The 288,358-nt window shown below is 44.9% G+C and overlaps 3 protein-coding genes across 11 annotated transcripts; 2 read left to right on the top strand and 1 right to left on the bottom strand.

The window, feature by feature from the left end:
- Positions 1-4,275: 4,275 nt before the first annotated feature.
- LOC123935076 (ubiquitin-conjugating enzyme E2 N-like) lies at positions 4,276-4,914 on the bottom strand. The gene has a single exon (XM_045995521.1). It carries the CDS (start codon positions 4,854-4,856, stop codon positions 4,398-4,400), a length of 459 nt encoding a protein of 152 aa, XP_045851477.1. The 5' UTR covers positions 4,857-4,914; the 3' UTR covers positions 4,276-4,397.
- A 58,411-nt stretch (positions 4,915-63,325) lies between these two features.
- ADGRG2 (adhesion G protein-coupled receptor G2) lies at positions 63,326-200,917 on the top strand. Of its 3 annotated transcripts, XM_045996494.1 has the most exons (29): positions 63,326-63,449; positions 112,234-112,280; positions 126,514-126,632; positions 152,707-152,742; positions 155,532-155,570; positions 155,682-155,705; positions 157,328-157,366; positions 159,277-159,318; positions 161,573-161,626; positions 165,267-165,319; positions 166,149-166,204; positions 169,037-169,076; positions 169,547-169,584; positions 170,844-170,938; positions 171,459-171,525; positions 177,479-177,867; positions 179,586-179,757; positions 179,954-180,110; positions 180,994-181,137; positions 181,943-182,065; positions 182,714-182,759; positions 182,880-182,983; positions 184,755-184,876; positions 186,434-186,702; positions 189,802-189,901; positions 190,461-190,744; positions 193,562-193,663; positions 195,223-195,375; positions 199,060-200,917. In XM_045996494.1, exons 3-29 carry the CDS (start codon positions 126,515-126,517, stop codon positions 199,242-199,244), a joined length of 3,051 nt encoding a protein of 1,016 aa, XP_045852450.1. In that variant the 5' UTR covers positions 63,326-63,449; positions 112,234-112,280; position 126,514; the 3' UTR covers positions 199,245-200,917. The 3 variants fall into 3 exon arrangements, with proteins under 3 accessions (XP_045852450.1, XP_045852452.1, XP_045852451.1); XM_045996496.1 differs by lacking the exon at positions 159,277-159,318; XM_045996495.1 differs by lacking the exons at positions 63,326-63,449; positions 112,234-112,280 and adding an exon at positions 114,565-114,580.
- Positions 200,918-205,298: 4,381 nt separating this feature from the next.
- PHKA2 (phosphorylase kinase regulatory subunit alpha 2) lies at positions 205,299-283,930 on the top strand. 7 transcript variants are annotated; one of them, XM_045995082.1, is made up of 34 exons: positions 205,299-205,452; positions 205,892-206,113; positions 230,441-230,599; positions 233,579-233,626; positions 234,526-234,694; positions 238,090-238,172; positions 240,640-240,720; positions 241,851-241,949; positions 243,960-244,106; positions 245,728-245,781; positions 246,381-246,503; positions 249,509-249,604; positions 251,451-251,558; positions 253,321-253,399; positions 254,272-254,406; positions 255,064-255,173; positions 256,298-256,442; positions 256,698-256,776; positions 260,947-261,110; positions 261,890-262,069; positions 266,193-266,281; positions 267,262-267,395; positions 267,808-267,964; positions 268,707-268,786; positions 269,208-269,286; positions 269,392-269,521; positions 270,043-270,144; positions 272,300-272,418; positions 273,346-273,375; positions 274,952-275,005; positions 276,784-276,954; positions 278,970-279,023; positions 279,799-279,999; positions 280,535-281,186. In XM_045995082.1, the coding sequence occupies exons 2-34, from the start codon at positions 206,036-206,038 to the stop codon at positions 280,703-280,705; spliced, it is 3,708 nt and encodes a 1,235-aa protein (XP_045851038.1). In that variant the 5' UTR covers positions 205,299-205,452; positions 205,892-206,035; the 3' UTR covers positions 280,706-281,186. The 7 variants fall into 7 exon arrangements, with proteins under 7 accessions (XP_045851038.1, XP_045851043.1, XP_045851039.1 ...); XM_045995087.1 differs by lacking the exons at positions 205,299-205,452; positions 280,535-281,186 and adding an exon at positions 283,127-283,930 and having other exon boundaries at positions 205,614-206,113; XM_045995083.1 differs by lacking the exon at positions 205,299-205,452 and having other exon boundaries at positions 205,614-206,113; positions 249,515-249,604.
- The last annotated feature ends 4,428 nt before the right edge of the window (positions 283,931-288,358 follow it).

The following is a 288,358-nucleotide window of genomic DNA, read 5'->3' as shown; positions in this document are numbered from 1 at the left end:
TCCACGATCCCCATCCATATTAGTGTTCGAGAAACTCTGGTGGAGGCAAACACGAATGGTTATTGACACATTTGATAGAGAAGAGAGCTGGTTAAGCAAAGGAGAAAATGCTACGTGGTGAAAGCACCATTCTTCAAAGATGTATTGGCGGGGATAGCAGTCCACTAATCCAGCCCTTAAGTAGAAACCCAGGGGGCCCTACGGCCACAGGGCCCAATGTATGAACACAAAAGCCGCGTGTGAGCTTGTTAAGTGATATCCAAAATGCCAAGTGGAGACGGACTTCAAAGGACAAAGCTTAATCTAATTTTATACAGAAATGATTTAAAAGCATTTTTAACGGCTACGGTTACCAGCCACACCGAGCTTGCCAAGGCGGTAGGAACGCTAAGGACTACGATGCATTTGGTCTGGGAGGGACAGAGTTTGGGGAAATTCAGCTAGAGTAAACAGCGAGTTTCTGTCAGCCTAGGCAAAGATGCCATCTCAGAAGACTGATGGGACACATCTGGACCAGCTTTGGCAGCCACGGTACGAAACTGTTCTCGCGGGGGAAAGGCTGTGTGAAAACGTTCACACCCACACCATACTTGGGATAATTTCCCTCCACTCGTCTTTGTTTGGTATCAAGTGGCTCCATTTCATTTCTCTCTTTGGAGAGTTTTGTTCAACTGTCCTGTAAGAGAAAAATTGTTCTTCCCACCTGCCGTCCGTGCTCCCCTCCAACACCCAACTGCTTATTCCGAGGCTTTATCTGGAATTGGCGAGAAGAGACTCCTCCCGCAGGATGAAGCAGGGCAGGCACTGGCTGAGGCTGCAGAAATACTGGCCCAAAAATGGACAAAAGAGGAGCACCAGGTGGTTCTGTCCGTTAAGTGTGGGGCTCTTGATAGCACCGGGGGACGTTGGCGCAGGGTCGGGGGACAGAGCTCAGCGTCTGCCCAGGCGTCTGCGGAGATCGTCTCCCTCTGCCCCGCCCCTGCCTGTTCACGCATGCGCACACGCGTGCTCTCGCTCTGTCCAATCTTAAAAAATAATAAAAATAAAAATAGACAAAGGACCCATATCTCTAACCCTTCGGGTGACCATACAGGCTTGCCAACTAGAAAATCCTCCACAGGGGACCCCTTTTGCCTCCGGCAAACTCAGCCCAAATCTCTGCAGCAAATTTGCTTTAAATTATTTTATGAAAGAGAAAGCGTGCGTGTTTTTTTCCTTCCCTGAAGCAAATGCACATTTTGTTCTTTGGAAAACACTGAGCACTTTCATTTAAAAATTTCTGACTGTAGTGACACTTTGCTGGTCTTTTCAGGCCATCTTAGAACAAGGGTTTAAAATAAAACGGACTACGCTAGGCAATACTTTTTTTTAATGCTGAAACTGGTGTCTAGTTTTGCGAGGTTGATGGGGATGGGCTTGGGCTTGAGAAATACAAACCTAACTTTCATTCTAGTGGAGGGACGACCTCGGAGAGGCAAACAACTGCCTCAAGGCAATTCATTGGCGCCAACCTGGGATCTTTGCGGTGCAAAGGTAGTTGTGGTTACCGTCCATTTACCTGCTGGAGTGCCCTTTGCATTTGAGGAGCAAAGAAGTGATAGTGTTACCATGTTTGCAAAACTATGAGGGAAACGCAGATAAATAATTTATAGCCACCTTCACAGCAAAGAGCACATGTGTGGGAGCATCTGGAGGCTGCTGTTTGCACAGTCCGTTAACAATTCACAAGGTATGGTAGGTTGCCTCGGGGAGGGTCCCCAGGGATCCCACGATATTGTTCAATCCTTTTCCCTGGAGTGGTGGCCTGCCTGAGTAGTGAGTTGCTTCTGATGAACAGAGTAGTGCTCATGGGATGATGACTTGAGACTTGGTCGTAAAGGGCAGTGAGGCCTCTCTCTCTGCCTCCTCCCTCTCCCCCTCTCTCCCTCATTCACCATCATCGTCATCATCCGCTGGCTCAGGGGCTGCCAGGTGTGAGCAGCCCTGTGGAGAGGTCTGCACAACTGGCCAACTGCCTGGTAAGTGTTTTTGGAAGGGGCTTCTCTGGCTTCTCAAGTCTCAGATGCCTGTTGTCCCAGCTGACAACTCGAGGGTAGCCTTGTGAGAGACCATGAGCCGGAACCATCCATTTGCTGATTCTTTACTCACAGGAACTGTGAGATAATAAATGTTCACTGTTTTAAGATGCTAACTTTTGGGGTGACTGGCTACACAGCGGTGCATAACTAACACACAGGGGTATTAGTTTTTTTTCTAGATGATTCAGCATGTTATTTATTGAGAAACTACCACAGGCCAGACACTGCCTAAGCAGAGGTTAAAGATCCACTGAACATAAGAAACCTATATTAAGGCACTCCTGGTTTCTGGGCACTATATACGAGCATACAGAGAAGGATTTTACCCTTGGAAATGTGTGTTCCGTGGTAGTCATCTTTGGAAATTCAACCTACCAACTATGGTGACTACTATCACTTCGCTATTTATATATTCATAGCTCAATAAATACTTGTAGATTGAGTGCTTCTCTATAAATTGTGCACACTTATGTGCTTTGAAAATGGAGATGATGCTACAAGCCTCTGTCCCCGCCGTGGACTGAATACTTGTGTCTCCCTACCCACCCCCCGCCCTCCCCAATTAATACAGTGAAACCTAACTGCCAAGATGATGCTATAAGGAGACAGGGCCATGGGAGGCAATTAGGTCACGAGAGTGGGAGCCCTCATGCATGGGATTCATGCCATTATAAAAGAGACCCCAGAGACCTCCTTAACCTCTTCTACCGTGGGAGGGCACAGGGAGAAGACAGCCATTATGACCTAGGAAGTGTGTTCTCACCGGATACCGAATCTGCTGGCACCTTGATGTCAGACTTCCCAGCCTCCAGAACTGTACGAAATAAATTCCTGCTGCTTATAAGCCACCCCGTCTAGACTATTCTATTATAGCAGCCTGAATGGATCAAGACACTCCTTTACCTCATATATCCACTCAGTCACTAGGTCTTTCCAAATTCTCCTTTCTGAGCATCATTCATGTTCTTTCCTCTTTGCCATCTCTTTTCTACGTGGATTTTTTTTTAAGATTTTATTTATTTATTTAACAGACAGAGATCACAAGTAGGCAGAGAGGCAGGCGGGGGGGGGGGTGGGGTGGGGGGTGGGAAGCAGGCTCCCCGCTGAGCAGAGAGCCCGATGCGGGGCTTGATCCCAGGACCCTGGGACCGTGACCTGAGCCGAAGGCAGAGGCTTAACCCACTGAGCCACCCAGGCGCCCCTTTTCTACTGTTTTAAATCAGACCATTTCATGAGCCGCAGCGCCTTACTTTCTTGGTACCCCTGCCTCTAGTCTTGCTGCTTTCCCCTCACACTCTCCCCACACTGCCAACGAAGGCATTTTTCTAATATTCAAATCCTATCCTGTTTTCTTCCTTCTTAGAACCACTAGATAGTTCTTAAATTTTTGTATGGATTTGTGAGAGCTCCCTGTTCTGATATCTGCTTTTATCTCCTACCATTGCTCCTGTTGCCCTTTATACTCCAGGAATATGGAATGATTTATAATTTCCTGAATGTGTTTATCAGACCTCTGTGTTTTAATCCATGCTATTTCTATTGCCTAGAACATTGGTTTGTCTACTGTTAGTGGAGAACTCTCATTCCCTACAACTGAGTTTACTTTCCATGTGAAGGGACTTTTTTTTTTTTTTTTTAGAATAACAAAAAATATTTTACTAAAACATAAGATTTACAGAAGTTTCCAGACAAGCCATACAAAATGGTCACAAGCTTTTTCTTGAAGGAAGGATTCTACACTTGACAGCAAAGTCACAATGTTATTAGTGAGGGCTGTGATGTTTGTTTAATGTTCCCATTTTGGTTCAAACAATCAAGCTTGTCCATCTACAGCGTCTAAATAAAGTTAGACTTGGCTAGAGAGCATATTCTAAAGAACTGGTTAGCTGCTTTTAACCAATGCAATTAGATCACCATAAAAAGGAGGAAAGGAGCCCATAAAATTAAAATAAAACTACCTCTCCCCCTCAAAAAAGTAATAAAGAAAAACACCCACACCCCTGAAGCTAACCCTGACAACTACCTTCATTCACAGTGCTTAACCATGATGGGGGAAATGAATAAAAGCAGAGAAGGGCCGCTGCTTTTAAACGTTTCACAACAATCCAGATGGTACTTCTAGCCTCTGCTCATGCTTTACAACAGTGAATCAGGACAAGACATAGATTTGCTAATGTGCATTTAATCACCAAAGGACTGAAGATGTCTGGGCTTTTATTCTGTAATGTTTCTAAGACTGTGTCCATTAAATGCAAACAAAAAAGGAAGAAGTCTTGGCAGAACAGGATAAGTGATGCACACTTGATGATCAGATCGATTTTAAATATTATTCATGGCATATAGCCTAGTCCATGCTCTAGCTGTTTCTATGGCTTGGGCCTCGTTGGTCTTCCACTGCTCTGCTACATCGTTTGCTAACGGATCATCCGGATTGGGAGCACTTAACAAAGCCTGGATCGATAGCAGAACTGTGCGGATCTGCAGTGCTGGGGACCACTTACCTTTCAAAACATCTAAACATATTCTTCCCAACTTGTCTACATTAGGATGATAAATTTTGGTCATGAAACGTACTTTAGGGGCTGCCATCGGGTATTCTTCTGGTAGGAATAGTTCAAGCTTAAAAGTCCCTCCCTCAAAGGGGGAATCCTGGGGGCCAGCAATGACCACATGAAAACAACGGGCGTTGCTCTCATCTGGTTCTGCTTTAATGCCAGGAACTGGTTCTGCCAGCAAACGCTGGGTTTCCTTGATAATCCTGCGGGGCAGCCCGGCCATCTTGTCAGATCCCGAGTTCGGCCTCTGGTCTCGACTCTGGCTCCGCTCGCCTCACGCACGAGTGTGAAGGGACTTTTTAAAAAAAAATGTTTTGTTTATTTTTTTGAGAGAGACACAAGCTGGGGGTGGGGCAGAAGGACAGGGAAGAGCAGGGAGCAGGGCGCCCGACATGGGGCTTGATCCCAGACCCTGAGATCATGACCTGAGCCAAAGTCAGATGCTTAACAGACTGAGCCACCCAGGCGCCCCTCCAAGTGAAGGAACTTCTACTAGTGTAACACTCCTGCTCTCTCCACGCCTGGGGTTGGGGAGGAGTTATTTACCTGATTAATGAGTTTGGGAAGGATGAATTGAACTGACCCAAGCCAATCTGGCCATTTTTTTTTTTAAAGATTCTATTTATTTATTTGACAGACAGAGATCACAAGTAGGCAGAGAGGCAGGCAGAGAGAGAGGGGGAAGCAGGCTCCCTGCCGAGCAGAGAGCCCGATGCGAGGCTCCATCCCAGGACCCTGAGATCATGACCTGAGCCGAAGGCAGAGGCTTACCCCACTGAGCCACCCAGGTGCCCCCAATCAGGCCATTCGTTAGCGGTCAGGTTCTTTTGGTTCTAGCAGAGAAAAGTAGGAAGGTGAAATATACATCACTACCACCACAACTTAGCTACTACATGGCCTATTATAATGAAAGCAAGTCTTAGGACACTTAAGTGGCTCTGTCGGTTAAGTGTCTGCCTTTGACTCAGGTCATGATCTCAGGGTGGTGGAATTGAACCCCGAGTTGGGCTCCCTGCTGAGCGGGGAACCTGTTCTCCCTTTTCCTCCACTTGTGCTCTCTCTCAAATAAATAAATAAAATCTTTATTTAAAAAAAAAAGTCTTACACCAAATCCTACCAGATGTATATGTATCGGCAAGTAGACACAAAACCAGTCATGCCTCATGTTCTTGTACACTTGTGCGGAAGTTCCATTCTCGGTCCTTACACATTCCAACAAGCACCTTACAGGAAAGACTCACTCTTAAGATGAATATAGCAAAATTCTGATGATGGGACTGGCCAGCCCTATGGTTTATCTCCAACTGAGTTCTCCGTGAAAAGGTGGGCATAGAACCAAGGAGGCTTTAGACCCAGGGCGCTGTTCTAACAATATCAGACTGCTCGACTTGCCAGATTCTTATACCTCATTTGGGCAAAAGCAGAAAAGCAGTTGGGCCAGTATCATCTTTCTAATCTGTCATGTAAATATCTACAATCAGTCATTTCATCGATGAAAAATTATTTCTAATGTATTTGTTAACAAATCCTCTGGATATAGCTTTAGGTAACAATATTTGTAGTACTTAAACCTGTTCGGAATGTGCATTCCTGATTAGGTGTTTAAATGTAACCGGCCTCCTCTAGGGATTACAGTTCATTTATGCATCTCACTGTTTATACCATATGGGCAATCGTGCACATGCTTCATCCAATCACTACTTCTTGGAAGGAAGCTGCCCCCAGGGAGCCCCCGTTCTCTTCCAAACTCCAGAGGCAAGTTCTGTCCCTGCAGCCGGCAGGGTCTGCCTTGGTCCAGGGACGCTGGGTGGGTAGGTCTGTCTAATTCTGGGATTCAGCATTAGGAAGCCTGTTTGTTGGCAGGTGTAAGCCACATTCTCCAACATCCATTGTGCCAGGGATAAAGTTAATATTTTGGTCTTTAACTGCCAACTTCTTTGTCTTACTGTACAAGGAATTCAGATCTCAAGTTGGGGAGAATTATTGACTGGGCCCTTTCAAACACTCTAACTCCATACTGACGCGCTCTTGGCCCCCTCTGAGAAGCCTTTCATGAGTCCTCCCGGGAAACCTATGAACTCCTGCCTATCGACTTTCTTCTACCTCCATTCCACCTAAAAAGGCAGGCCCTGCCTCCACATCTCTGTATCCCCAGCGTCTGACAGAAACCTGCTACAGGGTAGGTACTCAGTGAATGTTTGTTTAATGAATGAGTCATTGTTAGCGGGTCAGTCTCCTCAAGGGGCTTTTTAAGAGGATTGGTCAATGGCTGTGACCTCATTAACAACCTGCTTGAAACAACTGAGATAGCCAACCTCCGATGATTCAGACAAACACAAAGAATTTCCTAGAAACAATGTCTCCCACAACTTTAGGCTTTGTTGATTTAACGTTTGTTTCCATATTTGTCTTTTCCATTATTCATTGAATAGCAACTATATATATTTTTTCACCTGCAAAAGGTAGATACAGCATGTGAACTTAACCATTTATTCAATTGTGCCTGGGGCCTGGACGAGGATGAGGCCAGTGAGGCACTCACCTCAGGAGGAAAATTTAAGGGAGAGGGAGGAGACACCAAAAAATTCAATAATCAAGAAAAATAGTATTTTAATGTAATAATCTTAAGAAATCAAAATTAACGCAAAAATCCATGATGATTACTAAAATATTTGTTGTTTGTTTACTTATTTTTTTTTTTTTTTTTTAGAGATTGCACGTGCATGAGTGGGGGGGTGGTGTGGAAGGGGCAGAGGGAGAGGGAGAGAAAGAATCTTAAGCAGGTTCCCCGCCCAGTGCAGAGCCAGATATAGGACTCGGTCTCACAACCTTGAGATCATGACCTGAGTTGAAATCAAGAGTCAGACCCTCATCCGACTGAGCCACGTAGGCGTCCTAAAATATCAATATTTTAAAGGCTGGATCACTACCTCTGATCTTTCCTTTTGCCTCAGCTCCAACGTAGCTTGGCAGGGCATTGCTACTGACCTTGATTTTAATTTTTCAAAAAACATTGCATTCAAGTATTATCCATCTTGATTGTTGAGGGTTTTTTTGTTGTTGTTTGTTTGTTTTTTGAGCCCTCTTAAATTTGGCACTGTGGGTGAGTGCCTCCATCTCCTCACCTAAGCCCTGGTCCTTTCACATACATTGAGTGAATGTCTGTCATTTGCTAGATACACACTGTCAGGACGTAGCAGCCTTTTCTTTCAAGGAGCTCACAGTTTCATTTGGAAAAACAAGAGAGTAAACAGAAATTAATTCGGACTATGTGAAAGTGTTGGGACAGAGCTACACAATGAAAGCAATGAGATCAGATGCGATCATACGTACAAAAATCCCAGCATTTCATCCCAAGCTAGATGCCCTGGGTTCAAGCCCTGCGTCTGCCGGCTATAAGTAGTAGCCACGTAGTCTTGCACAACCTGTCCTCGAACTTCTCTGTCCTTTGCTTTCCTCATTTGTAAGAGCGAGAATAATAATCATGCCTACTTCATAGGGTTGTGGGGACGAACTAAGCTAAGCCACCTTGAGTCCTGAGAATGGAACCTGGCATGTGATGAAAAGTCAACCTTATTAGCTATAACTAGAAAAGGCTCGTTTTGCAGCATGGAGAAGCTGTAACAGATAAAAATTAAAGCACAATCTCTTCTAGGCAAGCTGGTAGGGATTATGGTGATTTTTATCTTTGTCTGACTGGTCACTTACTGTCCCAAACCACTTTTCCTTAGTGCCAGGTGAGCAGGAAAATCTCCTTTCATCTTTGGCAGTTCTTCCAAATTCAGTAGACTGTGACTGGATAATTTGGAAAGTTAATGGACAACTCCTGGCTCCAGTACAAATATACAAGTCCTCATCATTTTTTTCCCTGAGCCTTTGATACAAAGAACAACAGATGGATGCTGTAATATTCCTCCCTTAGAATATACAAGGAGAGGCGTCTGGGTGGCTCAGTGGGTTAAGCCTCTGCCTTCAGCTCAGGTCATGATCTCAGGGTCCTGGGATGGAGCCCCGCATTGGGCTCTCTGCTCAGCGGTGGCCTGCTCCCCCCACCCCACCCCCCCGCCCTCTGCCTGCCTCTCTGCCTACTTATGATCTCTCTCTGTCAAATAAATGAATAAAATCTTGAAAAAAGAATATACAAGGAGTCTTTTATTCACATTGTTTCAGAGGGAGACTGATATGAGCCCTTTGAGGTGAGTAGAAGTGGCTTTCTAGCACCTTACAAAATCCTGTGAACAGAAGCACACAGTGAAACTGGGAAGAACACTTCTACTTTTTATTGGACTGAAGAAGTACAAGAAGATAATTTGCTTTTTCAGCGTATCAAGACTCCACAACCTCTAGTTTGGGCCAACTGGATGTTCTGAGGGGGTCTAAAAGGGCACAATTTCTGCTTCCCAAATTTTTTACTATAAATCTGTCTACTCTGGTGTTGTAAAAAGGTCCCACTATTTAAAAAGTACTTCTGTTTTCCCAATTATCTAGAAATCTAAATAAGAACTGAGTGATAGATAAGGTTTATGAATTATTATTCATTTTGTTAACTGTGATAATAGCATTGTGGTTGTGTAAGACAATCTTTTCCTCCCTTCCTTTTGAGATGCACATTAAAGTGAAAGGATCCGAGATTTGCTAAAAAAAAGTGTGCGGTACTGGATGAAACAAGAATAGCAAAATATTGGTTGTTGAATTTGGGGTAAGTACAAAGTGATCACTTGTAGTCTCCACTTGTATGTAGTTTTGGAATTTTTCCCAATAAAAAGCACATTTTTCTGTTTTTAGGCGCTGGTTTTCAATCTTGCCTTGGCCAGCTGGGCAACAGGCTGGCACTCTCTCTTCCTCAAAGGTGCAAGGTGGTTTCTCCGGACTGCGGAGGACAGGTGTGGCTGAGATAAGGACCCCTCCGCCCAGGAAGCTGCCAGCTGGGCCCTAGGCAGAGGGTGGGGCTCTTGGAGTGGCCAGAATTCCTGCACGGGTAACCTACCACCGGAAGCAGTCTTATCTATCTACCCTAGGGTGCTTTTCAGACCATCAACTCATCTTTGAGAACCCAGTTGAGAAAAAATACCAGTTCCAGATTGTTCCCATTACGATGTAAATATCTCCTGGGAGCGGTTAACTCTGGTAGCTATTATCAACACTTAACACCTCAGGTGTTTCAGTAATGAACTCCGGTGACTCTGACAGCTAAGGGACACCTCCCTCTGGGGCTGAGTGAGTTTTAGACCCTGGCTGAGACCTGGAGGTGGACAAAGGGCGATAAGGCCCGGCCCGGGGGGGGGGGGGGGGGGGGGGGGCAGGAAGCTGGTCGCAGGGCTCCAGAATGAGGAGGTCTGAAAGGAAGAGGGAAGAAGGAATCCCGGAAGTTAGAGCCGGCTGGTGGTGGTGGGAGGAATCATGGGCAGGGGTGTCCCCGGGAAACCCAAAAGGAAAAAGTCACACCTCTGATCCGCCTCAGAAGCAAGCTTCTTCTAGGCACCACAGAGCTCTGTGGTGTAATAGTTCAACACGTAGAAGGGATTTGTTGAAAACCTGCCTAGGGCTTCTTTATATACACCTGAAATTTACCAAGTTGTAAAAGAACTGTGTTCAGGGGAACAGTTACTTTGAATCAAATACCCCAAGTGAATTTTTACCCCTTTGTCATAATTTCACTAAGACCCACAGGTGGTGGGAGGTACACCAGCTCTGGACTGATCTCCTTTAGAGATTTTCTTATGATATAAGGAAGGGATACACTTCTAGCCCTTTAAGCCCCCATTGTTTTTTATTTCAGTAATTCACTACTGAGCTGGATCCTAACTGATTCAGAATTCTACCAAGACTGGGAAGATCCTGGGGTTGAGTCCAGCTCTAAGGCTGCACCAGACACTTTGAAGTGAGCCAGGGAAGCTGAGGTCTGTCTAAGCCAAAGGACACAAACAAAGTCCACAAAGTCTCAGGAATTGGAATGAGCCCAAAAGGAGCAAACAGAAGGTTGGTGGTAAGCTAAGAGCCCTTCTATACCTTGCTTTATTAAGCACAGTGCATGAAGGTAGTTTGCCTTAGAGGTAGAGAGGGTAGGAAAGAGATTAGAAGGTAGGATTGTAAAGACTTTATGACCAATTAGGCCTCAGAGGTGAGGAGAAGGAAGAGTGAAGGAAGGATCACCCTAGATTTCTGGCTTGGAAATCTGGATGGATAATACGCCATTCTGAGGGAGGGCACTCAGGGGAGAGAGAAATTTAGAGAGAAGATAATGTTTGGAGAGGTAAGTTTTGGACCTGTTGGGTTAACGTGCTCGGGAGACCCAAGTGGAGATGTTCATTAAGCTGTTGGGTCTAGAATCCACCAAAAAAGAGCAGGACTAGAAACGTCAATCCAGATTAGTCCGTCCATGGCTGGGATTTGGTGGCCAGGGTGTGTTGAGGTTGATGAGGAGATTGTGTGGGATGAGAAGACGCCAGCTGACAGATTACCAATATCTAAGTATAGGAAAAAAGACGAGAAGAAGAATGGGAAGAAGTGGCAAGAGAAGAGGACAGAAGACAAGTAGGGTGGTATGTTCTAGAATCCAAGGGAAGAAAGAATTTCAAAAAGAGTCGCAAGTAATGTGAGACAACCCACAGAAATGTCTAATATAGCAAATGCTGTTCACGCCAAGCCCATATTTCCATAGCCCTTACAAGTATAAGCAGCCACACTTCCAAGTACCAGACCCACATCCCTTTGATTCTGGACTTTTTCTGGTTTCCAGAAAACTTACTAACTTACTCCAGCTCCTTGACCCCTGAGTGACAGAACTCTGAGACGCATGTTCTACGCCATTTCCCAGAGTTCCCTGGAGCGAGAGTAAACTCTGGTTGCCCATAGCACTAACTGGTGTGATAACACACACTCTACTGAAGCCCTTCCCTTACATTTTCACTTCTTCACTCCTTTACCTATATTTCCTGGGCTCATCTCCCAAATAAACTACTTACGCTGAAATTCTTGTCTCAGAATTTGCTGCCAGGGGAACCCAAAATAAGATATCTAGAAAGATGAGGCCTGAGAAACATCCACTGGATCAGACAGTCCATTTGATTGGTGACTTGAATGAGCTATTTGCAAAGGAATAGAGGGGGGCCTGATGCCCCATTTCGGGGAGGTAAGGAATGAATGGGAGAGGAATGGTGAAGAAAGCAAGCCAGAAGCTAAGTTACCAACAGAAGACGCATAGTCAAGACATCTCGCTTCAGTTCAGTATGATTTCATCCGCCTCCCTAAAAAGACCCTCGTAGTTTGGGGACTGTCCTTTCTCCCACTCTGTCTTGAATTGGAGAGCAGTGGTGCCTGGCTGCCCCAGTAGAAGTTAACAGGCCAGCTCCCTCATCCTGATGGAGGCTAGACCTAGGCTAGATCATGGGATACCCTCACCCAGGTCTTTGAAACCTGAAGAATTTGAAGACTGGTTAGGGACCACTCAGTGTTAACCAGGATTTTCCAAGCCTTCTTTTTGTCTCCCAAATCCTTGCAACAAATTAACTTTTGTTCAAGATTGCCAGAGGCAGTCTCCACGGCCAAGAATCCTGATTATTACAAGAAGACTCTAAGTAAAGATTTGGCAGCGTGAGAGCAATTTGTTCCTACTCCAATTTTTTCTTTTTTTATGATTTATAATCTAAAGCTAGTTTTATTGTACTTTAGTGTTTTTCTCTTTTTTCCAGCTTTATTGAGAGATGATTGACATGGAACGTTGTGTGAATATATATTGTGAAATGATGGTCACAATAAAGTTAGTTAACACAACCGTCACCTCTCCCAATTACCTTTTGTGTTGTCTGTGTGTGTGCGTGTGTGTCTGTGTTTGGTGAGAATATTTGTGATTTACTCTTAGCAACTTTTAAGTATATAATACAGTATTATTTTTTTTTAAAGATTTTATTTATTTATTTGACACAGAGAGAGATCACAAGTAGGCAGAGAGGCAGGCACAGAGAGAGGAGGAAGCAGGCTCCCCGCGGAGCAGAGAGCCCGATGTGGGGCTCGATCCCAGGACCCTGAGATCATGACCCGAGCCAAAGGCAGCAGCTTAATCCACTGAGCCACCCAGGCGCCCCTATAATACAGTGTTATTAACTATAGTCACTAGGCTCTGATTTGAGCCCCAGAAATTATTCATCTTATACCTGTAAGTTTGTACCCCTTGACCAACATCTCCCCATTTCTCCCCTCCTCCGTAGCCCTTGACAACCACCATACTATACTGTTTCTGTGCAGTCAGCTTTTTTAGATTCCACGCATAAGTAAAGTCATATAGTATGTGTCTTTCATTGTCTGATACATTTCACTTAGCATAATGCCCTCAAGGTCCATCCATGTTGTCACAAATTGTAGTATTTCATATATATATATATATATATGTATGTATTGTATATGTGTGTATTATATATATGTATATGTATATATTTTTTATGCATATACATATGTATACATACATATACATATCTATACATATATATGTATAAAAAATCACATCTTCTTTACCCATTCACCATCCGTCAGTGGACACTTAGGTTATTTCCATGTCTTGGTTATTATTAACAATGTCGCCTGAACATGGGGTGCAGATATCTCTTTGAGATAGTGATTTAATTTCCTTTAGATAGATACCCAAATGTCAGATTGCTGGATCATAGGGTAGTTAATTTTTTTTTTTTTAATTTTTTGAGGATCCTCCATATTGTTTGCCATGGTGGCTCTATGAATTAACATTCCTACCAGTATTGCAAGAGGGTTCCCTCTTCATATCCTGGAAACACTGTTATCTCTGGTCTTTTTGATAATAGTCATTCTGACATGTGTGAGGGAATATCTCATTGTGGCTTTGATTTGCATTTCCCTGATGATTTGTGATGTTGAGCATCTTTTCATGTACTTGTCTTCTTTGGGAAAATATCTGTTTGGGTATTTTGCCCATTTTTAAATCAGATTATTTGTTTTTTTATACAATTGAGTTGTATGAATTCCTTATATATTTTGCATGTTGACCCCTTATCAGATGTTTTGCAAATATTTTCTCCCGTTCCACAGGTTGCCTTACCATTTTGTTGCTTCTTTCTTTTTTTTTTTTTAATATTTTATTTATTTATTTAACAGAGAGAGAGAGATCACAAGTAGGCAGAGAGGCAGGCAGAGAGAGAGAGGAAGGGAAGCAGGCCCCCTGCCGAGCAGAGAGCCCGATTCAAGGCTTGATCCCAGGACCCTTGAGACCATGACTTTAGCCGAAGGCAGAGGCTTAACGCACAGAGCCACCCAGGCACCCCTATTTCTTTTGCTGTGCAGAAGTTTTATATTTTGATGTAGTCCCACTTGTTTATTTTTGTTTTTTATCCTGTTATTTTGTTGCCTATACTTTTGGTGTTCTATCCAAAAAATTCCTTGCTAATGCCAATGTCAAAGAGCTTTTCCCCCTATGTTTTCTTCTAGGAATTTTATGGTTTCAGGTCTTATATTTAAGTCCTTAATCCATTTGAAATTAATTTTTGTGTATGGCATAAGATAGGGATATAATTTTATTCTTTTGCATGTGAATATCCAGTTTTCCCAACACCACTTATTGAAGAGACTACTCAGATATTTTTTCTTTTTTAAAGATTTTATTTATTTATTTGACAGAGAGAGAGAAAAAGAGAGAGCACAAGCAGGCGAAGTGTCAGGCAGAGGGAGAGGGTGAAGCAGACTTCCCACTGAGCGGGGAGCCCGATGTGGGATTCAATCCCAGGACACTGGGATCGTGACCTGAGCTGAAGGCAGACACTTAACGACTGAGCTACCCAGGCCCCCTTCTATTTAATTTTGTATATGATGGTTGAAGTTCACAGAACTGACTTCATAATCCACTACTGGATTCCAGTGTGCCATTCGAAAACACTGGATGAGGAACTGTACAAAGCCATGTGGTTTGAGAGTTGGAGTGAAGAGAGGTGATGTGGGAGTGCCGGGCTTCAGACACAGGCAGAGATGAAGGCTTTATCAGTCCTCTCGGGCTGCTGTAACAAAGTACCACAGACTGGGTAGCTTAAACGACAGGAATTTATTTTCTCACAGTTCTGGAGGCTGAAAGTCCAAGATCAAGGTGCCAACGGGGTTGTTTTCTGCCAAGACCTTTCTCCTTGGCTTGCAGATGACTGCCATCTTGCTGTCTATTCATAGGGTTGCCCATCTGGTACCTCTTCCTCTTATAATGATACCAGCCATAAGGGAGGAGGGTCCCACCCTAACAGCATCATTTAAACTTAATCACCTCCTTAAAGACCTTAACTATAGTTTAATATGGTCACATTCTGAGGTACCAGTGGTTGGGATTTTAACAGGCATTAACTGGGGACCCAATTCAACACATAACAGAAAGAGGACAGGAGGGCATGAGCCTCGATGGTCTTCAAGGTGTAGGGTAATGGTGAGGCTGTGAGTGTTGGAGGAGGAGGGTGGCTCTTGTTGGCAGCACTCGGAGTTTGGGGACCCCTCTTCTCTCCCACTCTTGGAGATTTAGAGGCCAGCAATGTACTTGCCCTTGGCTTATCGATATCTGGTCTCCATTTTAAGCTGAAAGTGTTTTGTTGTAGTCTTGTTTTAAGATGATAGAAGCATGAATGTGTTTATGTGCTGGTGTAAGGAGACTATGAGAATTTTTTAATATTGCTTTTTTGGAGGAGTTTAATGATTTTATGAACACAAATGTGACGTGAACAGAAGTTGTCTGTTTATTCATTTTCTTCACTGCGCTGCGGGCATTGGGACTGGTGACTCTGATGGCCAGCTGGGCTACTCTTTCCACAATGGCTTTGTGGTTCTTAGCGGAGACACTGTGAGCAATCCCCGCACAGCGAGATTTGTCACACACCGTGACACCTCAAGCTCCTTGACATGGTAGACTAGGGACTTCCGGAAGCCACTGGGCCTCATGTGCTTTGCTTTCTTGTCACTCCCATAACCACCTTTGGGCATCGAGATCTGGCCCTTGACTCTTTTGCGCACCCTGTTGTCAATGCCTTTGTGTTTTCGCCTTTTGCACTTGGTTTTGACATATTGGTCATGGTGGTGCCAGATGAACTTCTTGGTCCTCTTTTATATATATATATATATATACACACACACACACACATATATATGTATATGTGTGTGTATATGTGTGTACATATATATGTATATATACATATATATGTATATGTGTGTGTGTATATGTGTATATATATATGTGTGTATATATATTTTTTTAAGATCTTATTTATTTATTTGACAGACAGAGATCACAAGTAGGCAGAGAGGCAGACAGAGAGAGAGGAAGGGAAGCAGGCTCCCTGCCGAGCAGAGAGCCTGAATCGGGGCTCGATCCCAGGACCCTGGGATCATGACCTGAGCTGAAGGCAGAGGCTTTAGCCCACTGAGCCACCCAGGCACCCCTTGGTCCTCTTTTTTAATGATCTTGGGCTTCACCAGCGGTCTGAGGGCAGCCATGATGCTGAATAGGAGATGGCTACCATCTCCACAGGCAGCGCCAAGGAAGATGAAAATTACTTTTCTTTGTTAGCTATTCAAGCTACAGGAAATGAAACAATTTGGGGATTGGGAGATGAAGGGAAACAAAAATTCAGGGAGGAGAAATTATACCATAAAGCTGGAGATGCTGATGGCTGTGCCCCAAATCCTTTGGTTCTTATATATTTAATAAGTACCTATGAGATACAGTGTACCTTTATGTTTAGGCAGAGGGGAAGAAGTGAATGCAATTAAAACCATAATTGCGGGTGCCTGGGTGGCTCAGTGGGTTATGGCCTCTGCCTTCAGCTCAGGTCATGATCCCAGGGTCCTAAGATCGAGTCCCGCATCAGGCTCTCTGCTCAGCAGGGAGTCTGCTTCCCTTCCTCTCTCTCTGCCTGTCTCTCTGCCTACTTGTGATCTCTGTCTGTCAAATAAATAAATAAAATCTTTTAAAAAAACACCATAATTGCAATAAAAGTTGAAGGGAAAAAACAGGCATTATTTTGACTTTGTGCAAAGCAACAATACAAAACTTAATATGTGCATGGTAATGGTTTTTAGACTAAAGAAAAAATGAGAGCATAAATACGTTACAAATAAATTACTGCTTTAGAGCTAAAAGAAGTTGATTAGGTTCAAGTAGCAGATTCTGAATTTAGACTCTAAATGTATACGCTTGCTTATATTCATATCTAACAAAATCCTCACTGTTGCACTTGGCTTATAGATCAATGTTTGATTCAAGGTTCACTTCCAAATGAGAACTGAAAGTTCTTTTGCAACTGGACAGGGAGGCTGTCTAGTCTCAATAAGCTATTTTGAGAACATTTGAAGACCAGAACAGCATTTTCTTTGCAAACATTAATTTGCCACATCATACAAAATTATTCCTCTTGGACCACCTGTATCAGGATGGTACCATCTCAGTTTTCCAGATATGGAACAGCTCAATTCTCTCCCTGAGGCTGCGTAAAAACACCAGAGGCCCAAGCTGATGCCAAATTAAGCAGTCCACTGGTTCTCATCCAACACAGCTAAACCAGATGGGCCGCTTCAGCGACTTCCAGGCCAGTTCCATCTATTTTTCAACCCACATTTAATAGATTTGTGCATTGCCTGCCTTTTAGGAGGGAGAAAAAGAGCACATTTTAAATACCTCCCTTTTGCAAGTATAAAATAATACCTCCAAGTTCATAGAAAATGGAAAAGAAATAAAAATGAAATATAGGGCATTCATAACCCTGCTTTAAGGCTCTAACATATTTTTTCCCAAAATCCGGAAGACATTTTTTTTAAAGATTTTATTTATTTATTTGACAGAGATCACAAGTAGGCAGAGAGGCAGGCAGAGAGAGAGGAAGGGAAGCAGGCTCCCGGCGGAGCAGAGAGCCCGATGTGGGGCTTGATCCCAGGACCCTGGGATCATGACCTGAGCTGAAGCAGAGGCTTGAACCCACTATAATGAAAACCGTCTTCTAGATACACAGATTTTTTTCATCCTTCATTACTTGATTAAGATTATATCCAACATGATTCCTATTCCACTTTAAACTCTTCTCAAGCATTACTTTCATGGCTACTAGATATTTCTTTGTATGAATCCAGTAGAAAGAGACAGACAGCTCCCTCTTTCTTAAGCTGAGAAGGTAGTCCAAAAACAAGTCAGAGTAGATGAGTGATATGTCAAAAGGCCAAGAGAAGGTCCAAAGCTGGTGGTTGATAAGCCATGGTGAAGAATGTCGGGGAGGAGAGACTTTGTTCTACTTCTCTCAGAATGTCTCTCTCTCTCTCTTTTTAAGATTTTTAATTATTTGTCAGAGAGAGAGAGACTGAGCACAAACAAGGGAACGGCATGGAAAGGGAGAAGCAGGCTCCCCGCTGACCAAGGAGCCCAATGCAGGGCTCCATCCCAGGACCCCAGGATCCCGACCAAAGCCAAAGGCAGATGCTTAATCGACTGAGCCACCAAGGCACCCCTTCTCTCTTGGAATCTTAAGCTGTGTAGCTGAAGCCACTTTATCACACCAAATGCTTTCTTCTCTAGGATCAATTATTTTTCAGGGGCCCTATGATCTCTCCCTACAGGCTGGCTTATGTTGGCATCCTCTTTCTCCCTACCAAGTCTTCCTGTATAATCTAAACTCCAGCTGTGGACTTGAGTTAATGCTTTTTCTGCTCCAGTACCCATGTGTATGAGTAAATTCAGACCTATACTCCAAGGATGGGAACACGCCACATATTTGCATTTCTGTTCTGACCCAGCCGGGGCCTCTGCTGCAATGATTTAGCTGTTCTCCTGGAAAGGAAGTTCAGAGCATTTCACGATTATAAATAATACTGTAGTAGCATCTTTTTGCATTAATCTCTGGTAGTCACCCACATCTCGGGTAATTTCTTTCAGGAAGATTCCTAAAAGTGGAATCACACAGTCCAAAGGTATAAACTTTATTTATTTATTTATTTTTAGAGAGATAGAGGGAGAGTGCATGTGCACATGAGCAGGGGTTAGGGGAGTGGGGCAGAGAGAGAGAGAGAGAGAGAGAGAATCTTAAGCAGACCCCCATGCCCAGCTCAGAGCCTGCTCCAGGGCTCCATCTCACCACCCTGAGATCATGACCTGAGCTGAAATCAAGAGTTGGACACTTAACCGACTGAGCCACCAAGGCACCCCCAAAGGTATAAACATCTTAAAGGGTCTTGATACATAACACTGATTGCTTTCCACCAAGGTGGTTCCAGCATTCACTCCCACCTGCCGCATGGGACAGAAGAAAAGGCACATTTTGGGAATACGTTCCTGTGTTTCTTAGGGTAGGAAGTGTGGCGGCTGTACTGAGTGCTGGAGGTACGGGCAGAAGCCTTGGGTTAAATTCTGACTTGCCAACTATGTGACCTTGGTGGGTCACTCACTAAGACCTGGTTTCTTCATATGTTTACCAGGACTTATGACACCTTCCCAAAGACTATTGGAATGAGTATGTGAGAAACTGCACATAGAAGGCTTAATTGACATCCCCTTTCAGCTCCACTTGGAGACTAATCCTGGAACAGAATGAGAGTTTAGAATTTAATGGCCAATAATGGTCTAATGGACAACATTTCCCAGCCACTTTCACCAGAGCTAGGTAAGTGAGAACAGTTCTCTTCCTTCCTCTCCTCTTTTTTTCTTTGTGACTGACCAGACATGGAGGCTGGAAGTGGGGGCTCGCCCAGAACCCCCAGACAACACGGCCCCAACACTGCCGGCCCTGCCTCCCAGATGTCAGGGCCTTGCCAACCCACCTTGGTAGAATAATAAGCCACATGGCGAATGCAAAACTTTGGACTAATATTTCTATTTTACAAATGGTTCCACAGTTTTGAATTCAGCTGAACACCACACTTGCCAACAATAGCAGAGTAAGAATACAATTCAGCACCTCATTAATCCCAACATTATTACGTGTGTGGTTTTCATTTCACATTAATATTTATTTATCTCGAAAGAAAGCCAGAACCAAGTTAGGCATGTTATAGTCACCCAGCCTTAAGGTCAGGAAGGTACTGGGGGAAGGGAAGAGACAGGAGTTTCTGGGGGAAGCAAAGACTACAGCTGACTTTAGTCCATGTCCTGTTGCGTAACACTCATTGATCATTTTTTTTTTTTTAAAGATTTTTTATTTATTTGACAGACGGAAATCACAAGTAGGCAGAGAAGCAGGCAGAGAGAGATGAGGAAGCAGGCTCCCCGCCGAGCAGAAAGCCTGATGCAGGGCTCGATCCCAGGACCCTGGGATCATGACCTGAGCTGAAGGCAGACGCTTTAACCCACTGAGCCACCCAGGTGCCCCTCACTGATCATTTTTAAGGCCTTAAAAAATTAGGTGAATTTTTGGGCCAACTAAACTAAAATTATGAGCTGCTTGAACAAATTTAGAGTAGCCTCTGAGCCTCCGAATCTACCTACCTATTCATTCCCAACAAGTCCAACTTCAAATCATGGTAGCTTGTTATTTTTTTTATTTTTTTTTTTTTTTTTTTTTTTTATTTTTTTTATTTTTTTTTTTTTTTAAAGATTTTATTTATTTATTTGACAGAGAGAGATCATAAGTAGGCAGAGAGGCAGGCAGAGAGAGTGAGAGGGAAGCAGGCTCCCTGCCGAGCAGAGAGCTGGATGTGGGACTCGATCCCAGGACCCTGAGATCATGACCTGAGCCGAAGGCAGCGGCTCAAACCACTGAGCCACCCAGGCGCCCCCATGGTAGCTTGTTAGTAGCATCTTAGCTCTAGAGTGGATCTCAGGCACAACCTCCTGGTTTGTCAGATAAGGAAGCTGAGGTTCAGAGAAGTTCCGTGACTTGTTCAATGTCACCTGAGCTCTTACAGGCAGAGCCAGGCTACAGCTGAGGCCTGCTATGCTGCTCAGTCTAACATAACACACTCCCTCCTTCTGTCTCTGCATCTGTGAAATATTTATTATTACAGTACCTATTGTGACTTCAAAACAGAAGAGTGATTGGAAAATCAGGGGTTTAATTTTACTGGAATTAAAGTTAATTCCAGTATAAGAAACTGCAGTAGGGCTCACTCAGTAGAGCATGCAACTCTTGATCCCATGTTGGGTGGGTAGCCTACAAGAAGGGGAAAAAAAGGAAGGAAGGAAGGAAGGAAGGAAAAAGAAAAGAAAGAAGGGAGGGAAGGAAGGAAGGAACTATAGTAGGGCATTCACATGCAGCGTTTCCTTCTCACGGAACTGATCACTGATCGGAGCCCTGCATCTGGAATGAGAGAACTGGGGGAGGGGAGGGAAAGCTGTTGCTAATCTATTTACAGAAAATGTGTAAACGCAAAAAGTACTTTGAAGATCTCTTAAGTAGGATAAAGATGCAAATATAATACCCAGCTGACTGTTCTCACCTTCCCTTAAGCTTTCTAATTCTACAAATATTTAGAATCTGCGAGCAGGATAGGTCAGCAGAGCCCCCTACACATTTAAGGGTTTGTAGGTCTAAGGCTAGGGAGGGGTATGGGCCAGATAATGAGAGGGGTGTGGATTTTGTTGTTCCTACTCAGAACATGGGGTAGTAGTAGAGGATTTGGAGCAGGGGGAGCAATACCTCTGTCCATTGCTTTAGGAGGAAGGAAGATCTAGGAGCAATGTGTGGTAACAAAGGGGGAGAAGAGATTGCAGGCCCCAACCAGTTGGCAGATGTATAAAACCATCAAAGAGAGAAGCAGGAAAGACCTCACCCGACTTGCAGAACTAGGAATTATCTTAGTTTGGGATCCTTCCAGAAGCAGACCCGGAGGATTCAAGTACAAATAGTTTCTTTGAGAGGTGATCCCAGGGAACACTGGTTGAGGAGAGGGAAAACAGTAATGGGTGTGTTAGCAAGCCAGTTTCTAGTGTGGGTGACTAGAGGTCAATCAAACTGTGAAACTCTGGAAGACAGAGGAGAGCACGCATCAGAGTTTTGCCCTCAAGGAACCAGAAAGGTGAAGGATTTACTCACCAATTCCCCAACCGCCCTCGCTTTAGAACTGCTTCCAGAAACACTAACTGGGGCTTGCCTTGCCTCTAAGTCCAATGTACTCCAACAAAAAAGATGCTCTCAGGGACAGAGACACTGGAATCCATGGGTGAAGGGTCAATGTCAAGGGAACATGGGTAGAGCACCAACAGTCTGATGTGCAGACACTTGTTTCTCTCTGGAGCTACTCAAGCAGTCCTGGATCCTGTCAACAGGACTTAGTACTCTACGAGTAACTTGGTGGGAAGACCTCTGACCCTACCTCTGAGCACCTTGTGCATTGTTGCCTGTGCCTGATTAGAGTTTTTAACCAATGCCCCTTTTAAAATTCTCCTCCACAGTCCAAATTTACTTGAGGAACTAATGATGAGTGTGCTATGCATCTTTTAGGCAATTATATTTTTCAAACACTTCTCTAATGAGATTACAGAAGACTGGGAATTATAGTAATGAAAGTATTAGGCATGTGATACCCAAGGTAGGAAAGAAAAACATATGAACTCAACTTGTCTTAACTTACTTCAGTGAAGCTGGCAATGAGCAAGCGAGCCATCTCCATCATTTACTAGAATTAATTCGAAGTCCGTCTAGGGTTCAATCCAGAATAGATATTTGCCAGGACTTCAAATTGGAAGCCATTTGAAATTAAAACCAGCACGACATATTTTCTTTTCAGAACTACATGACTCAAAATTGAAGAAATTTGAGGAATTTCTGGAAAATTCCATAATGGGTTAATGACGATTTCCTTCAAGAAGAGAGAAGCAACTTTCTTAGGGAAATGATAAGTTGCTTACATTTGCGAACCTTAAAACTGATCTTTTTGTTCTCTTTCAGTTAGTTTATTAAGGGGATAGGGGTGGGAAAGTGCTAACGGCTCCCAGGATAGATTTTTGAGTGCTGAGGTCCACCCAGTGAACTCCAGAGCCAAGTAACCAACCCTTGAAAATACATTTACATCATGGAAGTAGAAACGCCAAACCCCAGATGGCCTTCATGGGAAGGAATAAACGTAAAGCCCAGGATGAAAACGTGGCATCTCTGGGTGAGACAGCTTTTCCTTCATTTTTCCTTTGCCCCTTTGCCTTGATCCCAGACCCTTGCATACCTCAGGATTTGGTCTAGAAGGCAGGAGGCAGCTCCGGTTGCTTGTACACCCAGTTGGAGGTGCTGAGGGGCTGACCCAGATCTGGGCGAATCCATTTCCTTGAAACCAGTGGATATTCATGGAGCCCCTAGTAAGAGCAGGGAACCCAGTCAGAGCTTATGCAGTTTGTAAATATGTCTGCCCTGGAAGGCCTTAGAATCCGGTAGGGGAAATTAGACTCACAGACAAGAGGAGGACTAAATGCTTCCCCCGTGCTTCAATTTCCCTTTATACTTCTAATGGTTTAAATGATCATAACAACAATTTTAACAGGAACCCATTTGTAGAACACGCTCAGTAGTCTAGACTCTATGAGGTAGTTATTATTACTATCTTATTTGAGAGATGTAGAAACCAAGGCATTGGCTCAAGTTAACACGGCCAGTTAGTGGTGACCTGAGATTCAAATCCGAGCAATCTGGGTTCAGAGTCCACATTCTTAACAACTGTACTATCTACCACACAGCAATTTTTTAACATTAAATTGTTCGTGTACACAGCTGTTTCCCAGTTATTCCAGAAAATTCTATGAGGTAAGAGACTTGTGTTTTTATTCTTGTGTTCTAGCACTTGGCACAGAGTCTGGTCCTGGAAGATTCTCAGTTAATACTTATTGAACGAATGAATGAATGATCCGGAAGCACAGGTGAGACTGTGGCTATTTAGAGAAGGGAAAAAAATGACATTTACTCATAGGTATGAAGGAAGGCAGCAGCATTTAGTCTACCTCAACTGGTCGGTAGGACCCAGAGTGGTGGAGAGATGTTTTTCAAATTCTATGAGGAAAATGCAGACCTTTGGTCACTTGGGAAGTAGCTGGCTGGTTGAAGGGACTGAGGTGTGTGACGTAACAGGCCTGCTCACCGGAAGGAATGGGGATCCCATTGCCAAGTGCCTAGAGCCATGGGTCTGTCTGCCATGTTGGATGTAGAGATTTCTTTAAAAAAAAAAAAAAGCCTGGTTTAGGGATTTACAACTCTGTAAGGTTGATACGGGGGTAGGGGGACTATTGGGGTTCCACTTGGTTGTTTACCACTCCCATGCCAAATGTGGATTGTGTGAGCTCCTGTGGAGAGCTGACTCAGTGTTAAATGGCTGGCCATGCGTAGGAAGCAGCAGGGAAAGGAACTAGAAAATCCCAGGCACAGAACATAGGCTACCTAGTTTGAATTCCCTATTTGATGACGTCCCAGCTTGCTGGGATCCGTAAAGCCAGGCAGGGTAGTTGGAGAGAACTAGAGGCGCTTACCCAGAATCTTAAAATCTTCACCTCCAAGGTCCCACTCTCTGACAGCATCCTCCCTCCCCCGCCATCCACAGCAACCCTTTCAGACCTTCATGGCACCCTTTGAGTCGTCTACACCGGCAGGTGACATCCCCACACAGCTCAGGGAATACAGATGCCCAGCAGAAAGTCCTCTCCTTCACGCTTCCCGCCCAAGTCCCACACATTCCCTCTCTCCCTCCCTCTCAGCCATCCCTCCATTTCTGACAGGGGATGTCCACCTTCCATCCACCCCGGCAGGGGTACCCCCCTTTCCAGTGCTTCAGTCACCCAATTCTCCTGCATTTTCAACCCCCACTGCTCCCCCTGCCTTTTCTTACCTAGGGTTAAACACTTTCCAATCAAACTCTCTTATCAATCCCTTTCTTATCTCACCACCGCCTTGTGTTTCCTTCTCACCTCCCACCCATTATTCAAATCACTGTGATTTTTCTGCAGTCCCCAGTGAGCACTCACCCTAAGGCAGTGAAGGGCCTCCTGGCCAAACCCAATTCACACCACAGCGCTGGCAACTGCCTCCTTTTCAGAGCTTTCCTCCCTTGACTTTCCTCCTGTCCCTTCTGATCTTGGCTTGCTCTTTCTTTGTCTTCTTCATGGACTTCCCTTGGTGGCTTCCTCTCTCCTTAAATATTGCTGTTCCCGAAGGCCCTGCCCCCAATCTTTCCCTCACTCTCCTCCTCTCACTTCTGCTCCTTTCTCTGCACCGCCCCCCCCACTTCCTCACTCTGCCTCCCTCTCCCCACCCAGTCTTTTCTCCATAGATCTTGAGTCCATTCCCAAGATTTCAACTATCAGCCATATTTATTTTTTGTTTTGTTTTGTTTTGTCTTTAACTACCACCCATCTTTAAGGGGCCCTCTCTCTGGAAATCTATCCTGGAACACTCTCCTGAAGTCCAGACCCATGGAGTCCAGATCCATCTGAACGTTCTCCATGGATATACCCATGCTCAGCATGTCTGACACTGAACTGAACTTCCAGAAAATTCTCTTTCTCCTCCTCAGTCTCCCTTCTTGAGGAATAGTGCTAGTGCCCAGCCCAGAAAACCCAGAAACCTGGCAGTCTTTCTTGATGAGTCCCTCACTTTCCCACCTATGTACATTGAGCCACCAATGTCTAGAGGGTCTACCTGTCCCCTCTGTCATTTTGACCCCCCACTCTCCATAGCTTCTTTTCTGACCTGGATCCCAGCATTGATCATCTAGCCAGCTGTCAAGGACTCTTGGAAATGGACATCTGGTTATATCATTCCTCCACTTTCTATCTTTATGTGGTGCCAAATGGCCCTCACGATGAAATACAAACCTCTCACTATGACCTCTGAGGCCTCTCGTCTCTGCCCAGACCCACGAGGCCACACTTGCCTGCATCCCTCCTCACTCCCCTGCCGTTGTTTCTACCTGAAATGCTCTCACTCCTTTTCTTCCTCAGTTCCCCTTCTTCAAACTTGATATCCTCTGGGAAGTCTTCTCCAGCCTTTCTCTCCTTCCCCTCTTCCCAACTAGGCCAGGTGCTCCCCAATCCTGCCTATAGCATCCATGCCCATTTCCAGGGTGATACTCAGCACCCCGCAATTTCCCTTGTCTGTCCTCCACCCTTGGTCTCTGTGTAACTTGACTTTCTTAACTTGTGTACTGTAGCGTCAAGTACAACACTTGACACATACCCCATTGTTAGATCCATGCAAGAAAAATCCCAGACACCGTGCTTGGATACCACTGTCAGGAGGAATCCAGGGCTCAGCCTGGCACAGAGCGCTCTGTGACCGAAAACATTTACTCTCATGACTCATCCTGTTCAGGCTCCAGGGAAATGCTTCTGCACACCTCTTACCCCATGTCCTTCGCATAAAAGGCATCTGTGTCCCACCACTGGAAGAGTTCGTGGTTGTGCAGCAATCGACCTAGAAAAACAGCTATAGCTTCGGAGTACAGAGAGTATTTCAGTTGTGGAAGTGCTTGGATAAGAGACAACCCAAGGGAATCCATTGACGTTTCCATCACCGGGAATGAATGTACTAGATCCTTTTGTAACGAGGAATCTCTCCCAGTACTCATCCCAAGCATCCACTTTCCCCCTTCCCTTCTTGTTACAAGTTGGAGTTCCAGAGATACTCCTGGTTGTACACGGTGGCTGGCAGACATTTTGCAATATTAAACAATTCATTAGTCTTAACTTTGTGTGTGCACACGTGTGTGGGTGCGTGTGTGTATAGACAGATGAAAAATGTGTGAAGCATGAATCATACTGAGTCCTTATATTGGCAAGGCTGAATTGCACTTTCTTTGTGGAGCACTCTGTTCTTTAGAAAAACCATTATTTTATTATTATCCTCAAATCACTTAGTTGCAATGACTTCTAAATAATTCCATTCATGTGCTGGTTTGTTAGTAGTACCTTTTTAAAAAAAATTTTATTTATTTATTTGACAGAGAGAGACACAGCGAGAGAGGGAACACAAGCAGGAGGAGTGGGAGAGGGAGAAGCAGGCTTCCTGCTGAGTGGCAGGAAGCCCAACGTGGGGCTTAATGCGGGGCTTGATGCAGGGCTTGATCCCAGGACCCTGGGATCATGACCTGAGCGGAAGGCAGACGTTTAACTGAGCCACCCAGGCACCCCTTGTTATTAGTACATTGTAATGTGATGTGGTTAGTGTGCAATGTGTTGTTATTAATAAATTCAAGAGTTTTTAGAGAATGGAGAAACAAAATCTGGTAAGTTTCTTAATGTTCTTTTTTTTTTTAAAGATTATTTATTTATTTGACAGAGAGAGAGATCACAAGTAGATAGAGAGGCAGGCAGAGAGAGAGAGAGGGAAGCAGGCTCCCTGCTGAGCAGAGAGCCCGATGTGGGACTCGATCCCAGGACCCTGAGATCATGACCTGAGCCGAAGGCAGTGGCTTAACCCACTGAGCCACCCAGGCGCCCTTAATGTTCTTTTAAAACATCTTCAACATGAATCTTTTTGACTTTGAAAGAAAACAAAGAAACAATTTCAATAATGAACTACAGCCTGTTACATCTTCTAGTAGTGACGAGAATCACAAACAGCCTGAAATATCCTTTGATATCATGAACAAGAATCCCAAGTTCAAAGTAAAAAATAATTTGTAATTCTACAATTAAAAACCAGCTTGACAGGACGGCTTGGTGGCTCAGTTGGTTAAGCATCTGCCTTAGGCTGAGATCATGATCACAGGGATAGAGTCCAGCTTCCAACCACTTCTCTCTCTGCCTGCTGCACTCACACGCTCCCCCCGTCGACTTGTGCTCTCTCTCTCTCTCTGGAAAATAAATAAATAAAATCTTCAAAACAAAAAACCAGCTTGACTATTTCAACAAAAAATACCAGTAGCCTATTATTTCTAATGACATAAATGTTAGATGCAAATGGACTCAAAGTAGTATCGCTAAAATCTGAAAGTGCCAAACGTGTTTTTGTCAAAATGGCAATCATGCTCTATTCAAATTCATGGTTCAGGGAAAAAGTTTGTCATTACCAACGAGAAAATTTTGAAATAATATCAAGAATTATTCCCTAGGGGCGCCTGGGTGGCTCAGCGGGTTAAGGCCTCTGCCTTCGGCTCAGGTCATGATCCCAGGGTCCTGGGATCGAGCCCCGCATCGGGCTCTCTGCTTGGCTGGGAGCCTGCTTCCTCCTCTCTCTCTCTCTGCCTGCCTCTCTGCCTACTTGTAATCTCTATCTGTCAAATAAATAAATCTTTAAAAAAAAAAAAAAAGAATTATTCCCTAAATAAAGCTTTTGAAATAGTGAAAGTGTTCCCCAAATATTCTATCAAAATATCAAAAAAGCAAATGAAAAACATCTAGGAAACACCATCAGAATTTTAAACAATGTCACTGTGTAGTTAAAAGTAATCAAGCTTTTTCAGGAAGGAAACTTTTATGAGAACCTCAAGGAAAGAATAATATTGATATGAGCATATCAATGCAATCAAGGCTCCAAGATCTCCTTATTATAAAACTGATTTAGTAAAATGAGGAAATAATTCTCAAGAAAACATATGAAACAGAGACACAAATCTCAAAATCATCTAAGAAAAAAAAATCATCTAAGATTCTCCAACTATTTTGCATAAAAGTATTTTAATAATGTGTTTAAATTATGAAATTCAAGTCTGAATAGAGCTTAATGTGTTTTGTTGATATTATAGAACCAAAAGGAGTAATAATATTAAACTCTATTGTTGCTGCTTCCGAAGAATGATTTAAATGACAATTATTTACCAAAAAAGCTTATTGCTTGATAAAAAGAAAGGAGCTTCAGCTAAAATTTTAAGAAACTTTCTGGATATTTTAATTTGGAAGTAAGTCACTGCATTCAGTTATCTTTGGATGATGCAATAAAAACATAAATTGGTAAAATCTGGCTGATTTTGTATGGCCTACGAACTAAGGAAGAAAAATATTTTGTAACACATGAAAATCATATAAAATTCAAATTCGAGTGTTTATAAATAAAGTTTTATTGGAACCCAGACACACACATTTATTTACATGTTGTCCAAGGCTGTTTTCCCGCTACAAAGCAGAGTTGAATACTTCCTACTGACGCTCTGTGTCCTGCAAAGCCTAAAATATTTATCATTTGGCTCAGTATAGAAGAAGCTTAACAACCTCTGAAGGAGAACATTTAAAATCCTTTCTCCATAAATTTTATAATGTACTACCATACCAAAAATAATAATTGAAAAGAATTAAAGTAAATAGCTGAAAATCTGGGGTGCCTGGCTGGCTCAGTTGGTGGAGTGTGCTACTCTTAAGCTCAGGGTTGTGAGTTCGAGCCCCATGTTGGATATAGAGATTACTTAAAAAATAAAAATTGGGGGTGCCTGGGTGGCTCAGTCCTTTAAGTGTCTGTCTTTGGTTCTGGTCATGGTCCTGGGGTTCTGAGATCGAGTCCTGCATTGGGCTCCCTGCTCAGTGGAGAGCCTGCTTCTCTATCTCCTACTTCCCCTGCTAGTGTTCTCTGTCTCTGTCTCTCTCTGTCAAATAAATAAATAAATTCCTTAAAAATAAATAATAAAAATAAAAATTGGGGCATCTGGGTGGCTCAGTCAGTTAAGCGTCCAACTCTTAATTTTAGCTCAGATCATGATCTCAGGATCATGAGATCAAGCCCCTTGTCATGTTGGGCTCCCAGTTTAGCAGGGAGTCTGCTTTAAGATTTTGTCTCTCCCTCTCCCTTTGCCTCCCCACTCCGTGTTCCTGTTTTCTCTCTCTTTAATATAAAACCAAAGCTTTAAAAATAAATAAATTTTAAAAATTAAAATTAATATATAATTTTTTTAATCAGCTGAAAATCTGGAAATTGAAGTAATGAACATGAGAATATTTGGATCTCCTGAAGCAGTCTGTAGGATTAGAAGCTGTAAAAGCAGTTTGGGGACAATATCTAGCCTTGTACAGTCACTTTCATAGAAATTATTAAATAGGATTAATTAAATATTTGGAAAATATAACATCTTTAAGAGGTTTGGCTTAATCAATGGTACTCTTCCTGAGATGTTGATAACTTTTATCAGCTCTCCAAGAAAGAAATATTTTGAAATTAAAGCTGGCAGATTAATATGATGAAGGCAAAAAGTTACTGAGTACATAAAACAAAATAAATCAGGGACACCTGGGTGGCTCAGTGGGTTAAAGCCTCTGCCTTCGGCTCAGGTCATGATCCCAGAGTCCTGGGATCTACCCCCCCCCCCGCCCCCCCCCCCCCCGCCCCCGCATTGGGCTATCTGCTCAGCAGGGAGCCTGCTTCCCCCTCTCTCTCTCTGCCTCTCTGCCTACTTGTGATCTCTGTCTGTCAAATAAATAAACAAAGTCTTTAAAAAAAAAAACAAAATAAAGTATTAAAAGAGGTGGATGATATTATTAGAAGTGGAGAATAAGAACATACCCTTTGAAACTAAGCAATGATGAATTCCAAGAAGTAATACTATTCATTTGCCTTAAAAATTATTTAAAAATTGATTCGTTGCTCAATGACAAACAAAAAACACATAATACTGAAATCGGAAAATTGACCTAATGATGTTTATGAATGTCTTTGGATTGAAGGAGAACAAAATTTTTAAAAATAAAACAACCAGGGCACCTGGGTGGCTCAGTGGGTTAAGCCTCTGCCTTCGGCTCAGGTCATGATCTCAGGGTCCTGGGATCGAGGCCCACATCGGGCTCTCTGCTTAGCGGGGAAACTGCTTCCTCCTCTCTCTCTGCCTGCCTCTCTGCCTACTTGTGATCTCTGTCTGTCAACTAAATAAAATCTTCAAAAAAAATATAAAACAACCAATTTTATATAAAATTACAATAAGTGATTTTCAGGACTTAGTCATGAAGATAAGAAAGAAGCTGAATCTACAAAATTCTCAAACAGAACAATAAGAGCCAGGAAGTCTTCCAATATCAATGCTATAGGTTCAACAGAGGCTGAAAGAAGCATCAGCACTATGAAAAATATGATATTAAGATAAATTATCTATGAATTGAGACTACAAGCTACCTAATGACTCTCAAGTTAATGGCATAGCTGTTAGCAGAATTTGATGTTTCTCCCTGCACCAAATCACCACTCCCTTGGAGGCATTATTTGGCAGTAACAGACCATGTGAAACAAAAGATGACATAAAGATTTTCTAAAACTCAACAAATAACAGAAATTGTTAAAACTATTTGACAAATGATTTTTTTTTTTAAAGATTTATTTATTTGAGAGAGAGTGAGCAAGGGAGCACTCGATCGATGGAGGGGCAGAGAGAGAGAATCTCTAACAGACTCCCCGCTTTTGCACAGCCCGACACTGGGGGTCCCTCTTGCCACCCCAAGATCACCATCAGAGCCAAAATCAAGAGTCAGATGCTCAACCAAATGAGCCCCTCAGGTGCCCCTTGATGAATGATATAGAAAGCAGTTTTATAATATATAAACATACAGAGTTAGAGAATAAAAGGATGCAGTTAATTTTTGATTAATATATAGTATGTGTCAATATAGCCAAATGTCTCTATCTCCATCTACAGATGTTGTATTTCTGTATCTGCATCTCTATATTACATACCTGTTGTTAAGTATTCTGACCATTGCCCTTGGGCATGACTCACATTTCACGCTGGTGTTCTGTCCTGGCTTCACCTTTTGGATGGCACACATGGAATTGACTTCCCAGCTCTGACCTTGGCTCCGGGCAGGAACTATTCTGGTTCTCCCCAGCCGCTGGCTGCACTGCCTCAGGCTGCCTTGAGTCACACCCCTTTTAATTCAGCCCAGGCCTGGGGAAGCTTCCTTCCCTGGCACAGCCAGGGGCGAGCATTCCCACTTATCTTGCCTCTGTCAGTCTCAGCACGGCCTGGGTAGTTCAAGGGAGACCGTTCACTCTCATTCTGCATCTATCAAAACTTGCTGCCCGGGAAGCAGCCAAACTCCTGGCCAATATGCTCTTTTCCCTAGGGCCATTTTTATTTCATGTCTTGACTTCAGTTTGCAGAAGGAAAAGCTTTATTCCTTTACAGAAGAATTGCAGGCATCGGAGGCAGCTGGGGAAGAATTTTGGGAGCTGCAGAATTTCGAATACTAATGTTTTACGAGTCCTTCTGCAAATCAAAAGAGAAAAAATTTGGACTTTTAACATACGATTTTTCCAGAGGGGGAAAGAAAAGTTCCCCTGCCTTCTTTGGTTTCTGTTTTATCACTGAATGGATCATGTGAGTACACAGGCTTAGATGAGATGAAGTTACTGTCTGATACATCACTTGTTATGTTATAAGATATAAAGTTATGAGGTTTAATAGCAAAAGACAACTCATGGATGCCTGGGCTGTTCTGTTGATTAAGCATCTGCCTTCGGCTCAGGTCATGATCTCTGGATCCTTGGATCCAGCCATGCGTTTGGCTCCCCGCTCAGCCGGGAGCCTACTTCTCCCACTCTCTCTGCCCCTCCCTCTGCTCGTGCTCTCGCACACGTGCTCTCACCCTATAAAACAAAAATATAAAATATTAAGGGGAAAAAAAGAGAGTTTAAAAAGACATCTGTGTAAGCCAGTTCTCAGAATCTTGTTCAAGAGGTCTTAGATTTTTTTTTTTAAGTAAGCTCTATCCCAACAACTCAGAACCTTAAGATCAAGAGTTGCGTGCTGTACCCACTGAGCCAGCCAGGCACCGCAGGAGGTTTGAAATCTTTTTTTTTTTTTTTAAGATTTTATTTATTCATTTGCCAGAGAGACACAGCAAGAAAGGGAACAGAAGCAGGGGAACTGGGAGAGGGAACCGAACAGGGAGCCCCATGTGGGTCTTGATCCCAGGACCCCGGAATCATGACCTGAGCAGAAGAGAGATGCTTAATGAGCCACCCATGTGCCCCAGGAGGTTTTCAATCTTAACATCAATTGATCAACTGAATTTGATGATGAATTTGATGCTACCTCTATGCCAGGCATTGTATTAAGAATCACACACTCGGGGCGCCTGGGTGGCTCAGTGGGTTAAGACTCTGTCTTCGGCTCAGGTCATGATCTCAGGGTCCTGGGATTGAGCCCCGCATCAGGCTCTCTGCAAAGCAGGGAGCCTGCTTCCCCCTCTCTCTCTCTGCCTGCCTCTCTGCCTACTTGTGATCTCTGTCTGTCAAATAAATAAAGAAAAATCTTAATATTAAAAAAAAAAAAAAAGACGGGCGCCTGGGTGGCTCAGTGGGTTAAAGCCTCTGCCTTCGGCTCAGGTCATGATCCCAGGGTCCTGGGATCGAGCCCCACATTGGGCTCTCTGCTCCGCAGGGAGCCTGCTTCCTCCTCTCTCTCTGCCTGCCTCTCTGCCTAGTTGTGATTTCTCTCCGTCAAATAAATAAAATATTTAAAAAAAAAAAAAAAGAATTACGCACGCACTGGAGTGGATTGCCGCTGCCTCCCTTGCCAATGACAGCCTCTGTCACTCATCCCCTCGCTCGACTCCAGCTCTCACTGGGAGCTGGAAACACCACTTGTTTCTCCTCTTCTTTCCAGGCCAGGAGTCCTAAGAGCTTCCCACTGCTGCTGGTCTCTGTGTGTCCTGACATCTCTTGCTGGTTCCTTCAACCCTGTCCACACATATATAAATAGTGTCTTCCTTGAATTATCTCCACAGATTCCAGCCCAGTGCGCTTTCTGTTTCCTGCTGGAACTCTGACTAATACGTTAAATCTGCCAAAGATCCTGGTCCATTTAATTTCTTTACTTAATACCTTCTTCTAAATGTTATGTTTTTGTTTGTTTTGAAATGGCTGTTTGGCTTTGTTTGAAGAGAACTAACTGGTCTTACGCATGAAGTTACCTGTTTCTCAGGTGGGCACAGATTCATTCGACCTTCGACTATAGAAACCGTCTCCTATAGCCATATACACATATTTAGGGTTCTCAACCCTCTTCATGGGCTTACTACTTCTTATTCACAAAGGTGTAATTAAAAAGTCTCAAGGCCTGGTGTTGCGTGTGACACAGCACACATTATAGTAACTGGCAAGCAATTTTTATCCCTTTATTTTATCTTTTTATAATTTTATTTATTTGGGGTGCCTGGTGGCTCAGTCGGTTAAGTGGCTGGCTGCCTTCGGCTCAGGTCATGATCCCAGGGTCCTGGGATCAAGCCCCACATTGGGCTCCCTGCTCAGTGGGAAGCCTGCTTCTCCTTCTCCCTCTCTCTGCCTGCCACTCCCCCGCTTGTGTGCTTTCTCTCTCTGTCAAATAAATAAAAACTTAAAAAAAAAAAGATTTTATTAATTTGTCAGAGAGACAGAGAGCAGAAGCAGGGGGAGTGGCAGGCAGAGCAGCGGGGCGGGGTGGGGGGAGCAGGCTCCCCACTGAGCAAGGAGCCCAATGCTAGATTCGATCCCAGGACCCCGAGAACATGACCTGAGCCAAAGGCAGCCACTTAACAGACTGAGCCTCTCAGTTGTCCCAATTTTTATCCCGTTAAACCAAAATAAACATTTGGGGGCATTTCTGGAAATTGTGATTAGGCAACTTACAGCAAGATGCTGGTAATGGCTTTAGCAATGTCTGTGTGGAGAAAAACCTTCTTTACTGACAGCTCAAAGGGTTCAACAGCTCAGTAGCATTCTTGGGAAAACTTGACTATCTATGATATAATTTCATATCATATATGGATAAATGTTCTTTTTCATTAAAAAAAATTGTTGTTGTTGTTTTTTTTAAGTAATCTCTACTCTCTACTTGGGGCTTGAACTCCCGACCCAGAGATTAAAGTCACATGCTATAAGGACTGAGGCCTGCCGGGTGCCCCAGGGATAAATGTTCTTGGGTTTAGGCAAATTAATATGATTTTAAAGTAAGAACAGAGATTGGAAATAGAGACTCAAGTTGCAGCTTCGCACTGGCTCCTAATTTCGTAGGGGTTAAGTAGGAAAATATATTTAGAAGCTTGTTCTGGTATCTGTCAATATCCTTAGGCATAACTCGATATCAAATGATGTGTAAGACAACCACACATAATAGATTTTAAATATCACATAAACGTAATCCAATTTTCCTTTTCCCAACCCTCATGATTCATATTTTCTTAGCCACTGGAATTCTTACTTATAGTTTCCAAGTTGATAGGGTTGTCTTTTTCTTCATGGTGGTGTGACTAAGCAGAGATAGTTTGTGGGTAGAACTCTGTTGCTCCAGGCACCAGCTCACCACCTGGACATGCTCGGCCCTGGGCACACACATGTGAAGATAGCTGTGACTTTATCAAAGTCCGGTTCTAGGTTCTAATTTCCTCAGCTCAAGCCCAGGAAACAAACAGATAACACAGGTTGCAGAAAGGCATAAGTCTGTGTTGCATTTTTAGAAAAGTATGGGATTTTTATCCAAACCAATCAACTTGTTAATTAAACATCTATATACTTATTTTATTCTTTTTTATTTTTTGCACTTAATCATTTAAATAAATGATTGCCTAAAACAGTAGCATTTTAGGGGCTCCTGGGTGGCTCAGTGGGTTAAAGCCTGTGCCTTCGGCTCAGGTCATGATCCCAGGGTCCTGGGATCAAGCCCCGCCTCAGGCTCTCTGCTCAACAGGGAGCTACCCCAACCCCCCACCCCTGCCTAACTCTCTACCTACTTGTGATCTCTGTCTGTCAAATAAATAAATAAAATCTTTAAAAAAAAAAGAAAAAAGAAAAAATAGGACTTTAAATGTTATCTTACAGGTCAAAGAACATTGCAGAGTTGCTAAGGTAGAAAATAATTACAGGGGCACCTGGGTGGCTCATTGGGTTAAGGCCACTGCCTTTGGCTCTGGTCATGATCCCAGGGTCCTGGGATTAAGCCCCGCATCGGGCTCTCTGCTCAGCGGGGAGCCTCCTTCCCTTCCTCTCTCTCTCTCTCTGCCTGCTTCTTTGCCTACTTGTGATCTCTGTCTGCCAAATAAATAAATAAAATCTTTAAAAAAAAGAAAATAATTATAAAACACAGCTGTTAATTTTATAGATAATAGGCTACATTAGAGAGGGGATCTCAAAGTCCCAAAGAAAATCTAAGACCTCAAAATCCTATCTGCTGATTTCTGCCTGAAACTTTGGGATAGAATCTCCTTTTAGGTTAAACTCTCAGTGCCTGTTGAAATGCAAATACCATCATGGGAAGGTGGTAGTTTGTACTAGATTTGACTGCAAGTAACAGAAAACCCAAAATAACAGTGCTCAAACACAGGAGTTTACTTTTACCTCATATATAATACTTTTTGAAGGAGGTAGTTCATTTTTTTTTAAAGATTTTTTAATTTATTCATTAAAGAGAGAGAGAAAAAACACAAGCAGGGGGTTAGGGTCAGAGGGAGAGGGAGAAGCAGACTCCCTGCTAAGCAGGGAGCTAGACTTGGGGCTCCATCCCGGGACTCTGGGATCATGACCTGAGCTTAACCAACTGAGCCACCCAGGAGCCTAAAGTAGGTAGTTCAATGTTGGGAAGGAAGTCCTGTGGTCATCAAGAACTCAGTCTCCTTAAGTCTTTTTGCTTCACCATCTTAAGCACATGCATTCTGCCTCCAAGTTCCACTCAGGGTCCAAGATGGCTGCTGGAGCTCAAACCTTATATGCACCTGGGTGGCTCAGTCGGCTAAAGCATCTGCCTTCAGCTCAGGTCAGGATCCCCTGCTCCGCAGGAAGTCCCTTTCCCTCTGCTGCTCCCCCTGCTTGTGCTTTCTCTCTGGCTCTCTCTCAAGTAAATAAATAAATCTTTTTTTTTTTTTAAGATTTTATTTTTATTTATTTGACAGACAGAGATCACAAGTAGGTGGAGAGGCAGGCAGAGAGTGAGAGGAGGAAGCAGGCTCCCTGCTGAGCAGAGAGCCTGATGTGGGGCTCGACTCCAGGACTCTGGGATCATGACCTGAGCTGAAGGCAGAGGTTTTAATCCACTGAGCCACCCAGGAACCCCTAAATAAATCTTTAAAAATAAAAAAAGATAAAAAAAAATACAGTTCACCTATTAAAGTGTAAAACTCCTTGTTTTTGTGTATTCACAGAATTGTGCAACTGTTCACCATTATAAATTTTAGAACATATCATCACGGTAAAACGAAACTCCATACCCACTAGCAGTTAGTTCCCATTTTAACCTCCCTGCTTCTCTCAGCTCTAGGCAACCACTAATCTACTTTCTGTCTCTATAGATTTGCCTATTCTGGACATTTTGGATAAATGAAAATATGCAACATACCGTATTGTAGCCTTTTATGACTGACTTTTTTCACTTAGTGTCATGTTTTCAGGGATCATCCATGTTGTAGCATGTCCTAGTACCCTGTACCTTTTCATGGCCAAGTAATGCTTTATCCACTCATTTTGTTTATCCACTCATCAGTTGATGGACATCTGAGCCCTTTCTAATTTGGGGCTATTATTAATAATGCTGCTATAAACATTCATGTGCAAGTTTTTGTGTGGATTTATGTATTCATTTCTCTTAGGTGTATACCAAAGAGTAAAACTGCCTGATCATATAATAACTCCCCGTGAAACTTTTTGAGAAACTGCTTCACTAGTTTTCCAAAACAGTGCGCCATTTGCCATTCCCACCGGTGGTATAGGAGGGTTCCAGTTACTCGATATTCTACTCACAATTATTATTATCTATCCTATTAAGTTCAGCCATCCTATGTGAGTGTGAAATGGTATCTCATTGGGGTTTCAATTTCCATTTCCTTGGTGACTAAGGATGATGGGCAAATTTTTATGTGCTTACCATTGGTCATTTGTATATATCATTGGAAAGATGTCTATTTAGATCATTGGCCCATTTTTAAATTGGGTTATCTTTTTATTATTGGGTTTAAGAGTTTTCTATATTTGGGGCACCTGGGTGGCTCAGTGGGTTAAAGCCTCTGCCTTCGGCTCGGGTCATGGTCCCAGGAGCCCTGCGGCAGGCTCTCTGCTCAGCGGGGAGCCTGCTTCTCACTCTCCCTCTGCCTGCCTCTGCCTGCTTGTGATCTCTGTCTGTCAAATAAATTAATAAATTAATTTAAAAAAGTTTTCTGTATCTTCTATATACAAATCCCTTGTCAGATTGAGGGGACCAGGATTTGCCACCCCAAAATATGCATCTTTAAGATACTGATTATTTGGGGCTGATTAATTTTGAGAGACTGCAGACCCAGGAGAACATCTGGAATCAGAGTGGAAGTTGCCTGTTTTCCTTTTTTCAAAGATTTTATTTATTTATTTGACAGAGAGAGATCACAAGTAGGCAGAGAGGCAGGCAGAGGGAGAGGGAGAAGCAGGCTCCCCACTGAGCAGAGAGCCCAATACACTGGTGGATCCTGGGACTCTGGGATCCTGACCTGAATGGAAGGCAGACACTTAACTGACTGAGCCACCCTGGGGCCCCGGAAGTTGTCCTTTTATAAGAAACATTTATGTGTATAAGGGAAATCTCCATCTGTAAGGGTGTTTCCCTCTCTGTACCAAGAAGAGAACGATGACTAAATCTCTAGAAACTCTTATCAGTGGACAAGGTAAGGACTTGGGTCTGCATAACAACCTTACCCTTGTTTACCGTGCTTTTCCTGGTCACCTCCCATTACCAGGTCTTCCCACTGACAGCCCTCCCCCACCAACATCTTTTGTCTTTACTGAAGATGTTATTTATTTTAAGGTGGTTGCTCTGGCCATTTCTGGGAGTTACTCAGTTGTCTTGGGTTTCTCCTATGTGTACAGGAGGCATAAATGTTATTAAATGTCTGTTTGTTTTTCTCCTGTTAATCTATTTTTTATTACAGAGGGTTCTCAGCCCTCTGTAGAAGGGTAGAGGGAAAATTATTTTTCCTCCCCTACACAAATATTTTCTATTGCTCTGTAAGTTGTCTTATTATTTTCTTTCTTTCCTTTTTTTTTTTTAAGATTTTTTTATTTGTATTTGAGAGAGAGAGAGAGCTCGAGCAGGGAGAGAAGCAGAGGGAGAAGCAGGCTCCCCACAGAGCAGGGAGCCCAATGAGGGACTTGATCCCAGGACTCTGGGATCGTGACCTGAGCTGAAGGCAGACACTTAACTGACTGAGCCACCCAGGTGCTCCTCAATTTGTTCTTTTGTTGCTTTTGCTTTTAGTATCATAACTAAAAGCCATTGCTTAATCCAAGATCAGAAAGATTTAGGCCTATGAATTCTTCCTGAGTTTTATAGTTTTTGCTCTTATATTTATGTCTTCCATCGTTTTCAGTTAGTTTTTGTACATGGTGCAGAGTAGGGATACAACTTAATTCTTTTGCGTGTGGGTATCCAGCAGTCCTGGCACCACTGATTGAAAAGACTCTTCCTTTTTTTTAAGATTTTATTTATTTATTTGACAGAGATCACAAGTAGCAAAAGAGGCAGACCCGGGTGGAGGGGGGACAGGCTCCCTGCTGAGCAGAGAGGCCCACGCGGGGACTCAATCCCAGGACTCTGAGACCTGAGCCGAAGGCAGAGGCTTAACCCACTGAGCCACCCAGGTGCCTCTGATTGTTCATTTTAAGTATATAGAATTACAACTCTTCGGGGTGCCTGGGTGTGTTTCTCTCTGTCAAATAGATAAAGTCTTAAAAAAAAAAAAAAGAGAAATATCTTATTTTTGTATATTGACTTTATATTATGAAACCTTTTAAATTTTTTCATTTTATTATTTATTTATTTATTTTAAAAAAGATTTTATTTATTTATTTGACAGAGATCGCAGGTAAGCAGAGAGGCAGGCAGAGAGAGAGAGAAGAGGAAGCACGCTCCCCACTTGAGCGGAGAGCCTGATGTGTGGCTCTATTCGAGGCCTCTGAGAGTATGACCCGAGCCGAAGGCAGAGGCTTAACCCACTGAGCCACCCAGGTGCCCCCATTTTATTTATTTTTTAAAGGCAAAGTTCTTTTTTTTTTAAAGGTTTATTTACTTATTTGAGAGAGAAAGAGAAATCACTCGAGGAGGAGGAGCAGAGGAGAAGAGAGAGAATCTTAAGCAGACTCCCGGCTGACCCTGGAGCAGATGTGGGGCTTGATCCCATGACCCTGAGATCATAACCTGAGCCGAAATCAAGTCACATGCTTAACAGACTGAGCCACCCAGAGGCCCCAAAACTTTTTTTTTTTAAGATTTTACTTTATTTTTGCATTTCTTTCTTATTTGTTATTGTTCTTTGGTATGTTTTAAGTAAACTCTACCCCAGATATTGGGCTCAAGCTCAATCTCGTGATCCTGAAATTGAGAGTTTCATGCTGTATTGACTGAGCCAGCCAGGCGCCCCATATCCTAAAATCTTTTTAACTGGTTTATGGGTTCTAGCAGATTATAGAGGGTTATTTGGAATTTTCTATATGTACAGTCATGTTGTCTGTAAATAGGGATGGTTTTACTACCTCTTTCCTGGTCTGGCTGCCTTTTATTTTTATTTATTCATTTATTTTGCCTAATTTCCATGGCTAGAACCTCTAGTGCAATGTTGAAGTGTTGAGAGCAGACATCCTTGTCTTGTGCCTGATTTTAGGGGAAGCCATTAAGTATAATATTAACTGTGGGTTTTCCACAGATGCTCTTTATCAGACTGAGAACATTCCCTTATATTCCTCGTTTGTTGAATGCTTGTATCATGAACAGGTGTTTAATGATTTTGATGATTTTTCTGCCTCTTTTGAGATGATTATGTGGTTGTTTGTCATTATTTTATTAATATACTGGGTTAGAATAATTAATATTTTTTAAAAGATTTTATTTATTTGACAGAGAGCACAAGCAGGGGAACAGCAGGCAGAGAGAAAGGGGGAAGCAGGTTCCCCACTGAGCAAGGAGCCTGACATGGGGCTCCATCCCAGGACCCTGAGATAATGACCTGAGCTGAAGGCAGACACCTAACCAACTGGGTCATCCAGGTAACCCAGAGTAATTAATTTTTGCATGTTAACGAACCTGAATTCCTGTGATAAACTGCTCCTTGTTGTGGTAATATAGTACTTTTTATATGTTGCTGGATTTGTATTTTTTTATTTTTATGTTTGTATTTATGACAGATATTGCTCTGTAGGTTTTTTTTTTCCCCTTATGATATCGTAGTCTAATTTTGTTATCAAGGTAATTCTGGCTTCATATAATGAGTTGGGAATTTTTTGGAAGTGTGTGTGAAGAATTGGTATCAGTTCCTCTCTCAGTTCTTGGTAGAATTCACCAGTGAAACCATCTGGTCCTGGACTTTTCTTTGTGGGTAGGGTTTTTGTGTTTGGTTTTTTGTTTTGTTTTGTTTTACTTATTTAGCCTCATGTTATGAGTTGGCTTACATTTTCTATTTCTTTTTTAAGCTGAAATGTAATTGACATCTACTTTTTTTTTTAACATTTTATTTATTTATTTGACAGACAGAGATCACAAGTAGGCAGAGAAGCAGGCAGAGAGAGAGGAGGAAGCAGGCTCCCCGCCAAGCAGAGAGCCCGATGTAGGGCTCGATCCCAGGACGCCGGGACCATGACCTGAGCCAAAGGCAGAGGCTTTAACCACTGAGCCACCCAGGCACCCCGAGACCTACTTCTTGAGTCAGTTTAAGCAGTTTGTGTATTTCTACAAATTTGTCCATTTTACTTAAGTTATTAATTTGTTGGTATATAATTGTTTGTAGTATTCCTTTATAATCATTCTTATTTATTTAAAGTCGATATAATATCCCCTCTTTTATTTCTGATTTCTGTAATTTTATTTTATTTTATTATAATTATTTTTTAGCAATTTTATTTTTTTTTAAGATTTAAGATTTAAGATTTTTAAGATTTAAGAAATAATCTTTATTTGACAGAGAGAGAGTCAGCAAGAGAGGAACACAAGCAGGGAGAGTGGGAGAGGGAGAAGCAGGCTTCCCGCTGAGCACGGAGCCTGATGTGGGGCTCGATCCCAGGACCCTGGGGTCATGACCTGAGCTGAAGGCAGATGCTTAACAACTGAGCCACCCAGGCACCCCATGATTTCAGTAATTTGAGTCTCTTTTTTCTCCTGGTCTATATAACTAAAGATTAGTCAACTTTTGTTGATCTTATCAAAGAACAAACTTTTATTTTCTCTATTGTTCTTCTATTTTATTAATTTATGCTCTAATATTTGTTATTTCACTGTTTTCTTTTATAGATGAAAAAACTGTGACTCTAAGAGACAAAGAGCTTTGTCCTAAAATATTAACTCATGGTGTCCCTGGGTGGCTCAGTCAGTTGGGTATCTGCCTTTAGTTCAGGTCATGATCCCAGGGTCCTGGAATGGAGCCCCAAAATCCCTGCCAAGCAGGGAGCCTGCTTCTCCCTCTCCCTCTGCTGCTCCTCCTGCTTGTGCTCTCTGGACTCTCTCTCTCTCTCTCTCTCTCTCTCTGTCAAATAAACACAGAAAAAAAATTTTTTTTAAAGATTTTATTTTTTATTTGTCAGAGAGAGAGGGAGAGAGGGATCACAGGCAGACAGAGTGGCAGGCAGAGTCAGAGGGAGAAGCAGGCTCCCCGCTGAGCAAGGAGCCCGATGTGGGACTCGATCCCAGGACGCTGGGATCATGACCTGAGCCGAAGGCAGCTGCTCAACCAACTGAGCCACCCGGGCATCCCAAACACAGAAAATCTTAAAAAAAGAAAAGAAAAGAAAAGAAATTAACTCACATACATATCTTCCTTCCTTTTAAACATAAGTCTTAAGCTTTGGAAGAATAAAATGCATCAAGTATCAAGGTTCAAGATGCACCATTAAGGGTTTTCATGTAACTCTGTCCACCATAGTTAATTAACCTTGTATGAATGAGTGTGTTAGAGAGTGGCTAGTTGGTCACTAAAACTAGATCCTCTCCCTCCTGGGTGCCTAGATAGAATACATTTCCCAGCCTCCCTGCAGTTAGGTGGCTATATAACACTAGCCTAGCCAATAAAATGCAAGCTAAAAGACAAATGCACCGTTCAGACCTGTCCCAGAAATATCCAATCTCTTCTCTCCTTTCCTACCATCTACAGGGTGGATGTTGCCCTCGGGGCATTCTTGAAAGCCCCAGATTGAAGATGGTAGAGTCTTTCTTACTGGTTGTGTCTAATTTATTCAACAATACTCAAGAGACATGTAACCAAGTTCCTTGGGGATTTTTGTTATAAAGAAAGAATTGAAACTTTCTAGAATTCAATCTAGAATTTAGATGACTCTAAACACTGTAGATGCAAAGTCCTCACACTTGAGCCTGCTGTAGCTGCTGTGTGCCTGAATCTTTAAAATCTGCATGGTGTTTTAGGAGGTTTAAAGGGCTGTCATATGTTATCTCATTTAATCCTAAAATCAGTCTTAGAATATAACATCAGTGAAAATGGCAAATGTGTATGTGCTGGTCACCTTCTTATCCCCAGCATCTCCCACAGTATCTGGCACATTACGTACTCAGTAAATACTTGCTGAATGAATGAATGGATAGGCAAACTTGAGTAGGCTGAGAGCATGGAAAGAAAGGTTTACAAGGGGGCGCCTGGGTGGCTCAGTGGGTTAAAGCCTCTGCCTTCGGCTCAGATCACGATCTCAGGGTCCTGGGATCAAGCCCTGCATCGGGTTCTCTGCTCAGCGGGGACCCTGCTTTCTCCTCTCTCTCTGCCTGCCTCTCTGCCTACTTGTGGTCTCTCTCTCTGTCAAGTAAATAAAATCTTAAAAAAAAAAAAGTTTACAAGAACCCATCAGCAATTTAAACTACAGTTCTTATGTCTAGAGCAATATTGAATATAAAACATTAGTGCCTGGTACATGTAGGCACTCAATAATATAAATTATTTATATATAGATATAATATGTATGTGTTACATATATCATATATTCCATATTATATATAATAATATTAAATAATTTAATATAGTATAATTTTACTAAATTATTTGCAGAAATATATGTTTCTCATCATAATTGGCATTAGAATAACTTTAGAACTTGACTGTATAGCTAGAGTAAGCCTGACAAATACACAGAATCCAGTACGAGGCATTTCAGTGTTTCAGCCCTCTGAGCTAGGATAACATTTTGTAGTAGAGTGAAGCCGTAACTAGGTTGGGTAAATCCAATCAGATGCATCTCAGATTTTCTATGACTTATCAGATGAAAAAGGTAAAAGCAGTTACAAACGTAAGTAAACCTTGACTTGAATTTACTCAGGGGATTCTGAGAGCAAAACTAATCACACTTACCGGATCTGAACTTGGAGTTGCCCATTGAGATAGCCACTATGAAAAACTAGTGTAGTAGGAGGTACCGTAAGGCAGCTTGGGTAGTAGGAAAGATGCCTCTGAATGTCTGTAGCTCCAATTCTCACATTCTGATCAAATCTCAGTCAACTGAGAAGGTAACCTCAAAATTCACTTGGGGAGTAACTCCAAACTGCTTGTGACCATGTAATTCTCTTCTTCTATTTCTTCTTCTCTTAAATGGGAGTATAGTTGATATGTGATGCGTTATTAGTTTCAGGTGTACAGCATAGTGATTCAACAAGTTTATAGGTCATGCTGTGCTCACCACAAGGGTAGCTCCCACCTGTCCTCAGGCAACATTATTACAAAACCATTGACGATAGTCCCTGTGCTGTACCTTTCATCCCCGTGACTTATTCATTCCATAACTGGAAGACTGTACCTTCCACTCCCCTTCACCCCTTCTGTCCATCCCCCCATCTCTGGCAACAATCAGTTCGCTCTCTGTATTTGTGTGTTTGTTTTTGCCTTTTGTTTGTTTATTCATTTGTTTTGTTTTTTACATTCCACATTTAAATAAAATCATATGGCATTTGCCTGTCTCTGACTTATTTCACTGAGCCTAATACCCTCTAACCCATCTGTGCTGTCACAAATGGCCAAATCTCATTCTTTGTAAAGACTGAGTACTATTCCCTTGTGTGTGTGTATGTGTGTGTGTGTGTGTGTGTGTGTGTATGCCACCGTTCTTTATCCATTCAACTATTGATGGATACTTGGTTGGGTTCATACTTGTATCCTTATATACTTCTCTCCTCACCTTTAACCCAGGGTTTCTCCCCCTTGGCACTATTGATACTTTGTACTGTGGGACTCTTCCTTGTGAGGGACTATCCTACACTTGGTAGGATTATTTAGCAACATTCCTACTCCCTACCCACTAGATGCCAGCAGAACTTCTCCTCCATCCCAATTGTCACCAAAAAGATATATATATTCCTGGACATCAGCTAATGTGCCCTGGGAGGTAAAAATCACCCTTTATTAAGAACCACTGCTTTAACCCCAAGAAGATTTATGGTTAAATATAGGGATAGATGAATAAATCAAACCCACAGTATTAGTATTTTTGCATTATGTGTGGGAATTCTCCGAACGTATCTACTTGGGATGTTTACAGTAACTTTGAATATTTAATTATCTAATAGATTAGCTTTTATGTTTCTAATTTAAAGTATGTACAGGAGAAATTGATTTAGGCTTGAGATGATCAGCTTACCAAGTTTGCAAACAGTATTAGTGATGAGGTGGTGGAATACAGGTGAGGTTCGGTGGGGTGGTCTGGAGCGGATGACCAAGAAAGAATTCTCGAGATGTCTTTGGTGCAAAATTGTGGTTTATTAAAACATGGGAGCAGAACCCATGGGCAGAAAGAGCTGCTGCCCCAAGGTTGTGAGAAGTAGCTGATTATATACTTGGGAGTTGGGGAAGATAAGGAAAAGGGAGGTTTGAAAAGGATTTTTTTTTTTTTAAAGATTTTATTTATTTATTTGACAGACAGAGATCACAAGTAGGCAGAGAGGCAGGCAGAGAGAGAGAGGAGGAAGCAGGCTCTCTGCTCAGCAGGACCCTGGGATCATGACCCGAGCCGAAGGCAGAGGCTTTAACCCACTGATCCACCCAGGTGCCCCTCAAAAGGATTTTTGTATATTATAGAAGGGTCACAGGATACAGGAGGACTTGCTATTGTCAAGTTAGGTTGTTTACCTCCTTGTAGGGCATTAACAGTAAGATGGTTGGGAGCTTCCAGGAGGAACAGTACAGGCAGCTCTCATCAAGTATCTGTCAATGGGCTGCAGATTATAAGGACAGAAAACTGTATCTACGTTCTTTTCCAGAAGCAAGGCCCTTGATAGAAATGCTTTGTTCTTGTAAATTGCTAAGACTTGGGTAAACTGAGGGAGTCCCATGTCTTGTAGGATTGTGATCGCTATAAGTTAAGTATTTGTTGGGGTGCCTGGGTGAGCTCAGGTCATGATCCCAGGGTCCTGGGATTGAGCCCCATGTTGGGCTCTCTGCTCAGCAGGGAGCCTGCTCCCCACCCCCACCGCCTCTCTGCCTACTTGTGATCTCATTCTCTGTGTCAAATAAATAAAATCTTCAAAAAAAAGTTACCTATTTGTTTTTCCTTTAGGACACCCAGAAGTGCCTGAGGAATGTCACGTGTATCCCATCCCGGGGGTAGGAGGTTGTGGGATGTCAGCCTCTGCTTTGTCCTCAGCTTGCCTTCTGTTCCCTCATCATTAGAACATTTGAAAGGACTTACTTAGAAGTTTTGTTTATTACATTTATTAGAACCAGTGGCATTCATGTTTGGTAGGAAACTTGTTTGGAACTTGTTTGGTAGGAAACAATTGATGCACTTAAACAGAAAACAAAATATGTTAGATGTATAAAATTGGTTTAAAAGTATTTCAAAGGACTTCATTAACGAATTGTAAAAGTCCCTGTAAAATTATTGATAAAACGCCGTTATATTTATAAAGGAAACAAGATTTGAAAGTTGAACTTAAAAGCTTAAGAAAGAGGCGCCTGGGTGGCTCAGTGGGTTAAAGCCTCTGCCTTCAGCTCAGGTCATGATCCCAGGGTTCTGGGATCGAGCACCGCATCAGGGTCTCTGCTCAGCAGGGAACCTGCTTCCTCCTCTCTCTCTTCCTGCCTCTCTGCCTACTTGTAATCTGCCTGTCAAATAAATAAATAAATAAATAAATATTTAAAAGCGTAAGGAAGATGTTTTTAAGTTTTAAATTTTGTTAATTTAATGTGAATGGAATATTAGTTCCAAGAACCAAATTAGCCTCTGAATAATATTTTCTGTGTGCAAAAGTCATCCTCGAGGACATAAAAAAACTTCACACTGACAGCGAGAAGTTAGTTGCCTCATAAGGGGTGTGACGGATGGTTTTACACATGGTCCCTGGTGGCTCTGAGGAACAGTCTTATGTCCTCTTGTTCCACAGAATCACTTTCTGGAATGATGAATAAAACGGTGACTAAAAATGAGAAAATCAAGAGGGACAGTGAGGGGAAAAGCATTCTCTCAAAATGAGTTATGTTTTGGGTTTGTTTTTTTTTAATTTATTTAGAGGGAGAATATATTCAGGATTTGGTGTAAATACTGTCCTAAATCAATTTCTTTAAAAAATTGAATAGGAGGATATTGTGTAAAAGTTTCTAGAATATTCTAGAATAGTGTTTCTTAAATGTGAATGTGCATGCAAATCAACTGAGACAACTCTCCTCCTGACAGGTTGGCGGTGGTGGCTAATGCCAGGGTGGTGGTAACTGATGTGGGGCAGAAAAGCAGAAGGAAACGTAGATAAAATTAAATTTCCTTAAAATCTGCAGCCCATTGAGAAATACTTGAGACAGGCAGTTTAACCTTCCTCTCGGAAGCTCCCAGCAGCCTTAATGTCCATGCCTCGCTAGAGGGAAAAACAACCTGAACTTGACAGTAACTTTGCCTCCAGAGTCTGGTGTGTCTTCTTTAGCATATGAAAGTCCTTTTGGAAACTTCCCTCTGTCTTCACCTCCCCCAACTCCAAAGTATACAATTAGCCATTCCTCACAACCCCAATCTTTCTGCCAATGGATCCTGTCCCTGTTTTGTACCAAAGACGTCTCAAGAAGTCTTTCTTGCCTGTCGGCTCCGGACCCCAACACTCCAAACCACATCGGTAATCATTTCGCAATGTAAAGATGTGCGTCTTAAACTTACATAACGTTATGTGTCGATTATATCTCAATAAAGCTGGAAAAATGTAAAAATAATGTTTGAAAAGTAGCACTGATGAGGGAACAGAAGGCTGGCTGAAGACAAAGCGAAAGCTGACACCCTCCAGCCTTCCCTCACCCCCACTCCTGGGTGGGACATACTTAACATTCTTTAGGAATCTTCCACCCATCTTAATGTTAATAGCTTGCTAGAGGGCAAAACGACCTTGGCAATGGCAAGGCCTCTGGTATCCGGTATCTTGTAGGTCCTCTTTAGCATATGAAAGTTCTACTGAAACCTCCCTTTTCCTTACCTCCCTCACCCCAGTCGTACACAACCTGCCACCCCTCACAGCCTCGGGGCAGCAGCTCTTTCTGACCACGGGTCCTGTCCAGAACCACCATTTTGCACCAGAGATGTCTCAAGAATTCTTTCTTGGTCATCGGCTCCGGACCTCACCCCACCGAACCTCACCTAGGTTCTAGAACTTCATCAGCACAACCTATTTTCAAAAGCGCTATGTTTATAATTAAAATTGCTGGTTTAATTTGAAAGATGTGTATATGTTGTGCTATAAAAAAAAGAAAGTTCTGACTCAATAGGTCTGGAGTGGGGCCTGAGATTCTGCATTCCAAGTTAAGTCCGCAGTGACGGTGCCCACAATACTGCTCCCAGAACCACACTTGAAGTAGCAAGAAGTCAGAGGATCGGGCATTATAATTCTGTTCTCTAAAAATAAGGCAAAGGGGAGCAAATATTGCCACCCCAAGATAGTCCTGCTTGCCATATTGATCATTTTAAGAAACTGCAAACACAGGAGAAGCTCGGAAAACCGAGTAGGAGCCATCCTTTCGTAAGAGATATTTACATTTATCTCCATTTGTCTGGAGGAAAACCTCCATTTGTAAGGGTGTCCCCCTCCCCTTACCTGGAAGAGGAGGTTTACTCTCCATCTCTAGAGTAATGATTTAGATCTGCATAGCAATCTAACCCTTGTTTATCATGCTTTCCTGGTAACCTCTTTTAACTGATTCCCCACCCCCAAAATCTCCTTTAAACCTTAGCTGAAGATGGTGTTTAAGGTGATGGCTTTGGGCCTTTTGGGGGAGTTATTCAGCTTCTCAGGTCTGTCCTGTATTTACAGGAGGTATACACGTTATTAAACTTCTGTTTTTCTCTTGTTAATGTGCCTTATGGCAATTCAGTTGTTAGACTGGCCAAGGAACCAGAAGGGAAGAAGGGGAAACTTTTCTGCTCCTACAGAGGACTTGCCTTAACTCGTAAGTCTATACCAAAAGTATCTCTGCCCTTGTAAGTGAGGGCAAAGGAGTGAAGAGGGTCTTAGTTGGTGACCTTCATCCCCAGGGGTGCCCACGAAGGCTCCCTTCCTTCCTCAGAGGCGTGAGTATAAGCAGCCAATCTCAACGCTCTTCTGTTGGACCAAGATTGCTAAATATCAACACTTTTAGGTCCTGAACTTTGAGTGTTCCAGAATAGAACAGGGGTAGGGGGTTAGGCCAGCAGGAAAAAGTAGGGGGTTTCTCTTCTACCCACAGAACATCAAGGTCTTTGCATCTCAGTGTCTGACTTCTCTTGCTGCTTATTAGGTTCAAACAGGATACCTGGAGATCAGCATGAGGAAGTCAAGGCTCGCTTTTGGGAAGGTCAGAGGCCCGTCCTGGCAGCACTCCACGATCACACCGGACAGGCCCAAGATGGCCGAAGCCATGACAGGAAACGCCTGATCAAATTAGGAAGAGAAAGCGTGAAACCCTGCTTACCAACCCAACTGATAAATCTTCCATCCCCTAGTTAACACAGTCAATAAAAGATAGAAACCCAAGCCTCAGGGTGTGCCCCTCCCATATCTCCAGAGAGTGCTCTTCGCTTTAATAAACTTTCCCACTCATGTACTCATCTGCTCTGCTGCCTGTCTGTCCCCAAATTCATTCTCATTGCTGAAGTTCTAGTCACATATATCCCACCCAGGATGGGGGGGGGGGTTGCAAGGTGTCAGCCTTTTGCTTTGTCCTCAGCCAGCCTTCTGTTCCCTCATCATTATGACAAGACCAGGAAACTTCGGGGCTCCTGGGAGGCTCAGTTGGTTAAGCTACTGCCTTTGGCTCAGGTCATGATCCCAGAGTCCCTGGATCCCGTCCCACATCGGGCTCCCAGCTCCACGGGGAGTCTGCTTCTCCCTCTGACCTTCTCCCCTCTCATTGAAGCGGACTCCCCGCGGAGCTGGGAGCCCAACGCAGGACTTGATCCTAGGACTCTGGGACCATGACCAGAGCCGAAGGCAGTCACCCAACCAACTGAAACACCCAGGTGCCCCAGGATCTCCCTAGTTTACTGGGCAACCGTTGTGTCAGGCAAATGTTAAAAAAAAAATGGATCTGGCTCTGCAAATTCATATTCAATAAAGGTGTCTAACAACCTTCTAGGCAAGAAACAAAAAAGTCAAAGCAAAGTGTTAGAAGAATCAGGAAGTAACTTGATCAGGAGCTTATAAAACGAGACTGATTTGGTGAAGTCTCAGGTGCCCGATACTGGATTCACTGAATGCAGGTTTAGGGTTGTGCTGATTTCTGAATCTGTTGGAAAATATGGGGGACTCTGAGTCCAGAAAACACAAAATCTACTTTTGTGTTATTTTATTTTAAGATTTATTTATATATTTGGGGAGGGGAGAGGGTGAGTGGGGGGAAGGGCAGAGGGGGAGAAAGAGAGAGAGAGAGAGAAGCAGACTGCCCAGTGAGCAGATAGCCCATCACTGGGCTCGATCCCACAACCTTGAGATCATGACCTAAGCCAAAATCAAGAAATTGAACACTTAACCGACTGAGGCATCCAGGCGCCCCTGAATAAACTGCTCTTAAATAAAATATGCCAAATACAGTAGTTTTAAAAAACAATCCTAGTTATGTGAAATGCATTTTTACTTGTCTGAACTGAAAAAGGAGTGTGTGGCTGTCGTGGGCATTGAAGATAAGCAGTGCTGAAATAGATTCTGTTTCGTTTATCCAGAACCCCCCCCCAAGGCATAGTTATGGGTATAATAAAACATACTTGTATTTTACATCTTTAATAATGAGTGACTTTGAGAGTACATTCTTACTTTAGTTAAAGAACAGTCCAAAGACTAAAACATTAATTCTAGGTCTAGAAAAAACTTGAGAAGCTGGGATGGAAATACAATGATCTACCTTGAGAATTATTAGTAGAAATATGAGTAATAACCAACGTTGATTGAATGTTTACTTCATGCTGAGTAGTCTACTAAATCCTCAACACCAATACTTCTCAGGTTGTAATGTACATAAGAAGTTTCCGAGGGTCTGATTAAAACGTAGATTCTACTTTGGTAGGTCTGGGGAGGAGCCAGAGGTTTTGCATCTAGGAGGTAAGGAAGTGATACACATACCACTGGCTGGGTTCAGGTACCACGCTTTGAATAGGGATGTTCTAGCTGGATCATCTCACTTAATTCTCACAGTAACCCTACAGGGCACTCACTAAAAGACACTAAAGAGGATCTGAATTAAAAATGATTTACAGGGGCGCCTGGGTGGCTCAGTGGTTTAAGCCGCTGCCTTCGGCTCAGGTCATGATCTCGGGATCCTGGGATCGAGTCCCGCATCGGGCTCTCTGCTTGGCAGGGAGCCTGCTTCCTTCTCACTCTCTCTGCCTACCTCTCTGCCTACTTGTGATCTCTCTCTGTCAAATAAATAAATAAAATCTTTAAAAAAAAAAAAAGTGATTTACATTATTTTGAGGAGAAAAGGTTCATGGCTTTGTTTCCAAAGACAAAGCAGGATCAAAAGGAGCCTCAGAAACCCGGAAGAATATAAAGGGTAGAGGATATGCTGTTGTCTTTGCAAAATTCTAATCTCTACTGGGAGGGAAAAAAAAAAAAAAAGAAGAAGAAGAACAAGGAAAAGGAAAGGAACAAAGAGTACTTTGGTTGGGTCCAGTAAAGTTATGTGAAAATCTCAAGAAATTTCACTTCTACCCCAGAGGAGCACAGGATCACCAATTTTGGAGATTCTGGGTTCCCTAAGAAAAGTTGACAATATTCATGAAACGATTCATCCATTCACTCAAACAAAATTTGTTCATCACCCAGCCTGTGCTAGGTCCCAGATTCTGAGAATACAGGGATGAACATGACAGAGACAGTGGTTACATCTGAGAAGGGTGCTGCCCATTCTAACACTCTAGATCTCAACTTCAAGAGAAGGCACGTGACATAGGCTTAGCCAATCATAACACTTCATCCTCCCTACCATACAGTGGTCCAAACCAGGTCAATGAGAACCTGTCCCTGGCGTTATTATCTGCCAAACCTGAAGTTCTCTTTCTTCTCTGTGATTGTTACCTGGGCTGATGATAAGCTGGAAGGGTCTAGCCAGGCCTCATGCCGCTTAGTATGGAAGAAGTCCTGTGCAGAAAGATGAGATTGGAACTAACTACTGAGAGAGGGAGAGAACGAAAGGGAAAGACAGAGAGAGAGGGAGAAATCTGATGACATAATTTGAATTCCTGTATGCAGAATCCACTCCACCTTTGTCCTTCCCAGATATGTGAGCTGTTAGATTCCCTTTTCTTTTTCATTTTTTTTCCCTTTTCTTACTTAAGCTAATTTGAGTCAAGTTTCTGTCATTTGCAACCAAGAGAGCCCTGACTCAGACTTACAGACTCATTATATGAACAAGTACATAAACCTCACAGTTCGTCTAATACTGTGACTCTCAAAGTGGGGTCCCTGAGCCAGAACCTTGGGGCCACTGACAACAGGTTAGAGATACAAATCCTGGAATTCTACACCCCACCCCCCCCGCCCCCCCACCCCCGCCAACCTCCTCAATCAGTAAGTGTGAAGGGAGAGTCCAGCGATCAGTTTTAATAGGCCCTCCAGATAATTTTGATCCATACCGAAATCTGAAAAACTCTGTCCTAATACGTCTCTTTCCATGAGAGGGAAAACAGAAGCTCAGAAATGGGAGGTAATTTGCTAAAGGTTATCAAACTATTTAAAAGTGGCCTCAGACCCTCATAGTAATCCAAGGCCTATAGGGTTTGGAAAAGGAAGGTCACCTGGACTTTTGAGGGAAGTAACACATGGATTGGCAAATAGGAGGGGGGAAAATATTTTGGGTCAAATAATACAGTACGGTTGGAAACACTTGCTGTGTGTTTCCACAGGAGTTTGGAGAATATTTTACTCATCTTGGCTCCCCAGCTGAGCCAACAACAATGTGTTAAAGCTCCATGGCCAATGGCAGGAATCCAGGAGAGTCCTTTTTATATGCCAGCAAAGAGGAATTTCTTAGAAAAGCTTCAGAAATTATGCTACTATCACATTTCGCGTTGTGGAGTGAGGGAATGAAGAAGATGAAGCAAAAAGCAAGGGACGGCAGTTTTTCCCCAGTCCCACCTCTCCAGATGGGAGAAAAGGGTTTTATCGTTGTTCTGGCCTGGGCAGAAGTTCCTCGGAGGGAAACTGGGCACCTAACCTGGTGACTTGGAGAACAACTTGCGTTTCTTGAACTTTCTTTTTCAGGTGGAGGGAGAGATCAGCAGCGTTCCACAGTGTCCCTGGAAACTCTATTTAGTACCTTATTTTCCGATGATTTGTCCAGCCTGCCCTGGGGACTTGGTCTATCCAGAGGCAAACCTAAGAGAAGAAAGGCCTTGGCACCAATGTTTCTGAAGCTTTTCTTAGTCTCTCCTTTGCTACTCGGGGAGTAGACAGATGGTCATAGTAGGTAGCAGAGCAAAGGATCAAGGGAAGTTGATGGTACTACCAATTTTAGAGAGGACAAGCTTTTAATAGTCAGTATATACTTTTCCTTTGGTACATCTACTCGGGCAAGGCCAATACCCTCCAGGAAGATACCTGTTTAAAAAAACAAAAGCATCACCTCCTCTCGTATAAACCCGTGATTCACAACATTCATTCCTCCATCCGTTCGCTTCTTCATTCATTATTTGTTGGATGCAACCACGTGCCAGGCACTGGAAACACAGCAACAGAAATAGTAACAAGCCAAGATGAAACATCCTTGACCTTATGGAGCTTGCTTTCTGTTTTTTGGGGGAAGACAGTTAATAAACAACACAAGAAAGTAACATAAGTTGGTTGGCAGGGCGCCTGGGTGGCTCAGTGGGTTAAGCCTCTGCCTTTGGCTCAGATCATGATCTCAGGGTTCTGGGATCGAGTCCCTCATCGGGCTCTCTGCTCAGCAGGGAGCCTGCCTCTCTGCCTACTTGTGATCTCTCTCTCTCTCTCTGTCAAATAAATAAATAAATAAAATCTTAAAAAAAAAAAGAAGTTGGTTGGCAATTAGGGCTATGGAGAAAAAAATAAAGCAGGGAAAGAGCAGAGAGAGAGAGAGCTGGGTGTGGTGAAACAGGAAATTTAAAAATGTAAATAAATAAGGTAGTCAGGGAAGGCCTCACTGGAATCCAGTGTGGTCTTTGTCATCAGTCCTCAGGAAAGACCTCTTGAAGCTGGGAAAGACCCTGAGAATAAGATTCAAACTATTAATTAAGAAATAACGGCAAGAGGCACCTGGGTGCTTCTGTCCATGGAGCATGTGATTCTTGATCTTAGGATTGTTAAGTTCAAGCCCCACATTGGGTGTAGAGAAGACTTGAAAATCTTAAAAAGAGGGACGCCTGGGTGGCTCAGTTGGTTAAGCGGCTGCCTTCTGCTCAGGTCATGATCCCAGCGTCCAGGGATGGAGTCCCACATTGGGCTCCTTGCTCAGCAGGGAGCCTGCTTCTCCCTCTGACTCTGCCTGCCACTCTGTCTGCCTGTGCTCACTCTCTCTGACAAATAAATAAAATCTTAAAAAAAAAAAAAAGAAAATCTTAGAAAAGAAAGAAAAGAAATAACTACTGATAACTACTGTGGTATAGACAAATGCCATCAAATATTCCATACAGTTAGGTTGGATTCATAGGACTAATACTGGTCAACGAATTATGAGCATCAATGACGTGATCACTTCTGGGCTGTGGCATTTAAAAGCCCACGTGCCTCCTTTCCCCTCTTCTTCCCTGCCTCTGCCATCTTGGTGACACATGTTCCTGACGGTTTCCCTTGAAGATGGAGGAGGGTATCCTGCCCTGCCTCAGACTTCACATGAGGGAGAAATACACCTTTACGAAGTTAAGCCATTGAATTTAGGGTTGTCACTGCAGCCTGGCCTAACTTCACTTGACAAACACATCTACTACATCCAGATTCAGGGGTGAACACTCTAGGAGAAAAAGGAAATACCAGGACACGCTCTTAAGGAACTTCCATTCCAACTGGCAACTACTAGTTGTAGTTGCAACTGCAACTTAGCTTCAAAGTTCAAGGCCATGAGTCATCAGAGCTTAATGAATGGTGCAAACAATGAGGATTTGGGAATTCAGGGGAGGGAAGGACAGCTGAAGCTGCCTGGCACCCTGGGGATGGGCAAATAGTTGTAGAATCCATAGAAGGGAGGGCAGAGGAGACTTTGAAGAACTTGCCCTTGAGAGAAGAGTAGGATTCAAAGAAACAGAGCCTGAGGAAAGACAGTTTGGGGGAGAAGTAGAGCAAGTGCAAAGAAAAAGTTGTGGAAATGGGGCAAGGCACATTCTAGGCAGAGTGTGCAGGGATTCTGATCAGAATTGAGGATTCACATAGAAGACCAAGGTTGAGGGGTGCCTGGGTGGCTCAGTGGGTTGAAGCCTCTGCCTTTGGCTCAGGTCATGATCCCAGGTTCCTGGGATGGAAGCCCACATCGGGCTCCCTGCTCAGCAGGGAGCCTGCTTCCCTTCCTCTCTCTCTGCCTGCCTCTCTACCTACTTGTGATCTCTGTCTGTCAAATAAATAAATAAAATATTTTTTTTTTTAAAGTCTTTTTTTTTTTTTTTAAAGATTTATTTATTTATTTGACAGAGAGAGAGATCACAAGTAGGCAGAGAGGCAGGCAGAGAGAGAGGAGGAAGCAGTCTCCCTACAGAGCAGAGAGCCCGATGCGGGGCTCGATCCCAGGACCCCGAGACCATGACCTGAGCCGAAGGCAGCGGCTTAATCCACTGAGCCACCCAGGCGCCCCAATAAATAAAATCTTAAAAAAAAAAAAAAAAAAAAGACCAAGGTTGAGGAAAGATCCCAACTGGGCTATGAATGACAAGTGAATGATTCTGAGCTGGATTCTGCAGATGGTAGGGAATGCTCAGATTGGTCTAAGAAGTCATTTGGACGGGCACCTGGGTGGCTCAGTGGGTTAAGCCGCTGCCTTCGGCTCAGGTCATGATCTCAGGGTCCTGGGATCGAGTCCCGCATCGGGCTCTCTGCTCAGCAGCGAGCCTGCTTCCCTCTCTCTCTCTCTGCCTGCCTCTCTGTCTACTTGTGATTTCTCTCTGTCAAATAAATAAATAAAATCTTTAAAAAAAAAAAAAAAAAAAAAAAAAAAAAAAAAAAAGAAGTCATTTGGACAGTTCACAGTTGAGACAAAGGGGAGTCTGTTAGGATGTTCCATACATTGCATGTAGCTATGGGAGGTCTGAAACAGGGAAAGGGGGTGTAGTGTCTTCTTCAGAGTGAGGTCCATGGACAAGCAGCATCAGCATTGCTTAGTAGAAGTGCAAACTCTTAGGTCCCACCCCAGACCTACTGAAATAGAACTTACATTTTAACAAAATCCTCAAGTGATGGTTGCACATTAAAGTCGGAGGAACAATAGTTTGGCAGCCACCAGCTGATGGTCGGCCGCCCTCAACCCATTCTTCTCTTCGCCTAGTTTCTTTCAGGCATTCATCCTTCCTCCATGCAGCTCCTGTGATTCAGGGTACACGGATCCTACCCCCAGCTGTAGAGTTAGTCTTGTGGATCTACTCCTTGGTTCTCTAAGTGTGGTTCGCGGCATCATTTGGGAACCCGTTAGAAATGTACAATCGGAGGAGTAAATTCTCAGGCCCCACCCAAGATTACTGAATCAGAAATCCTGGGGCTGTCAGCCCTGCAATCTGTATTTTGGTAAGCTCTCCAGGTGATTCTGATTCAGGCTTATATTTGAGAACCGCTTGTCCTCACCAGTCACGCTGATCACATTCCCGACGAGAGTGATTGGTTCCTGAATTCAGGCTTAAGCCAATCAGTTTCTGGCATTCCCCGGGCAGCTGAATCGGTCCAGAGACAGTCATATGACCTAAATTGGCTCCATCCGACTAAAGAGAAGGCTATTTATGTTGTTGTTTTGTTTTTGTTTTTGTTTTTTCCTCTCCTTCCTTCCCTTACCCCTCCTGATGGGCACAAGTGAGGTAGCCTGTTGCCTTCTTTGCTGCTGACTGCCAACATAGAACCATGAGAGAAACCAGGCTGAGGGCAGAGCTCAAAGGATCACAGCGAAGAGGAGCCAGAATCCTGGCACTGTGCATCTGATCTTCCTGTTTCCTGAAATAACACATTTTCTTATGGTTTAGTCCAGTTGGATTTGTGGTTTCTTGTACTAACAGCCAAAAACATTATAACTACAGGTGAGGTCAAGGAAGTATGGGGCCAATGGGCATACCGAAAATATTCTAGGATAAAGGATGTATTTACTTACAATTTTTTTTAATTTACTTGTATTTACTTACAATTTTCACAATTTACTTACAATTTTTTTCCCCACTAAGTTCCCCAAAACTAGATCCAGGTAGATTAACTGTTGGAACTTGTGAAAAGCAACTTATGACAAATAAAACGGAGGATTACTTCATGCAGAGGATCCCTAACTGGCGAATTGGATACAAATAAATAGTTATTTTAATTTTTAATTTTTATTTTTAATTTTTTTTAAAGATTTTACTTATTTATTTGACAGACAGAGATCACAAGTAGGCAGAGAGGCAGGCAGAGAGGGGGAAGCAGGCTTCCCGCTGAGCAGAGCACCCGAGGCGGGCTCCATCCCAGGACCCTAGGATCATGATCTGAGCCAAAGGCAGAGGCTTTAACCCACTGAGCCACCCAGGCGCCCCCAAACAGTTATTTTTAAATGGGAGGGGGACTTAAGGTGTCTTCTTAGGTGAAATGAAAAACAAAACAAAACAAAAGGAGTAATATACAAGATGAGCCTGAAACATATCGTGGTTCCAGAAAGGAAGGAAGTGCTCAAAAAAGGAATGGACACAGGAGCCGACCTGAAAGAGCTCCCAGTGATAGACAAGCCAAGAGAGTTTGACAACAAAATGGTAACATTGGATTATAACCTAAAGACTAGAATAATCGTCTATGAGTTCACAGTGATATAAAGAAATTGAATAATCGAATACGTAAAGTAATGGGAGAGAAGGCATAGCTCTTCCCTGTAGAAGAATCCCAGTGAATGCGCATAGAAGCTATGGGGGAAAGAGGAAGCTACCATGAGCACACCACAGCTCACGAACATGACCCACTGATGGATACTAACATTAATCAGAGAAGGTTTGAGGAGAAACGATATCGGGACAGTCTCAAAGTATCTTCCCCAAGAGGGAACATGGACATGTAAGACAGACTAGGGGCCTCTAGGGGTGTGTCTGTCCTGAGTTTTCTCCTGAAATATGCCCTGTGGTTTCAGAGACAGGTAAACCAGAAAATTGCATGGCTGGTATGCACCTTGCTGGCTCAGGCTTGATCTCAGGCTTGGGGGTTCGAGCCCCACGTTGGGTGTAGGGATTACTTAAAAATAAAACTGTTAAGAAAGAAAGAAATTGCACAGCCAGGACCTCATGCGTTCTTCCAAGAAACAAACAGGGCCATCTTTGTTCAGAGAACTTTAGTCACGGCTGAGCTGAAGGTGGCCTGGCCCAGAGACTTGTTCCCTGTGTCACTTCGGAAGAGATGGGCTCATCTTCTTCCCCCCTGCCACCCCCCCTCCCCCGGTCTCTACCCCAAGGCCCTGGATTGCTCATTGTCGCCAGGGTTGTGGTGAGTTACACAAGCTAATGCCAGCGTGCAGATCTACTGGGATGGCGTTTAGTTTCCTCTCGATTCTGGGATTATTTGTGTTGCCACGGGGCCATGCTCAGCTCTTCCCAAGTTGGGACACATTCTCAGAAAGGGCTGGTCCCACCATCCTCATCTTGCTAGAGGCCAAAGTCTGGTTTCATTTTTCATTAAACTGCTATTTGTAACTTTCATCGAACAGAATGACAACATGTCCAACTGTCTTCATTCAGTATTTTCACAGGAGAGAGCCTTTTGCCTCCCATGAGAACATGTGATTTATTTATCTCCTCCATTGTGCAATCGGTTCACCGTCATGACAACTAACACAATGTTCTAGAGAAAAATTTTGCTGTATCACATGGTGACATCACTCACATCGGCAGCGATTGGCTTTTCACCTAGATCCACCAAAGCCCATACTGCAGGGATGGAATGGTGTGACCAGGGGCTTCTCTGCTTTGACTGTGACTGCCTAGGGGGCTGGGATCACCTCTTGCTCACCTTCATCTGCCCAGGGGTCAGTCATGGTAGGTATGGTAGTATTTCTACCTCTCCACTTCCTGGGTCCTTAAGGGACTGCATTGCCCGGCCTTTTGTGCCTGGGGTCAGCTTTGAGAATGGTTCCAGCTGATGAGTAGGGAGCAGAAGCGTTGCAGATCAAGCCTGGGCTGAAGCTTGTGGTCCAGGTGCTCTTTCCCTTCTAACTGAGCAACCAGGAACACTTAAGAGAAGGCCCCTCAGTCAGTTTGGGTCCCTGAGCGACTGTGGTAAGTAGAGCTCTCCCTTCTAACTTATAATGAACACGTAGCATGAGTAAGACATAAACCGTTGTTGTGTGAACTGTGGAGATTTTGAGTTGTTTGTTACTGCAGCAAAACGTAGGCTATGCTCACTGACACTGTAGGCCTAAAATAGATATTTGTTACTGAATGGATGAATGATTTAAGCCAGAAAGGCCTTCTGAACAGTGGTAGCTCTAGAATTTCTAGAAAGGAGAAATTCAGTCCTGGTAATCAGGGGACAGTTGTGTGGGAAGTAGGGGCCATGTCGGCTAGAGGACTTTTCATGTTTCGTTCGTATAGTACACCAGTTTGGTTAGATGCCTTTTATTTGGGGTGTTGGAACGTTGATGAGGTTATGAGGAGCCCAAAATACCCCAAAGCAGTCCTTGGCACTATCACTAGAGTGTAGACTGAACTTGTCACCTCCTATGTGTTTTACAGCTGGGGAAACTGAGACTCAGACTCAGTGTGGTGTCATTTCCTGATTCTCCATCTAGTGCTTTTTTTTTTTTCTTTTTAAGATTTTATTTATTTATTTGACACAGAGAGATCACAAGTAGGCGGAGACGCAGGCAGAGAGAGAGAGGAGGCTCCCCAGCGAGCCGAGAGCCCGACACGGGGCTCGATCCCAGGACCCCGGGATCATGACCTGAGCCAAAGGCAGAGGCTTAACCCACTGAGCTACCTAGGCGCCCCTCTACCTAGTGCTTTTGCCACTCCAACATTGTACCTTTCATACCTGGCCTTTAGACAGCAGGAGCTTGAGAGTCACACTCTGACTGATTCTACTCCTGGCTCTATCACGTACTAGCTGTGGGTCTTGGGAGAGGCTGCTTAATCTCTCCGTGCCTCAGTTTCTTCAGCTGGACAATCCTGAGTGGGTTGCCATGAAGATTTGGTAACAAAGTATAGACTAGGAAAGGACCTGACATGCCTGGCATGTAGCAAGTATAACGTTCATCTCCATCAAGGCCATTATCGTTGTTGTGGTTTCTCATCCCACCGTCTTGACTTACCCCCATGTTCTCTTTGTGCTCATTTCCCTTGGAAAATAATAAATCTGTTAGAGACCATTGCGTGGTATCTTTGTAAACTATTTGGCCCCAGGGGAAGTTGCAATTGAAGTTTTTTTTTTTTAATTTAATTTATTTATTTGACAGACAGAGATCACAAGTAGGCAGAGAGAGAGGAGGAAGCAGGCTCCCCGCTGAGCAGAGAGCCCGATGCAGGGCTTGATCCCAGGACCCTGGGATCATGACCCGAGCCAAAGACAGAGGCTTTAACCCACTGAGCACCCTGCAATTGAAGTTCTAAGGAGAGAACTGGGCTTTGTGCCCTGGTGAGCTGTCCTTTTCTGCTACCTCCCTCTGCGGAGAGCCCATACTCCGGGGTCCACCAGAGGGAGGGGACGAGGAGGAGGAGGCCTTGTTCCCTCCCTACTCAGGCTCTGCCATGTTTCCTGATCGACCGATGCTGGGGCTTAAACTCTATCACGGGCTCAAATATCCTGTGGGGGCAAGATCCAAATCGCCCACTCTCCAGTCGCTGGGACGGCAGCCTGGGTTGTGCTCCCATAGATTTAAGATTGGGCTGCAGATCTTGGGCAGCCTCAGCCTTCCTCCATGTCACCAGACAGTGCCCGTGGAGGTATGTGATCAGGGCCCTTCTCACGGAAAGGGCAGAGTGCCCCCTGGCTGGAGCGCTGGCCACCTCTTCAGTCCCAGCCTCTTTCTTCTTCCTTTGGTCAGGATGGCAGAGTTATGTTGACCTGACAGCGTGTGCCAAGGGGAATAGAATTTCGGCTGAAAGTGCATCAAAATCTGAATTTTAATTTCAGGCAAAGGAGTCTCTTCTCTCATTTTTGTGTTTTAGATATACTTCCTTCGAGTGTCCTTTTTTTTTTTTTTTTTTTTTTTTTACAGCAAAGTTGTTTAAAGGAAAAGCATATTTACTCTGGCATCACACTTACTTTAGAAATTCAAGCATCTTTTAATATGAGGTGGACAGGCTTGAAGTCCTTTCTTGAAGTAAAACCTACATAGGGAAAGTGCCCATATCCTAGGCGAGCAGCTCGATGAATTTTCACAAACCTAATACATCTACAGAAGTTAACACTGAGATAAAGAAACAAGACATCACCTTCTTATCCCCCTTGTAACTCCCTCCAGTCACAAACTTCTCCCAGACCGCTAATCTGATTGTTGGTTTGGCCTGTTTTACACTTTGCATAAATGGAATCATATTGTGTGCATGCTTTCATGTCTGATTTCCTTTGCTCAGTATCGTTTATGAATTCCCTCTGTCCTCAATGGTTCATGCTTTCTTCTCGCTGTTTGGCATTCCGTTTTGTGACTACACCACCGCAAAGTTTTCAACCCATTCTACTGCTGATGGACATTTGAGTAACTTTCAATCTAGGGCTATTAGAAAGACCCTGCTTTGAACACTCTTGTTCATATCCTTTGGCAAACATACGCACTCCTTTCTGTTGGGTATACACCTAGAAGGGCAATTGCCGGACGTGGGGTTAGTTGTATGCCTAGTTTTAATCAATTCTGCCAAGTAGTAGTGTAGGAGATTTTCGGTGGCTCTGCATAATATGAAGTCTATTTTCTAGTAAGTCGAAGATATACAAGTGTTAAGTTAATGCAAACAGAAACAATTAAGTCCTTTGGCATATCATTAAACCCGTTTATTGAAACTGTTTCCCCCTTATCATAATTGTGCCTCCAACTTGTTATGCCACCTGGATGAGCTTCCTGACCTCTACTCTCTCTTAATCCAACCAAGTCAAAAGTCTCTCTCAAAACACTTTCCATTCATTTACCCACCTAGAATGTTGTGAGTGTTAATAAGCTGGCGTTTGCAAAACAAATTCAACCCCTCCCGCAAAGCTGAGTCCGTCTTAACCTGGGGTTGTGTCTAATACCGCAGAGTCAGCCAGGATGTGTTCTGCAGACCTGCATTTTATGAACACCTTCTCCAGAGCTGTGAATGCAATTCAGACTAGAATCTTGTTTTGGTGGTAAAGAAGAATGGAATATTCTCCTGCAGGTTTTAACAAAGGAGAATGGTGCCTTTAAAGTGATAAAGCGTTTTGCAAATATAGGAACTATTTGACTATAAAGGGTAGGGTGGAAGTGAATGGTTGGGCAGCAGTGGAAGGAAGCAGGGAGGGAATTCAGAGTGCTTATTCCCCCCCCCCCCCCCCCCCCGCCGCCCCCAGTCTCTGTCTCTACAAGTAATTAGAATTGTACAACCGGTCCAGACCCTTAGTCCTCCATTTTCCCATCTGTAACATGGGGTACTTTGACAAGCTGATTAGGTGATTTATAAGTCCTATCCAGATTTAGTTCTTACTCTGTGAACGTGCACAGGGAGAAGATGCTAACAGAAAAGATAGAAGGGACCAGAGACAACTCACTCCATATACCCCCCCCCCCCATTCTCCAACACACACGCACATACCCAGCAAGTAGAGTGCTGGGGATCCCAGTTTTTAGGTATCCGCTGTAACCTGTCATTCACCAAATAGCCTTGGACCTAAAACCTTTCCCAGAAAATCTTCCTTTTACGGATCTCTCCGAATCCCCCTCCAGTGGTTCGACATTATGATCTCTGCATTGGGAATCCTGTGGCAGAGGGGCGACCTCGGGGCTCCCACCCATCACAGCGCACGGTGCCGAAAACAGTGAACCAGGCATTTGGGTACCAGGGCGACCCCTAAAGGTGAGAGGATGGGTTTGGAGGTTTGGGGGTCTCCCAGGAGCGCGCCGGACCCGACGCCGGACATCCGAGGGTCGCGCGGTCCGGGGAGTCCCGAAGCGTCGCGGGGGGCCTCTGCAGGGGTGGGGTGGACCGCCCAGCCCGCGGGCCGCGATTCTCTCCCCGCCCCCCGCCCCGAGCTCGCCGCCGGGCTTCGGCCAGCCGCGCCACTGGCTCACGCCCTCCTCCCCTCTGCGCCCCGCCCGCTCCCCACCTCCGCGTCCAGCCTCCGCGCCCAGCCTCGCCGCCGCCGAGCGCCGGACGCGCCACGCCGCGCTGGGCTGCTGGAGAGCAGGCGGGCGAGCGTTCCCGGAGTGGCGGGGGCGGCGCCCAGCCCGCGGGAAGGGGGAGGGACGCGGCCGGAGGGAAAAGGAGGGCCGGAGGGCGCCAACGGCCAGCGGGTCTGCCGGGATTGGCAGGTAAGCGCGCAGCGCCGGGATGAGGCTCTTCCCTCGGGCTCCTGAGACCCAGCCCCGGAGCCGCTGGCGGGCGCGGGCGGCTCGGGCGGAGCGCCTGGACCTGGAGGGCGACGGGACAGCGGGGCGAACCCTCCCTCCGCCCGGCTGCGGCTCTGAGTCGGAGCCGGGCCGCCCTGTGAGGCAGAGGCCGAGCCCCGGGGGCCGGCACCCCGACCGTGGGAGCGTGCGCGCCACGGGAGAGGGGACCCTGGCGACGCGTTCTCGGAGGGGTGAGGGGGACGGCGTGTGTATCTAAAAGCTTCAAACGGACTCCAACTCTCCCCGCCCCTCCGGGAGACGGACTCACGCATCTAGTTCGCGCGGACGGCCCTCGAAACCAGACCCTTGGGGGACTCAGTTTATCGCTCCGGCCGTGGGGTGTGTTGGAGCTTGCGGAGCGCGAACGGGCCGCGGGCCCCAGACGGCTCGGCGCGGCGCTGTCTGGCGGGACCCAGAGCAGGTGGCTGGGGCGGGGGGCGCGGCGGGATGGAGCTGCAGCTCGAAGCCTGGGGGTGAGCATGGGGAGCAAGGAGGAGGCTGGAGGTCTCGGGCGAGCGCTTTCCGGCTGGGACTCGCCCTTTCGAGACTCCAGAACTATATACAAGGTGAGGAGGAGACGGGCTTTGCCCGCGTCAGATGAGGCAGGCAGAGGTTTTCCGTGGCTGCCTGGATAGTGACACTTCTTAGTTTGTACTCTCCGCGAATCCCTTGGGAGTCTTGCTAAACTGCAGATTCTGATTCGGTAGGTCTGGGGTGGGACCCGACAGCCTACATTTCTAACAAGACGCCACGTGATGCTGATGCTTGGGCTCCATGGACCACATTTTCTACGGTAGGCACAGCAGAAGTACTTTCTGTCCAACAGGCTGAAAACCTAAGAAAGTGAGAGCCGGGGGGGAAGAGGTCCTAAGACTTTACCGTCCCAGCTCCACCCCAAACACACACAAGAAAATGATTGCTACTCATTAAAAAGCGAAGTGCTTTACTTTTCTTACAAGCTTACTACCCAAATACATTATCTGTTGGTCGAGCTGGCTTCGTGGGCATGCAACCTGTGTTTTGGTCTTCACGCTTTGCTCTCGCTGTTGAAATTCTTAGTCATTTTTTGAGCGGGGGCTTCTCATTTTCATTCTGCCCTGGGGCTCACAAATTATGAAGTAGCACCTGTTTCTTTGATCAGGGTTAGGAGCTGGTGGGTGATGGAGAATGAAGGTTTATTAAGCCAAAGTCTAGTCGAATGTTGCCGTTCCTCCCCTCTTTCTTCCTTTCTCTTTGGCTATTTTAAGAGATAAACCTGGGAGTGTAACCTGTTATACATGGTATGCCAATATGTATTACTTTATTAATATTAATAATTACAGCTTATTAAGAGCTTTGTTATTAATAGGCAATACAGTTAAGTTCGACCTCATAATAATTTGTAAATTAAGTGACAAAATATGTGTTATTCCCAAAATATTTGGGGAGACATGTTTAGTGTCTCAGAGTTTTGCTTAGTTAGATCTGAAACGAGCTGGACATTGCTTGCTTTGGCTGCTTTTACAGCTCAAATGCAAATCTAGAAAACAAAAAGTGGCCAAATTTTGTAGCTGTTCAGGAGTATTGTTTTATGGGGCCTCAGCACAATGCCAAGCCCTGATCGGATTCCCACCGCTTTTGCATCCCCCCATCCCTGCAAGGTGACTTTCCGTAAAAGGGGGATAGAGCAGATTTTGCTATTGAAAAACACTGAAGGAATGAATGCAGCGTGTTTTCCGTGTGAGTAATTCTTGCCCACAGACTCCAGGTGTGTTTGATTTTCTAGAAAAAAAGTGGTTGGAAACACAGAAAAGAAAAAGAAGCTGAACTTTAATTATGGATATGATTTTGTTCAGGAGAGGGAGAAAACATCTTGAGAACTGGAATTTCATTGGCAGGTTGGGCAGGGAAAGGAGAGCTGCTGTGTTTTTAGTACCATGAACAGCCTTCCAGAAATGGCAAAGTGAGTTTGCTCAGGTATTAGGGAGTCGGTTAAGAAGCTGCTTTTGTGTGGCCTACGTGTTGGTTCCAGGGGCTCTGGTGTGGTTGTGGTGTGGCTGAGTCTGATTTGGGACTCAGGGGGGGACATCACTATGTAGGTTCCTGGTGCTTTCACTGCTCACGAGAAGCTCATAAACCCATTTTTCCATTTTGCTGCCTGAGAGTGCCAAGTCCCTTTCAAATACTCCCTACAAATTGGGAAGAGCACCCTTAACCAAAAAAAAAAAAAAAAAAAGAGGGTGGGCAGAGAATGTGTTTCCGTGATGTTAATAATTTGGAAGCTGGAAATGAGATTCTGCCTTTAGCAAAAACCTAGGAGCTGGTTTTGAGGCCTTGCTGAGAAAGGCCTTCCCTACCCCAAGATAGAGGACAAAAAATTCTTTTAAAATGTGTATGGTGGGGCACCTGGGTGGCTCAGTGGGTTAAAGCCTCTGCCTTCGGCTCAGGTCATGATCCCGGGGTCCTGGGATCGAGTCCCGCATCGGGCTCTCTGCTCAGTGGGAAGCCTGCCCCCCCCCCCCCCCCCCCCGCCTCTCTGCCTACTTGTGATCTGTCAAATAAACAAATAAAATCTTAAAAATAAATAAATAAAATGTGTATGGTTTTTAAAGTATGTGGGTCTTTAATCCACATGGAACTTGTTTTGGGAACATGGTATGAGGTGGGGGGGCACTGGAAATTAAGAAATGGGCTTAACATTTGGTAAAAATTAAAATAAATTCTCTCAATCAAATAAGAGTCTCTGAACACTCTGTTCCATTTTATAAATCTACTTAATTAATTCTTGAGTTGACTCCATGTTTTTGAGATTGAGGCATAATTTATGTATAATAATATTCACCGTCTTTGTGTACAGTTTTAAAAGGTTTGACAGATTCATATGGCCATCTAATGAGCACCACAGCAAGACAGAAGAATTTGGTCACTCCAGAAAATTCCTTTTGACCCTCTGTAGTCAGCCACCTCCACCACACTCAGCCCCTGGCAACCATCGATTTGCTTTCTGTTGCTGTAACTTTATCTTTTCCAGAATGCCCAGCGACTGGATTCGTACATGATGTGGCCTTCTGAGCATGGCTTCTTTCACCTCACGTAATGCATTTGAGATTTCTCAGTGTCGCGTGAATCAGTAATTTGTTCCTTTTTATTGCTGAGTACTATTACACAGTTTATCCATTCCCTGACTTTGTGTGCTTATGGATAGGGCCACTGTGAATGTTCACAGACAGCTTCCTGTGTGAACATACACTTTCATTCAGGTAAATACCTCAAGTAGGATTGCCGCTGGGTTATATGGTAAATCTAACTTTCTAAGAAACGGCCAGACTTTCCCCAAGTGGCTACACACCAGCACACCACCCCCGGCCATGTATGAGAGGTCCAGCTGCGGGGGCTACTCCCCGCCAGCACTTGGCATTGTCAGTTGATTTTGTCTTAGCCATTCCAGTGGGTTTGTGGTGGCTGCGCCCTGTGTTTTCAGTTTGCACTTCCCTAATGACTAGTGATGTTGAGCATCTTTTCATGTGCTTTTTGGTCATTTGTATATCTTATGAAATGTCTGTCTTTCTAGAGTGTATTGGCTGAGTGAGTCATGAGAGCTCTCCGTATATCATATATTTGGACACAGGTCAGTTATCTATAGCAAACATTTTCTTTAAGTGTGTGGCTTGCCTTTGCATTTTCATTCTTTTTGTGATGTGAGAACGCTTTAACTTGAGAGCTACCCTCTTAAATTTTTAAGTGTATAGTAGAGGACTGTTCACTATAGGCATCATGTCGAGCAGCCGATTCTAGTAGAATGGATTCATTGTGCACAGCCGAAGCTTTATGCCCATTGAATGCTAACTCCCCATTTCCCCCTCCCCCAGCCCCTGGCAACCACCATACTACCCTTTGTTTCTATGACTATTTTATTTGACTTATACATCATAAAAGTGGAATTAATGATTTTTTTTTTAATAAGAGTAGCTTTGCTCTTTTTTTTTTTTTTAGATTTTATTTATTTATTTGACAGGTAGAGATCACAACTAGGCAGAGAGGCAGGCAGAGAGAGAGAGGAGGAAGCAGGCTCCTCTGCTGAGCAGAGAGTCTGATGTGGGGCTGGATCCCAGGATGCTGGGATCATGACCTGAGCCGAAGGCAGAGGCTTTAACCCACTGAGCCACCCAGGTGCCCCAGAGTAGAAGATTTCAATTTGATAAAGTCTAATTTATCAGGTTTTGTTCCTTCTGTAGATAGCAGTTTTAGTAACCTGATAAATCTTTGTCTACTTCACCTTTATCAGGATTTTTTTTCTGAACATTTTATCATTTTGTCTTTTTATGGCTTCATTTCAGTTAACTTTTGTATGGGTCAAGATTCACTTTTGTTCATATAGATAGCCAGTCCTTCCAGTACGATTTGTTGAAAAGACTGTACTTCCCTCCTTGTATCCCCTTGGCCCCTTTGTCAAAAATTAATTGACTATATATGTGTGGGTTTGTTTATTTATGTATTTATTTTAGAGACGGGGTGGGAGGGCATGTGGTGTGGTAGAGAGGGGAGGAGAGAGAGGGAGAGAGGGAACCGCATCTTAAGCAGGCTCCATGCCCAGTGCAGTCTGACATGGGGCTCGATCTCACAACCCTGAGATCATGACCTGAGCCAAAATCAAGAGTTGGACGCTTAACTGACTGAGCCACCCAGGCGCCCCTGTGTGCATTTATTTTTGAATTCTGTTCTGTTCCATTCTTCTGTGTGTCTGTCCTCATGCCTATACTACATTGTAGGTCTTACACATTCTTATAAGGTGAATTCCTATATTGTTTTGTGGGTGTACTTTTTATTGCTTTTAGAAATTGTATCATTTATTCCCATTTCATTTTACACTTCCAATACTCTTGTGTAGAAAGGTTATTTATTTTTTTCGTAGGTCCATCCATATTCAAGCCATGCTACTGAGCTTTTATTAGTTCAAACTTCTTCTAGTGAGTTTTCTTGGATTTTTAAGGTAGACAATCAAACTATCTGGAAATGAAACAGTATAGGGATTTCCTCTCCCCACTCCCCATATTTTCTCCCATTTTGCTTGCTTGCCTTAGTGGCTAGGCTTCCTTCTAGGGCACTGTTGAGTATCTGATTTGGGTGGGAATGAGTCTAACGCTTTCCTACTGGGTATTGTGCTTGCTGTAGCATTCTGGTCGTTATTCTTACTATCTTCAGGAAGTTTCTTTGCATTTGGAGCTTCTAAACGTCTCAAGTTTAATTTAAAAATTTCGTGTCCTGCTTAGATTCTTTTTTTCCATTGAAAAAGCCTAACAGTTTAGAGGTGAGTCACTCTTCCCAGCTTCTACAGAGGGTCATATTTTGATCTCCCTGGAGGAGAAGGTTAAAGTGTAATACAAGTCAGTTGTTTCATTTAGACTATGAAGATACTACCTTTGGAGCTTTTTATAATGTCCTCTTTTGGGAGGATGCCACATACAAGAAAGGGAGAAAATAAAGGGACAGATTATATAACCTACTTAGGAATAAATAAGCAAACTTTTGGTAGTGTTTTCAAACTTTCTTGCCCGCCATCCATGGTGAGAAGTACATTTTACATCTCAGCCTAGTGTGAACCTACCTATATAAGATTGAAATGGGGTCTTACAAAGTCTTATGCATTTTGGCTTTGGGCAGTGTTCTCTGACAGTTTCATTTTCCTTCCGTCTGTTCTATTTCATCTAAAAATGATGATCATTTCCCTGTAAATGGATGCAACCACTCTTTCATAAAACACTGCTTTATAAACCCGTCCCTTTAGTTTCTAAGCCCCCCGACTGCTGCCCGGTGTCCTAGACAGATTTATTTCATATCAGGTCCTGCTCTGCTGCAAAGTGAGACATTTCACTCTTGAATTACTGCGTGGCCTCTAAACCAGCATCCACCCTTGACCCCAAAGAACAGCTTGCAAATGCAGCCTCTGGAAACTCACTGCCCCAAAGCCTCTAATAACCTCTACCACATTTCAAATAAGACCCCGCTTCCTCTCTGTAGCCTCTGAGGCCCTATGTGGCCTTCACCCCCATTCTCACACTTCCCCCAAACTCACGGGCCTTTGCTGTGCTGCCCTTACGGAGCTCCATTTGGAGCGCCATTTCGTCAAATGTTCACATAACTGTTGCCATCCTTCCAAAACAACATTCCCTGCTAACCGCTGTGAATGGGCTGTGAATGGCCGTCCCCACATCCTGCTTTTGTTTTCTGCCTAAGGACTCCTTATCTGCAATTGTATCATTTAATTATTGGTTCACGGATTCCTTGTCTTCTTTCTCCTGCTGGGATGTAAATTCCCAGAGAGCGAGGATTTTGTGTGTTTTGCTCAGTGTTGTGTTCTCAGGACCTAGAATGGGGGATATGGAGGTACTCATAAGTATTGGTCAACCGGATGGATGAAGGTGCCTGGAATCTAGAAGAAATCAGGCCACTAATCCTAAGAGAATTTCAATGTACTTTCTGCTTTTCTGTTCCATTTTAGTATAGCACTTTCTGTTGGTTAAGGATGGAGTATATTCTAATGTAAGCCGTTCATTAATCAACAGACATCTGGTGTCTACTGCATTTCTGATTCTTCGATGGTAATAATAGTACTAATTATTATTACTGGTAATAATTAGCTAATGGTAATAATTAGCTAATAGCTAATATTTAATGAGCAGGCACTGGTCTTCCTGCTTTACACATATTCACTCATTTAATCCTTCCAACTTCTTGAGGCAGGTGCTGCTATCATTTTACAGATGAGGAAACCGAGGCACAAGAGGTTAAGTAACTTGGCCAAGGTCATACGAAAGGTAACTAATGGATCTAGGCTTTGAACACAAACCATGTGATTTCAGAGCCTACACAGTGCTCATGGCTACAGGGAGCATACACAGTTCCTAACTTATCAACATGTCATATTTATGGCCTTTATTTTCTTACGGAGCGGGGTTTTTTTTCCCCTTAAGATTTTTATTTATTTATTTGACAGACAGAGATCACAAGTAGGCAGAGAGGTGGGGGGCGGGGAGAGAAGCAGGCTCCCCGCTGAGCAGAGTTCCGGATGCAGGGCTCAATCCCAGGACCCTGAGATCATGACCTGAGCCGAAGGCAGAGGCTTAACCCACTGAGCCACCCAGGCGCCCCATTGCGGAGTGGTTCTCCACCAGGGCCGATTTTGCCCTGCTGGAGACATTTGGCAAATTTTGCCTGTTGTGACTGGCAGAGGCGGGGGGGCGGGTACTGACATCTAGTGGGTAGGGGCCAGGATGTTGTTAAATATCCTGTGATGCACGGGACCCCCGCCCCCCATACTCCCCCACTGAGAATGATCTGGCCCCAAAGCCCACAGTGATGGAGAAATCCTGCCTTATTAGCACAGTAGTGCTGAAAGCTGGCTGCCCACTCAAATCACCTGGGGAGTTTTCAGAATCTATACAGATGTCTAGGTCCAGGTCCTGACCTTAGCAAACCTCGATGGCACTTTCAGCATTGCCCAGCAAGCCTACTCTGCCAGGGTGGTAGGTTTCCTTGTCTCTTGGCCAAAACAGCTGTTCGGCCCCTTTTTTTGTGTCAGTCCTCCTACACCAGCCGCTGACCCAGCCTCCTTAGATCCTCCGCCCAAACTGCCAACATGCCCACATTCGTACAAATGCTAACTACTCATGGTGCTCCCCACTGGTGCTGTGAAACCGATGAAACGTGTGTGGTGTGTCAGAGACTGGCTGCTTTTCTGGGCTCTATACCTCTTACCCTCTTTGCCTTCTCAAGGACATATTCTTCCCCTCCCCCCTTTTAAAAGCTTTTTATGTGGAAGGGCACAGGGCTGGCTGAGTCAGTAGAGTAGAGCACTCAGCTCTTAATCTCAAGATCATGAGTTCAAGCCCCACTTCCTGTGTGGCACCTACTTAAAAAAATAAAGCTTTTTTTTTTTTTAAGATTTTATTTATTTATTTGACAGACGGAGATCACAAGTAGGCAGAGAGGCAGGCAGAGAGAGAGGAGGAAGCAGGCTCCCTGCCAAGCAGAGAGCCCGATGTGGGGCTCGATCCCAGGACCCTGAGATCTGGGCCTGAGCCCAAGGCAGAGGCTTTAACCCACTGAGCCACCCAGGTGCCCCCAAAGCTTTGTATTTGGAAATAATTTCAAACCTTGAAGTTAGTTGCAAAAATAAAAATTGTACAGTGGGGGCGCCTGGGTGGCTCAGTGGGTTAAAGCCTCTGCCTTCAGCTCGGGTCGTGATCTCAGGGTCCTGGGATCTCAGGGTCATCGGGCTCTCTGCTCAGCGGGGAGCCTGCTTCCCCCCCCACCCCCGCCTGCCTCTCTGCCTACTTGAGATCTGTCTGTCAAATAAATAAATAAAATCTTTAAAGAAAAATTGTACAGCGAACAGCCATATGCCCCTTGTCCAGGTTTTTCTCCTCTTACCCAGTTGCTCTCTCCTCTGCACCCCTGCTTGTCCACATCCCTTGTGTGAGCTGTTTGAGGGTGTTAAATCCAGCGAGGCCTTTACTCCTGAGCCCGTTGGTATGTGCTGTCAACTTGTAAATTTAACATCCATATTATGCTGTTACCTAATCTGCTATTTGTTTTTGTCTGTTTGTTTACCTAATCTGCTATTTGTCTTCCAAGTTAGATAATAGACAAGATAACATCCTTTACAGCATTTTTTTCCTTCTGGCACAGGATTTGTCCAAGGGGTGTTCACAGTGGTCTCAGAGTCTCTTAGCATCCTTTAGTCTGGAATGTTTCCACAGCCTTTCTTTGTCTTTTATGACATTGGCAGTGTGGGGAAGGAAAAGGAATTTTCCTCTACAAAACCCCCCTCCCGTCCAATACAAGACAGATTAACGAGAGAAAAACAAAGAACTTGAATAACATGTGCACCTGGGACAGCTGAGTAACTCTGTGAAATAAATGGCCCAAGTCATCACCTTAAGCACCATCTCCAACTAAGGCCCAGAGGAAATTTGGGGGTGGAGGGTGGAGAGGCGGTTGTGGGAGGTGAGCAGGCAAAGCCCAGTAAACAGGGGTAGGACTGTGATGCAGATTTAAGTCCTGCCTTCTCTGTTGGGGAGAGATCCTGGAGATTGAGAGTCACCCCCCTCTTCCTGGGGCAGAGAGGAAGACACCCTTAAAGATATTTCCCTTATACATGTAAATGTCTCCTACCAAAGGGTAATGTTTGTGGGTTTTCTGAGCTTCTCTTGCGTCTGCTTTTCTTAGAAATAATCAGTTTAAAATAATCCTTAGGCCAAAGAAACCCGTTTTGAGGTGGCAAATGCTTCTCCCCTTCAGCATTTTAGGATGCATGCAGAGCATCTCCCTGTCTTTTTAAGAAACATTGGTCATTTTGGGTTTGTTTGATGTTTCTTTGATGAGATACAGATGATGCATCTTGGGTCGGAATACTGCATAGATGATATTGTGTTCTCAGGGTATCACATCTGGAGGCCCACAGTCCCCAGAATCTGGTCCCTAAATGGGGTATCTCGGTCAAATGGGGTCTGGCCAATGTAGGGCCACAATCAGGTGGAGGCCAGTGGTGCAGGAGGTGAAAGGATTCACCTGAGGCAGAAAGAAGGAGATAAAAGTTTACTGGCTCCACCCAAGGGGCGGTGGGCAGGACAGCAGAGGGGAGGCTGTCTGCAGTGAGGCTGTTTTTAAAGGGGGAAGATGAGGAGGTATGGCGACATATGGAACCTTCCCCTCTTCCGGAAACTGTGCCTAGTTGTAAGTAGCCCATTGGCTAGTTAGGGCCTAGGGGTGTTTTGAGGTCCGTGGCCTGATGGGCCTGTTGGATGCAGCCAGGGTGTCACTGTGGCCCTGTCTGCATCCTTTTGCTTAAGCCTCTTTGCCTAAAAGTGGCCTCTGCACAGATCTCCCTCTTCCTCGTTGGCGATGTTAATTTTGATCACCTGGTCAAGGTGTTGTCTAATTTCTCCAGTGTGTGGTTACTCCTAGTGAGTCATCTGGGGGAATACACCGATAGCCCGCTTCTCATCAGTATTTCTCTCTAGATTTAGCATTCAGTGGTGATTTTTGCCCGATCCAATCCTTAATATGATGCCTGAAAATGATGAGTTTCCAACTCTGATATTCTCTCCACATTTACCAGTTGGCCCTCACCAAGACCCCTTCCTCCCTTCTCCATTTATTTATTTTTTTATTCATGTATTTATTATTGGTACGGACTCCAGAATTCCTATTTTTTCAGTGGTTTGTAATTCATTACTGTACTTAATTGTTTTTGTTCTCATGTTGTGAAGGACGTAATTCTTAATCCTGTCCCCCTCCTTCTTTCCTGCTTCAGTGCACCCCTCTCTCTTGTCTGGATCATTTCCATTAGCTCACAGTCATGTTCTAATATAGAATATCTCGTTTGTCTCCGCAGCTCCCTCCTGTCGTCACCCCTTCTCAGAGGAGCCTCTTAAAAGACTGTACATGCTTCATCACCACACATTCATCCCCTGTCTGATCTACTCAGAGTCCTGTCCTGATTCTCTTGTCAGTTCTTAGAGGACGCCATGTTGCCAAATAGGCAGCTGCCATTTCTCTGACTGACTGTGCTCGACTTGGCAGCGGCATTTGACAAGTCGGTCATCCCCTCCTTCCATGAACACCTCCTCCTTGTGGCTTCCATTGTTCTACACTGTCTTGTACTACACTTTCTACTCTATCTGGTAACTTATTCTAAGCCTTCATTTCAGACTCCTCCTCTGCTCAACCTACAAAGGCTGGTGTCCCTCTAGGGCCGGGGACTCCTTTTCTTCTCTTTACAGCCTCTTCTTGGATGACCCTACCAGTCTCATGGCTTTGCATTTCATCCAGGTGCCAGTACCTGCAGCCATGACCTTTCCTACCGCTCAAGATTCACTGATCCATACTTTTAAAAACATTGTATATACTCTTCCCCTCTCCCAACTTCGTTGACATATAATTGCCGATAGGAATTGTGCATGTTTAAGGTGTATAATTTGCTGTTTTGTTGTAGGTATACATTGTGAAGTAATCACCACACTCAAGTTAACTAACATCCACCACCGCGCACCTTTGTTTTAGTGTGTGTGTGAACAGTTAGGATCTACCCTTTTAGCAGACTTCAAGTACACAATACATAGTGTTATTTGGAGTCACCACGCTGTACACTGGATTCCAGAACTCATTCATTTACACTGATTTTAGAACGTGAACTCCAGCCTCCTTAGCGTGGCATTCATCCCGCACTAACCTCTGTGAGATTAAAATGTAGAGTCGATCTCATTGTCTCAGAAAATATCTGAGATTTTTATACTGGCTCAAAAATATCACTGAGAAATATTACAAAACAATGATGATAAATTGACCAGTTCTAAGAATGTTGAAAGTTTTGGGGGTAACTTAAAACACAAAAAGGCTCAGAAATGAGAAATGGGAACTATAGAAATGAAAAATGGGGAAGAAAGCACAGAAAAAGTCATGCCTTAAATACCTTGTGTTTTTGAAATATTAAAATAAAAAATCTCGAAACAAAAAGACTTACTAGTCCACATGGATATCGAATTGGAGCCCCGAACTCCATGTTTCCTCAAACTCCACCTTTCCAAAGCAAAATCCTGAATCTCTGCAACCGCCCCCCGCTCCCCACCGCCGGCGCCCCACACCAAACCTGATTCTCTCCCCATGTCTGTCTATGGCACCACCATCCACCCACCTGCCCCAGCCCCAAGCCTACAAATTTCATGCCCCACATCCAAAGCTCATCAGCAAATCTTGTCAGTTTGGCTCCCAAAGTATATCCCAGGTGTTCTGACTTCTCTCTGCCTTCACTCTGTGTCAGTCTGCCACCATCTCGTTCTTGGATAATTACAGTGGCCTCCTATAATCCATTTTCCGTACAGCAGCTAGAGAATCTTTTTAGAAGCATTAATTGGATGTCACTCCCCTACTGTTCACCTGTCTCTGTTGAGGACCACTAACCTCCTTTTCATTCTTCCAGCCCATCAAGCTCCTTTTGGTCTTTTGTACTAACTGTTGGCCCTGGAATGTTCTCTTTGTCCCCTCCCCAATCTTTCTATGGCTGGTTTGCCATCATTTATATCTCAGTTGAAATATCACCTATGATCACTTGATCTACAATAGCTAACATGTTACCCTCTGTATCCTTCTCATCTTACTTTAATTCTCAACATTGTACTTTATCATTCTATTCATTTTCTTATTTGTGTACTTATTGTTTCCCCTTCCCTCTCCTCTCCTTCAGCTAGAATGTGAGCAGGAACGACACTTTATCCGTACTGCCTAGAACAGTATTTGGTATATAGTAGGTATTCAATAAATATTTGATGCATGAATGATACATTTAAATTGCCTAATATAATTTCCAACACTTTGAAGACACAAAATGTTCTTTTTCTAACATGAGTGTCCATCTTCTTCTGGGGCAAAGTCCAGAATCTTCTGGTGACAACAGTGATTTGATAAACAGATGCATATGTGTTAGGATCCTAATTATTAGAGATTCCAGACAAAGGGGAATTACATTTTACCAAGGGCGGCCGGGGGCGGGGGACAAAACAGTGCTAGAATTCCAGGAACCAACAGTGTCACATTTTTCAGTGTGGGACTTTCCTGGCCTTCCTCACTGTAAGACTGGGTCTCACATGTTTAAGCTGACATGTTTGGGGTGCCTCAGTAGCCCAGTCAGTTAAGCATCTGACTCTTGATTTTAGCTCAGATCATGATCTCAGGGTGAGACAGAGCCCCCCGTGTTGGGCTCTACGCTCAGTGTGGAATCTGCTGGAGATTCTCCCTCTCCCTCTCCCCTCCTCTTTCTCCTTCTCTCTCTCTCTCTCTCAAATAGTAAATAAAACAGATCTTTGAAGAATTGACATGTTTACCTTGGCATTTAGACCTATGAATTTTCTAAACCCTCCGGGTATTCATGAATTGAATATGTGGGAGAGGGAGAGAAAGACTGGGAGGATCTGTGCTCCAGTAGTTTCTCTTTTAGGCATTGTTGGAAGATTAGCTGTGGGTCTTTTGTAAACGCTTGTAGTTTGTAAACTCTTGTAGTTCTCTATGGTACTGAAGGTTCCAGGAAAAATCAGTACAAACGAACTCTCCTAGTGATTTTGTTATACAGATGATTAAAGTTTTGGTAGAATGGATCACATATTTTAGGCTATTTGGAGAAACCATTACCCTTGACCCAGTAGGATTTACATTCTTTTTTTTTTTTTTAAAGATTTTATTTATTTATTTGACAGAGAGAGATCACAAGTAGGCAGAGAGAGTGAGAGGGAAGCAGGCTCCCTGCCGAGCAGAGAGCCCGATGTGGGACTCGATCCCAGGACCCTGAGATCATGACCTGAGCCGAAGGCAGCCGCCTAAACCACTGAGCCACCCAGGCGCCCAGGATTTATGTTCTTTAAGTGAATCAATGCTCATTGTACTCATTGTTCATCCATGAGTCTGCAGCTGTGTCCCGTTAGTCACTCTTGGGATATTTGTCACCTATGCATCATTATTAGTCATTTTCTTTGACTAATCAGCATCCGTCTTTAGTGAGAGGAGACAAGTGTGTCAGGTACCATTTCATGGATATGGATATATTGGGTCTTTTTTTTTTTTTTTTTTGACTCATTTGTGAAAATGGATTAAGTATATATACATGTATTTTAAATTTATTATTATTTTTAAAGATTTATTTTTTTTAGAGAGAGAGAACAAGAGAGGACACAAACAGGGGGAGGGCCAGAGAGAGAGAATCTCAAGCAGACTCCCGTCTGAGCATAGAGCTGGATACGGGATTTGATCGCACAGCCCTGAGATCATAACCTGAACCGAAGTCAAGAGTTGGCCGCTTAACTGACTGAGCCACCCAGGCACCCTTACATATATTTTTAAAATTCAACTTTTAATTGAAATACACATTATATGTATTATAAATGAGCAGCTCAGTGACTTTTCACAAACCCCACACACCTGCTGCCAGCCCCCCACATGAAGAATTAGTACATGAGCAGCAGCCGAAAGACCCCTTCCATATCTCCTTCTGGTCACTACCTCCCCAAATTAACTGCTCTTCTCATTCAGATGTTACACATTGATTTTGCCCGTTCTCGAATTTCATATATATGGTACCACACAGAACATCTGACTGTCTTCATTCAGTGATTGCGAGATTCATTTGTATTGTCGTGTGCACTCAAGTTGCCATATTCTGTTTATGACTGTACCACGATTTATCCTTTCTGCTGTCAGTGGACCATTGTCTTGTTTGGTCTTAGGCTTTTGTAAACAGTGCTGTGAGAAACACTCTAGGACCTATCTTTTGATGAACACATGTGTGCATTACTATCTAGTAAATACCGTAGGGGAGGAAGATAATTTCCTGTCTACACTTTCAGATTCTTGGCTGAGACCTCCCCTGCTCCTCACTGGAATAAAAGACAGATTAACAGGAGGAAAACAAATTTAGTAATAGGTATACCTCCTGCCTGCGTGGCAGAGACACAGGAAAACTGAGTAACTCCCCCAAATTGTGCAAGACATCATCTTAAATGCCATCTCCAGCTAAACACAAAAGAAGATGTTGGGGTGGTGGGGAGTCAGTTATGGGGGGTTACCAGGAAAACCACAATAGACAGGGTAAGGTTGTTATGCAGCTCTAAGTCCTTACCTTCTCCACTGGTAAGAGTTTCTAGAATTTGGGGTATATTCCTGGTACTCGAAGGGAAACTCCCTTACAAATTGATATTGCCTTTATAAATGTGGATGTGTCTTACAAAAGGGTACTAACTTGGGTTTTCAGAACTCCTCCTGTGGCTGCTGTTTCTTAAAAATCAGCCTCAAGGCAATCCTTATGCCAAACAGGCACATTTTGGGGTGTCCTATTCTGCTTCCCTTAACTACATAAAAGAATGCTTTAAATACATAGTTAACCCTTGAACAATGTTTTTTGAACTGTGCATGTCCACTTAATATGTGGGTTTTTTACAATATAATACTGCAAATGTGTTTTCCTTATGATTTTTTTTTTAAGATTTTATTTATTTGAGAGAGAGAGAGAGTGAGAGAGCATGAACAGGGGGAGAGGTAGAGGGAGAAGGAGAAGCAGGCTCCCCACCGAGCAGGGAGCCCAACATGGGCTCAGTTCCAGGATCCTGGGATCATGACCCCAGCTGAAGGCAGATGCTTAACTTGCTGGGTCTCCCAGGTGCCCTGATTTTCTTTCTTTCTTTCTTTCTTTTTAATTGATTCATTTATTTGAGAAAGTGGGAGCAGGGAGAGGGGCACCGTGAGGAAAAGAGAGAGAGAGAGAATCTCCAGCAGACTGCTGGCTGGGCTCACAGCCTGACACAGGGCTCAATCCCACAACCCTGAGCTCATGATCTGGACTGAAATCAAGAGCTGGATGCCTAACCAACTGAGCCACCCAGGCACGCCACCACCCCCTTATCATTTTCTTAATTTTTTTTTCCCAGCCCACTTTATTGTAAGAATACAGTATATAATACAATATAGCATACAAAATATGTGTTAGTTGACCATTTATGTTATCGGTAAAGTTTTGGATCAACAGCTAAGCTATTAGTCATTAAATTTTGGGGGAGTCAAAAATTATATGCAGACTATCAGCTGTATGTGTGTGGGGGAGGGGGGAGCCAAATACCCCTAAGCCAGGCATTATTCAAGGGGCAACAATTTCTAATCATTTTCACAGTTGTCAATTATTTTTTCCTCTGCATGCTGTTAGGATTAGGATTAGTAGCCACCTTTGGACATACACGTCTGTATCTGTATACAATATTGAAGTTTTTTATTTGTAACTTGAATTCAGTTTTAGCATCAGTTGTTTTTCTTCTTTTTTTCCTAAGAAGTCTGTTTCTATGCTTACTTATTCCCTTACTATCTATATGCAATGTCATTTAAAAAAATATCCTAAGAATTTTTGGCGTGCTCTTTCTTTTCCTAACACACACACACACACACACACACACACTATTTTGAAATGGAAAACACCCCTGAAACTGTTGAACATGTTTTGCAGATGTTGAGGCAAAGGTTTACCCACCTGAATAGACTTGGAATGGTACAGGCTTATTAAGCACTGATTCCTAATTTTGCCAAGAATAAAAAAGGAAGGAAGAGCAGAAAGAAGTAATTGAAAGTTTTTGAAAAACTAAAGTTTGCTTTATTTTGTTGCGATTACACCCAGGTCGGCAGGTTTTGCCCCTAGTTTCTTCCACTGTCCCAAGTTGCATTAACTTCCTCCCTTCGGCAGATCTGAAGTTTTTTCCACAAATTGGAGAGAGCGAATATAGACTGAAGGCACTTACCTTCCACTTGATTTTGGTGGGAGACACAGACATTAAATGAGCTCTGTACGGAGAACAGTTCGCAAACCGTGTTATCCGTAGCAGTGCTTTCCAAACGTACAAACTAACCCCCTGAAGATGCCGATTCTGTAGCTCTGGGATGGGGCTGGAGATTGGGGGGAAAGAGGACCACACTTTGAATAGCGAGGCTTTGGAGCACAGTTGGGGATTATGTGGAACCTTTGTCTATTGCCCATTTGTAGATGATGAACATTCTGGCCCAAGTGCCTCTCGGATAGTCCTCCCAGCGCTGGCCCGAGAACCAGCTCTGTGCGGTCCCTTTCAGAGGGGCAGACAAAGCCAGTGCTCTTTGAATGCTTCTTTTATCCTCCAGTAGAAATTAACCTCCCTCATCTAGTCTCTTCTCAAATGTTCCAGACACCCGAAGAGAAGCTGCTGAATGCCTCAAACACACGCCAAACCAAAACACACACATACACGTAGGCACACTCGAAATCCCAGCTACCGACCTGCAGAAAGGTGTGAAGCAGGGCAGGCATAAAACCAAGCTCTGCTCTCCTGGCTTCAACATCTTGTGCTTCCTCATTCGTTCCCCAGAGACCGGGTGTCCATGTTGACATCCCCGGCCCCCCCAACTGTTTCCCTACACAGCAGCCCCCTTCCAGGCAGCAGCTGTGCATCTCCCTGCCCCAAGTGCATGCTGCCTGCCCCTGGGTGGGGGGTGGGGGGTGGGAGAGCCAGGGAATTAACACTCCCCATCCCACCCTTCGAGCCACCTTCCACCCATGCCTGATGACAGTCGTCGATAAATAGTCCAGCTCCTTTGCCCGCAGGAGGCATAACGGAGACAGAAGGGCGTTCTCCACTGCCCCCCCCCCCCCCGCCCCCGAGTTCGCCAGGATTGAGGTTCAGTTGGCCCCTGGGCGGTAACAGGGTGGGTAACGCACACGTATTCGCTGGATTCCTGCTCCCGTCTCACTTCCCCATTCTCCTGTTCACTGGGATCATATCCTAAGTCAACTAACTACATGCCCTCAAATCCTTCTGCAGTCACCTCCTGGAGGAACCCCAGCTATGGCAAGGTTCTTCGAGGCCAGCAGTCAGGAAGTATTTTCGTTTGTTTTAATAAAACTCCCATTACAAGAAGACAGCGTGGGAGCCCTGTGGGGTTCATTCAAGGAGCTTTCACCAGGGTCTAGTTCTTTCGTTGGCCTGACACGAACCATTTCCGTGGCTGGAAATACACCCGATCATGGAGAGAACGCATCTGTGGTTCTGGGCTGGTTGGGGATCATGTCCGCAGAACTCTTGACCACATCTTGTGGCCCCCACAAACCTCATCCTGGCTGTCTCCTTCTCCATGCTCCTCTCCCTGCGATTTTCTGTTGTGGGCCCTCTCTCCAGTCCCTTGGACAGGAAACTCTTTCTTGGAACTTCCTTTTACCGTGAAGGCCCCGGATGTTAAATTTCAAGGATGTACCCACACCTGTTTCCCAAGCTTTGCATCAAGGATCTTTGCTCCTCCTAGCCACGCTTTCAGCTGCACCCCCCCCCCCCCCAAACTGGATTTGGGTCTGAGCCTTGGTGTAATTCAAGCCCATAAGGTATGCAATGACCCGGCCTTTCCTCCTCAAGACCTTGAAAGCAGAATCTCCCTTTCCGTGGCTCCTTGCCTGGTTGGAACTCAAAACGTGCAGGGATGCTCGGGGAGGGTAGACTGACTGCCTCTCTGGACTGGATTTTTCACAATCTTGCTGTACCTCTGCCCGGGGCTGCTGCCTACCAGGGGAACACTCATGTATTTGGGCCTCTTGGGGTTCCCTTGATCCTTTAGATTTGATATTTTAAGGGTACATGCTACATCAACAGGGCTAGCTTTGTTTATTTAAGTAATTTTTAAGATTTTTTAAATTAAAAAGTTAAAAAAAATTTTTATTATGTTCAGGTAGCCAACATAGAGTACATCATTAGTTTTTGATGTCGTGTTCAGTGATTCATGAGTTGCATGTAATACCCAGTGCTCATCACCACACTGTGCCCTCCTTAATGCCCATCACCCGGTTGCCCCATCCCATCTACCCCCTCCTGTAACCCTCAGTTTGTTTCCTGGAGTCTAGAGTCTCTCATGGTTTCTCTCCCTCTCTGATTTCTATTTTTAAGATTTTTATTTATTTGAGAGAGAGACAGAGAGAGAAGAACATGAACAGGGGGAGGAGAGGGAGAAGCAGGCTCCTCAGAAGCAGGGAACCTGACGTGGGGCTGGATCCTGGGACCTTGGCATCATGACCTGAGCCGAAGCAGACAGACGCCTAACTGACTGAGCCACTCGGGAGCAGGGCTCCCTTTAATATAAACATTTGTAAAAACATCAAGGAAGGATGGCTAGGCGACTACTTCCCTGTGACTTTAAGCTCTCTTCTTGGCTTGCCAATTGCCATCTTCTTGCTGTACCCTCACATGGTGGTGGGGGAGGGTGAAGTTTGAGAGAAAGAGAGATCTTTCTCTCATAAAGCCGCACCCAACTGGGTTAGGGCCTCACCCTTATGAGTTCATTTAACGTAATTATCTCTTAAAGACCCTATCTTCAGATACAGTCATGGGGTGGGGGGGGGGGCGGTTAGGGCTTCAACATACGAATTTTGAAGGTACACAGTCCGCCCCGTGGCAAAAACTGTGCCCAGTTCAGCCACTCCGGCCACCTCAGCATTTCTCCTATTCATCTCAAAGGATCCTGAAATTCCACAATTAGGGAGTCTTTTTTTGGTTTAAAGAATTGTTAAAATGTAAATGGACATAGCATTTGATTTATGTGCTTTGCTGTGAAGTCTTCTAAGAGCAGGTAGGGGTTCAACAAGTATGAGGTCACTGGACTCCTGTAGACTAGGGATGGGCCCCACCGAGAGGACAGAAAGGGTTCTGAAAACGAAGTTGGTTTTCTCCAAGCAGTGTCTGTCCGTTGATTTTTGCCAAGGCTTGTTCAAATCCTCAGAATTAGTTTCTTATCAGTTCCCGTAAAATAACCTTAAAATAAGAGAATTGAGTGTTTGACCCTGCTTTCTTGGATGTGTGAGTGATTTGATAGATACTGCCTTTTATTTATTTATTTATATATTATTATTTTTTAATTTAGAGAAAGAGAGAGAGTATGTGTGTGAGGAGGGGCCTGAGAAGCAGAGGGAGAGAGAGAGAGAAAGATAATGTTAAGTAGTCTACTTCCCCAGTGTGGAGCTAGACTTGGGGCTCAACACAGGGCTCCATCTCATGACCTTGAGATCATGACCTGAGCCAAAATCGAGTATCAGTTGCCGAACTGACTGAGCTACTCAGGCGCCTCAAAAGACACTGTCTTTTAAAGAAGGAGTTCTGTTGACTCTGTGCAAAGGGAGATATGGAAGTACAACTTGTCATTGGCTTATCCAGCCTTCTAGCAACACGGATGTTCTATTAGCCAGAAAATTATGTCTAATGACAATAGATGTTTTCATAAGGCCTCTTAGGTGCTCCTGGAATCTAAAGTACTTTTGAGTTATTGAAGATTAAATTATGTATGGGATGATTGTCATATTAACTTTAGTTTTGATGGTCTTTGTTACTGTTTGTTACTAAATGGTAATCCTTTATTTTTCAAAAGATTTATTTATTTATTTATTTATTTAAGAGAGCGAGAAAGCACAAGAGCAGAGGGGGAAGCAGACTCCCCGCAGAGCAGGGAGCCCAAATCGATCCCAGGACCCTGGGATCATGACCTGAGCCGAAGGCAGACAGTTAACCAACTGAGCCACCCAGGCGGCCCTAAGTGGTAACCCTTTATTAACCAGGATATTTCCACTTCGATAGGCCGGTTTCCTCCCTGGCTAGAACCAAAATGGTACCTGAGGTGAAGTGAGCCCTTCTTGTGGGTTATTGCTGGGGTCGGCTGCTTATGGAAAATTGGCTCAGGTCCTCAGAACACTGTGTATATCAGTCATGCACATGGCTGTGACTGCTATGTGGCCTTTGCTCCTTTGGGGACCCACTGAGGGCAGATCAGTGCTGGTTCAATTCTGCTGAGGAAACTGCACAGAGTTTGGACCTGCTCCATCCATATGGTGTCATCAGGAGGTCCTCAACCCTGGCCATCCACCAGTCTTAAAAAAGTGCACAGAGGTCAGCACTATCCTGAAATTGGTGTTTATCTTCTCATATATTTCCTCACACTTATCCTACATAGGTATACTTCCCTAAACAAAAGAGAATGCTACTTGTGTGCTTTTAAGCTTTATTTTTTAAATAATGTTTTATTTATTTATTTGATAGAGACACAGCAAGAGAGGGAACACCGGTGGGGGGTGGAGTGGGAGAGGGAGAAGCAAGTCTCTCGCCGAGCACGGAACCCGACACAGGGCTCGATCCCAAGACCCCAGGATTAGGACCTGAGCTGAAGGCAGATGCTTAACAAATGAGCTACCCAGGTGCCCCACTTTTAAACTTTATATGACTGGTATCTTTTTACTGTCCCATTCTCTGCAGTTTTCATTTTCAAACAACATGTTTTGTGAGCTATATCCTCGTTGTTACATGTAGCTCTAGGTCATTTCTGTTTCTCTGCTCTGTGTTATTCCATTATGTAAATATGTATTTATACATTCTTCTATTGATGGTCATTTAGGTTGTTTCAGTTTGTTATTAAAAATGAAGCTACTGGGGTCCTGGGTGGCTCAGTGGGTTAAAGCCTCTGCCTTCAGCACAGGTCATGATCTCGGGGTCCTGGGATCGAGCTCTGTTTCGGGCTCTCTGCTCGTCGGGGAACCTGCTTCTTCTTCTCTCTCTCTCTTCTCTCTCTGCTTGCCTCTCTACCTACTTATGATCTCTCTCTGTCAAATAAATGAATAAAATCTTTTAAAAAAATGAAGCAGCCTTGAACATATTTCCTTGTATCGATATATGAATGTTTCTCTAGGCATTATATTTAGAAATGGAAGTGCTGGATGGTAGGATATATGCTTCTTCACCTGTACTAGATATTGCCAGATTACTTTCCTAAGCAACAGAATCCTTGCCAACACTTAGCATAGTTAGACTTTTGAATATTGCTAAGATGGTAGGTATGATATTGTATGTCTTTTGGTTTTGATTTGCATTTCTTTTTTCTAAATATTTTATTTATTTATTTGACAGAGAGAGAGAGAAAGAGAGAGAGAGAGAACAAGCAGAGGGAGAGGGAGCCTGATAAGGGGTTCAATCCCAGAACCCTGGGATCTTGACCTGAGCTGAAGCTTGACGCTTAGCCAGCTGAGCCACCCAGGTGCCCCTTGATTTGCATTTCTTGAGTACCATTGTTCACTGGCTGTTTCAGCTTCATCTTTATGAAATTCTGGTCTGGTTCCAGTCTTTTGCCTATATTCTATCAGGTTGTTCCTATTCTTTGTGTTGATCTGTAGATGGTCTTTATCCTGGAAATTAATTTTTTGTGATATGTATAATTGACAGTGACCTCCAGGCTGTGGCTTATTTTGTCACTTTTAATGGCGTGTTCTGATAAAGTTCTTACTTTTAATGTAGTTTTTGCTTTTTTTTTCTTTTATGATTTGCTCTTTCTATGTTCCTCTCCTGAATATCTAAAGATATTGTTCTGTATTGTCTAGTAAAAGTTTTAAATGTTGGCTTTTACACTGCATTGTCTAATGGAAATTGAGGGACGAATCTGGATTGTTCTTCATTTGGAAAACCAGTTGTCCCAGGATCCTTGCCCTCCTAAGCTGCTTTTACCCTGGCACTTCCTTTATTAACCAAGTGCCCTTATATGTGTGAATCTGCTTCTGGGTTTGCCCAAATTTGCCTTCCCCGCTGTATTTGTCTAATTGTGAGAGAATACTGCACTGCCTTGATTGTACAGCTTTCTAATGAGTCTTGGTGTCTGGTAGGTGAAGGCCTCCTCTCTTGTTCTTCTTTGTTAAGTCATCTTGGGCATGCTTTTATGTATACACCTTAGAATCACCATAGAGTTCCATGAAGAACCTCATTAAGATGTGAATGAAACTGCCTTGAATTTGTACATTTTTAAAATACATTTTTAAAAAAGATTTTATCTTTTTTTTTTAAAGATTTTATTCATTTATTTGACAGAGAGAGACACAGCGAGAGAGGGAACACAAGCATGGGAGCAGCAGAGGGAGAGGGAAGTGCAGGCTTCCCGCCTTCCAGGGAGCCCGACGTGGGGCTGGATCCCAGGACCCTGGGATCATGACCTGAGCTGGAGGCAGACACTGAGCCACCCAGGCGCCGAAGATTTTATCTTTAAGTTGTCTCGACACCTAACTTGGGGCTCAGACTTACAACCCTGAGATCAAGAGTCACATGCCCTTCTGACTGAGCCGGCCACATGCCTCTGTGGCATTAGACATTTTTTCCAAAATTACTTTGACATAGATAATCTCATCTGCACCTGACAACCACTTGGGAGGTAGGTTACTATTACCCCCATTTCTCAGAAGAGGAAACATACTACAGAAATTAAATGCCTTGCCCACAGCTCACAAAGGTTGTTAACAGGTTGTTAAAAAGCCTTTTTCTTGTTCTTTTTTTTAAACTTTTTCTTTTTGTCTCCCCCTTTTGGGTTGAGAAATAATTCATATACTGTAAAATTCACCCTTTTAAAGTGTATCATTCAATGTGTATTTTTTTTTTTAAGATTTTATTTATTTATTTGACAGACAGAGATCACAAGTAGGCAGAGAGGCAGGCAGAGAGGGAGGAGGAAGCAGGCTCCCCACTGAGCAGAGAGCCCGATGCGGGACTCGATCCCAGGACCCTGAGATCATGACCTGAGCCGAAGGCAGAGGCTTAACCCACTGAGCCACCCAGGCGCCCCTCAATGTGTATTTTTTTAAAGTTCTATTTTGTAAGTAATTTCTACACCCAACATGGGGCTCAAACTCATGGCTCTGAGATCAAGTCGCATGCTCTTCCGACGGAGCCAGTCAGGTCCCTGCAATTCAGTGTTTTGTTCTTTTTTTTAATTTTTATTTATTTATTTTTTAAAAGATTTTATTTATTAATTTGACAGAGATCAGAAGTAGGCAGAGAAGCAGGCAGAGAGAAAGGAGGAAGCAGGCTCCCCACTGAGCGGAGAGCCCAATGCGGGGCTCAATCCCAGGACCCTGAGATCATGACCTGAGCGGAAGGCAGAGGCTTTAACCCACTGAGCCACCCAGGCGCCCCAATTCAGTGATTTTTAAGTATATTCACAGGGTTGTGTTACTGTCACCACCATCTAATTCCAGAACATTTTCATTACCTTAAAGAGAAGCCCTGACTCATTAGCAGGCACTCTCCACCTCCCCCCCAGCCCCATTCCTCCGCCTCAGCCTCTGGCTATCACTCATCTCCTTTCTGTCTCTAAGGATTTGCCTCTTCTGGACATTTCAGATCAGTGGAGTCATGCAGCGTATGGCCTTTTGCGTCTGGCTTCTTTCGCTTCTCAGCATGTTTTCGAGGGTCCTCCCTGTCATGAATCAGAACTTCATTCCTTGATCTTTTCCTTCTTCAGTTTTTCCTTTCCTCATTCTCCTCTTCTTCTTCTTTTCTTTTTTTTTAAAGATTTTATTTATTTATTTGACAGAAAGATCACAAGTAGGCAGAGAGGCAGGCAGAGAGAGAGGAAGCAGGCTCCTTGCAGAGCAGAGAGCCCGATGCGGGGCTCGATCCCAGGACCCCGAGACCATGACCTGAGCTGAAGGCAGAAGCTTTAACCCACTGAGCCATTCAGGCGCCCCATCTCATTCTCATCTTCTTTCCTTTTTCTTTCTGTTCCTTTCCTTCATTCCTTCAGTCCTTCAGCCAAGTCTTTTGACTCTGGGTGCAGCTCCTTTCACAGTTGCCATATTAAACCGATCAGTAAGTGGAAATTTATTTCTTCAAGAAGTTAAAGGCCACAGTGAAGTGATTACTCATGAGCCGAACTGCAGAGTCCTTTAGCCTCCCCGTGTGCTTGCAGGGTGCGCCGGAGTAGGGGATCAGAGGCAGAGTTCTTTTAGAAGCATCTTGCCAGTTTGTTTGCTCTTGGCCAGGCCAGACTTTTGCTATAAACAGCGTGTCTGGGCAGCTGAATACTGTGCGGGTCGTGAGCTGTGCACGAGACACGCACACTTGCTTTGGGCGTTGCGCAGTAGCACCTTCTTCCCGGGAACATCGGGTAGTGCCTTCAGTGCTGCGGTAGAGCTTGGTTCGAAATTCAGGCGTGAAGCGCCTCATGCAGAGAATTTTCTCTGTACGGGTAGCCTGGGTGGCTCAGTGGGTTAAGCCTCCGCCTTGAGCTCAGGTCATGATCTCAGGGTCCTGGGATCGAGCCCTGCATCAGGCTCTCTGCTCAGCGGGGAGCCTGCTTCCCTCTCTCTCTGCCTGCCTCTGTCTACTTGTGATCTCTGTCAAATAAATAAATAAAATATTAAAAAAAAAAAAGAATCCTCTCTGTAGAAACGTGCCTGTTCGGTGAAGCGGCATTTTGCTGTTAGCTGGAACCATGAGCTTGAACTGAACTATGAAGAACAAGCAGAACAGATGACAGCACCGCTTGCCAAGACCTGAGCCAAGCTAAGGACAAATGCGTGTGTTTCCCTGCACGGTCCGCTGAAGCGACTGCTCACTGCTCCCGAGACGGCTCCCCGTGAGCACTGACGTGCATTTGCTAGGGTTGGGGGAGAGGAGGGTTTACACACACACACACACTCACACAATCAGTTGAACTCCAACAAACCTCCGGCTATTTTCTTAACTAAACCTAAATCAAGCCACGAATTCATTCAGATTTTAACTTGCTGTTTTGGAGATCCTTCTGGAAGGCTTCAGTTCCTCCAAATGTTCACAACCCACAAAATTGGTTTTGGAAGTACAGGTTTCCCGTGCTGCCCAAAAGCAGAGCATCCCTGTGAAACCTTTTATACGTCAAAGTGGTGTAAAGCCGAAAGGGGAGAAGCAGCTAGCACGACAGAAAGTGCAGCGGTGGAACTTTCTGGGAAACCGGAATCCTGTTATTTCCTTTTGCCTGCGAGGAACAGCAAACGAGTTGGATTTGAGTTGCAGTAGTTTTTCTTCCCCTAGGCTTTAAGATATTCTTTCTGTTTTTGCCCTTTCCCCCAGTAATATGTCCAACTTCTTCAAAATCGCTGTGTTCCTTCATCCATGCCTTCTTTCAGCAAATACTGATAAAGTTCCTACTGTGTGCCAGGCACTGGGGACTCAACAGTGAGCCAAGCAGACAAAACCTCTGCCTTCAACAAAGCTTATTTTCTAGTGGGGGAAGCAGATAATAAATAAAATAGACATTGTGTTAGATGGTGGAGGAAAATGAATCAGAAAAGAGGCACAAGGAGCATGAGGGATTGCAATTTTATTTTATTTTTATTTTTTTTAGGGATTGCAATTTTAAATAGCACTTCTCTAGATCAGGGGTTGGCTAGTTATAATGGCCCGTGGCCCTCTACGTGTTTCTGTAAATAAAGTTTTATTGGCACCAGCCACACCCATTCATTTACGGCTTGTCATGACTGCTCTCTTGCTACAGGAGTAGAGTTCAGTAGTTGCAAATAGAGACCAGATGGACTGCAAAGCTGAAACTATTTACTATCTGGCCTTTTAGAGAAAATATTTACTATCTGGCCCTTTGCAGAAAAGATGCTATTTTTATATGTTACAACTTTTTAGAATTCATGTCCATGGTGTGCTCTTTAGCTTCCAAACATTTCCACAAACGCTGCCTCATCTGTGTGTTGCACTGGTGTTGTGAGATGCGTGTCAGTAGCTTTGTTTTATGGGTGACTGACCCGTGCTTGGGGAGGTTACTGCGGTTGTCTGGGGACGCAGACCTTGTCAGGTGGTGGTGTTTGACTCTAAAAGCTGGTGCTTTTTCCGGCTTAATTTCCTACTCCTGATATAAACACGACCTAGGTTTTCAACACCAGGAGCTTCCTAGCTTACAAAAACACAGAAAGGCGATAAAGATAGGGCATGAAGAGTGAGGACTCTGCAGATTGGCCATCCACAGTCAAATCCTCACTCTACAACTTAGCTCTGTGGCCGTTACTTACCTTTTTTTTTTTTTTTTTTTTTTTTTTAAAGATTTTATTTATTTATTTGACAGAGAGAGATCACAAGTAGGCAGAGAGGCAGGCAGAGAGAGTGAGAAGGAAGCAGGCTCCCCGCCAAGCAGAGAGCCCGATGCGGGACTCGATCCCAGGATCCCGAGATCATGACCCGAGCCGAAGGCAGCGGCCCAAACCACTGAGCCACCCAGGCGCCCCGTTACTTACCTTTTTTAGATTTTATTTATTTGACAGAGCTTGAGAGCACAAGCAGGGAGAGTGGAAGAGGGAGAAGCAGGCTCCCCACCGAGCAGGGAGCCCGGTGCGGGCTCGGTCCCAGGGTCCCAGGAACATGACCTGAGCTGAAGGCAGACGCTTAACCAACTGAGCCACCCAGGCACCCCTCAGGCAAGTTATTTAACTTCTCTGTGCTTTGCCTCAGTTTCCTTTTCTATCAAGCAGTTATCATTAATTTTGTGCCTTCTGGGTGGCGTGGTGATACCTCCCGGTTTGCCTGAAGCAGCCCTGATTTAGGCCTGTTTTCTCTGCATTCATAGCATCTCTTTTTCCTCGTTAGCACCCCAGTCTGGACAGTAAATTCTGTATGTTCCCTTACTAGGATTGCTGCAGGGATTGAGTTAGTGCGGATACAGCACTTAGGATCCCGCATTCACTAGACGTCGGCTGTCGTGTATCTCTGTGCCATGCCAACCCATCACTTCATTTTCCTCTGACTCGCTTGGCTCCCTTAGGTCCAGGCTGATTCGGGTCGGAAGTAATGCTGCGTGTCTGGGGAGATCACCATGTAGGGAGCCTGCTTCCAGGGCCGCGGGAATTCTGTCTGCAGCATTCAGCCCTCAGCGGGCCTCCAGGCATCTTTCGCAGGCCGCCTCTCAAAAACTGTCTTCCCCTGCCGCATCCACTTTATACCCACTCCCTGGCTTTGATTTTCTACTTGAGACTTACTCCTAATAACTTGTAGATTTAAATGAACAGTTAATAATGTTTTTAGTGGAGTTTCGTTTTGCTGTTACTGGGATAAGACCCCCCCCCAAATACACTATTCCTGTTTGTTTGTTTGTTTTTTTAAGATTTTATTTATTTGACAGAGAGAGGGAGACCATGAGAGAGGGAACACAAGCAGTGGGAGTGGGAGAGGGAGAAGCAGACTTTCGGCTGAGCAGGGAGCCCGACGCAGGACTTGATCCCAGCACCCTGGGATCATGACCCGAGCCGAAGACAGAAGCTTAACTGATGGAGCCACCCAGGTGCTCTGACTTTCTTTATACTATGGAGCGAGTTGCACATTCTCTTGCTGTCCCCATCTCCTCTAGGACTGTGATGCATCTGCTGTGTTGGTTCGCAGTGCTCTTTAAAACCTGTCATTGTTGCATATATTTGTCTATTTCCATTTTTATTTGTTTGAGTGCCCCCCTGGCTTGTAAGTTCCAGAAGGGCACAGTTGTGTCTGTCTTGCTTACTGGTGTGTTCCTAGTGTGTCAGGGAGTGCCTGGCATGTGATATTTACTCACTAAATATTTGTTGAATGGGAAGGCTCCTGAGGAGGGCCTCGTATGCTCACCCTCTGTGCGGTGCGGCTGTCCTCCACCAGCATCAGGGTGGGGATGACCCCACGGGCTGCGAGAGAGTGAAGCCCCCCACAGTGGCCCTGGCCTCTCAAATACACTTCTCTTCTAGTCTCCGAATGTCTTTAGCGAACGACAAAGTCCACGGTTCGACCATCAGAGTGTGGGTTTAAAGTGCCAGTGCCTTTGGAGCCGGGCAGCTCGTTAGGCTTTCACACTCGGGGTGGAGAGTGGATGTCGGCTAGGTTCTGGGGGTGGCTGGCGGGGAGGGCTTGGGCGGTGTGGGATGGTCAGGGAGGGAAGCGTGCAGACAGGGCAGCGGACCCCCCCCCCCCCCCGCTGACAGTCTCTTCTGGAGAAGCACATGTGGTTTCCCCCAAGCCCAGGCGTGTGACGCAATTCGCGGGGTGCCAGCACACCCCAGCGGTTACAGCCCGTTCGCACACTGAGAGCTGATACTCTTGAGCACGTGCTGTGAGCCGGGTTCTACGCTGAGCGCTTTTCCTGTACTCACTCACTCTTGCATACGAGGACTTCAAGACACATACAGTGATTATCCCTGGTTTACCGGTAAGGAATCCGCGGTAGAGAGCCGTTGCATATCCGTGACCACTGCATCCTGTGACTTGAGATAGGCTGACATTAAATACTGACCATTCTTCTCCTGACGCAGTGAAAGCATCTTGCTGTCTCCCTGTACCTCACTTTTTTCTGCAATATCCTACATGTGAAAATGCTTTGTCAAGTTTGTCCGTAATTTGGCATTATTACTATAGAATAACTAAAGGCAGTTTATCATACTTATGAATGTGAGTTTTAACAGCATACACATGTTTTTACTTGCATGACCATACTACCTCTTTATTCAGGCAAGAGCGTTTTCATATCAAGTGTTACTTTTCAATCCATATTTTTTTGGGAAAGATTTTATTTATTTATTTTAGAGAGGGAATGAGCAGGGGGAGGGTAGGAACAGAGGGAGAGGGAGAAGCAGACTCCCCGCTGAGCAGGGAGCCCAATGTGGGGCTCCATCCCAGGACCCTGGGATCATGACCTGAGCTGAAGGCAGACACTTAATGACTGAGCCACCCAGGTGCCCCTCAATCTATATTTCTAACTATAATGACGGTAACTATTCTTTATTGAACAATTGTTATGTGTTAGGGGTTGTTTTAGCTGTTTTTTTTTTTTTTAATATATTTATTTATTTGACAGAGAGCACAAATAGGCAGAAAGGCAGGTAGAGAGAGAGGAAGGGAAAGCAGGCTCCCGCCGAGCAGAGAGACTGACGTGGGGCTTGATCCCAGGACCCTGAGATCATGCCCTGAGCCGAAGGCAGAGGTTTAACCCACTGAGCCACCCAGGTGCCCCTGTCTTTTTTTTTTTTAAAGACATATGTACTTAGAACATGAGCACAGAAGCAGGAGTGCAGAGGGAGAGGGAAGGAGACTGTCAAGCAGATGCAGCGCTTGCTCTCACCCCCCTGAAATCAGGACCTGAGAGGAGTGGAACCAGGAGCCCCCTAGCTTTGTTTATGTGTTTACACATTTATGTGTCCCAACAAGTGTGAGATGGGCACTGCTGGTGGTCTCTCCATTTTACAGATGCAGAAACTGAGGTGTACAGAGAGACTGACTTACTTGCCTGTTCTAAGGACAGCAAGTGGCATCTCGAGAATTCAAAGGCAGGGACTCATGTCCCTTGAAACGACTGCCACTTATTTCATGAGCGGGCATGGTGACCTTTCTTCACTCTGGGTAACATTTGTTGACAGTTTACAGGGAGTTAGTAAGTTAGCGAATATTCCTGATGATGCCCACCAGCTATAACCTGACTTTGCCGTTTTGGTCCATTTCCTTTTAACCTGACCCTTTCCAAGAAGAACCTGGGAGACTGTCTGAAATACTGTTTTGTATTCACCCTGAACTATTTTTACTGTAAGATTTTCCATCCGCCTCCGAGACTAACCTGTGTGACTGTTACACTTCAGATGAGAGAAATAATGTTTGCTTTTTCCCTCCGCATCGCATTCATCACTCTTGTTGAGTCACTACTTTTACCAGTAGAAGGTTTTTGGCATTCCATATGCTGACGAGCGAACTGTGGCTTATTGGTCAACGTCTGGATGCAGAAGGACATGGAGTTGCTTCCTTTGGAGAGTGGCCTTTCTGCAGTCAAGTTTACTGACCCCTCCTAAGAGTTCAAGGTCAATTGGGGAGCCTGGGTGGCTCAGTTGTTAGGCATCTGCCTTCAGCTCAGGTCGTGATCCTGGGGTCCTGGGATCGAGCCCTATATCAGCCTCCCTGCTCTCTGGGGAACCTGCTTCTTCCTCTCCCAGTCCCCCTGCTTGTGTTCCTTCTCTCACAGTCTCTGTCAAATAAATAAATAAAATCTTTTTTTTTTTTTTTTTAAGAAAAAGATTATTTATTTATTTATTTGACAGGGAAGAGAGATCACAAGTAGGTAGAGAGGCAGGCAGAGAGAGAGAGAGGAGGAAGCAGGCTCCCTGCCGAGCAGAGAGCCCGATGCGGAACTCGATCCCAGGATCCTGGGATCATGACCTGAGCCGAAGGCAGAGGCTTAACCCACTGAGCCACTCAGGCACCCCTAAATAAATAAAATCTTTAAAAAAAAAAAAGGGAGTTCGAGGTCAAACTAGACGGCACATCTGTTACCACACTGCTTTCTCTGCAGTGTATTAAAGTGACTTACAGACCTTTTAACAAGTGGGCTCAGTGCATCTCACGGTTCATGGAGACTTTGGGGTCTCTCTGGTGGTAGGTGACTAGCTTTGAAAGTCACTTCATTCATGACTTATGCTCCCGTTTCCCCCAAATATCTGGGGAGTTTAGACTTGTACTGCAAGGGAAAAACAAGTAATACTCCCACTTGGAACACCTCAGTTTTGGAAAAATCATTAAAAAAATACTGTGAAGCCACCCATGCTGCACCAGTGCTGGAGGGTCATTTGGGAAAAGGCCGTGTTCAGACACTTGTGGGAGGTAGGATTTTTATGGGCTATTTGTGTGTCCAGTTTTGCAGTCTAGAGAGGACTCCATTGGGGCTGTCAATGAAAACCATTGAACCTGTCAAGTTGTTTGCCAGCTCTCCTGGAAACACACACCGACAGATCACAGCACTGGGTGGGTCAAAGAGGATAGTACTAAAAAAAGAAGAAGAAAATGGATGACCTGCTCTGGTGTGAGGCCAGGGCTTGGTGCCACCACCAAGTTCACTGGTGAGAGGGGAGTTTCCACCATCGCCGGCTTTCCCCACCCTATCTTACACCATCCAGTCTGCAAAAATAACTCTACTTCCGGAGGAGCCAAGTAGTCATTTGAGGGCCCCATGTGCAAAAGGTAGTGTTGATGCTTTGAGAGACATCCTGATGAGGGAGGAAACAAAATAAAACTAGAAGGCCAGTCTCAAATGGGAGGTTTTCCTGGATGGACAAGAGCTGCTTGGAATGGCATTGACTTCCGGTTTCTTTTTTTTTAAGATTTTATTTATTTATTTGACAGACAGAGATCACAAGTAGGCAGAGAGGCAGGCAGAGGGAGAGGAAGGGAAGCAGGTTCCCCGCTGAGCAGAGAGCCCGATGTGGGGCTTAATCCCAGGACCCTGAGATCATGACCTAAGCCGAAGGCAGAGGCTTAACCCACTGAGCCACCCAGGCGCCCCATACTATGCTGTTTTTTGTTATTACTGATACCTTAACTCACTTCACAGGGACTGATGTGAGGGGAAAGACTGGGGATTGATGTTAACCCTGTAGAAGTTGTATGGGAGCGCAGAAGCCGAAAGCACTTGGAGGAAGCCTCCTATACCCTTGTAAGCTAGCAGCGATGCAGCCGGTAGGGGAGCTGTGGATGGGACTACGAGAGGGGCTGGGGCAGGAAGGCACACTGGGCCAGGTGTACAGAATGCCGAGGAACTGGGTTCTAGTCCACACTTGGCCGCTTACTAACTCTGAACCTCTCTTGCCTCAACTGAAATGGAACCTGTGCCTTCCACTGGCTCACGCTTAATAGCCAATCCAGACATGAGGCCCGTCGATGCTCCTTTCTAGATACTTCTCAGATACGTCAGTTTCATCACCACCGCCACCTTCCTTGGCCAAACTAGCATCTCTCTTCTCAGATACGACCATCCCTTCCTCGTTGGTATAGAGCCGGACTAACTACCGCCCCTGGGACAGATCCCACTAGTCCCTTGGTTTTGAAACTAAATATTTGTGTAATTATTTTGAATCTTCCTCTTTTTCTGATCTCTCTCTCTCTCTTTTTTTTAAAAAGATTTTATTTATTTATTTGACAGACAGAAATCACAAGTAGGCACAGAGGCAGGCAGAGAGAGAGGGGGAAGCAGGCATACCCTGTTGAGCAGAGAGCCTGATGCGGGGCTCGATCCCAGGACCCTGAGATCATGACCTGAGCCGAAGGCAGAGGCCCTAACCCACCAAGCCACCCAGGCACCCCTTTTTCTGATCTCTTAATTCCGTTTGTGTGTGTTTGTGTTTATGACATAAATCTATAGTTTCCATTTCCTTGATTATACATCTTACTTTGGACTTTTGTTTTATTGGATTGTTTAGACCTTCAGAACAGTGTTTGAGATGGAGAGCAGAAATCCCAAACTGGAACCCCCACTTTCACTCTGTCCCCCTGTAATCCATTTTCCACTCAACAGCCACGACAATCTTGTCAAAATGTGAACATAACATCCTCAGTTTAAAATCCTTATGTGCCTTTCCATTGCCCTGAGAACAGGACATGAATCCTCACCTTGGCCACCAGGAGCCACTCGAAGCTGAGTCCTGCCTGCTCCATCAGCCTCATCCCTGATTGCACCCTCGGCCCTCTGTGTCCTGGCCTCTCTGACATGGTCTTAGTTCCTCGCATGGGGTGTATTCTCTCCTGCTGCAGTGCCTTTGCACACACTGCTTTTACTGAAATGTTCACTTCCTGCCTCTTTTCTGGGTTCAGTCCTCCCACTTATCCTTCGGGTTTTAGCATCACTTCCTCAGAGAAGCCTCCCTGACCCCCTAGGTCAAATCCCACTGTCTTCACTCAGCCGCAGGCTTTTCTTGGTGGCACTTACCACAATTGCAGTTTTGCATTTCTTGGTGTTAATTTTTTGTTAATTTTTTTTAAGAGTTTATTTATTTATTTATTTGACAGAGCATGACAGATCACAAGTAGGCAGAGAGGCAGGCAGAGAGAGGAGGAAGCAGACTCCCTGCTGAGCAGAGAGTCCAATGCGGGGCTTTGATCCCAGGACCCTGGGATCATGACCTGAGCCGAAGGCAGAGGCTTTAACCCACTGAGCCACCCAGGCGCCCACTTGGTGTTAATTTTGGTATCACATCTTTGTTCCCCTACCGGGCAGTAAACTTCTTTTTTTTGTTGTTTTTTTTTAAGATTTTATTCATTTGTCAGAGAGAGAGAGTACACACAAGGAGGCAGAGAGGCAGGCAGAGAGAGAGGAGGAAGCAGGCTTCCTGCCGAGCAAGGAGCCCGATGCGGCACTTGATCCCAGGACCCCAGGATCATGACCTTAGCCGAAGGCAGTGGCTTAACCAACTGAGCCACCCAGGCATCCCCCGGGCAGTAAACTTCTTGAAGGCAGGGCTTAACTTCACTTTGCAGTGTACCCCCACTACCTAGTATGGGGCTAGGAGTTTGCCTGGCATCTACTCCATAAACATCTATGGGTCAGTTGGAATAATGTATGTAAAAGCAGCTTCCTTATCATGAACCACCATACAGATGGAAGGGGTTATTACTGTTAGCAGATGGGAAGGAGCAAAACTAATTCTCTCTAAACAGCAAGCCTCTATCGACAGTTTAGAACATAGGAAGGGAAATACTGCAAGACGTTTGAGGCAGCAGTATTCCTCTGCTCTGCCGACAGCAGCATTAAGAAATTAAGAAAAATCTTAGAAATCTGTACCGCAGGGTCTACTTCCAATTTACACTCATTGATGGAAACCGTTAAAATTCCCATCCACCTGACATTTTGGTGCTCAATTTATTTTTTTATTTTTTTATTTTTTTTAAAGATTTTATTTATTTATTTGACATACAGAGAGATCACAAGTAGGCAGAGAGGCAGGCAGAGAGAGAGGAGGAAGCAGGCTCCCTGCAGAGCAGAGAGCCCGATGCGGGACTCGATCCCAGAACCCTGAGATCAGGGCCTGAGCCGAAGGCAGCGGCTTAATCCACTGAGCCACCCAGGCGCCCTGCTCAATTTAGAAGTACATTCACGCATGCACCTAGAGAAGAAAGGAACTCCAGGGAATCCTGAGGGAGAGAGTTCCATTGAAAACATCTCTCTCTCTCTCTCTCTCTCAAACACACATACACACGCGCACACATACACGAATATTCATCCAATCTGACATCTAATTTGACCTTTCTAAACATTAATGTTGTAACCACAAACAAATGGTAGGTTCCAGGCCCACGGGGAAAAGTAAGCTTTTAAAAAGTCTGAAAAAACATCATTCAGGGGAAAAATAAGTTAGAAAGGGAATAAAGTGCACACTATAAATATGGAAGTGGAAAAAAGCATTTTAAGAAATGACCTTCTGGCTTCTGGGCTGTACTGAGTGCTTTGATGTCATTAGCAAGATGAGCCTATTGATTGTCTTTTATCTTGTAGTAAACAAATGGAAATCTAAGCATTTTACCACTCACAATGCGGTGTTTCCTGTAGTTATAAATATATTTTCTGCTTACTTAGCCTGAGCAGCAGCCATTTGGGAGAAGGGGTCTTGGGCTATGCCCTGTAACCATTGCGTGTCTGGCTTGAAAGGTCCATTTATTTTCTTTCTTTCTTTCTTCCTTCCTTCCTTCCTTCCTTCCTTCCTTCCTTCCTTCCTTCCAGATACTCATGAATTCATTAGAGAGAGAGCAAGGGGAGAGGTGGAGGGGGAGGGAGAGGGACAAGCAGACTCCATGCTGATTTGTGGAGTGCAACGTGGGGCTTGATCCCACGACCCTGAGATCATGACCCGAGCCGAAACCAAGAGTCGGATGCCCAACACACTGAACCACCCCAGCGCCCTGAAGTGTCCAGTTTCTTATGACACTTCCACTCTGGTGGGTAGAGGGGAGGGCTAGAACTGAACCTCCATAGCCCACTCAACAGGTCACAGTGACCGATGACTCCTGCAGGGAGATTATCACCAGCAAATGTTCAGAGATGGACTGGAGACTCTGCCAAGGGTCTGCCTTATGGTCTGCTGGTCCCTAGAAACATCTTGCTGAATCACTTTCTGAGAGAGTGGGGCCATCAACCTTGCAGGGTCTGTGGAGTCGGCTTGGTGGGCTTCAGAAGGAGTGAGTTAGAGGAAAAAAGGAGGCAGGCTGTGAATTAGAGCTAGTCCAGGCCAGTGGATAGTACCAATGGGTCTGAAATTGGTACTTTGTAGTACTTGTATCAGGAAAAGAAGAAAGCAAGAAGCGTGGGGGGGGAAATAATGAAAGCAAGGAAGGGTAGAGAAAGGAAAGAAAGAATGAAGAGGAAGGAGAGAAGAGAGAATAGGTACATAAATTAGTTTTTCCTGTGTAACAAAACGCCCCCAAATTTGGTGGCTCAATAGAGCCAGGTTTCAAGAGCAGCAAGACAGCACAAACTTCCATGCTCAAGCACTTTTCAAGCTCTTGCTTATATCACATTTGCAAATGTCCCATTGGGCATAGCAAGTGGCAAGACTAGCCCACGTTCAGGGGCTGAAGCGAAAGACTCCACCCCCCCCTTTTTTAAAAAGATTTTATTTATTTATTTGACAGAGAGAGATCACAAGTAGACAGAGAGGCAGGTGGAGAGAGACGGAGAACCAGGCTCCCTGTGGAGCAGAGAGCCCGATGTGGGGCTCGATCCCAGGACCCTGAGATCATGACCTGAGCCGAAGGCAGAGGCTTAACCCACTGAGCCACCCAGGTGCCCCAAGACTCCACCTTTTGATGGCCGGACCTGTGAAGTCACTTTGCAAATGGACAAGCATACTGGGATAGCAAGAATGCATGGCTAGTTTTGTGTCGCAGCCGGTGCAACAACACAACCAGGAACGTGAGGGTAAGAGGATGGTGAAAAGAAGTTAAAGAGACAAAGAGATGGGGGCAGGAGTAGCACTGAGGAGGATGTCCAACAGTGCTGAGTTTATTCAGGGCAGCGAGGCATTATATAGCTAACAGAAATAATTACAAAGAGGTATCCATCATTAGCTAATTACGAAAGAATTTGTTACATATGCATAAAACCCTCTAGGCTTCCCCATTAACTACTTTCAAGGTCTAAATGCAGATCTTCCAAGGCCAGTGGTCTTTGTCTTCAGATAATAATTACAAAGAAGTAACAACAAACCTGAGAGTGTTTTTGAGCTGGCCTGGAACAGCAAGGACCAGTTAAGAATTTATGACCCCACCCAAATTGTTCTCATCTAACTAGTAAAGGTGTGGGAAGTCACGTAGGTGAGCGCACAACACATTGCACAGACCCTTTCTCAGTGCAAATCAACTTTTCCATCCTAAGCCTTTTGTTAGGTTTTTCGGACTTTAAAGGAGACCCAAGTCAGGGCCTGGTTTGGTCCTAGTCTCAAGCCTTATTGTGGTCTCCCACAGTTTTGTAACCTACCACCAAAGGGAAGGACTAGAAGTTTCTTTTGTGGCCATAGTTGGCAGAGACACAACAGCATAGAGGTTGAGTGTGAGGCTCTCGCATTGGATTGAAAAATGATATTAATGCATCACCAGGTTCTTATTTTCCACACTTTATATGTCAATTAGGGCAGGATAATAATGTAAATTCTTACTCATTTCCAGTTGGAACAATGAAATCTTTATGGGCAAAAGTTTCTTTGTCTTTTACTCCCCGAAATTGGACTAAGGAACAGTTCAGTGTTTAGTGCATCTCATGTGGCAAATATTTTTGGAAACAGAAAGATTTTAGTGCACTAGATGTTATTTCTAGCCCCAGTGTAGTACCAAGTGTACAACAACTTAACAAAGGAGAAATTGATGTGATAGTTTTCTTAGTTGCTTGGTGGAATCCCTCCTACAGGCACAATTATTTTGTTTTTAATCCTCATTTATGTATGTTTTTGTTGTATTTTATTTCATAACTGAAAATACAATATCAAAGCATAGTTTAAGTAGAGAAAAATGCCCAGCATTTGTCACTACCCAGTGGGAAGAGAAGTTAAGAGAAAATATCAGGTATGACAACTGGAATTGATTTAAGGCTGTGATAATTACCTAATTTCAGTTTTCATGGTGACAGGTTTTCAAAGAAAGGGATTGCATTAAATGTGTAGATTGCTCTAGGTGGTGTAGACATTTTCATAATATTTGTTCTTGCAATCCATGAGCATCGAATATTTTTCCATTTCGTTGTGTCTTCCTCAATTTCTTTCATGAGTATTCTATAGTTCTCTGAGTATAGATTCTTTGCCTCTTTGGTTAGGTTTATTCCTAGGTATCTTATGGTTTTGGGTGCAATTGTAAATGGGATCGACTCCTTAATTTCTCTTTCTTCTGTCTCATTGTTGGTGTATAAGTTGCTCTCTTGAGCAACTGATTTCTGTGCATTGATTTTATATCCTGACACTTTACTGAATTCCTGTGTGAGTTCTAGCATGTTTGGAGTGGAGTCTTTTGGGTTTTCCAGATAAAGTATCATATCATCTGCAGAGAGTGAGAGTTTGACTTCTTTGCTGATTTGGATGCCTTTTATTTCTTTTTGTTGTTTGATTGCTAAGGCTAGGACTTCTAGTACTATGTTGAATAGCAGTGGTGATAGTGGACATCCCTACTGTGTTCCTGACCTTAGGGGAAAAGCTCTCAGTTTTTCCCCCATTGAGAATGATACTCGCTGTGGTTTTTTCATAGATGGCTTTGATGACATTGAGGTATGTACCCTCTATCCCTACACTTTGAACAGTTTTGATCAAGAAAGGATGCTATACTTTTGTCAAATGCTTTTTTAGCATCTATTGAGAGTATCATATGGTTCTAGTTCTTTATTTTATTAATGTATTATATCACATTGATTGATTGATTTGCAGGTGTCGAACCAACCTTGCAGTCCAGGAATAAATCCCACTTGGTCATGGCGAATAATCCTTTTTTTTTTTTTTTTAAGATTTTATTTATTTATATGACAGAAAGAGATCACAAGTAGGCAGAGAGGCAGACAGAGAGAGTGGGGGGAAAGCAGGCTTCCTGCTGAGCAGAGAGCATGATGCAGGGCTCCATCCCAGGACCTTGAGATCATGACCCGAGCCGAAGGCAGAGGCTTAACCCACTGAGCCACCCAGGCACCCCGAATAATCCTTTTAATGTACTGTTGGATCCTATTGGCTAGTATTTTGGTGAGAATTTTCACATCTGTGTTCATCAAGGATATTGGTCTGTAATTCTCCTTTTTGGTGGTGGAGTCTTTGTTTGGTTTTGAGATCAATGTAATGTTTGCCTCATAAAATGAGTTTGGAAATTTCCCTTCCATTTCTATTTTTTGGAACAGTTTCAGGAGAATAGGTATTAATTCTTTAAATGTTTGGTATAATTCCCCTGGGAAGCCGTCTGGCCCTGGGCTCTTGTTTGTTGGAACATTTTTGATGACTGCTTCAGTCTCCTTACTGGTTATGGGTCGTTCAGGTTTTCTATTTCTTCCTGGTTCAGTTTTGGTAGTTTATGTCTCTAGGAATGCATCCATTTCTTCCAGATTGTCAAATTTGCTGGCATATAGTTGCTCATAATATGTTCTTAATAATTGTTTGTATTTCTTTGGTGTTCGTTGTAATCTCTCCTCTTTCATTCATGATTTTATTTATTTGGGCCCTTTCTCTTTTCTTTTTGAAAATCTGGCCATGGGTTTATCAATCTTATTAATTCTTACAAAGAACCAGCTCCTATTTTCATCGATATAGTCTACTGTTCTTTCGGTTTCTATTTCATTGACTTCTGCTCTGATCTTTATTATTTCTCTTCTCCTGCTGGGTTTAGGCTTTCTTTGCTGTTCTTTCTCCAGCTCCTTTAGGTATAGGGATAGGTTGTGTACTTGAGACCTTTCTTGTTTCTTGAGAAAAGCTTGTATTGCTATGTACTTTCCTCAGGACTGCCTTTGCTGTGTCCCATAGATTTTGAACAGTTGTGTTTTCATTATCATTTGTTTCCATGAATTTTTTTCAATTCTTCTTTAATTTCCTGGTTGACCCATTCATTCTTTAGTAGGATGCTCTTTAGCCTCCATGTATTTGGGTTCTTTCCAACTTTCCTCTTGTGATTGAGTTCTAGCTTCAGAGCATTGTGGTCTGAAAATATGCAGGGAATGATCGCAGTCTTTGGGTACCGGTTGAGACTTGATTTGTGACCCAGGGTGTGATCTATTCTGGAGAATGTTCCATGTGCACTAGAGAAGAATGTGAATTCTGTTGCTTTGGGATGGAATGTTCTGAATGTATCTGTGATGTCCATCTGGTCCAGTGTGTCATTTAAGGCCTTTATTTCCTTGTTGATCTTTTGCTTGGATGATCTGTCCATTTCAATGAGGGGGTGTTTAGGTCCCCTACTATTATTGTATTATTGTCGGTGTGTTTCTTTGATTTTGTTATTAATTGGTTTATATAGTTGGCTGCTCCCACGTTAGGGGCATAGATGTTTAAAATGGTTAGATCTTCTTGTTGGACAGACCCTTTAAGTATGATATAGTGTTCTTCCTCATCTCTTATTATAGTCTTTGCCTTAAAATCTAATTTATCTGATATAAGAATTGCCACCCCAGCTTTCTTTTGATGTCCATTAGCATGGTAAATTATTTTCCACCCCCCTCACTTTAAATCTGGAGGTGACTTTGGGTCTAAAATGAGTTTCTTGTAGACAGCATATTGATGGATTTTATTTTTTTATCCATTCTAAAACCTTGTGTCTTTTGATTGGGGCATTTAGCCCATTTACATTCAGGGTAACTATTGAAAAGATGTGAATCTAGTGCCATTGTATTGCCTGTAAGGTGACTGTTACTGCATATTGTTTCTGTTCTTTTCTGGTCTACTACTTTTAGGCTCTCTCCTTGCTTAGAGGACCCCTTTCTCCTTGCTTAGAGGGTGCAATATTTCCTATCGGGCTGGTTTGGTGTTTTCAAATTCTTTTAATTTTTGTTTTTTATCTCTCCTTCTATTTTCAGTGATAGTCTAGCTGGATATAGTATTCTTGCTTGCATATTTTTCTCAATTTAGTGCTCTGAATATATCATGCTAGTTCTTTCTGGCCTGCCAGGTCTCTGTGGATAAGTCTGCTGCCAATCTAATATTTCTACCATTGTATGTTACAGACTTCTTGTCCTGAGCTGCTTTCAGGATTTTCTCTTTGTCACAAAGACTTGTAAGTTTTACTGTTAGATAACGGGGTGTGGACCTACTTTTATTGATTTTTGAGGGGGGGGGGTTTCTCTTTTCCTTGTTCCCTTTGCCATATTAGGGAAATTCTCTACTAGTATTTGCTCCAGTACCTTCTGCCCCTCTCTTTCTTCTACTGGGATCTCAATTATTCTAAATATTGTTTTGTCTTATGGTATCACTTATCTCTCGAATTCTCCCCTCATGGCCTAGTAGTTGTTCATCTTTCTTTTGCTCAGCTTCCTTATTCTCTGTCATGTGGTCTTCTATATTACTAATTCTCTCTTCTGCTTCATTTGTCCTAGCAGTAAGAGCCTCCATTTTTTTTTTATTGTACCTCATTAATACCTTTTTTGATTTCAGCTTGGTTAGATTTTAGTTCTTTTATTTCTCCAGAAAGGGATTTTATTTCTTTATTTCTCCAGGAAGTGTTTCTCTAATATCTTCCATGCCTTTTACGACCCTAGCTAGCACCTTGAGACTCATCATTCTGAACTCTAGTTCTGACATATTACCAATGTCCATAATTGATTAGGTCCCTAGCCGTTGGTACTGCCTCTTGTTCTTTTTTTTGTGTTGAGTTTTTCTGCCATGTCATTTTATCCAGATAAGAATATATGAAGGAGAGAATAAAATACTAAAAGGTTGGCAAAGACCCCAGAAAAACATACGCTAACCAAATCAGAAGAGACCCAAAACCAGGGAGAAAAAAGGAGGGGAAAAGAAATTTTAAAAAATGTATATGTATATATATGAGTGTGTGTGTGTATGTGTGTGTGTGTGTGTGTGTGTGTGTGTGTATGTGTGTGTATATATATATATATTAGACTGGTGAATAGAACAGAGCCACCCACTTGATTTTGTATTCTGGTCTCTTAGAAGAAACTGCCTCCCAAAATTTTAAAGAAAGAAAAACTTATGTATATACAAAAACAAGGGTAAGCACGATAAAGGGATGGAATATGACTGTAAAGATGAAAATTAAAAAGAAACTCTAAAAAAGGAATTGATAAGATAAGTTGGTTGGAAAAAGAAAAAAAAAAGATGAGAGAATGTGCTTAGGCTGGAGAGTAGAACAAAGCCATGTGCCTGATTTAGGGTATATTTTGATCTATTAGAAGAAATTGTATCCCAAAATTTTTTAGGAAAAAAAAAAACTATATAAAAACAAGGTTAAATACAATGAAGGGATAAAATATGACTATAACAATAAAGGTTAAAAAAGTTTTTTTTTTTAAGAAAGGTATTGTTAAGATAAACTAGTTAGAAAATGTTAAAAGAGGAAAGAGGGAAAGTTAAAAAAATAGAATAAGAAAAAAGTTAAATTAAAAATAAATTTAACTTTGCAGGACTACAGGATCCTGGGGGAAAAGCCGTGAATTCTATGCGTTGCTTTCCCCTAGCTCTGGAGTACCACTGTTTTCCTTGATCAGTGAGGTTGGTCTTGGCTGGATGTTCTTGTTGATCTTCTGGGGTAGGGTCTGTTGCCATGATTCTCAAATGCCTTTGCCCGAGACGAAATTGTGCCACCCGTGCCAGGGGCCAGACTACGTAATCTGCTTGGGTTTGCTCTTGGGGAGCTTTTGTTCCCTGAACGCTTTCCCTATGGCTTTGCAGGATGGGAGTGAAAATGGCGGCCTTCCAGTCTCTGGCCAGAGGAACCAAGAGCTTGGGGCCCCACTCTGCAGTGCGCCCTCAGAGAAAAGCAGTCAATCCTTCCTGTCTCCCTGGTCTCCGGCCACACTCCAAGCTCACCCGGCCTGTGACCGAGTGTTTCTATCTCTGGCGCACGGCCCTGTTTGGAGTCTCCAAGCCCAGCAGTTTCTTGCCACACTGCTCTTCCCGGAGATGGAAGGTGTGTCTCCCCAGATCTGCCACTTGTGGGGTCCCTGCTCAAAGAGCAGTTGCCTGGCTGTGGCTTAGATCACCGTTTAAGGTAACCCCAAGCTGAGAGCTCATTTCTTGGCTCCATCTCTGTAGCCGGCTTCCTCACTCTGATACCTGGCAGCTCTGCCTCACTCAGACACCCCCGATCCTTCTGTGACACCGCAGGTCCTGAGACCACACTGTCCCCGCAAGGGCTCCACTCCTTGCTCAGCCTCTGGAGTAATGTCCCCCAGCGGAGCTGACTTCTAAAAGTTCGGATTTTGTGCTCTGCTGCCCTACTGCTTGCCAGGATCTGGCCCCTCCCCCCACAGTCTGTCTTCCTATGGCTTTGGATTCACTTCTCTGCATATCTTACCTTCCGGAAAGTAGTCGATTTTCTGTTCCTAGAGTTGCTGCTCTTCTCTTCTATCTCCTGTTGAGTTTGTAGGTATTCAGAATGGTTTTGATAACTACCTGAACTCCTGGGACCTGATGTCATTTCAATCTGCTACTCCTCCGCCATGTTGCTTCTTACCAAGTTGTGCCCTTTGGAAACACCTTTACTCCACCATGTCTGGTGGAGGTCTGTGGGTGCGTCCCTCAGCAGGTTGGGTCTAGTTATCAGGGAGTCATTGCAAGATGGGTCTCTCATCATGTGGTCTTCAGTACTGTTTGTCCAGCTCTGGACAGAGGTAACCATCCACATTCTAGGCCCTGGGATAGTTGGGCAAGTGTCAAGCTAGGTAAGGGAAGAGAAGGAAAAGACGGAAAACCGTAGGATGAAGGAGAGAGAGTGTGCGGGTATGCATCAGAGATACTGTGGGTTTGGTTCAAGACCCTCACAACAAAGCAAGTCAAATGAAGTTTTTGGTTTCTCAGCACATAAGGACGTTATGTTTCTACTATAATGTATTCTATGAAGTATACATTAGCGTTATGTCTTAAGAAACAATGTATATACCTAATTCCACAGTACTTTATTGCAAAAAATGCTAACCATCATGTGAGCTTTCAGCAACTTGTAATCACTGATCACTATAAAAAATACAGTAATAGTGAACAAGTTTGAAATATTATGAAAATTACCAAAATGGGACATAAAGACACAAAGTGAGCAGACACAGTTGGGAAAATGATGCCGAGAGACCTGCTTGCTGTAGGGTTGCCACAACCCTTCCATGTGTTAACAAACAAAAAACAAAAAACAAAACCCCACGAAAACAAAACCAAAAAACCACAAAAGACTCCCACCAAACCCCATTGTATCTCCGTAGCACAATAAGGGGAAGTGCAATAAAACGAGTTACGCTGGTAGAAGGGACGAGCAGAAGAGAACAGTGGGGGAGAGGGGAGGAGAGAAAGCTCTAGCGCTGCAGAGAAAAGCAACCCAGTGCTAACAGTTGCAGGAGGCCCACCAGCTACTTTTCTTGGCCTGGTTTGTTCCATCTCAGCACGAGGCCTCCCCACAGGGACTATGAGGTCATCTTTTTAGATGTTTCAGAAAGCCATTCCAAAAGTGCTCTCGTAGTCACTTCTACAGTAGAACAGTGATCAATACGAGGACATTCTTTCTCCTGATTCTCTTACGTCTGGGGCTATGGTTTAAGCCACCTTTTCGACATCCTCTCCGCCCGTGATAGAGCTGGAGAACACCTCGCCGCCATGTTCTTTCTGGGAGGGCCCTGTGTACTTAGCAGCTGTTTTCATAATCCGCCACAACCTCCACGTGGACGGGCAGTAGGACTTTTCCCCAGCCTGGCCGTATTATATCGCTTTTCTGCTCCATCTCTCCTGGTCCTTCCTGGCCATCCTCTCTGCTTTGCTCTTCATGCTTCAGCCACATCCAACGGATTCCAAGTCCTGCCCACTCCATGCCGCTTGTTGGCTCTGTGTCTTGGTTTAAGCTATTTTTTCTCTGGAATGCTCTTTCCCATTTCATCACGTAAAGGGCATTGTGCATCCTTTGGGATGCAGCGTGACTGTTACCTCCTTGAGGAAATGCTCCTGGATCCATTTCCCTGCACTGGTTTACTGCCCTTCCTCAGAACTCCTGCAGTGTCTGTGACAGAGCCCACAGCGTTCATATGACACTTCCAGAAAACTCGACATTCTGGATTCAGGCTCTGTTGATTCTCTTGGCCAGGGTGCAGGCTGCACAACCATACGGATTGGCCCTGTTATGGGCATGTAGTAGGCGTTCAGTAAGTGTTCACTGAATGAAGTATCTTTAGAATTTCCCAAAGCCAAATGGTGGCATCCAGAGTGGAACAGATCAGTCTGTGCAGGTAAAGATCTTATTAGGTTGGGTCTGACTACCAATGGGGCCGCCAGAAAGTTCTAGAATCACTCCTGTTTGTTCCTTGAGGGTAATACGTACTACTCTACAGTCAAGAACCTGCATATCCCTGACTTTCTGCTGTATATGCCCTCAAGCCTAACCTTCACCATCATCTCTATCCACACAATTTGCTTTTCCTACTACCATGGAGAAGGTTCTCTTTGCTTCTTTCTGCCCTTGTTTCCAAATTATCAAAGCCTCTTTGTTCTCTGGTTGTTTCTTCCATGGTGGTGTGAACACCAGGAACTGTCAGCCACTCTGCCCCTCAGTCTGGGCCACTTGTTAATCGTTAGGCTTCAGATGAAGTGCTGAGTCTTTCAGGATGCTGTATGTCATCAGCGTTTTCTTTTTGTTTTATTTTTTTGATTTTTTTGTCTTTTTTTTTTTAGTTGATCCTCGGACCAGCATTGTATTACCCTAGAGGGCAGGGGTACAACCGCTTGGGGCTGGCTGGCCATTACCTGTGTACTTGGCCTGTTTTGCTGATTATCCCCAGGATGCTTGGGCCCTGTGGCCAGCACTGGGGGCCTCTGGGCAATGTCCAAGCACAAGAGTCCTGGTTCTTGGGGAGCAAGGCTTGAACTGCACACAGAGACCATTTACTTCCCATCCAAACCACTTGTACAGTCTGCTTGCCCTTTTTTCCCCCCTCTGCTCACTCTGGTATTACCCTGGCTTTTAGCCAGCTTGATAAATAGAGGAAGTTGGATGCATTTTCAGCCTCCCTGATGTCATGGTTTGGGGCAGTCTGCAACTGGGGGAGGTTTCAGTTAATCCTAGTAATTGGTGAATTTGCTGTTCTGCTCTGAGCAATTTCTCTGTTCTGTGCCATGTCTTACATAAGTCGATACAGTTCCTTTTGCGACTTGCCCTTTCCTTTCAATGATGTAAGAAGCCGGAGCGTTGGAGTCACTAACATTTTGTTCCTGGAGGCCGGCGCTCTTTGGGTCCTGATTCCTGTTTAATTTCTGTGGGAGATAAAGGATGGTGCGTGTGTGGTGACAGTGCCCAGGAGGGACCCCAGGGGCTGGAGCTCTTTCATTAAGTGTAGGCCTCTCTGTCCATCAGGCATTGCACATCATTGCTTTTGACATTCTTTTCCACAACTTGCTCAAGGGAGTTCCTGCTCCCCTGCTGGAAAGCTGGTTTCTTGGCTCTGTGACCAGAAGGCTTTGTGCTTTCGCTGGGGCCTTTCTAATTGGATTAGGGCAGGGCCAGGGGAGATGGCCTCCCGCTGAGCCAGGACCAGCTTTACCTCCTAGTTAGTTTCTTTCTGACCTCAACTTGGGAGCTCTTTTTGGAGAACCTGGATGGCTTGGCCCTCTTTCTGACTTCTGCTTTTCTTTGCTAGAACAAATATATTTAATTGCATAAGTAAATACACAGATCTGTGTCTTGTGTTCTCTTGGGCTTCATATCCAACCCCCTCAAACCTCCAACCACTGCCCCCCTCCCCTCGCTTTTTGTGCAGACTTGTGGATTTCCTTCCAGGCTTTTTTGTGTGCATTCTTACTTGTCACTAAATATACCGGCATGCATGTGTATAGCATTGCTTGTTTCTTAACAGATCTTACTATATGTATTACTAAGAAACTTGATTTTTTCTTTTGCCTTACGTGTATTCACACAATTTCTATGTCAGTACATGTAGATCAACTTCATTTTCTTAAGCATTACATAATGGTCCATAATATGGATGGACCATCATTTATTTAACTATTCATCTACTGATGGAGACTTGGGCTTTTTTCCCCAGTCATACAAAGCTGCAATGATAGCTTTTTCGGTGTGTATTTCTCTGGGGACAACTTCTGGCATAATTTCTGGATCAAAAGGTATGCACACCTGATATTTCAAAACCTAAACTATTCTCTAAAGGTTGAGGTTTCCGTTCTTTTTTCTTTTCTTTCTTTCTTCTTCTTCTTCTTTTTTAAGATTTTATTTATTTATTTGACAGAGCAAGTTGTGAGAGCACAAGCAGAGGGAGCGGGAGAGGGAGAGGGAGAAACAGACTCCTCACTGAGCAGGAAGCCTGATGTGGGTCTTGATCCCAGAACCCTGGAATCATGACCTGAGCTGAAGGCAGATGTTTAACCAACTGACCCCCTGGGTACCCCAAAGCTGATGTTTCCACCAACAGTGTATGTGAGTGTTCATTTCCCCACGTGCTCTACAGCTTTGGATATTAGTAGCCTTTTACATTTCTTTATCCAGTGGGCAAAACACATTTTATTGTGATTTGACTTCTTTTTCTACCTGAAAGTACTCCAAAGGAGCAAAGAGAGCCTCGTGTTGTTTATTTTTTTAATTTTTATTTTTAAAAAAATATTTTATTTATTTGACAGACAGAAATCACAACTAGGCAGAGAGGCAGGCAGAGAGAGAGGAGGAAGCAGGCTCCCTGCAGAGCAGAGAGTTCGATGTGGGGCTCGATCCCAGGACCCTGGGACCATGACCTGAGCTGAAGGCAGAGGCTTAACCCACCAAGCCACCCAGGCGCCCCGCCTCGTGTTGTTTATTAATAAACTTGGTGACCAGGAACCATGAAGTGTGCATCATTGTGGCTGTCAGGTTTTGAAAAAGTAATGTGTTTGAGGTGTGAAATTTCATCAAAAATCCCTAGGTAGAAAATCTTTGTTTGCACAAATATGAACTGAAATTATTTCCATACTCAAGTCACAATCAATTTGTATCTTTGATTATTTGGATGTTTTTCAGTTGTTAATCCTACATTCATTCCACATTGAGCTCTGGGCCATGTGTTTGTAATTTGTTCATCCTAGGACAGGCAGCTTGGTTGGCCTTCATTATTGTCTTCTTTAAACATTGGTTAATGAAGTTTTTCTGACATATCAGACTTTATTAGGAACTTTTAAAAGAGATTTTATGTTTAAGTACTTTCTACACCCAGTGTGGGGATTAAGCTCACAACCCCAAGATGAAGAGTCACATGCTTCAACTGAGCCACTCAGATGCCCCAAGAACTTTTTTTTTTTTTTTTTTTTTTTTGGTAAAGAACATATCAGGGTATCTGGGTGGCTCAGTGGGTTGAGTGTCTGCCTTCCTCTCAGGTCATGGTCCCACGGTCCTGGGATGGAGCCCTATGTCCCAGCTCCCTGCTCAGCAGGGAGTCAGCTCCTGCCTCTCCCTCTGCCTCCCTTCTCATGTTCTGTCTCGTGCTCTCTCTGAAATAAATAATCTTAAAAAAAAAAAAAAAAGACCTGTCATGATCAATGGAAACTCATCCTGATTTATTTCTCTTTGTATTCATATCTTAGATGCCTCCTTGAGAATTGACCTTCTGTGTATTGACTGAAGCCAGAAGTAGGTCATTTGGTTCCAAAATCACCTATGGACTGTTTTCTTTTGCAAGTCTTGATTTGAAAATCGTTATGCCTGTATTTCACATTAGGGGATACCATTGTGTGACGGGACTGTCCTCTTGTAGTTAATAGCTATGCCAGTGTTTTGGTTTTGAAGTAAAGCACAGTGGAATATTCTGAAAGATCCAAGTCGGGTTGTCAACAATGTGCTCCTCCTCCGGTGGGCGTGGTCTTCCCTTTCACTGGTATGCATCCGTCCTGCCCCTCACTCTTGTCATTCGGGTACCCCCACCATCCCCTTGCAACTCTGAGCCAAACTTAACACTCATTAGAGTTATTCATTTGTCCCCTCTGTGGAGAAAGAATTCTACCTCTGGTTTTAGGGGCATAAGAGACATAAATGACCTGATTGTTGCTATCAAGGAGTTTAGGTTCTAGGGAAGTTAAGTCCCAAAACCATGTAGAAGTGTCTAACAAAGCATGGTCTCTCAAATGGTCTACCTCGTCCCCAGATCCGATCATTGCACTGTCCAGTGCCGCTGCCGAGCTGTGAATGCGCCCTGAGACTGAGCAGTGGTACACGCTCCTAAAACACGAACACCGTCAGCCCCGACACCAGCCTCGGGCTGGACTTCCGGTTTAAAATGAGTTCCTGAGGAGCAGAGTTTGCTTCCTCCATTTCTTTTCTTATCTCTGCTTCCACATTCAAGTCCTCGTATCTAGCAGGGGGGGTCTGCGGGCCACAGTCAACAGGCTGACAGTAGCTTGAAGCATTATGGTACCAAGAAGGGCCACTTTCCATTAATCTAATTTTCTTTTTCTCATTTTCAGATTTGTATAGAGTCTCTCCATCTTCTCTTTTGAATTTCCTGCTGCAGGTGAGTGAGGCTTTTTTTTTACATTATAATGTAGCAATAACATGTTTGGTTGTCCCCGTTCCCCCCGCCCCCCATGACGTCTCTTCCTTTCAGATCCCTATCCCCTTAACCACTGTATTTCTGGTTTTGTGTTATGTTGAACTCCTCACCACTATTGGGGCCTTCTTTCTTCTTTAGACATTTTCTTTTCCTTGGCGATTCTATCGTGGACCCATTTCTTCTTGCTAATCCAGTTGTTTAAGAACTTTCAGAAATGGTTACAGATTTTGAAGTGTAGTAAAATCTGGGGAGGGAAAGTGATCGTTTCCAGAGAACTCTTTGGGATTTGGTTTCATTCTTCCTCTTTCCTTCTTTCTCCCTCGACTGGATTCCCTATCTCCAACAGCTTTTCTCATGCTTCGAAAAGGACTATTTAACACACACACACACACACACACACACTCTCTCTCTCTCTCTTTTTTTTTTTTAAACATATTTGGGTTCTTTTTTTTAAAAGATTTTATTTATTCATTTGAGAGAGAGAGCACAAGCAGCGGGAGTGGCAGACAGGGGAAGAGGGAAAAGCAGGCTCCCTGCTGAGCAGGGGGCCCAATGTGGGGCTCAATCCCAGGACCCTGGGATCATGACCTGAGCCAAAGGATTGACTGAGCCACCCAGGTGCCCCTGAACGGTCTCTTTTTTACCTAAAGTGCTGTGCCTGTGCAGCTTCCAAAGGCTGCTCCCAACCAGATTTCTGTTCCCAACTCTTCTTCTACACAGAAATTTTTAAACCACTACTAACTTACACTTCTTTCCTTTGAGACTCATATATATTGGCTATTTCTGGACTTCACTGGTATAAACAGTAGAAATCTTGGAACCAATGCAAGTAGTTATTGCAATTAATAAAAATTATAAGAATCCTATCATAATTTAAATGATAAATAAAAACATAGTTATTATGTTAAATGTCGATACGTTATTATTGTAGGTAAGGTTAAAATATCAGAGCAGTGTCACGCAGCTAGTAAATGGCCAAGCTGGGACTTGAAGCAAGAGTTGATATGGTGTGGGCGCCTGGGTGGCTCAGTGGGTTAAAGCCTCTGCCTTCGGCTCAGGTCATGATCTCAGGGTCCTGGGATCGAGCCCCGCATCAGGCTCTCTGCTCAGTGGGGAGCCTGCTTCCCCCCTCTCTCTGCCTGCTGCTCTGCCTACTTGTGATCTCTGTCTGTCAAATAGATAGATAAAATCTTAAAAAAAAAGAGTTGACATGGTGCAGTGACAAAAGCAAGGAAGGGCACAGAATATTGGCGGGCAGTTTGCTTTTCTTTATACCTCACTTTTAATCAAATATGATCTTCTAATTTCACAAACCATGTACTTCTGCCCCATCCCTGTCCCCATCCCCCAGTGTAGATCAACACCTTGAGGATGCTTTGAAGGAGTTTCCTATTTTTCTCCTCTACATATTGATGGAATTATCCTGCAGCAACAGATTCCAGACCAAATCAATTTTAAATCTTTTTTTGAGTGCCTGCTGTGGGTGGAGTTGCATGCTGCTGGGCTTGGGGTGAGGCGGAGACCAAGTCCATAGAGGCGAGGGTACTGTGTTCCTGTGCCTTGGTTTTGTTTTTAAGCTGAGTTGAGTCTCATGGACCATGAAGTTAAAAAGTTAAAAAAAAGTCACTATTTATTTGGCTACACCAATGACCAATGAATCTAAAGACATAGTGGCTGTTAAGTTCTCCAGGGCAGGAAAGATACCTGTCTTGTTTGTTGTATCCTAAGTCCCAAGCATAGTACCTTGCGTGTAACAGAACCTCAACACAGTTTCATCAACTAGGTGAATGAATGTGGGAAATAATTCTCAAATCTGTTTACATTTAGCACCAGAGTATACTGTAAACTTGTCTTATAATTCTGCTTGTTAAGAACACCTAACACTTGTAGACTATACTAAGACTTACATTATAGTACTTCCTTTCATTTCTGCAGAACCCTATGAGGTAGATGCTGTCGTGACCTCCAAGTTTTAGATGATCCAGAGAGCGTAAGGAACAGATGAAGGTTACACTGTAAATGGTAGAGCCTGGGTTCAAAGGCAGGCAGATGGCTCTACCAGGCATGTTCTTACCCAACATATTTACTGTGTACTGGGAAAGGAGCCTGAAGAATGAGGGGAGAGACGAAGCGGGCTTTCGCTTGGCCTTGAGTATTCACACACTGGGGAATTAAGAGGCTGGTGAATTGCAGGTAGGACAGGAGAGGAGTTTGGACATGAGTGACGGAGTTGGAAAATATCAGACCTTCCACAGAGTTTCGTGAGTATTTGTTTACTTTAAGTGCACGATTTATTTCTAATCTTGCACATCTGATATTGATTCTCTTGTTTTATTGAATAAAGCTTTCCCCACCCCTGCATTAGAAAGCACTTAATGCTTATTAAGAAAATCATTTTGCCTTGCAAAGACCAAACAAATCAGGTCCTTCCATTTGCTTCCAGAGACACGAAAGCTTCGTATTACCATCATGCTGGATGGTTCCCCGTTGACCTGACCTTGTGCTATGACAGATGATACACAAAGCTGCCATTTTGGAGTTCATAGGCAGCACTTACCACTTAACCCAGTTTGTGTTGTCGTTAGGACATGGGCTTTTGGGGGCATATGAGATGTCATTGTCTTACTACAGCACTACTGGCTTTAGTTCTTGGTGACTTCATCTTCAAAAAATTTTGTTGCTGAGGTTCGGAATGGTTCTTTTTGTCCTATATTTATTCACATTACCCCCGTTTACAAGATTTGAAATTGCTGCTAGACATTTCTGTGGGCATTCCAGAGACTTCTGTAAATAGTTTCATTTGATTTATAAAATGGGTAAAATGTGAGGATTTTACTTGTCAGGTTTTGGCACCATGGTTATCCTAGCTGGTAAAAATGACTTAGGCTGTGCTGTCTTTCTCTATTCTTGGAGTTTTTGTGAGATTGGAATTCCCGTTTTTTAAATATTTGATGGAATCACCAGTGAAAACATCTGGGACTGGACTTTCCTTTGTCTTTGGGAAAATTTTTGAGACTTTTAATGATTATACGTCTATTCCTGTTCAGGATTTCTTCTTGATTCCTTTTTGGTTAAGTTTTATGTTTTGCATAGGGATTTGCCGATTTCTACCTAGATTTTCAAAATTATTGAATAAAGTTATCCCTAAGATCCTTTTATCTTGTATGCTTATAGCATTTCAGTTATGTTGCTTTTTAAATTCTTTCCATTGGTTAATTGCTGGGACTCTCTCTCTTTTCCTCCCCTCCTCTTAGTTTTGCCATAATTGTCTCTCCAAAGAACACCCTTGACTATGTTAATAACTTTTATTTTATGTCTTTTTTCTATATCACTATTTTATGCTTTTGTCTTTATTATTTCCTTTTTATTTTTGTAAAGATTTTATTTATTTATCTTGAGAGAGAGAGTGAGTAGGGGTGGGGTTGGGTGAGTAGGGTGGGGTTGGGTGAGTAAGGGCCGGTTGGGTGAGTAGGGGCGGAGACAGAGGGAGAGAATCTCAAGCACACTCCCTGCTGAGTGTGGAGCCCCACAGGGGGCTCCATCCACCGTATGACCCTGAGATAATGACCGGAGCTAAAATCAAGAGTCCATTGCTTACCCAGGCACTCCTAATAGATTTTATTTTTAACTAATCTCTATACCCAATGTGGGGCTCAAACCCACAACTCCAAGATCAAGAGTTATATGCTGTCCTGACTGAGCCAGCCAGGCACTCCTCTAATGTGTGCATTTAACACGTAAATTTCACTCTAAAGATATTTAGTTCTATCCTACATGCTTTGAAATATAGTCTTTTTATTACTGATCAAGGCAAACATTTTTAAATATATGTTATGACTTCTTCTAAATATAAATTGTTAAGTAACAATTTACCTTTTTATTATGGTTAAATTATCTTGTGGTCAGAGAACATGCTCCTTTTCCCTTCTCTAATTCTGTAAAACATTTTTGAGACTTGTTGTATGAATTGGTTTTAATAAGCACTCCCAAGTGGAATGGAGGGTTTATGCCTGATTTCTAGGTCAGATTGGTTAAAAGTGTCATTTAAATATTCTATATCCTTAGTGACTTTCTTATTTGAATTTTACCAGTTGATGATAGAGATATTAATTTGTCATCTTCCTGTTGAACTTAACCTTTTATGAATGAACCATTTTATTTACAGGTAATGATTTTTGCTTTAAAGTATAATTTGTCTGATATTAGTATAAACATATTTTCTTTTGATTAGTACTGACATTGCATATCTTTCCCATCCTTTTTTAAAAGTTTTTAAAAGTTAATTATTTTAATTAACATGTAATGTATTATTTGCCCCAGGGGTACAGGTCTGTGAATCATCAGGCTTACACATTTCACAGAACTCACCATAGCACATACCCTCCCCAATGTCCATCACCCAGCCACTCTCTCTATGCCCCCCTTCCCCCAGCAACCCTCAGTTTGTTTTGTGAGATTAAGAGTCTCTTATGGTTTATCTCCCTCCTGATCCCATCTTGTTTCATTTTTTCCCTCCCTACCCACCAAACCCCCCACCCTGCCTCTCAAATTCCTCATATCAGGTAGATCATATGATAATTGTCTTTCTCTGATTGACTTATTTCGTTCAGCGTAATACCCTCTAGTTCTATCCATATTGTTGCAAATGGCAAGATATCATTTCTTTTGATGGCTGCATAGTATTCCATTGTATATATATACCCCATCTTCTTTATCCATTCATCTGTTGGTGGACATCTAGGTTCTTTCCATGGTTTGGCTATTGTGGACATTGCTGCTATAAACATTTGGGTGCACATGCCCCTTTGGATCACTACATTTATATCTTTAGGATAAATACCCAGTTGTGCGATTGCTGTGTCGTAGGTACCTCTATTTTCAACTTTTTGGGGAACCAAGAGCAAAAGCTTTTGCACAGCAAAGGAAAGAGTCAACAAAACCAAAACACAACTGACAGAATGGGAGAAGATATTTGCAAATAACATATCAGATAAAGGACTAGTATACAAAATCTATAAAGAACTTACCAAACTCAACACCCAAAGAACAAATAATCCAATCAAGAAATGGGCAGAAGACATGAACAGACATTTCGGCAAAGAAGACATCCAGGTGGCCAACAGGCACATGAAAAAGTGCTCAACATCACTTGGCATCAGGGAAATACAAATCAAAACCACAGTGAGATACCACCTCACACTAGTCAGAATGGCTAAACTTAACAAGTCAGGAAACGACAGATGTTGGTGAGGATGCAGAGAAAGGGAAAACCTCCTACACTGTTGGTGGGAATGCAAGCTGGTGCAGCCACTCTTTCCCATCCTTTTACTTTCAAACTTATTGTATCATTATGTTCTAGGTATGTCTTTATAAATAGCATATTTGGATTTTGCTTTTTTTTTTTCAGTCTGATGATCGTTGCCTTTTCGTTGAATCATTTAGTCCGTTTATATTTAATGAATCATTTATTCATGTGTGTTTACATTTACCACCTTCTATTCTTCCTAATCATTTTTGTTTCTTTTTCTCCCTTTTGGAGCCTTCTTTCAAATTGACTGAATATTCTAAACACCACCCCCCCCCAAACTTATTAGGAAGTTATATATCCCACTTCTATTTTTTAGTAGCTGCTATAAAAATCACAATGTCTACCCAACTTTTCAATGTCTATAGATAATCCATACCTTTAGACTCCTCTAATATAAGGACTTTGGAAGACTTTAATTTCTTAATTTCATTTCCTAATTGAGACATATATATCTCCTATATTATATAATGTATATGTAAATAATATAGTTGTCATTTTTGTTATGTTTCACTTATCCCTGCAAGATATTATTATTAATGTTTTATGCAATGAACATTCATTTGTTATGCTAAGTAAAATAATTCAATCAGAGCAAGACAATTATATGATCTCACTCATGTGGAATTTAAGAAACAAAACAGGATCATAAGGGGAAGAGAGGAAAAAATAAAACAAGATGAAATCAGAGAGGGAGAGAAACCATGAGAGTCTCTTTTTTTTTTTTAAATTTTTTTTTCAAAGATTTTATTTATTTGACAGAGAGTGATCACAAGTAGGCAGAGAGGCAGGCAGAGAGAGAGAGAGGAAGGAAGGAGGCTCCCTGCTGAGCAGAGAGCCCAATGTGGGGATCGATCCCAGGACCCTGGGATCATGACCTGAGCCAAAGGCAGAGGCTTTAAGCCACTGAGCCACCCAGGTGCCCCCATGAGAGACTCTTTTTTTTTTTTTTGACAGAGAGAAATCACAACTAGGTAGAGAAGCAGGCAGAGAGAGAGGAGGAAACAGGCTCCCTGGTGAGCAGAGAGCCCGATACGGGGCTCGATCCCAGGACCCTGGGATCATGACCTGAGCTGAAGGCAGAGGCTTTAACCCACTGAGCCACCCAGGCGCCCCCCCATGAGAGACTCTTAATAGGAAACAAACTGAGGGTTTCTAGAGGGGAGGGACCTTGGTGGGTCTTTGGGATGGGCTAACTGGGTGATGGGCATTAGGATGGCATGTGATGTAATGAGCCCTGGGTGTTATATGCAACTGATGAGTAACTGAACTCTATATCTGAAACTAATGATACACTATATATTAATAGAATTTAAATAAAATGAGATAATTAGAAAAAGTATTAGTTTGAATTTACCAGTATAGAGGGCCACCCTTAGCTCTGGCAGCTGGGGCCTTTGGCCTGCGTCTCATGCTTTAGAGGTCCCCTCTCTGGCCTTTCTCTAGTCATACCCTTCTCTAAGGGTGAGAAGTTTGTGACACAAAGAAATGATGCCCACCTGGAACCTGCCTCACTCTGCCCCCAACCCTTACTTCTAGATCTTGCTATGGGACACTGGGACCCTGTAATTCCCTACTCAGGCATCGTGTGCCTATTTCCAGGACCTGAGCAGGCCTCTTCCCCACAGGCAGGTCATGCTGCAGGTGTCCTTACCTTTAGACCTAAAGGATGACCAAGAGGTAGCTGCTTGCAGGGAGAGAGGGTGGTTTGGATGTACAGGCTGGGCTGTCCACATACTTGTGCACAAAACCTCTTGTATTTTGAGATGGAGTCTTAGTGGAAGAATAAGGGCAAATTGTACCTCCTTTTATTTATTTATTTATTTTAAAGATTTTATTTATTTATTTGAGAGAGAATGAGTGAGAGAGAGCATGAGAGAGGAGAAGGTCAGAGGGAGAAGCAGACTCCCCAAGGAGCTGGGAGCCCGATGCTGGACTCAATCCTGGAAGTCTGGGATCATGACCTGAGTCGAAGGCAGCTGCTCAACCAACTGAGCCACCCAGGCGCCCCTAATTATTTATTTTTTATTTAAAACATTTTTGGGTACCCCTGGGCCTCCTTTTAAAGTCTTAACCTGTATATCACAAATGTTAAGGATAGGGCTGGTCATAGGCTAAACACTTTCTTTGTTCTTCATTCCCTTTTTTTTTAAAAAATTTTATTTATTTATCAGATAGAGATCACAAGTAGGCAGAGAGGCAGGCAGAGAGAGAGGGGGAAGCAGGATCCCTGCTGAGCAGAGAGCCCGATGCGGGGTTCGATCCCAGGACCCTGGGATCATGACCTGAGTCAAAGGCAGAGGCTTTAACCCACTGAGCCTCCCAGGCGCCCCTGTTCTTCATTCCTTGTTGCATCTCAGAGCTTACATCTTTTGCCCGAGTACATCTTTCAGGATTTGCTTAGGGAGGATTTGCAGTTAGTGAATAATATCACCGTTTTTGTGTGGCTTCTGGCTTCCACTGTTGCTTCTGAGAAGATGCTTTCAGTCTATCATGTGCTCCTTTGAAGGTTAACTGTCTTGTTCTCTCTGGCTACTTGTAAGGTTTTCTCTTCGTCTTTGGTTTTCTTCAGTTTCACTATTTTGTGTCTAGGTGTAGATTTCCTCTTATTAATTGTAGGGAGTCTTTAGGTTTCTTAAATCTGTGGATAGATGGTTTTTACCAGTTTGGGGTCATTCAGTCATTCCATTTCAAACCTGACTCTTTCCTCCTTTTTGAATTAAAAGAAAAAAAAATTATTTGTCATAGAGGGAGAGCAGAAGTAGGAGGAGTAGCAGGCAGAGGGAGAAGCAGGCTCCTTGCTGAGCAGGGAGCCCAGTGCAGAACTCGATTCCAGGACTCTGGAATCATGACCTGAGCCAAAGGCAGACACTTAACCAACTGAGCCACCTGGGCATCCCTCCTTTTTGATATTCTTTTTAAAAAAGATTTATTTATTTATTTATTTATTTGATAGACAGAGATCACAAGTAGGCAGAGAGGCAGGCAGAGAGAGAGAGAGGGGGAAGCAGGCTCCCCACTGAGCAGAGAGCCCAATGTGGGGCTCAATCCCGGGACCCTGAGATCATGACCTGAGCTGAAGGCAGAGGCTTTCACCCACTGAGCCACCCAGGCTCCCCCTCCTTTTTGAATTTTAAGTGTATGTTAGACCTTGTATATTTTTTTCTCCATGTCTCTGAACTTTTCTTTTGTATTTCATATCTGGAGCTTAGGTTTTCTTCATTAAGTCCATAACCTCAGGCATAAGTGGTTCCTTTGTTTATATTACCTCCCTGAGTTCCTGCTTTCACTTTACCTTTGGCCTGGTGATTCTTTTCTATCTTGTCAGCTCTTTGATATATGTAAGAAAATGCTCTGAATATTTCATTTGTAAGTTTTGATTGTCTTCAGCAGAAGGTTTGTTCTGAGTAACTGAACCCAACATATTCTTGGGGCACTGAAGAAACTTTTTTTTCTGAGGTGTTTCTTTGCTTTATCAGGGTTTTTCAGTAGAGTTCAAATAAAATTTAATTATGCAAAAAATTTAATTATGCTTTTACTAACAGTTTCTGGATTCCTTTTTTAGAATAGTCAAACACATGACCAGAGATTCTAGGGGGAAAAAAAAAGCAACCTTGGGATTCTCTGACTTCTTTGACAGTTGAATGATCTAAGTCAATAAACTTCCCCTTGTGCAAGTCTGGTTAACCAACACTTAGACTCAATGTAAATGTCTCAAAATCATAAAGTTTTCTATGAGACTTAGGGAACAATTACCATACCTCTTGTTACTTTGGTCAAAAATACTGATCATTGCATATATTCCAGCCGCCCTGGTATAATCAAATTATGCCAGTTAATCAGAGGTAATAGAGAATAACCTTTACCCAGACCTGCCCTAAAGTGATACCACACTATTATCCCCCCTTTTAAATTATTCTTTAATTATTCTATATTTAGATAATGATAAGTTTATTGTGTATTGCCATTCAAGTTTGCACTGATGACCTATGTGTCTTTAAAAATATGATAAGTGATAGTATATTTAAAGAAATTGAAGAGATCTAGAACAACTTCTTGGAGGGTTACAAGCAAGGCCATGGACTACAGTCGTGTTGCTTGTGTACCGTACAACCCCAGAGGTTGCCAGGTACATCAGAGTTCGCAACCGTAAAAGGGGGCCCAGAGCCATGATGAACCTTGGGAAAATCTTCTGTGAGTGGTTGTGTAGCGCCAAGGGCTAGGCTTTACTGTTTAAATGCTTGCAGATGGTTTTCTTTGTAATTGATGTGATCTTACCAGCCATCCTCAGCACCTTGGAAATTTGCTAAGAACCAGTGTCTGTTTAAGTCCTCTTTCTTGATAACCTGGTGAGCATTGAGCTAACCCAAGTTACCCTGGAAGGTGAGGAAAATTTCCAGCTCAGAAAGATAGAAATGACTTTCATGGATAATGAATAAGGGTTTCAACAAAATCCACTGATCGCCTTCTTTGATCAGTGATGGTAGGACTTTAAGGCTTAGCAGGATGTCCTCTAGCTTATACAGAAGCAGTGGGAGCTGCATTGTTTTAAATACTATAAACTTCTCCTCTTAGGAAATATATATTCAGTCTTTTTTTTTTTTAAACGATTTTATTTATGTATTTGAGAGAGCCAGTGAGAGAGCATGAGAGGGGAGAAGGTCAGAGGGAGAAGCAGACACCCCATGGAACTGGGAGCCCGATGCAGACTCGATCCCGGAACTCCGGGATCATGACCTGAGCCCAAGGCAGTCGCCCAACCAACTGAGCCACCCAGGCGCCCCTCAGTCTTAAGGAAAGATACTTCAGGCTTGATAACCTAAAGCTCAGTGGCGCCTGGTTTGTAAGTCTTTCTTGATCCATACTCTCTTTCCAAGATGATTGCTTGCATCGCCCTTCATTCTGGCCTTTCCTGCTCTCATTTGGGAGTTGAGTACAAGCTCTCTTCAGTGAAAAGGCATGGTTTATTTTGATCAGAGGCCCAAGTTACAGCACTTAATAACCAGTCACTGTATACTATGACTAATTTAACTTTGACCATATCTTATATATTACTCAGGAAGTCTTGCCCTAGGAGTTAGCAAAGCTTAAGAATGAGTGCAGAAATTTTAATATTATATAATAGCATTTTGAATTTGTTGATTTATTTCACCTGATGGACTTAGACGTTTACTCCTAAGGAGCCACATATTCAGGATGCCAGCACTGTGGCCTGATAGAAAGAGTAGGAGTCCCACCAAACAGCCAAATGACCTTGACCCATCTCTTGGAGCATGTTGGACCTCTTCCTTCATGTGTAGAATGAGGGTTTGAAGAATGAGGGTTTGAAGCTAGGTGAATCCTGAGTTCCTTTTCAAAGCTAAACTGCTCTGATACTCTTTCCAGATCTAAAATTAGGTACTTGTACAGTCAGTCTTCTAAATCAGTTATGCAAATTCCAGGAAGAGTTGAGTCAAGGCATTTGTATAGGCGACAGGGTGTTTTTTGTTTGTTTTGTTTTTGTTTTTGTTTGTAGAGGTCTGGTTCACTAGATATAGATTTAACAAAAAAAATAACAGTGCTTTTGGAGGGGGAACTGAGTTCAGAAATAAAAAAATAGATTGAGTTTTAAACTTTAAAATGAAACTCCTTGTGGCATACACTCACATGTACAATAAGATGAGTTTCAGGAACCAAACACACCTGTGGAACTGGCACACAGAATGTTACCTGTAGCTCAGAAACCCCTTCGTGTCCCCTTCTAATTATTATTATTTTTTAAAGATTTTATTTATTTATTTGACAGACAGATCAGAAGTAGGCAGAGGCAGGTAGAGAGGGGAGGGGGAGAAGCAGGCTCTCTGCTGAGCAGAGAGCCCGACGCGGGACTCGATCCCAGGACCCTGGGACCATGACCTGAGCCGAAGGCAGTGGCTCAACCAACTGAGCCACCCAGGCATCCATTATTATTATTTTTAAAGAGTTTTATTTGATCCCAGGACCCTGAGATCATGACCCGAGCCGAAGGCAGAGGCCTAACCCACTGAGCCACCCAGGCGCCCCCCCTTCTAATTATTACACCTGCACCCCCTTCCAAGGATAACCACTCTCCCTAGTCTTCGCTCCATCGATTGGTTTTGTCTGCTTTTATACCTCATATGAATGGAATTCTGTGCACTATGCTTTCTTTCATGTCTGGCTGCTTTGTCTGACTCTGTGTCTCGGAGATTCATCAGTATTGTGGTATGTAGCTGTAGCAGACGCTTACATTTTCCTCCAGAGACATTGTTACATCTTTGCATTCTGGTTCAAGTGACTCATTTGGGAGGGTCAATAATCTGCCATTATGAACAGAGAAGAAAAGTGCTGAAGAGGAGAGCCAAACCAGAGGCATGTGATAACTTATTAACATAGTGTATTAATATATAATACAGTTTATTGATTGAGACAAAAGATGCCCTCTCTGAAAGGAGAAGGACTTACCTCCTGCCTAAGACATTATCACGCCACGTCCGAGGAAAGAATTCCCAGGTGATGATACTGGTGATGGCTTTAAGTTATAGGATCCTTAACGATTGCCAGTTTTTCCTTGAGGCTGAGAAATTGTGTTTTATCCCCATCTTCCCGTGCCCTTGTCCCCATAGTCCCTGCTCTGCTCTACCTGGCACGTGCTGGGTGCAAAAGACTGTCTGTCCACCGAAGGAGGGAAGAGTACAGCTAGCGTTCACAGTGGCTTCACAGGGCTTCCTCACCTCAGCAACACTCTCTGGTTGGTGCTGTCGTCACAGTTTGCTAGATGCGGAATCCTGGCCATTGGAAAGAACTTGTCCCAGGTCACTCAGACATTGCACGGCAGAGCCAGAACCTTGCAGCTCCTGCTCGCTAGTCTTCGCCACTGGGCATTTGCACTTGATCGTTCTGAGCCTGGCAGCAGCCGCAGTGACGGCTGGGTTCGTGGGTGCTCTGTGGTCAGGAGTTCTGCCAGCTGAACACATACAGCCTGGTCTGCCTTGGCCGCTCGCCCTGGGGCTGTGCCGGGGGAGCCTGCTTCGTGGGACCTCCCTTCCCCACGCTTGTGCCTGCGCCCGTGGGCTGATTGTGATTTCCTGGCTAGCTTGTCCTCCCTCGGCATCCCGTGCCAGCCGCTGCTGCTGGTGCTGACTGCCTGTCGTGGGGTTCTGTTGGCCAGTTCCTCTACCGTGAGAGGACAGACACAGCCTCAGGATTTGCCATTCTCTCTGGGTGCCTGGCTCCCCCCTCATTTTTTTTTTATTGCCCCTCAAGAAATATTTGTTAAATGTTGACTCTGTTGTCCTGACCACTCAAGATCAAGCAATGATAATGGATTTGTATGTAATAAAGAGGAAATTCTTCTGTAGAATAAGACAGAAACAGGAGTAGAATGATTTATAGGATACTCTGATGCCTCTGATTCTTTTTTTTTTTAAGATTTTATTTATTTATTTATTTGACAGATAGAGATCACAAGTAGGGAGAGAGGCAGGCAGAGAGAGAGAGAGAGAGGAGGAAGCAGGCTCCCTGCCAAGCAGAGAGCCCGATGCGGGGCTCGATCCCAGGACCCTGGGATCATGACCTGAGCTGAAGGCAGAGGCTTTAACCCACTGAGCCACCCAGGCACCCCCTGATTCTTTTTTTTTTTAAAGATTTTATTTATTTATTTGACAGAGATCACAAGTAGGCAGAGAGGGAAGCAGAGAGAGAGAGGAGGAAGCAGGCTCCCCGCGGAGCAGAGAGCCCGATGCAGGACTCGATCCCAGGACCCAGGGATCATGACCCGAGCTGACTGATCCCTTCTGATTCTTAGCATAGTTTTGAACCAGGCTTTATATAGTGGTAATAATTATATGTGCAGCATTCACGTTTTTCATTTCTTCTCTTGATATTTTGCATGTATTGATGTTTTCCGTAAATTCACAGGGGCCACCTTGCTTATCTTTTTTTTTTTTTTTTTTTTAATTTATTTGACAGAGAGAAATCACAACTAGGCAGAGAGGCAGGCAGAGAGAGAGGAGGAAGCAGGCTCCCTGCGGAGCAGAGAGCCCGATGCGGGGCTCGATCCCAGGACCCTGGGATCATGACCTGAGTCGAAGCCACAGGCTTTAACCCACTGAGCTACCCAGGCGCCCCCCCTTGCTTATCTTTTTAAAAAAACTTAATTTTAAGTGAAGTATAGTTGACATACAGTATTACATTAGTTTCAGGCGTACAACAAAGCAATTTGACAATTCTGTACGTTACAAAATGCTCACGATAAGCATAGTTGCCATCAGGTATCATATGAATTTAATGCAATATTACTGACTGTATTTTTCTATGTATTTATTTAAGATTTTATTTATTTATTGGACAGAGATCACAAGTTGGCAGAGAGGTAGGTAGAGAGAGAGAAGGAAGCAGGCTCCCTGCCAAGCAGAGAGCCCGATGCGGGGCTCGATCCCAGGACCCTGGAATCATGACCCGAGCCGAAGGCAGCGGCTTTAACCCACTGAGCCACCCAGGCACCCCTTATGCTGTACTTTTCATCCCTGTGACTTACTTGTTTTGTAACTGGAAGTTTGTGTCTCTTAATCCCCTTCACCTATTTTGCCTGTCTCCTCCTTTGGCAACCACTAACTCGTTTTCTGTATTTGTGAGTCTGTTTCTGTTTTTTTAAAAAATAATTTTCAATGTAATATGATACCCCACTGGGTGGTCCTCCCCTAATAAACAGAGGTTTTGCTTTTAGCAAACACCCGTGTCCCATCTGGCATTGCCAGTTCTCTGGAACCAGAGTAATTTAAAGGAAGCAGGAGTGCAGGTTGCCTTGGTTAAGTGACTGACCTCTTGGGTTTTGCTGTGTTGTGATTATGGCATGCCATGATGATATGGTTTCCCCTTATTTTATTCCAGGATGTTTTTCTCTGGCAGACAGTGTGGGCATGTTGGCAGACCTGAAGAAGTTTTGCCTCTGTTTAAGATATTCCTTATCGTCATTTGTCTTCATGTTGTTCTGGTTACATCCTTGGAAGGTAAGGAGCCTGCGTTTTGTCTTGTCCTGTTTTTTTCATTCTTTCCCCTGTTTTATCTCTGTGTACGTGTATTTACTTAGGATTTTTTTTAACACTGTGAAATAAACATAACACAAAACTTACCATTTTAACCATTGAACTGCTGGCATTGAATATATTCCCAATTTTGTACAATTGTCACCACTTCCCATTTCTAGGATATTCCATCATCTCAAATAGAAACTCAGTACATGTTAAACAGTAGCTCCCCATTCCCTCTTCCCCCTCGTCCGTGGTATACTCTCTGCTTTCTGCCTTTATGAACTTGCCATTCCAGGTACCTCATATAAGTGGAATCATACAGTATTTGTCCTTTTGTGTCTGGCTTCTTTCACTTAGCATGTTTTCAGGGTTCATCCATGTATAGTACGTATCAGCATTTCATTCCTTGTTTCGGCTGAATAATACTCCGTTGCATGTATAGACCACATTTTGTTTATCCATTCGGTGTTGCTACATGTGTGAGGTATTTCCACCCTTTGGCTATTGTAAATAAAGCTGCTGTGGATATTGGTGTACAAGGACAAGTTCAAGTCCGTGCTTTCAGTTCTTTTGGGCACATACGCCTGGGAGTGGAATTGCTAGATCATACGGTGAGTCTGTGGTTAACTTCTTGAGGATCTGCCACACTGTTTCCCACAGTGGCAACACCATTTTACATCCTACCAGCAGGGCACAAGGATTCCAGTTTCTCGCCAAGACTTCTTCTTCTTCTTTTTTTTTTTTTTAAAGATTTTATTTATTTATTTCACAGACAGAGATCACAAGTAGGCAGAGAGGCAGGCAGAGAGAGAGGGGGAAGCAGGCTCCCTGCTGAGCAGAGAGCCCAATACGGGACTTGATCCCAAGATTCTGGGATCATGAGGTGAGTTGAAGGCAGAGGCTTTAACCCACTGAGCCACCCAGGCGCCCCTCACCAAGACTTCTTATTTCCTGTTGTTTTGATAATGGGTGTTAATTGGTACCTCGTAGTGGTTTTGATTTACATTTCCTTAACGATTAGTGTTGTGGAGCATCTTTCATGGGCTTATTGGACCTGTTTGTCTTTTTTTAAGAGACGTGTCTACTCAAACCTTTGGCCTATTTTTTAATTGGGTTGTTTGGGTGTGTTTGTTGTTGTTGTTGAGTTTAAGAGTTCTTTATATATTCTGGATATTAAATCTTTTACCAGATAATGTGATTTGCAAATATTTTCTCCAATTTTGTGTTGTCTTTTCACTGTCTTAATAGTGCGCTTTGACGCACCAAAGTTCTTATGTTTGAAGAAGTCCAATTTATCTGTTTTTACTTTTTTGCCTGTCTTTTCCTGTCTTATCCAAGAAACCATTGCCAAATCTGATGTCATGAAGACTTCTCCCACATTTTTTTCAAAGACTTTTAGAGTTTTAGCTCTTGTGGTCAGATGCTTTGATGCATTTTGAGTTCATTTTTGTATATGGTGTGAGGTAAGGGCCCAGCATCATTCATTTACATGTGGACATCCACTTTTCACAGTGTTATTTGTTGAAAAGACTGTCCTTTTCCCATTGAGTCATCTTGGTACCTTTGTCAGAAATCAATTAACCACATATGTGAGGGTCTATTTCTGCTGTTTATTTGTTTTTAAAAGCATCCATTGAAGGCACTTCTGCATGGAAACGTTAAGGGAGGTAGAGAATCAGCCAAATGAAGCAGCATGGTTTTCACAAGAGAGGATCTTTAGAATGAAATACAGATTAAAGTTACCTAAGGAAGGCAGCAAAAAGGCCAGATATCCTGGCAGCAAAATCTGTAGGTACAACTGCCAAAAAAAATACGATGCTATGCAAAGGGTAAGAATCCTCACCAGGAATGTTATTTAAGAAGAATTATCAAGGACACACAGAGAAATGCCTTTCTTACTTGGAGGAGAGTGGCAGAATCAAGGAATCTTTGGATAAAGCAAATACCTACTAACAGCCAACAATGACATGTAAACAAAACAGACACACACGAACTAAATGGAAAACTTCCCAACAGGTTAAAACCCAATTGACAGTCCTTCAAAAAGCAGGCATCAGGGCCTGTCAAGAAGCCACGATACTTTACAAAAGAAATGGTAAGAGTCAAATGTGTCCTGACTGCTTATGATGGGCTGGTCCCTCCTGCTTTACACATACTCACTCTCTTCAGCTTCTCAACCCCATCTGTGAAGGAGAGGTCCTAAAGTTAGCCTCATTTCCCAGGCCAAGAAACTGAGTCTCAGATAAGTAAGTTGTTCAAGGAAGTGGCTGACTGGAATTTGTAGCCAGCCCTGAATTTTGTGGTCATAACCCGCAAACCAGAGTTCTCAAGCTCTGAAAACATCAGTTCTCAAAATAATCAGAATCCCCTGGAGGGCTTGTTAAAGCACAGATTTCTGGGTCCCTCCCTGAGAGGATTCATTAGGTATAGGGCTGGACCTGAGAATGGACATTTCTAAGAAGCTCCCAGGTGCTATTGTTGTGACGGACCCAGAGACTACACTTTGAAGACCACTGCCCGCACAATGGGCAAAAGGCAGAAGTAGGGAGAGAAAACTTCTCCAGATAACTATCACGGGGTGTAGCGTCTGCTGTGGTTCTGTGATGTTACTGTCAACTGTGCTCGCACGTCATCTTCTTGGGGCATGAAAACATCACTGGGATCAGCAGAGCAGAAATCAAATGTCCCCACTCCACTGATGACTAAATGTCTCCAGGGGCGTGATGGGAAGTGGTGGAGTCAGACTAGATACTAGATCTTCAGTCTCACGTTCCAGTGCATTTTCCACCACGGGGGTAGCTGAGGAAGGAAAGTGAAGCATAAGGGGAAAAAAGTCATCAAAATGAAAGCAGCTCGGGAGAAATAAGTCTTTGTGAAAAAATATATTTAAGAGCGATGAAAATGGGGCAGGTAAACAGGAAAGTGCCTGTGTGCTGATGGCTCCCATGTCCCTCTGACTGCTAATGATCCGTGCCTATACGACCGAACATGGCCTGTCCTTGGAACAAGCCAGAAGTGCCAGGGACTTAACACTTCAAGAGAGTGAGGGATGAGAGTCAGTGTTGACCTATGCCAGCTTCCTTGTCCCTTGGTGGGCTGTGTTCTACACACCTAGTAGATTGTTGGGTTGTGCCCCAGTTGCCCCCCAGTATTAATCCACTCGTTAATGTACCCATTATTGGCTTTACTCGCTTCCCTATCTTACTTCCCTACTCCCTCCCTCTGCTTTCTAGGGTCTGCCCACTTGGAACCGTATGAATTGTCCAAGGTCCAGCCCAGTATTGCTACCTCTATAAAACCTGCCCTGATCTCTTCAGAAGAAAGAAATCTCTCTCCCCCGGGCTCCTTTTTCTCTTTATCCATGTCTTTTTATTCTTGACCCCTTTTATTACAGTGTTAGGCATTTCCTTTGCACCACAGGTCCTTTCAGCACATTGTCAGTACAAGGCAGAAGGAGGGTTTGTGAGGCGGATGGGAAACGAATGGGAGGAAACGTAATGAGGACAGGGAACTTGCTCTGGGCCATGCCCTGCTAAGTGCTTGCTGTATAGCATCTCATTTAATCCTCACAAAAACTCATCATGATAGATAATTTTAGTCTCAGTTTACAGATGAAGAAATGGAGGGTCAAAGAGATTAAGTCATTTGTGCAGAGTCTCACAGCTTAGAGGATTCCCTTCAGCACATAGCTTGTTCTGGTCATACTCGACCAGGCTGCCAGGTAGGTGTCTCAAGACTGAATGAACAGGTCACTGAGGCGAGGGGAGAAGATAGAGAAGGAGCCGGGCTGTGCTGCTAGAGAGCAGCCATTCCCCCAGGCTCTGGGGGATCTGGACTGCAAACACAGTAGCTTTACCCTGGAAGCCTGAGAGAGGACTCAGTAGCTCTTGACAGTAAGGAGAGAGGTAGGCCTGCCATCTCTTGTTAGGCCACTGGCCAACAGAGAGAAACTCTTAGACCTTAATACTTTCAGTTGTGTAATTTGGCAATGCATGAGGGAATCATTCTTGGTCTACCAGAAGCCCACGTGAGCTTTGGTAGGTGACTATACTTCGCTCTAGCCTCTAGTTCTCGTGGCCCATGCCAATGCCTTTTTTCTTTTTTTTTCCCTGGGTCTTTGAAGGAGGTCTTCTGTTAGGTACAACCATTTTCCAGAGGGTGAGATGACACAATAGTGGAAGATGGTTATAATTTCATCCTTGTAGAGTTGTCTTCCCCATTTGGAAACAATTACACATTTGAGCCAGTTTGGTGAGCTCATGAGCTATAATCCCCCAACTTTCTCTTTGGTCTGGGCCTAGATCTTTCTGAGCCGCAGGCATTTCCAGTGATAGACTCCTCTATAATTCCTGTCTCCCAAGGCCTCACTCTCTTGTTTCCTCTTACACTCTCATGCTTTGTCCATCCAAGTCTTTGTTCTTCCTTGGACAGCGCACGGTGAAGCTGTAGGAGGGTAGACTGTAACGCTCCTGAAAGGCAGGCAACCCGTCTTGTTTGACTTTGTCCTCCAGTACCAAACCACGTGTGCACTCTTTCTCTCTCAACTTTCTGTCTGTGCAAATGAAACTATAAATACCGTGGCATTGACCTGATGCTCAGCCAGTCTTAGAGCCTCCCCAATTCCCACTACCCCCACACAGGCATGAGGTCCCTGCTAGTAGACCCCGACTCTTTCCCTGACAGATGAAAGTGCTGACAGGGAATGGTAGAGGCTCTGAGTAGGTTGAGGAGGAAACTGAAAGCAGAGGACATTGTGTCCCACTTAGCACTTAGAACTCCTGGTCGGGACTCATAGCAGCCTGTGCATCAACAGGGAGGCCATGGTACAGGTGAAAGATGGTGGCATAGCGTGTCTAGGCAGAGAGAAGACTGGAGAGGGTGTCTTTTTCAAGTCTTTCTTGTCTCTTGTGGGCCGGGGATGGATTCTAAGTGGCCCTCACGTTCCTTGTGGGTGGCTGTGTTGTGAGCCAGGAGCAGGGACATGACTGCAGAAGCGATGGTGTGGGCAATTTAGACTAGGGGTCTGATGAAGGATGTGACAGACACTCAGAGGTGAGACCTGAGGAGACCTGGGTCAGCAAGAGAGAGACCCCCAGGCCAGGGTGGGCTACTGAGAGAATAGACCATGGGGGCCAGTGGGCACAGTCTTCAGCGGTGGATGCCAACTGGATGCTCAGGAACCCCACAGGGGGAAGGAGATCTCTGGAGAGGCCACTGAGAACCCAGTGTTCAACACAGGGTGGGCTCACAGAGCTGGGCCCCTTCTCCCTGCTGCCAGAAGGAAACTAGCGCCCCATTCCCAACCTGGAAGCCATCTTGACTACCAGATGGAAGAGGAGGCAAAACAGAGATGGTGCATTTATCCAAAAGACACTGATTTAGCTGGAGATCGTTTCAGAGCAAATGAAAGAGCCACCTTAAATCATAGGGTGTAGGGATCCCTTTCCTGTACCTCTGGAATAGAGGCTGCAAAGTAACGTGGAGGCTCAGGTAGTTTTTTTTTTAATGTGTTTGTTTATTATTGCTATTATTTGTACATCTAAATTCTATTTATAAATTTTAAACTAACTCTAAAACGAATACATATTAAGATGTGTTAGGACACTCTGCTAGGGATCGTTGAAGGAGATCCTCGTAACCTGAATTCCGCTCCCCATCCTGGTTTTATCTTTTCAGGTATGAAGAAGTACTTAGTCAGGTCCTTGAGGGTAAGGGTGACAACCCTCGCCTCTCTGTATCCTCCATAGTCTAGCACATAGTAAGTGCTCAACAAACTGGTTGTTTGACTCGCTTTGATTTTTTTTTTTAAGATTTTATTTATTTATTTGACATAGAGAGAGAGATCACAAGTAGGCAGAGATGCAGGCAGAGAGAGAGGGGAAGCAGGCTCCCTACTGAGCAGAGAGCCCGATGTAGGGCTCGATCCCAAGACTTGGGATCATGACCTGAGCCGAAGGCAGAGGCTTAACCTACTGAGCCACCCAGGTGCCCCTCGCTTTGATTTTTGACTCTAGTGTAAAGCCTAGAGATCCTCTAAAATGCGGGCCTCTGCCCTCAGCTTACTTATATCACCAGCAATACCCTCATCTGGACCCAGTGATTTCTTATACAACATCTGTTACTCCTCTGACATTTTGCATAGACCTCAATGAAGTGGCTGTCGGTTGGCTAGATTACCTTTAAAGAATGGCTTCCTCTCCTCCATATGATGAAGGGGCTCAGCCGATTGCCTGTTAGGATTCCTTCACACACTCACATTCTGGGAGTTCAATTACTCAGCAGGGAGAGTCTTCAGATTCCTAATTCATTGTCCTGGGTTACCAGAGATCCTTGGGGTCTGCTTCAAAGTGAGAACCACTCTTCTTTGCCATTTCATTTTATGACTGCTCTCCTACACAAAAAATTTTTTTTTAAATTTCTTTATTTATTTTAGAGAGGGGAGGGGGAGAGAGAGAGAGAGAAGGAGAGAGATCCTCTAGCAGACTCCCTGCTGAGCGCAGAGCCCGATGTGGGGCTCTGTCCCAGGACCCTGAGGTCCTGACCCGAGCTGAACTCGTTGGACGCTTAACCAACTGAGCCATCTAGGCGCCCCTCCTATTCAAAATTCTTAATGTGAAATTAGAAACAATTGAAAATACTTTTTTAAACCACTTTTTTTTTTTTAAACATAATGTGATTTCAAAGGCTCTTCAAGTTACAGAAAAGCCAGTGAATCTCTTTGTTTGCTATATTGATAAAAGTTCCAGAAGTGGCTTTTGCTGATTGGTCAATCAACGGGTCACTAGTGCTATCCTTGCCTTGCCCTTCATGGAAAAGTCCAGCACCTCTTGTTAGGATCCAGTAGTAACAGCTCATAGGACTGAGCATGAAAAACAGCAGCGACAGCAGCAACCCACCTGGATATTTGTGTAGGTCTTCCTGGCGTACAGAGCGCCTGCGCGTAGATCATCTCCCTGTGTCCCCGCTGGGTAGGCAAAGAACGTTGTATTATCCCCCACTTTGCTGATGAGAAGATTGAAGCTTAAAGCAATGGAGTAACTTTCAAAGTTACTCAGCAAGGTACAGTATCAAGCTCCTGAATGCAGCTCACCAGAACTCTGTCCTCTATCCCAGCCCGTACAATGTGCTTGCTTTTGGCCATTTGACTCTGTTGTAGCCAAGATCCTTAACAATGGTGATTTTAATCATAAGGAATGTCTTTTTGGAGCAGGGGTTGGCAAACATTTTCCACGAAGAGCCAGGTAATAAATATTTTTGGATTCACCGGCCATACACAGTCTCTGCGGCAACTACTCAGCTCCGTTGGGGTAGGCAAAGCGGCCATAGGCAATATGTAAATAGGCGTGGCTTGGCACCAATACAGCTTCTACTACCGAGTGGGTTGGAGGGCAGGCTTTGGCCCATGGGCTGTAGTTTACAGATGCCCGATCTAGACCCAGCAGAAGTGGTGCAGCACATTACCGATCATTTATATGACAACCATTCCTTGCCTTTTACTTGTTTGGCCAAGCCCTGGCTTCCTAGGGTGCTTACCCCTCTCCACGTGACTCAGGAGTAAATCCTGATTATTCTAAGCCAACTATGGAAATGCTGTTCCCTGCCAGTTTGATTTAAGAGCGGCCACGTGACTCCCTTTTGACCAATAAAGACACACGGGAAAAGCTGCTGGGGGACTTTTAGGAAAAATTTCTCCACTCTTCAGGTGAGACTCAAGGAGAAACAGTTCTTCTTCCTCTGGACCCGCACTGTCCCATGTGATCGCACTAGGTGGCACATGTGGCTGTTAAATTAATTAAAATGAAATGAAAAATTCAGTTCCTCAGTCACACTGGCCGCATTTGAAGTGCTCAGTGGTCACAGGGGGCTAGTGGTTGCTGGACTGGACAGTACAGCTGTAGAATATTTCCATCATGGCAGAAAGTTCTGCTGCATAGTGCCATATCTCGACATTTTTATCTCTGGATTTGATGCCCGGAACAGTGGTAGCCATCTTAAAAACACTGAAAGGAGGTAGCGAGTACCAGTGGAAAATGGGGATAACCTGAGATTTTGAAGGCATTGAGTCCCTGAATGAACAGTATGCTGAGGAGGAAAGAACGGAAGGACTGAAAGGACTTGGGGGGGGGGGGTGGCTGGGGGGCTCAGTCATTAAGCGCCTGCCTTCAGCTCAGGTCATGATCTCAGGGTCCTGGGATCGAGCCCTGCATTGGGCTCCCTGCTCAGCAGGAAGCCTGCTTCTCTTTCTCCCTCTTGCCCCCTGCTTGTGTTCTCTCTCTCGCTGTGTCTCTCTCTGTCACATAAATAAGATCTTTAAAAAAAAAAAAAAGAAAGAAGGAAAGGACCTGGGTCTCCCCGAGCTGTGGGACCACTCCTAGAACTGTCCGATTTTGGATTTCTTGTTAAGTGGGCTCAGTGGATGTCCTTAATGTTTATGATACTTTGAAACAGGTATTCTCTGACTTGCCTCAGAAAGCATTCTAATGAATAAAAGAGTTAACTTTACAAAGGTTTACAGTTCATTCTTGAAAAAAAGGGGTTTAGGGGTACTTGACTCCTGCACAGTCAAAAATGCACTATAATTTTGACTACCCAGAAGCTTCACTACTAATAGCCTACTTTGACCAGAAGCCTTACCAATCACATACATAGTCGATCAATGCATATTTTGTATGTTACATACATTATCCACTCCATTTTTATGATAAAATAAGCTAGAGAAAGGAAAATATTATTAAGAAAATCATAAGGGGGGACCCCTGGGTGGCTCAGTCAGTTAAGCGTCTGTCTTTGGCTCAGGTCATGGTCCCGGAGTCCTGGGATCCAGTCCTGCATTGGGCTCCCTGCTCGGTGGGAAGCCTGCCCCTCCTGTCTGCCACTCCCCATGCTTGTTCTCTCCTCTCTCTCTGACAAATAAATAAATAAAATATTTAAAGAGACAAATCATAAGGAAGAGAAAATACACTTGCAGTACTGGCCTCTATTTATTGAAGGCACCCGTGTGTAAGTGGACCCACTCAGCTCCAAACCATGTTTAAGGGTCAGTCAGGCTACCTGTCATGTCGCTATAAATGCTTCATATGTTACCTTAATGGGTCAGTAGCAACAGTCAAATGTTGATCCCTTATTTCCTCGATGACGGAACTGAGGCTTTGCACAGTTTGAGTTACTGCCAGGTTCACACAGCTGGAAAGTGGAGGTGGTGGGATTCTAGAACTTGTGTCCTTAACCACTTCCTCGGTGTTGAGTCCCTGAAGCTGTTGAAAATGGTTTTTCGGCAACTTGGACTGAAACTGAGCCATATTCATTTATCCTGAGGTGGATTTGTACCGCCAAAAGACCAGATAAAGATTGAGGGAGATCTGAAGAGTAAAAGCAGTAGCTTCACTGATTTAGTCTATTAGGGAGTAAGTTGATCGTCCAAGAGAACATGCTGTTGTGGGCGCCTGGGTGGCTCAGTTGGTTAAGCATCTGTCTTTGGCTCAGGTCACGATCCCAGGGTCCTGGGATCAAGCCCTGTATCCGGCTCCCTGCTCAGCGGGAGGCCTCCACCCTCCCCCACTTACCCTGCTTGTGTTCTCTCTCTTTCAGTGTCTCTGTCAAATAAATAAATAAAATATTTTTTTAAAAAAACACACTGTTGAAATGTACCTTGATGCAGGCGTATCCTTACTCAAGGAAATCGTAAGAAACACGTTGATCTTGGCAAGAAGTCTTGTGTTCATAAGGTCACAGTGCTGTCAAAAAGCATCAGTATAAATCGCAGATGCTTTTGCGGTGACGTCTGTGGCAATTGCGTTATTTTCTTTTAGGAGTACACAAAGCTGAAAGGAGAAGTTACTCTCTTGTTGTTGTAGTATTCATAATAGTGTAAAATTTTGTTAAAGAAGAGAGAAGTGGAAAACATGAAATGGGCAATAGTCTTGCTTTGGTGAATAAATCAGAATTGCTTATAATTATCTCACTAATTGAATGCGTTAAGAACTGAGCACGTGGCTCTTACTATACTGTGTTGCATTACACCTATATCGTCTTTCTCCTAATATAATACATGACTTGTTATGACACTGATTTGGATCCACAGTAAAGTCTAACATTCTGGGTTTTAGTGGGCAGACAGGAGAGGATGTATTTGAATTAGCGAAAAATTTTCAGTTATAGGATGTTTTCGAAGTAGAATTTTAAAACTTTCAAGCGAGTTGCATAACATCACTAGAATGTAAACTCTGTTTGAGGCCAGGGGCTTTTCGTTATTCTCTGCGGTAACTCCAGTCCCTGGCATGCACACTAGGCCTTAAAAAATCGTAACAAATGGTGGTGCCTGGGTGGCACAGTCAGTTAGGTGTCAGACTCCTCATTTCTGCTTAGGTCGTGATCTTGGTGTCTTGAGGTCAAGCCCTGCATTGTGCTCCACGCTCAGCGTGTAGTGTGCTTAAAACTCCCTCTGCCCCTCCTGCGCATGCTCTCTCTCTCAAATAAAATGAATAAATCATTAAAAATAATTGTAACAAGAATAAACTTTGGACAAATCCCTTCATGTTTCTGAGCTTGCTTCCTCACTTACAGCCTGCAGGGGATAAACTAGTTTGGTTTCTAGTCTTTTCCTTACCCATGATATATTTTGTAATTCTTTTCTTCCAATGAATTCCCAACTCCTAAAAGATACTATCTTTCAAGTGATTTATTTAAGAGAGAAATTTTTGGGTTGCATTGGTGGTTCAGTTGGTTAAGCATCTGCCTTCAGCTCAGGTCAGGATTCCAGGGTCCTGGGATCGAGTCCTGCATCAGGCTCCCTGCTCTCGTGGGGAACTTGCTTCTCCCTCCGCCTGCCACTCCCCCTGCTACTTCTCACTCACGCTCTGACAAATAAATAAAAGAAAAAAAAAATTTTCCCCCATTTTTGTGTTGAGCAAAGACATATAATCGTATCCAGTTTTTGTGATCAGCAGTAGACAAGCAATATGGATATAATTTTTGAAAAGAATCACACTCTGTTTTTCTCATGCGGCCTATTATGGATAAGTAAACACTTTTTGAAATAATTTTATATAGTCCAAGTGACTACCTAGGCCAGGTTTCTAGATTTACAAAATTGTACTACGTCGTTCTTCAAGTCTCCTTCACCTCTGAGATGGGTTTCTATGAACTTCTGTTTCCTGACACGTAATACAGAGATGGAACCCCATGATCTTTCTAGAAGATGTCTTCCTATGGTCCTAAGCTATGGAAAGTTGACAGTGTTATAATAGATAGTCCCACTAATTAAGCATTAGTGAATAGATAAGAATGTTTTATGGTTAGGTGGAAATCATATATGTGCAAATTTTGGACAAAAACCAGCTTCACGATTAAAAAAAAAAAAAAGATTTTATTTATTTATTTGAGAAAGAGAACCAGGTTGGGGAGGGGCAGAAGAAGAAGGAGAAGCAGACTGTGATGAGCACAGAGCCCGACTCTGTGTCTATTCCATGACCCTGAGATCATGACCTGAGCCAAAATCAAGAGTTGGAGGCTCAACCCAACTTCATGATTTTTTAAGTTCCCCTCTGTGAGTTATTGATCTGTTGTTTGCATTAAGGGGAAAAAAGCCCAACTAGATTATTACATAAAAGTTACATAAAAGTGAACTTTATCCAAGAGCATCAGAATCATAAAATCTGTATTAGTAAGAATTACGATTTATTGCTGAACTATGATAAAATACTTTATAAATGTGACTTTATGCAAAGTAATCACCCCCATTTTACCGATGCACAAATACAAGCAGGGAAATGTTAAAAACTGCTCTTTAAGGCAGAGCCAGGGTTTGAACTCAATTAAATCGCCCTCAAGAGCCCAGTCTCTCTCTGCCTCTCTCTTCTTTTTAAGATTTAATTAATTTATTTATTTGACACACAGAGCGAGTGAGCACAAGGAGGGGGAGTGGCAGGGAGACAGTGAGGGAGAAGCAGGCTTCCTGTTGAGAAGGGAGCCCGATTCGGGACTCGATCCCATGCACCTGAGATCATGCCCTGAGCTAAAGGCAGATTCTTAATGACTGAGCCACCCACGTGTCCCAGGAGCCCAGTCTCTTAATCACATTTAAAGCTTGGTTAAGGAGGCATGCTCATTCATCCATTGGAAATAAAGGAACATTGGCACTTTATTCAGAGGGAGGAGATTACCGCCAAATCAGTCTTTCAAAGCTCATGACAAGCCACAGAAAATATATGGTGAGGACATTAGAACACGAGCCATTAATGTACCAGGCCAAAAGCCCTGCTGAGAGATTTCTACCCAGGAGTGCTACAGCAAAGGGTAAGGTTTACATAGCCTCAAAATAGAGGCAACTCAAAAATACAACTCTTTTTTTCTTTGATTTTTAAAAAAATTTCCTTAAGTAATCTCTCTGCCCAACATGGGACTTGAACTCACGATCTGGAGATCAAGAGTTGCATGCTCCACCAACTAAGCTACCCAGGTGACCCCCAAATGCAGCTTTTCTAACTTAGGCTACAACAGGAATATCCATACTTCCGGCCCTTGTTGGCGGCTTTTACTAGTACATAGCTGTTTACAGAAATGATTCGTCATGTGGGAGTCCTGCTCTTGAGTGTGATGAAAAAATCGTCATACGGAGGTTCGTTGGGAGCAAAACTAGGGAGGCGAGGCACAAAGAAAGGAATTCATTGATTTAGCTGCAGAGTGGCAGGGACTCCTCCTCCTCCAATTCCTCTTGATTCCTTGACTTTTGACTTGTCAATATCATGGCAAAGGAAAAGAAAATAGTGGTTGGGGAGAGTGATTTTAGCATTAATTTTGTCCCATCGTTAGTTTAATGGATATGAATTACTCCACAGCACTCAAATTAAATCGATGGGGCAGAGACTGGCTGGCAGCTCACCAAACTTTAATTTTTTTTCTCCCTTACCGCACAGCTAGACTCCATCACCCAGCCTCCCTTGCCATGAGTTCTGGTTAATAGGTGTGGGCAGAAACAATGTTTGCCACTCCCAGGCTTAGCCATAAAACTCTCCCACCCGATTTTCCTCACTCTCCCTTCCCCTGTTTGCCGGCTGGATATTGCTCTCCAGAGCAGACTTGGAATTTTCACGTTGAACATGGCAGTGCCTCTGTCTTCCTGGGCCCCTCAACGACTGCATGGAGTAGATGGCCCCCTCTCTGCCCGACCCTTCTCTCTACTCTAGGTGGCCGATTGGACTTTACACATGGAAAAGAAACTTCTATTTTTTTGAGCCCCTGAGATTTTAGAATTTAATTATTGCAGCAGTTTGCCTTACCTTAACTAATACATCTGTGACCCTGCTCGCCAGGGTTGTTGGTACATCTCGTTCTGCCATTGGAAGGTGGGGTGGAGTAGGGTAGGCATCTCTTCTTTCATAATTTCTTTTTTTTTTTTTTTATTTATTTGAGAGAGAGAGAGAGGAAGAATGAGAGGGAGAAGCAGACTCCCCACTGAGCAGGGAGCCCGACGTGGGGCTTGATCCAAGACCCTGAGATCCTGACCTGAGTTGATGGCAGACGCTTAACCGACTGAACCACCCAGGTGCCCCTTCTTTCTTGAGATCATTTAAGAACCCAAGTCCAAGCTGGGGGAGGCTGTGATGGTCGCTACTGAGAGGCTCCTCATCCAATCACGAGAGAGTCCTTTGAGTGCGGGAGGCCCACCGGAGCCATCCACTGACTTTGCGCCAACCTGGGCCACTGGGACTTTCACAGTTTGGCATATGGTGAAAACTACAGTTCTGGATTTTCTGGGGTCAGATCTTACCTGTACCATTTATTAACTCTGACTCTAACACGGTATTTACTCACTGTGGTTCAATCTCCTAATCTATAAAGTAGCAGTATCTCTCAAGAATGACTCACAGATGGGGCGCCTGGGTGGCTCAGTGGGTTAAGCCTCTGCCTTCGGCTCGGTCATGATCTCAGGGTCCTGGGATCGAGCCCTGCATCGGGCTCTCTGCTCAGCAGGGAGCCTGCTTCCCCCCTCTCTGTGCCTCTCCCTGCCACTCTGCCTACTTGCGATCTCTCTCTGTCACATAAATAAATAAGATCTTAAAAGATTTTTTAAAAAATATTTTATTTATTTATGTGACAGAGAGAGAGATCACAAGCAGGCGGGGGGGGGGGAAGCAGGCCCTCCGCCGAGCAGAGAGCCCGACGCGGGACTCGATCCCAGGACCCCGAGATCATGACCCGAGCCAAAGGCAGAGGCTCAACCCCTGAGCCACCCAGGCGCCCCAATAAATAGTCTTAAAAATAAAAAAGAATGACTCGCAGATTAAAGGAGGTGATGCCTGCGGAGATGCCTGTAATGCATCTAACACCGTGTGGGGACTCTGTGAGTACCGGCCCGTATCCCTGGAGACCAACACAGTGATGGAGATTTTTCAGCAATGGCAGGGTTCTGTATTTGTGCTGCCCCATACAGTAACCACCAACGCCATGGGGCTGTTGAGCACTTGAAACATGACTGAGGAACTGGATTTTAATTTCATTTAACTTGAATTAACGTAAATTTAAGTAACCACGTGTGGCTAGTGGCTATGGTAGTGAACAGTGCAGCTTAGACCACTTGTTCTAATTGCTTCGGAATTTTTCTCCTTCATACGGAGTAAGTCAGGGTTCAGTCACAGGAGGAGAGTCACCACGGAGGGACACACACACACACACACACACACACACACACACACACACTCTCTCTCTCTGAGGAATTTGTCGCAGGGATTTGACCTTGTATAACCGCGGGAGCTGGCTGAGCGGCCTCTGTAAAGCTGTTGTCTTCACATCTGGTGCCAGAACTTGCCATGTATGATGGGTGGGCAGCAGGGAGGCAGGAAGAAGGGTGACAACGGGAACAGGTTGGAACCCACGGGCGTGAGTCGTAGCCATGAAACAGACTGAAACTCACATCTGTACTTGTTACCTGTGACCTTGGTGGTATGGTTGTCCTGCAGAAGCTGGGCCCTTAATACAAAATTAAATGTCCACCCCACCCGGGAGTCAAGCCGAAGCGGATGTGGGGGGCGGGGGGCGGCGGGAGCAGTTGCAGGCCGGCAGCGCCCTCACAGGGATGAAGGGAGGCACCTGCTGCTCCGCTTCTTTCCACATGTCCCACAGGAAGCTCTCTCAGGAACTACGCTCTCCAGAAACCTACAGAAAAGGGAATTCTTTTTTTTTTTTTTAAAGATTTTATTTATTTATTTGACAGAGAGAGATCACAAGTAGGCAGAGAGGCAGACAGAGAGAGTGAGAGGGAAGCAGGCTCCCTGCTGAGCAGAGAGCCCGATGCGGGACTCGATCCCAGGACTCTGAGATCACGACCTGAGCCGAAGGCAGCGGCTTAACCCACTGAGCCACCCAGGCGCCCCCAGAAAAGGGAATTCTGAGAATTGCAGCTTAGCCTCGCCATGATGCTCCATTACTGAGACACCGCACATACTGGAACGCTAACGAGCTCCATTTTGTATCTGTTAATAGTTCTAAGTAAAACCTGATGCTAACATCTCCCAAGGCTCTATTTAATTGTTTCTGTTCTGCAGCTGGCCCGAAGATATTCCGAAGAGCCTTACAGCCAGCCAACATTATCTTTGAGTAGAAAGAGTATGAGTATTTGTAAGAAGTTTTTCTTTCCACTTTTCTGTGGTTTAGGATTTTCTCCACATAAACCCACATTATTATTATAATTAGAAAAGAAACTAATGTTAATTTTTAGAAGCCTGTCTGTGACCCCTGGGGAGACCGTGCATCCCACTAGAGGGCACTCTAATAACATCATGATTGGACGTGCCCTTCACTTTGGGCCTGAAACTGTGTGGCGGCTAGACTTTGTGCAAGAACTTAAGAAACTGGGGCGCCTGGGTGGCTCAGTGGGTTAAAGCGTCTGCCTTCGGCTCAGGTCATGATCTTGGGGTCCTGGGATTGAGCCCCGCATCGGGCTCTCTGCTCAGCGGGGAGCCTGCTTCCCCTTCTCTATGCCTGCCTCTCTGCCAACTTGTGATCTCTCTCTGTCAAATAAATAAAATCTTTAAGAAAAAAAAAAAAGAACTTAAGAAACTGAAGATACAGTCTCCTGATCTCCTGAAACCCTTTGACTTCTGCTTCTTTCCTTACATTTCAAAGAGATTCCAAGGGTATTCGATAATCAGAAGCAAAGGGTAGAAAACGGAAAGAAAGTAAAGTGGAGCTCTTGCTCAATAGAAGAGAGAAACCATTTTTAGAAAGGTCACTAGGAAAACGAGGAACAGAGAGCACAATCCTGTTAATTACAGACATGAGCAGGGTTTTCTGTGTGCTCTCCTCATACATACCGATGAAGTATGTCCTATTGTGATTATTGTCATCCCTGTTTTCCAGAGGGGAAGCTGAAGTGAGGGTGGGTTCATGATGTCCAGAGTTACGTCGTGATAGATTACAAAAGTTGTGCGGAATTAACAAGTGGTGGCTTTGGACTTAGGTTGTCTGGGCTTCACAGTCTATGTTCGTTCGTGACCTACTTACCACACTTGAGGGATTCAGGGCAATGTCACATGGACTGCTGGGGTTGACTCCTGTTTCCCCCACACCCCGACATCCAGGGGAACGCGCCCATCCTCTCGTCTTACCTTAGAATGTCTGTTGAACCTCTTTTCATGCCAGCTTCCCGAGCACAGGTTCGGGTCCTCATCGCGTCCTGCCTGGCTAGTCTCCTGCAGCAGCCTCCTCCGGCCGCCGTGTTTATTTCAGAGCCGTATAAAACAATACATATTGTTCTGTGGTAGGGGCTAGGGAGAGTGGGGAGGCTGTTTTGCACCCAAATCCTTATTTTAGCCTCTGTACCCCCAGAGAATGTAAACTAAGATGCTAAGTGGATCGCTGCTCAATTGTGAGCTGGCATAGAGTGGTGTGATCTAAATAAAGGAGACTGGGGCACCTGGATGGCTCAGTTGGTTAAGCATCTTCCTTTGGCTTGGGTCGTGATCTCAGGGTCCTGGGATTGAGTCTCGAGTCCGGGGGGTGGGTGGTGTCCCTGCTCAGCAGGGAGTCTGCTCCCTCTCCCTCTGCTGTTCCCGCCGCGTGTGCTCTCTCACCACCCCACACCCCCGTCAAATAAATAAGCAAAATCATAAAAAAAAAAAAAATTTAGAGGAGACTAGAAAAAACTGTACCCTAGCCAGTAGCGCCCCGACCCTACATTTCCAGGTGCTTCTGCACTTAAAACTACAAGAAACTCTTGCTAACCCATAAATGACAGGTGCTTTGGTGCAAAAGAGTATGTCAACTGCTCACAGTAGAATTACCCTAGGTGGGAGTGGGAATCAGGGAGGAGAAGGGCAGCCAAGCAAATGTTGCTTTCCTTAAGCCGCATCTCTCCTGGGAATGAGTGGAGATAAGCGTTGAACAGGCATTCTCTCCCGTTACAGTGTTGCCCCCAGGGGAGTGAACACTGGCTTTCGGAGGCTAAAAAAAAAGTCTTAACCAATTATACAGGGCTGGGACTACAATGAGGCAAGTGAAGGGTCTAGAGCACAAAATATTAGGAGATGCCCACTCTTCGCGCCGCCTATGTGAGTGTGTACAAATACAAAAACACACACATACATAAATGTGTACATACTCGTTAGATGGAAAAAGAAAGAGATCAAAAGGGTCAGGCAAACGGGGAAAAATGTGGGGATTTTAAATTGAGTGGTCTGGATCAGCTTCTCAGCGAAGCTGATGAGCACCATTCCAAGAAAGCACCAGGGCACAAACCAGGGGGCTCCTGGGAGGACAAGTGTTCCAGGCAGAGGGAACAGTAAGTGCGAAGTGCGGATATGGCCGGTGTGTTGGCAGAATAGCAGGGAGCGCTCTGTGGCTGAATGAGGGGAGAGTCAGAGGAGATGAGGTCTGGCTAGAAGGTCATCTGTTCCATGGGAATGTGGGGAGACTCCGTGAAGAAGCAAGGGTGTACTGTCCGTCTCAAAAGCTTCACTAAAGGCCAAGGCCCACCAAGAACTGCTGATTGTTTGCACTTTGGGAAGTTCCGTCAGCTCGCAGCTGAAGTTTTCTCTAATGATGTCATTATTAATCGTTTAATAAATATTTTTAATATTTAATTTTAATATTTAAATAAATATATTTAAATAAATAAATAAATAAATCGGTTAATAAATCGTTTAATAAATCGATTAATAAATAAATCGTTTAATAAATAATAAATCGTTATGTCAGAGATCTTACTGAGCAGCGTGACGTGAGATGGTCACAGCTCGAGTAAACACTTCGGGCTGTGCCAGAGGAGAAATGTTTTCGTTCATTTTGTTGGTTATGTAGTAAAATCTGAAAATACAGTTCTTGGAAGAGTATCTGTTGTTCCAAGCCCTGAAGAGCCAATGTAATAACAAAACAATATTGTGTTGTTTGGGGTTCCCATATAGGAGTGCCTAGGCGTGGCGCCTAGTTTTGAATCATCTCTCTATGGAATAGTAATTCAATCTGAGGAAGGACGGCCACCAGATTACAAGTTTCAGCTGGATTTAGAATATTCCTGCAAGAGGGGGGCTGGTCGTATCTGTTTCAGATGCACTAATCAGAGATTAAGCCTTAATCTTTCCCATTCAACTTGGGGCGCATGTGTTGGAAGGAAATCTTCATTCGTGTTCCTGTAGTCACAGGTCTGAGACAAGTAGCCGCCTCCCATTTTAAGTTGTACGGGCCCCCATGGCATTCAAGAATGGGCAGAAAAATGAAAACACAGAAACGGTCAGCCGTGACCTCGCCTGGCTTGCATGCAGGTTGTTTGCTGGGAAGGTGATTTCAGGAATCAGGAGTGAAGGAACAGGAAGAAGGCATTAGAAGAAACAGAAAAGCCAATAAAGGGTATGTAACTGAGGTCATTGTTGTAGGCAGTGAAAGCTCAGGGTCATTGAATTTTTTATGTTGTTCATGATATGTATTTGAATGGCCATTTTAGCACACATTTGTAAGATCTGTCTGCTGTGATTGGTAATTATGATTACTACTCCAAACTTCAGATTCTGAATAATAATTGTCCAAGAAATACTTTCAAGTCTTTCCTTCATAGACTCTGCCTCATGGCTCTCAGATCCATTCCCTGTCTTTCCTCTGCTGTGCCTTATACCCCAGGGTCCTGACTCCTTGCACTATTCATGTTAAATCCCTGTTGTTGTGCTGCCTACCACTCATGGGTTCCAGACTGATCCCTGACTGATGGAGATTCCGTAATGATGTCATCAGTCAGTCTCTAAATATTTTTTTAAAAGATTTTATTTATTTGAGAGAGACGGGGAGAGTCAGAGGGAGAAGCAGACTCCCCGCCGAGCAGAGAGCCCGACTCTAGCAGATGCTCCAGTGACTGAGCCACCCAGGTGCCCCAGTCCCAAAATATTTTTGACCATCTACCAGATTCAGGGCCCTGGACTGTCGGATTCCTAGAGAATAATAAAGCATCAAGCCGTTTAGCGTCTAGTTGGGAAAATGAGATACACAGTAGAAAAGTTAAATAACAGTGCCCAATGGTGTGTGTCCGACAAGTGGCAGTGAGTGGTGTAGTCAAGGAATAAACCTTAAGATAAAAAGGAGAGAGCCACCTTCACTGACTTTTGTGGCCAGAGCATGCGCTAAGGGGTCAGAGGGCTGACCCAAGGAGGTTATCTTCTAAAACTCCCAATTTGGAAGAGGTGAAAATTTGGAATTTCATTTGAAATCACCTGATTTCTAAATGTTGGTAAGTAATGCAAACTTTCAAAAAATTTAGTGTGATTTCCACTTGCCTGGCCAGTGGGATAGAGCTTGCCTGGCAGCTAAACTGGAATCGTGAGCCAGTGGGATGCATGTGTTGAATGGATTACTGCAATGGGCCAGAAGGTGAATGTAAAGAACATTAAAGATCCTTTCCAATGAGAAGATTCTGGAGTTCTAATATTTTACTCACATATGAGGTGACCAAGGCCTGGGCTTAGAAGGGGACAACAACCATGGGAAGAAGGGACAGATAAGAGAGCAATTAGGGAATATTAATAATACCCTACATTTATATACTAATTTATGGTCAAGAGAGTTTGTGTTTGGAAGCAGGATAGAATAGAGATGCAGCGTTGGCTCTGAGATTGGACTGGCTGCGTTCAAATGTCAGCTGTACAGTGAGTTACTGAAGGGGCCCAGGACACCTTGCCCAGACTGTTTCTCCAGCACTCAAATGGACTGATGGTGATGAATTCACATATCTCACGGAGTTGTAGGCTCATTAAATAATAAATGCATATTGAGGCATTAAGGCTGGCTCATAGGAAGCACCAGCCACTGCTTATCACATGGACACCATCTCTCTTTAGTCCCTTGCAATAGCCCCATGTTACGGGGAAAGAGTACTTGGAGGTGGGAATTGGGGGGAAGGGAGGAGTCAGGGGTAAGGATCCAAGAGTGAGCGCATGATTTATACACTCCGCTCTACCGCTGAGATGAACTCTCAGTTTCCAGGCCCTTCACTTAACCCCTGGGGGATTTTTTTTCCCCCCCATAGAGGGTGTTTTCTTGCAGCTCATACTTTCTTTCTTTCTTTTTTTTTTTTAAAGATTTTACTTACTTGGCAGAGAGATCACAAGTAGGCAGAGAGGCAGGCAGAGAGAGAGGGGGAAGCAGGCTCCCTGCTGAGCAGAGAGCCCGATGCGGGGCTCCATCCCAGGACCCTGAGACCATGACCTGAGCCGAAGGCAGAGGCTTAACCCACTGAGCCACCCAGGCGCCCCTCATACTTTCTTTTTAAAAAAGATTTTATTTATTTATTTGACACAGAGAGAGAGACAGCAAGAGAGGGAACACAAGCAGGGGGAGTGGGAGAGGGAGAAGCAGGCTTCCTGCTGAGCAGGAAGCTCAATGTGGGGCTCCATCCCAGGACCCTGGGATCATGGCAGGTGCTTAATGACTGAGCCACCCAGGCGCCCTACGTATTTTCTTTCTTTCTTTTTTTATTTTTTTTAAAGATTTTATTTATTTATTTAAGAGAGAGACAGTGAGAGAGAGCGTGAGAGGGGAGAAGGTCGGAGGGAGAAGCAGACTCCCTGTGGAGCTGGGAGCCCTATGCAAGACTTGATCCCAGGACTCCGGGATCATGACCCGAGCCAAAGGCAATTGCCTAACCACCTGAGCCACCCAGGTGCCATGCATATTTTCTATAATAATAATAATAATAATAATAATGAACAGTTGGATTTCTGAGTATGGTAGGAAGAATAATGGCTCCTCAAGGAGGTCCCTGTCCTGATGTCTAGGATCTGCAAATACCTTAACCTTATATAACAGAAGGGACTTTGCAGGTGTGACGGAAGTTAAGTAGTGTGAGATTATCAGGGATTACCTGAGTGGGCAGGATCTAATCCTGGGAGTTCTTAAAAGTGGAAGAAGGCAGAGAAGTGAGAAGGATGCCCCAGGTGAAGGAATTCCCCCTTCCACTCCAGCCCACTGTTGCTGTCTTTGAAGATGGAAGAATGAGGCATGAACAAAGAAATGTGGGTAGCTTCTAGAATCTGGGAATGGCTCTCAATTTCCAGCCAGCAAGTAAATAAGTTACCTTGGTCCTACAACTGCAAGGAACCGAATTCTGGAGTGACGCAGAGAAGCAGGACTCAGTCCCTCCTAGAGCCTCCAGGAAGGAATGCAGCCTATTGATACCTTGATTTCCATCTGGTGAGACCCATACTGGACTCCCAACACGGAACTCTAACATCACACATATGTGTTGTCTTAAACCGCTAAGCTCATGGTAATATGTTACAGCAGCAACAGGAAGCTAATACACTGAGATTTCCATCTTAAATTATTTGGCAGATGTTACCAGTAACACCATCAAATTCAAGAACTCAAAAGGTATGGAAATGATGCCTAGTGATGAAGGGATTCTGGGATATATGGAGTTGGAGAGGCAAAGACAGTAAGGCATTCACTTGGCCTCATGGGATTGGGATTGAGGAAAGAAAGTGCCAGGGAGGTACGGAGGGTAATAGACTCTTGAGGGGTTCAGTTTCTTGAGATTCCAGTTCCTGCCTTTGGCTTTCATTGTAAGCACATGCATGGACATCATAATTGGAATATATGCACTTTGTTTTTAAAAAAAAATCACTAGAGTCATACTGAGTAAATTTTATAGACAGATCACAATAATTCTATTTATTAATTTTTAAAAAGATTTATTTATTTAAGAGAGAGAGGGAGCACGGTGGGGAGGAGCAGAGGGCAAGGGAGAAAGAAATTCAAGCAGACTCCCCACTGAGCGTGGAGCCCCAACTGGATCCCACAACCCTGGGATCATGACCTGAGCAGATACCAAAAGTGGGACATTTGACTGATGAGCCACCCAGGCGCCCCCAAGAATTTTATTTATTGACTTAAATTGAGAGTTTAATAAATGAATAATGCTTTAAAATGTGCTCTTTGTAAATTTCCAAAGGAAAATCTGAAAAATTTAAATGTTTTTCCTTTCTTTGTTTATGAATTCTTGTAACAATGGAAATGTTTTGTCTCCTAAGAATGGCATGGAGCTCAAGTTTATGACTCAGTGGAAATGACGACCACCTCTTTGGTCGTAACAAATGGGAAGTGAGTTAGGAGAGAGCCCAAGAGAAACAGGCTGATAGTCAGGAAAATGCAAGGCCTATGGGGGCGTCTCTATTTTGGACCAGGAGGCGTGATGTGGAGGATTGTAATGAGAGACAGAAAAAAGTGAATAAAATGTTAGTCACTAAGTAATCAGGCCCCTAGAAGAAAAAAAATGCTATAAGGACAAAAAAAAAAAGGACAAAAACAATTTAAAAGTCTCTGGCTTTTATTAGCCAGATTTCCTCCCTTCATCAGTGTAGATCGTTGCTGGGAGCCCTACACGTTTCCAAGATGGAAGAGGCCAGCTCTGCCTATGGGTCAGAGGACTTGGCAGTGAAGGAGGCTGGAACCATTGGCAGCTATGGTCAGCTGCTGGGCAAAATCGTAGAGGCAGCAGTATAAGCCTCTGCTGGCCTCAGACATCACTCTCCACCCCGCTTTCCTGTTACCAAACTCTTCCTCAGTGCCTTCATGCTCTTCCCGGCCCGTCCCACATTCCCGGCCCACTCCACCTCACCTGCCCACACTGGTAAGTGTCATTCTCAGAGGAGCCCATACTGAATGTTGATTCTTCCCAGTACTTTTCAGCATGGCCCAGTATGGTAGGTCTTCACCACACGATCCGAAGAATTCTGCCAACTGGAGGTAATTCATACTAAGGTGTGAACAAGTGATTTTCCCTTAGTGCTCCCAAGAGTATTTAAAAAATTAAGCTCCTTTTAACTCGACCGACTGTTTAAAGATTTTATTTATTTATTTGACAGGCAGAGATCACAAATAGGCAGAGAGGCAGGCAGTGAGAGAGAGGAGGAAGCAGGCTCCTCTGCTGAGCAGAGAGCCTGATGTGCGGCTCGATCCCAAGACCATGACCCGAGCTGAAGGCAGAGGCTTTAACCCACTGAGCCACCCAGGTGCCCCTGGACTGACTCTTTAATTGGTGGAATATTAAAATAGCCTGAGGGAGATACTGAAGGACAGAGACTGAGAGGAGGCACTTCCAATTAAATTGGGGCATCGGGACACTAACCATTCTGCATACATTTGCCTTTTTGGCTGCAGCGCAGTTGGGAACTGGAACACTCAATCAGTCTTGCTTTTAAGCCGAATTGTTTTTTAATGATCCCAATACCCTACCAGCACTTTGAAAAATAGGCTTGTGGAGCCTACCAGGTATGTTTCACTGTGCAATTTTAGTTTCCAAACATACGTATTCTTTTTTTTTTTTTTAAGATTTCATTTATTTATTTGACAGAGATCACAGGTAGGCAGAGAGGCAGGCAGAGAGAGGGGGCGGGGAAGCAGGCTTCCTGCTGAGCAGAGAACCCGATGTGGGGCTCGATCCTAGGACCCTGGGATCATGACCTGAGCTGAAGACAGAGACTTAACCCACTGAGCCACCCAGGCGCCCCCCTCCCTTTTTTTTAAGATCAATTTATTTCTCTTAGCGAGAGCACTTTCAAACGGGGCAGAGGGACAAAGAGAGAATCTCAAGCAGTCTCTCTACTGAGCAGGCGTGGGGCTTGATCCCACAACTCCGAGATGGTGTCCGAGCCAAAATCAAGAGTCAGACGCCCAGCCTACTGAGCCACTCCAGCATCCCCCAAACATACATATTATTTTTAAAATTGTATTTCAAGATACCTCTGTAGAAGTAATCTTTCCTTTGTAATTAAAAAAAATTAAACTTTCAAGGTAGTACCGCACATGGATGAGAGTTCGGGGGAGTAGCATTCATGGCTGCAGGGGGCTGTATAAATTGGTTTGTTTTCTGTATGGTATTTTGGCAGCCCAAATCAAGGAATTTCTTTTTTTTTTAAATTTTAAATTTTTTATTAACATATAAAATCAAGGAATGTCTGAGGGACGCAGCCAAGTATGTATTGCAAAAATTTAGCCAAAAATATATTTTTTAAAGATTTTATTTATTTATTTGACACAGAGAGACAGCGAGAGCGGGAACACAAGCAGGGCGAGTGGGAGAGGGAGAGGCAGACTCCCCGCCAAGCAGAGAGCCCGATTCGGGGCTCAATCCCAGCACCCTGGGGTCATGACCTGAGCTGAAGGCAGATGCTTACAACTGAGCCACCCGAGTGCCCCTAGCCAAAAGTATTTATTACAACATTGTTGATAATCATGGAAAACTGTACAACTAAAATGAAATTTGTGGTAGAAATTAATGGTACATCCAGTCACTAAAATGCTATACAGTGACCACAAGTTAAGTATTGTGGAAAATTGTTTAATGATAGAGAAGAATGTTCGGGATATACTGTCATGAGAAAAATTGGGATACAAATCGTTGATGTGATATGAACTTTCTCATACATATAAACACATATATCCATAAATCTATATACGTATGTAGATACACATATAAACATAGAGCAAAGCATATATGCCAAAATCTTAATGTCATTTATATTTGGGTGGTGAAATTATAGGTGGTTTTAATTTTCTTTTTTGTTTATTATCTGTAATTTATCTCAGGTTGTGCTAGTAAGTGTGTGCTGTTTTTCAGAGGAAAAAATAGAATTCCTTTTAAGGGATCTGAGCATCCTCTGAAAGTAGGTAACAGCGGTTTTTGTAGTTTATAAACCCAGAGGCATCTGATGGGGTTTAACTCCTAAGAAAGAAGTAGCGGCTTGTTAGGTGTAACGGGAAGGCTTTGCAGATAGGCGTACAAGGAAGCACAGTTAATGGAAGTTGCATTTATGCATATATATACCTTTACCTTTTTTTTAAAGATTTTATTTATTTATTTGACAGACAGAGATCACAAGCAGGCAGAGAGGCAGGCAGAGAGAGAGGAAGGGAAGCAGCCTCCCTGCTGAGCAGAGAGCCTCCCGGGGGCTTGATCCCAGGACCCTGGAATCATGACATGAGCCGAAGGCAGAGGCTTAACCCACTGAGCCACCCAGGCACTCCTATACCTTTACTTTTACAAATTGTTTTTTGAAAAAGATTTTTTTAAAAATTTTTTTGTTTTAGAGAGACGGAGATCCCAAGTGGGGAGGAGCAGAGGGAGAGGGAGAGAGAGCATCTTAAGCAGACTCCCCGCTGAGGGGGTTGGGATTGATCCCACTACCCTGAGATCATGACCTGAGTGGAAACAGTTCGACGCTTTACTGACTGAACCATCCGGGTGCCCCTTTATTTTTACAGATTTTAATGACTACCAGCCAGCAACTAAAGTTCTCAGTCATCATTTTCAGTTGCAAATATACTAAATCATTATATGACAGAATAGAGAGAACACTGTCACAGGTTAAATTGGAAGAATTGCTTCACCAGAGATGGGTCTGGAGAGAATGGAGTCGAGAAGCGCTGAGGACAGCCTGTGGAAATAATTGCAAAGTCATACGCTGCCCTCTTTTGGCAGCTATTTGCAATTCATTTCCATTCGCTTCTGTTAAAGCTGTTCATCTACAAATTCAGGCACAAACTAAACTAACTTTAAATCACCTTTTTTCCTCAACAGAGAATGCCGATAATTCCAGTCTGTTATCACCATCTGGTAAGACTGTTACTTCATGGCTTTGGGGAATTTCAGGAAAATAGTCTCAGTGTTCCTTTTTTTTTTTTTTTTATTTTATTTATTTGACAGAGAGAAATCACAACTAGGCAGAGAGGCAGGCAGAGAGAGAGGAGGAAGCAGGCTCCCTGTGGAGCAGAGAGCCCGATGTGGGGCTCGATCCCAGGACCCTGGGATCATGACCTGAGCCGAAGGCAGAGGCTTTAACCCACTGAGCCACCCAGGTGCCCCAGTCTCAGTGTTCCTCATGCAATAGGGCATGAGGTCAGGTACAGAAAAATTGCTTTTCTCCATGCAGGTTGATTTAATTCTGTCATTAAACGTGCACCTGAAAAGTCAATAGCGCACACAGACAAGAGGACAGGCAAATTGGTGCCCCCACATTTATGGACGAAGCTGAGGAATAAATTGTGGGTTTTCGTTTGGGGGACTGCTTAAGTTCTTCAATGTTATTTTTAGTATTCTCGTTCATAGGTCTCCCGTAGAATATTAAGAACATAAACCTGCCCAGTGTTCCTGTATATTTGAGGCATGAGATGTTCTCTTCAATATACTTCCTCAGTCACTTCTGAACAAATACTTTTCGAAGGGCTTAAGAGGGCTTAGCCCTCCTGAGAATGGGAAGGCAATCAAGAGAAATTTTTCACTAGGACCCTGTTGGCAGGAACCAGGACTAGAACCCACATTCAAGACTGCTAGCTGGAACCAGAACCGGAAGTCAGGGATAAAGTGGTCTAGCCCCATACGGTGAAAGCCGATGGGATAGTGAAGCCCCAGTAACTTACCCAAGGTCACACAACTCCCTGCCCCCATCAGGCACAGGCAGCACGTGGCTTTTTTGCCGCCTCCTTCTGCGTTCTTTCTGGTATACCATATATCGCAGAACAATCTTTTACCGTAAGGAGCCAGTCCATTCACATTCTGTCCTTAGTTGTGTCAAAATGAGCTTCTGCTGTTAACTCATTTAAATGAAACTCGTAACAATAGCTGTTACTTCTTGTGGACATACCACATGCTTAGGAGTCTCCAGACATCTCGTTCAGCTTCCAGTCTTGCAGTACAGGAATTACTATATCCACATTCTAGATGAGGAAACTGAGGGTCGGAGAAGATAAAACTTGATCATGTTCACACATTCTGTGGAGCCAAACTACTTGTGTTTGAATTTGGACACCACCCTCCACACCCCATTGCTTAGCTGTGTGACTTTGGGCAAGTTTCTTCACCTTTCTGGGCCTCAGTTGCTTGATCTATAAATTGGGGAATATAATAGTTTCTGCTTCATAGGTAGTCATAAAGATGAAAGGAGATGACCTATCCACCTGGCCCAGAGTAAACCCTCAAGAAGTAATAATGATCATTATTCTGAGTGATAAGGGGACGGGGTGAAGATTCAAACCGGGACTGCAAGCCTCCAAAGCCCAAGCTTTTTGGACTGAGCTAATTTGCCCCCTTGCTGTTAGGTTCCTAGGGTGCAACGAACCACTGTATTTTTCTCCTAGTACAGTAGCCGTCATCTGACTTAATCATGGTGACATCTTAGCAAAATCCTGTTTGCATGGAAACAGAGGATATGGAGATTTGGAGGCACCCACTGATTGCAGTCAAAGCCTGGGTCCTGGGTTCTCCGGGGCGGGGGGGGTGGGGGGGGGCGAGCCACACTACTAACTGGAACGGAACAGCCATAACACATCCAGGGACCAGCAGGGGGTTGTGCATACTGGCCTCTTCTCACCACTCATCACCTTTCAGAGGAGCAGATACTCATTCCTTAAAAACCAGCTTTGGCCAGTTATTTTGTTTTGCCCCAACAGCAAAGGATTCCATATCCACACTTTGAATCTTATTGCTCAGAAACCGTCTTATTTCTTAAGAAACACCCTTGGTGATTAAAAAAAAATGTAGTCAATGACAAAATATGGAAGCAATAATGTAAGACAGGGTGTGTGTGTTTCAGCCAACGCATGAGCAGTCTAAGACAGGCCAGCCAAGCGCCTTGACACACCCAAATGCTGTCCTTACCCACCGAAGACATCAGTCTGCCTCCTGCAGAGCTGGTGTTACTTGTAAAATGTTTGCGTTTACTTTTCCCGTGTATCTGTAGAAGTCAGGCCATAGGATCTTTTTAATACTTAAACATGCAAAATGTGTGTAGTAGATTGACCTCTTAGTGTAAGTGTATTTACTCCATGGGAAATTTAGAACTTGATTGTCTTAATAGCAGCCATATTTACCGGGAAAATGTGTTAGGTAGTACTGTACTGAGTGACAGCAAAGTTTTTTGTTTTTTTTTGTTTTTTAAATCAATTCACAATGGGAAGAGTGCCGGGCATTACTAAAAGAGTGGAGCCAATGTGCTCATATATTTCATAATTGTAGTTTGACAGTTATTCAAAGTATAAAATGTTTTCTTGAATTCTCTGGCTGAAAAAATTTTGAAGTGGTGTATCACATATTTTGCTGTGGTTCCAAAACTTATTTCTGTAATATTCCATAGGTAGGAGCAGGCTTTGAGGGATGAGTCTCAAGTTCTTTGTCTGTAAAATGAGACAGCTGTGCTCATTTCATTTCTTGGGGTTCTTTCTCTGCAATTCTCTGGTTAAGTGTACAGTCTCTGAGTGATTATGGGGCTTGGAGATTCATATTGGTCTGATAGCATGTTGTTTACTTCTTTTCATAATTCTATCTCAAAAGTTTTAACTCCGTAGAATTCAATAAATAATTGTTTCAAAATATTAATTTGAAAATTTTTTGTTTTTTTCCTCTTGCAGTTGAATCGTCTTTTGTTGGTTTTGTGCCCTACACCAATGGTACTCCAGGCAAGATTTTGAAAAAAATTCAAACCTAGTTTTAGCCCAATTTGTTAAGTTTTGGATTTAATTATGCCTTTTATTGGTTTCTCCCCCTCCTCGGGACAAAAGAGGTTGAAACTACAAGCCTAAATGGTAAGAATTTTTCTGAAGCAAGTGAAAATGGATAACCCTTAATATGAATATAAGTATAATGAGTGGTGTCGAAGGCTTTCATATTCAAATATGCTGAAGGAAAAACACCCCAAATCAAACAAATCCCCAGATCTGTCGACTCTGGAGAGTACCCTGAAGGTCTTGGTTAAATGAAAACATTCTTTTGGAGGGAGGCCAGCCCCCCACCACGCTAACAGTTCTGTGAAAAAGAAGAAATGCTGATCCCATCCTGAGTACCCTATTTCTCTTGCTTTCCAACACAATGCCAGCACATTTTATATGACAGATTGTTTAAATGTGGAAAGCACATCCAGTGACTTCAATGATTCGGCATGGAGTGTTCAAAGACAGCCCTTTTACAGATGATTTTATCAAATCTTAAGTAGCACGACATGAAGAAAAAATCCCAGCTTCTTCATGACACCCGAGAAGTGGGCTGTGTCACGTTCTGTGCGTTCCCCTCTGTGGGTAGGCAGCCTTCATCTTTGTGCAGCCCAAACCTAACCCTTTCCACAGTCCCTTACTTAGTTAAAATACAAATCTCATCACAGTCCTTTATTTAGTTAAAATAAAAATCTCTTGGTGGTTAAGGAGCTAAAGGATCCTAGATGAAATTCACACTGATCGAAACTGGTTTAAATTCATATTTGGTTTAATGGGATGGGCTCGATATTACTGTTTTTTATATTTAATGACTTTTTAAAGATTTACTTTTTTATTTATTTCACAGAGACACAGCAAGAGGGGGAACACAAGCAGGGGGAGTGGGAGAGGGGGAAGCAGGCTTCCCGCTGAGCAGGGAGCCCGATGTGGGGCTCGATCCCAGGATCCTGGGATCATGACCTGAGCCACGGCAGATGCTTAACTGACTGAGCCACCCAGGCGCCCCTACATTTAATTACTTTTTAAAGTGAAAGAACATCTTCAAAATAGCTTTGGCAGTAGTTTTTAGATCCATTGTATGTGGGTTTTTAAGTGTGATATTATGTGCCTTTCCCCCTTAAGGTTTCATCCAGAATAATAAATGACACCATGATTTCTATTTAAAGAAATAACAGTTAGAATAGATTTTCAATGGAATTTTAAGGGAAACAAGATCAAAATGAGGTTTTTTTTTCCCTAAAAGTCAGTTAAATATAATGTTTAAGAAGTTTAATTTTAAGCTAAAGCTACTTAAAGATTGCTTTATAGGAGTGTACCATCAAGCGTCTGCAGGGCTGTGTATTAAAGTTGGTATTAACTGGAAATATATCCCTTAGGGACTTGCAGTATAATGGAGTATAAAAGGGATAAAATATTAAACAACATAAGTGAATTCATTTATATCTAATAATCATAGAAGTGTTGCTGTATTTTAGACACATCACCTGTGTTTGGGAAACACATTTTAAAAGAATGAATACTCGTGTCTGAGGTTTGGAGAATGGTTGGTGTGTGGCGTGGTGGGCACCAAATACAGTTGATAGTGTCAGCCGGCTTTTGCAAAACTCTCTAGCTTCTCTAGGATTTGGGGAAAAGTGAAATGTTTAAGGAATCTAGAAGATGCATGTGTTTGTTAAGCGTATCAATAATTAGGCTTAATTTCCATTACTTTATTTCAGATGCTACTTCGAGTGTGTTATCCACTTTAAACAAAACAGGTAATACCAAGTTCTTTCTAAATACAATAGCTCGTCCTCTGCCTTCTTGGGTTTCTCACTTGTGTGGTCAGTCTTCTGGGTTGTTAAATGTTGTCTCCTTGCCTACTTCCTGTGCCTTCAATTGTTGATTTACTACTCATTTCACTTTGATAGGGTCATTCTGGTGTTATCATTTTCCTGAACTCCCTACATTTAAAATAACATTAAAAAATTATAATAATAATGTATCTTAGCTCATAACAAATGGAGAATATAGAAAAATAGAGTGAAAAAAGTAGAAATCATCTCTAATGTTACTTTTCTAAGACTGCTACTGTTAATCATTTGGTATATTTCCATTCATGATCATATATACATATGCAGTGTGTGTGTGTGTGTGTGTGTGTGTGTGTGTCTTTTACACAATAGTCATAGTGTATATAGCTTTTTATGTTTTGCCCTTTTGATTTCATATTAAATTATAAGTATTTTCAGCTGTCTGTTACTATTAGTGACTTGATAATATTCCATTATGTACCATATGTTGAACATTCTTAAAGCTGTTTCTACTTTTTTAATAGAAATTGTTGCAATGAACATCCTTGTGCCAACATTTTGCATTCATTCCCGATTTCCGTAGGAAGCATTCTAAGGATTGGATGTAATGGGTTAGCGGTTGGCGAGTATTTTAAGGTCCTTGATATATATACTGTTCAGTTACCTTCCTGAAAGCTTGTACCCAGCAACATTCCTGTCAGCAGTGAATGAGGATATCCGTGTCACCGTACCTTTGCTGAGAGCTGAGACTATATCACATATTATCAGAGCTTTCAATTCTGTAGGTTCTGTTTTACAGTCTCGATTAGTGAGGTTGAACATTTTTCCCCAAAAGCACTTTTGTTTCTAGAACCGGAAGTTCATTTCACAGATGTGTTTTGTTTGCTCTGGGAAGGATGGTATCGGGGCAAACCAAATACTATATGATAATGCAAAATACTGTCAGCATCTGTAATGACCACCAGTCATTACCCATGAGTCAGTCACACACTGAAACGGGAACTCATCAGTCACACATAACACAATCGAGGTTTCAGAAGCTGGTAGTGTAACGTTATCATTCTTAAGTGCTTCTCCAAGATCTGAGCTTTGTGTTCTCTTCAGAATTGGCCACTCACCCAGGCAAACAGACCTTTGCAAATCTGTGCCCCGATCACAGCCTCTTCTAATTGGCCATCCTTAGGGCAAGGATTTCTAAACCTGGTTCTCCGTTATCTGAGAAATGAACCCAACATACTCTGGGGAAGCCGTTTCTAAGGTCTGCTTCTTCAGAGCCTGTTCCTATTGGCCTGCGGTTTGAACAATTCTGTCCTGATTCTGCTGTGAGCTTATTGTACAGCCGTAGTCGAGTGTTTCAGCCTCTTTGAGAATAATTATATCTACAGATGTAATAGCGATAATATTATGTTAGCTCCTAGAGAAAATAGCAGGACATTTTCTTGATTATAGAGTATGCAGTATTTTAGATCTTGTGTTTCCATTAAATTTTATTCTGAACCACCTTTTCTTTGCAACCTGTCACCTGAAGGTCCTGAGAGTGGCTTAATTCTACATATCTGAAGTGTAACTGCACATTAATTTGTCTAGCAGCAGTACGTGGAAACCGCAGTAGAACGGCACAAACAGTGGGGTGCGTAATGGGTGGGAGAGAACTGGGTAAACATGGGAATCCAAAGCCCACACCCACCCTATTTCAATGCTATAGGATCTGGGTATGTGATTTCCCTTTATTCTGCTGCCGGGAAGAGCCATAGTGGCCAAAAGGTGTCAACAGTATGATTTTCTTAGCACTTCACTAAAATGCTACTCATGGCAAATTGTTTTTTAAAAACAAGCAACAGTTCTGCTCTAATATTTAAATTGCTTCTTTGCAGAAAAAACTAAAATCACTATAGTAAAAACCTTCAATGCATCAGGTATGATTTACTATCAATATCAAGACTTTTTTCTTTTTTATAACTGAAGTAAAATGAAACAAATGGCTGGTTTTTATGTTTTCTTTCTCTTTTTTCCTACCTTTTAAAATGAAATCTGTTCTTAATGAATAGATGTTTATGCACTGGGTACCTGAAGTTGTACTAAGTGTCTGGGGCTATATACTCAGGATGTTACACAGTGCCCACCCTTCAGAATCTTCTAGTTTGGGGAGAGATAAGGCAGATAAAGAGATAACTAACACAAACATGTATGCAGATAAAGGCAAATGATAACACAAGTGTTTCTGACATGGTTAAGAAGTGTGGGAAATAAAAGGGCTGGTGCTAGTGGTTATTGATGGGATGTAATTTATAAGGGAAGGATTCTTAGAGGAGTCAACCTCAAACTCTTTTGAAATCAAATAAAGGGATGTACTATTAAGTACCTAGTGCAAGAGTAGGAATACGCGATTTGCTTAACAAAGGCTTCTGGTTGATTTAAAATAGGGGTTGGCAAACTGTGGCCTGCGGGGCAAATATGGCCCATTGCCTATTTTTGTAAATAAAGTTTTATTGGGACACTGCCATGCCCGTTTGTTTACATGTTATCTATGGCTACTTTTTTGGTACAATGAACAGGAGAGTCGAGTAGTTGTGACAGAGATTATATGGCCCACAAAGCCTAAAATATTTATTTTTTGACCCTTTACAAAGTTTTCTCACTCACGACTTAAAGGATGAGCTTTGGCCATGTACTCGGGGGAAATTACAGATAGCAGCCCTAAGAATGGGAAAGAAAATTCTCAGGGTTCATGAGCAGCAAAAGACACACATCACTGGAAACAAAGGTGCCAAAAATTTAGAGAAAGATGAGAGATGGAATGTAACACTGAGTGACCAGTAGTACACCAAGGATTGTAGAGAACATTTAAAGCATTACTACCCACCATCTAAAGCAGGTATATTCAAAATGAAATTTCTATTTTGGCATGGGTAACATTGCTGTGAAACAGTATAGAATTCTACATGTCGGGTACCTTGTGGCACCTAAATTCAGTTTGTTCACAGAATCAAAACTCTTAGTCGAAGCATGATACCTATACAGCAAATGTCACCCAGATTGTTCTGGCAGAAACCATTTCATATATGCACTAACTCAAGTTCTAATTTTAGTTTGTGTCCAAACTCGTTCTCTTAAGAAAACAATTAGGCACTCCTAAAGTACAATGGAAATAAAACAGCAATCGGGCATTGCATACATAATTCTGACCAAGCCAGACCTAACAAGGACAGCAAAATATTCTTTAATGTAACAGTCTTTTCCCCTTGGCACTTTGCTTAATGTGTTATCAGCATTTGCCCCTCATTTACTATAGTTTCATATACTTCTCCAAAAGGATGAAATTAAGGCAAGATTTTTAGGGGAGTAAACCTTGAGCTCTCTTCAAGTCAAAAGAAGAGACCAAAGTCAAAAGAAGAGACTTTTCACCAAAGGATGCAGTGTTTTATAGGTGAACATGTATGAAGTTTTTGGTTCTAACATGGCTTATTTCATCTCCCATTCGTCTCTCCCTCCTTTGTATGCCTGTGTGGTCTCTTGTCCTGGCCTTCCCTCCATTTTGCCCTCACTATAACTTTTTATTGACCGGCTACCATCACTTACTAGATTGCATGCTCGTTGAGGGCAGGTTCTGTATCTGCAGCCTTCCAAAACCTGTCGAATACGGTGGCTGTTGAGCAAATAGTTTTGAATTTAGGTTTAGGTTTTTGCCTAGGCGCGATGACATCATGACACTGTTATTATATCTTAATATATTTGCATAAGGAAATAAGACCAGCATTAGAGCGTTCAGGGACTCCCCTGCCCAGGAAAGGAAGGAGGATCTATGAGTAAGGGCTATGGCATTTAAAGTCTCTATGCTCGATTTGCCTTCACACTGGTCTTTTTATGTCAGACGGGAGAGGGATCAATTGGGAACAGGACAACAAACATTTTGAGGGAGGAGTAGGGGATTAGACAGTGACATACTAAGGAATAGTAAAGAGTCCAGCTGTGTAGCTGGGCAGCTACGAAACGAAAGGTCTCTGGTTCCTCTAGTCTTTGTGGAATTCGTGGAATTCATCCAGCCAATGATACCCGACTTGCGATATTTTTGGTCCACATTTGATGCCTAAATTTGTGAATTCTCTTGACGATGTAGGATGTAAGTGTAGGTGTTGACATGTTTAACCGGCTGGGTTGTTTTCTTTGCAGGAGTCAAACCCCAGAGAAATATCTGCAATTTGTCGTCTATTTGCAACGACTCAGGTTAGTTCTTGTGTACACTGCATATTACCAGATAAATGAGCTCCAGAGAGAGAAAAGGTTTGTTTTTCTCCTGTTGAGGATGTGATGCGTATCTCTCTGATCTCTCTCTCTTTTCACATCGCCTGGCTACTAAGAAGTCCCAAATGAAAACAGAAGCGGATGTTGGATCTGCCTGAAATGATCTCCCTGTTGCTTAGTGAGATGATGATGAACTTCCTTAATACGAGAACATGAAGCTCTACACCAAATATTTTTTGCCATAGCTTTAAATCCGTAACCAATACCCTTAGAGTTGATCTGTGAATGTTAACTAGTAATGAACTTAATTATTGAAAGCCACTTCTGGTATATAAATCCCTCAAGTCTTTCCATAGGTCCTTAAGTATTATAGCTTAGAAAGAGGGTGTTGTCTTTTGCTAAAAGTAAAATAAACCGCTGTACCGGAATGTTGAAAACCTCACGTACACCTAGTTTAATTGGATGCTAATTCCAGCAGTGCCCAGAGTGTACTTTGCCATCCTTAACCCAGACTGTGCCCACTATTTTTTGAATTGAAGATGGAAATCTCGGGGCGCCTGGGTGGCTCGGTTGGTTAAGCCGCTGCCTTCAGCTCAGGTCATGATCCCAGGGTCGTGGGATCGAGTCCCACATCGGACTCCTTGCTTAGTGGGGAGCCTGCTTCTCTCTCTGCCTCTGTCTGCCTCTCTGCCTGCTTGTGCTCTCTCTCTCTCTGATAAATAAATAAATAAAATCTTTAAAAAAAAAAAAAGATGGAAATCTCTTGAGAACACGCTGTTTTTGAAATGGGAATATTTTCCCTTCTGCCATGGGCCAGAAGGAATGAAACAGCCATTTTTCTCACGTTGGTTTGGCTCTCTGGGTTTCTTTCCTTATTAAAATGAGAGCAGATGTGAAAAACATAAAAACGTGGTGTGGCAGGTCAGAACTGGATCACGGGAAGAGAGAGGAGGAAGGTAGTGAAGTATTTTGTAATATTAAAGTCTTAAAAAACGATCCTTATAGGAACGTTTCCCGTTTCTTCTGTGCCTTTTGTTCTGTTTCCTTTAACAATTTGTTTTAAAAACATAGGAAACAACTTCAAGTAAAAGAAGTTAAGGTTGGATAGTATTAGAAAAGAAGAAAACTTTGTATTCAAAGAATGGTCCCCAAACTTTTCTGCTTGTGTGAATGTGAGATTTATGTATATGAACGTTTTGATGATAGAACGTACCAGGTACTGGCAGATATTAGCTGGCTTTGATTAAATGGAAAAAAGACTTGTTAGATACATTTCGCTTTCACATATGGTGTAATTCTTCTTCTTCTTCCCTCCCTCTTTTCTTACCCTTCTCTTACTGAAATCTCCGTAATTTCATTATTTTTACGCTTCATCTGTATTTTGGACTGGTGACTAATGTCTAGTTTAGTGTTGTGTCTTCATGATGTTTGATAACTTTGAAAATTGAACGTTCAGTTAAAAAAAAAACAAACGGTCATCTTGAATAACAGATGCCAGGAAGCTGGTTGGAGTAATGTTTTCCCCAATTAAGTGACTGAATTGACCATTTGTTTTAGTGCCTGGTGAAAACAACGTCATCAGGGAACCAACTCTTTTGGCACCCAAAACCCCATGGTATCCTGCCAGAAAGTAGAAACCTTCACTTCTCGCAGGTTCCAATCGGAGATCATTAAGGGAAACGGAGGCTGGTGAAAAAAACTGGGAGCTGACCAGGCAGAGTTAGGCTAAGGGTCGAAAGCTTCCAGGTTGCCCTGCTACCTCTGGGCTCCCGGCACGTTTATGAAATTCAGCGTGCGTTCCACAAGACTGAAGGATGAACTTGGAGAACCAAGGGGGGTGAGGGAGAGAAACTGTGGGTGTCAGCATGAACTCACTAAATATATTTTTAATAGCTAAGGGTTCCCCCCCTAAATTTAGAAGTAATTCTATGCATATATCAAGCATCTTTACTTTTAATGATTGTATGCTGCGTTAATTGAGATTTTGCTATCCATACGCCCAAGTTAAGGTTCTCAGTAGGGAAGTTGCTAAAAAAGATAGATCCTGTTAGTTACTGGACCAGTGATTTTGTTGGCCATTTTAAGTGGAAGTGGACCATCGGGTTCTTGGCTGTGGGCATCAGTGGTACTTTGGGTTGCTATAAGAGATGGCTGAGAAGGCATTGAAGCCTCCAGCTCAGGAGTTGAGAAACAACTGCCCATAGTCAAAATAATGCCTGCCACCTGTTTTTGTAAATAAAGTTTTATTGGGACATAGCCATGTCATTCATGTACATATTGTTTGGCATCTCTCATGCTACAACTGCAAAGCTGAGTAGTTCTGACAGAACGTATGGCCCACAAAACCTTAAATATCTGATCGGATACCAGAAAAATGGCTGACACCTGCTGTAGTTCGTATGACCTCTTTGCCTTCTGCTCAAGAGGCCGGTTTTCTATCTCTGTAGATTATGAAGTGCACACAGTGTACTTCTGTTAAGCAGTCTCTATTTTCTTTCTTTCTTTCTTTTTTTTTTTTTTCGATTGACTCGGAGCCCCTCCAAGTACACCCTGTAGGAAACAGGTTGACCGAAATTGAGTTCTATATTTCCCGAAGTGCGCATTTTAAGACCAGAGTTTTCTGGCATTTCTGGGATGAAGGACACAATGAGTTGTTCAACTGAAGAAAGGATTTTCCCTGCATACTATTCAGGTTTCAAAAGAAAAATCTTAACTTTGTTCTTGGGGGAGAGATGGCACTGGGTAGCTCTATTTTTAAAAAGAAGAAAAAGGGGCACCTGGGTGGCTTATCCGTTGAGTGTCTGCCTTTGGCTCGGGTCATGACCCCTGGGTGCTGGGATCAAGCCCCTCATCAGGCTCCCTGCTCAGCGGGAAGCCTGCTTTTCCCTCACACACTCTCTTGCTGTGTCTCTCTCTCTCAAGTAAATAAATAAAATCTTAAAAAAAAAAAAACAACCAAAGTCAAATGACAAGGAATAACTAGACTGTGATACGGCTGCTTAATTTCTGAGAAACACTTTTTCTCTCCCTCCTTTTTGTATGTAACTACAACCAGAAAACCCCAAAAGATTATTTTTTAAAGATTTTATTTTATTCATTTGAGAGAAGACAAACAGAGCACGAACACAAGCAGGGGCAGAGGGAGAGGGAGAAGCAGCCTCCCCGCCGAGCAGGGAGCCCGGGTACAGGGCTCAATCCCAGGACCCTGGGATCATGACCTGTGCTGAAAGCAGATCCTTAACCGATTGAGTCACCCCGGCGCCCCCCAAAATATTTTGTATGTTAGAGCCAGTTCCCCAAGTTAGCATCTTTATGGGAAATGAGGCTCTGATGAGCAGCATGTAGGATTAAAATTTCTTGACCTGGAGACAAGGTTTTTCTCTTTGCACATTCCCACATAGAATTTATTGTTCACATTTTCTGAAAATTGTACTGACGGTCATTGAGTACAGTTCTGACAGAAAAGACAGTAAATGTGAGTAACTGCAAAGAATTTGATGAAACTATTTATTTTATTAGTTTGATCATTCATTATTAATCTGATAATCTTTTCCTGTGTTGTAGTAATCCTTAAGCTGTAAGGATGCAAGTCTCAAATTTTGTTTTGCAAATTTATTTTTAGCATTCTTTAGAGGTGAAATAATGTTTCCATATGAAGAAAGCAATGGTACCCAGGTAGGTTTTAAAAGATTTTTTTTTTAAATTGTAATTTTAAAAAGCAAGTGCTTGTGTGTTTAAAGATTTGTTTAAGGTTCAGATTATTCATGGTATTTGGCATATTTACTTTTAGGACCAAATTTAAATAAAAACATGTGTTGTTGAATCACTAGCTTTGTCAAGAGGGTTTGACTTCATAATAATCACGGTATTTTGTTAATAAGCATATTTCAGTTTTCACTAAGCTTGCTGCTGAATGTTTATATGATGGAAACCTATTGCCTTTAAAAAAATTTTTAAATTATAGTAGAAACTTCTGGCAATAAGAAATATATTGAATCTAAGAGGAGTCTTATGAATCTGATCCTGTTCCAGCCCACGGGGCATTCAGTCTTCCCATGACCTAGATTGGGTCAGAGGATCCCAGCCAAATGTGGTTTGTTCTTTTAGTGACTATTTCCTGAGCACCCACTACATGCCAGGTGAGGAAGAAGGTGCTAGAAATGCAATGGAGTCTGCTACCAAGTTCCCTCTTTACACTGGGATCCTTACTTACATCTGGGACCTTTTCATGTGGAGAGCTTTAACATATTCTTTTGGGGGAACCCTTGGAACGATGAAATCAGTGAGCACATTGGACTTGCTGATTCAGAATATTTTTTATAGGAAATATAAAAACAAAAACCAGCTCAGTCGATAGGATTTGATCTTTGGTTAACATTCCGTTTTGGGGTGTATTTCTTTGGGTGGCCAACGAAATTGAAGAACAACTTCTTGTTAGAGAGTGTAAAAAAAAAAACCCACAACAGTATTTGTTATATTCTTAATGATTTTGTACCCCTAACAGAATCAAAATGCGGCTAATGGCACCTTATCGGGCATCCTGTCTCTAAGGGAATCGAGGTGAGTAATCTCCTGCTTGATTTAACAGTTAAGACATCAGCCACGGAAAGATGCTTGTTGAGTGGTCTTTACTTTTGGAAACTGAGAAGGGGAAATAGACCCAAAGCTTATAAAGAATTGGTTCTTGACTTCTTAGCAAATAGACAGTTGTCACCCGTCATCAAATAGCCCCGTGAGGCTCTTCTCCTTGATGCTCCGTAGATACGTTAAGAGGTCAGTTTGAATTGGTATTTGAGCTTTAATATGATTTGGTAGAAAGGTTGGAAGAGGAGTTTTAGGTGGGATGCCGTGTGTTCCATTTGTTCGTGCTTTCATGAAGCCTCAGTCATTCAAAAGTCAGAGAGAGGTCTTTGTGAAGTAGGTACCAGCTTCCAGGTTCAAGCATGGACAGTGAGAAATACATTACAAATACAGGTGCTCCCAGTCAGACACGAGGTCAAAATGCCAGTCAGTCTTACCTGAGCGTCACTGGGCGCGGAAACATCGTGTCTTCAGCCCCGTGCTCAGAAGCAACATCAGAGATAAAATCCACCTGCTCTTAACCTTGCTACTACCCCTCAAATGAGGTTTGCATCAAATTTTGAACCAAATCCAAAAGGTCCAGGGAGTATCTGTGATGACATTGAACTAGGTCAAAAGCAAAGCAAAATAAAACAGAACGCTCTTTTAAGGGTCATCCTTTCAATTAGCATTTTGACCTGGCTGCTTCCCCTGCGTTAGCAGTGTGGACGTAGAGGGGAGCCTTATGATTCCATCTGGGGGCTACCAGACATCTGTAGGGCTCCCCTGAGTGTGGAGTAGTGAGAACTGGGATGGACAGGAGTCGTGTTTCTGTCTTTATTCCTATTTTTTGAACTCCTAATAAAAACATAGCTCTCCTAGCTATTCAGTGTATATGTATGAAATAAAAAGCTGAAAATAGCAATGTCCTAGAAGTATCTTAAACTTTAGATGGGAAACAATGTGGATAAGATACATTTTTTAATTTTTTCAACTTTTAAAAAAGATTTTATTTATTTTATTTGTGAGAGAGAAAGAGTGAGAGAGAGAGCACGAGAGGGAGGAGAATCAGAGGGAGAAGCAGACTCCCCGCTGAGCAGAAAGCCTGGATCGGGACCTGAGCTGAAGGGAGACACTTAATTGACTGAGCCACCCAGGCGCCCCAGGATACATTTTTTTAAACTCACAAATTTATAAATAGAACACAAATTTGCATGTTTACAATTCATCTGAATTATTAGGCTTGAAATACAGAGGAATTCCTTTAAAGCCACAAAGCATTTGTTGGGCACCTACTATGTGTTTGGCCTTTGGGATAAACCCAACTCTCAGGTGGAAAACTGTTCTAGAACAATGGTTCTCGACCCTGGCTGCATATTAAACTCACCTGGGGGAGCTTTTAAAAATCCTGATGTCCAGGCACACTATAACAATGAGATCAGTATTTGGGGGCTGGGACACAGAAGTTGGTACATTTGAATGCCCCCTGGTGGTTCCAGCCTGAGGCCAATTTTTAGAACCAGGAGTCTAGAGTCTGGTAGCATAGACCTAGGATGCAAACAAATAATGGTACAGTACAATCCCTGCAATGAAGGTGATATGTCTAGGGCTCCAAAGGATGTTCTACAATCTAAATATAGAGCAGGTAGAGTGGATGGACTCGAACCCAGGGACCAGGGAGATCCCCGGAAAGGTAGCCTCTGAGCACAGTTAAGGAGGAGCGGCTCTTGCCAAATAGAAAAGCTAGCTGACTACTTATTGTTGTCACAGTCGTTCTCTTCTTTCCTCTAGACCTTCCCTGGAACCACCTAGAACTATTGCCCATTCCTTGGAGCTGGGTTTCTTAGCCTTGGCACCATTGCCTTTTTGTACCTGATCGTCCTCTAGTATGCGGGGCTGTGTTTGCACTGTAGGGTCTGTAACAGATCCCTGACCTCTACCAACTAGGTGCCAGTAACACCCAGCCCCCAACTGTGACAATCAAAAACATCTCCAGATATTGCCTAATGTCCTCTTCAGGGCAGAGTCTGTCTCTCCGCCCCTGCAGTTGAGAATGGTTGCCTTAGAGTGAATTCTCTTCCCCCTCCTCCTCTTCTTCTTCATCTTTATTTATTATAATTCTCAAAGGGCAGAAGGAGGGAGAAGCAGGCTCCCCCTGAGCAGGAAACCTGACACAGCCCATCCCAGGACCCCCAAATCATGACCCTAGTTGAAGGTAGACGCTTAACTTACTGAGCCACCCAGGCACTCCTAGAGTGAATTCTTTAACTAAATTTCTTTAATCCTAACCTCTCGTGAAACTCGTCCACATTGAAGAAATAAAGGTGTTGTTTGAGAGGGATTGGAGGAAAGGAATGAGGGAGATTCTGGAAGAGGAGTGGTGAGGAGGGGAATGGGGGCTGGAGAGTGCTAGAGGGCGGTGGGGTCAGGTGGAGAGGGAGTGAGGAAGAAATCAGGGGTGCAGGGCCCCACGGTGAGTGGTGGGCCGCTCTCAGAAATTTCGCCTTGGGCTGGCTGTCCCTTGGGCCCTCTGCCAGAAGAAGCCGCCTGGGGGTTGCAGGAGCCTAATGAATAACAAGATCATTCAACCATAATTTATATCTTGCTGTTGGCTAGAACTGATACAGCTTCTGTCTGGTTAGTTTCCCTTGTCATATAAATAATTTATTTCTCTCACATAGGAATCTCTTAGTATACCGAGTGTTTCTTCAAAGTGAACAGTGGAAACAGTAAATACCATAGGCTTAATTTAATTGCTAAAAATCTAACTTGTTTTGAGTTTAACGTCACCAGTGATCTCCTTCATGTCAATTTCTCTCGTTTTATTAACAGACGATCAGAGCTAAACAAAATCCTGCAAACCTTAAGTGAGGTAATCAGAGTACATCCTATGCCTTGTTTATCTTTACTGTTTCTGTTTGGGGGAAAGCATGGAGTTCTGCGTTCCTGAGGAGAAACGTATTCAAACTTTCCTAAATCTGTCATAGAGAAAGATTGACTAGACTAATTCCATTGCCCCAGAAATCCGAACTGGTTGGATCCAGAGTCAGAGCTGGAAATCACCATGGGTGGAGGTAACAGGGAAAGTTTCCTAAAACGAGGGCCCCAGAATGAGCTCCCTTGTGTGATAGTGAGTTCTTGATGGTAGCAGGATGCACGCAAACCTTGTTTGCCCCAGTAGCTTTGACAGTTCCGGAGAAATCTGATAGCAATGTGAATTGGATGATCCCTGGAGGTTATTGTGCTTCTAAGATTCTGTGACGCTGTGATAAGTGCTGGGTTGTTTTGTCTGACATTTGCAACTGTCAAAGGAACCTATATATATATGTTTTTTTTTTCCAGACTTATTTTACCGTGTGTGCCACAGCAGAGGCCCAAAGGTCAGTCATTTTTAATACTTTTACCCATATTATTTCGCTACTCATGAGAAATAAGGTATTGAGGGGTTTTAAATGTGTTCCTCTAAAATAAATAATTTTAAAAATAAATACATACATATTCATACATTTTGGATATATGTTTTTGGTCTCTGAAACACTCATCGCTCTGTCACATGCTTCTTCCCGTTTCTTTGTGGATTGCAGAAGAGTGGGTGGGCATTGGGCCATTTGCCTCTGGTGCTGTGATGCTAAGGACTGTCAGTATCCTTAACCCCAAGGGCCACCAGGATAACCAAAAAATAGCTCCCAGTGGTCCAGTCTGGTGAAAGCAAGACAGAGAAGAAGGAACATAATATGGTGCTTGGGAGAAGGAGAGAAGGGAGGAAAAGACGGGAATGCAGGAGAAGAGAAGAAATTAAAAAGGGGTGCAGGGGTGAATCAGAGATTGCCGGACAATTATTTGAGGTTACACAGATGATCATGTTACATTGTGTCCATCGGCTGTCCTGGCTGCATAAGCTAATGGCTGACATGGGTCAGTAATGTCGCCACCTGAATCCCGAGCAGTCTATGATAGCACAAGTCCCAGAAAGTGACAGTTTCTGCTCATCAAGCTGTTCATTGGTACAGATAATGGCATTCCTCATAAAACTGTAGATTAAATCCCTATCTACTATATATATAGAGAGAGAGAGGGAGAGAGAGTTCATGTCATTTACCACTTTTGGTTATTTGCAACATTAACATTTTTTCACGTAAATCAAGACTAAAGAAAAAAAATAAGCGATAATGTCTTAAATTGCTAGTTATCAGATGATCTAGATTGAATTGCCAGAGAGGTTTTGGATTTAAGAGACCTGATGTTCATCCAGGCTGGTATGTGACAGGGCTCTCATGATGGAAATTCAAACACCGACAGATAATAGGCAAGTAGCCAGCCAGGGGTAAGATTCTAGATGTTAAGATGCTTGTCTTTGCAAACAAGTTGCACCCCTGCCAGTTCCTAGTGCCTGCAGGCAAAGTGAATCAGCAGTTGTGTGTGGTCACAGGGTCTCTGGTTTGCAACCTCTGCAACCGTAAACCTCTATAAATGTCTCATGGTCAAAGTCGTGGGTGTTCGCAAGCTCATTGGGGTGTCACTCCAAGTTCACAGCATCAGTGTCTCCTTTCCTCACTCCCAAGTCTGAAAAAGCATTTACAAACCTGTAGGTAGATTTCCAGTTTAGTAACATTCCGATTATCTATATTTCTCTTCACAGCACATTAAATTGTACGTTCACAATAAAAATGAATAAAACAATGAACATATGTGCTGTAATGGTTGCTTTGAAAAGAGCAAAGATTCATCCGATGGGTAAGTTGTCTCTATCTTTATTGCTGTGTTCTTTTTCACATGACTTTGATGTGTTCTTCTTAAAACTGAAAATATAATAAATAAATTTAGGTATGTGATAGCTTTCTGTTTTGACTCTTGGACAGTTTTTAGTGAGCTCTAAAAGGTGATTCTCCGCCCCCTCCCTTTCTCAGTAAAGTTTCAGTATACTGTGTTTGAAAATAAGATAGGAAAAAACCCTACTGAGAGAGAGGGACTTCTATCTGGAGTGTTTGATGCGTTGCTTCTGGGTGTGTTTACTTCGGAATTCTTAGGAGCTGCTGAAGAGTAATCGCTATAAATATTTTTGAGCGCCTGTTATGTATATGTATGATTGTCAATGTAATAGTATCCAGGGTTTTTTTTTTTTAATCACCTGTTTTAGACAATGGCTTTATAAAATGCAGCCACTGTAGAAACCATAATACTTGATGGATCTGAGCTTCTGCCTTGCCTTGTTCTTGACCATGTATTTTCTTCTTTCTTTTACTGCTGTCTCCAGAACAGTGCTGCTGTTCTGTCAGGATACCATGCCCTTCCTCGCCAGAAGAGTTAGGAAAACTGCAGTGGTATGTAGCAAACAGCCTGACCTTTTCCCTAAAAGTGATAATGATAATAATATTTAATCGCCACGTTGGCTAAGGAATTTTGGAATTCTGACCGTGAAGAAGGGCTTTCAATTTTAGGGGAAATGCAGTTTTTAGTTGTATCAAGTTTCCAGTTGGACCATTACTTTGAAATAATGGTTTGCAATCTTGTTTGCACATCAGAATCTCCTGGGGAGTATTAGAAATATTCTGGCCACCTCCCTCCCGCCTTCCAGCCTCACCAACTGAATGTCATCATATTTTTAAATTCCTCCAGTGTGGTAGTTGAGAAAGGGCATCTCAGTGGTGTTTTAATTTGCACTTCTCTTATGAGGACTGTTTGAACATTTTTCATGTATTTGGGGGTCATTTTTGTATCTTTCTTGTTAATTGTACGTTCATGTCTTTCCTACTTTCTCCACTGGATATCTTTTTTTTTTTTTTAAGATTTTATTTATTTATTTGATAGAGAGAGAGTGCACGTAAGTAGGCAGAGCGACTGGCAGAGGGAGAGGGAGAAGCGGTCTTTCCGTGGCGTGGGGAGCATGATGTGGGGCTCGATCCCAAGACCCTTGGGATCATGACCTGAGCCAAAGGCAGAGGCTTTAACCCACTGAGCCACCCAGGCACCCCTGATTTTTTTTTATTTTTTATTTTATTTATTTGATAGAGAGAGCAGGTGGAGGAGCAGAGAGAGAGAGGCAGAAAGAGAACATCCGGCAGATTCCCACTGAGAACAAAGCCCAACACGGGACCCCATCTCACGACCCTAAGATCCTGACCTGAGCCAAAAGCGGGAATGAATGTTTATAACCCACCACACCACCCAGGTGCCCCTGATCACCTGATCAGTTTTTAAGAGTCCTTTATATAGTGGGGATATTAACCCTTTGTGGTATATGTTGCAAATATTTTCTCCCAGTTTGTCAGTTATCTTTTGATTTCATGTTTTTGTCACGCAAATTAAATTTTTAAAAAAATATAGTGAAGGGGCTTCTGCCTGGTGGTTTAGTTGGTAAAGCATCTGCCTTCCATTCAAGTCATGATCTTGGGCTCTTGGGATCCAGCCCTGTACCCCAAGCTCCCCAGCTCAGTGGGGAGCCTGCTTCTGCCTCTTCCTCTGTCTGCCTACCACTCCCCCTGCTTGTGCTCAAATGAATAAATAAAATCATTTTTAAAAATTATAGTTAGGGGCACCTGGGTGGCTCAGTAGGTTAAAGCCTCTGCCTTCGGCTTAGGTCATGGTCCTGGGGTCTTGGGATCGAGCCCCGCATCAGGCTCTCTACTCAGCACGGAGCTTCTCTCTGCCTGCTTCTCTGCCTACTTGTGATCTCTGTCTGTCAAATAAATAAATAAAATCTTAAAAAAAAATTGTAGTTAAATTTGCCAGCCTTTTCTTTTACTGCCTGTGGATTTAAAGTCTTAGTTAGAAAGCCTTTTCCAATGCCCAGGTTATAGGGGAATTCATCCTTGAGTTTTTCTAGTATTTATTTGGTTTCTTTCTTTCTTTTTTTTTTTTAACATTAAATACACTTAGAATTTAATTCTTATGTGTGGGAAGAAGTATGGATTTAACTTAATCCTTTCCAAAATGTCTAGCCAGGGGTCCTGCACCATTTATTAAAAAGTCTGTCTTTTCCTCAGTGATTTGAGCTGCCATCTTTGGAATATGTTAAACGTTGATAGCTATTTGGTTCCAATTCTAGACATTAGTTGTTAACATTGAGGGAAGCTGAGTGAGGGGTATAAGGAACTCTGTGTTATTTTTGCAGGGTTTCTATAAGCCTCAAATTAATTCCATTGAAGAATTTTTTGAAAATCCCGATTTCCAGTCTCCCATCCCCAGCAATTCTGATTTAATTGGTCTGGAACACAGTCCAGGTATCAAGCCCCCTCGGTGATTCTAAAGTGCCACCAGAGTTGACAAAGACTGCCTTAAACTCAGCCCTGCGATGGAGGGAAGCTGGGAAGCAGATGACCCCAAAGTCATGGGTGACATGATCACGGGTGTATATAAATATACACAGAAAAAACTCAGAAGTGAATAAATGAAAATAGTCCCAGGGGTTCCCAGTGACTGGCCTGTTTACTGTCATCATGGGTGATATTTTGTTTACTGTTCCTTTTTATTTCTTTGTAGTATTTTCTGTACTTTCTTATAATTGGGTAAAATTTGTATTTGAACAAAAGGACATATAGTTTTCAATGTAAAGCTTTTCATATGGGAACAAGAGGCTAACTGTAGCCTGTCTGCCCTGTGTGGGCTGTATTTCTGAAATATAGTAAAACACTGGACTCAAGGAATAGCTAAAGGATTCCAGTGTAGGATTTATAGCACTTTCTGTAATTAAAAAGTAAAGAATATGTAAGTTTTAGCTTAAAATGCACCGTGAAGCTGGAGGGTTGAGGCCCATTCGAGAGATGGAATTTCTAGAAGTACCAGATCAGATGAAGAAATCATAGCTCTTTTGAGGCAGCCCCACAGACCGCTGGGGGTCGTCCATTCAGATTGCTGTGAGGAAGAAGTCGCAGGACACAGAGAAGGGGGCAGAGCATGAGCTCATTGTCTGGCTAGGGCTTTGTCCTCAACTCGCTGTGTATCCAGTAGTTGCTTCTTTATCCGTAGAAATAAGCCTCAGGTTCCTCTTCTGGAAAATGAGGAAGTGAGCCCTGTCAACACTTCTCAGAGGTTACTGTGCATATCACTCACAGAGGATCTGGTTAAAATTCTGATCCAGGAGGTCTGGGAAAGACCTGAGATGCTGCATTTCTAACAAGTCCCCAGGTGAAGCCAGTGCGCTGGATCAGGGACCTAACTTTGCGTAGTGGGGTCTAGCCCACAGAGCACTGCTTCTCAGCCCTGGATGACACTGGAATCATTCGAGGAGTTTAAAAACGCCCCTGCCTGCTTCCCACTCTCAAAAATGGTGATGTTATTGGTCTGGGGGTATAGCCCAGGCTTGTGGATTTTTTTCAGGATTCCCCGGTGGGTTGATTTTTTTTTTTTTTTTTTTTTTTTGAGAGCGACTGAGAGCATGAGGGGTGGGGGGAGGGGAGCAGCGAGGGAGAAGCAGACCCCCTGCTGAACACAGAGCCATCACAGGGCTTGATCTCGCAACCCTGAGATCATGCCCTGAGCGGAAGGCAGACGCTTAGCCAACGGAGCCACCCAAGTGCCCCATTTTTTTATTTTTTAAAAAGATTTTATTCATTTGAGAGCAAGCGCACAAGCAGGGGGAGGGGCAGAGGGAGAGGGAGAAGCAGACTCGCCTCTGAGTGGGGAGCCTGCCGTGGGGCTCAAGCCGAGGACCCCGAGATCACGACCTGAGTGTGAGGCAGACACTTAACTGACTGAGACACTTTGGGCCTTTTTAAAACCTACTGATGTCTCAAGGTGGCCTTCCTGGGTGCTGGAAGTGCTCTCTTTTGATCCGGGTGGTGACGATATGGGTGTATACGTGTAAGAATTCTTCAAGACGAGCACAGTCTACTGTACGGAGGCTGCACGTTGGAAGAGAAGCGCGTTGCAGCAAACACGGATACCTGCAGCCCCCCCAGAGAGTCCACCCGAGTGGGCTGGGGATGGGAGCCCCATCCCTGGGCTGCGGCGCTCTGAGGTTCCTAACGCGTAGCGGGCATTGCCAGCCGCCGTTCTGCCCCTCCCGGTGTGCCTCTCTCCACGGAGGCAGGGCTCCGAGTAGCCCAAGTGCCAAGAGCATCAGAGAGAGAGGGTAGCCTCTTCCTGGCAGAGCCCGGTGAATGGGAGCGCTCATGCTGGGGGATTGGGTTGCTGCAGACCCCCAGACATAAGAAAATGTCATTTATACTTTGCAAAGCACCTTTGCCATGACTTGGCCCAGTGAGTGGCTGCAGTATACGGTTTAGAGAACGGAGGCTCAGGGAACTGGTAGGACCTGCCTGGGGTTCCTCAACACGGTATTCCTGCCTCCTCTCACCCCAGAGAAGCTCTGAGGACACGGTCTAGTGGATGCTCTTAAGTCACCACCTAAAACTGGATCCGTCAGAGGCTTCCCCTAGGCAATAGTTTGTGGCCCCCTCTGGTTGCTCTTACCCCCTCACCTCCCAGGACTGGTGGATCTGGAGAGTGTATGAGTTCTTCTCAACCTTGCATACCATGAAAATATATGGGCCTGGGGGCCTCACCCCTGCACCAAGACCAGGTGAAGCAGTCGCAGAGGAGTAGGCCATGGAAATCTGTATATTTTTTAAAAGTTACCTGGGTTTTCCCATGCATGGCCTAGGTTGAGCACCACTGAGCCAAAGCAATACTGAGGCATAGCCGATTTATAAGCTGCGGACCCCTACGGCCCCTGCTTAATTCTTGGTTTTCTGTTTTTTAAGATTTATTTATTTATTTATTTGACAGAGAGAGACAGTGGAGAGGGAACACAAGCAGGGGGACTGGGAGAGGGAGAAGCAGGCTTCCCGCTGAGCAGGGAGCCCGATGTAGGCTCGATCCTGGGACCCTGGGATCATGACCTGAGCCAAAGGCAGACGCTTAACGACTGAGCCACCGTGGCGCCCCCTTAATCCATTTTTTACTCAACGAACATTTCCTGGCCACTCACTATGTGCCAGTTAGCCTCATGCTGTGCTATAGTGGTATAAGATCAATTCAGACAGATTCCTCTGTTCATCGGCTTCACAAAAGTTTATGTATTAGTAACTTCAGTTCAAGATTTTCTTGAAACAAAAATCAGTAGGTCAAAGGAAAAAAAAAAAGGCAGTGTGATTTACCTATCCCACCATATCACACTACATGTGAGTGAGCTAAATTAGAGGTTTCATGGCAAAGAAAGGCTTACTTGTGACTCACTAGGACCAGTATGAGAATTTGCTGAAATAAAAAAAGTCCATTATCCAAATCAATAATAATTATTTTTGCACATTTTTCTAATATGGATCAATACACAGAAGATTATAAGTGTAATCGACAGAATTATGTACTTTGCAAAAACTACGGGAAAAATCTGAAAAACATTTTATGGTTATTGGTAAATTTGGAGCTGGCTTTTCAATTTATGCCCTACCATTTTGTACCCTATGTTAATACTGAGTTGACTTAAGAGTTTGTGAATTTATTATGGACAGATACGGTTTTGAAATGGAGACGCTTTCACTTCAAAGTAAACTCAATTGTTCTAAAAATGATGAGTCAGTTTTATTAATGTAGATTCAAATAGTCAAGGAAAATGATATTTTGGTATTTAAGTTTTTAGAAAACTTTTTAAGATTTTATTTATTTATTTGACAGAAAGCACAAGCAGGGGGAACAGCGAAGGGGAGAGGGAGAAACAGGCTCCCTGCTGAGCAGAGAGCCTGATGCAGGGCTCGATCCCAGGACCCTGGGATCATGAGGGAGTGGAAGACAGATCCTTAACTCACTGAGCCACCCAGGCACCTAGTTTTTAGAAAACCTTCCAGTATGTTAAGAACAGTTGGGGCGTGTGATTCTATTTTTTTTGAGAATACATTTTGTAAAATTGAAAAAAAAAAAAAAAATGACAAACCCTAAGACAGGTTCCTAATACATGAACATCAACTAGGTTGGTAATAGCATGTAAGCGCTCCCCTCCCCGAGAAGCACATAGAAGTGTTGTTACAAGATCTCTTCAACTGAGTGACAAGTAAGAAGGGATAAGGGCCTGAGAGCAGTGGTGAATAAGTCCTCCAGAACTGGAAATTCATAAAACAGCGTCCCTCCTGGCTAATTCCTCTCTCAGGGAGGAAGCAGTGGAAGTGGGCAGGGGCAGGGGGCCAGTGGCAAGGGCACAGAAAGTATGCAGGGCAGAGGCTGGGAGTGGCAGGTCCCTGGCAAAGCCAAGTCACCTTGGTGGTGTCGGATGGTTGCTAGAGGAGATCAGCCTCTCAGTCTTCTGTCTCTCATGTGCCTCTCTCTGATTTTTTCCTTTAGTGACCTGCAGGATCCCGTTGTATGTCTTCCTGGTCATCCAGATGGCTCTCCATTTTCTTCTAGCAATTCCATCCCTGTTGTTCCTCAGGCTACCGTTCTGTCCCAGGTGTCCAGTGCCTTCTCTTTTCCTGAACCTCTGAATCACCCACCTATAACCCAGAGCCCTCCTTCTCCAACGCGAGTGCTTCACCTTCCTTCTCCCCAGCCTTCAGCTCCCCTAGCGTCGAGCTCTGCCATTGATACGCCCCCCAGTTCTGGAACTATCTCTTCCCCTACGCCCCAAACTGATCTTTCCCACACACTGCCACCTGTGAAATCCTCACTTTCCTCTCCCACCGCGTCTGCCCCTGTGGATGTCATCACGGCCACCTCACCTCCTGACAAGACAGGTAAGTATGGCGGAGCCAGGCTGCAGCTGTTTGTTACAGTCTGGCTTCCGGAAACGCAGGAGCTAGCCTGCCGAGTCAAGATAACTGTAATAAGACTGGCTTGACCCTTTCTTTTTATGATGTCTGCTTGATTTTGAGAGCTTTCCTCCAGATATTCATAGAACATAGATATGGCTGAGTTTGATTGTTTTAAGCAAGAGAGTGGAGAAATAGCTCTGAGGCAAACATACCCCATTTTATTGAGATGAGTTAGTTTACAGGTTTGTTTCTTCCATAAAAGGTTATGAGGTCACTTTCCAACATTCTGAAGAGGAAAATTTTGAACTTTATTTATTTTTTTAAAGATTTTATTTATTTATCTGACAGACAGTGAGGGAGGGAACACAAGCAAGGGGAGTGGGAGAGAGAGAGAAGCAGGCTTCCCACTGAGCAGGGAGCCTGATGTGGGGCTCGATCCCAGGACCCCGGGATCCTGACTGAGCCAAAGGTGGAGGTTTTAACCCACTGAGCCACCCAGGCTTTTTTTTTTAAGATTTTATTTTTACATAATCTCTACATCCAATGTGGGGTTTGAACTTGTGACCCTGAGATCAAGACTCGCATGCTCTTTTATTTTTTTTTAATTTTTAAATTTTTAATTTAATTTAATTTTTTTTAAAAAAATTATTTATTTATTTGACACAGAGAGAGAGATCACAAGTAGGCAGAGAGGCAGGCAGAGAGAGAGGAAGGGAAGCAGGCTCCCCGCTGAGCAGAGAGCCCGATGCGGGGCTCGATCCCAGGACCCTGAGATCATGACCTGAGCCGAAGGCAGCGGCTTTAACCCCCTGAGCCACCCAGGCGCCCCTCTCATGCTCTTTTAGACTGAGCCACCTAGGTGCCTCAGTTGGGTTTCTTGCAGTATAATTTACATACGATAAAATTCATCCAGGTCTGTGGCTAGATGAAATTTTTATAGTTCCACGAGGTTGGATTAAACACCCAGACCCGCTCAGCCACCATCATGATACATAACATTTTCACCCCCAAAGTTCCTTCATGTTCCTTTGTAGTCAACTCCTAGCCACCACCCCCAGCCCCTGGCTACCACTGACTGATCTGTTTTGTTTTCCTATACGTTTGATTTTTCCAAAATGTCTTATGAAGAGAATCATACAATATGCAGCCTTTTGGGTCTGGCTGCTTTCAGTTGACATAATATATTGGAGAATTGGAGATGTGTCCACATTGTTGCAATTATCAGTGTCTCCTACCTTTTAATTACTGAATAATAGTCCATTGTACAGAAGGATCACAGTTTGTTTATCCGTTCTTTCTTTCTTTTTTTTTTAAAGACTTTATTTATTTGACAGTGAGAGATCACAAGTATCGGAGAGGTAGGCAGAGAGAGAGGAGGAAGCAGTCTCCTCGCTAAGCAGAGAGCCCGATGCGGTGCTAGATCTCAGGACCCTGGGATCATGACCTGAGCCGAAGGCAGAGGCTTTAACCCACTGAGCCACCCAGGCACCCCTATCCATTCTTCAGTTGATAGACACTTGGGTTGTTTCCAACTTGGGGATATAATGAAAAGCCTCTATAAACATTCACAAACAAGTCTTCTTGAGACATGTTTTTCTTTCCCTGGGGCAAATACCTAGGAGTCGTGGAGTCTGTCGTGTTTCTTTATTAGTGATTTTTCCAGTACGTGTTCATAAAATGATTTGGCTTCTCTGTCACAGAAACGGTTTATACCAGCAGCATCAGTGATTCTGATCTTGAGAGTCAAGTGTCCCAGATGGAAAAGGCTCTGTCCTCAGGTAGCTTAGAGCCTAACCTCGCGGGAGAAATGATAAACCATGTCAGCAAACTCCTTCATTCCCCACCTGCCTTGCTGGCTCCTCTGGCCCAGAGGTAGGTATTAGCAAACTGATGTGCTCAAGAGAGGGGACCCTCTAACGGCAATGATACTTATCAGGATTAATTACAGCCAAGTACTTTTCTCCCACAGAAGAGGTTCATAATGTTTCGTTACATTGCTACTGCATATTCTGCTTCGAGTGGGGAAGACAAAGTGGGAGTGTTGAATTTGAACCACTTGTCTTTACAGATTGCTGAAAATAGTGGATGACATTGGCTTACAGCTGAATTTTTCCACCAAGACCATAACTCTTACCTCCCCTTCCTTGGCTCTGGCCGTGGTCAGAGTGAATGCTAGTAATTTCAACACAACTACCTTCGCCGCCCAAGACCCTGCAAATCTTCAGGTACATCCTAATCCTTTGTGAAAAAACCCTTTTCTTATCTATGATTGTAGCCTCCATGTACTTTGTGCTGGAGGCAATTACTGCTTATAGTCAGGGGTGATACTCAAAATATTTAACATCTAGAATGGTGTGGCACCGCGGAATCAGAAACAGGACATTGGTCTTGGCTGAAGCAGGATCTGAGAGGTCCTTGGGCCCAGTGTTAACCTTCTAGCTCCTAGATCATGGAAGTTTTGCAGGGAGGCGGGGGGGCTCAGGTGGGGAGAAGTGTCCAGTAGAGCGTTCTGGGCAGTTGCAAGAGAGCAGGGACATCAGCTACTTATCAACCCATTTCAATATTTTAACAAGCATTTGGACTGCACTGATGTCAGTAGCGGAGCGGACTATCAATCCTGCTTCTAGCATTTTCTATCCACCTATTAGAGGGATTAGAGGCTGGAAATGCCCAAGTCAGACCAAGTCTTGCCCTTTTTGCCTTTTAACTTAATTTGTATAGTTTTCCCTTTTCAAGTTTAGTGCATGCGGTTCTACGAAGACTTTGCCCTAACAGGCGGCCAGTTGGTGTGTCTGCAGTTACAGTTTTCAGCACTGCCCACCCCCCCCAGCCCCAGTTTCGTTGAGCTATAATTGACACAGAGCGTCCTACACTTTCCAATGGTGTCCGTATATCTTTAAAATGTTCCCTTTCCTGCTCTGAGGACTTGTCTCTCTATTATACATCCTCTCCAGTTTCATGGCGATCAGAGAGACAACAACCTATTTGACAGAGGTTACCACAAATAAATGCCTTTACAGGATCCTCCTCCTTAATTAGTCCTTACATTTTCCATCTATTCATTATACTAGCCCCAAGCATTTTTATTATCTCTTACTTGATTTTCAGGTTTCTCTGGAAACCCGGCCTCCTGAGAACAGTATTGGTGTTATTACGCTGCCATCATCACTGATGAGTAATTTACCAGCTAATGATGTGGAGCTCGCTTCCAGGGTTCAGTTTAACTTCTTTGAAACACCTGCCCTGTTTCAGGTAAGGTTAATGCTAATTGGTGTGGGTTTAGGTTTTATTTTGGAGGGGGGCAGTTTCGTTTCTTTTCATTCCCCATGAAAGCGACAGTTTATTTTGATTTATTTATGGTGTTCTGCAGCTTATTTTGATTTATTTATCTCAGAGGGTTATTTATTTATATGTGAGAGAGAGAGCGTGCAGTAGGGAGGGGCCGAGGGGAAAGGAGAGAGAAACCCTCAGCAGACTCCCCGCTGAGCACAGAGTCCAACACAGGGCTCGATCTCCTGACTCTGAGATCATGACTCGACCGGAAACCAGGAGTCAGACGCTTAACCACCCGCCATCACCCAGGTGCCCTTCCAGTTTGTTTTTAAACAGGACCTAAGGATAAATAACGATAACTAATGTTAGCCTGCTACTACGCACTCAGAAATGTTAACTTTAATCCTCCCAACGACCCTGTGAGGGAATAACTATTCAACCACTATGCCAATTTTGCAGATGAGGGCAAGGAGGTGCAGAGAGCTTAACTTGCTCAAGAACACACAGTTTAAGCAGCTTCGTGTTCGATTCTCTTGACAGTTCCTGAGGGTCCTGTTCTGTCCGTTTGTGAAATTTCCGTCAGTAGTTAGAGCACGGTATGGTGGAGCAGGCTCTGTTTCTAATCGTGGGCCCACCAAGGAATAAAGGGACTTTCCCAAGGATTACTCCTTGACCCTCAATTTCAATTTCTCACCTGGATTATAAAATCAACTGTGTGAACTTACTGTTCTTTAGGGTCCCTTCCTGCTCTAAAAGCCATCTTGTTGATTCCTTGGTGTGCTAGGACCCTGCCCTGGAGAACCTCTCTCTGATCAGCTACGTCATATCGTCCAGCGTGGCAAACCTGACGGTCAAGAACTTGGCAAGAAACGTGACGGTCACCTTAAAGCACATCACCCCAAGCCAGGTGCGGGAGGCCTGTCTGGTCCCTCCTTGGACCAGACGCGCTTGCGCAAACCACATCTGTCAGACTTGGCCTGAAAGAAGGAGATGGAGCGGAACCTCACACTCGGTTAAGGCAGCGTGTGAGGCTAGGATCATAGGGTCGCCCTGCTGGGTTTTAGCGTGCCTAATAACTGATCACCTCATTTCCAAGAAGGTGCGGCGCCAAAGCCAGCTACTGTCCAGTTTAGTGCATTGAGATCTGCAGCTACAGGTCTGATTCTCACCCCCAAAGAGAAACCATCGCTCACTTCCGTTCAGATGGAGCAGTATCTGTGACCATACTACTCAAAGTCTGGTCTGCAGGCCTGTACCTTTGGCATCAGCCGGGCGCTTGTGAGAAATGCCCACTCTGAGGCCCCACGCTGATCCCCGGAATCAGAACGTGCATTTCAGCAAGGCCTCCAGGTGGTTCCTGCGCACAACGGCTGAGTTTAAGGAGTGCTGACCTGTGTGGGACTCGCTTGCTGCTAGGGACTAGAATAAAATAAGAATTCTCCCAATATCAAGAATGAGATGCTGAAATTTGAAAATTTCATATTATTTTTCCAATTGCTTTTCAGTTTTTTCAGCTCCATGAATTGATGATTTGTCATTTATTTTTCCACGGCAGGATGACTTCACCATGAGATGTGTATTTTGGGACTTGGGCAGAAATGGTAGGTATCAGTCGTACCTTTTTCAGTCTCGAGTGGGCAGGGGTGGAGAAGAGGAGGAAGGGGTAATCATTGAGACCGCGGCCTCGCTGATGGGACAGATACTTTTCCCAATACCACCAGGTGGCCGAGGAGGCTGGTCGTCGGATGGTTGCTCTGTGAAAGAGAGGAAGCGGAATGAGACCGTCTGTACGTGCAGCCACCTTACAAGCTTTGGCGTCCTACTGGTAATAACCCTATGCTACATGGCGTTTGACTCTGGGTCTGCGGGGCAGCTGGGTGTCCCGACATGATGTCTGATGTGATGGATGAATTTGATCAGCAGATAGGATATTGTAGCAAACTTACAGAACAATGAAATTACTCCTCCAATGAGCAAGTGCACTTGAAAGATAATACTTGGGGTGCTGGGATGGCTCAGTCAGTTTAGCGTCTGCTCTCAGGTCAGGTCATGATTCCAGGGTCCTGGGATCGAGCCCCGTGTCAGCCTCCCTGCTCAGCGGGGAGCCTGCTTCTCCCTCTGTGGCTCCCCCTGCTTGTGCTCTCTTTCTCTCTGTCTCTCTCTCAAATAAATAAAATCTTTAAGAAAAGAAAAAGAAAGATAATATTTGACAGTGGAATTTGTTTTTCCCCCAGTCTATTTTTACACATAAATTTTCCTCTTTTAAATAACAGGGCCTAGGGGATTCAGATTAAAATGGGTAAGAAAAATTGTTTAGTTTGCATTGCCCTTTAAACCCTCCTTTTTTTTTTTTTAAGATTTTATTTATTTATTTGAGAGAGAGAGAAAGAGAGAGAGCAGAAGCGGGCAGGAGAAGGAGAAGCAGGCTCTCTGCCCAGCAAGGAGCCCGACACAGGACTGGATCTAAGACCCTGAGATCATGACCAGAGCCAAAGGCAGACGCTTCACCAACTGAGCCACCCAGGCGCTGCACACTTTAAAATTTTCATAAAGGGCGCCTGGGTGGCTCAGTCATTAAGCATCTGCCTTTGGCTCTGGTCATGATCCCAGGGTCCTGGGATTGAGCCCCGCATCCGGCTCCCTGTTTGGCAGGAAGCCTGCTTCTCCCTCTCCCACTCCCCCTGCTTATGTTCCCTTGCTTGCTGTGTCTCTGTCAAATAAATAAAAATCTTAAAAAAAAATTTTTTTTTCGGGGCGCATGGGTGGCTCAGTGGATTAAGCCTCTGCCTTCAGCTCAGGTCATGATCTCAGGGTCCTGGGATCGAGCCCCGCTTGGGGCTATCTGCTCAGCAGGGAGCCTGCTTCCTCCTGTCTCTCTGCCTACTTGTGATCTCTCTCTCTCTGTCAAATAAATAAAATCTTAAAAAAAAATTTTTTTTCATAAAATGCTCTGTCATCAGTTTTCTTTTTTTTGTCATCCAGTTTTCTTATGTAAATCTCTCCAACAGTCCTACGAGACAGGTGGAATGGGGTGTTGGTACTTTTATTTTAGGAAGTTGGAATTAAGACTATTTGGTTGGCCAGTGTCCTAGTCATAGAACTAAGAAGTTTAAGAGTCTGAAGCCAAATTCAGGTCTTTAGGCTCCTAGCCCAGTGCTTTCCCAGTGCATCGTAATGCCGCCGCCTCACTGACCAGACAGATTCTCTTCCCAATCCTGACAGCTGGCCAAGGAGGCTGGTCGGGTGGCTGCTCTGGGAAAGACGGGAAGCGGAACGAATCCGCCTGTACCTATCACGTACATGGTCTCTGGAGTCCACCAGACCAGAATTTGGGTCCCAGCTCCTCCATTTCATACTTGGGTGCCTTTGCGCAAATTATCGACCCTCTCTGGGCCTTGTTTTCGCTATTTTTATGTGATGATGATAATTGGGTCTACCTTGTAGGTTTGTTGACTAAACTATGGATGGGCACTTCGAACACTCTAATAATAATAATATTGTTATTGGTTATTATTGGTTTACAATAATAAATGTAAACCATGGCTCTTTAATGTATTGAAAATATTTGGTCTTGAAAGCAGTGTTTTATTTTGCAGGATCTGTCTCGGACATCCTTGCCACCTTCTCAGATGATGGCTCTGACGTTTATCACCTATATTGGTTGTGGGCTTTCATCCATTTTTCTGTCAGTTACTCTGGTAACCTACTTAGCCTTTGAGTGAGTATCCACACCAGACACTTGGGGTGTAGGATGCAGTATCCATCTCCACTGCCAAAATGTATTAATGACGTGTGCTCTTTGGCCTACATTATCCTATATGCCATCCATTGGTGCCACCTGTATGCGAAACTTCGTGGGACTTTTTGGTTAAAATGCTCACTTTCTTCTACTAGTTTGTACACTTACTGAAGGCAGAGGTTGTGTCTTTTTTTTTTTTTTTTTTAAAGATTTTATTTATTTATTTGACAGAGATCACAAGTAGGCAGAGAGGCAGGCAGAGGGAGGAGCAGGCTCCCCGCTGAGCGGAGAGCCTGATGCGGGGCTCGATCCCAGGACCCTGGGATCATGACCTGAGCCGAAGGCAGAGGCTTTAACCCACTGAGCCACCCAGGTGCCCCAGAGGTTGTGTCTTAATCATCTTTTTACCCTAGAATGATGCCTGCTGCCTAGCCGACATTAGCTGTAAAATGAAAGATGAAGGCAGACCTTGAAACTCAGGAGCTTCTGATCTGATGATAGACCATAGCTTTGCTTACACCATAAGAGCTCTCTTAAGTTACTGAGTTTCCAAGTTACACTGAGCAAACAAAAGACTAAAAACAGTAGCAGGTATGGGGACGAAAAAGAATAAGAGGCAGAAGACCTCCCTGAACAAGATCGATATTTCATGAGTGCAGTCTTGTGAGTCCTACCAGAATGCATTACAAGTAATAACATCACCTTCTTGGTTTACGTGAAGGTTCCCTTTGGTCATTTTGGGGTGTGGGGGGGATTGGGGGGGGCGGATTCCAACAAACTCTGTTGGGTAAAAAGAAAATAGGCACTTCATTACATTAACTAAATTAAAGAATATGTAAGTTCTGGGGTTTAGATTTCGGACACTGCTTAGGAAATGTAGAAATTTCCTTGCAGTGCCAAACGTAGGGTCCAGCTGTAACTACAGATCTTCTAGTGGACCTTTGGAAATGTGATTAATGAGACTAAATGACCGTCAGGCCAGCCATGACTCAGAATGATTTCACCAGGTCCAGTTTCTCACACATAGACATGCACATGTCATCAGTTCTCTCTGATTTCCTCTGCCTCTTTCATTTAGCTATAGTTTAAACGCTTCTCTCCATGATCTCATTTTAACTAATAGCATAATAGGGGATCTGGCTCGGTTTTGAAGATCTGAATGTAGGAGCCTGTTGTAGGAGAAGCAACAGCAGTGCTTCTTGAAGTCATTTGGGAGAAATGAGGGTGGGTGCTTGGTCGATTCCACTACAAATTACTTAAAAGGATGGGTCAGCCCAGCACATGAAAGGTTCCCCGGAACTGTGAATAGAGATTTTCCATATTGTTAGGACAGCAGATACTCTGTTTCGAGTTTTCCTTTGTTGCTGTTCGGGTTGCTGATTTTTAATGCCTGCCTCCAGCCCCACCGGGACATACACAGGGAAGAAATCGAAGCATATAGACATTGACCAAAGAACACAAATACATTTCTTGGATATGCTCACATAAGGCTTGTCAGATTGCGGTGCTAATTCTTTTCTTGTCCTCTCCTTTAAGGAAGCTTCGGAGGGATTACCCTTCCAAAATCCTCATCCAGCTGTGCGCAGCTCTGCTCCTGCTGAACCTGGTGTTCCTCTTGGACTCGTGGATAGCTCTGTATGACATGCGAGGCCTCTGCATCTCCGTGGCTGTATTTCTGCACTATTTTCTGTTGGTCTCATTCACCTGGATGGGCCTAGAAGCATTCCATATGTACTTGGCCCTTGTGAAAGTGTTTAATACTTACATCCGGAAATACATCCTCAAATTCTGCATTGTTGGTTGGGGTATGTATAATCTGACTTGTACATGGCCTGGGCTTTCTCCAAAGCTCTTGCTCTGCTGTTGTGGTTTTTTCATCAGGTAGAGACGATGGTAAAGCAGGTCACACTTAGCAGGTTTCTTAAACAGCTGTATTGGGCGCCTGGGTGGCTCAGTGGGTTAAGCCGCTGCCTTTGGCTCAGGTCATGATCTCGGGGTCCTGGGATCGAGTCCCACATCGGGCTCTCTGCTCAGCAGGGAGCCTGCTTCCCTCTCTCTCTCTCTGCCTGCCTCTCTATCTACTTGTGATCTCTCTCTGTCAAATAAATAAATAAAAATCTTAAAAAAAAAAAAAAAAGACTTGTTAAACAGCTGTATTGTCCTTACATGGTGCACTGCCCAAAGGGAAACCTTTGTCCAGTCTCTCTCTCGTTTTGTTTTTTTTCCCCAGGATTTATTTATTTGTTTTAGAGGGGTGGGCAGAGGGAGAGGGAGAGAGAAACTTGAGCAGACTCTGTGCTGAGTGCGGAGCCCAGTGTGGGGCTCGATGTCATAACCCTGACAGGTAATCTAACCTGTGCTTGAACACTTCTGTTATTAGGGAGCTCATTATCTTTGTTAAAAAAGGAAAAAAATTCAACTGACTAAATTTTAAAGATCTTACTGGCTCTATTCAGGGAATTCATGAATCAGCAGCATCCAGTCTAACAGACAGAAAGGAGCTGTACAGGGGCGCCTGGGTGGCTCATTGTGTTAAGCCTCTGCCTTCGGCTCAGGTCATGATCCCAGGGTTCTGGTATGGAGCCCCACATTGGCGGGGGTGGGGGGGGTGGTCTCTGCTCAGCAGGGAGCCTGCTTCCTCTTCTCTCTTTGCATGACTCTCTGCCTATTTGTGATCTCTGTCAAACAAATAAAATAAATAAATAAAATCTTTAAAATAAAAAGGTGTTGTACAAAAGGAAAGATGTTAATAGGCAAAAGGAAACAGGAATAAGCAAGTTATGCTAGGCAAAAAAGCAAGTTCGTTATGGCCAGGTTCCTTTCCTTTAGGGGATGACAGAAGTGTCCATCAGGCAGATTACCTAACTAGTGCTAATAATGTGATTCCCGGTTTAAGATTCCATTTCTGGGAGAGCTGAAATTGTAATTAAGTCAAGTCTCAGTTTCATGACCTGGGGCTTACCATAAGTGACTCAATTCTAGGTCTGTTGTCTGGTTTTTAATACCTTACAAAGCAGCCAATCACCATTTTCTAAAGCCCTACAGCTCTGATTTCCCATTAAGTTCACTTGGCTCTCCGGCGGCACTCACCCAGTGGTCTTGTTCTTGCTTTGTAAGGCAAAAAAATAATAAGCTGACGCCTCTCTGCCAAAGAGCCCTTTAGATAATCTACAAGTAATATATAACACTGTGAAAAATGCCCTGTTTTGGGGCGCCTGGGTGGCTCAGTGGATTAAGCCGCTGCCTTCGGCTCAGGTCATGATCCCAGGGTCCTGGGATCGAGCCCCGCATCGGGCTCTCTGCTCCGCAGGGAGCCTGCTTCCTCCTCTCTCTCTGCCTGCCTCTGCCTACTTGTGATCTCTCTCTCTCTCAAATAAATAAAATAATAAAATCTTAAAAAAAAAATGCCCTGTTTTTCCATGTATTTTCACACAAGTAACCCCACGAAGGACAAGCCGGTAAGGTTACCACAAGGCAGTTTATTGCTAACACCCAGTAAGGAAACCGGCTTAAAGCGATGACGTGATTTACCCAACTCACACAGTTTGAGAGCAGCCCTGCCTGGCTTCCTGATTTCTCATGCATATCCTTTCCACTGAATTAGGGCTGCCATCCCTCCCTGTCTTCTTTTTCAGGCTGAATATTCCTTCAGCTATTCTCTACACAGCAGTACCGCAGACCCTTTACAACCCTTGCCACCCACCTGTCATTATATCTCTGTCAAGAATAACAACACCTTTCCACAGAGATGAGTCACTTCTTCCTAGAAAAATCAATCACCGCTTCTGACATTGGGCATGGATTCAGTCTTTGTGGAACACCAAACGGCCACATTCTCGGTCCTGGACAAGCTCCACAACCCCAATATTTTATTTTTAGGAAAGTGTTTCACTTAGGAAGTCATCGTATATTAGTGTCTCTGTAAGGTAGAAATACAAGAGAATTCAATGAAATTTTATGTTACACTGTACCAGGCGCCCCAACTTATGAGGAGGAATTGTTTTTTATTTACCAGAGACTTGAGATTGGATGTCAGGCTGGTCTTTGTGCCCAGAATGTGAGCTGTCTGCGTGGAGTCAGCTGAGGGGTGACGGGATGGGGGGTGAGAGGGACTCCTTCCCAACCAAATGCCATTTTAAACTGGGAAGAGCCTTCTCATTGTGCTGCTGCTTTGTGGAAGCACCAATAAGCCCTTGAAAGAGCCAGTATGGCGGCAGTCAGCACCCCCAGATCAACCGGGTCTGCTCCCCAGTCCGTCAGTGGGTTCCAGGTAGTCAGTGGAGGATTTGGGGTTCATAATGGAAGATTTGCCAGGAGTGGCTGATAACCCTACTATGTTGTTTACATTTTCGAGTCCTTCATTTTGCTGGCCACCTGAGCCTCAAAATTACATTCCAGATGTGTGTAAGTTAAGGATAACTCTAGCTGCTGTAGCCGACCAAAAAAAAAAACCAAAACAAAACAAAACAACAACCCTCAGAAGAAGATAATTTCTCACGCACAGTCCAGTTAGCAGGACCAGGAGGTCTGTGGTCTCGAGGTTAGTCAGGATCCAAGCTATTGGAAACTCTCCCTCAGGACAGGGCTTCCAAAGTTGCCATGAATTTGAGAGAAGAAAGAGTGGAGAATCTCATATAGGAAGTTTCTGTGGGACAAGCATAGAGGTAGAGCAGATCACTTCTGTCAATATCCCATTGGCCACAACCTGGTCACGTGGCCACATACACCGAGCTGCAAAGCAGGCTGGGAGAGGTCCAGCCGCGTGCCAAGGAGAAGGAGAAGCAGGGTTTGCCGAACAGCTCACCAGTCTGCTACCTGAAGAAAATAGAATGTGATCTCCAGTCTTTCTTTTCACCACCTTGGTTACTAGAACTCCGTGTGACTGATGTTTTCCCATTTCCCAGGGGTACCAGCTGTGGTCGTGACCATCGTCTTGGCTATATCCCCGAATAACTATGGCCTCGGATCCTATGGGAAATTCCCCAATGGCTCACCCGATGACTTGTGAGTACAAAGCCCCTGAGGGAATGTTAAGTGAACTGGAAAACAGAATTCTCCAAGAAAGTGGAGTATGTAATTAGCGTATCAACTCCGACTCTCATCCTAATAAAATCCAGTCTTCTCAGTTACGTGTGTAATGAGATAAGCTAGTCAGAAATGCCACGCTCCTACTTAAGTATTAAAAAAAACGAATTGGAAGTATTTTGAAAATACTTTTCTAAGCCTCTGATAAAAAGGAAATACCGGCTACATTATATTAGAAAAGATTCATGGATAGAGTTGCTAAGATTTAAGGGGAGTAATCCTGAATGTTTCCAAAGAATAGTTTTTAAATACTTCTAATCACCAAGTGTCCTAAAATAAACTCCTAGTGTTTTGTTTTTGTTTTTGTTTTTTTTCCTTTGAGCTTTAAGTGGTTGTTGGAGGGCAGCTGGTTTTATCTTTTTTCTCTCTTATACTTTTAGGAGATGTCTCAGTAAAACGATAAAGATTCATTGTATCATTTTGTACCATATTTCAGCACTGTAATATGTTCCCCATTGTTTTTCCCCCCAAATTCCAGTTGCTGGATCAACAGCAATGCTGTATTCTATATTACAGTTGTGGGATATTTCTGTGTGATATTTTTGCTGAACGTCAGCATGTTCATCGTGGTCCTGGTTCAGCTCTGTCGAATTAAAAAGAAGAAACAATTGGGAGCCCAGCGGAAAACCAGTATTCAAGACCTCAGGAGCGTTGCCGGCCTTACGTTTTTACTGGGCATTACTTGGGGTTTTGCCTTCTTTGCCTGGGGACCAGTTAACGTCACTTTCATGTATCTCTTCGCCATCTTTAACACCTTACAAGGTGAGCCCTACAGCGCCAACCGGGCATGAATGATCCCAGTCGAGCTAAAAATGTCTAAGAGTTAGAGTACCTGTGAAGTGGCTAATTTCGGAGCTTAAGACTTCCTTGTTGAAAACAGATTCGTGTCCGAAAAAGGGAGCTTGGAGATCCTTGGAAGAAACGGGTACTTTTTTCCTCCTCCTCCATAACCACAAATGTCCCAGTGACTTCTGGCTGGGCCTGCCTTCTAGGTCTGTTTGATGTGAAGACAATGAGAAGTCAAAAGATAGAGCCAAGTGGCCACAGCCTGGCCCAGGGACTCTTATTAAGTCTTTCAGATCAGATTGGCATTATAAAAGACTTGTCAGCTCTAATTAATTTTCAGTGGAGGTACTTGGTCATTAAATGCTAAGCGGGCTAATAGGTTTACATAACAATAACGATAATTCATGTCCCTTGGTTTCCTTTTATTCCAAAGCTGCTGGGATGCCTTTCCATTCATCCTGGTCTCCCAGTTTCATCTTTTCCTTCCTGTTGCTTTTAGCTCCCACAGGGTCCTCCCCGCCCTCCTGGCAGTTCCTTTCCGCAGTAGATGGTTTTGCTGGTTTTCAAAGAAATCCCAACCTGAGATTGAATTCAAATGCCTAATTTGGAGGAAGCCACTTAATATACTTGTTGGTTACATGGTTTGTTCGATTTTTTTAAAAAAGATTTTGTGTATTTAGAGATTTATTTCTTTATTATTAGAGAGAGAGAGATAGCGAGGAGGGGCCGAGGCAGAGGGAGAGGAAGGAGAGGAGAGGAGAGGAGTGGAGCACGATGCAGGGTTCCATCATGGGATCCTGAGATCAAGACCTGAGCCAAAATCAAGAGTCAAGGCTTAACTGACTGAACCACCCAGGCGCCCCTGTTAATTTTAACTCACAATGTATCAGTTCCTGAATTAGTATATCCAGGTGTTATACTACATAGTATTAAACAGGAAAGTTTTATTTTCCATAATGGCATGCTAAAAGAGAAAAGGAAATATGCCCAAATCACACTAATCACAAACACAAAAGCAAGGTACCTATCCTCATATTTGTTGTGGAAACTGATCCTGCCTCTCAGTCTGCATTTCCCCCAGAATGTCTTCTCATTAGAATAGGAATAGATAAAAGGAACATGTCCCTTCCTTTACAAAAGGAAACTGAAGCCTAATTCACTGGGCTTTGGGTTAAGGAAAGCTGAGTGTACGTTCTCAGTTGGCACTTAGGTAGGCCCATCTGGATCTCTCTCATACCTGCCATTTCTCCTCTTACGCAGCCAACGGGGGCTGCCCAAGGGTGGCCAATAAACAGGGGTGAGCGGTAGTCAAGATGGCAGGTTCCAGGATGGGCACGTGTACTGTACTGGAAGGAAACCTGACACTTAAAAGGAAGATTTTACAAGAACGACTGGGGTTTCAGGAGAGGGAGAATTCAGAAGTCGTCCATTTATTCGGCAGATATTTATGGGCAAAAGCCTTGAGACGTGGTAGCAGCTTGGGGCCCTGTGTCACAGGACCAGGAAGAAGGTGGGCGAGGAGGCAGACCTGAGTCCCTCGCTCTGTAGTGTTGCTTTCTTTGTGGCCAGTACAGCAGTGGAGAATTTCCTTGAACAGATTAGAGGGAGGCTGGAAGGCAGACAAGGACATCACTGTGGGCCACCGGGCTTGGGAGGAAGAGGGAAGGGCTGGAGAGGAAGAGCCGGGGCTTTGAGACCAAGGAGGATGCGGCACTTGACAGGGCATGAAGACGGATCATAAATACGGAAGCGTGAGAAGGAGGAGCCTAGGTCTGAGCTGGCATTCTGAGGGCAGTGGAGGAAAGATCCGGAATGCCCAGGATGGGATATGAGAGGAGAGACAGTTTGATGAAGTTCTAGAACCTAGGTGAGGTTCGGTGGGCTGAGGTCCGGAGCGGATGACCAAGAAAGAATTCTTGAGACATCTTTGGTGCAAAATGGTGGTTTATTAAAGCCCGGGGACAGGACCCGTGGGCAGGAAGAGCTGCTGCCCCGGGTTGTGAGGGATTGCAGGTTATGTACCCTGCGGTTGGGGGAAGGTGAGGGGAAGGGAGGTTTCAACGGAGTTTTCATATGCTAAAGAGGGCCTACTAGGTGCCAGGAGTATCCCTGAGGTCTTCTTGATCAATGCCGTCTTTTGGCAAGCTATTAACATCAAGATACTTGGGAGATTCCTGGTGGAATGTCACATTTCTGCTATCAAGCGTCTTTGTTAGAGAGATTTAGGTTCAGAAGAGATTTAACTATATTTACATTTCCTTCTACGTCAGCCTCCTTCAGTTTTGTGTATAGAGGGGAGGGCGACTTTAGGGCTTGAGGAACGGAGTTATTTGCATCTGGAAATTATCAATAACACAAGGTAACTTCTTTGTTTGTAGATCTCTAGGACATTTGTAAACCAAGGGGAACTATTTGTTTCCATTTATGGCGGTCAGGGATGCCTGAGGAACGCTACACATATTACTGAGGGGAGCTGATGGAGAGGGGGTGCAAGGTGCCAGCTTTGGCTTTGTCCTCAGCCAGCCTCCTGCTCCCTCATCAAGTTGAATTTTGGAAACAAGGAGTTATCATTCCTCTCATAAGTATTTTTTATCTTACAAAGAGAGTCCCTTCAGGGTGCCTTCCAATAGCAGAATTTCTAAAGACTTTGGATTTTTTTTTTTTCCAATTTACAAAATTTCACTTTGCCTATAGCTGCCAAAGATTTTATCTTTTGTGCAGAGGAAGCTCATGACACTCAGGTCTCAGTCTGGAATTATGTTACAGGTTTCTTTGTTTGTTTTTCCTCCATAGGATTTTTCATATTCATCTTTTACTGCGTAGCAAAAGAGAACGTCAGAAAGCAATGGAGGCGGTATCTTTGTTGTGGAAAGTTACGGCTGGCTGAAAATTCTGGTAAAGATTGACCTTTTTCTCCTCTTAAATCTTGAGGAAAAGACATAAGTTAAGATCTAAAGCCATCCATGCCAAAGGGCTGTCGGATCAGGAAATCAGTGAATGGATTCCAATTGTGAACATTAGGGGGAAAAAGCCGTGGTGAATTAAAAAATAATTGCTTATAATCTGGGAATTTTGTGAACAATAGGATTAACAGGCTCCTTGGTTCTTAAATGAAACAAGAGTACAATTTTTCCTTTTGAGCTCAGGTTTTCCGTTTGTCCGAAGTCATTTGTCCTATTTCCCTTAGAACTTGGTAAGCCTTGGCTCAACCTGGGGGTGGGGGGAGGCGGTGAAACAGGTGATGGGGACTCTGGAGGGCACGTGTCGGTGATGAGCTCTCCGCACGTGTTGAAGGGCTGAGTCACTATAGCGTACCCCTGAAACTAATAATGCACTATATGTAAACAAATTGGACTTAAAAGCATTAAAAGAATTCTATAATTCTTTAATAAAGCATATTAGTTTCTTATTTAAAAAGAGATAAAAAAAGCCTTTGGCTCAGATGTTTTTTCCACAGGTCCTGGTTGTCTGTTGCTTAATTTGTTAGTGGGCCAGACGTCATGTAGGAGTTGTAGCATACCTTGGTTATTTTGAAGTTATTTTCAGGCATGCCCTGTGTTGCAGAGCAAATGGCTCCTTTTCAAGAAGATAAGAAAACTGAAGTACTGTTTGAAAACATAAATTCCTTTTACATGAATACTGCCTTTACCGTACGGCGGAGGCCCGTTGACAGGAGATCTGCCCTCAGAAAATGGCCGTACATATAGTCTGGTCCCGTTAAGTCATATAAGAGCCACCCGTCGCCACAACACAGTGGTCTTGTGTTCTTTTTTTTTTTTTTTTTTAAGATATTATTTATTCCTTTGAGAGAGAGAGTCAGAGCACACATGCAGGGCGAGCTGTACAGGGAGAGGGAGAAGCAGACTCCCCACTGAGCAGGGAGCCTGATGCAGGACTCCATCCCAGAACCCCGGGGATCATGACCCAAGCTGAAGGCAGATGCTTAACCCCCTGAGCCAGGCAGGCAGGAGCCCCATCTTGTGTCCTTCTTTTTTCCTTAAAGATTTTATTTATTTGACAGACAGATCACAAGTAGGCAGAGAGGCAGGCAGAGAGAGAGGGGGAAGCAGGCTCCCCGCTGAGCGGAGAGCCTGACTCGGGGCTCGATCCCAGGACCCTGGGATCATGACCCGAGCGAAAGGCAGAGGCTTTAACCAACTGAGCCACCCAGGCGCCCCTCAGTGGTTATCTATAGACACAATCAAATCAGCGTGGCCTTTAGTTCAAGAGAATGTAGGCTACTTTTAACTAAGTGGTCCTTTAGAGGATAAAAAGGTAAATAGTCTTACATGCACACACATTTGATCACAGCAACTAGTGAAGTGTGTGACTCCTTTGTAAGAAGAGGCAGTGAGATCTGGACAGTTGCGAGAATGAGTTCCACCGTGATCTGTCTCTTGCATTTGAGCTTCAACATTCCGCCCTATTTCTCTGAAATGCTTATTCTGCTGTAGACTGGAGTAAAACTGCTACTAACGGTTTAAAGAAGCAGACTGTAAACCAAGGAGTGTCCAGCTCTTCAAATTCCTTACAGTCAAACAGTAACTCCACGCACTCCACCACGCTGCTGGTGAATACCGATTGCTCGGGCCTTGCGAGCGGGAACGGTACGTATCCCTCAACATAGTACTTCTCAAGCCAGTGTTTGTTTTATTAAAGTAGTTTTCTCCTTTTCGCGGCATTTTTGCTAAGCAAAGAGAAAAAGTACCTATGACGAGTGGATCGAAATGTGGCTCCCTTACGGAACAGAAAGTTTACTAACTCAGATGTATTTAGTTGAGAGCAAATACCAGAAAAGCAGTTTTTTAAGGTTTAGTTTTTCATGATGGGACTTAATGATGACCTAAAATGTTTCACATTGCACACCCTAATTTCAGGACTGCCCAGAAACCTTAGTGCTGTGTTCCTGTATAAGCTGTACTGAAAATAGTTAAGACCATATTGATTTTTTTTAAAGATTTTATTTATTTATTTGACAGAGAGAGATCACAAGTAGGCAGAGAGGCAGGCAGAGAGAGAGAGAGGAAGGGAAGCAGGCTCCCCGCTGAGCAGAGAGCCCGATATGGGACTCAATCCCAGGACCCTGAGATCATGACCCCAGCCGAAGGCAGAGGCTTAACCCACTGAGCCACCCAGGTGCCCAAGACCATATTGATTTTTTTTTAAAGATTTTATTTATTTATTTGACAGCCAGAGATCACAAGTAGGCAGAGAGGTAGGCAGAGAGAGAGAGGAGGAAGCAGGCTATCCGCAGAGCAGAGAGCCCGATGCGGGGCTTGATCCCGGGACCCTGGAATCATGACCTGAGCTGAAGGCAGAGGCTTTAACCCACTGAGCTACCCAGGTGCCCAAAACCATATTGATTTTTATAGTACATCTGTAATCATACATATTTTTAATACTTTTAAACCTTCCTATTTTTTGCTTGTCGTGTTTGTCCATTCTTTCCCACAGCATGGCTGCCTTGTGGCAGTGCCCAGATCCCCATTAATGTATCAAATACTGCCAGGATGAATTGTGGCCAGTTCCAGGGACCATGAGATTTTTGCTGCAACGCCTCCTTATACTAATTCTGACATTTCTAGCTGAAACTTCCATTACATTTTCTTTCTTTCATACACTGGGGCTGTCCATTACTCATAAAGGCTTATGTACTTCATTCGTCTTTGGCTTCTTAATAAAAACGTCTATTTCTGCTCATATACTTTCGCCTTCCCTGGAGAAACTGCCTTTATTCATTGTGTTAGGATATTAATTATTTAATTCGTTTAATTTAATTTAATTATTTTAATTATATTCTAATCTCCTAAAGATGGGAGGTCCTGCTGGTTGATAGAGAATTTTAAAAGTACAATAGAATACCTCTAAGTTGAGGTTTCTCAACCTTGGCACAGTTGACATTTGGAGCTAGGTAACTGTTTGGTTTTGGGAGCGGGGAGCCTGTCCCATGCGGTTGGGGGTTGGGGACGTTTAGCAACATCCCCGGTTTCCACCCACCAGATACCAGGAGTACCTGCCCCCTCACCTCCAGTTGTGACAACCAAAAATGTCTTCAGATATTGTGAAATGTCCCCTGAGGGGCAAGATCACCCACCTGCCCTTCACTGAGAACCGTTACTGTAGAAGATGAAAAACACCTACCATTTGGTCTTAGCTCCTTAACTGTAGTTGTCAGGGTAAGAGCTCTGGGTTCTAGGACAAATGGCTCTATGGGGAATGACTCAACGTAAGTAAAGAGAGCAGAGGCAGTAGTGATTAAGACTGGCTGGTAAGTTAGTGTGAAAAAGCAAGTTCAAAGCCGAGAAATCAGAGGTGTGAGGTAAGCCATCGTGAATCCTCGCAATCACAACATGTTGGAAAGTCTGTTGGCTTGGATAGAAATGTTTGGAGCTCTTAAAGCCAGAGTTTTCCATATTCTAGAAACAACTCACAGATGAACCCTCACTTGCCTAGCCTGTATTGCCATATTTCGGGCAATCCGATTTGACGGAAGCAACACATTTTTGTGCAGCTGTTTGACATGGCTGATTTGACACAGCTGTTTTTGGTGGCCGACAGTGAGGGTGTGGGTAGATTTTTCGCCACCGGAACGGCCGAGTTTTTAATACCGTGTAACAAGCTCATCAGACGGGCATCCCTGACTCCTTGGGCTGCACACCAGGATCTGTGATGGATGAGCGATGGGATGGGCCTCTCCAAAAAAGAAGGTGGAAGCTTAATGGTTTATTTCACCAGGTCAGATTGTCCCTGCACCAAAATGTCCTCAAACCAAAATGTCTAAAGCAGGACCGCTGGCCTCAGATGGTCACATGCCCTATTTGGGCTGTGTTGACTGTATCCATCACCTAGTTTGTGCAAATGCCGCCTTTCTGATTATGCGCGAGCAGCTATCTCATTCTGCAGGGGGGGCGGTCCACAAGCTCACATTTTTGAAAGAAACGTCACATGTTGTTGACTCCATCAGTTCTGAGCCACACAAAACCTTGTACAAAACACTTGATTTCTGAAACCTTAGTTTCACTGTCCGTGGAATGGGGATAATAAAAGCACTCAGCATATAATGTAATGAGATAATACTTACACAGTTGTCAACGCTGTTCGTCATTATTGTGATAATTATAGCATGAACTAAAAAATGGCCTTCTTATTCAGCTTTCTGTTTTTAAGATTTATTTACTTATTTTAGAGATAGGGAGAGCGTACAAGTGGAAGGGACAGAGCCAGAGGGAGAGAGAATCTCAAGCAGATTGCACTGAGCGTGGCTGACACAGGACTCGATCTCAGAACCCTGAGATCCCCGCCTGAGCCAAAACCAGGAGTCAGTCACTCAACTGATTACACCACCCAGGTGTCCCAGTATTTGGTTTTCTACATTGTCTTCTAGTAGGATAATGTTCAGGAGGATAGTGCCAATAGCCGGAGGGTCTCAGCAGCTATGGTTTCGTGCTGCCTGCACACACACAGTCAAGGGCCTGCTTGCTGTGTGGGAGGCCCAGGTCAAAACTCCGATGTCTCTAGAATGTCCAGCTGCACCCTGGCTTGGACTCTGAGGTTGTAATAAATTGGTCGTTTCCTCGTGGGAATCAGTCCTGACCTGATTTAGTCGGAGGGGCTGATTTAGTCTACCAGAGCTAGTTTTGTCTTGCCCATGACTATTTTGGCTCCCAGTTTCTCTGATACAAAGTTTTATTTCATAGGAATCTCTCTTTTTTTTTTTAAGATTTTATTTATTTATTTGAGAGAGAGAGAGAGACAGAGCATGAGCGAGGAGAAGGTGAGAGGGAGAAGCAGACTCCCCGTGGAGCTGGGAGCCTGATGCGGGACTTGATCCTGGGACCCCGGGATCATGACCTGAGCTGAAGGCAGTTGCTTAACCAAATGAGCCACCCAGGCACCCTATATTATAGGAATATTAAGGAACCAAGAACTTCGTAAGGGGACATATGGGATCTCTGTTAATCTTTTGGGGGAGACCAGAATATTGCATTAGGTCATGCTATTCAGAAGCTACTTCTTGATAATATGATTAACCAGAGTTAGGAAATTGGCCTTTTCCAATCAAATATATTATTTTCCTTCATACTTGACCATTTCATTAAAAAAAAAAAATTGCCATAGAGAACAGGTTTCTGACACATTATCTAGTTTCTATATAATGTAGTATTATATATTTAAAAAAGAAAACGCATACTACATGTGCCTACTTCAGAGCAAAGAGATTTAACTGTGTTTATTTTTTAATTGCTTTTTGTGGATACTTTGTGACTCCAAATTTGTTTTTCCTTCCAAAGGGAATGCTTCAACGGAGAAGAATGGTGTTTCTTTCAGTGTTCAGAATGGAGATGTGTGCCTTCACGATTTCACTGGGAAACAGCACATGTTTACTGAGAAAGAAGATGCGTGCAACGGCAAAAGCCGTATCGCTCTCAGAAGGACTTCAAAGCGGGGAAGTTTACACTTTATTGAGCAAATGTGATTCCTTTTTCTAAAAACAAAGCATGATGCTTGACAGTGTGAAAATGTCCAGTTTTACCTTTTACACAATGTGAGATGTATGAAAATCAACTAATTTTTATACTCAGCAACCTCTGGAGGAACATATGCTAATTGAGGGCAGTGGTTATTGGAGGAGGAAACCCAAGACATTATCCATGGTTTTTAGACATTTGCCATCTGATTTTTAACCTTCATTTTAAAAGAAGGTTGGGTTTAAACGATACAGTAAGAATAAGACTCGTTTAAAATCAAAGTAGTTCATTTCTAGCCGTATTCTAAAGAGGCCGAGTCGTCTATGATAAGGTCCGATAAAGCAACTGTTGACTTCAGCCTGTTGGTGAGTTCAGTTGCGCATGCCTTTGTTGTAAATAAGCTAAATTCTAGTGACCTCCCCATGTCAAATATCTTCTACATTTCTTGTATTTATTTTCTATTGTGTAAATTAATTTCTTTGTAGAATCGTGGTTGTGTTATTGTGTCTAATGTGATAATTCAGAAAATCCTTGCTGGTTCAGTGAATTCTAAAGCTCCTTTTGGAGATTATATGGGATGTGAAATACAGAAGCTTCACTGAAATTGAGAAATAATGGTGCCAGCCAGACTGGAAAAAACGTACGCAGACAGTGCCACAATTAGCTCATTAGTGCCTTTGAGCAAGTTGGGAAAATGTGCCCCCTCCCCCCGGGCAGACACAGCCCCAAGCGCTCATGGTTTGGCAGACAAAGTGGGGGCCATATTTTAGCCCCACGTATCCTCTTGGGTACACCCTTGTGCAGGGCACCACGTGTACAACAAACGTGGCAGCCAATCCCAGTGCCCATCTCCTGACCTCATCCCTAGTCAGCAGATTATGGAACCTGCATCAAGGTGTTTCTCCTAGTACCTTGGCCACAGAGAGGGATGGAACCGTAATCTAGACCATCTGTCAGGAAAATTGTGAATGTGGAGGAGATCCGTACACTGCCACTTCTCACATCCCCAGAGCCTTTCAGACAAGGGGAGGAGAGTAGGATTCCCTTTTAAAAAAAGGAGAGGTAGATGAGGAAAAAAAAAAAATCCAAAAAAAAAAAAAAAAAATCCTGTTGCTGTTCTTTAAAAGGCAACTGCGTAGTACTTTAGTTGTCACGACTGGTACACTCTGGCCCAGCCAGACTTATGATTATTTTTTTAAAGGTGTCAAGTCTTGAAGAATGTATAATGACAAGGGGGAGCAGCTGTTGGGAGCGTGAACTATCCTGCAATGCTGTCGTTTCCATATGTATCAAACCCTGATTGCTCCTAGTTAAGGAGGGTTTATCATGCTTCCCGCCTATAGCTGCCTGAGCTACGCCTTGGGTGTGTCCTGATGAGGAACCTTGCAAAACCCCATAGTTAGGTCTTTCACTGCGGTTCCCTTGCATATATTTCAAGGGAAGGTCGTAGCCCCAGCTAACCACAGTAATAATGTAATGCACCTCTGTGAGTGCTAATTTGCCTTTGCGATATTTCTTCTCTTTTATTTAATTGTCTTGTATTTATGTCAAAATCGACAAAAATGTTAAGATCGCCAAAATAAATTTGTAGTTCAGTCCTTTGAGTTTGAAAGCTTTCACTGAGAGAAGGCGACCATGATCTCCTTCCCTGGCGGCGTGGTGTGTGCGTGGCCTCACACCGAGGAATGCGATGGGAACATCTTCTGGCCAACAGCAGACACAGAGTGACTGTGAGGCTAGAGCAAGGTTCCTCCCCACGGGATCAGTTTCTGAGGTCTCTTCTTCATTTTTCCCGTACAGTCTTTCAAGCCTCCCTCTTTAACACATGTTGCCATCAGCCTTCACAGCCCCGGATTTGGATCCTCCCTCCATGTCTCCACATCCTCAGCATTGAGCAGTAGGATTTCAAGAAGGGCAAGACAGGATTTGGGGCTTCTGGGGCAGCTGATGAGTATGGGGGAGCCACAGCTGGGGGAAGCTGGCCTTGATTCCGTAAGATGTCTTTGAGCAGTCTCTCCTGTGATGCTCCACTGCCTCAAAGATGTTGAAGATGAAATTGTTGAGGAAGGTGGTGAGATACCTGAGATTTGGGTGTGAGATCTCAAAGACCGCATCTCCAGGAGAGGATATAATCGAAGTGTATGCCAGAGGGTGCCCAGTGGCCAGTGTTCTTTACATTCTGTCCATGCCCCCTCATTTTCCCTCTTATATGTTTGGGCTGTGATCCTTAAGCCAGATTCTCTTGTCTATTTTTTTCCTTCACATGGATAAGGGGCAGGATAGAGAGAATGTTCCTGAGAAACAGCCTTCTTTGAGTTTAAAATTGGTCTCACAATCTGAGACTCCAATGAAGGAGACAGAAGTGCTAGTATGAGGAGGCAAGGCACGTCACAGCAGTGACCAGTATTTGAAGAAGAATTTCCTCAGAACATTCGAGAAGTTTTTCCCCCAAACACACTGCAATCATTAATCCCACAGAGTAGCTCTTAACTTCAGGGAGCAGCATCAGGACTAGTCTCAGCAAAAATGGTGAAATGGCTTCCTTTGGGATACTGGGTTGTATCTAATGAGGTCATCTAGAAAGGAGGTTAGTTTGAAGGCCATTTTGACAAAGGGCTACTTTACTAAATGAACAGTTTTCTGAATGGACTAGTGTGTTAACATTTTTTTCTCCATAATGGCGTTTTAGGGACTATTCAGTTTGTCTGTGCCTCAGTTTCAACTGATGCAGTTGGAGTCTGAAGGACAGGGAAAAGGAAACACTGGGTGGACATAAAAACATAATCTTGAATGGGCAGAATTCTTATCAGTAGATTCTTTTTTTCTTTTCTCTAGGTACAGCATCAAAATGTTGGGGCAGATAAAAATTGAATACATTCTTCCAGAATATATTCTTTTAACTACGTGTGTGTATTCTTCACTGAGAAGAAATCTTACACTCCCTGGTGTTTCTACTCTTTACCTGTAAGACTCAAACTGGCTATAGGAATCTGGAACAGAGACAAATCGTACATTCTTTTGTCATAGGGGCGCCTGGGTGGCTCAGTGGGTTAAGCCGCTGCCTTCGGCTCAGGTCATGATCTCAGGGTCCTGGGATCGAGTCCCACATCGGGCTCTCTGCTCAGCAGCGAGCCTGCTTCCTTCTCTCTCTCTCTGCCTGCCTCTCTGTCTACTTGCGATCTCTCTCTGTCAAATAAATAAATAAAATCTTAAAAAAAAAAAAAAGATTTGTCATAGAAATAACAAATTCAGTACATTGGCTCTTTTCAGAATATTCATTCAGAATGGACCCTCTCCTTTGAGTCAAAGATGGGGTGCTCTTCCTTAGGGTCAAAAATTTGAGCCTTCCAGAAGAAACCCTGGATAGTTTCTACCTTGGTCTGCTGACATGGGGCTCTCTGGGAACTTCGTAGACCTGAACCGCAATGGCAGGACAATGAGGCAGACCCTCTGGATGAGGTCAGAGAAGTCCTGTGTGGACCCTAGAGTCCACTTTTGGGCTTTCATGTCTACAAAGATCATGAATCGGCTTCAGAAAGAAGAACTTACCCCATCATGTTCCATATCTGATTCTTGACAAATATTTGAGAAATGACTTGGAGACAGGTGTCTGTCTATTGGATCACAGCCAGAGAAAGGGTTCATGGATACAGAAACCAAGAGATGGAAGTTTTGCATCTTACGTACATAGGGATACTAAGATAGGAGACTGGTGTTTATATAGCACAGCTTATGGTCCAAAATATGCATGGAAATTTAAAAGCTAAAAAGTAGTAGCTTTTCTTCTTGGTTTTATCCTTGAATTTCAAGCTTATGGAAAAATGTAGCTGATACGATAATACTCATTAAAGCATAGACCAAAGCTTAAGAATGTAGGCTAGGTATTCATCAAAAGGGGCATGTGCGTGCATAAAAGAATTTACTAAGAATGGGATAAATGGAAAATGTTTCTATACTGGATGGAAATGCCAGGTAATGAGCAAAGGTTATCCGTCATTTCCCCCTATGGCTGCAAAATGAACTCTTGAAGAAGCACTCTGTGAACAAAAACAGTAATGAAGAAATGATCCCATTCCAGTTTTTCGATGCACAATATATGAATTCTAGTAAGAGTACATACTCCGAGTCCAAAAGAGATTCAATGGTGATAACTTAATGTCTAATTTTATTTACCCCTAGACTATTACATATTCTACATGGAAGCACATCACATAGATTGCTGAATAATTTTAAGAGTCAATAGTAAGAAAGAAGTACGTGACATGATGTGGGTTTGAGTGCTATAGTTGAGTGACAGATTTATGATACGGAATTTCTCAAGTGAATTCAGTTTAGGGGACCCAGTTAGCAGGACTGATTTTTTTTCATTCACTCAACACTGAGCTACAACTACATGCTCAACACTGCTCCAGACATGGCAGGAGATTTCAAAGACTTTTTTTTTTTTTTTTAATTTTTATTTGAGAGAGCACAAGCAGGCAGAGGGACAGGGAGAAGCAGGCTCCCCACCTAGCAGAGGGCCCCACATGGGGCTGATCCCAGGACCCTGGGTTCACAACCTGAGCCAAAGGCAGATACTTAACCAATTGAGCTACCCAGGCGCCCCAAGACTTTTAAGATTTTTATTTATGGTTGGGGGCAGGAGAGGGAGGGAGAGACCATCCTAAACAGACTTCATGCTGAGCTCTGAGCCCTAAGGGATGGGCAGGGGGAGGGCCCTGGATCTTACCACCCTGAGATCACCACTGGAGTGAAAACCAAGCCTCAGCCCTAAACCAACCAAGCTACCCAGGCACCCCTCAAAAGGCTGTTTGAATGAGTATCTTGGAATCCAGTTACAAAAGCATGCCTCATCTGAAAACAAAAGTAATACATGGAAATACATTGTCAAATGACAGGTGAAAATAGCTATGATTTATGAAATACTTTTCTATGAGCTAGGCATGGTGCTCAGTGCTTTACATTCATCCCCTTGAATGTAGCCGCCCTTGGAAGTAGGTGGTATTATCCCCATTTTACAGATGGAGGACGTGAATTTCAAACTGCTGCAGTGGCAATGCTGAAGCTCACACTTGTCAATGGCAGAACCGGAATTTGAATTTAATTTTCACTGACTCCGAAACCTAAGTTCTTACAAAGAAATTAGATGGCAATTCAGAGAATAGGGAGGGCTTCTAGGAGGGGGGAACTGAGTTGACTCTTAAAGGATAGGCTTCAGGGGTGCCTGGGCCGCTCAGGAGGTTAAGCGGCTGCCTTCAGCTCAGGTCATGATCACAGGATTCCTGGATGGAGCCCCCACAAGGGGCTCCCTGCTTAGCAAGGAGTCTGCTTTTCCCTCTTCCTCTGCCTTTCCCCCTGGCTCATTCTGTCAAATAAATAAATAAATAAAATCTTAAAAAAAAAAAAAAAGGATAGGCTTCAGATAGGCGAAGAGGAGGAGTGGCCTACTTGGTCAAGCTTACAGTAAATGCATGGAGACTAGCAGAGGGCTTCTGAAAATTGCATTAGCCGAGCTGTCCAATGGAACAGATTTTGTTGGAAAATGAACACTGGGTCAAAGACTGAACTGTAGGTAATCAGCCGCTGCGAAAATGCCAATTTCAAGTTGTAGGCCTGTAGGAGGTGGACTGCAGGCCTGACTTCCAGAATGGTGATCAGGGGCAGGGCCTACAGGAAGCGAAAGGGGGAAGGGGGTGCGACCCCTTTCCTTCCATGAGGGGCCACACTACCCGGCGTACGCTCAGTGGTGGAGACTGTGGAGGAGACGCGGCCAGATAGCAGAATTGTGATCCAGCCCAGGTGGCCGCGGTGGGCGGGCCTACTTCTCCCGCCTCCCGTGAGGTTGGTAGCCCATTCCCCGGGCCTTCCCCGCAATTCGGGGAGGAGCCCTGGAACCCGTCTTTCATCTCCCTGATTGCGCGGGTTCCGCTCCGCTGCGGGGGCGGGGCTGGAAGGCGGGGTCGCGGATGCGGCTGTGAGCTCATCCCAAGACGGGGCGGGGCCACAAGTGACCGTATTAGGGGCGTTCTGCGCCTCCCGCGAAGCGTCCCCCTTACCTAGCTCTCCAGGCTCGGCTCCGCAGGTTCCGCTCCGCGGTGGGGCGGAGCCGGAGGCGGGCCCAGAGGTGGGGCCTGGGGCGGGCCCAGGGCGTCCAGGTGGTCATTGCGGAAGGGCCTGTTTCCCTAGCCTTCCCTGGGGTCGACGGCCGGCGGGGAGGTAAGGGGCGCAGGGAGGCAATTTGGTTCCCGCCCGGAACAAAGTAGTCCGCTACTCCTGTGGGCCACCCCCTTTTCTTTCCCCCTCGAGCCGCGACTCGGAGGGTTGGGTTCCGCGGCGGGGGCGGGGCCGGGGGCGGGGCGGTGAGTGGGTTGCGGCAGGCCGGTAGGCCAGCGTTGGCGGCCTGCCTCGGGGCCCCTCCAGACCGCTCGAAGACGTAAAAGGCCCGCCGGGGTCCTCGTCGTCTCACGTCCTGAACCTAGTTCCCCGCGTCTTTCGCGGGGCTGTCCGGAAGCAGTGGGTGCGGAGAGTGCGGCCGGCCTGGTCCGGGGAGGGTCCGCCTTAGCGCCAGCCCTCATCACCGCCCCCGCGCTTTGCGGAGGAGTGAAACTGGTTGGCTTGCTTTCCAATCATACTTTGGTTCTTTCATTTTAAAAAGTCTCGACCGCCCACCGCCGGGCATTGTCCCGAGAACTAACCCAGGCTGTAGTGTTTGGGAGCCAGGCCCGCTCGGCGGCCGCAGTTTCGGGCGTCCCACCTCCGCACGGCCGGTCGGGCGCTGCGGCCCCGGCAGCACGCGGAGATGAGGAGCAGGAGCAATTCCGGGGTCCGCTTGGATGGCTACGCGCGGCTGGTCCAGCAAACCATCCTGTGCTACCAGGTAAGGAAGGACCACCCGAGCAGCCCTCTTGTGGCAGTCGTTCCCCTACCCAATCCAGTCCCGGTCCTGAGACTTTGCATTTCGGAGGTTTTCTTTTTTAAATCCGGTGCTTGCCGGCCAGTGATTACCCCCACCCCCATTCCACCCCATCCTCTTTCAGGGGACGGAAGGGCTGTGCGGCCGCTCTTCACACAATTCTCTGACCTTTGTTGGGTTTCTAAGAGCCCCCCCCCCCCCACGCCCGGTGTCCTGGGTACAAAAACGCGTCTTTTTACATTGACTGTTTTTGGGGGGAGGTTGAGAGAGGAGGTGTGTATAGGATGGACAGAATGACGGGGACGGTGAACTCAGGACTGCCAGGGCGGTAGACAGGAGTGAAGAACCTCCTGAGGTTTGCATCCTGCTCCTCCAGAGTGTGGGGCAACTGTTCTTGCCCCTCCCATGAGTTACCTTGTTAGAGACCCACGTGCGAGGGCCGTTAGGGATTACTCTGGTTTATACTTTACAGATGAGGAAACTACAGGCCAAAAACGTTAGGGCATGTAGCAGGGTCAGAGCCAAATGCAGGTCTTCTGTCCCCAAGTTCAAGGGGGACCTGTGAGGCTGCCCATGTAGTCTGAGATACGAATATGCCTGCTGTTCTGTATTACTGGTCTAAAGTTTTATGTGGGCCCATCATGTAAGACCACTGGACTATTTTTATTCCTAAGGAAGACAGCGACTCTGTCCCTTTCCCTCAATTAGCAGCAACTATTAATAGGACCTCCCTGTCCGAGAAAGAGTGGCATTCCATAGTTAGAGGCTCACCCTACACGTCGAGAACCATTGGCATTCCCAGGCCATTTTCCCTTCTTAGCCAATTTTTCAGTCTTATTTCCTCATTCATGAAATATTTATTGTGTACCTATTATATGCAAGACACTCTGTCAGGAGCTGGGCTTACAAAGAAGAATAAATGCTTGTAGTGCAATGAGATTTATGCGTAGGCTATAGTTCCAGAGTCTTTTGTCTGAGCTCTTTGGGGCCAGGTGTGGTTTGCAAGGCAGAAATGTTTGGATTTTAGAAAGGTGTAATATACATATGTATTCTGTAATAACTGCAGTGGGCAGCATCCCTTTATCAAACACATTTTTTTCACATCCGAATGTGACTATTCACACCGAGTAGGAAAAGTAAAGACTTACAATAACTTCACGTCAGTTCAGGTCACCCTTCTGTCACCAAGCTTGCTGCAAACTTGCGAAAACACTTTAGATTTTCAGAACTTACTGGCTTTTAAAATTGCACATGAAGGACTGTGGTCCTTACTTGGGGAGCTTAACCCAGTTTGTGGTCCTTACTTGGGGAGCTTAACCCAATTTGGGGAGCAGGGATGGAGTCCTGGAAGAGATGACATTAAGTTGAGAATGAAAGAATAGGCGGGCAAATGGTGGTTAATTTTTGCCTTCCTGATTGGAGTGTGTATTATAGTCACATCTACAGACTGTTTTAAAATTGAAGTTGGAAGGTTTTTCCCTTCCTTACTGTGAGGGAAGTGTCTGTAAGGAGAGCTGATGAAGCTTGGTTTTTGTGTCACACCTGTGTTTGTGTACCCAGCTCTGCCTTGAATGACCTATTAGCATTTACTGAACCTCTCTTAAGCCCATGGCCTCATCTGTAAAATGGGGACAATAACCCCTACCTCCACGGAGGTATTGTGAAGGAAAAATTAGTGCCTAGTATGTTGCCTGGCATCCAGTAGGCAATCAGTAAACAGCGCTACTGGTGGTTTATGACTTTAATATAGGCCACAAATACCTACGCCCCACGTTCTCACCTCGCCACCGTGGGCCATGTTGCTCCCTTTCCTGAAGGCCTTGGTACAACTACTAATTGCTTTTCTGTCTATAAACGTAATTCTGTCTCCCCATCGATGCAGCGAGATCCTTAACCACCGAGGCCTCATCAGTTTTGTTCCTTTTGTGTTAAGCAGTGACCCTGGCACATGAAAGGTAATTTCTGGACTAGTGGTTTCTAAATTTTATGCTCTATCTCCCCATTTCCCGTAGATATATGCAGATGTTTATGAGGCATTTTTCAGTATCAGCTGGTACAAGCGATGAACTGTTTCTGATTTGCTTTTTATTTTTATTTTTTTTTTAAAGATTATTTATTTGAGAGAGATGGGGAGCATGAGCATGAGTGGGGAGAAGGGTAGAGGGAGAGGGACAAACAGACTCCCGCTGCTGAGCAGGGAGCCAGCAGAGCGCAATGGGTTCCGTCCCAGGACCCTGAGATCATGACCTGAGCGCAAGTCAGATGCTTAACTGACTGAGCCGCCCAGGTGTCCCTGATTTGCTTTTTAAATTGATTTCACTTGTTAGAAATCATTCAGTGTTAAATATGTAAAACTCCTAATCTTCAGTTTGAGGCAATAGGGTGTCAAACTAATTCCTTTTCCTGTATCTGTGCAAGGGAACAATTTTTTTCATTAGTCATTTGTCAGATATATTTGCTACTAAATATTATTTAAATCTTAAAGGCAAAGAAGAAAAGAGCTATGTTTATGAAAAGGTCCTTTTGCAGGTATGATTTTGTGTATACAGAGAATATAATTGTACATTCCAGGGATTATCTTCAAATAATTATTGACTGAAAAAAATTCCTAGATTTACTTTGGTCCAGATAATACTAATTTTGTACATTTTTTGAATGTCAGTTCTGTTTGAAAGCTCATAACCAAAAGTGTTAAGTATGAAGTAGTGATAAGAGAATATGGATCAGAAACGGTGATCAAGGCAGTAATTATAACTGCAGATTATTTGGTATAAAAAGGAGATAATTAAGGGAGCAGAAAAGTAAGTAAATGTTGCTTATTTAGTGCCAATGGAATTTAAAATGAAAAGAATGGGATAATTAAAAGACAGAGTAGGGAACAAATGTATTAATAATAAAGACTAATTTGGGGCAAGTTTAAAAAAGATAAAATTAAATACTGTGAAATAACACGGCAGAAGAATGGAAACCGGGTTAAAGCATTCTTAGGCCTTTATCACGTTAAGAAAGAGAGAGGTATTACATATTTAAATCAAGAATTTCTATGTAATGCTTGAACGTGAAGGGAATATATAACCTTAAAAAAATTTTTTTTGCAAGTGTAACTTTTTTTTTTTTAAAGCAGTAATATATTAGTTTCGGTGTATAATACAGTGGTACCTCACCTGGTGCTCACCATGACAGGTGCCCTCCCTAATCCCCATCACCTCCATCACCCTCCCCCTCCCCAGGAATATATAATTTTTCAAGCAGGGGAGGAATAAAGAAAATTGGATCACTGCAAGAGAAGGAAGGAAGAGTGCTTAGGGAGAGAGGGAAGTTAAAAAAAAATAGACGATACAAATAAGTACAATTATATTAGTGATCACAATAAATGTAAATGCTTAAATTAGCCAGGTAATAGAATTTATTTTTTTTTAAGATTTTATTTATTTATTTGACAGAGATCACAAGTAGGCAGAGAGGCGGTGGTGGGGGGGGGGTCGGGGAGAGGGGACAGACTCCCCGCTGAGCGGAGAGCCTGATGCGATGCGGGGCTGGATCACAGAACCCTGGGATCATGACCTGAGCCGAAGGTACAGGCTTTAAACCACTGAGCCACCCAGGCGCCCCGTAATAGAAATTATTAAAAAAATTTTAAAGATATATGTGGTTTTATAAATTTGATTTTGAGAGAGAAAAAGCTTGTACACAAGCGGGGCAGAGGGGGTGGGAGAAGCCAACACTCCACTGAGCAGGGAGCCAGACCTGGGACTCCTTCCCAGGACCCTGGCATCATGACCTGAGCAGAAGGCCGACGCTTAACCAACTGAGCCCCCCAGGTGCCCCAAGATATATGTGGGTTATAAGAGATACAACAGTTGAGCAGTTGGTTCTGGGTTTTGGCTCAGGTCATGATCTCTGGGTCATGAGATTGAACCTGTGTTAGACTCAACCTTTTTTTTTAAAGCGAGAGATACAGCCTTAAACAGGATACTCAAAGGTTGAAAGTAGTTTTTTTTTTTTTAAGATTTAAATCGTTTATTTACTTAGAGGAAGAAAGAAAGTGAGCAAGAGGGGTTTAGGAAGAGGGAGAGAATCCCAGGCAGACTCCCCACTGAGTGTGGACACTGTGGTGAGGCTCCATCTCACCACCCTGAGATCATTACCTAAACCAAAATTAAGAGTCGGACGCTTAACTGACTGAGCCACCCATGTGCCCTCAAAGGTTGATTGTAGTTTAATTAGACAAGATATATAGGCAGATGCTAAAGAAGAAGAAATTGGTGTGATCATACTAACGTCAAACAGTAGATCTTGAAATTTTAAAAAATTTCATTATTAGGGATAAAAAATGTTATTATTAAGTGATATAAGCATAATTCACCAAGAAAATAAAGCAATTTTAAATCAGCAGAGTATAACGGCTTCAAAATGATTGAAGCAAAACTTGACCCAACTGTAGAAGTTAACAAATCCATAATAATATTAAGAACTTTTATACTCCCCTAAGACACTAATAGATCAAGCAGAGAAATAATTAGGACATAGAAAATTGGAGCATCATGAGAAACAAACTTAATCAAGTATACAGACGTAGAACTCTGCACCCCACCAATAGAAAATACATATTTGTTTCAAACTTGCAAAGGTTTTTAAAAATTCATGACAAATTAGGGTATGAGAAAGTCTCAAAAATATTTGAAGAATCAACTTCATGAACACCGGAGTTTTTGCCAAAGTGCAAGAAAGTTAGCATTAACAAGCAGCTGCTTAATCTTCAAGTATGTTTGGAATCTTACTAAGCCCACTTCTAAATATATCTCTATGGATCATGGGTAGATATGTCATGGGGGGGGTGTATCTCTAAGAAGAAATTATAATGGAAATTATGAAATACCTAGAACTGAGTGACAGGAGAAGCATTCCAAATACAAATGAGATACAGCTAATGTGGGATTTGAAATTTATGTTTTGAAATAAGTATCAGAAAAGAACAAAGACTTGAAAGTTAAGGAACTCATTGAGAATAGGATAACAGTACAGCCAAGAAAAGAGAAGAAAGGAAATAATACAGGAGCAAAAGTTAGTGTAAGATAACACAATAAGGGGGCACCTGGATGGCTCCATGGGTTACAGCCTCTGCCTTCAGTTCAGGTCATGATCCCAGGGTCCTGGGATCGAGTCCCACATCGGGCTCTCTGCTTGGCAGGGAGCCTGCTTCCTCCGACCCGCTCTCTGCCTGCCTCTCTGCCTACTTCAATCTCTGTCTGTCAGATAAATAAATAAAATCTTAAAAAAAAAACAAAAACAAAACCACAATCAGGATTGAGCAAATCAAAAGCTGTTTTTTTCGTTTTTATTTTTTTGAAGATTTTATTTGTTTATTAGAGAGCAAGAGAGCATGAGCAGAGGGAGGGGCAGAGGGAGAAGCAGACTCCCCGCTGAGCAGGGAGCCAGATGTGGGGCTTGATTCTGGGACTCTGGGGTCATGACCAGAGCCAAAGACAGATACCCAACCAACTGAGCCACCTGGGTGCCCCAAAATTTCTTTTTTGGAAAAGATTAATAAATACATAAACTTCTGGCAGGACTGATGGGAGCCGGGGAGGAAGGACAAATAAAGAATATTAGGAGAAAATGGAAAAATGCTATAAATACTTTTTGACAGCATATTTGGAGATGTTAAATGGACAGTTTTCTAGATCCATGTTAACAATGTTAAGAAAAAATTAAATCCTAATTCAACCTGTAACTATTAAAGAAATGTGTTGAGTCAGGAAAAAAATCCTAGTCCAGGGTGGGTTTACAGACAAGGAATGAGGAACATCCAGAAGCTTATTTATTCACTCATCTTCGAAGGTGAGGGAATTTGGCTTTTATTCTAAGTGGGAAGGGAAGCCTTGAGAGAGTTTTGAGCAAATGAGTGACCTCTGAATAACGCTGGAAAAGAATCACTCCATCACCTGCATAGAATGTGGTCTGTAAGGGGTCACGAGGCAAAGCAGGGTGGCCAGCGAGGAAGCTTCTGCAGCTGGAGCATGATCGCTCAGACAAGGGTGGTTGCAGTATTGCCCACTGGGAGTGGTGGAATCCGGGGGAAATTTTGCAGAGACAGAATTGCGTGGATTGCGTCTAAGGTGTGTGGAAGAAAGAGAAGTCAAGAATGACTCCAGGGTTTTGGCTTGAGCAACTGGTGGGATGGAATTGACGTTGGCTGAGATGGGGTGGGAGGAAGGTTGTGGAAGAGGAGATCTGGGGAGAAAGATAAGGAGTTTTTATCAAGTTTGAGGTGCCCATGAGGCATCCAAGTAGAAACAGTAAGTGGGCAATTGAATATTTGAATCTTGAAGTAAGGGAGAGGTCTGAGCTGGAGAGAAAAATCCGGGAGTTATATTGATACCTATGTGGTGGTTAAAAGGTCATGAGGCTGCATGAGATCACAGGAGTGAGTATAGACAGAGAAAAGATGATGTTCAAAGAGGAACTTTACACAAATGGAAAGATCCCGAAGATCCAGAGCAGCTGCCAAGGAAGACTGAGCAGAGGCAGAGTGAAAACCACTGGAGCAAAGTCCTAGAGTGAGTGAGAGGGATGGAGTGTCACATGCGCGCATGCGGTGGGCGACCTTAAAGAGGAGCACAGAGAGCTCATCCATCAAAACAAGAAGGAAGGTGGGGTACATGGACACCATATTCTCTTTTGATTGTTTCTACTTTTTCAGTGAAACATAGGCACAGTCATCAGCTGAGAGTACAGATAGGAGTTATTGGAGGTTTGAGGAGCGAGTATAAAATAGCCCTCCCTTCTGAAGGAAAACAAAGATTTTTAATATGATTATTGGACAGCCCTGCGGGCCATTAATTTCCAGTGAGTTGCATCAGCATGGTTGTGTTTTTCTCCAGCCCCAGTTAGCTGCACAGGTGCACCCCCAGAGTAGGCACAGAGTCGGATTTAACCACAGCTGGGGCTTTGCCCAGTGACTACAGTGGGGTGAGAGGGAGGGAAGGATTAACAGATAACCCTGATCTTCAACTGTTTCAGATAAAAGATAAAGAGGGGGGCACCTAGGTGGCTCGGTGGGTTAAGCGTCTGCCTTCAGCTCAGATCATGGTCCCAGAGTCCTGGGATCGAGTCCCACGTTGGGCTCCGAGAGCCTTCTTATCCCACTCCCTCTGCCTGATGCTCTGCCTACTTGTGCTCTCTCTCTCTCTCTGTCAAATAAATAAATAAATAAAATCGTAAAAAAAAAAAAAAGATAAAGAGGGATAACTCTTAACTCCTTTTATATGGCCAAGATACCATACATAGGCAAACAAGATATAATGAGAAATAATATTTGTGGAGGAAATTCATGTATGAATATTGATGTGAAATACAAAGTAAAATACTAATAAAATGAATCCAGCAAGGTATAAAAAAATGCATCATAATCAAGTGGTGTTTACCGAGGAATACAAGGAAATTTTTTTTTTTTTATTTTTTTTTATTTTTTTTAAAGATTTTTATTTATTTATTTGTCAGAGAGAGAAAGAGAGAGCAAGAGCGAGCACAGGCAGACAGAGAGGCAGGCAGAGACAGAGAGAGAAGCAGGCTCCCTGCGGAGCACGGAGCCCGATGTGGGACTCGATCCCAGGACGCCGGGATCATGACCTGAGCCGAAGGCAGCCGCTTAACCAACTGAGCCATGCAATTTAGCACATTAATAAATTAAAGGAAAATACAGTGTGACCATCTCAATTGGTATAGAAAAGCATTTGATAAGATTCAGCATCTAGGATGATTTTTAAAAAACACCTCTTGGCAAACTAGGCATTCCAGGAAGTTGTATTATCTTGATAAAGCATAATGTTTTAAAAAATCTACAAACGGTTGCCTGGGTGGTGCATTTGGTTAAGCGTCCAGCTCTTGGTTTCAGGTCTAGTCATGATCTCAGAGTTGGGAGATTGAGTCCCTTGTCGGTTCCGGGCTCAGCATGGGGTCTACTTGGGACTCTCTCTCCCTCCCTTTGTCTCTACTTATTTCCCTCTTCCATGTAAATCAATAAATCTTTTTTTTTTTCTTAATTTATTTTTTTTTATTTGCTTATTTACAGCATAACAGTGTTCATTGTTTTGGCATCACACCCAGTGCTCCATGCAGTACGTGCCCTCCCTATTACCCACCACCTGGTTCCTCAACCTCCCACCCCCCAATAAATCTTTTTTTTAACATCTACAAACATAACTAATGTATTGGCAAAAGATCAGAAACCATATCTTTAAAGTCAGGACCTCAAGTGTCGCCACTCTCATTCCTTCTATTCTGTATCGTAATTGTGACCCACATAACAGACCTTTAAAAAAAAAATGAGCGGGATAGAGATGATATTTGCAGATATAAATACCATAGAGAACCTGAAAGTACTGAAACTAGGTTCTCAATTTTTAGAGGAAGTTTTGGGGTGATTAATAAATAACAAATACAGAGGCTTAATCCTAAGAGTCTTCGGAGAACCTGCCACTTAGAGTTGATTGGATTTAAGTTTCAATTTGACCTGAAAGCTTGTTTCTATTTGAGTAGATAGCAGGTGACATCACTCTTTAGCTGCTGGGTTTGTAAATTTTCTTTTCATTACTTCTCTTAATAGCAAAGAGAAGTGCCAGAATAACCAAAAATCATTTTCAGTCCAAGTGTCCTACTTTATTATTTCCCTTTAATCAAGTTGACTCCCTTTCTCATTTATAGTAATTTTATATATTATATCTCTATGGTTGTATTCTACAATATAAACTAGCAGTTCATAGAAGAGGAAATTAATAAACATGTGAAATGATGGCTTAACCTCACTATAGTAACCTGAGAAAGTAAAGCAGATCAAAACAATAAATTCAGACTGACAGTTGGGGAGAAGTTTCAAAGCAGAATTCTTTTTTTTTTTTTTTAAGATTTTATTTATTTATTTGACAGAGAGAAATCACAAGTAGACAGAGAGGCAGGCAGAGAGAGAGAGGGGGAAGCAGGCTCGCCGCTGAGCAGAGAGCCCGATACGGGACTCGATCCCAGGACCCTGAGATCATGACCTGAGCCGAAGGCAGCGGCTTAACCCACTGAGCCACCCAGGCGCCCCTCAAAGCAGAATTCTAAGTGTTGACAAGGTTGTGGAAGAGGAGCAAATCTCGTAAACTATTCATGGGAAGAAGTATTAGTTAGGATAGGCTAACTGCTCTAAGTCCAAAATCTCATTGAATAAACACAGAAATTTATTTCAGACTCCTACAACAGCTGGGTGTGTGTCCAGGTCAATAAGGGTGTCATCTAGAGATCTGGGTTACCAGTAGCCTGCCATCTTCAACATGCAGCTCTTAAGGTCACCCTGGATATAGACATCTAGCTGGGGGATCAGGAAAGAGTATAGAAGATTGTTTATGGGAGAGTTTTATGGCCAAGGCATGGAAATTCGGTACTTCACTTTCATTCACATTCTTTTGGCTAGAGCTCAAACACATGGTCCCATCTAACTGCAAGGGAGGATGGGAAATATAGTATAGCTGAAGGCCTAAGAAGAAAAGGAAATTCAGTTAGTGATTAGCTAATAGTCTATGCCATAGAATGTAAGTTACAGACTGTTAACTGGTACAGTCACCTTGGAAAACAATTGGGAGATACTGGTGAAATTGAAGCTATGTGTACCATATGACCTAGGAGGTCCCTATGTAGTTCTATATACTAATGATGTGCTCTGGAGACATGTAAATTACCCAAGGAGACACGTACAAGGACATTTGTTGAAGCATGGTTCGTAAAAGAGAAAAATTCAAAACAATCTAAATGTTCATCACTTTGGGAATGGACAAACAGAGATCTAGCCACACGATGGAATACTATATAGCAGTTAAAATGAGTGACCTAGACTTACATGCATCAAATTGGATAGCACTCAGAGATTTAAAGTTGAGTGAAAAAAGCAAGTTATAGAAGACTAAGTACAGTAAGCTAAGTGTGTAGAACTTTAAAAACTCCCCAGATAATATTCTTCCTTGCTTAGGGACATATACTTGTAAGAATTTCTAACATGTGGACAGGAAAAATACACTCCAGCTTTTGAAGTAGTGTAGCAGTTCTCAGGAGTGTGGTCCCCAGATCCCTTAGGATCCCGAAGCCCTTTCAGGGCCAAGAGATGGTTGTCTGCTCTGTGCGTTGGTTGGAGAAAGCAACCACTGAATGGATAACATTTTTTCCTTCCTGATACAATTCAGTGCCCTGCCTCTTGTCACCACCTACTTCGACTCTTTTGGTTGCCAGGAGGAGGGCTTTTGCTGTACCCTTTTCAGGACAATTTTTAAAAATTTGAGTGCCAGGGGCGCCTGGGTGGCTCAGTGGATTAAGCCGCTGCCTTCGGCTCAGGTCATGATCTCAGGGTCCTGGGATCGAGCCCCGCGTCGGGCTCTCTGCTCAGCAGGGAGCCTGCTTCCTCCTCTCTCTCTGCCTGCCTCTTTGCCTACTTGTGAGCTCTCTCTGTCAAATAAATAAATAAAATCTTAAAAAAAAAAATTTGAGTGCCAGATAGAAACATTTGAGTAATTGAATGAAAAAGTCCTTGAACCTTCTACTTACAAATAGAGGACTGTAATAACGCATACAAGGGAGAGATTTAGAATTCAAGTTTGGCAGGGATCCAAAAGATTATCTGGTTCGATCACCTCGTTTCCTTTTACAGCTGAAGACTTCAGCCAAGAGAGTTGAGGGGACCTTTTTCAAGGTCATCCTTCTGGTGCGCTGACAGCCCTGTGATAAGCAGTGTCTTGTTGGAAACAGGCCAGAGGAATGGAGAGAAATACTTAAGATACACCAGATTGCTGTGAACACTAAATAAAGTTGTATTCTCCTGATTTTTGTCTGTTCAGTGAAATTTTAAATAGGCCCTTTCTTTAAACACTGTGATGCAGACGTGCTATTTATTTCACTCTATTAGTAAAAGTCACAGAGTGAAGTAAAGATCACGTCTGCCTTACAGTAGGTGGGGAGAACATAATTTCTGTTTATAACATACATGTGGAGTAGTGGTTCTTAATCAAATGAGTCACGGACTCATTTGAGAATTTGATGAAAGCTGAGTGTTTTATTGTCTCCTGAGAAAAATGCTCACACAGAAATTCCAAGAGTCTCATGGATCTCCTCCTCCCTCCTCCCCACCCCCCACCCTCACCAAAGCCCATCGGTGGCCTCCTAGGAGATCCTCTAGTGAGAGCCGGGATTCAGAGTGGCATGTGTGGTCCTTCGGTGTTCTGAACCTAATAGAGTAAAAGTCAGTCTTAGGGTCGAAAATAAATCGTGAGGCCCACAGCTCTCCTGTTTGGGGGAGACACTAGCGTGGCAGCCAGTTATCCCTTGACCCCTCAGACTTGAGGTGTTGGCCAGGAGGATCCTAGCAACCCCACCAAGTTTGTGTTCCGTCGGTTTTCACCACACCATGCTAAGGACTAACATCTCAGTAATCCCCCACCTCCCAACTGGGATTGGCAAGAGAGGCAAAGAAATAAAATGTCTCCAAACAGTGGCGAAGTCGTTTGTAGAGTTGATGGTACCTAAGTGGCCCACACGGTTTCTGTTAAGTTTCAGAAGTTTTTTTTTTTTTTCCATTTTATTTATTTTTTCAGCGTAACAGTATTCATTCTTCTTGCACAACACCCAGTGCTCCATGCAAAACGTGCCCTCCCCATTACCCACCACCTGTTCCCCCAACCTCCCACCCCTGACCCTTCAAAACCCTCAGGTTGTTTTTCAGAGTCCATAGTCTCTTATGGTTCGCCTCGCCTCCCCAATGTCCATAGCCCGCTCCCCCTCTCCCAATCCCACCTCCCCCCAGCAACCCCCAGTTTGTTTTGTGAGATTAAGAGTCATTTATGGTTTGTCTCCCTCCCAATCCCATCTTGTTTCATTTAGTGAAATAAGTCAATCGGAGAAAGACAACTATCATATGATCTCCCTGACATGAGGACATGGAGAAGCAACATGGGGGGTAGGGGGATAGGAGAAGTTTCAGAAGTTTTAAGGTGAGTGCTGGGATCTGCGATGAAACTAGAAACAACTGGATTGAAGGGGATGCCCACAGTACTTGATTCCTGACCCACTTTGTTTCCCTGTGAGCCATCCTTCAGTCCTAACAGATGGTGCAAAGGCCCAGGCCCAGGGCACCTTGTAATTTGTGCATTATCTATAAATGCAGAGGTGGGGAATCAGATAAGCAGGAGTTTAGCAAAAGACATCATTGGAAAGTGAAAGTTGCGCACCTGTGGTCTCCTTAGGTTAAAAGCATATGGCCTTCGCATGTTGGAGCTCTGAATGCCCAAGGTTTACATAACAAACTATATAAAACCTATCTTTTAATCTAATGGAAAAAGAAAGTGTGACACAGCCCATTGTCTCAACTGCAGATACAATCATGTTATTTTATTTTTTTGACATTTTATTTTTTTATTAACATGTATAATTAGTCCCAGGGATACAGGTCTGTGAATCGCCAGGTTTACACACTTCACAGTATTTTTTTTAACATTTAAAACAAAATTTTATTTTAACTAGATTCCACGCCTGATGTGGGACTTGAACTCATGATGGGGAGATTAAGAGTCACATGCTCTGCTGACGGAGCCAGCCAGGCACCCCAGGTGTGATCGTTTTCAAACAAGGGTTATTGGAGTTCCCACTGTACAAAAACCTCTCAAGTCCAAGGCATTGCCCTTCCCTACCCCCTTTAATACTTTAAGTGGTAGTTGCCAGAATAAAATTTCAGCACAAAAAATGAATTTAACCGGTTTTTGGAATTTTTATAATAGAATGTTCCACTTTCTGTTTTTTGCTTTACCAACATGAGGGTGGAGGGGGGGTGATGGCTAGTAATCCTCTATTTTCAGCATTTGTCCTAGTCTCTTCTAGGTATTTCATTTGAATGATTGAGTCGTACTTCCCTCTCGGAGCTGAGCAAGGCAGTGACAGTACTTAGCCATTCTTTTTTTTTTTTTTTTTTTAAAGATTTTATTTATTTATTTGACAGAGCGAGATCACAAGCAGGCAGAGAGGCAGGCAGAGAGAGAGAGAGGAGGAAGCAGGCTCCCTGCTGAGCAGAGAGCCCGATGCGGGGCTTGATCCCAGGACCCTGGGATCATGACCTGAGCTGAAGGCAGAGGCTTTAACCCACTGAGCCACCCAGGTGCCCCTTAGCCATTCTTAATCTAAAGGAAAAAGGACTGAGGGTATGGGTCAACTGGAAGCCTCTGACCTCTGTCTCCTGAAGTATAGGAGTATAGGGGAAGCTTCGCAGAGGAGCCAACATGTGGAGAGGCATTTGCCATGAGGGCACTATGGGCACCCAGGCCAGAAGTGTGAGAGCAGAGCCTGCGCAGGAAACTTGAATTCAGGTTTTAGGGCAGGGGCTAAGGAGGGTGTGTGTGTGAGGTGGTGAGGCTGGATGTGTGAGAGGAAGAGCCGGTACCTGCTGAGCCTTGTAGGGCAATTTAAGAGACTCAGATTCTGTTTTATAGGATTGGAGCATTCTGAGCAGGGCAGTGAAGTCTTGAGATTCTAATTCTTTCTGTGACCTTCCTTTGTGGAGGATGGATTGGAAGGAACCGGTATTTCTTTTAAAGATCTTATTTATTTGACAGAGAGAGAGCATGGGTGGGGGAAGCAGAAGGAGAGGGAGAAGCAGACTCCCTACTGATCAGAAAGCCCCATGCGGTGCCCGTTCCCAGGACCCTGAATCTCACAACCATAACACTGAGCAAAGGCCAGACATGAAAGAATGTAGTTGTGATGTGATTTATATTAAGAAATATATATATTTCTTAATATAAATATAATATAAATAAATAATAATAAAGATATATATTTCTTAATATAAATATATATTTATATAGTATATATAATATAAATATATTTATATAATATATTATATATAAATATAATTATAATTATATAAATATAAAAATATTTATATAATATATAAACATATATTATATAAAAATATATAATACACACACACACACACACACACACATATTTGGGGCACCTGTGTGGCTAGGTCAGTTAAGCATCTGCCTTCGGCTCAGGTCAGGATCCCAGTGTCCTGGAATCAAGCCCTGCATCCAGCTCCTGGCTCAGTGGGAAGCCTGCTTCTCCCACTCCCACTCCGCCTGCTTATGTTCCCTCTCTCACTGTCTCTCTCTCTGTCAAATAAATAAATAAAATTTTTGTGGGCAGGGGAAGCTAACAGTAATGAAGAAGGTGCTGGCCTAAGGTTATAGACATACAGTTCAATGAAAAAAAGGGAGCAGAATTGGGGATTCGGAAATAAAACACCACATTTATGGTCAGGTGATTCTCTACAGGGGTGTCAGGTCAGTTATATGGAGAAGGAATACTCTTCAGTAAACAGTACTGGGGCAATTAGATATCCATATGCAAAGCAATGAAGGAACTTCTTCCTTGTACCATATACAAAAATTAATTCAAAATGGATCATAAACCTAAATGTAAGAGCTAAAACTATAAAACCCTTAGAAGAAAACGCAGGGATAGTCTTCCTGACTTTAGGGAAAGCAAAGACTCCTTAGTACAATAACAAGAGCACAAGTAACAAAAGGAAAAAAATAGATAAATTAGACTTTATTAAAAAATGACTGTTGGGGGCACCTGGTTGGCTCAGTGGGTTAAGCCTCTGCCTTCGGCTCCGGTCATAATCTCAGGGTCCTGGGATCGAGCCCTGCTTTGGGCTCTCTGCTCAGCGGGGAGCCTGCTTCCCTCTCTCTCTCTGTCAAATAAATAAAATCTTTAAAAGAAAAAAAAAAAAAAAGACTATTGAGCCACAAACCATACCATTAAAGTGAAAAGTCAACCTACAGAATGGGAGAAAATTGTAAACCATGTGTATGTTAAGAGACTCGATTCAAGAATACATAAAGAGCTCTTAAAATTCAATATTAAAAGATGAATAACAATTTAGAAATTGGCAAAGTGTCTGAATAGACATTTCTCCAAAAGTGATATATGAATGACCAATAAGCACATGAAAAGATGCTCTTATCACAAACTGTGGTAAGGAAATGCAAATCAGGACCACAATTGAGATACCATTTCACACCTACTAGGATCAATGTAATGAGAAAGATAATTTTTTTATTATTATTAACAAATAATATATTTGTTTCAGGGGTACAGGTCTATGATTTATCAGTCTTACACGATACACGGCGCTCACCACAACACATCTCCTCCCCAGTGTCCATCACCCAGTCCCCCATCCCTCCCACCCTCCTCTCCCCTCCAGCAACCCTCAGTTTGTTTCCTGAGATTAAGAGTCTCTTATGGCTTGTCTCCCTGTCTGGTCTTGTCTTGTTTCATTTAACAGATAAATTTTGACAAGATATAGAGATATTGGAACCCTTGTACATTGCCAGTGGAAATTTAAAATGGTGTAGCCTCTTTGGAAAACAGTTTTGCAGTTCCTCAAAATGTTACACTAGAGTTGCCATATAGCCCAGAAATTCCACTCCTAGGTATATATCCAAGAGAACTGAAAACACATGTCCACACAAAAACTTATAAATGAATATTCATAGCAGCATTATTTATAATATCCCCAAAGTGGAAGCAACCAAAATGTTCATCAACTAATGAGTGAGAACACAAAATGTACTATGTTTATACAATGGAGTATTACTTGCAATAAGAAGGGATGTAGTACTACTACATCTACAACACTGACAGATCTTGAACACATTATGTTGATTGAAAGAACCTGAGCATATAAAATATCACATATGGTATGAGCCCATTTATACAAAATGTCCAGAAGAGGCAAATCTATAGGACCGAAAGTAGATCAAGGGTTGCCTGGGCCTGGGGGATTGAGGGTTGGAGACAGATGGGAAATTACTTTTAACGGGTAGGTAGGGGCTTTCTTTTGGGAGTGATGAAAATATCCTAAAATTAGCCCTGATGTTTCTGCTAGTATGTGACTATAGCAAAAACCATTGAATTGTATCCTTTAAATGGGTAAAGTGTATGTTGTATGAATTATATCTCAGTAAAACTTTTTAAAGAATGTGCTAGAAATCACAATACAGGGACACCTGGGTGGCTCAGTGGGTTAAAGCCTCTGCCTTCGGCTCAGGTCATGATCCCAGGGTCCTGGGATAGAGCCCCGAATGGGGCTCTCCGCTCAGCAGGAAGCGTGCTGCCTCCTCTCTCTCCGCCTGCTTTTCTACCTACTTGTGATCTCCGTCTGTCAAATAAATAAAATCTTAAAAAAAAATCACAATCCATTTCCTTTTATTATATATTTAGTGTACAGTTCTGTGAATTTTAAAACATGTAGGGTCATGTAACCATAACCATAATCAAGATACAAAGCAGTCCCTTCAAGCCCCCAAAATCTGCTTCCTGCTATCCCTTTGTCACACCCTCTCCCCACCCCTAAGCCCTGGAAACAGCTGATCAGTTCTCCATCGCTGTAGTTTTGTCTCTTGGAGAATGCCATAGGAGTGGAATCATATGATATGTAACCTCTAAGAGTGGCTTCTTTTATTTAGCATAAGGCCTGTGAGATTCACCCAAGTTGCTGTCTGCGTCAATAGTTTGTTCTTTTTCATTGCCGAATAGTGTTCATTATAAGGACATGTTACTGTGTTTACCCATTTGCCTATTGAAGGACATTTGAGTTTGCAGTTTTTGGAACGTAAGAATTGAGCTGCCTTACGCATGCATGTAGAATTTTTTATTTCTCTAGTGTAAATATTCAGGGACAGAATTGCCAGGTTGTAGGATAAGTGTTAAAGTTTATTAGAAATCGTCAAAGTGTTTTTTAGAGTGGCAGCACTCTTTTTGCATTCCCACCGGCAATGTGTGGGGATTCTAGTGATTCTGCCTCTCTGTCAACACTTGGTATTGGCAGTATTTTTGATTTTAGGCATCTTAATAGGTATGTAGTGGTATCTCATAGAGGTCTTAAATTTGCATTTACATAATAGCTAATGATGTTGAGCTTTTGATGTGCTTATTTGTCAATCATATATCCTCTTTGGAAGTGTCCAAGTCTTTGTTTGTTTTTACCAATTTTTAAATTAGGTTGTTTTCTTGTTGTTTCGTTTTAAGAGTTCTCCATATATTCTGGATTTCTCTTGCTGAGTATGCAACTCACAAGTAGTTTCTCCTACTCTTGCTTGTCTTTTTATCTCTTAACAGTGTTCTGCACAGAGCAAAAGTTTTTACTTTTGCTAAAGTCCAATTTTTAATTTTTCTTCTATGGATCGTATTTTTAGTATCATAGCTAATTCTGCCTGACTGTAGGTCATGAAAGTTTTTCTTCTATGTTTACTTACCAAAGTTTTATAAGTTTCCATTTAACATTTAGATCTGTGATTCCTTTTAACTTAACTTTTGTATAAGGTGTGAGATTTGGACTGAGATTCATATTTTTGCGTATCGATGTTCAGTTGTTCTAACACCATTTCTTAAATTTTTTCCATTATGAAGCTTTTATTTTGCTCATTACTTTTGGTATTTGCCTTGTTTTATAACCATGTCAACAACTATTTTGACATCTAAGTTTTACTGTTTTTGTTTACTCACCTAATATTTTTTTTTTAAAAGATTTTATTTGTTTATTTGACAGAGAGAGATCACAAGTAGACAGAGAGGCAGGCAGAGAGAGAGAGAGGGAAGCAGGCTCGCTGCTGAGCAGAGAGCCCGATGCGGGACTTGATCCCAGGACCCTGAGATCATGACCCGAGCCGAAGGCAGCGGCTCAACCCACTGAGCCACCCAGGCGCCCCTACTCACCTAATATTTTAAAAGATACATCTTTTTATTATTTTTGTTCTTTACTCAAGTGGCTGTAATATTTGGGTATTTATTGATATTTTGTATATAATATAATGGTTCAACAATGGCATACGTTATGAAATGCTCACCACAATAAGTGTAGTTACCATCTGATGCCATATGAGGTCTTTATAGTGTTGCTGACTGTATTTCCTATGCTGTACTTTTCATCCCTGTGACTTATTTATTTTGTAACTGGAAGTTTGTACCTCTTAATCCCTGCCACCTGTTTCATCCTCCCGTGCCTGTGCCCCTCTGGCAACCACCATTTTGTTTTCTGTATTTATGAATCTATTTTCTACTTTTTTTTTTATATTCCACACATAAGTGAAATCATGTGGTATTTGTCTTTCTGTCTGTGACTTCACTTAGCACAATACCCTCTAGGTCTATCCATATTTTCACAAATGGCACAATATCATTTTTTTAATGGATGAGTAGTATTCCATTGTACATAATACATATACCATGTCTTCTTTACCCATTCACTTATCAGTGAATGAATGAATCACCTGGATTGCTTACATGTCTTGGCTGTTGTAGATAATGCTGCAGTAAACTTGAGAGTACAGATATCTTTTTTAATAAGTGTATTCATTTTCTTTGGATAAATACCTAGTAGTGGAATTACTGGATCGTAGGGTATTTCCATTTTTAACATTTTGAGGACCCTCAATACTGTTTTCCACAGTGGCTGCACCAATTTGCATTCCCACCAACAGTGCACAGATGTTCCCTTTTCTCCACAACACTTGTTATTTCTTGTCTTTTTCATCTTAGCCATTCTAACAGGTGTAAGGTGAACTCATTGTGGTTTTGATTTGCATTTCCCTGGTGATTAGTAGTGTTGAGCATTTTTCATGTGTCTATTGGTCTGTTTCTCTGGATAGAAAAATATCTGTTTAGATCTTCTTCCCATTTTTAAATCAGATTATTTGTTTTTTTTTATTATTGAGTTATATAAGTTCTTTATATATTTCGGATATAAGCCCCTTATTGGATATATTATTTGCAAATATCTTCTCCCATTCAGTAGATTGTCTTTTTATTTTGTTGGTGATTTCCTTCACTGTGCAAAAGCTTTTTATTTTTGTGTAGTCCCAATGGTTTATTTTTGCTTTTGTTTCCCTTGCCTGAGGAGACCTATCCATAAATATGATGCTAAAGTCATTGTCCACGTGATTACAGCCTTTGTTTTATTTTAGGAGTTTTATGGTTTCAGGTCTCGTGTGTAAGTCCTTAATCAGTTTCAAGCTAGTTTTTGTGTATGGTGTAAAAAAGTGGCCCACCTCCATTCTTTTGCATGTAGCCGTCCAGTTTTCCCAGCACCATTTATTGAAGAGACTGTCTTTTCCGCATTGTATATTCTTGCCTCCTTTGTTGTAGATTAACTGACTATATAATCATGGGTTTATTCCTGGATTCTCTATTCTGTTATAGTGTGTCTATTTTTGTGCCAATACTGTATTGTTTTCGTTACTGTAGCTTTGTAGTATATCTTTTTTTTTTTTTTAATTTTATTTATTTGACAGACAGAGATCACAAGTAGGCAGAGAGGCAGGCAGAGAGAGAGAGGAGGAAGCAGGCTGTCCGCAGAGCAGAGAGCCCGATGGAGGGCTCGATCCCAGAACCCTGGGATCATGACCTGAGCCGAAAGCAGAGGCTTTAACCCACTGAGCCACCCTGGCGCCCCGCTTTGTAGTATATCTTAACTGGGGTTGTGATACCTCTGGCTTTGTTCTTCTTCCTCAAGATTGCTTTGGCTCTTTGGGGTCTTTTGTGGTTCTATAGAAATTTTAGGATTTTTTGTTCTAGCTTTGTGAAAAATGCTATTGGTATTTTTTTTTTAAAGATTTATTTATTTGAGGGTGAGAGAGAGGGCAAGCGAGCACAAGTGGGGGAAGGGGTAGAGGGAGAGAATCTTCAAGCAGATTCCCTGCTGATCGGGGATGCCGATGTGAGGCTCAGTCTCATGACCCATGACATTGTGACCTAGGCCCGAAAGCAAGAGTAGGATGCTTAATTGGCTGAGCCACCCTGGTACCCCAAATGCTATTGGTGTTTTGGTAAGGATTGCATTGAATCTGTAGATTGCTTTGGTTAGTATGGGCATTTTAACAATTAATTTAATTTAATTAACTTAATAATTCTTCCAATCCATGAGTATCGTGCATCTTTCCATTTGTGTGATTCAGTTCTGGAAAGTTGTGTGCTTCTAGGAATTTATTCATTTCTTCTTGGTTATCCAATTTTTTTGCATATAACTTTTCATAATATTCTCTTATAACCCTTTATATTTTTGTGTTCCAACACCATGTATAAAAAAGGCTGTTCTTCAGGGCACCTGGCTCACTCAGTCAGTACAGCATGCGAGTCTTGATCTCAGGGTTGTAAGTTTGAGCCCCATGTCGGGTGTATAGATTATGTAAAAATAAAATCATTTAGAACAAAAAGGCTGTCCTTTCCCTGTTTGTCTTTAGACTTTTATCAAAAACCAATTGGTGGTATTTGTGTGGATCTATTTCTGGACTCTCTGTTCTAGCCACTGTGTATGTATCCCTTAGCTTCTTATTAGGTACAGACACATTTAGGATTGTTACGTCTTCATGGTGAACTGACCCTATCATTTTTTTTTTAAGCTTTTATTTATTTATTTAACACAGAGAGAGAGAGAGAGAGAGAGAGAGAGATCACAAGTAGGCAGAGCAGCAGGCAGAGGGAGAGGGGGAGGCAGGCTCCCTACTGAGCAGAGAGCCTGATGCGGAGCTCGATCCCAGGACCCTGAGATCATGACCTGAGCCGAAGGCAGAGGCTTTAACCCACTGAGCCACCCAGGCACCCCTGAAAGCATTTTAGGCATAAGAACTTTTTACACAGCCGTCTGTTTCTGGAACCTGTGCTCTCAAACACAATACACTGAAGGTTATGTGTGGGCATCCACAGAATGAGATTATATTTTTTTAAAAGACTGGAAGCAGCAGAAGGCTAAAATGATCCCGTCTGAGGCCATAGGCTTAGCCTGAGCAGATCTACCCACTTTCCTCCCGTTGTCCATAGTTTGCTTGTTTCTGTTTAGCTTGTAAAATTTGCATCTGCTGCAGAGGCCTTTTGTTCCCCCTCCATTTAGGTCGCTAAGGCAAGTAAAAGACCCAGAGCTCGAAGGAGAGGGACCTGTGGGGTGGGTCACAGAAGCCGGTGAGCGAGAGGGCAGGTGGCACCGTGTAAGCCGCCTCCAGGATGGGGAGGCGCCCACAGGCGAAACCACTGGCTTGGCCTGAGAGGGAGGGACAGCAGACCCGCCTTCATGCCAGACCGTCTCCCAGTCTGTGCTCTTTTCAGGTGTCCTGAATTACATCAAAATGCAAACCTCCCACATCTTCTGGCACCACGCATTATTTTTCATAGACTTTAAGAGAGAGACAAGTGTTAGCTACGGCTGCCATAACAAATACCACAGACCAGGGGCTTAAGCAACAGAGGTTTATTTCCCACAGTTCTGGAGGCTGGGAGGTCTGAGATCAGGGGGCCAGCGTGGTCAGGTTCTGGTGAGGCCCCTCTTCCGGTTGTAGACAGGCGGCTTCTTGTTGCATGAGTGCAGAGAGAGAGTAAGCTAGCATTCTGGCCTCCTCCTGTAAGGACACTAGGTCCCCTTGGTGAGGGCTCTATCCTCATGACCTAATCGCCTCCCAAAGGCCGCACCTTCAAATAGCATCACATTGGGAATTAGATTTCAATGTACGAATATGGAGGAGATAGGAGCGCCCTGTTGGCTCACTCAGTTACCTGTCTGACTCTTGATCTCAGCTCAGGTCTAGATCTCAGGGCTGTGAGTTCAAGCCCCGCTAAGCATGGAGCCTACTTAAAAAATAATAATAATCAAATAAAATGAATATGGGGAGACACAAATATTCATTCCGTAACAGTAAGGATTCTTTCACTGAGTGCAGCAGCACCCCACGTTAACATGGTTTGAGTATGGAGTTTTGAATGTGGGGATCTCCAAAACACCTAGACTGTGTCTCTGTAGTGGAACGAGGAGTTCAGACATTCTAGCTCTGGGTGAGGATAAACTAATCCACTTCAACAGTTAAGCCCAAGCTGAAGAATCAAAGAAGTAACTTTCAGTTAAGAGAACAGTGACATTTCATAATCCAGACCACACTTGGCACAATGTATAAGCGGTCACTGCTGTGTCATTGGAAGGTTGTTTGTCTTTGTGGACTCACGGTTGATGGGTACGCCAGGAAGGGGCTGATTTCTTTTCCCGGATCTCCTGACTAGTTGCTGTCCTGGGATTAGCCAGCCGGCCTCAGAACAGTTCCAGTTGCTTATGTTGTACATTGTTGGTGCAAATCACTATGTGATTTTCTAGTCGTCCACTGTTGGAATAAGACTTGTACCTTCACTCAGCCATTTCTAGACTTCAGTTCTAGACTTTAAAATGATTGATTTGTAATTGTTGGCTATGAAACAGTGTTAAAATACAGAATGCTGTTGCCCCTGAGGGCAGTATCAATTGAGCTTTAGATGTTATTGAAGAGGGCATAGGTTAGTTAAAGGAGAAAGTCAAATATTTACTTCCTTATGTGGGACCATTTGAAACTATGCCATTTTTTTTTTTACCAATATCCGTGGTAATATCACTTTGAAAGGACCCAAATTTTTTCATGAGCCTTCTTGTAGATAATTAAGTACCCTTTTGATTAATGTTGCTTAAGCTGGCAAAGCTCTGTATTTTATTAGATGTATTTTATTAGGTACATATTTCTTTGCGTATTTTCAGGAAAAGTCAACAAGACTTTATTTTTTAGTATATGTGCTGCCGAAGCGAGCACAACAAGACTTTATTTTTATGTGACTCTTTTTCTACCTTACCGTTTTACTTCTAGGCACAGAGTTTATTAGCACTGGCTTTTAAGAAAAATAGCTTTATTGTGATATAATTTACTTATATAACTCATCTGTTTAAAATAACCAATGTAATGATTGGTGGTATATTCACAGAGTTGTGTACCGTAACCACAATTTTGGAGCAATTTGATCACCCCCAGAAAGGAAGAAACCTGTTAACAGTCACTCACTCCCCACTTCTCCCATCTTTCCCCCAACCCCAGCCCTAGACAACCACTAATCTACTTTGTATCTCTACAGATTTGCCTGTTCTGGACATTTCTTATAAATGGAACCATGCAATATGCAGTCCTCTGTAACCAGATTTTTTACTTCACATCATGTTTGCAAGGCTCCCGCGTGCCGTAGCATATCTTAGCACTTCTCTCCTTTTTGTTGCTGAATAATATTTCGTAGTTTGTATAGACCACATTCTGTTCATTCATCAGTTGATAGGCATTTGGGTTGTTTCCACTTTTGGGTTATTATGAATAATGCTGTCGGGAATATTGTGTATACTTTTTTGGTGTGAAGATCTGGCTTTTTAGTGACTCAGCTGTCCTTTTAAATATCGTAGCTAAGTAGGACCCCCCATGTCCTCTGCCTAGTGCTTCCTTTTCAGGCACGGGAAGTGTCTGGATCGCAGACAAGGCAGTGGAGGCCCAGTTAGGGTAGGTGGCTTCCCCTGGCGCACAGAGCTAGACTGGGGGAGTGGGACCCTGCATCTGGGTCTCTTGCTCCCAGAGTCAGTGCTTCACCAACTGGTGTGGAAACACGAAGGCAGAAGAAGACTTAAGCCTTCAGTGCACAGATCTGTGAAAGTCTGTAGGCTTTTTCTGTTTGCTGTTTCTTCTGTTTGTCACAACAGTATGATCTGGTTGGAAAGTAAAAGAATAAGAACATCAGAGTTAGAACATTCCTTAGAGACTTTCTCGTCTAATATTTCCATTATACAGATGAGGAAACCAAAGCCCAGAAAAGTGATGTCCCTTCTCACCTGAGATCATGCTGTTAGTGGCAGAGCAGAGACTAGAACTCCGATTTCTACTTTTTTTTTTTTTTAAATATTTTATTTATTTGACAGAGAGAAATCACAACTAGGCAGAGAGGCAGGCAGAGAGAGAGGAGGAAGCAGGCTCCCTGTGGAGCAGAGAGCCTGATGTGGGGCTCTATCCCAGGACCCTGGGATCATGACCTGAGCCGAAGGCAGAGGCTTTAACCCACTGAGCCACCCAGGTGCCCCTCTACTCTTTTTTTTTTTTTTTTTAAAGATTTTATTTATTTATTTGACAAGAGAGATCACAAGTAGGCAGAGAGGCCGACTGTGAGAGAGGGGAAACAGGCTCCCTGCTGATCAGAGAGCCCGATGCGGGGCTCGATCCCAGAACCCCGAGATCATGACCTGAGCCGAAGGCAGAGGCCCAACCCACTGAGCCACCCAGGCGCCCCCGGTATCTACTCTTCACCCCAGCCCTCATTGTGCCCCCAAAGTGTGAGCATTCGTTTGCCAAGAGCTGGGCGAGGGTGGTGCCAAGTCATTTTGTGTCTCTTCTCTAATAGAATCCTGTCACAGGGCTGTTGTCGGCCAGTCACGAGCAGAAGGATGCCTGGGTACGGGATAACATCTACAGCATTCTGGCCGTGTGGGGCCTGGGCATGGCCTACCGCAAGAATGCCGACCGTGATGAGGACAAGGCCAAAGCCTACGAGTTGGAGCAGGTAATACTGACTGGCAGCCATGTCTTGGCTGCTCAGCGCCTTCTCCCTAAACAAAAAAGTCCGGAAGTAACTGTGCAGAACAGTTCAGTGTATGCATCGCCTCCATTTCTGCTGTAGAGTATTTTAGGGAGGCACTTAGGTGGTCTCCTTGGTCATTCTCATTGAGATTTTTTTTTCCCCTGCTTAAAAAAAAATAGCCAAACCACACGGTTCTGAAAAGGAAAGGAAAGCATCCAAATTTCTAACTAGCTACATTTCTCTCACACATCCTCTGTCAATTTTATATTTACTTATATACAAAATGTCCTTATAAACTAATACAATTGTATTTAAAGGGTCAGCCACCAGAAATATCCATTCCAAAGTGTGGTAGTCTGGAGTAGTCATGTTGAAAGGGTATGTCTCCAAACAGTATTGCTATTGCTTAAAACAATTTGGAATTTCCCTTAGAAAGTCCTCTCCAAAAAAAAAAAAGAAAGTCCTCTCCAGATGGAACCATTCCAAAGCAGTCTTACGAATTTATAGTCAGTCACCCTTTCATTTTGAACCACATTGGTGTTGTCCAGTATTCAGGCCTATGTGACCATACGGCATGACGCAGTCCTTTTATTGATTTCGGAAATGAGAAACCGACATACTCACAAAGATCCGCCATCACTGAGTATGTAAGAAAATAGTCTGCCCTTGAGCAGAGGAGGTATTTTCAGAATATTTTGAGTGAGAGCGTTAAGGTGGGGAGCATTGACGAAGAATACTGTAGCTCTCTTAGCATGAGGCCTTTGGGATTGATGTTTGATTCACATGTTCCTCATTGGCCCTCACAGCCAGTGGGTTATCAGGTCCAGGAAGGTTTCTTAGGGCCTAATCAGTGCTTGCTACAGCAGCCAAAGTGGGAGGCAGTGGCAGGAGCCTTGATGGCAGTAGAAACTAACAGAGGAAGCCGGTCTGTGGGAGCAAGGGAAGGACTGTTTGGATGTGAATCATTCAAAAAAAAAAAAAAAATCATTCGGAAGTGAATCATTCCTTAGCAGTATAATAATTTAATGTGGATGTTCATCAAACTTCCCATCCTCCTTTGAGACGAAATCACAGTAAAGCTTGCCTGCCTATACACACGAGCACATGCACACACCGGGTACCTGGATACCTCTCCTCTGTCTGCGTTTCCTGATGCAGGCTAGAGCTGACTAGGTTTGCTGCGCTGTGACTGACAGCAGTGAGACAAGAACAGGCCACACTGTTGCGCTGAGTGTGGTTAATAACTGAAGAGGGACCTTTCCCTTGATTATGGAGGATAACACAGGATCTTCCCATGATCCTCAGCAGGGCTGCTGTTGCCTTTGGGGTGTAGGAAGTATAGTTATTCATCATGTGAGACTGTCCCGCTCATTGAGAGACACTTGGGCTCCCGGGGCCCTACTCACTAGATGCCAGTAATTCGTACCTTCATCACGGTGACAATAAAAATGCCTCTAGCCCCACATGTCAAGGTGTTCCTCCACCGCTGGGGGATGGGACTGTCACCCCCAGTTGGGAACTGCTGTGCTTCTTCGTAATGGAAAGTAACTTTATTTGAGGGGAAGTCAGTTGACAAATACTTGTGCTATACACATAGGAAATCTTAATTATAACACTGGTATTTCTACCTTATGAGGTAACATTTTCTGCCTCAGAAGAGTTTATATCCTCTTTAAAAAAAAAAAAAAAGATTTTATTTATTTATTTGACTGAGAGGGACAGTGAGAGAGGGAACACAAGCAGGGGGAGTGGGAGAGGGAGAAGCAGGCTTCCTGCTGAGCAGAGAGCCCGATGCAGGGCTCGATCCCAGGACCCCAGGATTATGACCCAAGCCGATGGCAGATGCTTAATGACTGAGCCACCCCAGGTGCCCTGAGTTTATGTACTAAAATGAGATTGTATTCTAGAGTCCTAGGATTTTACAGGCAGAAGGATCTGAAGGATGATTCATTCCAGATTTTTCTCTGGTAATGAACTTTCATGGCCTTTCACTATATTCCTCCCCTGCAGACCATGTACATTCTACACGAGAAGAGATGCTCTCATGGTCCCGGGGGAGGAGCTTCTTTCAGCCGGGCTACTTCGACCTACAGAATATCCCATTCTGTAGCCACTTGTGAATTAGTTTTATATTATTTTTCACAGGACGGATTAAGACCAGCCTTTTGATGGGTCTGAATTGTGGAGGAAGTGAGAGGCAATATAGCGTATTGACTAAGAGCTCAAACTCTGGAGTCGGATCCCTGGCTGTGGGCTCTGTCCTTGCTCCACCCCTTGCCCGCTGGCAGACGTTAGCAACGTTGCCTCATCTCTCTCAGCCTCAGCTTCCTCATCTATAAAGTGGGGTAATAACAACACCCACCTCAGAAGGTTGTTGCAAGAATTAGACCGAATCCAATCCCAGTCAAGGTTTTTGTACAGTGCCGGGACAGAATGTCTGATTATCCTAGTACTGTGCCTATTATTCATAATGATAATGACAATAGTTGGTTGCAATACGTATTATTAAGAAACCGTGGCAGCTACTTGCATTTCGTAAGAACTTTCCTCAACAGTCCTATGATGGCATCGTAGAGGGCATCATTACTTCGGGGCAAGCGTGGTAGACTTAATTCATCTTTGGCGTAACAACAAAAAAAAGGAATTACATCGGAATTTAGCATCAGGGTACCAGGCTTATAAAAATTGTCTTGCTAAAATACCAGTGAGGAGTCACTAGATTTCAGAACCGGAGGTACCATCTGGTCCAACCCCTTTATTTGAGGTAAGTCACTACATAAAGATTTTCGTTCTCTGTGATGGAGCAGAGATCACCTCAACAGGCCATACGCTTGTATGCACTCAGGACACGCATTCTTAGGGAGGTCTGCGGGCAGCCCTGGCTGATGGGCCGTGGTAAGGCGGTGCTTTTCACGGAGCAGGGAGGCTGGCCCTGTCACTGATCCCACTTTATTTCCACAGAACGTGGTGAAACTGATGCGGGGTCTTCTCCAGTGCATGATGAGACAGGTAGGCAGAAAATGACAAGTGTGTTTTCAGGTCCTCTGAGTGGGTATTGTCACTTTTGTGGTGACAGCTAACATTCCTAAAGTGTTTTGAGCTTTTCTTCTCAAGTGGAAGAGAAATTGAGAACACTTTGCTTACTTTGTCCTTTAAAATCATCTTCACTAGTCTTATCCTCCTATAGAACCGCAGGCTCTGAGGACCCTGTTTTTCGCAGTCTCCTTTGAAGAGTTACTTGTATAGAAGGAGAACATGCCTTTTTTTAAAAAATTGAGACGAAATCATTGTTTTCAAAAGCCACTCTCGGACAGCCATGTAGTACTGTTTATTCTGTTGAGTTTATAAAAGGGTTTCTTTTCATTTGAGTTGAAAATGCTTGAGTGTTTAAAACGTGGCATTTCAGGGAGGGGTAAATAAAATGATTCACTGAGCTCCTACTATGCACAGAGCATCATACCAGGAGCCGCACGGATTCCAAAATGAATGATACTGGCCCCGCCCTTCAGCAGCATGTGCCTGGTTACTCTTCAAAGCCCTAGTGGGTCTTTTCCTTTGGACCCTGAAGTTTAAACAAGTCCTCTTTCTCCCCTCTCTCTCGCTGAGCACCTACCGGGTGTCACAGCTCCTGCTGGGTTTATGCAGACAAGGAAACCCTTTGGCTTGACCCCTTGTCCCGCAGAGCTTGTTAAAATCCCCCTGGGCTGGGCCATCTCTGTGGTGGGCAGGGAGAATCCCCCACACAGCGCCCCGTGTGGTGCTCACTGCTGGACATGTGCTGCCCTCCATCTCTCTGGCTCCCGGAGGTAGCGGCTAAGAGGTCTAGGACCAAGAAATGGACCCCGGGTGAGGCCTGTGCCAGCCGTGAGCCCCTTAACCGTGTGGAGCCGGCCTGCTCTCTCCCTCAGGTGGATAAAGTGGAGAAATTCAAGCACACGCAGAGTACCAAAGACAGCTTGCACGCCAAGTACAACACCGCCACCTGCAGCACTGTGGTGGGCGACGACCAGTGGGGCCATCTCCAGGTGGATGCCACCTCCCTCTTCCTCCTGTTCCTGGCCCAGATGACTGCCTCTGGTGAGCCCCGGCCCTTGGAGCCCATTGCACAGGGAGTGGCAATCCGGAAGGGGGTGGGGAGCGGCAGGCAGTGATCCAAATTCAAAATAAGTTATTTCTTTCTTTCTTTCTTTTTGTTTATTTGTTTATTTACAGCATAACAGTGTTCATTGTTTTGGCATCACACCCAGTGCTCCACGCAGTAGTGCCCTCCCTATTACCCACCACCTGGTTCCTCAACCTCCCCCCCCCCCCCCCCCCCCCCCCCGCCCCTTCAAAACCCTCTGGTTGTTTTTCAGAGTCCATAGTCTCTCATGGTTCACCTCCCCTTCCAGTTTCCCTCAACTCCCTTCTCCTCTCCATCTCCCCGTCCTCCATGTTCTTTGGTATGCTCCCCAAATAAGTGAGACCATATGATACTTGACTCTTTCTGCTTGACTTATTTCGCTCAGCATCATCTCTTCCAGTCCCGTCCATGTTGCTACAGAAGTTGGGTATTCATCCTTTCTGATGGAGGCATAATACTCCATTGTATATATGTACCACATCTTCCTTATCCATTCATCCGTGGAAGGGCATCTTGGTTCTTTCCACAGTTTGGCAACCATAGCCATTGCTGCAATAAACATTGGGGTACAGATGGCCCTTCTTTTCACTACATCTGTATCTTTGGGGTAAATACCCAGCAGTGCAATTGCAAGGTCATAGGGAAGCTCTATTCTTAATTTCTTCAGGAATCTCCACGCTGTTCTCCAAAGTGGCTGCACCAACTTGCATTCCCACCAACAGTGTAAGAGGGTTCCCCTTTCTCCACATCCTCTCCAACACACGTTGTTTCCTGTCTTGCTAATTTTGGCCATTCTAACTGGTGTCAGGTGGTATCTCAATGTGGTTTTAATTTGAATCTCCCTGATGGCTAGTGATGATGAACATTTTTTCATGTGTCTGATAGCCATTTGTATGTCTTCGTTGGAGAAGTGTCTGTTCATATCTTCTGCCCATTTTTTGATATGATTATCTGTTCTGTGTGTGTTGAGTTTGAGAAGTTCTTTATAGATCCTGGATATCAACCTTTTGTCTGTACTGTCATTTGCAAATATCTTCTCCCATTCCGTGGGTTGCCTTTTTGTTTTGTTGACTGTTTCCTTTGCTGTGCAGAAGCTTTTGATCTTGATGAAGTTCCAAAAGTTCATTTTTGCTTTTGTTTCCTTGGCCTTTGGAGACATATCTTGAAAGAAGTTGCTGTGGCTGATATCGAAGAGGTTACTGCCTATGTTCTCCTCTAGGATTCTGATAGATTCCTGTCTCACGTTGAGGTCTTTTATCCATTTCGAGTTTATCTTTGTGTACGGTGTAAGAGAATGGTCGAGTTTCATTCTTCTACATATCGCTGTCCAGTTTTCCCAGCACCATTTATTGAAGAGACTGTCTTTTTTCCATTGAATATTTTTTCCTGTTTTGTCGAAGATTATTTCACCATAGGGTTGAGGGTCCATATCTGGGCTCTCCACTCTGTTCCACTGGTCTATGTGTCTGTTTTTATGCCAGTACAAAATAAGTTATTTCTGTACAGAAAAAGCATGCATCTTTAGAATGTCATGTACGCTGACTCTGACCTGTCCGGCCAGCTCTGGTAGCGTCTCTCTGGTTGATCCCAAAGCTGACCTGGCCCCTTCACCTTTTCCCCTCACCCCCTTCTAGACACAGCCTCATTTACCTGAATTATATTCAAACAACATACTTTCTAGAACTCTGCTGTCCACCCAGAGTAGTCAGTCTGTCCATAGCCTCCATGCTGGGAATGAGCCAGAAACTCCCTGACTGCGAACATTGTTCCTCAGCCCAAGCTGTTGGCTTCCATGGCAGCTTGGACACCAGGCCCCCTGAGCTCCAGACCGCAGCGTGTTTCTGCTAACCAAATGGTCTCTCCCACGATACAGTCTGCTGTAACCGTCTCCGGGGATTAGGTCATTTAGCTGCTTCGTCTCAGAGTTCTTATCCCCAGTCCAGTACACTGGCCTTCTGAGTTAGGGGCTTCCCATGAATTTCAGTCTGCAATTGTGAAACTCTAAAGATGGCAGAAGTCAGTAAATAATACTGTTATAGCTTTGCGAATAAACCAGGCATTTATTAAAAAAAATACTTTTTGGTTATGAAAATTAAGATGAGCTCGCTGTAAATAGTTTGGGAAGTAGAAAAATACAAAGAAAAGAATTCCACTGCCAATTTTCATTTAGATGTGTCTCCTCTAAGTCTTTTTTTTTTCCCCCCAATTTAGGGTCATATTGTTTTCATAAATAGTAGCTGTTGTTATATAGCACTATAACTTAAGCATTTTCCCCATGATCTTACAAGCTCCTCATAATTTTAGTGACTTTATCAATGAATGTGCCATAATCAAACTATTCCTTTATTCCTTTTTTCCCCCTAGTGTAACTGATATTGCAATACCAACTTTTTTTTTTTTTTTTTTGAAGATTTATTTACTTGAGAGAGAGAGGTTGGGGGAGACAGGCAGACCAAGACAGGGACAGAATCTTCAAGCAGACTCCCTGCTGAGCATGGAGCCCGACGTGGGGCTCAATCCCAGGACTCAGAGGTCATGACCCAAACTGAAATCAAATCAAGAGTCGGCTGCTTAACTGACTGATCCACCCAGGTGCCCCAAAATACCAACTTTGACCCTATCTCTACTTGCTTCCTTCTGTCGGATAGCCTTCAGAGGCTGCTTACATATATTACCAAATCATTTGCAGATTAGTTTACTAGTTAAACTCCCCCTATTGATGTAAGAGTCCCTTCTTACCATACCCTTACCAGCCTCAAAAATCCGTACTTTAAAAATACGTACATTAGCCATAATCACCCAAACATTCAAGGGCCCCAGCAAAAATCCAGCTCTTTCGATCACCACCTACTTCAGGGAGTTAGTGTAGCCCTCCCCCCCCCGGGGAGTTCTGGGGAGCTCATCTTCCCACAAGGTCAAGGGCTCTCTCTTGAAGTTGGGGGCTCTACTTTACCTGTCTGCTGCAGGGGAAGGATACCCACCCTTTGGCTCACTCAAGGATAAGAACAGGATCTGGTTGCTCTGGGCTAAAATTTGTGCTTTGTTGGAAACTTCTTTGTGCAAATCCAACACTAGCAGAAGGCCCCACACGCCTTTTAGCCTTTTCTACCCATAGGCATACCTGCTTGCCTTCCCTCCTTTCTCGTTCTGAGATTAGACATTAACTGTTTCAGTTTACTTCAGTTCTAATTTTTGATATCTAGTAAGATAAATGAAAATGGAAGAAAAATGAAAATAGGGGTACAAGAATTCCTTTCCTAGTAGGATATTTGTAATCTGGGATTGGCAGCCCACATGTCTCTCTCCACAACATAACTCTGTAACTTCATTGTTTGTTTCTCTTTACTAGGTTTACGTATTATTTTTACCCTTGACGAAGTGGCCTTCATACAGAATCTTGTTTTTTACATAGAAGCGGCATATAAAGTTGCTGTAAGTATCCAACCTGGTAGTTTTTCAGGTGTCCCAGTTCAAAACAATAAAAAATCACACAGGTCTCGAATGGCCAGGCTGGCTGTCTGGGCCTGATCAGAAGGTTAGCAAGATTTGAGCTCTAAGATTGTCACCTCTGCACACGAAGTACCCATTTTTGTCCTGGGACCCAGCGGAGGAGTTGATATGTTTGAAAGGCACCACGTGCTCTGTTTGAATCCTTTATGCTTTTTAAAAACTTTTTTAAAAAAGATTTTTGTCTATGTATTTGCCAGAGAGAGAGAGAGACAGGGAGAGAACACAAGCAGGGGGAGTGGCAGGCAGAGGGAGAGGGAGAAGCAGGCCCCCAGCTGAGCATCGAGCCCGATGCAGGACTCCATCCAAGGACCCTGAGATCAGGACCTGAGCCGAAGGCCAACGGTTAACTGACAGAGCCACTCAGGCGTCCCTATGCTTGTTTTGGATAAGATCCTAATGTGTCCTACAGCAGGTGCACAGGCCAGCCAGAATCAGCGTGAAGGGCAGCAGGGTCAGCTTGTCAGTAGGCGCTGCAAGCAGAGGGGACCTCTTGAGGCAGCCCACGGGCAGAGGGGCCTGGGCCAGATGTGTGCCCCAAGCCAGGTGTGGGTGGCTGTAAGTGTGTACAAAGCCCAGTGCCTCCAGGCTGCTCTCTGTTGCAGCAGGTGAAGCCTCATGCACTTCTGGTTGTTCTAGAACAACTCATCTGTGCAAAGCTGACTGTAAAGGCAGTAAAGAAAGGGTAGAGTTTGGTTTAAAAAAAAAAAAAAAAAGCCACTATGGTCAAAAGCCAGGGTCAGCAAACATTTTCTGTCAAGGGCCCAACAGTAAATAGCCTTTTGGCCTCTGCGGTCCCTGTTGCTTCTCACCTCTGCCCTTGTCGCTAAAAGGCAGCGGTAGACAACAGGTGAACGTGTGAGCATGGCTGAGTCCCAGGTAGCCCTTCTTTATAGAAACAGGTGGCAGAAGACCAGCTTGGGTCCAAGGGCTAAACTAGGTCTAAAGAGGCGATTCTCGGTACAAGGCAGTCGTCCCCTCCCTGGGGACATTTGGCAATGTCTGGAGATGTTTTTTGCTTGTCACACTGGGGAGGGAGCTACTGGCATCTAGCAAGCATTGATGGGGGATTCCGCTGGACAGCCCCACAACAAAGAATGGTCCAGCTCAAAATACCAGTAGGGCCGAAAGCTAAAGAAACCAAAGGGGAGTGGAAAGTGTGGGACTTTAGTTGGACCTTGGAGGATGAGCCAGGTTTGGATGAGCGGAAAGAGTGGAGCATTAATGGGCAGGAATGGGCTCTGAGTGTGAGAGGGGTCCTTGTGGAGAGGGAGTGCGGAGGGAAGTTGGAGACTTAGCAGAGACCAAAGTCCGCCTGTGGGCCTGCAGAGGGTGGAGGCCACATAACGGAGGTGTGGTCAGCTGCAGGGAGGTGCCCAGAGCCCCTGGGGGATAAGCAGTTTGTCTTTGGAGATTCTTGCCTGGCAGAGTGAGCTGATCAGCAGTGTTTGAGGATGAGTCACTCGGTCTGGGCTTGGAAAGAGAATGGGTTGGAATGTGGAAAGGCCCCGATATGAGGAACACTGATTTGAGTCCTGTGGCTCAGCTACAAGGCATGCCAGCAGGAAAGAGTCTAACATCGTTCTGGTGTGCCTATGTCTAAATTTGCACATTTTAGAAATGTTCATCTTTGCAGATCAAATAATAAATACCGAAATTTTGGCACTGATTCTGTTCTTGTCGGCTTGTAATTTTTCAGTAGTGCGTGTAGCACTATTTCAAAACAGTACCCAGCGCTTGCCTTTCTTCAGTGAAAATAGGAATTATGAGTTAGGGATGCATGTATCACAGCCTTTGTATGGAGTGTTCTGAGCCAATTCACAATAATTGGTTTTAAAAGACCAAAATTGTTCAGTATTCTGTGCCTCAATTTTGATTTTGGCCTCTGTTACTTGCTCAGCATTTTCCTCCAAGAAGTAATATTAGAAATAGGTATTAAATTATATTAAGTGATTTGATTGGCTTCAAGCAGTTAGAATACATTTGTTAAAGTTTCTTTTTTCTATCTTACAATTTGATACAAGTTCAAAGGGATCAGTTAAATAGAGGGGCAGCATTTCATTTGATTTGAAGATAGAACATTTTGTTCTCTACAAATCAGGAGTTCCTTACAAATTGATAACTTTTAAGAATAAGAAAATTGAGAGTGTCTTTGCATGCATTTTTGTTCCACTTGAGTATTTACTTGCAAAATTCTGCACAGAGGTCAAATGGAGTAAAATTGAGGGCGAGCATGCCTGAGTATAGAAAGCCATGAATTCAGGAACCTTTGAGAAGAGATATTCATGTTTCTTTGTGCCTGTGGTAACATAAAGGAATTATTTTTCCAAAGCACTGCTCCTGTACCTCTTTTTCGTGCTCTGATGACGACCTTTTTTCATTCCCTCTGCAGGATTATGGAATGTGGGAACGGGGAGATAAGACTAATCAGGGCATTCCAGAATTGAATGCAAGCTCTGTAGGAATGGCCAAGGTGACGCTCTTGACCTGTCTGTTCTTCCTTCTGTGCATTTCTACTGCTGCGATTTGGGTCTCATCTTTAGGAGTTTGGATTTAATCTGATTAGCATATTTTCAAAAGTTGGCAGCAGGTATGAAATTCAAGTGGCATGTATACCGCAGCGGGACTGAGATTATAGGTAAAGAATGTAGGTTTCCTACTCTGAAATGTGCGTGAGCCAGAAATTAAGCTCCCTCCTTCCTTATTATCCATCATTATCACTCACAGGTCTAAGGCCTTGCTGTTGTCTGAGCACCTGGGTGTGTGATGTCCACTCTTCTTTTCTGGGTCATAAAGAAGGCGGAAGAATATGACTGCTTTGTAGGGCAAGGCTTACAAGTTCAAAAGGCTGTGGGGGTCAGGGCAGGCAAGTAACATAAACAAGTGGAGCTGGCCAGACAGAAAAATATTGAAGGGTACTGGAGACGCTGGGAACTTTCTCTAAAGGTATTCCAATTCAAAATCAATTTCAAAAATTTCTTTAGGCCAAACAGAACACAGCTGTGGGCCAGAGTCAGTCCCCAGCCACCAATTTACATTTCTTGTCCTAGACATTTCACATGCCTCCCCTCCTGCCTCCCACTCAAGACTGAAGTTTAGCCTCAGATAGAGTAAAGACTCCAGAGCTAGAATTTTCAGAGCAACAGGAAATATGTTCTGTGAAGGCCAGCTGACAGAAAACATACTTAATACTAAAAGAATTAACCTTCTTTAAGTGGCAGGCATGCTAACATTAGAATTAACACAAATAGGTGAATGAAAGAAAAGCTGTCCATGAATTTAGTGCCCCCCCCCCACCCAGCCAGTGTTATGAACTTATTGATATTTTATGTTTTGGTCGAATACTGACTTCATTTGGAGAAATGTTTGTCTGTTTTCTCTTTCTTGTTCTGCAAAGAGCAGCAATGTGTAGGAAAGGTCTGATTCCACTGAAAATAAGGGTAGAATATGTCTATAGGACACTTTAGCTGAATTTTAAAGATGTGTGTTTCATCACCTTTGGGAAAACATGTATGCTAGATTGCTTAGTGGGAAAGGAGGAGTACTGGATATGGGAGTGTTTGTTTACTAGAAAGAAAAAGTGATTCATTCCTGTGCTTGTAGGCAGCTCTTGAGGCAATTGATGAACTGGACCTTTTTGGAGTGCACGGAGGACGCAAGTCTGTCATCCACGTCCTGCCTGATGACGTCGAACACTGCCAGGTAACAGCTCCAGCCTCTCACGGTCTGGACAGGAGGGAAGGACACTGACAGAGCAGAAGACCTGGGCTCCAGGTCACATCCTTATCTATCTATCTATCTATCTATCTATCTATCTATCTTCCTTCCTTCCTTCCTTCCTTTTTTGTAAGATTTATTTTTAAGTAATCTCTACCCCCAACATGGGGCTTGAACTCATGACCCTGAGATCAAGAGTTGTATGTTCCACCAACCACCCCATACTCCTCACCTTTCTTGCTTGGTGGCCCTTGGCTTCTCCGAGCTTTAGTTCCCTCATCCATAAGATGGGCCTACTGGCACCTTCCTCTCCTGTCACACAGGGCAGTTATAAGGATCAGAGTAAATCAACTTAGCTTGTTAGAGTGCTCTGTAAGCTGAGAAGTACTACGTAAACCTGAGACACAATGACGGTGAGGTATATATATGAAGTCAACCATCACAGCAACCTCACTTGGCTGGAGACAAAATCTGATCTGCTTTTTGAGCATATAGGTGGTTTTCTCTCAAGTTTCTTTCATGATGCCACCAAATCGAAGGACCAGCAAGCAGTAGTTCACTTGGGGAGAGGTGGCGATGGGCGGAAAGGATGGAGGAGAGCTGAGATGGAAGAAATGGCAAATTAGTGGACCCTGCCTGAAATAAAGGTCAGAGAAAGCAGGGATTTGTTGCAGGTTAGGGGCCTCCATCAAGCAGACAGCAGATCCCCTGTTGCCGGTCAGTCAGCAAACTCTTACTTACCGAGCGCCCACTGTGTGCCACAGCCCGTGCTGGCGTTGCAGGGGTGAGAGCCGTGCGGACTCGTTAGCGGAGAGCTTCTGGGGGGAGTGTGAGTTTCCAGGCAGAGAGCCTAAGGGAGGGCAGCTAAAGAACTGGGCTTGGGGGTCAGTTCGCTTGAGGAAATGAAGCTTTATTCTGAAGCTGAAGCGTTCCCCATCCTTACCCCCTTTGCAGCTCACTCCGTTTTCCCACATTAAGTAGTCCTTAATGGGAAATCTGCTGTTTCTTGGGGCATAGTTTAATAGAGTCGAGCTGGTGTGCCCCTTAATAATGCGTGGTCCCTAGTGGAAGCTGTGTGAGCTCTGTAGCCAGCGGAGCCTGGCTTAGAATCCTTGTTCTGTCGCATGAGTCTCTGTGTCTGCATCTCAGCCCTTGGGTGTGAACTGAACATAGTGTCCAAATTCCTTCTTTGTAAAATGGAGAAAAGATTTTTTTTTAACATGACCAGATGGGATTTATTCTAGGAATGCAAAATTGGTTTAACATCTAAAAATCAATCAATGTAGTATACCACGTTTATATGAGATTTAATACGCTTACATTTGCAGGGCTCTAGCCCCATGTCTGTAACGCTTGATCCCCAGTGTTCTCTGCCTTCCCTTCCCACACTTACCACTCACCTTCCTTTAGTTTATAGTGCCTGATCCAACCACCTTATAATTGAGGCTATATTATAGTGCCACTAAGTAACCCGAGTTCTAGGACTACAATAATTCTGTTATCTACCATTTTGCCCGAGTGTTTGTGTGGTGTCTTGGTGCTGACCCCTTCACGTGGGTTCTGAATCACCCAGGCATGTTCCACAGAAGTCAGACATTTCTCCGTGCTGGCCCTGTATGTGTGTGCTCCTCTGTCTTTGTCTTCACAACCAGGACACCCTGGCCTGTTGACGGAGTAGTCCATAATTCTTCCCCTGCATGTCCAAAAGACAGCAAAGTCAACAAAAGGCCCCCAAGGGAGGGAGACCAGCGGTTCTCAGCATGGGCTCCAGGCAGTACTGTGCCCTCCCTGACCCTGTCCTCTCCCATAAGGAACAGGAATCATTGGCTGGGCAGATGAGGTCCCCCAGCAAGGGTTGTACTGGTAGGAAAAATCTCTACTCAAAATCAGCAGACTCATTCAGATGTTCTTTGGGGCTACGGTCATGGTCTCTAGATACTGTTTGCAATGGTTCATGCTTCCCAGGTTCAAGCCATCTCTTTGTTTCTTGTTCAGTCTATTCTGTTCTCCATGCTGCCAAGAGCATCAACATCTAAGGAGATTGATGCTGGACTTCTTTCCATTATCTCTTTCCCGGCCTTTGCAGTAGAAGACGTGAACCTCGTGAATGTGACCAAAAATGAAATTATTTCCAAGCTCCAGGTAAGCATTACTCATGCTGGTGTCCTTCTGCTCTGTGTTACATGCCCCTTTCTTGATGACATGGAGCAGCTCACTCAGGCCTTGGTTCTCCATGAGGTCAGTGGCTTGGTTTGTCTAAGTGGACTCGGAGTTTGGGACCCAAAGCCAAGTGTACGGGGGAGAAAACAGTCTCAGAGGGATCCAGTGCCCTAGTTCTTCTCCTGACAGCAGAGCTTGAACTCAGGCTGGCACCTTTGAACTCCAGTTCGTACCCTTTCTGTACTTCTAAAGCAGAGCTTCTTAACCCATTAGAGATCATAGACCTCTTTGACAATCTCTTGATAGCTAGAAGGTCTCAGCCAGAGAAACACACACACATCCCAGTATCCTCCAAGTTTATGCACATGTCTGGGGACTTGGCGATCCCAACGGTCAATTGCGCTTACGAAAATCCCTGCTCTGAGGTGCAATGCAGGAACTATGACAATATACCAAACTGATTATTTTATTAAATAGCCAAGTGGCGATCCCAAAGGTCAGTTGCGCTTACGAAAATCCCTGCTCTGAGGTGCAATGCAGGAACTATGACAATATACCAAACTGATTATTTTATTAAATAGCCAAGGCAACTGAGCTTCTCAGTAAAATGATCAAGAATGTAAGTTTTCTTAAAAAAAAAAAAAAAAGTAAGTTTCTTGAGCCGAAATCTTCATTTTGATGATCCTCCTTAGATTCTGTAAAAAATGCTTTTAGCCCTTGGATACAGAGGGATTGAAGGGTCTCCAGTTACATCCCCAAAAAAGCTGTCTCACAGTTTAGTGGAGAAAAAGGAAGCTCTTTTATCTTGTCCCAGTAGGCAGGGAGTCCGTGCAGGGAATGAAATGTTTAAAGGGGAGCAGGTTCTTGGCTGGTCTTCCCCAGGACTCTGAGAACTCTCTGGGGCTGGCCGCTGGGCGTGTCTGGCCTCTGAAATGCGCTAAAGGAGCCCCCAGGCACTTAAGAAACTGGGGAATGGACACCCGACACTGCTTGCCGGGGACTGGGGAAGCAGATGGAGAGCTCCGTGCCACTGTCCCTCTTTCTCAACACCCAGAGAAACCACCAGCGAGAGCCCTAGGCTGGAGGAAGCCCCCGCTCACCCCACCCCACCCCTGCCCTGCCTCCACCTCGCTGCCGTACTTCTTTGCATCCAGAACCTAATTGTGAGGAGTCTGGAATGTCCTTTTGGCTTTCCAGTCTTTCAGGTAGAAGCAGTCCAATTCAAGTATCTGTCTTGGTGGGTTCTGGGAGCAGTGAGGGTCCCTCTGCATCTTCACGTGATACAGCCAATCAGAATGAAGGGCTGGTCACTCTGGGGACTCTTAGTGATGACTGTCCCGGCCCTGATACTCTCACCGGAAGTTTCAGCATTCCCTTCTCAGCCCTGATCAACCCTGAATTTACTTGGCTTATTACTTAAAAATAACCTTTTGAAAAAAAAATAACCTTTCGTACTGATAACAAAGAGTACTTGGTACATGTTTCGTGATTAAAAGATTCATGGGAATGGGGGTGAATGGCCAACACGAACCAACATAAAAAGAGAAAGACAAAGAAATTGTTCTCTTTCCTCAAATGTACTTTTTTTTCTTTATCTTCTTAGGGGCGTTATGGATGCTGTCGCTTCCTTCGAGATGGTTATAAAACCCCAAGAGAGGTTGTATTTAAATATTGTTTCTTATGATTCCTTAACTGCTTCATATTGAAATCACCACGTGGTGTTCTCCCCCTCTTGATTATAAAATTACATGTTAGAATATTGGACAGGGAAATCTTAACTTTGGAGACAGCGAGGCTGGAGTTAGGCGGTAGAATAGTATCATCAGGAGGACAGGAAGCTGGTGGTTTAAAACCAGCCTGTAGACAAGGACAAACAGTTCTGTGGCTCACGATGTGTTCAAGAGCAACTGTGGCCTCCTTCTCGAGTTTCTTTGCTACAGTGACTGATAGAGTGGTTTCCGCAAAGCAGATGGTCTGCTGAGCACTGCGATAGGCAAATTGCTATTTATTTGTTAGCAATATAGGAAGCTTATTATAATAAACCACCAAGGAGTCTTGTGTACATTTCCGGTAGACTTTTCGGAAATTTTACCGTGGAAAGCGGCCAGTCATAGCATCTCTCCGTTAGAGCGAACTCCTAATCCCAGCCGCCACAGAGCTGTGGTGATTGAGAAAGCGAGGGGAACCCGGTGGGGTCAGTGGTGTTATATATGTAATCTGACAGCACCTTTCAGAAGGTTTCCTGTGTGGTTCCAGGACCCAAACCGACTGCATTATGACCCTGCGGAGCTCAAGCTCTTTGAAAACATTGAATGTGAGTGGCCCGTGTTCTGGACGTATTTCATAATAGACGGGGTCTTCACCGGTGACGCCGTTCAGGTGAGAACATGCTGGGTGTGGTGTTCATACTCAGCATTTTCATTCCCTCAGCGTCCTGAGTTAACGTTATTAGAGTGTAAGCTTACACAAGACTCTAGGACCCCGTTTCAGCTATCTGTTGTCGCTCCACAAGTTTTCCCAAAATGTAGTGAATTAAGGTAATGGCTGTTTATTTGCTCATGATTCTACAATTTGGGCGGGACTCAGCAGGGACAGTTCGTCCCTGCTTCACTTGGTGTCAGCTGGCTCACTGGGGTTTGGAGGAGCGGCATCCGACATGGCGTCGCTCGTGGCTGGCCCTGCATGCTGGCTCTCTGCTGGGAGCTCGCCTGGGCTCTTGGCTCTTGGCCCGGGCCTTGCTTGGCCTCCATGTGGCTAGCTTGGGCTTCTCACAGAACTGTGGGGTCTGATCAGTTAGGTCTTTCCCAGGATGGTCGTCGTGGCCGGGAATGCAACAGCAAGAGCTGCCAAACATTCTTAAGCTTTAGGCCCTGAGCTGGCAGAGTCCCTTCTGTTGCATTCTATTGCTTAAAGGGTCATGCCACGTTCAAGGGGAGGGGACTGCACAGAGGCCTGAGTACTAAGAGGTGGGGTTCACTGGGGACCACAGTGGAGCACAGACAGGTTTAGTCGTTCTGTTGTTTTTTGTTTTTTTCCGAACAGCCTCGGCTTTTGCTGTCTTCAGTTCTGGTAGAAGAGTGCGCTCAGCTAACATCTTATTTAATGTAATAGCATTCCAGTGGGTGCCCAGCCTCCAACCTCAATCCCTGCTGTTTCTCTGTACAGGTTGCCAGGGGCATTTTATTAAAAGGCAAATTAGATTATGCTACTGCCTTGCTTAAAAGCTTTGAAAGGCTCCTGCTTGCCTTGGGACAAAGTACAAGCTCTTCTCCTGTTTTTGTAGGACCTCATAAAATCTGGCCGATTTCTTTCTGTTCACTTACTTCCTTGAGTTCTGTCTTGCGAGCACCCTGAAACCCTTTCAGCCCTCTGGACAGGCCACGCTATCTCTCCTCTTCTCAAGTGCTCAGGCCCTGCTTTTCTCCCTCAGCTGTCTCTCTCTCCTTCACTTATTCGCTGGTAATGTCTCTTCTTTCAGAAAGAAAGACTCTAAATGCTGGATCGATGCCCCTTTTATATGTCCCACGGCACTTAGCACAGTATGGCCCCTGTAGCTGTATTTTGTCTCCCACCTCCCTGCCAGACCACCCTGCTAGACGTGGTCTCTGTCCAATTCACTAATACATTCCCTGTCCCTAGTGCATAGTAAGTGCCGAGTAAAAAGATGTGTTCCTGCAACATTCATTTGTTCAAAACAGATTTCTTTAGCCTTTGCTGCTGTGCATACGTTCGTTGGTAAGTAGAACAGACCCGTCCTCGTGAAGCTTATGTGAATGAATGACAACCTCAAACGCTTTAGTGTTTTCTTAACCTGTTCAGGCCACATGTACATGGGTGGGATGAGCAATCCAAGGTTTATTTTGGTTTTGAAAACTGCCTCTGCTCAGAAGTTCTGAGAGTGGTTTCAAAAGTGGCAATAGGGGCCAAGGGCAGGTCGCCCCAAGGTGAGCCACTTTGGCATGAACACTGTTTTGAGTTAAAAGTAATCAAAACCCAGTACATTTGGGAAATGCCCTTTACCTCCCCATTCAACTGCTTGCCTAGACCAGTAAGAGAGTTACCAACACCAGACAATGATTCCTCTTAAGAAACCTGTGTGCACAGCAGGGCCACCTTTGTTTTCCAAACATCTCCTCTCACCTTCCTGCAAATGCTCTTCCTTCCCTTGGTGTCCTGTGACCCCCACCCCTCTCCTGAGCTCAGGTCCACCTCATGGTGCCTCATTGTCTTTGGAGTAGCCCATCTGTGGATTCCCTGTACATACGGAACTAAGTTCGATTTTCTGTTCATCTGTCTCATGTCAGTTTGATTCTTAGTCTAGCTAGAAGGACCTTGACGGGCAGAGAAAATTCTTCCTCCCCAACATGGTAGTAAGCTTGAAACGTTGATGTTCCCCGATTGTTGATTCTTCCTGTTATGCTTTAGCAATCATCTTGGGTCTTACGTTTTCTGTCTCTTTATCCCAGAACTGAAAGGTCTCAAAAGGATTGAGTTAGAATTTCAATTGTGAGGAAACTTGACAGTTATTAGAAACAAAAAAGCTGAGAAGACAAAAAAGATTGTGCTTAGGTCCTTATTTTCTAGGTCTCACAGAATTTACTGCTGTTAGGCCTATTCTGTCTTTTCCACTTACTGCCCAATGACCTTTAAAAAATGACGCACCCCTGGTGAAATGTTGCTGTCCACAAACTTCAAAAGAAAAGGAAATGAGATCTAGAAGGTGTTTGACTAGGCTCTCCAAGATGAAGTGTATTAAACAGCTGGGGGGCGGGTTAAGGGTTTTCCCTCTTTTGTCTATTCCTTTACATACTTAGGGTTTTTTTGGTTTTGTTTTGTTTTTTAGTCACTGCCTTTTTAATTGAATGGAAATGTTTACATCAGTAGCTTTTATTATATGGAGTGGTGTGTCCTAAGAATTGGGGTATAGGGATCATTGTACAAACACTTCCTTTTCCTCACATCAGGTGCATTTTGCAAACATTTCCTGAGCAATAGGTGCTCGAATGAGGGCCTTTTAGGTGGAAAACTCGTGACAGGTAGAAACGCGATGTCCTGCTTAAGGTCTGCCCTCCACCCCAAGAAGCTTATATCGTCTAGCTAGGGAGACAACATTTATGGGTGTGGGAAGTTAAGGCGAAACACTGATGTTGTGAGTTAAAGACAACACAGAAACGTCCAGTGCCTTCGGCACCTTCTAACCTTCGCTGTCAGTGGGGCCCCTAGTTCCTCCTGCACTCCTTAAGTGGAAGGTGTTCGTGCATTTCTTAACCCCGCGGCCTACTAATAATCCGTTGCTTGCCCAGAGAGGTGTTTTTCTAGGATGCACTCTGGGGGTGGTATTGATGGCGCCTCTCTCCTGCTGTGGGGGTGGGGCTGTTTTCCAGGTGCAGGAGTACCGGGAGGCCCTGGAGGGAATATTAATCAGAGGCAAGAACGGGATCCACCTGGTGCCAGAACTGTACGCCATCCCGCCGAACAAGGTAACCACGTGCTGCGTTTCTAGAGCAAAGTGGGTTCACACTTGGCCTTTGGGGATTTTTTATCCCTCTTTCAGAGCTAACACTTTGTGTTCAGAAGTAGTTTCCAAAGCAGCAAGCTAGGTACGGGGCACCAAGGGGTTATAGCGCCAGCTGTGGCTCTGTAGGGTTGCAGGCTAGTGGGGGGTGGACGAGCGGGTCTGGGGCGTGGAGGGCAGGCATGGGAGTGGGGCTGCCAAGGCCCAGTGTGTTAGGGGACCTGCCAGGGCATAAGGAGTACGGGGTGGGGGTGGGGCGGAGACGCCAGCACCTCCACAGGGAGGCAGGAGCTGGCCTATGGGTCAGGGGAAGCCAGAGTCATGCTGTCTTTTTTTTTTTTTAATTTTTTAAAGATTTTATTTATGGGGGGGGGGAACAGGCCCCCTGCTGAGCAGAGAGCCCGATGCGGGGCTCCATCCCAGGACTCTGGGATCATGACCTGAGCCGAAGGCAGAGGCATAACCCACTGAGCCACCCAGGCGCCCCAAGCTGTCTTTCAATCCAGACACTTTGCCTTCTGTGCTTGGCATCAACTATTTCTCATTCAAGGTTTTTAATCTTTCTTAACACTACTTACCTTTCACCTAACCTTAACACACCGTCGGACTGTGAAAGCAGTCCTGTGCACTGCAAAACATCTAGGATTCTGTGGAAAAAAGAACCTATTTCTCTCTACTCTTACTACCCAAAGATAGCCAAACTTATGCCCCAGGATCACTCTAACATTTTAGAGACCCTCCTGCCACATTGTTGTCCTATTGGATTGTTTGATTACTGGCATGTTTTAATTCTGTTCAGTTTATGAGTTTAAGTTCTTCTTAACGTTTAACCACTGCAGCAAATTTCAACAATCTGTTGATAACATTGCTGGTTAATCCACGAGCAGAGGACAACTTCCCTCGTGTTGTGATTTTTTCCCTCTTGGAGAAGGATTTCTTAAATTGCTTTGTTTTTTGGAGGGAAAAAGTGGTCAGTAACATTACCCCCAACCAACATTGTAATAATGGCAAAAACTCAAAGGTCGGGGCCACCTGGCTGACTCAGTCAATAGAGCAAGTGACTCTTGATCTCAGGCTTGTAAGTTTGAGCCCCACAATGGGGGTAGGGTTTATTAAAACAAACAAACAAAACCACAAAGGTCAGCATGGAGTTTACAACAGAGAAAGTTGTAGACTAACTTTTACAATGTGTAGCCAGCACCGTCCATCCAATAAACAATTGTAGCTTATCTTGATGAGTCAGAAGCCCCCAATGGATCCCGCTTATTGAGTCCCTGATGGAAAATTAGGGATCTGAGCATACAGTAGTGTTTTCCTCAGTAAATAGTGCCACCTTCTGGTAATTGTCTTGCGTAGGCACACAGAGTTTATGAGCCCCTGGGGACAAGACGAGAGAAGGCTGACCTAGCTTCCGGCGATGCCCTGCTGTGGCTGTAGGGTGATGTTTTAGATCACTGTACCCATAATACAGACAAGTGTAAGCATGAGCTGTGAAACTTCTTGTTGCCCAGAGCTGTGCTCAAAGGAGGCAGGCTTCACGTGCCTGCCTCTGCCTTTTGCCATCTGTGTGCTTGTGGGCAGGGCACTGGCCTGGAGTCAGGCCTGGATTTGAGTTCCACTTCTGCTGTGTTGAGCCATGTGGCCCCCACACAAAGGCCTTAGTGCTGTGGCCTCCCTGTCGCAGTTCTTGCACAGAACTGGCCTGGAGGCTCGGGTGGGTGGCCTTTTGTAAATCCTCAGCGCGCTCCCCAATAGACAGTGACATTTTTATTCTCTGACATCCTGACTTTGGGTTTCTCTCTCTTTGCCAGGTTGATGAAGAGTATAAGAATCCCCACACGGTGGACAGAGTCCCTTTGGGGAAGCTGCCCCATCTGTGGGGTCAGTCCCTATACATCCTCAGCTCGCTGTTGGCAGAGGTAAGGGACTTGGGGACTTCACAAACTGGACACCATCTGATATGAGGTAGAACGGACCCCGGAAGAGCACAGGGGCTCTCTGCCCCGGGTGGCTGTGAATGTCGTTGGCATCTCATAGCTTTACGGTCAGCTGGAGTGGGTCGGCTCTGAGGCCTGCCGCCTGGGCTTGTGTGTCCATGTTTACACTAAGCCACTTCAGCGTCAGCTGTGTGCCAAGCGCTCCCATCGCCTCCCACCCCCATCCCCGTATTCCTGGTCTGTGGCTGGAACCAGTTTGAGCTGACGGTCAGCAGGAGACTAGAACCTTGCCATTCAGGCTCAGCACATGTGTGAAAGATCCAGGTTTGTGGAAGCTGCTAAGTCTGCTTCTGGCCACTGCTGGCACAGTCCTGGCCACGGGCAGCCGAGCGACTCTATGGTGCTGTCTCTGTGAAGGGGCAGTGGCTGGTTTGGCTGTGTTGAACTTTGCGTCAGATGTTCCCTCAGCCCACAACACCTCACGTGGAAGGTCTATGACCTCTGACTCATTTCTTCTTGTTAAACATGTTCTTGCCCCCTGGCTTAAGTTTTTAAAATGCAAATGGTTCTATGCCAACTGGAAATGAATCCACCTCCCCAGTGGGGCTGGGGGGGGGTGTGGGAGATGTATCAGTGATGTTATCAGATGGGTTCCTCTGTCCTCAGAGACTGCCCAGCTTACTCCCCTGGGCCCCTGGGGAGAGGTGTGGACAGGAGAGTTGCTGGGAGCTCCAGCCTATGAGGCTGGCCCAGTCCTGTGTGTTCTGCCAGACTCTAGAAGTGGGGAGGGTTGGGGGGGTGAGTCGGGAGTCCCATACCATTGGGGTTCCCAATGTAGAGTAGAGTAAAGCTGTCACAGTGGAAGTGGCCCTCAGGAGCTATGGGTGCTGAGATGGGCCACTTGTTTCGTGGCTGTGATTGCCTCCTCGATTTAATGGTCACGTCCTTGGGGGTAGGGACTGTCTTCTATCTTTATTAGTAGGGAAAACCGTGTCTATCTCTTGGAAAGCCAGCTCTGCCTCTGACTAGCTCCCTGACCTCGGGAGCCTCAGTTTCCTCATCTGTACAGAGGCTGGGCTTAGTCATTTCTGCTGTTCTTTCCAGCTCTGAGATGAGGGACAAACAACTCTGCTCCTGTTGCCTCCGCTTCATTGGAAAGACCTTCCTACACTCCCAGCATTAGGTCCCAGTCCTCCTCAGAACTCCCAGAGCGCCTGGATGCCACTCGCTGAGGACTCGGGTCATTCATAGAAGCTGTGAGGGGATCCATGTTCAGACAGCACTCCGTGCAAGCAGGGAGGGGAGCTTTGTGTTCCAGGACCGTCAGCCCTTTCTGCCACCTAGCTTAAGTGCATTACCTCAGTTTCCCCACCTGTAAAATGCTAATGGTAGTGCCTCCCTATCAGGAGGCCTGAATGTGACCTTGTACGTATAGGAGCTTAGCACAGGACCCGGCACAGAGTAAGGGCTTAGGGGGTAGGAGTCACCGCTGTTCTTTTCAGTCACAGGAGACGGTGGCGTGTGTGACTAGGCCCCGGAGAGCTGGGTGCGAAAGGCACAGTACGTTTATCAGTGGCTGTCTAAATGGTGTGCTGCGCTTTAGAGAAGAGAAGCTATTGACCTGAAAACCGTAAAGGAATAAAACACTGAATACTTTGAGCCCCCAAAGGTTTCATTTTCCAAGTTGGGTTTGTGGTGAAATTTCATTAAGTGTTTTTCAGTGCTAACGCTCCTCTTTTCCTAGGGATTCCTCGCCACTGGGGAAATCGATCCCTTAAACAGAAGATTTTCCACTTCTGTCAAACCTGATGTTGTAGTACAAGGTTTGTGAGCACGTTTCCTATTCATATTTAACTGTGTAAAGCCAATGTTATTTTTTTTTTTTAAGATTTTTGTTTATTTATTTGTCAGAGACAGTGGGAGCAGGAGAAGCAGACACCCCGCTGAGCAGGGAGCCTGATGCTGGGCTCCATCCCAGGGCTCTGGGATCGTGACCCGAGCTGAAGGCAGACGCTTAACGACTGAGCCACCCAGGCGCCCCGCCACTGTTATTTTTAATGCGAAAGATTCCCTAGTTTCCTGTTCTGTTTAAGAAGCACAGATGTGTGCTTTAGCGTCTGTCGCTTCTGTGACATCCCTTCCATAACCCACTAGCTCCCAAAGGCAACAGTATTCGTCCCAACCACAATGTTACTTTTTACAAAGCATCTGTTTTCTTGAATCTAAATCTCGATGGCAATTGGGGCACCAGTGAGTCACTAGCACCTTTTTTCGCTGCAGTTCTTTAAAAAGTAGAACATGGCTGTGGCCAAAACTCAAAACCCAAGTGGAGCTGCACTCACTCCTTCCTTTGAGGTCTGACTTCTCTCCAGAGTTGCAGGCTTCTGTTTTCAGCTGCCTCCCCTCCTGTCCCGCTGGCAGCCCCTCCAGAGAGGGGGGAGGCCAGCCTGGATGCTGCTGCAGAGCCAGCTCTGCCCAGGCTGGCCGTTTCACGTCTCTGTGCCTCTGGATCTTCATCATCTGCCCCCCACCCCTCCGCCGGGTGGCCTTGAGATGCGCTGCGATGGGCCCAAGGAAAGCCCTCAGTGCAGGATGTGTATGGCACAGGCCAGAGGAAAGCTCGGTCGGTCATGTGTTCTCCGTGTGAGGAGGCGAAGGCCGCGGTCTAACGCAGATGCTACGCTCTTGTTCGCAGTTACTGTTCTGGCCGAAAACAACCACATTCAGGACTTGCTGAGGAAACACGGGGTAAACGTCCAGAGTATTGCTGACATTCATCCAATCCGGGTCCAGCCGGGCCGGATTCTTAGTCACATATACGCCAAGCTTGGTAGGTCTGGGGAGACAGTTGGGTGGTTTTGGCGAGGGGGCATCTTGGTTCTAGGTTTGGGGTCTGAGGGGGACCGAGAGGTATAAATTGCGAAGAGCTGGGCAAGACACCAAAGCACGGGGTTCAGCCTCTTGGAGGTCAAGAGGAGCTGCACAATAGCACGTTCTCACGCTCACTCGCTAGATGTCGCCCCAGTGGGGCTGCGCCCTTCGCCCCATCTGTTGTAAAAATAAGGCACCCTCTTTGAAAATTCATGATTGGAACAGCCTTTTGTGTCTTGATAACATTTATGATTTTTATCTGTGGTCTCAGAAAATGCTCCTTGACCCATTAAAAAATGGGAGGGGCGTTCTCTTTTTCTAGAACCTAACTTAGTAGGCTCAATATGTAGTTAGAAGTGAACGTTAATAAAGTTCTATCAGTAGTTTTATTCCATAGAGATGTTGAACTGGGTGCTGGCTACACATGCATGAAGAGAAGGCGGTGGAATTTGTTTTTGATTCCTCCTTGTCCCATTTTAAAGAAGGATCGACGGTATTAGAAAAACCAAACCCTAGAGTGGGTTAATGAAAATAGGCCTGGTCTTAGCCAAAGTCACTTGGATTACACGTTACCATATTGGTTCTATCTCTAATTTCTCTTTTATTTTTCAAATAGGACGGAATAAGAATATGAAATTGAGTGGGCGACCATATCGGCACATTGGCGTCCTTGGAACATCTAAGCTATATGTGATTAGGAACCAGATCTTCACTTTCACACCCCAGGTGAGCAGAGCAGGCCGGAAGCAAAGCCACACACATCCTTTCAGTGAGCTGCTGTGAATGTGGCAGAAGGAGGGTGTGCATGTGTTCAAATAGCAGTGGGTAGGATGATTCCCATTACCCGGTACAATTCTTTACTCTCAGTGGATGCTCAGTAGGCGTGGCTTGAAGCAGACATCGTGTGCTATCACTTCCAGTCACGAGGTAGAGAAGTTCACACTGCTTTCCAAATTTGCTAGTGACCTGGCGCTTGACTTGCCGCCCTCATGCCCCAGGTAGCTGTAGTCCCTCACCGTTGCTTAGTCTGTCTGAACACGGTGGCACACAGCCTGTCTGATTTTCAGGCTCCGACCCGCTTGATGGTATCTCAAATATACCAATTAAGGAACTTTTTCCAGAGTTTTTGTTTACAAAGGGAAGTAGCCCCATGGAACCCAAACCAAATGTTTTCCATCCATTTGGCCGGGTAGAAAGATCAGCTATGGGCTCACTTTGTCACCGTGGGCATGGCCCCCCACCACGCAGGCACACTGTCATCCATGGGGTCCTGGGTCAGTAGCCCATGTTGCTCGCTTTAATCTTGTGTTACTTCCCATTGTAACCAATTTCGGAGCAGAGCGGAGTGTGGCCTAGTCCAGAGGCTAGGAGAATGATTTGATTTTCATCGACACCGGGCGGTAGTGCCTTTAGTTCACATTAACCAGGCTGTCAGTCGGGTAGACGCAGTCTCCATGTCTCACCTGCTCCCAGCGCCCTCCCTTCCCTCACTTCGAAATCCTCTGAGCCCAGCAGCCTTAGAATGAGGAGGATTTAAGGAGTTATTGATTTCCTTTCAGGGACAGTGGTGTTTTGGGCCAGGTGCTTACATCCTCATCGGAGGAGCTGTAACTAGATCTGGCCGCGCACCTTTCCCTTCCACGCGACTGTAGCTGCGGCTCCGGGGCAGGCGACAGATTGATTGTTTTGCCTGATGGCAAGGAGAGCCCCATGATGGAGGAGGATGACAGCCAGGATTGAGGCTCTTCTCTGGGAACAAAATGCAAGGATTAGCATTGCCGTGAATGACAGCTGGGGTGGTGTCGAGGGAGCGGAGGACAGCCTCTCACTGGGCCTGATCTGACTTGCAGTTCACCGACCAGCATCACTTCTACCTGGCCCTGGACAATGAGATGATCGTGGAGATGCTGAGGATCGAGCTGGCCTACCTCTGCACCTGCTGGCGAATGACGGGCAGACCCACGCTCACCTTCCCCATCACCCACACCATGCTCAGTAACTCTCTGAACTCCATCTGCCTGATTCATGTCCCACGGTTGATTTGGGCCCCTTCCAAAATGTTTAAAACGAGTCAAAGCCAAGTACTGAAGGGGGTTCTTAGCAGATCGGTTTCTGAGCTCAGGAATCTTCCATAAGGGTTTTAATTAGATTGTACTGAGGAAGACATTTCCACGCATGCCTCCCAAACCAAAAAGTATTCCCAGATTAAGTAAACTCACTTGTCTTTTTATATTTTCCTTTTTCCCTTAGCAAATGATGGCTCAGACATTCATTCTGCAGTTCTTTCCACAATTAGAAAACTAGAGGATGGATATTTTGGGGGAGCCAGGTAATTTGTGATTTTTTTTTTTTGTAAAGTATCACTGACCTTTCTTAAAAGTCCTTTGCTGCCCTTCTCCCACTTTTCATATCAGTTGCTGAACGTAGAAACGTGGAGCTTTAAGAAAGAAGTTAAATCTTACGCTTTTACCCATGTGGAGCTGGAATCGTATCGAAAGCAGCTTTCAGGGGGTGTTTGTGCAGCTTTTACGGCTGCCAGGAGGCCTGGGGCATAGAGAGGTGAATGTACAAGTCTGTCTGCAGGGGCATTCTGGGACTGCTTGTATGGGATGATGCTGTGTCTGTTTCTGGTTAAAAGGCCTGGCAGAAAACACCCAGTGCCTAGGTCTGGTGGGTGCTCCGGAGACACTCCTTGAATTGACTTGAGTGTGCTGTCGCCTGTAGAATAAATCACAGAACTTTATAAATTCCTTAGGTGGCCCTCAGAGCAGGGTGCCTGAATGGGCCTGCCTAGACCACTGCCCCTCATCCTTAGTGGAGCGACACGTACCCTGGTTTGCAGGCCCATGGTACCAGATGCTCCCCGGTAATATGGGGAAGCACCTCGAGTGACGGGGGGCTCACCTCCTGGAAAAACTGATTCCATTCTTGTACGCTCTGACCATCACAAGGCAGAGATTTTCTCGATAGCATCTGTGCCCCGATCTCTCCAAATCCCATGGAATATGTGAGAAGGGTTCTAAAAGAACCTCACTGTAAAGCTGGCCACACGTGAGGTATGACCCTTCGTGGGCCCTGTAGTCTTCCACTGGGTCCCTGCTAGAATGCCAGTTGCTAAGTGTTTGGGCATTGAAGTCAGCCCTTCTCACGTCTTCCCGCCCTAGGAACCCTGCTGCCACTGTAATGTTTTTTAAAGCGGCGGTAAGATGCTCATAACGTAAAATTTACCCTCTTGGCTTTTTTAAAATGTACAGTCCAGTAACGTCAAGTACACTCACACGGTTGTGCAACCAATCTCCAGGACTCTTTTCATCTCGCAAAACTGCAGCTCTCTCCCCATTATACAACCGCTCCCCCGTTCTTGCCCCAGCCTCTGGCAACTGCCCTTGTGTTTTTCGTCTCTAGGTGTCTCAACTGAGTGGACCCGTGCAGTGTGGTTTTTTTGTCCCTGGCCTTTTTGTCCCTTCAGAGTTGAGTCCCTGTACTTCTAAGTGCTGGGATTGGCACCTCTGCTCCCAGAGCTTACTGGGGGGTTTTGCAGCGAACGTGAAAGGCCTTCATTCTGAGCTTCTCCTGGGAGCCTCCACGAGACCATCCCCAGCACCCACATCCACACTTGCCATCCACATTTCTAGCGCTAGCACCACAACTGCACTTGGCCTGCACTTTTGTACGTTTCACGTCCAGTTTGGATAAGCTGCCACCGGGTGTGTGGCATCGCAGCCCAGAGAAAATACCATATGCCCGTAATTAACTGCTTTCCAGAATAAACTCTCGAGCTGAAATCTAATCATTGTCCAAAAGGATACTGCCTGTAGTTAATGGCTCACTTGCATGTGTGCCTCGTGTTGGTTTGCACCGTCTGATTGAGTCTTCACTTTGTCATGTGGGCTGTATTCTTTTTTTTTTTTTTTTTGAGATTTATTTATTTGACAGAGACCACAAGTAGGCAGAGAGAGAGGCAGGCATAGAGAGAGGAGGAAGCAGGCTCCCTGCCAAGCAGAGAGCCCGATGCGGGCTCGATCCCAGGACCCTGGGATCATGACCTAAGCCGAAGGCAGAGGCTTTAACCCACTGAGCCACCCAGGCATCCCATACCTGTTTTTTTTTTTTTTTTTTTTTAAGATTTTTATTTATTTGACAGAGAGAGATCACAAGTAGGCAGAGAGGCAGGCAGAGAGAGAGGGGGAAGCAGGCTCCCCGCCAAACAGAGAGCCCGATGCGGGGCTCGATCCTGGGCCCCTGGGATCATGACCTGAGCCAAAGGCAGCGGCCCAATCCACTGGGCCACCCAGGCGCCCCTATGCCTGTGTTTTTAATCTTAGCAATCTTACTGGGAAAATACAGTCTCTCTGTTGTAATATTTTGCATTTATTTATAATTTTGTTCACGTTTGACAGTTAAACATTTTTTTGTGTAAACTTTGTCCATGTCTTGTTCCATTTTTCCATTTGTTCTTACTGGTTGTAAGAGCTGTTTGATATTATGAAAATTAGTCCTCTGTTTCCATATTATTACCGCAAATGTTTTTTTCCAGTGTATCACTTGTCTTTTGACTTCATTTCATGCCGTATAGGTTTCTGATTTTTACGTTGTTAGACTGATATTTATCCTCATTGCTTCTAGGTTTTGTGCCATGTTTGCAAGGACCCTTCCTTAGAAATTATTCTTAAAAGATAGAATGGAGAAAAGGATGATGTTTTATTTTATTGTTTCTTAATTTTTTATTTTTAGGATTTTATTTATTTATTTGACAGAGATCACAAGTAGGCAGAGAGGCAGGGAGAGAGAGAGGGGGAAGCAGGCTCCCCGTGGAGCAGAGAGCCTGATACGGGGCTCGATCCCAGGACTCTAGGATCATGACTTGAGCCGAAGGCAGAGGCTTTAACCCAATGAGCCCCCCAGGCGCCCCTGTGTTCTATTGTACAGACAAGGGGCTATAGGCTCAGAGATCAAGGGGCACACAGTAAAGAGGTACAGGAGCTCTGTATGAACACGGAAACCAGGCTCTCATCTCCATGACGAGCTGGACGAAGGCTTAACAAAAATCAGGAGGGCCTCCTGTTCACAGAGTATGGCAGACGACCCGAAGAGTCATGGACGGGAGCAGGAATGCCTAGGCTCCGTGGGCTGCCTTTCCTATGAAGTTCTTGATAATTAAAACTGAATCTCATTATGACTTTTCCTTAGGTTTGAGAGTCTTTAAAAAGCTGAATTCACCCCCGTTGCAGGACTTTCCCTCTGGCCCACCCGGGGTAGCTTGCTATCAGAAGCCTTTGTGCATTAGTGCAGTCCCACATTCGACCTGTCCTTTCAACTTCCTTCAGAGAGAAACTTCCATGGTCTTCTTTTGTACACTCCACCGCACCTCACCTCCTCCTGTCCCCAGTCTCAAGGCAACAGAATCATTAGAACCTAGAAGGAAAAGATTTTACTCATTAACCGAAAGGCTTTTCTTTCCTTCCCTCAGGCCATGTTTCTTGATGTCGTTTGCCCACTGAAGCTCATGCACCCACGAATTCATTTGCATCCCAGGCTTCACTGTGCTCCTTAAACTGTTTTCCTCAGCCTTTTCAACTAAGCCCTCATCTGATGCTGATAGCTCCGAGGATCCTATTGTCTTCTGCCTCCGGAGCTTCCTTTTTTTTTTTTTTTTTTTTTTTTTTAAAGATTTTATTTATTTGAGAGAGAGAGTGAGTGAATGCTGGGAGGAGCAGAGGGAGAAGGACAAGCTCTGCTCTGAGCCTGCCCGGGGGCTCGATCCCAGGACCCTGAGATCACAACCTGAGCTGAAATAAAAAGTCGGAGGTTTAACCTACTGAGCCACCCAGGCGCCCCCAGAGCTAACATTTTAAGAAGCGCACAGTGGTGGCTTTCTGTAGGTTGGCCTAGGACCCCACATTGCCAGGACCCAGGACCCCACATTGCCAAACCCAGCTTGCGGTTTTCAGTGGAACTTTTCCCAGCCCGAAAATGTAGTAAGGCCACTCTGTGAACCTGCTCCAGTCTGGGGATGGCCCCATCGCATTCCTTCTAGGAAGAACTTTGCCTTTGAGACTGGCTCTCCTCTCAGAGACCTCTCATATACCTGTGCCTGGGTGACCATATTGCATGGTAGGTTTTGTTCTGATCCAGTTGTTTTAGGGCAGAACCCCCCCCCCCCCAAGGCTTGATTTGGTTCTAGTTAAAAGTGGTTTAGTCCATTTGTTTTGTAAAACTTTGGTTGGTTCAGTAAAATAGATTTCTCTTTGTGTTGGGTTTGGGAGGAAGAAATCAGCATGATTCATTTTGGCTTTTAATATGCTCCATGCTCCCACTTTATACTTAGTATTGAATTTTTGTTTTAATTTCTTGGCTGACTACTTATGTGGGGCGCTCTGCAAAGTGATGTATTTATCAATTCTGGCAGAAGCACCATCTGGTTGTTGAAAAGTCTCTGATTCACAGTGGAAATTTGTCCACGTGCACCTGTATCTCTAACCTAGTGTCTCCTTGGCAGAGTAAAATTAGGGAGCCTTTCGGAATTTCTTACCACGTCTTTCTACACATATCTGACCTTCCTGGATCCAGACTGTGATGAGAAGTTGTTTGATGATGACAGCGAAGGGAGCTTCAGTCCTGATTCGGATTTGGGAGGGTACTTGGAAGACACCTATAATCAAGGTATGGCTTGGAATGCCTTTGCAGGTGGTTCACTGAATTTATTTAAACCTTGGCATTGTGATAAAATTGCAGGGAGACTCACGTACAGAAAATGATTGGTAATTAACATAACAAAAAGAGGCTTTGGAAACTCACATCTGTTAAAATGAATAAAATGCCAGTTTATAAATCTGCACTGCAGAGGTGGGGCTGTTTTTTAAACCTAAAGGGACGAAGGGTTTCAGGAACGAGGATTCTTCACAAAATATACTCTGAAGACAAAACACATTGCTCGAATTTTCAAAGGAATGGTAGAGTCATCTAGGTTTGGTTGGATTATGTGGATGAAATCCTGTGTATATGATATTTCTCAAGCTGAGCAAGGTTTTGGGTTGAAGTGACCGGTTTTTACTTTTGTGCAGTACATGGAATTGGGGCTGGGCATTCCATAGTGCTTTAGCTCCCTCGTGACCAATTAAAACAAAAGATCAGATGTTTGCTGCTGGCCCTCAGGGTTTCATATGCTTTCAAGTTCATCTTGGTACGATGTGTATCTACCTTGACCTGTATTTTCTTTTCCTAGGGTGAAGGGCTTCCAAACAATAACTTTATAAGCATGTACGTTATCTTTGTAAATGTCTTTAGCCTCCAGCAGCGGGGGCGCAGATATTTGTATCAGAATGTTGTCCCCCCATTGAAGCTCCTTAGCGCCGCCTACAGGATCAGCGCTACACGGAGTCACAGTGACACGTTGACAGTATGCAGCCCGTTTTCACTGGCTCTTTCTCTTGCTTGTCCAGTTACAGAAAGCGAAGATGAACTGGACCAGTATATCAACCACCTCCTACAAAGCACATCCCTGAAGTGCTATCTGCCCCCTCTTTGTAAGAAGACAGAAGACAGCCATGTTTTCAGTGCCGTCCACTCCACTCGGGATATACTTTCCGTAATGGCAAAAGCAAAGGGTTTGGAAATTCCATGTGCGTTATGAACTCTTCTCTGCCTGTTAAAGTAACTTCTCAGAGTAATGCATGAGCATAATTTAAAAGTCAGGATTCCAGAAGACAACAAAATGTAGACGTTTCCTGCCTCATCCCCCCCCCCCCCCCCCCCCCCGCCACTGACCCGGTCCTTCTACAGAGAGGGAACTGCTTTCAACTCTCTTCGTTGTTTCTCCTGGTGTTTACATATCTCTGGTTTTCTAAAACAATCTGTGCACCTTGCCGTCTTTGGATGCGTCGACCTTATTCCGTGTCTGGTGGCCTTCTCTTATGTGGATGAGGATTCAGCTGTCCTCAATCACTGCTCCTCTACGTTGCTTCCCATAATCTAGTGATGCCATTGTATTAAAGGGTCGTTAAATCCGTATTCGCTCTTTATATTATCATGTGCACGCAAGTATTATTCTCAGCTGAGCATTATAGTATCCTGTGATTGTACTACTGTTTTTATTTTTTGGTTTTTCTGAAGTTAACACTAAAGTTAAAGTCAACTTTAGAAGTCAATAGTACTATTAACTTTATTGAAAGTTGCTCTATCTTTTCATTTTGGTTTCCCCCCTTTCTCTGCTTCCCAGTGGCCCATGATACAAATGTCCACAGGGTTAGTCATATCCATGAGTCTGTCAGCTGTATACTTAGCGTCCACGAGCTTCCTTCTGTCTAGCTGATGCTCCTCTAGGCCTGTTGCACACCTGACATTCTGGGACTTCTCTTTAATCTTTGCAATAGTGGAACACATTCTAGAACTGTTTCAAAAGGTTAAAAAAAAGAAACAAAACTGGTACAGTAGCAGAAGGGCAGGCACAGCACTGCCAAGCCCTCAACCTGCTTGTTTCTGAAGTTCACGGCCCCTTTTGCCTGTCTGCCTCCGTGTCTGGGTTGTCAACTTTATCCTGGGATCTTCCCTCACCAGCATCCTGGAGAGTTTCTGGAGACTTCTTTTCTCCTAGGTTGGCTCTTCTGTTTTCTGTGTCTCTGTTTTCCTATTTCTTAGCTTACTCTCTTTTTCTGGTCAAGACATCTAGCACTTTCCTGAGAAACAGTACATGGTAAGAAGAATTGTCAAGACCTTTTGAGTCTGAAACATCTACAAATATGCTATATATCCATTTGAGAGTTTGGGTAGAGAATTCTAGATTGAAAATGAATTTTTCATCAGGATTTTGAAAGCAGTGCTTTACTGTCCTTTTGCTACCAGTGTTGCTGTTGAGAAATCTAAACCCATTCTGATGTTTGTTCCTTCAATATAAACTGTTTCTCTCTTTGAAATTTTGTTTGGATCTTCTCTGCTCCCAGGTTGTGAAATTTCAGTGATGTGCCTGGACCAGGGTCTATTTTCATCCACTGTGTGGAGGCTCAGTACATCCATTCAATCTGGAAATTTGTTTTCCAGTCCTGTAAAGTTTTTCTGAAAAAATTAAAAAAAAAAATTTTTTTTTAAAAGATTTTATTTATTTATTTGTCAGAGAGAGAACACAGGCAGACAGAGTGGCAGGCAGAGGAAGAGGGAGAAGCAGACTCCCTGCCCAGCAAGGAACCCGATGTGGGACTCGATCCCAGGACACCGGGATCATGACCTGAGCCGTAGGCAGCCGCTTAACCAACTGAGCCACCCAGGCGTCCCTGAAAAAAATTTTTTTAAAGATTATATTTATTTATTTGACAGAGAGAGAGAGATCCCACGTAGGCAGAGAGGCAGTCAGAGAGAGAGGGGGGAAGCAGGCTCCCTGCCAAGCAGAGAGCCCGATGCGGTCTTGATCCCAGGACCCTGGGATCATGACCTGAGCTGAAGGCAGAGGCTTTACCCATTGAGACACCCAGGCACCCCTGAAAAATTTATTGACTCATGTCCTTCCCTACATTTACTCTGTTCTCTCTTGCTGGTACGCATGGATTCCAATGTTGATCTCCTGGAGAAGGCTTTATCGTTTCTCTTCGGTCTTGCATTTCTCTGTCTTTTGCTCTGTTCTGAGGGCCATTGCTTCAACTTTTAGTTCCATCCCCTCAGTTGAGTTTCTGTACTTTGGCTATTATGTTTTCAATCTTTGTTCTCTGAGTTGCGTCCATTCTTGTTCCATGCACGCAATTCAGTTAACTACTCTAAGAATATTAACAGCAGGGGTTTGGCGTTTGGCTTTTACATTTTTCTTCTCCCTAAATGGTTTCCAGGTCCCCCAAGTCCACTTTTCCTGTTTTGGTTTTGGTTTCGGTCTTCCACGTTCGTCTTTCCTGAAATGCGGAGTGTTCTGTGCTTATCCTCTCGCGCCTGTCAGTGTCTCAGGGCGTAGGAGCGGCAGCGGGGGCATTAACGGGTGTAGCCGTGTGGACTTCCCAGAGATACTCTACAGTCTCTTCTGCCGTCTCCTTTCTGACAGGTCAGGCTCTGGTCGCTTGGAGCTATATAGTCTCTTATCCCACCACAGTCCTTCAGACATGCCGCACGCCCCACCTTCACTTTCACCGCTTCAGAGAGCCTTCTAGTCTTCTGTCCAGGGGAGCAAGGCAGTGGCTGAGCTGTGTGGGTTAGAGGAAGGTGTCTGGGGAGCTCATGTTTCTTCCACAACTTCTGTCCAGTCTTCCTTATTTCTGGATACCCCTACCAGACCCCCCAATTCCAGAGGTGTATAGTGCAGCAAGCTCCCGAGACTTCTAAGGATTCTCGGATCTAAATCTGGCTGGCTGTTGGTTGTTCCCACTGCAGACATGGGGTTTGGTTGCCTTGTGTCTACTAAGTCCGTTATCCTTCATTCGTCAGCTTTCCCCTGCTTCCAAAATGTCATTAGTACTGTCTTCTCTCCCGCTTTTCCCTATTCTTGAGAATTTGTCTTAAAAAAAAAAAATTAGGGGCTGCTGGGTGGCTCAGTCGGTTGAGTGTCTGCCTTGGGTCATGATCCTGGGGTCCTGGGATGGAGCCTGCTCCTCCCTCCCGCTCATGCTCTCTCTTGCTACCTCTCTCTCTCAAATAAATAAGTGAATAAAATCTTTAAAAGATGTTTAAAAATTTTTAAAAATTATTTTCTGCCGTGTTGGGGTTTGAGAGGAAGTAAAATTAGAATGTGTGTGTCCTTAACTAGTATAACCTGGAGGTCTATAAATGCCTTTTTATTTTTTTAACAGCTTTTTTTTTTTTTTAAGACTTTATTTTATTTATTTATTTGACACAGAGAGAGCGATCCCAAGCAGGTGGAGAGGCAGGCAGAGAGAGAGAGAGGAGGAGGCAGGCTCCCGCTGAGCAGAGAGCCCGATGTGGGGCTCGATCCCAGGACGCTGGGATCATGACCTGAGCCGAAGGCAGAAGCTTTAACCCACTATAAATGCCTTTTAAATATGCCCCATCTCTATCTTGAAAGCCCCCTATTTTCCCAAGATGTTATGATCTAGCCTGGAAGACACAGATGGCTTGGTGAATAAGTACCGATAATGATAGCATCCGAAGGTGGTGAAACACCAGAAGCTCCAACACGGGGCCCTGGCAGAGTGAAATGCACACCAGACTCCCGGGAGCTGGACGCCTTCCTTACAAGAAGGCCAGTGACCTTGCTCACGTGCTCTTCCTTCCCTGGTTCCCAGTCTCCTCATCTGACAGACAAAGGTCGGCCTCAGTCATTTCCAAGGCTCCTTTCAGCCATTAGATGCTATGTCATTTCCCCGGAATTCCAGGAGAGAAAAGCAAAATTCAGCCTCTTAAATTAAGCAAGATCCATGTCCTGCTCAGTTCTTGTTCCCAGATTTAACACACAATGTGGCTACATGGTAAATTCTTGCTGAAATTAATTAAACTAAGTAAGTACTCGTTCCTTCAATTGGTTTGTATTGGATAAGGAGTAGCCCCCAGGCCTCTCAAAAGAAGTATCTTGGGCACCTGGGTGGCTCAGTGGGTTAAAGCCTCTGTCTTTGGCTCAGGTCATGATCCCAAGGTCCTGGGATCGAGCCCCCACATCGGGCTCTCTGCTCAGCAGGGAGCCTGCTTTCTCCTCTCTCTCTGCCTGCCTCTCTGTCTACTTGTGCTCTCTGTCAAATAAATAAATAAAATCTTAAAAAAAAGAAGTATCTTATCCTTCCTCCTCCTCAGAAGGGCTTTCTTTACGCTTTTGTTTTCTAGTTGTTTCCATGGCTTTGCCAACTAAAGTTCTGAGTGCCCACCGGAAATCACTAAATCTTGTTGATTCTCCTCAGCCACTCCTAAAAAAGGTAAAGTATTTAGAATCACTTTTTTTTAAAAAGTGTAATGTTTTTCAATGCTGGTCTAGTCCTAAGAACTCTTTTACAAGGTTGAACTTGAAAGATCATATTTTTTGATATCTAGGACTTTGAGGATTGGAAGGTCTGGGTTTCAGTGGAAACCCCCTCACTTAGTTGTTGGCAATCTGCTTTGGGTCTGTATCCACAATGCATTTGATGGAAACCTTTATATTTCGCATGGGGGAAAAGGCCTTTCTGCCCAGTCATTAGAGTCTGTCACACTGGAGGAAATAAGCTAGCTCACTACCTAGCCCTGTCCTATCCGTGCCAGCGAGCCAAGGCCAGGCCCCGATTTGCAGAGCAGGGAACAAAACTAGAAAGACATCCCCAAGGAGAAGAAAATCTCAGGGTGTTCTCCACCAGTTCCCATAATTTCTTTTATCTAGAAGTCTCCCTTAATTTTATCCCACATGAATAGAAAGATTCAGTGTCTACTGGAGAATCTTTTAACCTAACCTCAGTTTTAGGTCATTTAAAGCTTACATGCTTTTTGTGTTTGTTTTGCTTTCAAAAAGATGTTTTATTGTAGCACCAGTTATATAAAGGCAGACCTGGCAGAAACAGGAGACCGGTGCTGGGGACTGCCTTTGTGCTCTCCCAGCGGCCTCCTCCCCTCCACTCTGGTGGGAACCACTAGCCTGAGTTCTAATACCAGGGGTTGGTTTTCACCTGTTTTTCAACTTTGCATAAATAAAACTTACACATATTTTAACCCATTCGGCCTGATCTCTTGCAAACATCGAGTAACACAGTGATTCGCTGATCAGAAACAGTCAAACCTAGAAATGAGAAGCTACGGGAGAGTCCCCAAGAGCCTGGAGCCCAATAGTGAGGGAGTTCCAAGACCCCGCTGGTGTGTTACTTCCCGGTCTTCCGTGAGTTCACATGCTCAGCCCCTCTCCCCTGCTTTTTGTCTTTTGTGTGGCCAGGCCCCTGAAGAGGACTTCCAGTGGCCCAGAGATGACCAGGGTGATGTGGACTGTGAGAAGCTCGTGGAGCAGCTGAAGGATTGTGCGAACCTCCAGGAACAAGCGGACATTCTGTACATTCTGTATGTAATAAAGTAAGTTCACGGTCTTCGCCAGCCCCAGCTCGTTCCGTCCTCCTTGACTCTTTGTTCTAGTGTTCTTGACCTTCCAGCACACCAGGTCACGATTCACCCGGCTTATCCAGGATCACCACGAACAGACTTCTATCCCCTTCTCTGCCTATTAGCCCTGGCCTCCTGGGATGAGAAGGCTGAGTGGGGCCAGGATATCACTGCTTCCTGATGTTAGGCTTCGGTTTCAAATAGAAGGGATGCTTTGGTAAGATGGAACCCTCTTGGTGAGACTCAGAGGCACCAGCAGGGCTCCCAGAGCTTGGCAGAATGTGTGGTGATTCATTTCCTTCCCTGCCAAGTGAGCTCTGCTGCAAGAGAATCCGGCCCGTAAGCATTGCAGGCCTTGCTTCCAGGGTTTTCTCTCTCTCGACAGGGGCCCCAGCTGGGACACAAATCTTTCCGGACAACACGGGGTCACCGTTCACAACCTACTCAGCGAGCTCTACAGGAAAGCTGGCTTGAACCAGGAGTGGGGTTTGATCCGCTATATCTCTGGCCTGCTCAGGAAGAAAGTGGAGGTCCTGGCAGAGGTCAGAGCAGGCGCACCCGGGCCTTCTGTGCGTTCTTTCCAGCCCCGTGCCCTCTTTCTGTTGTAAAGCTGGAAGCGAGCGCCTCCTCTTTGTAGAGAAAAGCAGTTATCCTCTCCTGGCCTCCCATGGCTCTTGGAGGGCAAGCAAAGGAAATGAAATTCAAGTTGATTAGTTTGGTTCCTTTTTAGCTGCAGAAGAAGGTTTACCAAGAAATAAAATGAAAATGCTCTGTGGCCTGGCAACCCTTTAACGCAGCGTTCGTAATTCTGCACATGCACAGTGCAGTCGTTATTAACCCCGAGGTCCTGTAAAACCCAGAACTGCTTTCTAAGACATTAGAATGTAGTGTTACAGTTAAGGTAACAGGTGTTGGTTGTACGTGAACAATGGGGAAACTGACAGCTGAAGACTAACCCTTAACTTTGGTATCTTTGGCCTCACGGCAGCTCATCTCCCTTGTGGAATAGTTGAGTACCAGTGTGTGTGCTCTGCCGGGTGGGCGCCAAGTACCCTAGCGGGCCCTGCAGGCCCAGGCCACAGAGCTCACGGGGCCCCAGCCCTGCCTGGGTTGCTCAGCCTGGGTCTATACATGAATTTTCAAATAAACGGCAACATGGGTCATAGTTTGTCAAGGTAAATTCATGGTCTTATTGGTGGTGACACTACCCTGTTGGCTTTGCTATCTCTCCCCCCCCCCCGCCCCCCGTCACCGTGGCCCTCACCCTTTTCCTGACGTGATTAGGCCTGCACGGACCTGCTGTCACACCAGAAGCAGCTCACGGTGGGCCTGCCGCCAGAGCCGCGGGAGAAGACTATCTCTGCGTAAGCCTGGTGACCTGACGTTCGTGGGGCACCGTGGGACTGTGTTGAGAGCACCTGTGCCATCCACCACTCAGGAAGAGGGTCTTTTTCTGTTTGTTTGAAAGATTTACTTAGTTGAGAGAGAGCGAGAGCATGAGCCGGGGGTGCGGGGAGCAGAAGGAGAGGGACAAGCAGACTCTGTGCTGAGCAGGGAGCCCTACGCGGGGCTCAATCCCACCGTCCCAAGACCCTGACCTGAGCCGAAATCAAGAGTTGGATACTCACCCGACTGAGCCACCCAGGCGCCCCAGGAAGAGGGTCTTTTTAAAAACCCTGTCACTTGGGATCCTCCCACGGGAAAACAAGGCTCTTCTGTGGAGGGCAGGGCGGCCCCCCTCCTAGGCATGTCTCACGGTGCTTGTGTCTCGGTGCTTCTTCCTAGTCCCCTGCCCCCCGAGGAGCTCACGAAACTCATCTACGAGGCAAGTGGGCAGGACATCAGCATCGCCGTCCTCACACAGGTCCGGGGGCTGGGGAGGGGCGGGCGGCCGCCTCCCTTCAGGCGCAGGGGCCTCTGCCCCGGCAGCCGGTCTCTGCAACGCCGCCCGCGCGTGTGTCTGCCTCAGGAGATTGTGGTCTACCTGGCCATGTACGTCAGGGCGCAGCCCAGCCTCTTCGTGGAGATGCTCAGACTCCGGATCGGACTGATCATTCAGGTGATGGCCACGGAGCTGGCACGGAGCCTGAACTGCTCAGGTACGATGTGTGCAACTGGACTCTGGGGCGGGGGGGGTCCCGCCCCTCTCACCCCTCTCACCCCTCTCACCCCGCCCCACGGGGAGCCTGCCCAAGGGTTTTGGAAGCAGGGCTTCTGTCATGTAGACGCGGACTTTCCTGCGTCAGGGAGAGTGAGGCACGACGGTCTTGGGCCCTGCGTCTGTAGCTAAGTTCCTACTGTGTGTCCTTGCGGCGGGAGGCCGTCCCCCGCTTCCTAGCACCTCCCCCGGGAGTCACCCTGCCGATTTAGATATGTAAGTCAACAGTGAGATGCGCTCCAACACCAGGAATCATCACAGTGTGAAAAATGACGTGTCCGAGTATTGAAACCGCAGGTTAGAATCACCGAGGAGCAGCCCCGGTCAGCCCCGAACCGGTAGTGAGGGCGTCCCAAGCAGGGAGACCCACCACAGTGGCCTTTGTCCCCACCTCCCCAAGGCCCACCTGCCTCTACGTGCCACCAGCCCTGTGTCAGAGACACTTAAAAGGTGTATTTGCAGGAGAAGAAGCTTCTGAAAGTTTGATGAACCTCAGCCCTTTTGACATGAAAAGCCTCCTGCACCATATTCTCAGTGGAAAAGAGTTTGGCGTTGAGAGAAGCAGTAAGTAAATGCTCCGTTCACCATTTTGGGGGACCGGAGGGGGTCGGGCTGGCGGGCCCAGAGGCTCCTGAAACTGCGGTTGCGGACAGAACCTACGAGGGTCAGATTCCTACTTGACAGGGAGGGACAGCCCTAGGTTCGAGATTTCAGCTCGTCGGCCTCTGCTAGTGCTGTTGTCGCGTGTGGGTGTGGTATGCGCCCCGGCCTGCCCCCTCCTTCCCTCCGCCGGCACTTGTGCACACGTGTGAGGAGGGAGTGAGGTGACCCTGCCCTTCGTTTGGCTCGAAGCACTCTCATACAGACCCCCCACTACTGTTCAGGAGAGCAGAGCCCTCCACTTCTAGCACCTTCTTGCTGAGGTTGCTTCTATTTTGCTCACTCCATTCCGATCTGTACCAGAACTTTGTTTGCTGTGCTAGGAAGTATAATTGCCTGAGTCCTGGTGGAATTCTGTGCTCAAATGCTCCCTAATTATAATTGAAGCAATTATCATTTCTCCCCCTCATAATAAAACGAAATGATTTGCAGACACATTGGCAAATTTATTTCATCAAGCCAAAGAAATGCCGTGTGGGCTGTCATTCATTTTATTTAATGAGAAGGACATCGGGTACTTCGTATTTTTTCCCCAGAGTGCACCAGCCAGCTAACAAAGACGGCATCGTGCAATCGGATGTGTTTTGGTCGCTTTTCTCCTTTCCTGAAGGAGGAGTGCTTGAGATCCTTTCCCAAAAGTAATTTTCAGTTCTATTCAAATGCACAGTCCTTGAAATGTAAATATGCAAGATAAATATTTTATGTGTTCCTGCTCATGAAAATAATATACGGGGTTTGACACAGATAATTACAAAAACTTTGGTATTAGATCTAAAGGTATAGATGCTTACAAAATTGAGAACAGAGTAATGTCACTTGAAAGCCTTAAATACGTCTAATTGCAAGCAAGGCTAATTGCCGTCTTTTTACACATCACGTCATTTGTTAATTGTCTTCTGTCATTGTTCAGTTTTTGTAAGTTAGGAAACTCAAAGAGTCTCAGAATTTTGGTTAAAGCCTGAGACGTTGGAGATATTTTCAGCTCTGCCCACCCTATACAGGCCCTGCTGTAGCTTCTGGCTTCTGTTCTCTCCCTTCCTGGTGTCCTTCCTCCCTGCTGTCCTTTAAATGTCGGTATCTGCTGGCTCCTTAGTCATCTCCACTGTCCTGGACAGCACCCTTCACTCCGCGGCTTCAGTGGGGGCCGGGTAGGAAGGCTGGGCACTCAGGGGAAGCCGCTCCGGGGCCGTGACCGTTGAGCTGGCTTTGCAGAGGGGCGGGTGGGATGGGAGGGGGCAGCACGTGCGAACGTGCAGCACCTTGTAGCCGGCCAGGAGCGTGGAGCTGGGGCGTGGGGGGCAGGTGGGACCAGCCCCATGTAGCTGCCCAGGAGTGCAGGGCTCGGGGCACTGGGTCGGGGGCGGCAGGTGGGACTCGTCAGGAGGGCTTCAGCCCAAAGGCAGAGGTAGGCCTGGAAGGACTCCCAGTGTGTAGTGACATGATCACACCTGCCTTCAGTCATTGCTACGGCCTAGGCACAGAGAAGTGCGCGGGGAGGGGCGGGGCGCACACAGCCCCGAGTCCGGAGGCGGCCACAGCGGGTTGAAAGTGAAGTGACTGATGGGAGCCACCCCGCCCCTCATGTGCCGGCAGGAGCGTGCCAGCCCTGGAGCAGCCAGGTCTCCTCCGCCGGCAGCCCTCCGTTGGCTGCTTCTCCGAGGACGTCCTCTCCAGCCCCAAGGTCCCATAGTGGGGTGGTCTTACTTTTCTACAAGAAAGGTGTGCTTTTGGAGAAGAAATTAAAAAAAAAAAACAACAAAAAGCTAACTCATTAAAGGGTTTTATGGCCACTCTGTTGTTTTTTTGCGTGCTGCTTAATTAAGTGATGTTCATCTTTTCAGCCCTTGACTCCGACACCCTTGGGGCCAGGGCCGTGTAGCAGGTGCCGTGCCAGGGGCTGGAAAGAGAGCACTGGCTGGGGCGGAGGAGGCGGTCTTCTGGAGTTTCTCATCAAGTGGGAGAGCTAGAGGTGGATAAAAAGAAGCACAGGGCATGTATTCCTCCCTCAGGGTGGACGCTAGTTGTTTCTGAGAGCCGTGTGTGTGTGTTTCCCCTCCAGTGCGACCCATCCATTCCTCCACGTCCAGCCCTGCCATCTCCATCCACGAAGTAGGACACACTGGGGTCACCAAAACCGAGCGGAGCGGCATTAACAGGCTGAGGAGCGAGATGAAACAGGTAAGACAGGACCCTTGGTGGCAGTGCTGGGAAAGAAGTGGTTGTCATAACTGGGCTCACCTCAGAAAGTGCTAGAAACCCAGGGCCTGCACGGTGCTCTTTGTAGAGGATGTGCGATCCCTGCTGTCCTGAAATATGAACACACTTTACCCAGATATCTAAGAATTTTGCGAACATTCCAGAAAACACCCTTACCCGTGTTGGTCTCTGTTGCCGAGAACCACACTTTCTCGGTGGAGGGCCACAGCTATTTCAAAAGTAGAGTCGTGCAAAATGTAACTGAATCATCTCGCCGTGAAACGTGTCCTTCAGATGACACAGCACGAAGAAGGTAGAAATAGAACGGAATGCTCATGACACCTGGGTTTGCCACCATCCACTGGTGTCTCTCTTCTCGGTTCACTTTTTACCTCACCAGAAATTTTTCTTTTTTTAAGATTTTATTTATTTATTTGACAGACAGAGATCACAAGCAGGCAGAGAGAGAGAGGAATCAGGATCCCTGCTGAGCAGAGAGCCCGATGCGGGGCTCGATCCCAGGACCCCGGGATTATGACCTGAGCCAAAGGCAGAAGCTCAACCCACTGAGCCACCCAGGCGCCCCCAGAAATTCCTTCTGAAGTGATTCCCCCCAGGACCTCAAGGCCATAGCTCTTCAGTCCTTGTGTGCCAGGGACGGGGCTAGAACTTACCTGGTCTGTAAGAGGAAGCAGAGTTTGCTTCTGCCCACGACCCGAGTGAGGAGCATACTCAGATTCTCTTCTCCGTGTCAGATGATGACTCAGTAGATGAGTCCCTCAGGCGCTCGGGGCTCACACCCAGCAGCTGGGCCAGTACGCTTCTGGATTTCCAAGAGGTTGACAGAAGTAGGGCATCCTTGATGTGAAACTGGCTTTTGTTTATGTCCTGACGTATTTTTACTTTCAGATGACTAGGCGATTTAGTGCTGATGACCAGGTGAAACATTGTCTCGTCCCGCCCTTCACATGTGTGCTTTGTGTTCTTTCCGGCTTGAATGTGGAAAGCAAGGCCGCGAATATGGAGAGTGGTTTTGCCCATCAAGTCCGCTTGGGTGGAGGTGACTTCTCGGGCTGTGGCGGGCAGGCAGAGCAGGAGAGGTGGCCTTACCATAAATCCATTTATCAAGCTCTTGGGTTTAATGAGAGACTTTGTGAGATGTGGTTCTGGGCTCTGCCTTGCCAGGAGTTTCTATGCAAAAGAAGGGAAAAGAAAAGTAGAAAAAAGTAAAACATGGTCATTGATTATATGACTAGAAAGAATACTGCTATCCCTGTCCCCACACTGCCTGGGGGAATTTAACCCTGGAAGGAAAACAGTGTGCAGATACCATTCTTTCCAGGCACCTTTGGGACCCGTTTCCTCCGCTTCCCTCCAGAAAGTCGGAAGCACATTCCCCATGATTCAGTGCCCTGTGACTGAGTGAGCGAGCGTGGAGGACTTGGAGAGTGACATGCACATTCTCCATGTTGTCTCTGCTGCTTCCTTAGGTTCTTTCCAAGTAGGGAACCAACTTTGCAAAACATCTTCCTTTGCTAGCCACTTGGTGGCACCAGACCCCGCCTGTGGCTCGCTGTGGGTGACTATGGCTGGCTCCCGCCTCCATTTAGTACTGTCCTTGTATCTTCTGGGACAAAATGATAGAGGTTGCTAGGTTTAGATTCTGCCAGTACAAGTTTTCTATTTGGCCCCTTACATCAAGGAAATACATTATTCTGTCTCCAAAATTTTACAGATGCCTTAACATTTTAAATTTTGATTCACTTTTGCAAGAACCCCACGGGTGCACGGTTTGTGCCCAGGCACTATCCCCATGCAAGTTAAGGATATGTTACAGATTTTTAGTTGAGGAAATATTTGTTTGGGCAGAGGTCATAAGCCTGCTCTTACCTGTTCATTTAATAAATATCTAATGCCAGTAGGGCCAGATGCTAAGTGCTGGTTATGGGCAGGTATTTTATTGATTTCTACAGATTTTCACTTTTTTTTTTTTTTTTTTGAAGATTTTTTTATTTGACAGAGGTCACAAGCAGGCAGAGAGGCAGAGAGCGAGCGGGGGAAGCAGGCTCGCCGCTGAGCAGAGAGCCCAATACGGGGCTCGATCCCGGGATCCCGGGATCATGACCTGAGCTGAAGGCAGAGACTTTAACCCACTGAGCCACCCAGGTGCCCTGATTTTCACAACTCTTAAAGATTAATGCTTTGTGACTGGGACTTTGGAAAATAAATTGTGTCCTAACTTGATAAGGCACCTCCTGCTAGGAAAGAATGGGTAACATTTCATCCTCCCGAGAAAGATAATTTCCAAAGTCCCCATGGCATGGAGCCCTGAGCTCTGCGCTGGCTGGCATCTGGGGCTCTTGGCCTGGACAGTGAGTGGAAACTTCTGCCTGCCCGCCCGCCTCCTCTGCCCCTTTTTCTGTGGGGGTTCTTGATGCTGTTCTGTGTTCCTCCTCTCTGCTTGCGTCCTTCGGTGTCACTGCACATGACTGAGTGGACTCTCTTTGTTTTGTAGCTGTTTTCTGTGAGCCAGGCCATGTCCAGCAGTGCGCATTCCTCCAAGTCTGCGGTAAACCACGCATCCTGACTGTCCTCCTCACCGCCTCTGCGTTCGTGGTGTCTGAAAGCTCTTGTTGCCCTTCTCGTGCACCCACCTCATCCCTAACTCCCACAGCTTTGAACAGGTTTAAGAGTTTTCATTTGAATGTCATTATGGAGAGGGTCTAGAAGGAAAGCCGAGAAGTTCTTGATTTGAGCTTTGTCCAGGAGCTTCTGGAACCTTCGGGGTATTGATTCTATGCCTTTCTTCTGAGCTGTGGTGGTGAGCCAGGGCCTGCACGTGTTGATGAGCGCCTTGTACTCAACGACACCCTAGCTTGGCCTGAGGAGTAGGAAATATTCTAATTGCAGAAGCGAGTCTTAATCTTCCTCTTGAAACTAGAAGGAGAAAACCAGCTGAGTCATTGATGAGTGCGGCTGTAATTACTTTTATTTGTATCTAATTGTTGCCGTATTTAAATGGCAGTAATGAGCCCCATGGAATAACCAGCCTAACAGCCTTTTCAAAATAAGATCCGATGAAGTCAAAATGAGTACAGAGGGAAAATTGCCTCCTGGCCTGCGAGCATGCTCGCCATTTGGATCTCATTTTTAAACCTTGACGTTTGAGGTTGTGCTTTGAGAAATGAAGGTACCAGCTAGGCCGGAGCAAGATAACACAGGAGGATGAGTTACCCTCTGCTGGCCTGTAGATGGGCAAGTAAGAACCCATCCTCTGGCAGAAAGCAGGCTGTGAGCCTTGCCATACTCGCCCCCCCAGGAAGCCAGCACAGCATTCAGGCCCGAGCTCCAGGCCCCCGCTGGGCGCCTCTGGGTGCTGCATCTGCCGTCGTGGGCGGGCCTGCTGGCTCCTGAGGCCAGAAGCGGAAGTGCTGGCCCTGCCCCAGCGCTTGGCTCCCGAAGGCCAGAATAAGGCCGGCCTCCAGCCAGGAGGAGGGAAGGGGATGACAGGCTCCCTCTGCTTCAGCAAAGCCCATGTTTCAGCTCGGCGGCCGCCATGCTCCCCGGTTAGGGTGGAGCCCCGGGCCAAGAACAGGCAAACAAAGGGATTCAAAGGGATGGGGGTGGGGGAGAATATACCGGCGTCTCAGAGGCCTCGCTACTACATAAGGATTCCCAGCCTTTACTCTTTCTCTTTGCCTCCAAAGCCACCCCTCTCCCCCTTCCCCCATATGCTGTGTTGCCTTGTCTGCGGCACCTGCAGGACAGGGAGATGTGACCACTGCCTCTGTGGGGCACCGTGCAAGTGGCCACTTTGGCCTTTACTGGCCTGGGCTCGCTCTCGCCTCCCTCATGTGGTGATGCCAGAGGCCCTTGGCAGGGACAGCTGAGTCCCGTGTGCCCTTACCTCAAGGCAGGCGCGCTTTCAGGGTTTTCTGTGTCTTCCTGCAGTGAGTGCGCACAGCTCCCCACAGCAGGTATGACTGTGACCCATTGGCCAGGGGAGGCCGAGGCCCGGAGCGACTGGGTGGATGCGGCGGCGTTGACTTGGGAGTCACGGTCTGACCCCAGGGGCTGCACTCTGGCCTGCCTGGCCTCCCCCTTTGGTGTTGTACCACCTCTCAGGGGCTGGGAGGAGTACACGAAAGGAGATCCGTAGCCAGCCGGTACAGGAAAGAATGAATCCAGCTGCAGGAAATGGCCAGAGTCCAATCAAGGAACTGCGTTCCTTCTGGGCCTATGGTCTGGGTTTTGAAGAATCAGCAGAGTCCTCCCTCACGAGGGCCAGTAGTCCCGTGGGGTTCCAGCTCTGTGGATTCTGAAGGCCACGCTCGCTGTGTCTTGCAGAGGTCCAGCACCCCATCCTCGCCCACGGGCACGTCATCATCAGACTCGGGCGGGCACCACATTGGCTGGGGGGAGCGCCAGGGCCAGTGGCTCCGCAGGAGAAGGCTGGACGGAGCCATCAACAGGGTCCCTGTGGGATTCTACCAGAAGGTGTGGAAGATCCTTCAGAAGGTAAGCTTGGCCACTGGACTGCATTCCACCAGCCTTGTCGCTGGGGACCCCACCCTCTCCTTCCTTTGTGAAGTATGGTGGCCCCCACAGAGTGAGCGGACTTAGCCCCTGAGCTTGGGGAGCCCCCAGCCTAGAGCAGGATTCCTTCCCCTCTGACGTTTGGCCCTGTTGACATTCAGGGCCGGGTAATTCTTTTTTTGTGGGAGCTCTTCTGTGCATCGTGGGGCATTAGGCAACATCCCTGGCCTCCATGCACTGGATGCCCCCCCACACCCACCCCCCAGGTGTGACAACCAAAACTATCTCTGGACATTGCCAAGTGTCCCCTGGGCAGCAGATTGTCCCGCCTGAGAATGGCCGGCTGAAAGCACAGCATGTCAGATGAGGGGGCAGCGCAGGCTCTGTGGGGCCACCTTTGACCTATTTCAGGAACACAGAAAAGTCAAGCTAGAAGTGGGATAAGGCGGGGAAGGCTTTTGATGCCAACACTGGGACATAGGTGACCTGCAGTGGCGTCCCCAGGCCTTAGCCTCCCACGTGTGCCGGGTGGGGGCATCTGTACCATTCAGCAACGTGATACACACATCTCCTGGGGCTGCAGGGCCCCAGATCAGGCCCCGGGTGTCCTGAAGCACAAACCCACCTCCCCGGGGCCGCCTCTGTACCTAGAGGATGGGGACCCCAGCCCCACTCCATTGCACCGGCTGGCCCCATGCCTGCGGCCAGCTGCCAGGGCTGCAGTTCTCAGGCTGCGTGAGGCCATGAACATATCAGCGGAGGTCAGCAGCAGCCCAGTCTGCCCTGCACACACCAGAGCACAGCAGAGGCTGCATGCGTGCGTGACCAAGGAGGGGGCAGTGGTGGAAGCCACGCCCCTTTGTTCTGCACACACACCCCCACCCCCAGGGCACTTGTGTGTCCCCCAGGGTCCTGCCCCAGCTTGTCTTTCCTTGCACCCAGGCACGGACTGCCTCAGTTAAAATCTTTGGTGCAAATTAAGAACCGTGGGGAGGACTGGTGTGTTGTTGTTTTTGTAAACTATTTTTGTTAGCTCATTACACCATAGGCGAGGAGAGGAAAGTCATCCCAAATGAGCACATACTACGACCCCCTTCCCAAAGGCACAGCACGTTTCAGCTGCTCTCTTGCTGGGGCAGCAGCCCCCGGGCCAGTAGGGAGCTTTACCATCTCCGCTTCATGGGGACGGAGGCCTTCACGGCGCTGAGCTGACGGGGAGGTCCGAGTGGGCCCTGTCCTCAGGCAGCTGGTCCGCACAGAGCAGCAACCCCCTCAGAGCTCACAAGAGCCTTGGTTTCTCCTTCCTCCACCTCTGCTCCGGAGGCGTGGGCATTTGCTGCCCCGCTGTCCTGGGCCTGCCAACCCCTGGGATTTAGAAAGCAGCCAATTCAAATTAGACTAGAACAAGCTTCCTAGAGAAGCTCGCCGCTCTTCCTGGGGCATCATACACTTCCATCCAGACCTCTCCTGGTTCAATACCAAGATACTTTTATTATGAAAAAGCAGCATTTTGTGTTGAGCTGGCGCTGGATATTTATATACGAGGGTGTGCGTGTGCATGTCTGTGCATGTGCTTGAGTCTTTTGTGATTGGTGCTTATTATAGTAATCTCAAAAATAGATGCCTGCAAAGGCACCAAAGTATCACTGTGCCAGCAGGAGCCATGAAAATCTCCCTTTATATGGCCCTGAAGGGGGCCTCGCCGCCGCCAGGGCCCAGTTGCCAAGTGAAACTCGGAGCTTCCAGAGGACCCAGCAGCTCCCTGGGGTATTGTTCGCGTGTGCTCTGAAAGCCTCCTGCTGCTTCCCTCGAACTGCTCCATCGAGAACACAGCCTGTGGGCAGTGAGAACAAGCGCTCTAAAAATAACGCAAGCAGTCTGGCGTGTGCAGCCCGCGTGTCGGCTTCCAGAGCAGAGTGACTGGAGTGTGCGTGAGCGCGTGTGCACACTCAGCCGGCGCCGGAGTCTGACCGAACCGTGCTGTGCTCTGCCCCCAGTGCCACGGTCTGTCCATCGACGGGTACGTGCTGCCGTCGTCGGCGACGAGAGAGGTAGGGTGGGGAAGGCCCGGTGCCCACCTACGGCGGCTCTCCCCGCAGCGCGCAAGGGCGGGCTTCCCACACCACAGATCTGTCAAGAGCTTTGCCTTTGCCCTTGAAAGCACTAATAAGAGCAAAGCTGTGCGCGCCCCCCACTGCAGTCCCGTGCAGCCTTCTCCAGCCCCTTCTGCCGAGAACAGTCAGCTTCCTGCTTGCCTTTCCCCTGTTCGTTCTTTCACAAACTGAGTTTTTACCACGCCCGAGACCCACTGCAATATGCCACCAGGAGTGAGGAGGAAGAAAGGAATGAGCAGAGGGCCCTGTTCCCTGGATGTCCCAGTCTAGTGGGGTAGGTAAATCAAATGAGGACAAGGCCAGCTCACCCCCACCGCGAAGTTGTCGGCCTCCCGCTCCAGAGAGTTCTGGTTGGTGGCATCAAGAATGTGGCCAGAGGGGCCCCTGGGTGGCTCAGTCTGTTGGGCGGCTGCCTTCAGCTCGGGTCACAATCGCCGGGTCCTGGGATCGAGCCCCACATCAGGCTCCCAAAATGCTCAGTGCGGGAGCCTGCTTCTCCCTCTCCCTCTGCCTGCTGCTCTGCCTACTTGTGTTCTCTCTCCATCTCTCTAATAAATAAATCTTTTTTAAAAATTAAAAAAAAAAAAATGTGGCCAGAAAGGAGGCAGCATTTGGGCTGAGCCCTGGAGGCTACAGGTGCTGCGGCCCGTGCTGGGAGCACGGCTAACTGTCCTTAGCTCCCTCTTGACCCCTCCGCCGGTCCCTTTGGCAGATGACCCCCCAGGAGATCAAGTTTGCCGTGCACGTGGAGTCGGTGCTGAACCGCGTGCCACAGCCCGAGTACCGGCAGCTGCTGGTGGAGGCCATCATGGTGCTGACGCTGCTCTCGGACACCGACATGAACAGCATCGGGGGCATCGTCCACGTGGACCAGATCGTGCGGATGGCCAACCAGCTGTTCCTGCAGGACCAGGTGGGTAGCCCCTGTCACGCCCCCAGCTGAGGTGGGGACCAGCAGCCGGGCTGGTATCTATCTCTATAAGGCTGAGGCTTCTGTGTCCAGTAGGAAAGAATATTCTCAAAGAAAATGTCATCACAGATGGTGGAAGAAAACCGTCAACCGGTTGGTTAGAAAATGGCACAGTGGCCTCTCGGGAAGTCTAAAGATCTTTGGAAACGGAGAGACTCGTTTGGGCCTAGGTTTTGGCACAACCATGACTTGCAATGGGTGGGGCCCTGGGTAAACCAGCCACTTACCCTGCACCCGGAGCTGAGGTGGGAGGAGCCGTCCTCTCGCTACGGAGTCAGAGACGCGCTGCAGACGAGGGCACGCGGGAGCACAGTGTAGTACCCAGAGGAGAGGCTGGATGTCCCTTTCCGGGCACTCGTGGCTCCTGCCCTTGGGCTTAGAGCCCTTCTCTGGGGGCTGCTGGCTTCTAGCACATACGGTCCTCCCAGGGCCAGAGAGGGAAGTCTGTTCATTCTTTGCCTCGGTCTTGCTGCTGCAGGTGGCGATTGGAGCCGTGGACACCCTGGACAAAGACCAAGCCACAGGCATTTGCCACTTCTTTTATGACAGTGCTCCAAGCGGGGCCTATGGGACAATGACCTACCTAACGAAGGCAGTGGCTTCTCATTTGCAGGAACTGCTGCCCAATTCAGGCTGCCAGATGCAGTAGGGCCTCGGTGCCCTGAGACTGTCGCTTGCCCCCTAGCCTCGTTGGGAACCTTCTGTTCCCCAGGGTCCCCTGTGTTGGTGCAGAAGCCTGTCCCATCAGAAACCCTGGCTGGGAGGAGGTGGCAGCTGCGGACCTGGAACCAGTGTCTGTCCGAGCAGGAGTCGTGTGCTCCCCGCGGGAGCGCCACAGGATCACCGTCTAGGTTCGCTTCGCTGTAACATTTGCCGCAACATCTGGTCCCGGAGTCTGAACAGGAATTGGAAACTGGTCCCTTTTGAATGCAGTGTGAACGGAGAAGCCAGCTTCAACTGGCTCTCGCTGAGGGTTCCTGCAGTCAGTCTGTGCTAGTGCCACATCCAAAGAGGGAAAGAGCCTTCCCGCAGCACGAACAGACCTTGACAAGGGCAGCGTCTTACTGGGATGTAGCCGGTCCGCGGACCAAACTGTTTACCAAATAGAACAACTCTGTCTTTCTGCGGAAGTTTGGTTTCCTTGCACCTTGTTGCTTTCTAGGGCTCTTGTTTTGTTGGCAGAGCTACCTTTGTGCGACAGCATCCGCTCTTGCTGAGACTGCGGAAACTGCCTGCGGTTAACTCTGGCTTGTGGTCTCAAGGCTTTTATCCTGGCTCCTTATGAATTAGAGATTTCTTCTGCCTTATATAGAAAAAACCCCCACATCTTCTGGATATAGCATGCGCGCACACACACACACACACACACACAGAGGCAGGGGAGGTGCCAACTCTCCTTATAGCTTGGCCAACTGTTGTTTGGGGACTGGAGCAGGAAGTCCCTCTGGAAGGCCTGGGCCCCCTACCCCCACATGCGGTGACCACCCCGCAGGTGGGCGGTATCTCCTCCCGCCCCTGGGGTGGGGCCGGGGTGGGGCTCCATGAGGAGTGCTCGGTGCCAGATGCCCGGGAGCCGAGTGGCGTGCCCTTGCACAGACAACGCTTCGGTCTTAACACAGAGCCAAGTTGGCCACTTGAGCCCTTCCCCTGGAAGGCAGGCATGCCTGGGGGCCTAGAATGTCAAGCAAGGGCAGATCCTCGTAGGAGAGGGCCTCGCCATCTTTGGCTGGTATTTGGTGAAGAGAATTTTCTCTCTAGGCACTGTCTTACCTTTTGGGGGTCAGGGGGCAACAACAGGGACCAGTCTCTGTGGGTGGCAGACTTTGGGGGACAAGGCACCCCCAGTGGTTAAATGGTGAGCTCCAGCTGCTGGAGGGTGACAGGTTAGATTTGTGACGACTGCCTCTGAGATGGGGAACATGGCCCCAGGATCGCTGGCTCAGAGGTTTATAGGAAGGGGGAGAAAGCTGATGCTACTGCTGCTTTGAGGGGACACAGAGGGGCCCAGAGCCCGCTCAGAGTCCAAACTCAGTACTGATCCCTACTCTGGACGCGCGACAGCCGCTCTTCAGCTGGGCCCCAGGGAGAGAGAGTCGAGAAACACACGGCCCAGCGCTGCTAGCCTGGGCTCGGTGGTGTGTATGCCCCATGCACGTGTGACTTGGGGACCTTGTTTGTAATTCCCGAAAGCGCAGTTCTTTCTTTGCCGAGGCCCGGGGTGGTTACGTATAGAGCCACACTGGAATCTGTCCGTTCCGCTCCCACGGACTTCTCCCTGCTCCTATCCCCACCCCCCCTAATGTCAGCACCGTGCCGCACACTTTCCGTGCCAGGGGCGGGAACTCAGAGCTACAGGCGGTGTGACTCGGCGCTCAAGGACCTCAGCCCGGCGGGAAGGCTGGTGAGAAACGCTGTGCGCGCTGGGTGGCACAGGCCCAGCAGAGACCCAGCCACGGGACCAGAATGCGGGGCCTGTCCGGAGCACGGGCGGCAGCGTGGAGCTCAGCGACCGTGCAGGCCGCCCGCGGCTCCTGCCCACACAGCACATGGCCTGGCCTGGCGCCACGCTCCCCTGCGCTCCTGCGGTGCTCCCTGTCCGTGCCCCATCTTTCCGGGGAGGCATGTTTGGGCCCTTGTGCCTCTGAGGGTCTGGGGCAGGGAGGTGGGCACGGCCAGCCTGGTTTTAGAGTAGCATTTTCATAACCTTCATTTTGGGGTCTCGAAGGACATGCCTAACGGGCATGAGGCTCACGCACTTCACCTGCTAGACTTCCCAGAGGGTTGTTTCCAAGGCAGGCAACATAACAAAGGCACAAGCTGTGAAAGTCCCGGTGGCTTCTTGGGAGAGAAAGCTCCAGAAGAGTTACAGCCCTCCCAATTGAGCCAGATGCTAATTTAGAACATCACCTGCCCGTGGATGGTACGCAAACCACAGACACCGTGGCGGGGCTCACCAGCCGAGGTGCGGGCCGGGGGGCAGAGCCATAATAAGCAATTCAGCGGCGCCTTCGGTTCCCTCTTTTGAAGCTTCTTTCAAATGAAATCCTGAAATAGTATCGCATTTCCACAGGCATCAAGCTGTCAGCTTCAAAGGAGGAGAACGGGCTTCGGAGGCTTGCTGCCTTTCATGAGCAGCTGAGGCCCACGCCGCGGAGGGGAACAGATGCTTGGGGATGGCAGAGGCCCCGTGTGGCCACCATCCCAGTCACAGCCCACGGGGCTTCCACGCCAGGAGAGCGTGGCCCGCGGTCCCTGCTGCTTGTCCCTCTGTCCTTCGCAGAGCAGAAAGGCCAGTTTTGACCTTTACTGGGGCTGGGAGGTAGCATGTTCTTTTTCGGAGCCAGGAACAAACATTTCTTTTAACATCCGTTGAAAATCTGTTGGCCGCCCCACCTGCTGCTCACCCTGGCTTTGACCCAGGTGAAGCCAGCAGCAAGGACGAAGGTTCTGTCTCGGAGTCAGACTGGCCTTCCAGCCCAGCTCTGTGACCTGGGGGTGAGTGATGTAGCCTCTGGGCCCCCCAGTTTGCCCATCATCAAAGGTACACCAAGGCCCGCAGACCGGCAAAGGGCTGCGTGTGAGGGAATCACAGGGATCCCTTTCTGCTCCCCGCCTCTGGCAGTCGGAGCCTGGAGCTCCTGGTTCGCATGAATCCAGATTCATCTGATGGCAGCCCCCAGCCAGGCCAAGGGCCAGAGGCAGACAGGTCTCCAGGCCATGCCCGTGTCTCACGGGGCAGGCATCTGTCAAAAGGTCCGTTAGAGCTTCTGCCACTTTTCTGGGGCCTAGCGAATGGAAGGAGACTGTTAGACGTTAGCTGCCTAAATAGAACTTAAATGCTCCCTGTGTTTTTAAAAAACAAAACAAAACAAAACAAAAAAAAAAAAGGGAAAGAAAAAAGACCAGAAGATCAGGAGGCCAGAGAAACAGTTTGTCAGCTGATTGATGCCATTTATTTCTGGACAAGACGACAGGAGGCTCAGCCTCCCTTGATGTAAATTATAGCAGAAGCATCGCTCAGTTCTGTGCATACACGTGCACGTCTGGCAAATAGCTTTTGTCGTCCCTGCTTCCTTGTTGTCAGAGGGTACAAAAGCCTCCCACCCCTTCCTTCGGTGCCATTATCTTTCAAGGTGACTCTTAGGCTTTCGAAGTCCCTGCCATCTGTTGTGTGTGTCTCTGCACTCTGCATAGTCCCAGAATGCCTTCTGTTCACCCGGACTTGGCCACTGATTCCGCCGCTTGCGAGGGGACGGTAAAGCCACGTTGTCGCCTCTTAGAGCCCAGGGCCCCCTTGCCTTCCTCAAAGCCATTTAGGAAAAGCCACTCCTTTGAGTTACCAAGAGAGCTCTCGGAGGCATGAGAAGAACCGAAAACCGCAGGAGACTATTCTGGAGTCTAACACTCCAAGTGTTTGACGGTTTGGGAGAGGGAACAATTCCACCAGAAAACAACTGTGTGTTTTTAAGGAACATATGTGCAATTTTGGCAAAAACGCCTTCTCAGACGGAGTGGGATAATCGGAACCAGTGAACTCTGAAGTCACGTGACGCCTCCCTCTGCCTTATCGCAATATGTCAGCTGTTCGGAGACAGGAATTGCTCAGAAAGCAGTTTCTGCGGCCCGCTTCAGCCGCCGGTGCTCGGCTCACAGGAACATGGCCAAGCGGGGTGGGGTGAAGAAACGCCTCTTAGTCGTGAAGGCCTGGGCGGAAGGACCCGGCCCAGCTCCTGGGAGGCAGTCCCAGCGCAGACCTACCCGTTCGGCCCCCACCGCCCCCCAGTTGTCAGTTCTGTCTCGGGAACGTGTCTCCCAGAGAGGTTCGCTGGAGAGGGAAGCAGGGCCATGGGCCTAGCTCAGGGCAGGGGAGGGAAGGGTTTCATCAGACAGCAGCTCTGGCGGGACTGTCTGGAAAGCAGAGGGAAGGAAGCAAGTGCCTAAGGTGTCAGACCTTCCTCAGCCACTCCCGAGACGCCAGCGGGCTCCCCTGCCCTGCACACCCCTGCCCCGCGCACCCCCTGCTCTGCGGCGGTTCAGGGGCAAGAATTGGGGAGCGGCAAAGCAGGGGCCATTAGATTCCTGTCCCCCCCTCGGACCGCTGCCCCATCTCGGGCCCCAGGCCGTCTTCCAGCAAACACACCAGGCGCGCACACAACCGTCAGGCCGGCCGCTGCCCGCGCCAAGAACGCCAGCCCTGTGACCACCGGGTGGCGGGGGTGTGGAGGCTGCAAACTGGCCAGTTGCCCTGGGGCTCGCCTTCAGGCAAGTCTTCGCCTGCCCTTGTCTGCCCCCCCAGAGACGCTGCTCTGTCCCCAGCCCAGAGGGGACCGCAAGCGCGCCCCGCCTTTCAAGTGGGGACCTTCGAAAGCTCGGGGAAGACGGGCCGAGGCCTTCGGGTTCTGCACCCGCTCGAAGGCTTCTTCCTCTGCACTTTAAATAGATGTGCTATGCAGAGTTTTAAATTTGACGCATTTCTTTTTTTGAACTTAAAAAAAGCACAATGGAAAGCAAGCAAGCAACGTAGTGACTCATCCTGGGGAGGAAGGGAAGAGCTCCCTGAGGAGAAGCAGTGCTCAGGGGAACATTCCAGGAGGCTGTCCGGGGTGTGCACCGTAAAGGGGAGAGTGTGGAAATACACTGGGAACAGGTGAGGCCCACAGGACAGGCTCTGAGGGGTCCCTAGAGTAAGGGTCTTCTGAGGGTCTTACTTCTGGGCCAGCCTCAGGTGTCTTAGGAAGACAGAGGGAGGCGGCTGAGATTTCCAGCCGTACAGCCCTCAGACGTTGGTCGAGAACAGCCCTGTCTTCAGCATACATTTGCTTAGTCACCTGAGCATTAGTAGCACCAGGATTTTACAAATGGGAAAACTAAGGCTCACCGGGCATGTGGCTGGCATTAATTCTCCCACTGTAGATCCAGACTGAAGCCTGGTCTCAAGACTCCATGTTCACCTAAATCTGTGCAAAGAACCCTGCGCTGCCTTTACAAATTTACCTCAGAAGAGAGACTCGTTTCCTTGGTTTACACAAGATTTGGATGGTACATATGGAGAGAGTATTACAAGGGACAGGAAGTCTCAGTTTAGCATACAGGGACTTAAAAAAAACCAGCTCAGCCTAAGCCGATCCAAATCCTCTGCAAATGGGCAGCCTGGTGTGTGAAACGTTCCACTCAGCTCAGGAACGGGGCACACCCAGCCAGGAGGCGCTCGGGTGCCCGGAGTGTGCGGCAGGGTCAGGGCTGGACTAACAGCGGTGTGGGCTTCCTCCGTGCCAGCCCCCTACCCCCCCCCCCCATCGCCCTTGGCTCCCCAGCTAAAGTAGGGAGGCCAGGTCCAGCTCCATTTTCTCTGAGGGTTCCCAATCGGAAGAAACATGGTCAGTGTGGTGGGAACTGCAAATCTCTTTTTTCTTTTTTCAAAAGATTTTATTTATTTATTTGACAGATCACAAGCAGGCAGAGAGAGAGGGGGAGGAAGCAGGCTCCCCGCTGAGCAGAGAGCCCGATGCGGGGCTCGATCCCAGGACCCTGGGATCATGACCTGAGCCGAAGGCAGAGGCTTTATCCCACTGAGCCACCCAGGCGCCCCGGAACTACAAATCTCTTAACAACTAGAATGACTATTCATGTAGTCGCTGCTGCGCTAGAGACCTTGACCGAAGATCAGCTTTTGGCAGATTGTAATGGAGGCAGCGTTTGACTTGAGGTGTCACGCCTGGCCCTGCCCACCACCTGGACGCCCTGGCCTTTTCTTGGCCACGGGCCCCGGGGTCTGCCCAGCCCGAAGTCAGGTCTCCAGGCTGCTGCTTAGGGCCAGGTGCCCTCAGCTGGTACACAGTCTCCTGGTGCTGCAGTTTGTTGCTCTGCGAAATGGGGTGATGGTTATCTCAGCTGTTGTCACTGGGCAGTACCAAATACTGGACAGAGTAGGTAATAGGAACGTACATCCGGTCACGTCTCGTAACGCCCAGAAACCAGTGGCGACACCGCACTGAGGTCCGCACACTCCGGATCCCCACGGGAGGCAGCCCAGGTGCTTACGAATATGGTCTTTGGACTCAGGCTACTTTGAAGCTCCGTGGCCACAGATGGCCATGGACATGAAGTCACTTTCTGAGCTGCGTTTCCGCATATGTCACATGGGGATAATAGTGCTCATCGTGTAAGGGTGTGGGGGGCCACAGGCAATTCGATAATGGGAGTTAAAAAAAAAATTTAACAGTGTCAGGACTGCAACCTGGCAACGCTTGGGTTGGCCCCATTCAGGCATCAATTACTACCACTCTAGAGAGGTCAAGGTTACTATCCTCTGCTCTGCCCTGAGCAGGGCTCTCTGTTGTGGACCAAGGATGAAGCAGGGCGAACGGAGAAAGAGGGTGGCGCTTTGAGGAGGAGGAATGGAGAGCTTCAGAGCTCTATTTTCATCAACCTCTGAATTCCTTCTTCCTCCTAGAACCTGTCTCCAAGGGCCTGGTGTGAAAAGAGAGGTCTGAGCCTGCTCCCCTAGTTGGGAGAGGTACTGAGGCCTTGGGAGAAGAAAGCGCCTGGGATGGGCACAGTCACGGGACAAGACCACACAGGTGGTCCAGTCCACCCCACCAGGATGGCAACCCCAGAGGGTTTGGGGCCCAGAAGCAGACAGTGCAGGCAGGGGGCTGTTTGCTTGAAACCATGGAAGCCACCTTGCCTCCAGAACATCCAAGAGCACCGGCCCGCGCGGGGGCTGGCATGCCAGGCCCGAATGCTCTGTAAGCTGGGGTTCATCATAGTGCTTCCAACTCATGTGGTTGTTGAAAGGATTAAATATATTCATATTCTTAAAGTGCTTGGATATCACTCGGCCCCAGAGTAAGAGCTACATAAATGTTTGCTTATTAAAAAAAAATAGATAGGAAAGGTAACCATTCAGTGAGTTCCTGTTTAAACACGACCCCCAAATGCCTCTGCTCCCCTTCCGTCCTCACTCTGAGCCAGGCTCCTCTGCCCTCTGAGACACTCCTTGCAGGCCCTTTTAGAGGCATTTGCATTCCCATCCGGTTTTAGTCTTAGTGAAAGCTCTGACTTGTGGAATTCTCAGCCTTTGGCCTGGACAGTGTGACAGAGGACAGGGCCGAGGAGAGGGGAGGATAAAGGGCCCACAAGCTCTGCCTGGAGTGTTTTCTGCCTCAGTGTGGGCCGGCACCGCCTGGGGGTGCACTCAGAAGGCCTGTCTGCTCCTAGAACTGGAAAAGGCCAGATCCTACAAGTGGACAAATTCTTCAGGATTCTCGATACTTGGAGCTGTGCAGCAGAGACTATGCAG

Source organism: Meles meles, chromosome X (assembly GCF_922984935.1).
Source record: "Meles meles chromosome X, mMelMel3.1 paternal haplotype, whole genome shotgun sequence".
Classification (NCBI taxonomy): Eukaryota; Metazoa; Chordata; class Mammalia; order Carnivora; family Mustelidae; genus Meles; species Meles meles.
This window is presented reverse-complemented; position numbering and strand designations above follow the sequence as displayed.

Bases quoted from the DNA above. Each gene is read 5' to 3' on its own strand.
- LOC123935076 (XM_045995521.1), bottom strand. From the start codon at position 4,856: ATGGCCGGGCTGCCCCGCAGGATTATCAAGGAAACCCAGCGTTTGCTG.
- ADGRG2 (XM_045996494.1), top strand. From the start codon at position 126,515: ATGTTTTTCTCTGGCAGACAGTGTGGGCATGTTGGCAGACCTGAAGAA. The intron at 166,205-169,036 runs GTGAGTAATCTC...TTTTATTAACAG, and splicing joins CTGTCTCTAAGGGAATCGAG to ACGATCAGAGCTAAACAAAA. The intron at 182,984-184,754 runs GTAATAACCCTA...TTTATTTTGCAG, and splicing joins CAAGCTTTGGCGTCCTACTG to GATCTGTCTCGGACATCCTT.
- PHKA2 (XM_045995082.1), top strand. From the start codon at position 206,036: ATGAGGAGCAGGAGCAATTCCGGGGTCCGCTTGGATGGCTACGCGCGG. The intron at 254,407-255,063 runs GTAGGTCTGGGG...TTTTTCAAATAG, and splicing joins TCACATATACGCCAAGCTTG to GACGGAATAAGAATATGAAA. The intron at 256,777-260,946 runs GTAATTTGTGAT...TCTCCTTGGCAG, and splicing joins GGATATTTTGGGGGAGCCAG to AGTAAAATTAGGGAGCCTTT.